Genomic DNA, 288,358 nt, shown 5'->3' on the forward strand with positions numbered 1-288,358 from the left:
ACTCCAGTCTAAGCGATAGTAGGGAAAGTGTTGGATTTCAGAGAGGTTAGATTTACTATCCCTTTTCCAGTATAGACTTCCGTCAGGAAAGTGGTAGACTTCGGAGGGTTTCTATTTACTATTCCCACTCCAGTCTAAGCAACAGTAGGGAAAGTACTTCACTGCAAAAGCATTATATTTGTGAATAATTCTGTTGTATGTATAAATGTATAAAGAAATTTAAAGTTTTAATATAAATATTACAAAATCACCCTAAATAAATATATATATATATATATATATATATATATATATATATATATATATATATATATCCAACAAAACACGGTTGCCCCCAAAGAAAGTGCCCACACAAGTGGATGCGCTCTCCAATTTTATACAAGGCTGCAGATGTAGTAAGCAGAGAACCATGTGTTTGTTTCCCAGCCAACGCGTTTCGGGCTACTCGCCCTTTGTCACAGGCATGCATGGAGTTCGCAAGGCAGTGAGCGCACCTGAATTTAATTTCCTGCACCCGCCCCAGTGGGCGTGACCGCTCGCACGGCCTTCTGGTATACCTAGTGCCACTATGGTATTACTCCAGTGAGTTGTCTTGTGCTCCATGATTTATTAAAGTTTTTAAATCCCCAGTGGGTTGACGGACCCACCCGCCTTAGCTACTGCTGCCACAATATATCCTCAAACAAGGAAATCCACTGTCCCATCAAATGACCGCCGGTTGGCATCATCTCGGGTCCACTGACATGCGGCGGGGCTCTTTCACAGCTGGGCCAGCCGTAAACATCCAACAAAACAAGGTTGTTTAATATAAATATTACTAAATTACCTTAAATATATCAATATAAATATATATATTAATTTTAAATATAAATATAGATATAAATATTACTAAATTACCTTAAATATATATATAATTATTAAAAATAATAGAGTATTTTAATATATAAATGTAAAAGAAAGTTTAAAATCTAATTATATGTAATAAAATCAACTTCAATTACTACCAAAACATTTAATAAATCTTTTGTAATAGTTTTAATTTAAATTAATCACATAAAACGCAATTTAAATAACCAGTATCATAGCGCAAACAAACTTTCACAAACACCATTAAAAAACTTCAAAAGGTTAAAAAAGTATATATATGAAAAAGAATGCATAATTAATTCGCAGTTAATAATTTACATATCAATTATTATTAAAAATATGTATTTATTTTCTTTCCAACCAACTCCTTAAAAAAAAAAAGCGCTTAAAAATACATGTGTAATCAACATATAAATACTAAAATTGATATAAAAAAAATAAACTGAGTTAAAAGACACAGCACATAGTTAACAGTGGCAGGGACACTCCCGCTGAGAGAAAGGACTGGGCAAAGGAGATAGAAATGTAGAGATGCAGGAAAGGTGAATCATACCGTAACTAGGGCGTCAAAGAGTCTTAGGCCCTCATTTCATTGTTTTTACCATGCCAGTCTAGTGAAAAAGATCTTACATAACACAACTCATTCTAGCAAGGTTTTCTTTTTTGAAAAAAAGATTCGACCTGGAAACCTATACACGAATATAATTCCCTCAAACCCCACAACTCCTGTCTCTTCGTCTCTACATTGCAGAGTGTTTTCATTCCTTTTCACACCTGTTTCCATTCTCCTTCTTTCTAATTTTATTTTCTTGCCTATCTTTCTATTGCTCTGGGTCAAAGTCTAATGATGAAAAATAAGTACCAGGTGAAAAAAATGAACCTGCAACCACTTGGTAGATAGCTATCATTAGTGCATAAGGTGCAGTGCCACCGGGGCCAAGTGGTTTTAGGGCTGTCTGGCTTCAATTATGACTGTCTTACTGCCCACCAGCTGGTATGACGGGCATTTCCTTGTTTGCATCGGGACCCATGGCACCCTTGCTGCACCACAGCAATCGCGGGCCCAAGTTCAGCACTAATAAATAATTATTTAATGTTTTAAAATGTATGCTGATCTTATCTTTCTCTGAGAATAACTTAAGAAAGTCAAGGTCTCGGTAAACCGCATATTACATAACACCACGTGTAGCCTTATTGTACTACATAAAATGTTTCCAACAAAAGCCTCATTCAGCCTTATTTTTTCCCTGCTCGAAATATCACCTTGCATCTGAAACCGGAATGGGTGCCGCTCTTTAGTGTTTTTGTTCAATAGCAAATAATGACTTTGTTCACTTTTCAGGCCATCAAGCTTCCACATTCCGTCTCATTATATGTCAGATTTCCTTTAATGGCATTTGAACGATCTGTAATGCTCTTGGAATCATACATCATGGTTTCGTAGCCTTTAAATATACACCTAATTATAGCAAGGAACCCGCTGCATTCTGCCTTGCAGCAGGGACTCTATTCTCATTCTTTCTGAGGGGACAGGCTCATTGCCCAGCTCTTACTGTTCAGTGTGCTGAAATGTTGATAAGTGCAGAGCTTGCAACACCCTGGGCTTGACTGACGAAAATAGGAATTGAAAAAGTACATCCAGAGATATACAGATTTGCCTGAATGTTCTTCTACATTATTGTCAATTTAAAAACTTTCCCAGTAAAGGCTGTGCTTGTCTGAGGTTTCCTGGCATGCTACTGGGAATTGAGTGTGACATCTTCCACAGGCTTCTGTTCCCCATGAGAGGAAATCCACAAGATCACATGGTTAAACATTGGGATATGGAGCCCACTGTGCAAATGCAGCTTTTTTCCCTGTGGAGAGAGAGTTTCTCCTGCACCCCTATCAAATTTGGGAGTGAACTATTCTCCCTCCATCCTGGACGGGGTAATAGTCCAGCTCTTGGAGTAAATTTCCAAATATCATGCTCTTGAAAGGTGTTATCAGACTGTGTGGCCTATTAGGATGGAGGTCGAAAAGCCTCCGACCTCCATCGTCGGTTTCAATTTCGACTGGCTTATTATGTATCAGTCGGTCGGAATTGAAACCTGCTGGTCATTCAAGAGTCCGTCTGCAATGTTTCTGGCGTGGTTTTCATGCCGGCCTGTCCGACATGGACACCATGTTGGAAAGAGTGTTTTGGGGTCACCAGCAGGGCCCACTTGTGTGTGCGGCCTCCGGTTGGAGGCCAAGGGGCACCTATGGCGCCCCCTTGTTGATTCCTGCACCCCATGGCAGGCACCACAGGGTATAGGGATGAACAACACCTCCCATTTCCCTATGCGAGCATGTATTATGGCCGATTTGCGGCCGTGATGCATGCTCCCATAGAGAAATGTCAGAATGCGACTAAACAGTGTTCAATTACATCCTAATGAAGTGGGAGGGACCGCAGACCAGAATTCAGTTGGTCCCGTTTACGTGACGTGTACAGTGGATGCAAGTCCGCCCGACATCTTAATCGCCCCCAGTGTGTATGCCCACAAATGCAAGTTTTGGGGCATTCATAAACTTTCAATGCAAACCAGGCCATCTAATACCCACTTTCCATTTCTGAAATTTGCAACTTTAGATTTTTCGCATTACAAGTGGAAAAATCAACAGTTTACATTCATTTATACGTACAAGGAATCTTTCTAAGAATTTCTGGCAGACATAAACCTATGGATTTTCAGCTGTTCTCATATGTTTACAGATAAAATTTCCTTTGATCCCAATGTGGGAAACTTAAAATTATACACTCTGAAAGGAAGCTGCACCCCTACAGTTTCAATACAGCTACTTTGTGTGTTAGGCATCTAACACAGATCACAACATTGTTGGACATTTATTGTTCATCTTAAGTAGCCAACTACATATTTGTGACATTTTTGGGATAGAGCAGTCTAGGTCAACTTGTTGAAAAGGTTTATCCAGTATGTTGTGTTTGTTGTGCCCTTCCTAATATCAGACTCAATCAACAGTGTAAAGATTGCTAATTACCCTGTATTATCTTTGACTGTTTCCATGAGATAATCCAGAGTTTTGCTGAACAGTAAAACATAGCAGACACACACACACCAAGATATGCCTTAGATAGATGTCAGAGAGGTCCAACAGCACTTAACAATAACACAAACTCATTTAGAACACTTTAAATAGTATTCTGTACATACAACAGACAGACCTGAGATATTTCATCTAAAAGGACGTCAGCATACTCACTTTATCACCTGCCAACAAGAAGCAAAAATGTTACCTTGCAACAGCACAGATACACACATTAAGGTATGAAAGGGCCAGGCCCATTAGTCTAGACATTTTCTAGCAACACTCCCCAAAGGTTCTTTTTCACAGCATGAAAGTGTGAAGGGCAGAAAATCGGTAATGCACCACCAATTAGTCAAATGATCTTCTACCACATAATCATCCACAGGCCAGAGAGGTTTTAAGGCATGGGCAAAGTCGGCTCTGGCCCAGGGCCCCAACCTTTCAGGGCGCTCCCTGATAGAACCAGTTCTGTTCTGCAGAGAATATTTCCCTGCTGACCTTGAAAAATTCTCAAGCAGATTGTTTTTAATGCTGTTTTCCTTTAATTTATTTTTAATGTAGGTGATGTGTGTGAGTCTATTACAGACATTTTGCAGAGAAAAGTGCTTGTTTCATGCAACATCTATAAAAAAAGTTTATTTTAGGTCAACACGGGACCTCACATATAAGAAATGGGAGGGGGTCAACAGAGATTATTTTTAGTAGTACAGGTGAACCGTTGCTGTGTTACAATATTGAAAACACACATCACTATCTCCCAATATTATATGTAAACACATTTAGAATTTGGATAAGGATGCCTGTGTACTCTCTGTGACCTGGCGACAGAGGGCTTGAAAGCTGAAATTGGATCATAAATTCAAACAGGGGCCCCCAAAATACGTTTGGTCCAGGACCCCCAAAATCCTTAAGATGCCCCTGCCACAGACAACTAGATAAAGTTAGTTAATGTATTACAAAGCCAATAATAACCGGACATAGAGACACCTCAACACGAGGGTATAGAAATACAAAGGAACTAGCATGAAGCCAAATCTACTCATACAATTTAAACGGTGCAACATGAACAGAACTATTAATTCAAGAAGTAGGATACAGAGAATCAAGAAGCATGGATCCAAAATTCCCTGCATCGAGGGCTGCTAAGTAAAAATCTTTAATCTAATCCGTACTCTAGCTCTATGCTGACATCCCTACATAAGCATTTTCAATGGAAAGGGGAAAAGGTGTCAGAGCGTGGAGCCTTCCTAAAAAATCTCTTAACCTTCAATGAGTCAGGTAGCATAAAACCACTCTTTCCCTAATTCCAACAATCAGTTATCCACAGGTAGGATTCACATATTGCAAAGCATGCGCAGAGTTCACAATGGGCACAGTCATGCGGATTCCTTTCCATGCGGTTCTCCATGTACACCTCTCATAACAATTTGTCCTTGATTCCCATGACTTCGCCCGTTTGAATCCATCTCCGTCTATATCACCTCCAAACCATGTTAACTGTAACTTCTTCTCTCCTTGCCGAGCTACTAAAACTAAGTCATTACTTTTCTCTAAAAGAATGCTTCTCCACCTGCAATGCAAACATGAGAAAGTACAAATTATACAGTGCACATGAAATTCAAGTCAGTAATTCTAAAGCAAAAGTTTTCAAGGATTCACATTTCAGGCCTACGGCTTTGGCTAAAATAAAAACTTTTTACTTCAAGCATTACAGATTTGCATAATCATTATAGTGTTTCAACTAACACATTTACCTACTTATAGAAATATAATTGTTAAACACATTTAGTATATGAGTAGTGTCAACTTCACAGCACGAGTTTCACATGTTAACGTCTTCTGCTAGTTACATTTATTTGCTACGTAATTCCCTATGCTACTTGTCAATAACCCAAAATATGTCACACTATTGCGTTAATATACTTCACAATTCTAACATCTATTGTTAACACAGTTTTAAGATTATATGCAGATGTTCTCTACAAGTGATTATAACGCACCCTTACAAATGAAATGAAACTTTCGCTTCATCAGGTATAAATGAGTACTCACCCTGCACAAGCAGAATATACATAGAATTGCTAGTAATGAATCTAGAAATACTTAGAGCACCTGTACTTTGTCTCGGAAATGAGGTCTCATCCAACCAAGTACATAAGTAAGCAATCCGGTAGGGGTTTCTAGACTCACAAGAATAATTTACAACTCATTAGAGATGATATTCTCACTCTGCCGACCACACACCTCCAAAAACCGAAGTCACTCTCTGGTTTGCAATAGAAATGATTGTTTAGTCTGGTCTCCCAAAAGACATGGTGGTGCATGCTTATTGCCGATTGTGCAATATATAAGTTCTAATTGACGATAACAATATAGACTCTACAAGAATCTGAGAAGTACTCGGTTCAGTGAAACCTTGGAAAGTAGCTCTTTTATAAGTATTCAGTCATGTGTTTTCAGTCCTCCACAATCCCCTTTCCTTATCAGGTATCGAGACACAGGTGTAGAATTCCCTTACATGTCTGAGATGGCACAGCCTTCCAAAATTGCTGCATTTCTTGTTAGTAATCTTAATTTTCATGGAAAATTTTCTTTTCTAAAGTTTGTTTATTTAGAAACAAACTTTAGAAAAAAGAGGAGGAAGAAATTGATGAGGCTTGTGATGAAGCAGCCTAGTCTGTTCCTATCAGAGAACCTGCCTGAGATGACATTGGAATCCTTGAAGAGTGATAAAAGGTTTTGTACTTTAGGATTGTGCTATGACATAGTACACGTGGAAGACTTGTAATGGTCAAACTGGGTCAGTGAATAGAAGCCCAGGCAGCTATTTGTAAGGGGACTGAAAGCCAGAACTTTGGCTTCACAACAATTTGGGTACAACTAGCCAATGAATCTACTCAAAGGAAAATGGATTGACATAAGATTTCAGGGGAAGCCTTATTTTATTGGTTAAAAAAGACATACTGTGCATTTCTTTCACTGAGAACAAGATATTGAACTCTATGAATCCTGTGCTATATAAGGATTTCTAAAAATGTTTTAACAAAATTGATCATTATTTCAATAATTATATTTGTAAGAAAGAAAACAACCAATCCAAAAATGCACAATTGACTTCCATTACTTAATTTCTATTGTTTTGAAGCCCAAAATATGAAAAGGTTTTCATGGAACTGGATGTTTGTTGGTTCCTGGCTCTTTTTGCAGGGTTGTTCGCAAACCTTTGGCCTTCCTCCTGTATTATGACTCTGGGCACTTTACCACTGCTGATCAGTGCTAAAGTACATGTGCTCTCTCCTGTAAACTTGGTATAATTGGTCTACACCTGTTAGGCATATTTAATTTACCTGTAAGTCACTTGTACAGTGGTATCCCACATACCCAGGGCCTGTACATTAAATGCTACTATTGGGTCTGCAGCGCTGCTTGTGTCACCCACAGAAGTAGCATTTCAAACCTGTCTCAGGCCTCTGGCACTACAGGGCATGTGTGCACAGTTTACTGCCACAGTGACTTGGCATTTAAAGTTCCTGCCAAGTCTGAAACTCCCATTTACTACATACTGTGCATTTCTTTCACTGAGAACAAGATATTGAACTCTATGAATCCTGTGCTATATAAGGATTTCTGAAAATGTTTTAACAAAATTGATCATTATTTCAATACTTATATTTGCAAGAAAGAAAAAAACCAATCCAAAAATGCACAATTGTCTTCCATTACTGAATTTCCATTGTTTTGAAGCCCAAAATATGAAAAGGTTTTCATGGAACTGAATGTTTGTTGGTTCCTGGTTCTTTTTGTAGGGTTGTTCGCAAACCTTTTGCCTTCCTCCTGTATTATGACTCTGGGCACTTTACCACTGCTGATCAGTGCTAAAGTACATGTGCTCTCTCCTGTAAACTTGGTATAATTGGTCTACACCTGTTAGGCATATTTAATTTACCTGTAAGTCACTTATACAGTGGTATCCCACATAACCAGGGCCTGTACATTAAATGCTACTATTGGGCCTGCAGCGCTGCTTATGCCACCCACAGAAGTAGCATTTCAAACCTGTCTCAGGCCTCTGCCACTACAGGGCATGCGTGCGCAGTTTACTGCCACAGTGACTTGGCATTTAAAATGCCTGCCAAGTCTGAAACTCCCATTTTACTACATATAGGCCGCCCCTAAGGTAGGCCCTAGGTAGCTCCATGGGCAGGGTGCTGTGTAGGTAAAAGGTAGGACATGTGTTCTTGTTGTGTGACCTATCCTGGTAGTGACAAACAGCCTATTTTGTTTCTCACTGCTGTGAGGCTGCTCCTCTCACAGGTTTGCGTTAGGGATTACCTGATATGTGTTTCAGTGGTAATTTCTGATCTGGAAGGAGTAGCGGTGTTTGATATGTTTGAAACAGTGGTGATAAATCTGGCTTATTGTTGAAAGCAGATTTTTAATATTATTTTAGAAATACCACTTTTAGAAGTGGGTATTTCTGTGTACTTGTGACTGTGCTTTGCAGCCTAATTCCAATCAGCATCTGGTTTAGACTGACAGGGGCCTGTTTTGTGCATTCACTGTAGACAGCCACAAAGGGAGCTGAGGTGTGCCCTGCAAATCCTGTGGGGGGCGAAGTTGTCACCTGCACCTGAACAGGGCTGTGCCTGCCTTCCACAATGCTGTCTCTTTCCTCCTGTAGTGTGTCTAGAGCCAGGGCTGGGGATTGTATGGGGTTGTTGTGCACTTCTAAAGTTGTTTGAAGTTACCTCCAGACCAAAGACTTTGTGAGAATAAGTACAGCGGGCTCTGACTCCATGATTTTAGATACTGCGGTGCTTCAGACTGCACCTAGCCAGAAGGAACTGTTATGCTGGCAGGAGGAACTACCATTGAACTGCCTTGCGTATTGTGCTGACCTGCGGCCTGCTGGGCTGCAAGCTGAACTCTGTGTGTTGGCCTGCTGCATCTACTCCTACTGGGTGCCCCCAGTGACCTCCCAGGGCGGGATGGCCTGCCCTGCGTTATTGAACCCAAAGCATTTGGTGAGCGATTTATTTGTCACCCAAGTGCAGACTGACTCGCTCCGTGTCCTGCAACAAGAGCGTCTGTGGAGCGCTCCAGCTTTCTTAGGACCGGGCATGCTGAGCACTTCCACTTGGGCTGTGACCAGCTCTTGTGTGACACTCTCTGTGTGGGTCTGAGACATGAGGCCGCTCTAATTGTGGTGCCCCTTGTGTGACACCTGCCAGCACCGCAGTACAGGGCCGCGGAGCTGCGGGTTCACCAGGGGATGGCATTGTTCCCAACTCCGCTTTCACGTGCAAGGACATCGGGGCTCCAGTGCCGTGCTGCAGGTTCCATGCGGCCATCCTACAGGGTGCTCAAGATTGCGAGGAGGAGGAGACATTTGTGTTGACAATCCAAACTCCCCAGCTCCGAAACGGAGGCGCCGCTGCACCTGGAATTGTGATTGCACCCTACTTGCTTTTGAGGATTAGCTGATTCTGACCCAAGAGGTCTTGGCCTTCCCATGTTGCAATCCTTGCTGGTGGGGCACATCCTTTGCAGCAGCTGCACTGCACAATCACTGGCAGCAGCCCTTGAGGATTCTACTGCTGGAGGTGGGGAGGTAAACAAGAGCTCCCTGTTTGATGTTTCAGTGTATGAACCCCTTCCTCGAGTGGCATTTACTTTGGGGTGCACTGTATTTGGCCCCACGGATGGGGTGAGACCTCAACGGAGGCCCCCGCTCCCTTTACCAAACCTCACTGGAATTACCCCATTCATTGTTGTAGGTAGGCAGGGGGCACTGTTACCAACGTATTGTGGAAGATAACTGTATTATACGTATTAGAAGCACAGAAGTGCTGTGCTCTATGGTTTTATGGTGATACTGGTTATTACCTCGTAATATGTGGTGATTCATGTGTTTCTCTCCCTAACCTGACTGCTACATTTCATGCCCCGATATTGTGATTTATGTCATTTATACCTTGCAATGATGAGATAATGACGATCATTTCAGGACCTGCATACGACGTACAGGAATGGTGTAGATGTGTGCAGCCTATAAGTATTTACTTTATAGCACTAACTGTGATTTCATAACAATTGCCTGGTCGGCAAATTGATTTATGATTTATGTGATTGTGGTCTATGTGTTATAATCAATAAATGAGATATTGGTATATCCACATTGGAGTCTCTTTTATGGTTTATTTATTGTGTCACTGGTGTGTCTGTGTTGTGAAAGAGCTTTACACATTGCCTCTGGAATAAGCCAGACTGCTCTGCCAAGCTACCAAGGGGGTGAGAAAGGGTTATCTTGGTGTGTCTTACCCTGACTAGAGTGGTGTGTTCTGCCTGGCTTATGTGCATACCCTAGTCAACTGTAAACCTCATTTCTAACAATGTTTGCATAGACACTGATAATATGTTTGACCCTATTGATTCTTTTGACAAAATTACTGATTAAGGATTTTTTACCTATGTTGAAAAATATCAACACCAGGACTGCAGGATACTTAGCAAAACTAGATATTTTACATATTTTATTAGCACATTGGAGAAATGAGAGACATCTTTCCAGTTGCTTTAGGGACCTAGACAGCTTTCAGAAAATGTGTTTCTGTTTATTCAAGTAATTGAGGGTAAAAAGGGCATCTTTTTTTCTTCCAGCTTATTTGTGCAGAAGCAGGCCACCCGAGAAGGTGGAACCAGATATATATTGCCCTGGATCTCTGAAGTGTACTGATACCAAAAGTGTAAAATTTCAATAGATGTGTGTTTACATGAGTGCTAAACAAAATGCACAGAGAATCAAATCGTGCAGAGATGGTGGTTCGCTGTACTTCCCATTCGGTTGCAGATATTGCACAGAACCACACAGAAATATTTCTATAACCTCTATTATAAGCACTGATGATACCCATGCAGCATTGTATTGTGCACTTCTTGATAAATCTGGGAATCTATTTTATGTCCTTAATACAGAGCCAGTAGCACAACCACTTTCTCTTTTCCATGTATTTGTTCTTCCTTCCCCTTTTTTTTTGTCTTTCATTTCTCTGTGTTTGTGTAGGGAGTTTTAACTTTCATTCTGTGAACCCCCCACCTCCAGCATTTTGCTTTTTCTTTACCCAAGGTTTTGATTCCAATGAGGCTTCAACACCACCTCACCCTCCTTTCTTTTCTCTGGGTTAAATTACAAATACTTGCTGCATAAACCCAACAAATTGATAACTTGAGTGTTTTAACTAAATCCATTAGGACATGGTAAAAATTATTTTATAACACAGAATGCTGTCAAATGTTCATTGCATGAGACCTGCCTGCTTCTGTTCTGTTCTGCTGTGTCCTATTAATGAAAGACTACGACATATAGAAACAAGTAAGCATAAATAAAATAACCCTTTTTGAACTAAAGCCCCTAATTCTCAACTTCTGATCTGTGGCACAACAGACACAATGTAGCCAATTTGCCACTATAAACATAACCCAATATTAATTTTGACTGTGCAAATCTAAATAGTATTTTGGTATGAGATGCTAAAACATTATCCACAAATAAAGCCATCCCTGATTGAATGTGAAAGATTATGTACAGAAGCATTCATGGTGCTATAATATCAAATAGTAGCCCTTCCAAAGAAAGGTTAATACTAAATAGTGGTTGGTGGCCACACCCTGGCAAAACAATTTAGCTTGATAAAGAGATGAGATAAACTTTTTTCTCTCATGGGGCATTGTTAATATTGGGATTTCTGGTTGGCTGAGGTATACACCCAGGCAAGAGAGGAACCACCACTCCAGTGAGGGAAAGCTAGAAACACACTAAAAGATATCCTGTGCTCACTCTCTGGTAGCTTGGCACAGAGCAATTAGCTTATCTAAAGAGGCAATGTGTAAAATATTTGTGCAGCACACACACACACAGTAACAAAATGAACACACCCCAAAAAGACTCCCCACAAGTTTTAGAAAACAGAGTATTCTGAACAAAACAAGACCAAAATGACAAAAATCCAACGTATAGAAGTTGAGATATTGAATTTTAAAGGAATAACTGCAGTAAAGCGCGTAGAAGAAAGTAGTGCATAAAAGATTACTTTAGGTCACGCTGGACCAGGGCAAAGTGAAAGTTCAGGCTGACAGTAATCAGGCAACAGCTTGCTACAGGACCCAAACAAGCCCCAGTGAAAAAAAGCGATACAATGCAATGCATTGATCTCAGGGGTGAAAGCAGTGGTTCTGATGCGATGCACCAATTTTCCTCCTGCAAACAGGTTTGTGGGGCCCGGCCTCGTGGCTTGGGCCTCCTTGACCACTAGCCCCCAGACCCAACCCATACACCACCACTGGTCCCTGGTTATAGCCGCCCGTCCTCCCCACCCCGTATCCACCGAAGACCCCTGGCCACCATGTCCCGATGGCCCGATGGCCGGCTCGGGGCCCCAGCGAAACCTAGACCCTGAACGCACCATGCCCGGCCAAGGGAGAGGGAACCCCCCCAAGCAAGACAGGGAGGAGTAGTCTCTGTCACACCTCTGACCTCCTCTCAACAGTGGGTTTCGATCACCCTCCGGACCCCCAGGGAGCTGGCTGCCCGCATGCTGGGTGTCTGAAGTCCCTCCCAGCCCAACCTGAAAGGATCAAAGAGCGGCAGGAAATCCCAACACCGCCCCCAGAAGCCAAGACCCTTCTCTGTGTGGATGCCGGACTTCAAAGAGAATGAGGCGTATAACAGGGGGTGCTGAGGGGACTGGGGCAGAGAAGACCTGGAACTAAGAGAGCCCTGCGGACCTGGTCGCGGCTCGACGAACCTGCAAAGAAGGACGCTACCTGATCCTTGGAAACCATCTGAGCCCTGCTGACGTCGTCGCGGCTCCCGAGAACACTACGAACCCCGGGGCCTGCTGAGAGACTCGCGGCCCCTCCTGACTCTAAGACCACCGGAGCCCGCTGAGAGACTCGCGGCTCCCCCAACTCTAAGACCAGCTGAGCCTGCCGAGTGAATCGCGGCTCCCCGAAGCTCTCCCGATTGACAGTTCCTTCCTACCGGAGCCCTGCGGACGTGGTCGCGGCTTGAGAATACACTGGTCCGGCTAGACCCAAGACAGTACCGTGTCCCCCGGCTCGAGGATTGAGAGCTGTGCGAAGGATACTCGGCATTGACTCTGAACCTAGGACTGTCCCGCTACCCCAATCTCCTTTGTCAAGGAATTACCAAGTTTGTTGTATTAACCAAAGACTGCCTTGCGGATCATAAAGATCCAATGAATCTTAGATAAAGATCTCCGTCTACTAAAACCTACTGTGTTGTGTCCCTTTGTCAAGTAGTGCCAGCTCAGCGAGTGCGATCCTAAAGTACGAGACCCCTTCCTGGAAGGGCCTCCCTGCCGGTGCTCGGCCTGGTTCTGGGAGAGGTGGGTCACCGGGTGGTCAGGAACGTGTTCTGTAACCCCCCAGAGATCGCCCCTTCCAACATTTGGTGGCAGGCGACGGGATCCAAGCCGACACCTAGAGATCGTACAGTAAACGGCTGATGCACTACCGAACAAAGATGGAAGAAGGAACCGCAATGAGTACCACAGGAACCAACGCGAGTTCTATGTTCCGAGAGGACCGGTTGGAAGAGAATACGCACCAAGAATTAAAACAGTTTTGCAAAGACCTTGGAATCGCTACCACCGGATTAAGCACCAAAGAAGATTTCCAGAAAGCATTGAAGGCCGGAGTAGAGTCCGGAGATTCCCTTCCCCAAACTGAAGGAGGCGGTCGACGGATGGAGCCGCCGAACGAGCTCCGAAGCACCCCAGTAAGGAGCAACGTCCCAGAAGGTGGCCTATCCCCAGAAGAACTAGCAGACCGGGAAAGGAGCCGCAGCCACGAACTAGAACTGGCCAAGCTAAAGATAAAGGGAGAGCTAAAATTGGCCGAGAAAAAGTTAGCTGTAGAACAATTACGCCTACAAGGGGAACTTGAAGAGAAGAAACGCCAGCGAGAGCACGAAGAAAAAAAACTGCAACTGGAACATGAGCGCAGCCTAAAAGAGATCGAGCTCAAGGCCAAGAATGAGGAGTCCAGAACCCCGGGGAATCAAGGGACCTCTCCCCGGTGGAACCAAAGGTCCACATCCCCAAGGATATGGTGAAAGAATATTACAAGAACGACGACATCCAGCAATGGTTCAAGGCCTACGAGGTCGCCATGACCTCCCACCGAGTCCCACAGAAGGATTGGGGGGCTGGCTTGTGGGGCCGGTTCCTGAGCGAGGGGAGAGACACCCTGCTGGACCTGCCCTCCACTGTGCTAAATTCTTACAGCCACATGAAGGAGACCCTGTTAGCGAGATATGGACTCACCCCCGAGATGTACCGGCAAAGGTTCCGAGACTGCAAAAAGATACCCGGTACTACGTGGGTGGAGTACGTGAACTTTTACAGCCGAGCCTTAGACGGGTAGATCAAGGGCAGCAAGGTCTCCACCTTTGAGGAGCTGTTCGACCTGATTGCATGGGAACACTTGTCCGCAAATTGCTTTGTAGAGTTACGCCAGCACCTCCTCGACAGCAAGCTCACAGATTTGCGGAAACTGGCTGTTGAAGCTGACCGCTGGGTGAACACCCGGGCCCCCCGGGGCCCCGTGGGAGACTACGGCCGCCACAGTCAGGGACCTCCCCGCCAGAGGGGTGGGGGAAACCAGGGAAGACAGAGGGAATTCCAGGCAGGCCCCCAGCATAGTCCCCCCAGAAACCAACCCCCGCACTTTCCAGCACCACCTCCAGCCAGCACGGGGCCCCTGGGGAGGCAGGGACCCCGAGACAAGATCACATGTTACCGATGCCAACAGACTGGTCACTACGCCAGTGACCCCAATGTCCCAGGTACCAACGGGCTGCAGCGACCGCTCCCCCTGCCCGACAGATGGCCACCGTGGCCCTAGGGGAGGAGATAGAGGACACCGAGGAGTGGGAGCCTGCAGCCATGGCCCTGGTCTCCCTAGGAGACCGAGAAATGGTTCCCGGAACTGCCTTACCCGCCAACACCAAGAAATACCGACAGCAGGTGACGGTCAACGGGCACCGAGTCGAGGCCCTCCGTGACACCGGGGCAAGTGTCACAGCAGTCCACTGCCACCTGGTAGCCGAAGACCAGATACTTCCCGACATCTTCTGTCAAGTTATATCCTCGGACAATTCCGAGAGCCTCTGCAGGATGGCCCTGGTACCCTTCGAATGGGGGGGAAGTAACCGGTAAATTGAGAGTGGCCGTCCGAACCTTCCAGCCCATAGACTGCCTCCTGGGCAACGACCTTGAGAGCTCCCTGTGGGGACAGGTGGAACGAAGGGCCCACCTAAGAATGATGGGCCTACCCGAATGGGTGTGCGCCACCACGCGCTCCATGTCAGCCCGATCGCCTCCCCTCGAGGGAGGTGAGGCCCAAACCCTGAACCCAGTCGCCATCCCCGAGGGATGGGACAGGCTACCCGAGCCCGATGACCTCCCCCCGGAAGGGGAACCCATCCCCGACAACGGGACATTATATCAGAACCCCGAGCAAATGACAGAGCTAGGTGACCTGCCCGAGTTGGCGCAATGGCGCTCCGAGGGGGGCCCATCCCGGGAAGAGTTCTGCAGAGAACAAGCCACCTGCGCTTCCCTCATCGGACTCCGGCAGCAGGCCGAAGCCCAGGCGGCAGGCGACAAGTCCGGAACCCATTGGGTGTATTGGGAAAACGACCTCCTGTACAGTGAGCAGAAGTCTGCCGAGCTAGGATCGGCCCGGGTACTGGTGGTACCCTTGCGCTTCCGAGACTTCCTCCTGGGCCTAGCCCACGATGTACCCCTGGCGGGACACTTGGGCCAAGACAAAACCTATCATCGCTTAGTCACCCACTTCTATTGGCCCAAGATGCGAGCTAATGTTGAAGCCCACTGTACGTCATGTCCCACGTGCCAGGCCAGCGGAAAAAGTGGTGGAAAGCGCAAAGCGCCACTACAACCTTTCCCCTGTCGTTAGTACCCCCTTCGAGCGGGTGGGGATAGACATCGTGGGACCTCTGGACCCAAGGACTGCCCAAGGCCACCGGTTCATCCTCGTACTGGTGGACCATGCCACCCGCTACCCCGAGGCCATTCCCCTCCGAACCGCGACGAACCCCGTGGTCGACGGGCCTTGATGGGGATATTCTCCCGCGTGGGGTTCCCTCACGAGGTCGTGAGTGATCGCTGCACTAACTTTATCTCGAAGTACATGAAGTCCTTATGGCAGCAATGTGGGGTATCGTACAAATTCACCACCCCGTACCATCCCCAAGGCAATGGTCTAGTGGAACGGTTTAACCGGACCCTGAAGGGAATGATCATGGGCCTCGAAGAACCCCTCCGTCGCAGGTGGGATGTTCTCCTCCCCTACCTCCTATTCGCATACCGGGAAGTTCCCCAAAAATCCCTGGGGTTCAGCCCATTCGAATTGCTCTACGGGCACCCCATCCGGGGACCCCTGAGCCTGGTCAAGGAGGGCTGGGAGACCGCCCCCCGAGGGCTCCCCCAAGATGCATTCCGATACATCTTGGCGCTCCGCAACCAGAATCGGAAATTCCGAGAGCTCGCCGAAGCAAACCTCGAGACTAGCCAGGAGGAGATGAAGCGCTGGTATGACCAGAATGCCACTCTGGTCGAGTTCCAGCCGGGTCAACAGGTCTGGGTGATGGCCCCAGTGAAACCATGCGCTCTCCAAGACAAGTGGACTGGACCCTTCAAGTAAGCCTGGGCGAAGCACTACGCTACGCTTGCGTAGTTTGCGAAGTTCGTGCTACTTCGCACTACGCGAACTGCACGTAGCACAGTGCGAACACGCGTAGCGTAGTGTTGCGTAGTGCTGCGGTCATTTTTTGCTTGCTCGCGGTCCTCAACGTCAAGTTGGCGACCGCGAGCAAGCAAAATGACATCCCGGCGAGACTTTTTCCTTGTTCGCGATCAGCAACATCAAGTTGGCGATCGCGAGCATGGAAAATAAACCTCCCAGCGAGATTCCCAACGCAAGGAGGTCAGGTTTCTCATTGCGAGGGGTCGCGTATGCTCACGACCGCTCGCGATGAGATACTACCAGTTTGCGTTGAGAAAGCTGCCGCTCGAGTAAAAATCTACTCGAGCAGCAGGAAACTACAGCTTGCACTGTGCAAGATGCCATTTTCAATGATTGCACAGTGCCGGTTGCTTGTCCGCACTGTGCCATCATTGAAAACAACATCTTGCACAGTGCGAACATGTTACTACGCAGTTCGCGAAGTGCTACGCGTAGCTCGCGAAGTGCTACGCGTAGCTCGCGTAGTGCGAACTTCACTTTGCGTAGCTTCGCGAAGTGCTACTTCGCGAACTACACCCACCCATACCTTCAAGGTCATAGAGCGAAAGAGTCAAGTCACTTATTTAGTTGACGTCCAGTCCCCTCGGAACTCCCTCTGGGTCCTCCACGTGAACCGCCTCAAACCTCACTTCGTGAGGACGGAGTTGAGTTTGCTCCTGGCCACCGACGATGGGGCCGAGGAGGACACCGAGCCCCTTCCGGATCTCCTGTGCGCGAAAGAAAAGGATGGCTCTATAGAAGGAGTGAGACTTTCCTCCTCCCTCACCCCCCAACAATACGACGATTGCCGCCAGCTATTGGGGCAATTCGCAGACCTCTTCTCCCTCACCCCCAGGGTCACCGACTGATGTGTCCACGACGTGGATACCGGAGACAGCCCGCCAGTACGGCACAGAGCCTACCGCGTCCCTGACCGAGGTAGCCAAGATGCTAGCCCTAGGGGTGGTCGAACCCTCCGACAGTCCATTGGCTAGCCCCGTGGTACTGGTTCCGAAAGCAGCGGCCCCGGGGGTCGCCCCCGAACTAAGGTTCTGTGTGGACTACCAGGGGCTCAACGCGGTCACCCGAGCCGACGCTCACCCTATCCCCCGCGCAGACGAGCTCATTGACTGCCTGGGGGCTGCTCACTACCTCAGCACCTTCGACTTGACCTGCGGATACTGGCAAATTGCGCTCACCGAGGGATCCAAGGAGCGGTCCGCCTTCTCCACCCCAGATGGGCACTATCGCTTCCGAGTCATGCCCTTTGGAATGAAAAATGCCCCGGCCACCTTCCAGCGGCTGGTCAACAGGGTCCTGGCCGGGCTGGAAGACATTGCAGTGTTCAGCTCCCAATGGACCGAACACCTCCAGCACCTCCGACAGGTGCTGATGGCCCTGCGCCAAGTGGGCCTAACCGTCAAAGCCAGCAAATGTCAAATTGGACAAGGTTCCGTGGTTTACCTGGGACACCAGGTCGGGAGCGGGCAGGTCGCCCCCCTCCAGCCCAAGATCGACGCCATCTTTGCCTAGGAGCCCCCTGCAACACAGACCGAAGTCCGGGCCTTCTTAGGCCTCACCGGCTACTACCGAAGATTCATTAAAAACTATGGCAGCATAGTAGGTCCCCTCACAGAGCTAACCTCCAAGAAACAGCTGAAGAGAGTACAATGGACCCCCCCTTGCCAAGAGGCGTTCGACACCCTAAAAACCGCAATGTGTACGGCCCCCGTGCTCCAAGCCCCCGATTACTCCAAGGAGTTTGTAGTCCAGACGGACGCTTCGGAGCACGGGATCGGGCCGTCCTCTCACAATTCAACGAGAAGGGCCTAGACCAGCGTGTAGCCTTCATCAGCCGAAGGCTACTACCCCGGGAACGACGGCGGAGCACCATTGAAAGAGAGGCCTTCGCAGTAGTCTGGGCACTAAAGAAACTACGGCCTTACTTGTTCGGAACCCACTTCCAGGTCCAAACAGATCACCGACACTTACGGTGGCTGATAGAAATGAGAGGAGAAAACCCCAAACTGCTGCGATGGTCGATCTCCCTCCAGGGGATGGACTTCACCGTAGAGCATCACCCAGGTACTGACCACGCCAACGCTGACGGCCTGTCCCAATTCTTCCGCCTCAGCGAAGAGAACCCCCAAGAGGATGGGTAGTTCTCCCCGACTTTCAGCTGGGGGGGACACGCGTGGGACCCGGCCTCGTGGCGTGGGCCTCCTTGACCACTAACCCCCAGACCCAACCCATACACCACCCCTGGTCCCTGGTTATAGCCGCCCGTCCTCCCCACCCCGTAGCCACCGAAGACCCCTGGCCACCATGTCCCGATGTCCCGATGGCTGGCCCGGGGCCCCAGCGAAACCTAGACCCTGAACGCGCCATGCCCGGCCAAGGGAGAGGGAACCCCCCCAAGCAAGACAGGGAGGAGTAGTCTCTGTCACACCTCTGACCTCCTCTCAACAGAGGGTTTTGATCACCCTCCGGACCACCAGGGAGCTGGCGCCCCGTATGCTGGGTGTCTGGAGTCCCTCCCAGGCCAACCTGAAAGTATCAAAGAGCCAAGCGGCAGGAAATTCCAACACCGCCCCCAGAAGCCAAGACCCCTCTCTGTGTGGACGCCGAACTTCAAAGAGAATGAGGCGTATAACAGGGGGTGCTGAGGGGACTGGGGCAGAGAAGACCTGGAACTAAGAGAGCCCTGCAGACCTGGTCGCGGCTCGACGAACCTGCAAAGAAGGACGCTACCTGATCCTTGGAAACCATCTGAACCCTGCTGACGTCGTCGCGGCTCCAGAGAACACTACGTACCCCGGGGCCTGCTGAGAGACTCACGGCTCCCCCTGACCCTAAGACCATCGGGGCCTGCTGAGAGACTCGCGGCCCCTCCTGACTCTAAGACCACCAGAGCCCACTGAGAGACTCGCGGCTCCCCCCAACTCTAAGACCAGCTGAGCCTGCCGAGTGAATCGCGGCTCCCCGAAGATCTCCCGAATGACAGTTTCTTCCTACCGGAGCCCTGCGGACGTGGTCGCGGCTCGAGAATACAATGGTCTGGCTGGATCCAAGACTGTACCGTGTCCCCCGGCTCGAGGATTGAGATCTGTGCGAAGGATACTCGGCATTGACTCTGAACCTAGGACTGTCCTGCTACCCCAATCCCCTTTGTCAAGGAATTACCAAGCTTGTTGTATTGACCAAAGACTGCCTTGCGGATCATAAAAATCCAATGAATCTTAGATAAAGATCTCCGTCTACTAAAACCTACTGTGTGGTGTCCCTTTGTCAAGTAGTGCCAGCTCAGCGAGTGCGATCCTAAAGTACGAGACCCCTTCCTGGAAGGGCCTCCCTGCTGGTGCTCAGCCTGGTTCTGGGAGAGGTGGGTCACCGGGTGGTCAGGAACGTGTTCTGTAACCCCCCTGAGATCGCCCCTTCCAACAAGGTTGATGCACCGGTTCTGTTACACAGACACGAGATGCGTCGAAGTCCGTTTTGCAAGTATCTGGGCCACTTCCAGTGAGCCGAGCACTGGAGTAGGGGAATAGACTTTGATATCCATGAGTCTCAAGCAACAGGAGGCATCCCAACAATACCATGGAGATCACTTGGAGTGAAGGCAGAGTCCAACTCTCCTTCAGCAGAGTCAGAGAGCAGCAGTCAGCAGGGCAACAAACAGAAAAGCACTGATTCCAGATAAGCAGTCCAGTTGAGTCCTTTAAGCAGCACAGCAGTTCTTGTGGGAGAACTTAATTTACAAGTTCAGTAGTGTCCTAATTTAGTGGGTCAGAGACCCAGTACTTATACCAAAAAGTGTCTTTGATGTGGCAAGTGATGTTAAAGCATCCCTCTGAAGTGCACAAGTATCCCTTTCAACCCAGCCCTGTCTGCCAGGCTATCAGTGAGGGGTAATCAGTCCTTTGTGTGGGGACATGACACTGCCTATTCAAGTAAAGTATTAGCCCCTCCCTTCCATCCTGCCCAGGCAAGGCCACCATAATGCAGATGTATGTAGATGAGCATTCAGACACACCTATCCTTCCTGTGTTGTGGCTGTCTACAGAGAATGCACAAATTGTAGTTGTCACCCTCCCCAGACGTGCATTAGAGACAGGCAATCAGGCACACAGAGCAGTAAGTGCAGATAAATGCCCACTTTCTAAAAGTATAAACTTGATTGGGTGACCCGATATACCCTTGTGGGTTTGGGTAACAAAGTTTATTATCTGGTACAGGTACCTACAAGGGAATTTGCTTTGCTATATAGAAACAATTAATAATTTCATTTGTGAATAGTTTAATGTAATCAACGAGGAGTAAATATATGATTTACTCATCTTTGATTACACTAAAATATTTACATTTGTATGTCGGAATCCACTTTTTGGGATTCACAAATGAAATTATTAATTGTTTCTACATAGCAAAGCAAATTCCCATGTAGGTACCTGAACTAGATAATACACTTTCAAAAAGTTGTATTTCTAAAACAGTAATGTAAATTCCAACTCCACCAGTAAGGATCATTTATCATTATCATTCCAAACATATGAAACATGAAAAAGATACTCTTCTCTGAAATTACAACTTAAAAGTGTATTAAGGAATTCCCATTGCTAGCCTATGAGAGGTGTAGGCCTCTCAGTAGTGAAAAATGAAATAGGCTGTTTGTCATTACCATGTCATGTAAAACATAAAGGTTAATGCCCTACCTGTTACTTACAGAGCACCCTGCCATTAGGGTATAAAAGGTCTACCTTGGGGGTGACTTATATGTAATAAAAGGGAAGTTTGAGGCATGGCAAGTAGTTGTAAATGTCAAATTGAAGTAGCTGCAAACTGCACACACAGCAGTGATGTAATATAGGCCCCCGCAGCCCCTGCGGTGCGGTGGGCTCGAGCTCCAGGGGGTCCCCTCATTACAACACACTGCCCTGAGAGCTCTTGACTGAGGTCAGCATGGGGGCCCCCTGAGTTTAACGTAGGGGCCCCCTCTGTGTACTTTGCAGTGGTAAAGTGCTCAGAGTCCAAAGGCCAACAAACAGAATCAGCAAAAATAGGAGACAAAAGGCAAAATGTTGGGGGAATGACCACCCTAAGAATATCAGGTCGACATCAGTCCACTTGTCTCCAATGATGACATGAGCATGAGAAGAAAGGAAGAAGTCTCCTCGAGCTGTTAATGAAAGAAACTCTGCTGCCAACATGGTGAAAATCTCCAGTAGTCTTTACTTCAAATCTCTGCCTATAGGGGACTTTTTCTAGGAACTGCTATATTACATTCAAAACATGTGTCCACAGGAACACATAGACATATGACTGACTGCTAATCATCTTTGCTATGCAAGAGTCTGAAGTGCTTAGATATGCATATTGAAGTCCGTCCCAGATGTGGGCGGTATCTACAACAATTTCCAAAGTGAGTGGTTCAGCTGGGAACATCCCAAAGACACCAATATCAGGAAGTGTTTAGGTGGACATTGGCTATGAATAACTGAATTTGCAGAACATTTTAACCTTTTGTGGTGCAAAATGTATATATTTGTTTCTTTAAGTAGATTGCAGTGAATCAAGTGCATCAATGACAATCAGGGGCTACTTGGTTGGATGGCCTCAGAGTTTCTCACTGACTGAAGTGCTTATTGATTTCTCCATCGGTCCTATACACTTCTTTGCGCCTTCATCTGATACATCCTTTGACTTCGGCCCCCTGAGCTGTTTACATTGTCTCAGCTAGGACCTGGAATCGTTGAAAAGGACCCACAGCCGAATATATGCCATCCACCTTTCGCAAAGTTAGATTTTACATCAAAACTTTGAAACCTCTTCCCCACACCACCAATTTTTTTTAGAGTAGACTTACCATTGGGCATTTTGCTAGAAAGCAGAAATAATCTGGATAAAAAACATTCAGGGCTTTAGATGTGGCATTCAGTACATTGAAAATCCTATCTGGAACTACAAAAACCCTTATACTTCTGCAAGAGCTGAAATGGCTTTCAAGCAGCAGTGATTGCAATGCAGTTCACATTAAGTCCTCCATTATTAATGGTGTCTGGTAAATGAGACCGTTTAAGTTACCTACAAACCAATCTAACACTTTATAGCCCAAGCTGATTACTTTCTGCAGAAGTAATTATTGATTAAGTAGGCTGACTGGTCTGAAGACACGACTTATGTGTAATCGGCTTGGTTTGTGGTGCACAGGAGGCTGCTCAGTAGCTGGAATAATGCAATGATAGCTGAGCATCTTTGTCAGGAACCTGATTGCACGAAAATTAACACAAAGGCTTGCCGTTCAATGTTAGAGGTCTGAAACCAATCACTTCCCTTGGGATGCACTTGATAGACAGAAGTCACAGGCCAATAATTACATTTAAATGTTTTTAGAGTGGTGGCCTTTGAATGGTTGATAACTTGTTGTTCCAGTTAAAGTAAGATGATTAATACATAGAAGCATCACAAATATATCGCTTGTCTGGTCATAACTGACAATATTGATTCATATATTTGCTATTGTTTTTTTTCGTGCAAGGTAGATTATTGTAGTTAACATGTTTTGAGATGTATGTTTATGATGTAAACATCCTAGAGGCTGGAGGCCTGATGTATAACATTTCCATTCACAAAAAAATAATGCAAATTATGCACCTCCTTACTGAGAAAGGAAAGACATTTTGCAAACTAACTTATGTACAAATAGATCAGTTCACAAAGTTTCCTATCATAGTAGGTTGGAATTCAAGCTACCTTATCAATATTCATGAGGTAGGTCACACATTGAGACTCACTATGATTGGATGCCATCACAGGGGGGTTGCCTGCTTTTTAAAAAATACATTTTTTTTTCCTTTAAGATTTGCAAAAAGGACTCCTTCATATTTGCGAATGAGTTACCACGCCTTTAGAGGTGTTGTTAAAATTTAAATATCAAATCCAGATGCAAATCAATGATGCATACCTTAATGAATTCCTATGTGGAAGGGATGCTCTAAACATGCCCCTTCAAATGGTGATTCAATGTCGGTTGATAAACCCATTTTACGATTCTGTAATATGTTACTGAACTGTAAAATGGTTTAGTAAATAGCAAAACAAGTTTACCTACACTATGCACTGGTGAAAACATGGAACAAATGTTATTTGGCGCAATTTTTGCACTTAATCGAGAGGGAATGCAGAAAACACATTTTGCTAGAAAAAATATCACATAAACAATATGTGACCTACTGCAAAAGTAAGAAATCCAAATGATCAACTTTTTTTTGGATTATATTTCATTTTACTTCTGTATGTTTTTTTAAACAATAAAAATGGACCTGTGAATATCAGTAAATAACACTTGTGCCCTAGATATAATTTATGAGGTATTTGTGGTCTTTGTTTATTCTTAAACATGGTGGCCGGACGAGTCAAATAACCATGCTGTGTGTGGGATGGCATGATGGTCTAGAGAGATTTTCAAATCACCTGCACCATTCCCAGGGTAACTCTCAAGAAACTATTAACAAAAAGTATTTTCTGCTGGTCCTCTTCCTCACTATATTGATTTGGATGTATGCACAAATAAAAAAATAAAGTATCATTCAATAATGAGAAATTCAAAATCAGAAATGCATAATGATGTTTTGGTCCACGTTAGGCTGTGTATAATAACGAGCACACACAACCTCATGCTATTGAACTCGTGAAACAAGAGATCCACCAAATGTAACTGAGGATGAAATACTGATGCTCCCCACCCTGTAGAGAAAAATGCTATGCTGGAGCTGGACTTGTTTGATAAACCTATATGTAACCTTTATATTTAAACTAAACCTAATTTAATCAATTAAGGGGTATTTTAAAGTTTGATAGTCTGGGTGCCAAGCCGCTAGGGCATCAGAGGTCTTGTCTCTGTCAGTTCCATGAGTACTCACCCACTAATCTTAGAGTTCCCTGCTGTCGTGTTCCCGATCCCACAGAAGACACGAGAGACACAGGATCGTTCAAGTACTCTTTATTTATCATAGGCTTGTTCCGTTCCTCGTCCCTGACCTCACGCCCTGAGGTCCTACCCTCGACTGTTTCCTGTCCCCCTTGTCCCATCCCCTCACCGGACCTGGTGTCCAGTGTCCTCTGGCCTCTGCCCTTTGCCCCAAGGTCCTAGTGCCCCTGGTCTGGTCATGACATCTCCCCCCTTGTTGCAAACAAAAATTTCTTTTTTTTTTTTTGTAGTTAGAGAGAGAGCGAGAGCTGTCTCCTCGTGTGTCTCTTCCTTCAGCCCATGTATTGGCAGCTCCTCTTCTTTTGATTTCAATTCTCTGAAGTGCGAGCTGTTGCGAGTAATGTGGTATGGCCCTGCTGAAGACGTTATCATTGGCCCTTTCACTCCTGTCACTGTCAATGGGTCCCTTGAGAAAACACTGTCTGATTTTCGCACTTGTTTCTGCCGTACTACCACGGTGTCCCCTTCTTCTATCTTTGAGCTTGCCGCGTGTCTTCTCCGATGAGCATATGCCTTCATCTTTTCTTTCGCTTCGGTGTCTCTCGTTGCTATGTCTTGTCGCTCTATGCTTTCCTCTTCTTTCACCTGTGGCAACCTCGTCCTGCTCGATCGCCCCAACACCAGTTCTGCGGGGCACCTTCCTGTGGAGCTGTGAGGGGTGTTTTGATAGTCCCTTAGGACCTGGCACAGAGCTTGTCCTATTCAGATCAGCGTCAACTTTGCTCTTTGTATTGCCTTTTTGATTGTCCCCATGAACCGTTCTACCATCCCATTTGCTTGTGGCCATAGGGGAGTTATTCGTCGATGATTGATCCCGAGGTATTCCATGAACCTTTTGAATTCCTCGCCTGAAAATAGGGGCCCATTATCCGTCTTTAGTGTCTGTGGTGAGCCCCATGCTGCGAATACATCATCCAGGACTGGCAGTGTTGCGTTTGCTGACGTTGACGCTACCTGCCTCACTATTGGGAATCTGGAGAATTCATCTATTATTACCAGCAAGTAGTTTCCTGTCTCCAGAGGTCCATAGAAGTCAGCCGCCAGTTCTGTCCACACTGCCTTTGGTAGGTTGGACATCTGCAGTGGCTCCGGCTTTGATGGGGGCCCTGTTACTTGGCAGATGTGGCAGTGCATCACGGTGTCTTCCACCATGTTGTCTAGTCCCGGGAACCACACTTTCTCTCATAGCATTTTTTTTGTTGCCACAATCCCTCGATGTGACTCATGTGCTATTTCTACTGTCTTTCTCCTCAGAGTTTGGGGTATTACAATTCGGGTGCCTCTCATCATTACTCCATTTTCGCTTTCTGAGAGTTCTTCGCTGATCTTTTTGAATGCAAGCAGTTCTTCGTTTCTCACTCCTTCTTCCCAGCTGTTGTTGTTGTTGACGTGCCTCCACCTTTGCTGTTTCGTCACTTTCAGTATTGCTTGCATGGTGAGGTCTTTCCTTGTCTCCTGTTCCAGTTCTTCCATTGATATCGTTGCCGGTGTGTTATGTTTGAGTGCGAAGTTTAGGTATTCCTCCGCCATGGTTGTTACTTGAGATGCTTGTGGCAGGGGGTGCCTTGACACATAATCAGCCGGATTGGGTTACTTCCCTGGTTTGTGTAATATTTTGAAGTTGTAGTCCATTAGCCGTATCCCCCACCTCTCTATCCTGGGTGGTATTTTTGCATTTGGATTTCCGTATATTGTTATCAGTGCTTGGTGATCTGTTATTATTGTGAAAGGTTTTCCGTAAATGAACATGTGGTAGTGTTCACATGCCCATACTACCGCCAAGCTCTCTTTTTCTGGCTGGGATTATCCTTTTTCGACATCCGATAGGATTTTGCTTCCATAGGCTACTACATGTCTTGGGGAGTCTTTTCCTGGTTGATGTTGCACCAGTATTGCCCCTAGCCCCACTGAGCTAGCATCTACTGTCAGTTCAGTGCACAGCCTCGGATCAAAGTATGCTAGGTGGTCTACTGCCGTTACGGCGTTTCTTATCTCCTCAAAAGCTTTGCTGCATTTTCCAGTCCATGCGAAACTTTGTCCTTGTTTTTTTAATTCCCTCAGCGGTGCACTTACAGTAGCGAAGTCTTGAATGTACCTTGCACAGTAGCTGGCCAGGCCAAGAAATGACCTCACTTCTGCCACATCGCTTGGTTGTTGTGCTCTTTCCAGCGTTTTTACCTTGTTGCGATCCGGCCGCATTCCTTTCTTGGAGAAGATGTGGCCAAAGAATAGTAGTTCGTCTCGCTCCAGCTCACTTTTCTCTTTATTTAGTGTCAGACCCGCCTGCACTAAGTGAGAGCATACCTCTCTTAGCGCTTTGTCGTGCTCCTCGTTTGACTTTCCAAACACCAGGATGTCATCGCTGTAATTCAGGCTGTTTTTTACCGGCCTTATTACTTGTCGTATTGTCTCTTGAAATATTTCCGCAGCCGACGATACACCAAAGCTCAAACATTTGTATCTGAACAGGCCTAAGTGTGTGGAACACGTCGTGATGTATCGAGACTGAGGATCTAGTTCTAGCTGGTGGTATCCCTTGCGCAGGTCTAGTTTAGAGAACCGCCTCATGCCTGTTAGACAGCTGATCATATCATCAAGTTGCGGTCCGGGATGTCTCTCGCGTTCAATTGCTTTGTTTGGTATCCTCATGTCAACACAGATTCCTATTTTTGACGTATCTTTATTTGGTACGGCCACGATCGGTGTCACCCACGGCGTTGGTCCTTCTGCTGGTTCTATGATGTCTTGCTTTAGTAATGCATCCAATTCCTCTTCTACCTGCGGCTGCAGGTGTATTGGTACCCTCCGATGATGTTGTGCTACCGGTGATACTGTTTCATCAATGTGTAGTGTTATTTGCCGCCCCTTTAGCTTCCCTAGTCCTTGCAGTAGTTTGGGGTATTCATTCAGGATGCTTCCTTTATCTGATACATTGTAAGTCATTTCAAAGAGACCCATCATCTGAGCTGTGATGTTGCTCAATAGGCATGGCGCTGGGATGTCACCCTTTAACACATGAATTTCTTCCATCGTCTTTTGGTCTTTGTATGTCAGTTCTTCTGTAAACTTCCCCATGTTTGTTACTGGCGTCCGGGACCCCCAGGTGAATACTTCAACTCGGGACGGCCTTAAGCTTGGCTTTATTTCCATTTTTTTGTATTCCGACACACACATGATGTTACATGTTGCGCCACTGTCCAGGACAAACTTTGCTTTGTGCGACCCTACACCTATTGTCACCGATTCTGTCCTTTTTATCTTGCTTTTGTCTACCAGACATATGCTTTCTCCGCTTTCACCCTCCTCAGCATGTTCGGTAGTGACGTCCGACATGAGATATAGTCGTCCCGTCGGTGCCTCTTCTTTTTCTTCTTCTTCTTCAGATTCTATTGAGGAGCTCCTTATTCCTGTTTCAATGTGTCGGACATGTCTGCTTGCTGATGCTCGTGGTCTTCCTGTTCTTCCTCTATCGTTCCTGAATTGCATTCCTTGACACACACTGGCATAGTGATTTCTCCCATTGCATTTCCGACATGTCTGACCAAACGCCGGGCACGGACCTCGATGTGGAAATTCAAGTCTGCACCTGTAGCACGTTCCTTCTGGTCGTTTCTTCACTGTCTGGTCATTTCTGTCTTTTTCCATCCACTTGTGTGGTTATTGTTTGTCATTCGGTGCACTTGGTCCACTGATCGTTCCTTTCCTCGTTCCATTTCCTTTGCTTGTGCTGTCGCTCTTGCTTCTGCTCTTGCTAGTGATAGGATGTTTTCTAACGACGTTGGTTCCTTTAGAATTCTTGCGCGAAATTCCGTGTCACGGCAGCCCTCAATGATGCGCAGTCTGATGGCTTGTTCGTTATCGAATTTGTCAAACTCACAGTGTGTTACGAGCTTTCGCAGTCTCGTTGCGAAGTCATCCAGCGTTTCATCTTGTTGTTGGAAAGCAATCGGGAAGGTGTATCGCTCAAAATCGACATTTCTTTGCGGGTCAAATTTATTTGTCAGGCACGCCTTTAGTTTCTCGTAGGTGGTAATCTCTTCTTTTGGCAGTGTCACTAGTAGGTCTTCAACCTCATCCCCTACTAGGTTTAGGAATAGGCCTAGTTGCTTCTCTGCTGTCACATCGGTCGCTTCCGTGTACCTTTCAAAACGCCTGATCCATTTCTCCCACCGTATTCCTGCTTGTGGCTCTGATAGGTTAAATGGTAATGGTCTACGATATTGCGCACTTTATCTTTCTGCCATCGTTTTGTTTTATTGCTGCCTCTTTATTTGCCTTTGCCAACGCTTGTTTTGTCACTTCTGGTCCTCTTTGTTTTTTTGTTTTTTGTTTTGTCTTTGCCAATGCTTGTTTTTTTCCCCTTCTGGCCTTTTTATTTGCCTTTGCCAATGCTTGTTTTGTCACTTCTGGCCCTCTTTACTTTATTTATTTATTTATCTATTTTTTGCCTTTGCCAATGCTTGTTTTTCCACTTCTGGCCTTTTTAGTTGCCTTTGCCAACGCTTGTTTTCTCCTTTCGGTGTTCTATTTGGCACTTTTTCCTTTGCCTGACCTCAAAATGGCCGTCGTGCTGTTCTGTCTTCTGATTGGTCTGTTTTGCCTGACCTCAAAATGGCCGCCAGTGGTCTCGTGGTGCTTTTTCACCAATCGGGGCGCGGCCTGACTTAAAAATGGCCGCCTGCTGTTTCTAATGCTTAATGTCCCTCCTTCTGCCTGGCTGCCCCTCTTCTCGGGATATTTCGCGCTTCAAACTGCTCACGGCGCGCGTTCACTCGGCTTTCCAGTCTCCTTACTTGCTCAGTGACGGTCGGGGTGGGGTCCCGCGCCGTGTCTCCTTGTGTGGCCGCACACACGAGCCAGGGTGGGCTCCTGGTCTCGATGACGGTGTCCTTCAACGCGATGGACCGCCGCTCTTCTTTCTTCTGCTGGGCACACGATCACGCACCTTCGTCGCCATTTGTCGTGTTCCCGATCCCACAGAAGACACGAGAGACACAGGATCGTTCAGGTACTCTTTATTTATCATAGGCTTGTTCCGTTCCTCGTCCCTGACCTCACGCCCTGAGGTCCTGCCCTCGACTGTTTCCTGTCCCCCTTGTCCCCTCCCCTCACCGGACCTGGTGTCCAGTGTCCTCTGGCCTCTGCCCTTTGCCCCAGGGTCCTAGTGCCCCTGGTCTGGTCATGACACCTGCCATTGTGATGGGGAATATTCACACAAATTTGTCCAACACAAATGTAAAGCCGGTTGGCCCACACTGTCCTAATGCTCTGGCTGCTCACTTAGCATTAAAGTGTTCTACGGTAGCTTCTGTGAAACAAATAGCAAATTCACTCACACAATGGTAGCTTTTCCCAGTCCATGGAGCCATTGCAATTATATCTGCCTGAGATTGTCAAGCTTTACATGGCAAAACCAGGCACAAAAAATCAGCATAAGACTTCCCACCCTTTGACCTGTGGTAGATGGGCTACTGGAAGGTTCATTTCCAGCAATGGGGCAGCCGAAGTCCGTGCAGGTAACAGAGGCAGAGCAGTGGAGCCGGGGGGGGGGGGGATTTGAGGGATGATGCAGAGGGAAAATCAAATAAATAAATCATTTTCCCTCTGCATCGCGCGTCGGAATTACCCCCACCCAGCCCCACCGCCCCACTGCTGTTACCTGTACGGATCGTGGCAGCAGTTGGGACAGCTAAGACTCTGCCATCAGTAACAAACCAGACTCCCACTTCTAAGAGGAACAGGGGGCCAGCAAATGTGGGTTGGCCACTGGCGTTTTCCACCCTCTAAACAGTGCTTAATTTGAGATGGTGGCTTCTGGTGGTCAGCACCAGCACTTAGTCATAAAAACTGGTGCTTTTCATGATCACCAATTAGGAACACATTAATTTATGGTAGGCAAAAGGGATTTGACAGAATCACAGGATGTTTAGCCGAGACTCAAACCTGGTTCCCCAGCTCTGAAGTCGACAGCTCTGGCCATTACGCCACATTCTCTCCCCACTTTCATAGTTAGTAGTTGTTTCTGTTTTAGGCAGAGCTAACAGGAGAAATGGGCTGGTGCAAGCAGACTCCTGACGAGAGCCTCAGCACTTCTTTTTTTTAAAAAATTAACCACTGCCTCTAAATAACCTTGTTTGTTTATTAGTGTTACATTGCTTCTGTAGTTATTTCTATATTATGAATTTGTCATTTTCAGATAATGATGTCACATTGATTGATCCAGGGGAATTAAATGTTAGAAATGGGTATCACTTGTGGTATCAAGTTCTCTAGGGATTTGGAAGTGTCCATTACAGAGGCTGTTATTCATTGCAACGTCTGTGGTTCACCTAAAGAATGAAGTATTTTTTGTTTTTACTTGATTATCTATCTATGTATTGCATATTGAGCACACTGTTTTTTTTATTTACATTTCTTGACACACCATATACAATGCAATGAGTTTTGTTCAGCTGAGGTATTGTTTCAATTTACAGCAGACGAAAGGCCCAACTTACAAATGTAGATTTTTTTCTAAACCTAACATTGCAACCAAATGTACCTTTTCGATGCCTACCAAAATTTCACAAAGGTATTTCTCGCGTGCTTACAGAGACAGGGATATCAACCATTAGTTCTGGGGATCCACAGCTGTACTATAAACTGGCTACTTCCCACCTTAAAAATATTCAGAAATTTACTCCAGCACAAGGCTGGTGTTACGCGCCTTCCAGACTGGGAAAGAGAAAAATAACTAGAACATTTGGTGAGAGGAAGGGGAAGGAGTTTTTACACAGGGAAAAGTGTGTGCCCCACAGAAAAAAAAATTGCTTTGTTGTGAGAGAATCCATACACCCTGTTCATGTTCTCTGTCACAGAGAACTCACTAAAGGGAATGGAAACAAAGGTTAGGAATTACATGAATTGCAATTGGATCCCCATGGAAACCTGTGTCAGGCTGAGGAACTTCGATTTTCGATCACGATCTAATAGACCCGCCATTTTGTAACCCGCCGCCATTTTGTGTTGCCATCACTCAGGCAGCATGGCGAACGAAGTCTATTCTGCTTTTCCCGTAGCTTGGTGTCGAAATCCGTCCTCGGCCTTTATTTGTAAAGCTGGTGTTTGGACTAGCCGAGTACACTAATCCTTGTCTGACTTTCCTAATCCCTGTTTCAACTATCTGTAGGCTCACACTATTCTTTCCCGATCATATCTTATCGACTGGCCTTCACTGTCTCCTGCTAGCATTCTCTTGTGTCATGACTGTCCTCCAATACACACAAACGTATATCGCCACCTGCAAGTTAGTTATAGTCTGTTAATGAATTAGTTCGGGGGTGGGATCACAAACACAGTTGGAGGAGAGGTCTCTTCGAGTCATCTGATCTTTCTATTTTTGAACCTTTTCTACTGGCTCCGCTTTGTTTTCCCCTTACCCTATTTGCTCTGTTCTTCCATGCTTGGGGCGTATGTCTTGTTAATAATCATGTATTGTATGCTATTTAATCTGATGCGCCACAGAGTGAAGTGGCAGTCTCCTGAGAACCTACTCTGTGTACTTCTAGGATAACTGTACTAGCTGCAGCTAAATAAATCCAATCTTCTAACGCCGACAGAGTGTCCCGTGTTTCTGTGTAACGAAGCAGGTGAACTCCGGAGACAGAGGGCGTACCCTGCACCACCAGGTTCAAAAGGTTCTGGTTCTTCAATTGGCGCCCAACGTTGGGCGGCTTCAGTGGTACCGGTTCAGCTCGAAGGTCGTGAGGAACCTCGCAAGAAAATTCCGGAGGGTTCGCGAGCCACACTAAGCGACTCCTGTATGTCGAAAGTGGTCCGAAGGTCTTTTGCAGCGTGGTTACTCCTTCCTGACGGCTACTGGCGACCGCTGCCCTGACTGCCGCCCTGCTTTGGCCCATTCTTTTGGTGATGTATGGTAAAGCGAGACGATAGACGGGCCTCTGTTGGTGGAAGAAGACGTCCTTAGTTAAGTTAAGTATTTTTGTGGGTCGCGCCCACAATTTTGGTTCTTTGTTTGATGTCCTTAGGTGTCTTAGATTTAGTCATTGCAACGACTAAAGCCGAGGGTAAGTGCATTTGTGCTGCGTAAACTGAGTGTTACTCCCTTGAAGTTTGTGAACAGTCCAGAGACATTGCGAAATGCCTGGTCTGACTAAGTTTGGAAGAATTTGTTGTTTTGGTTGTAATAGGGACTCCCGACTTGAGGACTCTTGTCCGATTCCTTCGGTTGGAACTCCTACATATGAGCTTTATTCGAAACATGGTATCGGCCCCATTGCCTTTAACGAGACATGGACTCGATACACGAAGAAAGATGGTGTTCTCAAATGGCCAGAAAACAGTAGTTTTGACCCTGATGTGCTAGATAATTTGGAAGCAGTATTATTCAAAAGAAAAGCCCAGCCGGCAATGTTTGACTCTTTCCGCCTTTGGCGTAAGGAAGCCAAACAAAAAGAAATTAAACAAGCGAAACGAGATAGGAAAGCACAGGGTATGACGATTATACAGGCTGCCCAGCAGTTCAAAAATGATGAAATTGATAATGCGACTGAAATTTCAGAAAGACAACATCGTATGGCGATAGATAAATGCTATCCGGTGTTGCCTGTTTCTCCTTCTGATAATAAGAAAGATATAGAAGAGGATCCCCTAATGTCTCATTTATTAAGGTTGCCTCCGCCCTATGCGCAAAATGCCAATGTACCTCAGCCGTTACAGCCTGCTCAGTTGCTGGTGGTACCTCCGCCCGTTCCGGCTCTTCAGCATTTGTCTCCTCCAGTATTACCGCCCTTGCCGGTTTTACCATTAGTTTCAACTTCTCAGCCTTCGTCTCCTGATCTTAGCTCTCCTTTGCCTTCTGCTTTTCCTGTAATTTCTAGTTCTTCTCCTGTTAGTTCTCCTAATACTCTGTCTCCAGTTCTAATGTCTAATTCACCGTCTGTGCGTAAGCGTCTTACAGATTCTGTCACTAGTATTCCATCTCCTTTCTTTGGAGCTTTAAATGTGTCTCCGGCTTTTGCTCGAAGACAATCTCGTAGTCAGTTTCCAGATTTTGAGGAACGAGAGAAGCTAGATTCTCTTGCACGAAGATGGATCAAGAAGGGTCCACAATATAGTGTGTCTGATATTATGCCTACCTTTTTGCAATGGAATGCGCCTACGCAGAGATATGTTTTTAATGTAATGTGCGATATTCTCATTAAAGAATGGGAAGATGTGAGTTTGAGTCCGATCTCACAAGATTTGTGAGATGTTCAAGCCGATTTTGAAAAAGGACTTATTGTAGGTTCTAAAGTCAAGGAAGCTGTAAGAACACTCATCTCTTATAGAACCTTATTGTTCTCTCAGATTTTTCTTGATTCTGATCCGTCGGTTAAACTGACGTCGAAAAATTATCCTATGAGAGAGGTTCATCCAGTATGGAAGGAAGAAGTTGCGGCAGCAGGTGTTAATCCAGCTATTCCTGCTCACTTTCAGCGCACATGGGTATATGTGCCATGGAAGAGATCTGAAGTTTTGGCCCTTAAGCAGACTCTACCAGATCCTCGTAAGAACCCTGCAGGTTATTACAAAGAATTATCGCAGACAATCGATGCTTGTATTATGAATTTAGCAGATATTGATATGCTAATGGGTAATGTCGTCCCACAGACAATATGGGCTAAGATTCGTAGAGAGGATCACGCACAGGAACTAGGTGCTACTTGGAATGTTATAGCTGATACAGATAGAGATCAAGTGGGTGGCGCAAAGCCTGACGCATTGATCTCGGAACTTCCTGGTAGAATCATTACGTTGATGAAAACCATGATGCCTGCATTAAGAGTGAATTGGGATAAGCTAGCAGCATGTAAACAAAAGAAAGATGAAAGTGTCTCTGATTTCTTTACTCGTTTCGAGGAGACATTTATCGATCACAGTGGTCAGGACATGGCTACCGAGGGTGGACAGCGATTATTCGTGGACACATTTTTATTTAATTTGCTTCCCGAGCTGTCACACAAATTAAAAGATTCAGAAAGTTCTTGGGCTGTTTCTTCTTCTGCCCAAATATTGGCTACTGCACAATATTATGAGAATGGGGATAAAGAAGAAAAAGAAAAGCAAGAGAAAAAGACGAAAAATTTAAAAACAAAGGTTCTCTTGCAGCAATCCTATCCCCACGTTATGTTCAGCCTCAGACTCAGCAGCCACCACAGTTTCAGAGATTGTATCAGAAACCTGAGCCATACATTCCGCGACCTTTGTTAGGTCCTAATCCATGTGCCTATTGTAGAGAGGAAGGTCATTTTAAGAGTAGTTGTCCGGTTTTATTGCAGAGCAATGGAGCGTTATCTGCTCCACGAGGCCGTGCTGGCCTCCAGTCAGCAAACAGAGGTAGAGGTCGAGGTATGTTAACTCAGGAACAGCGTGCCCTTCCTTCTCCTAATTCCATGAACTACTTTGATCAGCAGAATGTGAGATCTACTCAGTATTATAATGAAGACCATTATGTTGAAGGCGAGAATGAGAGTCTTCATGCTAACTAGGACAGCCATGGACAAAGTAGAGGAGTTGTGCCCATCCCAGTAGATCAAAATGGTCCTTATGTTAACCCCTTCGGTGCTCATGACGGAACGGTTCCGTCATGAGCGTCGGTTGAGCTGTGCTCATGACGGAACCGTTCCGTCATGAGCCCGCCCGCGCAAGAAACGGTCAGCACCGCGGCGGAATTCACGCCGCATGGAAGGGGTTAACGTCACTACAATGGGTGTATCAGAGCCATTTCTTTTGGATACTGGAGCAATGAGAAGTTCTAATTTTCATTCTAAACTCCCTGGGGCACCTTTGTCTGGCTTAACGAATGTTTCTGTAAGATTCTCTGGCGCCCCTGTTCGCAATCCGGTTTCTTGTCCTTTGCCTATTTCAGTTGGTCCTTATAATTTGGAAGCTCCACTTCTGTTGACAAATGGTTGTGGTGAGAATCTGTTGGGTCTAGATCTATTGAAAAGAATGCATGCTACAATATATTGTTCTCCTTCAGGCGTACATCTTACTCTAGGTCAAAAGTTAATCTCCCCAATGTATCTGTCTAAAGATCAGTTTCCTTCTGAGTTGCTTTCTCTTCCAACAGCACTTTGGGCTACGGGTCCGAACGATGTGGGTTGTCTTGAGATACCGCTTTATGTTGTCACTCTCAAGCCCAACGTTGAATTACCACATATCCCACAATATAGAATCTCTGCTGAAGGTGAAAAAGCGCTTTTGGAAATCATTCATGACTTAATTCGGAAGGGTGTGGTTGAAGAAACGAGAGGTAATACATGCAATAGTCCTATTGTGGTAAATAAAATATTACGCTCTATGTATTTCAGAATATCAATAAGATCATGCATAAAGCAAGAGGCTGAGTCTGTGGTATCAGGTTCTAAAAGGGCTTTATTCCAATAACTCGAGTCAAAGGGAGAATATTACCATCACCAAAAAAGGATCTGGAAAGGGACTCAAAAGTATTCTCAATATTCTCAAAACATTATTCACAGAGTACAGTATATATACATTTCTCAATTGTACGTAAGCAAAAGAGCAAGAGAGAATGAGATAAGAGCATGTGGGCGTGTAAGTAGGCGTGAAGGTGGGCGTCCATGTGGGCGTCCACTTGATGATAATGGGTAATTTGTCATGTGTGGGTGGATACCTGGAGAATCCTGCAATGTCAGCAGAAATATTTGGCAGAGATGCGTGCGCAGTCGCATGACGTGTGATAGACGTGCAACTAGAGGGAGAAAGGGACTTGACATTTAGCTCTACATGTGGAGACAAAAGTCTGGGGTTATGTCAACCTAATCCCAAATCATATCTAACATCCTATGTTTAAAGAACTATGTTATCCAAAAAGAAAGGTCTCTCGAACAAAATCTATTCTATACTGACTGTGAGTGCGTGTACAAGCGTCTAAGTGTCTACACTAGATGCGAGGGCAGAAATCTTCCATAGTAACAGGGCTATGAATTACTTGCATAAAGACAGAGAAGCCGGGCTCTTTGCTCGATAGCTGGAAGAATGTTTACTTAAACTACTAGACAGGAATGCATTGGGTAGGGAGCGGAGCAGATAATCTCGAAGGTGAAATACAGTTTTTGGCAGGCAACAGGCTGGAGTCAGGCACCGTTAGCCGCGCAGGGAATAGGACAAAGTTCATGGATACAGATGCGAGCTCAGACTGGAGCTTTCAGAGGCAGAAGGCAGGAAAAGGCTTAACGGCAGAATCAGGGCCTACTCGCCTGGACTGAAAAATGGGATAAATGAACCATATAAAGCCGGTGGCCTTTCATACTTAGAAATAGAATATCCGGCCCATTCATGGCGGATCTGAAAGAGGACATGTTGACGGTGGACGCACAAGTGTTTGCGTCTTCATAACTGGAACTGGAGGGAACATACATGTACTTGTGATTTATACATGAAACCGTTGGGGTCCAAGATAGGGGACATAACTGATCATAAAAATCCATATTTCCACATTCCCTCCTTGTCCCCTACTTGCCCTTAAGAGATATCAATCTTCATCAATCCGTTGATCTGTTCATATAACATCATTTGTTCTTCTTTTTTCTTCCGGGATGAATGAAATTTTGGTGGTGGAATACACGATGTGGCACACAGACCACAAATCGCTGGTCCACATTGTAGGCATAAGCAGCAACTGAATAGTATGAGAAAGCCAATACCTAGGAAGGATAGGACCCTCCGTCCAAAGGTAGATAATACACTCCAAAACCAACCGGACCAAGTCCAGGTGCCTGGATTCTGGTGTATCTGGCTTACAATCTTATGAAGGCGAGTTATGGCTTTATATACAGATGGCGAATTTTCTGGTATGAAAATGCAACAGCTTGATCCGATGACCCTACAAGCTCCGCCCCTATCGGCCAGGATAACGTCAAGGACAAGACGATTTTGAAGCACAACAATCCGCATAGCAGACTGCTCTTCTGTTAAATTGCCTAAGGCGGAAATAGTTTCGTTCACTACTGCTTCAAGGGTTCTGGTTAATCTACGTATCAGCTTACTATTGGTAACTGTACCTATATAGGGAAAGAGACCTTTATTGAAATCTGTGTATTTTTCCCATGCTGTCTCAGTGTAATCGACTATTGGGAGATCTCTCCGTTCTCAATTGTGTACTAAATGAGTATTTCTATGATAATCAGGAGGAGCTAGGAAAACAGGTGGCAAAAGGAATCCGATGTAGCAGGTACCATCCCAATCTAGAGGTAGGCGTATATATGCGGTCTGGCCACATATAAAGTAGGAATGACGAGAAGCTCTAAATGTAGACTTGCCTTGATCACTGAATTTTATTACAGTGGTGCATTTACTATGGCCCATGTGTATGGAGCCATTCTTTCTTATACATAATTCCCCTTTTACTGGGAATACGGACATGGCGGGCAAGATTGGTGTAGCTTCAGATTCAACGTTCAGGATCATGAGGTTAAGTGTAAAATTACCTAATCCATATACTTCATTTTCTAGATCAGTTCCTGTTCTTTTGGGAAGTCCCTCCTTGTTAGGGTAGCAGACTTTAAGCAAAACTAAGTTCAGGTTTCCCCATACCCAGTTGTCTTGATAAACTGCGGAATTCGAATCTAGGGAATTAATCAAACTAAACCATGCTCCACAGGAGCCATTGTGTGTGAACGGATAGAGAAAGAGGGGCAAAACTCCCTTATAGTTCTGATAGGGGGGGAGTCGGCCACAGACCCAGCAGTCTGTAGCATTGCTAGTCTGATGTGAATGGTGCAGCATCTGAATAAAGGTATTGTTGCGTAAGGCAAGTCGATATGATAGCTCATAGGATGGCAGATCACTAAATGTGTGCTTTATGGTATCATTAGTGGAGGAGTATAAGAGTGAGGCAATAGGAGGAAAAATAGCATGTAGTATTAAGCTGATACATATTATCGTGATGCACATCTTGCTCTTTTTTATCAATATTATTGTCCAAGATCTTATGCAAGCCAGAATACATGTTCAACCGCTTCACCACCTAGTGGACTTAATTGATCAAACGGGTTCTGACTTTTTAGATCTAAGTTTAGCTTTGTGGAAACTGCTGGGGAGTCTCCTCTAGAAAATGGTGTTCAAAATCCAAAATCCAAGTTCAAAGTCTTTTCCCTTTGTAAAAGAGTGGTGAAGGTGCAACCATCTTTTCCGCCCTTTGACTTTAACGGCCGTCCCCGTGGTCCAGAGCACTGACTTTGGCGCCTTCCATCCAGGAGCGATGGAGTATTCTTTGACCTGGGTGTTGTCAGGGAAGGCGGCAGCAACCTGCGAACAACAAGAGAGTAGTGCAGACATCAAGGAAGCCAGGTAATCTGTCAGCATCAGTAATCTTTTAGGCATTGGAGTGCCCCACATATTTGGTGGTCTACCAAAGACCACTTCATAGGGAGATAAGCCTGTTCTAGAATGAGCTACCATTCGCATGTAAAAGAGGGCAACCGGCAGGGCTACCATCCAATCTACACCTTTGTCTGCGCAAATTTTTAATGTCTGTTAATGTCTTTCTACAAGGCCTGCTGCTTCAGGATGTCGCACACAATGGAATTTCCAGGTATACCCTAACAGAAGGGACACCTGCTTCATTAGTACCAGGACATATTTGTAACCTCTACATCCGTTTATTTGGATATAATCCATTTGGAGCACTTCAAAAGGGTGGTCAGGTGGATGGAATCCACCTTGTTCCATCGGAATGCCTTTACCTGGATTGAATTGGCAACAGATCATACATGTTCTGACCTTTTGTTTCGCTGCTGCACGCAGGTGCTTGTTGAACCATATATTCTGTAAGCTATCTATCATTGCTTTCTCTCCTAAGTGTGCAGGACTATGTGCGGTATTTATAATCACTTGTACCATCGAATCAGGAAGAAACCATGTGGATTTGCCCTTATTCATCCAACCCTGATCAGTCAGTACCCCTCCTTGTTCCGACCATTTCTTTAATTCGTCCATAGTAGCATGTGTCTGTATGTCTTGTACATCCTTGGAAGGATCCCTAACTATCATGGCTTTGGACAGTGATAGTATCTGTGATTTTGTCATGTCTAGTGGGGTCTGAGCTGTCTGTTTAGCTGTTCGGTCTGCCAGATCATTGCCTTGGGAAATGGTATCTGTGGCTCTAGTATGTGCTTTACATTTTAGGATAGCTATGGCTGTTGGTAAATGTATTGCTTCCAGTAGGGCTTGAATAAGGGGGCCATGCTGTATCTTGACCCCATGAGAGGTCAAGAAACCTCTTTCTCGCCACAGAATCGGTGTAAATGTTTACTCTCAGGTGCTTAGCTCTTATGCACGCTTGTGTCAGGGCGATGAGCTCTGCTGCTTGTGCTGACAATATGTCTATTCTTTTAGTCTCTATTATTACAGTATCAGTAGTCACTGCATATGCTGCCACTAATTCTCCCGCCCCTGTCCTCATGCATGAGCCGTCAACTTATAGTGTTAGGTCGGGGTCTGGGAGTGCAACGTCTGTCAAGTCTTGTCTTGGTTTAGTCACGGTATGTATTACTTCAACACAGTCGTGTGGTGAAACGCTTTCTGTACTGGAGGGCAAAAGGGTAGCAGGATTCAGTATGTTGCATCGTCTGATCTCTATGTGTGGTTGAAATAACGTTGGCTCATAGCCTGTCAGTCTAGCTACAGTCAGGTGTTGTGTTTATGTCCGGTTCAAGAGAACCTCTACTGCGCGTGGTACTTGTACTGTCAGTGGGTGGCCCAGCACTATCAAGTCACTTTGTCTTATGGCTAAGGCCGTTGCTGCAACTGATTTTAGGCACGCAGGCAAAGCCTGTGCTACTGGGTCTAATGTACTAGAAAAATAAGCACAGGGCTCGTGTTTACCTGCATGATCTTGTGTTAGGACAGATAGTGCTGTTCCATCCCGCTCTGTCACAAAAAGCATAAACGATTTGTTGTAATCAGGGTTTGCTAAAACTGGTGCTTGACATAAAGCTCTCTTTAATTCTTCAAATGCCACAGTGTGTTCTTGAGGACTTTAGTCTTTTTGTGTCTTGGGCTGGGAAAAACCAGAAATCAATTGAATACGTTCCGGTGCCCACAACTAATTCCCCTGAAAGATCACAATAAAACATGAGAAAAAGGGGAAAGCACCATACCTATTTCCTCGACTTAATTTCTAAGGGGGCTAATTTCTAAGGGGCTTAATTTCTTAAGGGGCTAGCGGGAAGCGAACCTCCTCAGGGGCCAGCAGAAAGCCAATATTCTCCTCCTTCCCCCCCTTTTTGACAGGAGGAAATCTGAAACAGATTTCACTGCTGTCAAACACTATCAAACCCTGTGTCTTGTCAACACTATTAATCCCTGTGTGTAGCTACTGGGCGTAAGCAAAATTATAGGAGATACACAGCGTATTTGAAACGGCGAGAAATCCTTCAAATTAATGTACAAACCTCATTGTGTTAGCTCATAAGCTGGCCAAATGACATCTCATATGCAAATGTCCCTATTACATGAACCTACACCAACCTGAAGTCAATATTAATGCTAGTAGGCCCTAATAGGAATGCTAAATTACCTAAATATTCGGAAAACCAAGTTTAAGAACAGTTGTTAATGTTGATAATTAATAATTTATCTGCTAAAGAAATCAGTCATTTTGCAATAATTTCCACCTATACAATAAATAGCCTAATTTAAAAACAAGTCAACTTTTGGGGCCACCACTTACAAGAATGAGCTTACTAAAGCAAACTTTAAAAAGGAAATCCTGTCAGATATTTTCTCATTACCCTAAATACCGAGCCTCATTTGTCACTCTGTGGTGGCAGTCCTTATTTAAAACAGGCCTTTCAAGAGTTAAGATGCGAGTGCACAGATCATAATTGTTCCTTAATGTCCAATCTGGAAACATATGACCGAGGCTGCCTGTCTATAAGAGAAAGGCAGTTATGTGAAAAATATTTTAGTCTTGCATAGCCTTTTTCTTTTGTTTCATTCATCTCCAACACCAATTAGACATACACTGATAACGTGTTGTCTGCTATTTTGACAGCATGATAATGGTAATATCATGTCTGTGAATTTTAGTAATTGTGAACAAGTTCCAGCCAAGCGCTGTGCAAAGATTGCCGTCGTCACGACCATCTCTGTACTTGCACAGGAGAACTTTGTATTAAACGCTAAACAGACTGGTCAATACAACACAAAAACAAAACATATATAAAATACATATGCCAAGCCATCAGTATATCAAGCACAGAAAGCATAGACAATTACACTAACATATATAAATGAGCAGTGATGCGCAATTATAGTACCTACAGCTCAGAGGCGAACACTCTGGCCTGCTTAATTTGTCAGGCTTATAATCAATAACTTATTTACCTGCCCTATACACCCCCATCTGAAATCACCGTGTCAAGTCTGACACACAGAATCAGCAAGAATAATCAAAAACGAAGAACACACGAACCTGTTTGTTTTTTTTTTTTATAAAAATGAGCTATGCATCTTCGTCAACACAATGTACCCTAATGTCCCAGACGAAGACGCACCTCTCATCTCTCTCCACAGACTTTTAACCACTGGATCATTTATCCAATGCAACTGGTGGCAGCTTGTGGCCATAATTCAAAAATGTCTGAATTTGAAAATCGTTTTTATATAGGCACATAGCCCTTAAAATTCCAAGCAAGAGCAACATTTTACTTTCTGGCCAGAAGCAATATAACATTTGCTAAAAAATAAAACAAATCTTCTCCATAGACATTTCCCCGGGGCACTGGTTTAGCACAGAATAGACCAAGGGAATCTTTCTCGACTTACATTTCTCAGCTGCCCTGTCTTATCAGAGAAGCTAAAAATAGCCCCTCAGCGCGGCCTGAGCCTGGGCTGCCAGCCAACTTTTTCCGTTGTTCCGGCTGCAGGCATTACACAGATGCGATGTCAGAGAAGCTTTCTAAGCAGTGCCTCTGTTCTGCTCCTCTCACCGGCCCCCACCTACACTGGCTACAAGGTCAGAATCTGTCTCCGATTTCTGTATCACATACTGCTCTACACAGCCCCCACCTTCTCCTCACTCTGAAGCTGTCAAAGACAAAAAGACTACTCAATTCCATAAAAACTGCAATAATTCGCTCAATTGAAAAATTATTTTTACATACAATTTTGCACTCAGGGGGTCATAATCTCACCGACTTGACCCAGCACATTGGCTCACTGGACCACCAAGAACACAAACCTGTATTCTTGAACAATTTGCAAATTCGAAATACCCACAATTCTTTTTTCAAGCTAAACTTTTCAAAAATTACTTTTTCGTTAGCACTTTGTACATTAGGGGTGTCATCAAATCACAGGTGTTGCTCCTTCTCTAGCTACACCCCTCTAAATTTCCTATTGACAACGTAGTCAAATGTTGGACCATGTAAACACCAGCTATGCGCTGTTCATTTGGTGGGTGGCTCAAGAACCTTTGGGCTACTATATCATTATTATATGTATCGTGGTACTTGCGGTGGCACTCTAACTGGTCTTTCTACTGGGGCCACTCTTGCTAGGTCCTCTGAAAGGACGGGATAAATACCAGCAACGTCAGTATTTCTTTCTCTGTCAGCCTGCGCTCATTTTACCTGCTCCACTTCCTCCTGCAACATCTTTTCCTTGGCTTTTCCAGACTCCAGTCTACTTCTCTCTGCTTCGTGAAACACTTACTCTGACCTCCTATGTGACTCCTTGCGCCAAAACTCAATGGCATCCTTCCAAGCTGGTCTACATTTTCTCTTTCATAAGAGTGTTTCGTTGTCTATCTACTTGTTCTGCTTTTACTCGGATACCTTCCTCAACTAACACGTTTTCTCGGGCTTTGTCTGAATCCTCCCTACTTTTCTCTTCTTTTCTGAGCGCTTACTCTGTGCGTCTATGCTATTCTTTACGCCATAATTCAATGGCATCTTTCTGTTACTGTCTGGCTATATTTTTCCATAATTCTTCTTCTACTCTCATGATGCAATCTGCATCCCATGTCCCAACTGCGGGCCACCTCTGACTTTCTGGTAAATCCTTGGTGTAGTCCACCCATAAATCAAGAAATAATACGGCATCTAGGCCATGCTTATGATACATAAAGTACCCTGGAGTGTCCCTAGGTGGAATGGGAACAGCTTCTTCGAGTACCCCTTTTCTAGTTTTGATCTGTCTTAATTTTGAAAAGAGCGGCATTTTTAGACCTTATTACTTGAACACACTTAATACAATAAACACAATAATGAACAGTCATTCACACCACAATATGTAGAACGTATTTAAAACATTTAACATTTAACATTTAACGAACAACAATGGCCATTAGGGAACTAATCACTTAGCATAATACTCGACACTAACTAGGTTATTCTGAATTATATACTAGACATACTAGATATACTGCTAAACAGTACAGATACACTGCTGAAACAGTGCAGACCGGATTTGTGTACCCAAACCCGTCTTGACCGGCACAACCTATGTGCACGTCAGAACGCCTCCCCGGCAATGGTACTCACCGGGTAGCTCGAAACGGAAGGCCTCGGAACTGAACTGGACTGGACTGGACCGGACTGGACTCGACGCGGAACTTCGGAACTTCGGAACTTCGGAATCTGGTGGGCCTCTGTATACCTCGGACACAGCTCTCTCGCAGGTGGGCTCTGGGTAGGACAATCTGCGTTCCTCACCGCCTCGTATGGATGCCTGGTCGCAGTCTGTCCCCTTCGTTGGCCTGAGGGAGTTGGCGGGAAGACCCGCGACGTGCGCGCTTGAAGTCCGTCACGGCTATGGAAGGGGGCAAAACTGGACCTTCATCTCCGGCGTGTGGGGAAAGAGATTAAACTGTTCGGGCGCCATTATGTGGTAAATAAAATATTACGCTCTATGTATTTCAGAATATCAATAAGATCATGCATAAAGCAAGAGGCTGAGTCTGTGGTATCAGGTTCTAAAAGGGCTTTATTCCAATAACTCGAGTCAAAGGGAGAATATTACCATCACCAAAAAAGGATCTGGAAAGGGACTCAAAAGTATTCTCAATATTCTCAAAACATTATTCACAGAGTACAGTATATATACATTTCTCAATTGTACGTAAGCAAAAGAGCAAGAGAGAATGAGATAAGAGCATGTGGGCGTGTAAGTAGGCGTGAAGGTGGGCGTCCATGTGGGCGTCCACTTGATGATAATGGGTAATTTGTCATGTGTGGGTGGATACCTGGAGAATCCTGCAATGTCAGCAGAAATATTTGGCAGAGATGCGTGCGCAGTCGCATGACGTGTGATAGACGTGCAACTAGAGGGAGAAAGGGACTTGACATTTAGCTCTACATGTGGAGACAAAAGTCTGGGGTTATGTCAACCTAATCCCAAATCATATCTAACATCCTATGTTTAAAGAACTATGTTATCCAAAAAGACAGGTCTCTCGAACAAAATCTATTCTATACTGACTGTGAGTGCGTGTACAAGCGTCTAAGTGTCTACACTAGATGCGAGGGCAGAAATCTTCCATAGTAACAGGGCTATGAATTACTTGCATAAAGACAGAGAAGCCGGGCCCTTTGCTCGATAGCTGGAAGAATGTTTACTTAAACTACTAGACAGGAATGCATTGGGTAGGGAGCGGAGCAGATAATCTCGAAGGTGAAATACAGTTTTTGGCAGGCAACAGGCTGGAGTCAGGCACCGTTAGCCGCGCAGGGAATAGGACAAAGTTCATGGATACAGATGCGAGCTCAGACTGGAGCTTTCAGAGGCAGAAGGCAGGAAAAGGCTTAACGGCAGAATCAGGGCCTACTCGCCTGGACTGAAAAATGGGATAAATGAACCATATAAAGCCGGTGGCCTTTCATACTTAGAAATAGAATATCCGGCCCATTCATGGCGGATCTGAAAGAGGACATGTTGACGGTGGACGCACAAGTGTTTGCGTCTTCATAACTGGAACTGGAGGGAACATACATGTACTTGTGATTTATACATGAAACCGTTGGGGTCCAAGATAGGGGACATAACTGATCATAAAAATCCATATTTCCACACTATTCTTCCTGTTCTTAAACGTACTGATCCTTCTCAGCCTCCTGTGTACCTGTTTGTGATTGATCTGCGAGAAGTAAACAAAATTGTGATGCCACAATTTCCTGTTGTTCCAGATATCACTGCTTTGTTGACTATGATACCTTCCACAGCGATTTGGTTTTCTGTTATCGATCTAAAGAATGCCTTCTTCAGTATTCCCATTGCAGAAGAGAGTAGGGACATTTTTGGTCTCTCCCTTGGAGGCCGAAGCTTCCGATTTAAGCGCGCACCTCAAGGCTATTGTGAAAGTCCCTCCATTTATAGCCAAGCTTTGAAATGTCATCTGGATACTTTTCACTTGCCATCTGGTGCTGCTCTTATCCAATACATGGACGACTTGTTAGTCGCTGCTGATTCAGAAGATATCTGCAAAGATGTCACTTTTGCACTGCTACATCACTTTTTTAAGCTGAATCACAAGGTTTCACCTTCCAAACTGCAATATGTTTGTCGAGAGGTTACCTACTTGGGTCATCTCCTATCAAAGGAGGGACGACGATTGACACCAGAACGAATTCAAGCGATTGCACAAATGTCTGTACCATCCACACAAAGGGAAGTACGTGCCTTTCTGGATATCACTTCTTATTGTAGACAGTGGATCCCTAACTTCTCTTTGATTGCCAAACCTTTGTTGGCACTCACTTTAAAAGATACGCCTCAGCCCCTTCCTTGGACTGATGAGTGCCAAAGGAGTTTCACTGATTTATGCACTGCTCTGTGTTCTGCTCCTGTACTGGGTACCCCAGATTACACTAAGCCTTTTACGCTGTATGTTCACGAGAAAGAAGGGTGTGCATTATCAGCCTTGACACAGAAATTTGGAGATAGACAGCGGCCTTGTGCCTATTTTTCAGCTACATTAGATCCCGTAGCTAAAGCATTTCCCAGTTGTCTCAAAGCCACAGCAGCCGCAGCAATTTCTATCTGACAGTCTGCTGGAATGGTGTTAGATAACACTCTCATTGTCATGGTGCCACATCCAGTGGATACTTTGCTAAACAAAACGAAGACACAGCATCTTACGAGTGCCCATCTAACTGGTTACGAGTTGACGCTGTTGGCTAGTCACGTACACATCAAACGATGTAATACCTTGAATCCAGCTACTTTGTTGCCCCTTCCAAATGAGGAGAGTGTTGAGGATCAGCATGATTGTTTCTTCCGTACTGAGGAAGAGACAAAAGGGAGAATTGACCTGAGAGACACACCGTTAGAGAATCCGGATGGGACTCTATGGGTAGATGGTTCTTGTTTTACAATGCCTAATGGAGATACGGTTTCAGCCTATGCTGTAACTACCCTACATACGATTGTGGAAACTGCACACATTAGACACAATTCAGCGCAAGCAGCAGAGTTGATAGCACTGACGAGAGCATGTGTATTATCAAAAGGGAAAAGAGTGAACGTGTACACTGACAGTCAGTATGCCTTTGGTGTCGCGTTCAATTTTGGGCGTCTCTGGAAGGACAGGGGTTTCCTAACTTCACATGGCACTAAGATACAGCATGGCCAGTTAGTGACTGATCTCCTTGAGTCACTTGCTTTACCCATCCAAATAGCGATAGTGAAGTGTAGTGCACACAAGAAGATTACGGATGATGTTGGACGAGGAAATGCATTTGCTGATGAAACAGCAAAGAAAACAGCAAGAGATTCAACGAGTCGAATGTATATGGCAGGACCTGCGAATTGGGTCAGAGAGAGAGGAATGTGTGAGAATATAGTAGAAAGCGTGAAAACGATTCAGAAAGAGGCTTCAGAAAGAGAGTTGAGCAAGTGGAGAGAAAGTACGGGAATGTTAGATGAGATGGGTTGTTGGATAGAATTATCCGAACATCAACGTTGGTTGTTACCGGATGCTTATGTACTCCCAGTGGTTACTATGGCTCATGGTCCAGCTCACCTTAGTGCAAAAGGCATTTGTAAACTTTTAGCCCCAGTTTGGCAAAATGAGAATATCCCAAAATGTGCAGACAACATAGTAAAGCATTGTATTGTTTGTCTGATGTATAATCCAGGAAAGGGAACCCCCACTCCAGCAGGTCATTTTGCTCCTCCGACATACCCATTTGAAGTGTTGCAAATCGATTACATTCACATGGATCGATGCAACAACCTCAAATATGTTTTGGTGGTAGTATGTGCCTTTTCGAGATGGATAGAAGCATACCCTTTGAAAGATAATACAGCTTTATCCATAGCTAAAATCCCTCTAAAAGAGTTCTTTCCCAGGTTTGGATTGCCGCGCATTGTCTGGAGTGACAATGGGAGTGAATTTGTTGGCCAAGTCATGCAGAAAGTTTGTGCAGGTCTTGGAATCAAGCAAAAGTTCCACGCGGCAAATCATCCACAGTCAGCGGGTTTAGTAGAATGTTACAATGGAACTCTGAAGTTGAAGTTAGCGAAGATTCAAGCAAGTACGGGACTTAATTGGCCTGATGCTTTACCGTTAGCTCTGCTATCCACCAGAACTGCAGTGCACTCTCGTCTGGGACTTAGCCCTTACGAAGTGGTGTTTGGCCGTCCGGCCAACGTATGGGGAATACCTCGACCCCAAAAAGTTTTCAGATTTGCCCTATCCAATGTTGATTGACTATCTGCATGACCTTACAACTAAATTGCATGTCCTTCATCGACAGGTTCAGAGTGCTTTGCCGGAGGCTTCCACAGACCCGGGTCATTCCATCCGACCAGGTGACTGGGTCTGCACCCGAACCTTTCAGAAGAAGAAGAATTTGGAACCCAGATGGCGGGAGCCCCGAATGGTCCTACTAACGACAAGGACAGCAGTTAGAGTTGAAGGACAGAAAAATTGGATTCACGGTGTGCATTGCAAGAAAGTATCTTTGCCTTTGCCTTTTGATCAGTGGGTTCGTAGAGGGGTTGGTGACTGTGAAGGCGAAACAGTTCCACGATTTGTACCCTTTAGCGATGAACACCTGAATGGGACATTGTCTGAAAAAGAGGACAACGACATTTTACAGAAAGCAATTCCATCGCATCGTCGCTTGAATACGACTGAACCAAGAACATTGTTTCGAGACCAGAGTGTTCTAGGGAAGGAACGTTATCACCTCAGGCCCAGACAAAAGAACAATTAAAACTTTCTTCTCCCTTGTGTAGTGTTCTGTTTAGGTTGCAGGGTCACGGTAGGAGGCTAGGTCACGACCTGAGTAGTGACAATAGGTCTGCAGGATCCTCAGTGTCATAGGACGGAAGAGCATTGTGACTTCAGTGATTGAGGAAGATTGCCGTGAGCATCCACTAGTGAAAATGGAAACTACACCAAGTAATAAAGAGAAAAGAAATGAAATGAAGAAAGCATCTTGTAAAATAATGTACAGTCGTTTTAATATAACTCTATGTGTTTTTATATCATTATGTATTGTTTTGGCGATTATTGGTTGGATAGTTTATGTTTTGCAGCCAAGAGACACCTCGCCTTCTTCCTCTTCGCCTTCTTCTACTATCTCTCCACACCTCTTTCATACTTTTCCTTCACAGGAACTTGTCAGAAGAACCGAGTATTACAACAATTCCTTTGTCCAACTATTACACCAGCATCAATTAGTGGTTAACACAACTGATTGTTGGGTATGTGGTCTTATGCCGCATACCACCGAGAAAGGAATACCATATCTAGTTCTTCCTTTTTCCTATGAGGGTTCTGCTTGGGCATTCTTCGTTATTTTCTCTAATGCATATCAAAGCAAATTCAGATGATCTGTTGCTTCACAAATGAATTATCCGGATTTTAGTCAGAGTTCCTTGACTAAGGGTATGGTAGTTATGGCTAAAATCATGGAGAACAGCAAGATTTCCATCGACGAAAGAAAAGCATACACCAATTGGAACGTCACCCAATATATGTTGAGTCTTAATAATAAAATGGGAAAAGAGAAATCCTCACCAATCTGGACTATACCACATCAAGGTAATTTCTGTTTAAAAATAAACGATCGCTCTTCTGACACTGCACTAAAGAGTAATTGCTCCTACACGTACATTTATTCCTCTCAAAACTCACCTCCTCTAGTACCGTCTCAAGGCACCTATTTCATTTGCTATGATAGAGCTTATACCTGGTTACCAACAGGTTTCTCTGGTACCTGCTACATAGCTTTCCTTCTTCCTCCTACTTACACTGCTTCTGCTAATTATCACCGAACCCGTCTCAGCCGAGGAATCATTGACTCAAAAGACACCGCGGGACAAGAAGGAGGAGATTTCCTTAAAGTTTTTCTTCCCTTCTGGGGTCCAATGGCCAACAGCAGAAATATAAGGCAACTGGTCCGTGTCGTAGAGACTACAATAGACATCACTGTAGGAGCCTTGAGTAATATCACGGCGGAACTACAGGCGGATCGTCTTATGACCTTGCAAAATCGAGTTGCCTTAGACTTTATTCTTGCCGATCGTGGTGGAGTATGTAAATTGATCGGGTCAAGCTGTTGTATTTTCATTCCAAATGACGCTCCGACAGTATACCAAGCTATCTCCAAGTTGCATATAATCTCCGAGTCTATTCATCAGGACGAAGGAGATTGGTCTTTAACGGAATGGTTTTGGGGACTACTGTCCAAATGGGGCTGGAAAGCATTGACATTCCTTGGAATAATCTTGACTATTGTATTTTCTTGCTGCCTTTGTATGCACTGTGGTCCCGCTATCTGTGATCTTTGTGCTACTATGTGCATCCCAAAACCCAAACCTCAAGTAACAGAAAACATAAGGATGATGTTACAGCAACAGCTTGATGATCTCATGGCTATTGATGTGGACTCAGATTAACGTGAGTCTATCTTGCCTGAGTTCTAGCAAAAGGAGGGTCTGAGGAACTTCGATTTTCGATCACAATCGAATAGACCCGCCATTGTGTAACCCGCCGCCATTTTGTGTTGCCATCACTCAGGCAGCACGGCGAACGAAGTCTATTCTGCTTTTCCCGTAGCTTGGTGTCCAAATCCATCCTCGGCCTTTATTTGTAAAGCTGGTGTTTGGACTAGCCAAGTACACTAATCCTTGTCTGACTTTCATAATCCCTGTTTCAACTATCTGTAGGCTCACACTATTCTTTCCCGATCATGTCTTATCGACTGGCCTTCACTGTCTCCTGCTAGCATTCTCTTGTGTCATGAGTGTCCTCCAATACACACAAACGTATCTCGCCACCTGCAAATTAGTTATAATCTGTTAATGAATTAGTTCGGGGGTGGGATCACAAACACAGTTGGAGGAGAGGTCTCTTCGAGTCATCTGATCTTTCTATTTTCGAACCTTTTCTACTGGCTCCGCTTTGATTTCCACTTACCCTATTGGCTCTTTTCTTCCATGCTTGGGGCGTATGTCTTGTTAATAATCATGTATTGTATGCTATTTAATCTGATGCGCCACAGAGTGAAGTGGCAGTCTCCTGAGAACCTACTTTGTGTACTTCTAGGATAACTGTACAAGCTGCAGCTAAATAAATCCAATCTTCTAACACCGACAGAGTGTCCCGTGTCTCTGTGTAACGAAGCAGGTGAACCCCGGAGACAGAGGGCGTACCCTGCGCCGCCATGTCCAAAAGGTTCTGGTTCTTCAAGGCACAGACTTCCATGATCTTTCCAGTTAGAAAGGGTATACTCTACAATGTTTTTAATCTACACGCACATGGAGAAGCAACTATTTTGTTGAATCGAACACATTGTGTCGTTAGTCTAGTATGTACAGTCCATCTTCATATTCAGTGGCTTCCTCTTCATGAATGGTCATCACAATATATGAGAAATCCTCCTCCTTCTCCTCTGTTGTGTCGTCACTACTGTTTCATTAAGGCTGTGCGTTTTGGCAACATAAGCATCAAAACTTTGTGAGACTGAGTCTGCGCGTTCCATTAGAATATGTTGCCATAATTCCTGGCTAGCTGACAGTGCGCCATCTGGACCTCTAAACCTCAAAAGGTACTGAATAGGGTCTGCAACCTCAGAACATGACAAGCCTGATTCCTCAAGGAAATCATGGAAACAGATCCTACCCTATCGTTGGTAACTCAGGCATGCCCAAAGGTATGCACAAGAAAGACATAAAATGCCATATGTAGGAAGCAATTTTCCGGTCACAAACAGGCCGAATTGCAGAATTGACCTGTTTGCGACCGGAAAATTGCTTCTAGGAATGTAAAAAGCCCAAATTGTGATATGGTATCTTGATCCTGAATCACAACTTGGATTTTGTGATTGGGTATTTGGAAGGAGCGTGTTTAGGGCCCTTCCAAATACCGATTTGCACTAGCATTTACAAATGTTTTGTGACCAAAATGTGGTTGCAAAACATTCGCACTTTACTAGGCCTGGGCAGTAAATTCCGTTCCGTTCACGGAATTTGGTAATTTCGCGTTCCGCGGAGAACGCGAAATTGCCCAAAAATCTGCGTTCCGCGACTTCGCGAAAATTTTTGCTTGTTCGCGTTCTCAATATGCGTGTTCGCGAGATATTTCACCCCGAGCACGCAAACAGCGATCGCGAACAGGAAAAAAGTATCGCGAACAAGCAATTCCGCGTGTTCGCGGAATTTCTGCGTGTTCGCGAAGATTTTTTACCATTTCGCGGAGATTTGCGTAACGCGATTACGCAAATTCCGCCCACCCCTACACTTTACGACCAACGCAAAGTTGGAGGCAATGCATTCTGAAATTGGAAGGTGTCATAATGGGACCCATTCACTTTTGTGAATGATGGAAAAACATTTTTTAAGAACAGGCAGTGGGACCACTGTCTACTCTTGAAAAAATTTACTAAAATGTTTCATTTTTCATTGTTGAAATGCATTTCATTTTCCTTTAAGGAAAACGGGTTGCAATGCAACAAAAAAAGTCTTTATTGAGTCACAGACATGGTGGTTGCTGACCTCATCAGGCCACCATTCCTATGATGGCTGTGATTCCAATTGGGTCGCAAACTGTGACCTACCTCTTTAATATTCATGAGGTAGGTCGAGTTGTGACCCACTGGGAATGGCAAGCATGAATTCATACACGAGGAGTACCGATTTACAAATAGTGATTCAGATGGAATCGTTATTTGGAGATCGCTATTCCTAGTCAAAGTACATCTATTTATTTATTTACTTATTTAAATCATCTGAAACATCAGACATATGGCCCTATATGAATACATATAATTGCACCCCTACCTAGCGCTGCCTATCCTATAAAGTATAGGTTGTGCGAGTCTGCCAGAATACCTTAGAGTGGTCCAACTCCCCAATTACCTGCGGGTGTGTGTTATCTGGTAGCTAGTCTTGGTGTACAACAGGCCGCCGTCCTTCTTAGCAGCGGCGGCGGCTCCCTTAGAGCGGAGGAGCGCTGCTCACTCCGCCACTACCAACAAATAAAACAATACTAAAACAGGTTTTAAACCCGCTTTAGTATTGTTTTACTTTTAATCCCCTGGACCTGCACCTAGGACTCTAATGAATCTTGGGGGCTGGTCCAGGGATGACACTGCTAGTGAGGTGTTTGGCCAGCTGGCTCACGCCGGCCAAACATCTCATGCACAGTGAAGCTCTCCCCAGCCCCAGCTGCGTTGCAGGGGCTGGAGAGAGCAGGCACAGGCTCCCAGTCTGCCTTGGATCGCAAGTTGACGGCGCTCAAGCCAATCCTAAAGCTGCTCTCAAGAGAGCATCTTCAGTATTTAGCCTCAGGGTAGGCTGGGAGCCTGCACTCAGAATCAGGAAAAGTGCAATGTGGCAGGAGACGGTGGCGGCGTGGTAAAGGTAAGGTTTTTTTCAATTTTTTTAAAAAAGCTACTCCCCCTCCTACCTCCTCCCTCCTCCGGTCCGCCCCACTACTTTGGCAGGGGACGAGCTGCTACTGCTTCTCAGAATAGTAATTGGATTCAGCTGGGCTAGAATTCTGGCATGAGGCGACCTAGATAACCCATCCAAATAATCCTCTGCCTAAAAAAAGGGTTAGTACAATATATATAATGAACTGGACCCAGTTGCTCTGTGACCGAGCTCTGGTTCGACTATCATTGTGTCATGGCCCAGCAGAGGGGGCGCCGTAGAGCAGGTATGGCGTGAATGCGTATGACAGAGGGGCCGGTACACTACAACTCCCACAGTGCACTGGGAACGAATTCCTTCAGTATATAAGCCCCGCCCCCACGCAAGGCGGTGCTTGACACTCAAGTTCCGAATCTATGCCGAGAAGCTTCGCTCCAAGTAACGCTGTTTACCTTGAGCCACCAAAGAAAGAACCGCGGCGCAGAAGCCTGCAATCACCCGCACCCTGCTTCGCGTCACAGAGATTCCCCCTCAGCGCGGGAGTACCGCGATACCTGCACCCTGCCGAATCCGCCACACTTTCCCTGGAAGGCGGTATATCTCCGCGCACCCTTGACCCGACGGGGACCAGAGATACGCTCTCTCCCCTACGGGACTCGCAGCAGGCTCTTCGAACAGTAGGAGAGCGCTGCGCATGCTCCCTGCACCAGCCACTACTCCGCTACCTCACCCGCCCAAAGTTGGAAGGAGGCTGGGTGTACCCTTCCGTTGTTCACAAACCTGTGTCCCCACACCTCATCCTTTACGGGCATACCGGTGGCTATGCCCCAGGGAGGATTGAACATTAAAGACAGCTAATTCCTGCCGGATACTCTCCCAACGCGACACTGCCGCGGAGTCGCGCTCCTCCCCCGCACGCATCCCTGGTTGCCGTCGGCGTCCCCCTTGCCAGAGTGCCGTTAACCTTGGTCCAGGAGGGAACGTTCTTCACATGGTGCGCTTATGATAGCGCTGGATTTCAGCTGGAAGACAGACAACGTTGGTGCAAGACTTGCCGGCTTGGCGTAAATGGATAAGTATCCATTAACTTCCTTATGCAAGACTGTTGTATAAATCTAGTGTTGCGTTATTGATCATAAGTACTCGCCTGTTTCTACGACTGCTTCCTTGCGGATACACATTGTGAGTTATAGTCTGAGGAGGTGGGAGGAGGCTGGGAAAGCGCCTGATTGTAGACCCTGCTGAATGTGTGTTGTGTTCTCATTGCAGGGAATAGAGGGAGGAGCTGAAGTAAGACCTCATCCTTCCTGCCAAGTGGGTCCGCGGTACAGGCGACAACTCTGTTTTTGTTTCCTTTGTCCCTTTTTTCCCTTCCCCGGTAGGAGTGTTATCTGTGCCGCATATATATACGCTGCGCACAGGTGTCACTTCTGAGGGGAGGAGATTACCTAGCATCGTTCCTGCTGTATCCGGCTGTCAGGTTAGTGGCACTCGTTTATACCTGACCACGACACATTGTTGATTCTACCTACCCAGAGCCCAACAGACAACAACAAACAACAACATTTTGCGCAGGGTTCCTAGTAACCCCGGGCGTAGCACTACGCTTCGCCCACGTAGTGTACGTAGCGCTGCCTGCTTCGCACTTTCTGAAGTAGGCGAAGCAGGGCAGCGCTACGCACACGCCGAGGGCGAAGCGTAGCTGCTTGCCACCCGCCACCCACCTCCCGCCCGCCCTTCTTTTAAATAATATAAGCATTGAAAAATAAATTAAAATAAGTCGACTTACCCGTAAGCGCGGCGTCTCCGGGGCTCCCTCTTTCTGTTTCTAATTTCTTCTGGCAAATGCGCATGCACGGACGCCCGCGCATGCGCATTTCTCGCATTGCTTATATTATTTAAAAGAAGGGCGGGCGGGAGGTGGGTGGCACGTAGTGGGGCTACGCGAAGCGCGTAGTGTGCGTAGATTTGGGCACACTACGTGCTGCTTCACGTAGCCCCACTACGCCCACTACGCCCACACTTAGTTCCTAGTCCTTGTAATAAATGTTCTAAGGCCTGATAATGTGCCTACGAAGTTGTGTAAGTGTAAGCAAACGATGTTCTAAGAATACTATCCCATACTGGTGCACAAGCAAATGTTTGCTAAAAGTAATTCTTTAAAAGGATGTCAGTTTTAAATTTGAGCATGTATTATGGAGGTTTTTGTCCTTGGGGCCTATATAACCTCAAGAAGCCTCTTTCATTGTTTTATCTTCTGGAGCCTCTTAGTTTTACAGGATGAAATGTCATCTAAGTACTTCTCTATCATCGTATCTGTTGACATTGGCATTAATTGCTCCTCTTGAGTTTGAAAATGATTTTCTGGTGCTGCTGGTGTAGCACAGATGTTACTTAGAAAGGTGTTCTTTTTTACCTGAGGCACCTGTGTGACATCTTCTGGAGCTTCGTCTGTTCTCTGCAGAAATTGCTGAAGAGGTCCCTTTTTGCTCTTTGCCTTAGGTGCACAGTATTTCATCTCCAAGTTCAAATGTTTTCTTGGTGATCCAGCTCTTATACATAGATGCATCCAGCACTGAACAGGGAATAAATGTAGAGGACCCTTGTTTATGCCATTGATCAAGTATAATGACGCATATGTATGCATCTGATGTACTATGCTATGCGGCCAGTTATTTATCTTCAGACGAACAATTAAGATGTTGCCTAAACTAGAATTCATCACTAACATTGTTAAATATGTCTTCCAACCTATGCAAATAGGATCAGCAGCAATTAAAACAAGGGAATGGCTTAGGTGCTAACTCCCTCTAATTAGATGCTGAGACTGTGAGAATAAGGAGTAAAGATTAGAATAAGCAAACAGGTATGAAAGTATTTAAACTCTGGTAGCAGTAGACATATACCTGTCTAAGATTCGTATTACACTATGAATAACAGGAAAATAGGACACTGGGCAGCTGTCTTCTAACACACACTCAAATATACCTAAGCAACAATAAACCAACTATGACTACATTAAAAATAAATATACAATGCATAATATTAGACAGAAACATAACCTGCATTGCTGTCGTTTATTGCAAGATTATAAGCTTTGTAATAGGTAAATACATTAGGTCTATTTGAGAGCATAAGCTACCTTTATGTTTGTATCATGAAAAACTAAAGCTGTGAATAAACAGAATAATGTAATGTTCAAAGACAAAGTGAACATCTATGTATACAACTGTTGTAAAATTAACATTAACGGATTTAAATTAATAATGAAATGACTTGTTTCTTGTATTATCTTCATTTCTAACTTCCTCAATCAAAATACTAAAAGGGTCAATACTTTTGGTCAGGCCCTCTATTAGCGCCCATTGCTCAGCAGCATGGCTGTGGCAGATGCAGCGCCTCTCCTTATTAGCGCATGATAAATAATGGACGTGTACTGCTCATGTAGATGTTGCAGCATGTATAGAGTTCCAAACAGTCACAACCTTCTGTATGGGAGCTTTTACAGGCTTGTTAGGAATGGCTAAAATGAGTGCTTATCCTCGAAAGAAACCCAGTATGTTGTGGACTTCTGCCGTTCTAGTGAAGTCCTGAGTAAACAGATTGGTGTGCTAAACAGAGCACTTTAATGTATCCACCATCTGCCATGACCCTGACAACGTTTATGCCATTCTCAGTGGCAACAAGTCCAATCCTGATACCCTGGGGTTTCAGCCATTCATTGTCCTTGACATTTAATTCTTCTAGTATGTTGGCAGGTGTGTACGCTTTCTCTATGAAGAACACTAAAACAGTTGTGTGGCATCCAATGCCTTGAAAAGCAACTTTACTGATGGCTCCAATGCTTCTTCTTTCCTTAACCCTATCAAATATGACACACATGTGCACATACAATCCATAGCTTAAATAGTGGCCCACACTTCTCTGTAGACTGCATTGAACACCCTTCAGGGTTTTACCAACCAATCCATACACTTGACTGTCCAGCTGAGGCGCAGCTATAGTTGAGAAATAGATGTGAGTTGAAATATGTACTTTAGACAAATGAAAAATGGACTTCAGAAATTAAGAACCAACATTTCGATTCACCAAAGTAAATGACAGGAGGCCAGTCTTCCACATTTCTGCCATTTACCATTTTTTTATATCAATATTATGGGTAAATCACGTTTGAGTTTACAGAGTGCATATGAGAGTTGGATATCAAATGTGTCAAAGGTAGCTTAGAGGTCTAACAATGAAAGGAGGGGGGGTCATCTTCATCTGCGGTAAAACAACATAATCTACGATGTGCAAGGTAGCGCTCTCCATACTGCACTGTTAGCTCACGCCACATTGGCAGTCATGCAGGAGATGGTTAGGGTTGATGTGATTTTGGAGTTGAACACACCTGCTTTTTCAATTATCTTTACATTAAATGGCAGGTGAGTAATGGGCCAGAAGTTGGCAAGGTAATCCTGGCCTATTGTAGGTTTTTTTTTAGGAGTGTGAGGATCTGGTCTGCCTTGAGAGCCTCTGGGAACATGCCTTGAGGCTGGGTGTCACTGACAATTATAAGTAGGGGTAAGAAAAGGATCCACTAGAGAGCTTTGATCAAGGACGATGGTAAGATATCATCTTCATAGGAAGTGGCTTTGAGGGAGTTGGGTATGTCAGCGAGATCTGGAACAGACAAGGCTTAGACATATAATATACATGTTTATGTAATTAATGTGCAACAATCAGGTTGATAATATATGCTGCAGAGTAGAGCAATCAAGAGGTATGACTAGATGACCAAATGGGACTTGGTTCAGTTGTATTGATATCTATGAACACAGTTGCATGACTCCGTACATTAAGTGCTTCTTCTGGGTTAAGAAATATAAGCTGATGATTTAACAATTTGAGACATGGAACGCATTGACTATAGGTTAAAATGAGTTGTGACATTGTAACACATTTTATATGTAGTAAATCATCTTTATTTCTCTAGTGTACACAGGAGGAAGGTAAGGCCTTGGTGGTTTGTCGAGGTTTAGCATTCTTTTGATCGAAAAGTGTTGTTTTTTCTTATGCTTTGATCAGAAATCGGCCATGCTGTACCGATCCCATACATGCCTCAGATGAGTCGCTGAGCTGTAGTAAAGCACTGGAAAACGTCACAGGGGCTCCTTTACTTATTACAGAGTTCCTAATTTTAAGGATCATTGGGATATTAGAGCACACCGTAGAATATTGTTGACTTCAGAAGTTAGGTACAATCAATTTAATGTATTATTCTTTCAAGTGTATATTCCTTCGTCCTGCTAGATTGCTAATGACCCACAGTTTCTGTCTTTCTTTTTTTTCCTTCTCTCTCTGTTCCTTTCTTTTTTCCTTTGTTTGTGTCTTTGTTTGTTTCATTCTTTCTTTCTTTCTTTTTTCTTTTTGATTAGTAGCAAGTAGGCAGGTGATTTTGTTAAACCCTGCGAATGGCCATTTGGAAATGCGATCTATTAGTGCATACTTCGCATTGTAAAATGAAAAATATAGTGAAAAAATTCGAAGAGCAATTGGCAACAAATGTTCTTATCTGTCTGGATCTAAAACATAAACGAAAGCCTACAGTGGTGCCACTTGTGGCATGTACAGATCTGCAGACACAGGGGATGATGCCAATTTGCGACAAGTTGCAGACTGACATCTCTCTTGAAAAAATAAAACGGAAAAATAAAACCTAAACATCTCTGTAAACTGAGGGACACACACAATCTGTGCACCGATTCGGGGGCTCCTTCGAGCCACTCTTAAACAGTTCAAGCAAAGCCGCATATAGAAAGGACAGCATTTCACCGTGTTTCTTCAACTTTAATAAAAATAGACACGCAGAGCTTCTGCTGTGTGATTAATATCTTTGTTTTTCATAAATTGTAAAAGGATAATAAGAACAGTTGGAACTTAGCTTTTCACACCGAGTGTGTTATTCGGCACACGGAGAGCACTGTTAGGAGAACTCGGATGACAGCGCTTAATTAAATCTCCCTCGTTGTATAAGACCCTCGGCATCTGCTCCAACAGTGAAAGTTCAGGCGAATTACACGCTAAAGAAACAAAAACTGGGTGAGCGCCTCAACGCTAGTAAAGGATCGCCATGGGTCTGATACAGGTGCTCGATGGCAGTGGCGTGTAATTAAAGAGAAACATTCAGAAGGGAAAAAAACTCGATTTTTTTTGTACTGCAGTTCGGACAAACTCTATTTACTTTATATGCCCCACGGTACCACCGTTTCCTCTAACATTTTGAATTCAACGGATATCTGACCTAGTGTTAGTCATAAAAAAGTACTGCCAAATTAATTAGGTAGTTATTAAAAAGCTGACAAACATAACAATTTAACTTTTTATGAGTTTGGAAGTTAAATAATGATAAAAAAAGGTACTTGCAGAGCCAATCGGTCTTAGTCAGGAACATGTTGGCTTTTGCAATGCTTTTTGCATTATCCCAGCTGGCCATTGTGAGTAGTTCGGCCGTAGCCATCTTCGAACTGGATTTCTAAAAATAAAATACAATGTTTTCAAAGATGGCTTACCAGATGCAAGCACAGCCACAGCAGTCTTCCCAGAGTGTGTGTTTTGAAAAATTAAAAACAAAGCCAATGCAATGTGACTCAATGCACCTGCATGGGAAGCCATCTTGAAATTGTCAGAAAGCATTTTAAAATGGCCACCCACCGCAGGTGGGAGGACCCGGGCTGGAGATATGGAAGCTGACTGTTGAACAAAACACAGTGGGAAAGGGGAGCATGGAAAGGGAAAGATAAAACGTCCCTCACATGCACAGCAGCACAAGGTCTGATGTTAGCAGTGGAACGGTATGTCAACCGTCCAAACGCTGTGAGTCCGAAATGCTAATGTGCGTGGCAATCATAAGAAAAGGGAAAAAATCAAGAGCATGGAAACGTGATAAACTATCCAGTCACGAGGAAGGGACTGACCTAAAACACAATCTAGCCATATGTGATTTATTGGAAACAACAAGTCTTGTCGACAGTTAGCTAAAGCTGTCAGTAGTCGAGACCCATAAAGGCTTCTTTTATGTTTTTCTTCGTTTCAGCTGTGCAGTGTCATAGAGCACACATATATCTAAAATACGAAGCTACGAACCCTAGAAATGCTTTGAAGACTTATATATCCAAACTATAGTGTACATGTTAGCAAGAATCAGTGGCAGTGGAAGGTAAATCAGCTGTAAATGAAAAATGTAAAGCTCTTAAAATAATTGATTCACTTTGAAGTCTAACAATCTTGTGGAATCATTAGATCCATTTGACAGTAAAAACTTTTGAAACACAGTACCCATGCAGGCTGAGTTTTTATTGTTTTTACAACACCTTCAGAACATTTTAATACGTTGCTCGCAGGCATTCTAGTCGGTGTGTGGGTCTTTACAAAGTCTGCCAGAATCGCCTCCTGAAACATGCACTCCACAACTGGGACTACTCAACACTTCGCTATTTGGAAGTCAGTAAAATAAATGCTATTAAAATGGGCAAGTGTGTAGTTTCATGTGATCTGTCACAGAACTGCACACATGTGAACCTGTGGCAGTGTCAGTCGCCCAAAATAACGGACACTACACATGTAACTCAATAGCAGAAAAGGCCACTTTATTGGACGAGGTAACTCATATTTACTTCAGGCAACTTAATTTCCTATAACAATTTCACAATTTGGGCCAAAACCATTTTATTATCACTATGCCTAACAAACTGTATATTTTCCAAGCAAAACCAATGTTTACTTTTGCATTTCCATATTTTGTTTTCAATCCTTTTTCTTCCTTTTTCTTTAACGACTTACCAAAAAAGAGGGTTGGGTAAAATCCGCTCCAAATTTACCCTCCCCCATCTTGCCTACACCACTATACGTGCCTGAGCGAGTACCTGTCCAACTGTGGCGATACCCACCTTCCCAAATCCAGCCCGCATGGTCCCTTCCTGTAACTATATATAATATATATATATATAATTTTTTTTTGGGTGGGAGGGTGGGAGAAAACCAACTTCCCCCACCTAACTGCCTCTAAAAGCGCTGCGCCACTCCACGCTCGCGCCCCCTGACCTCGCTATATAACCTACGCCTCGCGCTGCACGCTACGCCTATGCCGCCTACCTCGCGCTGTGCCCGTACCATTTGGGCGAATGACCCCGGGGGGAGACCGCTCCGCTCCGCTCCCCCCGAGGCCCCCATTCCAAGTGAATCTGTTAGATTTCTAAAATGAGCATCAGATAGGCTTCTTATGTTATAATGTGATGAAGGTTCTGATATGGAGGGAACTTTACTGTTGTGATCTTGCATTTTTAGAGATGGACTTGATAACTTTCACTCTCCAAGACCCTACAAAAAAAGCTAATAATGTTTTGAATCTGGAAAAACAAAATGCTCGTTACAGCAGAGCTATCCACAGGTGCCTGGTCATCGGCATTGGCATTAAGGCAGTATATCTATTGGTCAGTTACGCAAGCCTCACACATCAGAGCTATCCACAGGTCACTAGTCATTCATGGCATTGGCATGAACACAGTATATCAATTGGTCAGTTCTCACAAACATTATAGACACAAGGCTCACACAGTAGAGCTATCTCTCAAAGATCATACAGGTTTTGGTTGTAGACAGCAGATCCACCCCTCACATTACTCCGAGTTTACAGTGTAAGGCTTCAGATCGCATAGCTGCCTCTCAGTCGGTTCAGCTTTAAAACTGCACTGCTATCCCTCATTCTACACTGCATTTACAGGCCCAACCTTCGGGCAGCAAAGTTACCCCTCAGACGACACAAAATAGACTTTATTAGGCCATAGACTGTAGAGCTGCTTCTCAGGTTCAGACGACATACAAAAGCACTATCCCTTATGTTACACAGATAAAACAATCTGGTGGTTTAAGTAGCACAGCTATCGTACAGACTTAACTTATTTTTACACTGCTACTTTTAAATGTCTTTTGTGAATACCGAAAGTCATAAAGTTAGGATTTTGTCTGTCGTAACTTTACTTCTACTAAATGCCTTCTGTGAATACCAAAAGTAGTAAATTTAGGATTTTATCTCAGATTAGTTGTGTGAATCGGCCCCATTGTTTCCTGCCTGCAGTGCAAAATGATGACAACAATAAATATGTGAAATAATATAGAAGATGAATGCAAAATTTTGGATGCAATTACACTGTCTGACTCAGAATGAAGTCATATTGTTTGGAATATTATTAAAACCACTTGAGGGTGAACCCATTGTCCCTTTGAGCATTGGAGTAAGTTCAGGATGGAAATGGATGAATGGTTGTAGATCTTCTTAGGGTACCAAATCACTGTTGTTGTGCCTGGAATATAATAGGACCAGCGATGCCAGTGAATAAGGGGCCGAATTTGAACAGGTATGCTAAGGTAACCAAAGGTAGTAATATGCGAAGGTGGGTAAAGTTGTGTGCCATAGCAATAAAGGCGCATCATTGTGATGTGTGTGCCGGAGCTTTTTGGGATCTTTTGTACATATTTCATGCTGTACACCATAGAGGCCTAAATGCATATTGTGCATCAGAATTTAACTTTGCTTTTGTATTTAGCTGCCATGAATGCAAAGTGCAAGTGATAAGCTTAGAAAGAGAAAAGTAGGACAAATGATGTTATACTCACAGCTAACAAGTGTGTGCTTGGATCGCCATGCGTCAACAAAACCGAGTGGGAAATTCCCATTCCCTGGAGCCTGCATTGCTTAAAAAGGCGGCAGCTGAAACGCAGCCACAGTGGAGATAACCTTGTGTGTTCCATCCTATAGGAAACAGGACGGAAGTAGCAGTAGGTATCCACGCGCACTTTAAGGACAAGAACGTGTTCAAATATGTCTGTTTTAAAACCCTGTAAATGATAGATGAGCCAACCCATCCTTGCTCCTTTGACAACCATGCCTAGAAAAGGTATACAGGGTGTCAGTACAGGGGCTGATGGACTGAGACACACAGACCTGTTGCAGCAAGGGAGAATTGAATCATGGAGTTCTAACTTCAAGCCAGATAGCACCATACGGAATGTGGAGAGGCACTGCATGACTTGGCATATTGGAGATATAATTTAAAACCTATTTAACCATACATTTAGAAGGAGGGCTAAATGGGTACCTGAGAAACGCCAGAATGATAGGGATGTATGAAGAAAGGTAATTGTCACATACTTAATTGCCCTAATTTTAATAACTGCTGCTGAGCTGGTCATAATAATTGCAGAAAAATTAGTTTATTATACATAACCATTTAGTGAAATACCAAATATGGTGTGTGATTTTAGGGGTGCACGATCGGATGCTATGCATGCCACATAAGCGATTCTCTGGCAGGATTGTTTAAGTCATAACCAGGGCCACTGGAATTATGCAGGAGGGTGCCAAATTATGTGGCAGGGTTGAGTAAATTATGCAGCAAGAAAGGCAGATTATGTGTGTGAGAAGTTGGCCTGGCATATGCTGGTCACTAGTTATAGTGGCCACCTTGAACCAGTCCAACTCGACTCTTATGGTAGATAGGTTTAAGGCAACCTTTTAAAGAAAGCTATCCTAGTGGTAGCTGTGGAGAGCAGCCTTCAAGCTAAGTCTCAGAGGAATGTAAAGCAGCGTGTTTTACCTTATAATCTCTTGAATTACCAAATGAAAGGGCACCACAGAGGTATATATATCAAATATATATGTATTTATTTCTAGACATACTCTACTAATCTCTTTATGAGATTAGAAGCCAGGAACACATTCAAATATCAAAGTTAAGCACAAATATGGCTGGGGCCCTAGGGGCGTACCAGACCATATACTAAAAAAGAGGTTTAGGAAAGTCGACTTGCAAAATGACAAGGCCTAGGGCCTGTAAAATCGCTAGGGCTTCCCTGCTGCAGTAAAAGCAGGTAAGTAACAGACCCACAGGAGGTGCAGTGTGAGAACAGAGCCGTGGGTTCCCTATTGATTTCAATGGCGCAAGTCGCGGTTGGATTTTTAAAGTTCTAGGGTACTTCGAGGAAGTCTACAAGCCAGCCACTTACAAGGTAAGTAATTCGAGGGCCAACACACACTAGGGCACTGGAGTGCACGAGTTACCTCACCCAGGGAAGCCGGGTGCATAGGTGCCTTTTGGTGTCGGGTCGCGTCGCTGTTTTCTATGGAGAACAAAGAAGACTTGCTTCTTGCGAAGACTGAAGAAGTGTCCGGTGGAATCCAAGGCTGGATTCAAGATGTAGAAGTCCTGAAAATTAAAGGGACAGTGTTCACAGTCACTAGCCAGTGACCCGGGGCCAGGAAGATGGATGCCCACGGATGTCGGGTGCTTTCAGGTGATCAAGGGTGTTTTGACTCTTTGCTCACGAGGTCCAGGAGAGATCGACGATGACCAGCAGCTGGATTTGGAGTGTCCCACGATGTCTGCAGCTGACTGCGGTGTCGGCAACCGGATTGGAGCCAACAAGCCTTGGCAACAGCAAGTCTCATGTGTAGTGAAAAAAGTCGATGGTGCAAACCAGCAAGGTCTGAGGGACTCACCCAGCAAGAGTGAGTGAGGGCAGGCCTGGAGCAACCAGGGGAGTCCTTTGAGCTGTTAAGAAAGTCTTTGGAGGACCCACAAGCCAACGGGCAAGGGATTGCAAAGATGCCTCTGGAGGAAATGCTTCACAAGAGCCCACGGTCACTCGGGATGGGGTAGGCCTCTGATTTTCACTGCAAAATCTGCTGGAGGATTGGGCCAGAGATGGTCAAATGCACAAGTTCATAGAACGTCATGAAGGGGTTGCACTCGACAATAGTGCACGGTACCCGGGTATTGTTGTTCCTCGTCACTCTGCTGGGGACTCAAAATGGCCGTCAAGAAGTCAGGAAATCCATTTCTGGGGCTGCAGGGACTTCAAACTCTGGCGGGAGCGGGAAAGTTTGCGACCATTGATTAGAGTTGCGAAGCAGGGTAGTCACTCCTTGACTCCAAGGGAGATTCTTCCGTCTTCCAAAGGTAGTGGAACGTCGAAGGACCAGGATTCTTCTTTGTAGAGCGTCGTCCAGGGTTATCTAGTTTGCCATGACAAGGTTTCCCTAGCTTATACTAAAAGAAAGGGAGGGACTAGCTCTATGACCACTCCTCTGGGAGGGTCAGGGTAGGGGATGGTTACACCCACTTCCCTTTGTCCAGTTTCACGCCAGAGCAGGGACAGGTAGCCCCTGAACCGGTTTGAGCTGGCATATGCGCAGAGGAGCCTACTGCTCCCCCAGTGCAGGACTTCAAAGCACTCTAGGAGTGCACCCACCCAGCCCCAATACACTAAATCCTGCATGGAAGGTGGTGACACCTCCCTGTGACAGGATGCCTATTGTTGGGCCTCCTCCACTGTGAGTTTCAGTCAGCAGCAGGAGAGCAGCCCAATGTCTGTGCTGGTGGCATCCATTTTGTGATGCCAGGGCTCTTTCAGATTTCTACCGTGTTACCATAGTAGGTACATGTCGTCCCCTCTAGAAGGGTGGGATCATACTCCCACACCAGTTACTGGTGTGGGGGTATGATTCCAAGTTGTTTGACACCAAACACGACATGTTTTGATGCAGCCATCCCAAAGTTAGCATTTACTGCTAGGTTATAATGCACTAAGAGTATATGGTTTAACCGCATCCACAAACAGCCACAGAGAATAGACTCTGCCAGCTGCAGAGGGGCCCTGCTCAGGCAGAGGCACCCCCTCACATTGTAAACCAAGCACCCTGCCCTCCGGATTGATAGGGCCTGCCATAGGGTTGACTGATAGGTTTATATGTGTGTGTATGGTGATATATAGGAACCTATACCTCAGTGAGGAGTGCTAACACTACCTCACCCAGGCTGCAGTAGCAGGCCTGTTGTGTCAGATTGAGTCTGCTTCCCAGGGGTGGCATAATTCATGCTTCAGCCCCTGGTAGGCCTGTGAAGTACCTATGCCCTTGGTACCTAAGGTACCATATACTAGGGGCTCATAAGGTACCACAGTATCCAATCACTAGTGCATCTAATATGCACACCAAGTCGTTTAGAGAGAGCAGGGAGACTGGGGCCCTGATTAGCAGGGACCCAGCCAGACTATAGCCAGAAACCAGTGTATATATCAGAAAAAAAGTGGGGGCAACATAAGTGCAGATCCTACTCTCCTACAATGTGGCATAATGTGGCACATTTTTATAATAGTATTACTTCATTATTTCATCATTTTTAAACTTAGTAACACTGCCTGGTCATTGGTTGCATCCCATTAGTACTAGTTTAATACCTGAGTATAGTAATAAGCAACAGAAAAGTGACCAGTTCAGCTTTGCACAGGACCTTCCACTGTGCGGCAACACATGTTGCTTTGCTTTTAGTAACTTTTGATCTGTTTGAACTAGAAACAATTAATTTTGTTAAAATCTGCAGATTATGCAGCAGATGATGGATTATGTGGCAAATGCAGCAGATCCATAGTTATACCAAAATCGCTTTGGCCTCTCAATCGCATGATTCCAGTGTCCCTGGATATAACACTTTCTTCTACTGCTTTAAAGTGAGAGACACATGAAAGTTCTAATTTTCACCAAAAAGGCTCCATTCACCTTTTGAAGCTTAAGAGATCTACCGGGTGTGACCCTAGTAGTTGATGGCAACATGATACTTATTTTCCAGAGAACAGATAGATACATCCAGGCCTCGGTTCCAGCAACCCCCCTCCCCATGCCAAACCCCAATGTCCAACAATCCATAACTGAAATCTCCATTGTTTCACCCATGTTTGTGTACTTTTGCCCTTGTGATCTATTTTGAGCATGTCCATTACAGTTTTGTTTGAACTCTCATATGTTTCTTCACTTTTTATTTTTTGAAAGTGCTAATTTTGTCCTTCATATCACCAATAGTGTCTGTCTGAAAGTTCCAGTATATTGTGTTTGTTTCAATGTTCCACTTATACTATATAGGATTGTGCTTAGCTTCGCTTAACCAAATATATGTTGAGCACAGTAAATTAATTCAGACTTTTTCATCTTTTTTGGCAAATGGTTAGACATTTTCAAATTGCAGGAAAATGAAAATACATACAATTCTTATTAGATTTCTCTAAGCGTGGAAAGCACTTTTTTCAGCCTAACCAATGCATTTTGGGAGTTTCTTCTCTGCTCTGTTTGCTTCCATTAAATAGTGAACTTGATCAATGATTTGTAAAAGTAAAGTCGAAGTCTGAATGGGCAATATTTGATGTAGAGGAAGTGATCTGGCAAATTTAAGTCAACTTTAGTATTGTAGAAAAGAGTGACTAAGTTCATAAATCAACTTTATTTCGGCTCATTTGAGCCATAAAAGTTCACAAAGCTAAACAGTATATATAATTAAAAAACATTATAAAAATCATCTAATTCATAACAATAGATTAAATATTCATGCAACATCAGTCATCAAATAGAATGCTATAACGCTCAGATAAAACCAATGGAACAAAAACCTCAAAGGAAGCCCTAAAAGGAAACTCATTAGGGGTCCGCTATGTCCCCCTTGGTTATCTAAGCAGAAAATTAAACATATTGAGGACAACCACAGAAAATTCCTAAAACACCATATAAGAACTGTAGCCCTCTACTTAATAGCGCCTTCAATACAATTTTCAAAATAGGATGAAATGTAAGGTAGTCTATGAAGAAAGTTCGTCACATGGGCATAATGGAAGTTGTGAGAAACAAGTGCCTTGTGATGGAAAAGCAGCGAGAAAGTGCACCGTGCGAAGCCTGAGTGTCATCAATAAAAAATTATGGTGTAAATTTCCCACCCATACAAAGTATGGTGTAGGACTTTAAACAAGATAAATCCTCATATAGGACTAGACCGTTGGTTTGTCTACAGCACTCCTCATTCTGTTCTCCAGGCATCCCTCTAAAAATGCATACTTCAAAGTCCGATTAGAGCTGGCTAAAGCAGTGCTAGGGGAGGCAAACAAGTCCTCCCGTCTCATGCTGTAACATAGATTCTGTATGCACTTCAGCCAAGGAATACTCAGGCAGTGTTAGAGTGTTAATCAGTCTGCAAGCACAGCCCTATTAAAAGATGTCTGGCTTTTGATCCAGATTCTAAGCCACAAAAGGAGGGGTTGAATGCTAATAAGTTCGCTAACATAACCAATCCCTACCTCAGTGTGCCAAACAAAGGGACCAGTGCTTTTGGTGAAAGCTAGCAACCTCTCGACAAAACTATTCTCGTTTTTTTCAAGGGCCCCTGATCTTCAATGCCCCACAACCCTGCCCCGTACAAAGCAATAGCACAGCATTTGGCTTACTAGAGTTTCTAAAGTTCCTTTATTGGTTTCTGACCAAATTTCTGAGCAAAATTAAGGGCAGCCTTCACTGATTTGGAGAAGGCAGCAGCTCTACTGGTCTTTAGCGGTCCCCCTGAGAGTCGAGTATCAAAGGGGATGCCAAGGTAGGTGAAAGTGGGAACGGAACCAACCTTCTTGTTGTTTACTACAAAGGAAACTTTATCCTTCTCCCTTCTCCCAAAAATCATTATGTGGGTCTTGTTTTGGTTGACCTTAAGATCTAAACTGGCCATAAACCCTCAAAAACCATCAAGCAGACATTGTAAACCATTAGCAGTCCTGGCAATTAGGACTGTATCATCTGTATAAATTAATGTGGGGATACTCCAAACACCTGCACAAGGGCAATCAACCCTGAGATTAACCAATGTATCCTTCAGGCGGTTGATGTAAATGGAAAACAGAAAAGGAGTCAGGAGGCAGCCCTAGCATACGCCCCTTGCCAAGCTGAAAGATGGTGTAATTGCTCTGCCTGGACAGAGTAAACCTCCAAGGTTTGGGGTGCTGTCATCACTGAAGAAGAGCCGCTGCTACTGCAACCCCGTGAGGCACCCTCCAGGGAGAAAGTGGCTCCGTCAAGGCGGCGCATCTAAGGCTAACCTGCGGCACCTAGTGCAATAAGGTTGCACAGCGGAGACGTTACTGCTCTGAAATGGCCGCCCAGAAGCAGAGAGAGGCGGCGAGGTGGTGAGTGACTGCTGGCCCCCTGTGAGCACATATATGGGCAGTACACAGAGGGAGACACACAACTAGGAAGCCAGCTTGAATTCCCCACTCGTTCCTGAGAGACAAGCTTATCCGAGTTATTCCTGACTGGTGTTTGACTCAGCTTCACCCTGTTGGCTTCTTAATTAGTTCTGCATGCGGCGTTGAGTTCCCCTTACCTCGGCGCGACCGGGAGGTGAGCGAAGCTCGGGGCACTCTATGCTGGCCAGCTGGGGTGATCCTGGGGTTCCACACAAGCGGTGTCTTGCCATAGGAGGGAAAATGGGGCAGAGTTAACACCCAGCATATGGCTGTGCTAGATAGGAGCTACCAAGATGGCCGGGGACTCACTGCGGGGGCTTGAGCCAGGCGGTAGACCTGACTTCGTGGCATAGTTCTGCCTGCCCTTGAGCGCACTCCTCTATCCACAAGATGGAGCTCAGCATGACCTCAAGATCAGCCCGGGAATCCAGCATGCTGCTTCACCCATCACCATCCGGCCTTCTACCCCTATGGACATCTCCAACTTGGAGATCTCTCCAGACCCAAGACCACCACCCTAGAGTGCAACCCACCTGAACACCTGGCTGAACGATGGCAAGAATTTTCTGCTCTGTAAATATGTAATATAAAATTGTCCAAGCCTAATCGCTGTTAAAATGTAATGCTGAGTGAATCTGCAATTTGTATATATATTTATCTCTAACCACTAGTATATGTAGTAGACCTTTGTACTTACTACAATTCCTATGTGATTTAAGAGTTTATCTGTTTGTATGTCTTCCTTGAGTGACTTTGCAACTTGTACATTTGCAATTTGTCCCTCCTTTTGCTCCATTTGGACATTTGCCATTATATTTTCCTGTTTATATCTCTTATGTAACTTATGTAATCCAAAGTCCTTATATATCGCAACTCGTTCTTTTGTAAAGCACTCTGACACCTTCGGGCAATGTTTGCGCTATATAAAATCACATTAAATAAATAAATAAATACCTTACGCTAGCAGTGACATCATTGTGCAGATCGCTAAGAAAGTTAACAACGTGGGGCCGATTCACAAAAGTAATATGAGACAAAATCCTAACTTTAACACTTTTGGTATTCACAAAGGGCATTTAGGAGTAGCATAGATAGGATTTTTTTCAGAGTTAAACTTAAGTTTTATTTAAGTTAAACTTAAGACAAAACTTAGGTTTAACTGAGACAAAATCCTAACTTTACTACTCCTAAAGGCCCTTTGTGAATACCAAAAGTCGTAAAGTTAGGATATTGCCTCAAATTACTTTTGTGAATCGGGCCGATAAAGATCCACCCCGATATCAATCATGATGTTCCACAGTTTGGACCTGTTTACAGAGTCGAAACCAGAACTCAAGTCCATAAAAGCCAAATACAACTTGCCACACTTCGCCAAAGTGTATTTGGCAATTAGCAGATATAGATTTAAGGACTGCTCAACTGTGCCAAGGTTGGATTGGAAGCCAAATTGAAGATCTGAGAGTATGTTACGTTCCTCGGCCCACAGCTTCAAATGTTCCAACAGAATCCGACCCATAATCTTCACGGTGGAATAATCAGTGAAATAGGGTGATACCAGTGGGGGTCACATTTCAAGCCCTTTCTAAAAAAAGGAACAATGGTCAGAGTTGAATTGTTATGTATATTCATAGCAAAGAGGACAGGGTTGGAATTGGTATCCAAAGGGAACTACTTTGATATCTGACGGTGATCAATCTACATTAATTTATTCAATCCAAAGAGGGCAACGATTGAATGATCATGAAGACTGCAATATCCTAACACAAAGTAGAAGTTAATACTCTAAATTTGTTTAAAAAAAAGAGTCCATGTGCCCAAAGTGGTGCTCAGAAGCCTGCGACCAGTGCAATTAAATGTCAGCACGCTGAACACCAAGGCTGCTTAATCCAAAATCCATGTCATGCATTAACTACTAGACATTCCTTTTTTCACTCTTGCAGGTTATTACTTTTTCCCTTTGTGACAGTTTTACTGTCTTTCTCTTTCTCCCACTTTCCATTTTGTGTGTAATTCCCTCTCTTGCTCTCGGTAAATGTCTGATGAGGTAAAATAAGTGTTGTCCCCAAAAAATGAGAGCTGGTTGGCTCCATCAGCAATCACCGGCTCAAATTAAGCACTGGCCCTAGATATGCCAATCTGTCTTTATTCAGGGTGGGTGGAACTTGCAAAGTTTCACTCTGCAGAATTCTGTGGAGTAAAATAAAGACTGCTAGATTCCATGGAGTGCTGCCAATGTGCGAAAATATGCATGCCGCGCTGCTCATGCTGCAATTTAGTGCCAGTAGCAAGAGCAGTGCTAAAAAATAAGCGTGAATGGCACCAATGCTGTGCAGAAGAGTGCTAGGCCATTTGATTTGATTTTCCTGCCACTCAAGTAGAAAATCTATTGGAGTAGCATCAAATCTACTTGAAAAACAGCCCTCTGACCGTGACCTATTGTGACTACCCACATGAGAAAATGGCATCAGGGAATGCTCGCATTTCTGAATGACTGCGGGAACAAATTCCAACATGTGACGATTGGCAGAATTTGGCCGGAACTCCACGTTACAAGAGTAATGCTCCCTCGCGGCCCCGCCCCCTTTCCCTTCTGTTACCCCTTTGGCCGCTCCGCTCCCGCCTCCCAGCTGCTCCTCCCTCCCACTTGGCCTCATATGGAGCCCGCGCGGCGTGAGCGAGTGTGACCTGTTCCCAGGACACCCCCACGCCGCACGGCCCTCCTGCTGTAGGCGCGGTCTCTGCCCCAGCACCACAGGTCCGTCCCTGACCTCGGTCCCCCCTCGCTACCGCTCGCTCTACCTCCTCCGTTGTTCCCTGCATTTTCGTCGCATTTTCGTAATTTTGTTTTAATTGTTTTATTGTACTCCCTCTGTATTATCTCAGTTTTGTGCCTATTTGTTTAGGATTGTACCCACTTGTGCGCCCCCCCCGCTCCCCGCTTCCCACCACTGCTCTCTCGCAGCCCCGCTCCCTTTCCCTTCTGTTACCCCATTGGCCGCCCCGCTCCCGCCTCCCAGCTGCTCCTCCCTCCCACTTGGCCTCATATGGAGCCCGCGCGGCGTGAGCGAGTGTGACCTGTTCCCAGGACACCCCCACGCCGCACGGCCCTCCTGCTGTAGGCGCGGTCTCTGCCCCAGCACCACAGGTCCGTCCCTGACCTCGGTGCCCCCTCGCTACCGCTCGCTCTACCTCCTCCGTTGTTCTCCGCATTTTCGTCATTTTGTTTTAATTGTTTTATTGTACTCCCTCTGTATTATCTCAGTTTTGTGCCTATTTGTTTAGGATTGTACCCACTTGTGCGCCCCCCCACTCCCCGCTTCCCGCCGCTGCTCCCTCGCGGCCCCGCCCCCTTTCCCTTCTGTTACCCCATTGGCCGCCCGCTCCCGCCTCCCAGCTGCTCCTCCCTCCCACTTGGCCTCATATGGAGCCCACGCGGCGTGAGCGAGTGTGACCTGTTCCCAGGACACCCCCACGCCGCACGGCCCTCCTGCTGTAGGCGCGGTCTCTGCCCCAGCACCACAGGTCCGTCCCTGACCTCGGTGCCCCCTCGCTACTGCTCGCTCTACCTCCTCCGTTGTTCTCCGCATTTTCGTCGCATTTTCGTAATTTTGTTTTAATTGTTTTATTGTACTCCCTCTGTATTATCTCAGTTTTGTGCCTATTTGTTTAGGATTGTACCCACTTGTGCGCCCCCCCGCTCCCCGCTTCCCGCCGCTGCTCCCTCGCGGCCCCGCCCCTTTCCCTTCTGTTACCCCATTGGCCGCACCGCTCCCGCCTCCCAGCTGCTCCTCCCTCCCACTTGGCCTCATATGGAGCCCGCGCGGCATGAGCGAGTGTGACCTGTTCCCAGGACACCCCCACGCCGCACGGCCCTCCTGCTGTAGGCGCGGTCTCTGCCCCAGCACCACAGGTCCGTCCCTGACCTCGGTGCCCCCTCGCTACCGCTCGCTCTACCTCCTCCGTTGTTCTCTGCATTTTCGTTGCATTTTCGTAATTTTGTTTTAATTGTTTTATTGTACTCCCTCTGTATTATCTCAGTTTTGTGCCTATTTGTTTAGGATTGTACCCACTTGTGCGCCCCTCCCCACTCCCCGCTTCCCGCCGCTGCTCCCTCGTGGCCCCGCCCCCTTTCCCTTCTGTTACCCCATTGGCCGCCCCGCTCCCGCCTCCCAGCTGGTCCTCCCTCCCACTTCGCCTCATATGGAGCCTGCGCGCACGCGCATCGGTCACGCGCAGCGGGTGTGTCGATTGTGCGCCGAAGGTGCGCCAAAGGCAAGCCCGTCTACGCCCGTCCGCGCCTGGACCGCGCCCAGCGCCAGGAGCCCTGGACCTCGACAATGCCAGCGCACCCGACGAACTTACAACGCCGCCACCCTCCACGCACTCAACGCCGGCCGGAACCCCACCTGCTACCGAGCCGCCCTGAGATGCACCCATGGACCCTTCACCTGCCAAGCCTGCAAATTCACCTGCCACAAGACCTGCACCGCACCCGCCAAGCCGAGCACCAGCCACAACCACCACAAGTGCATCCTGCTCAACACCCGCTTCGTCCACAGGCACGCCGTCGAACTCTGGAACCTCCTCGACACAACATCACCAGATGTCGCCTTCCTCACGGAAACCTGGATGAACGCCTCCTCAGCCCCCAACATCGCCATAGCCATCCCGGAGGGCTACAAGATCACCCGGAGGGACCGCATCAACCAAACCAGAGGAGGCATCGCCATCGTCCACAGAAACACCATCCGCATCACGACCAACTCCGACGACACCCTCACCGCCACCGAACACCTTCACTTCCAGATCCACACCGACCCCAAGACCACCCTCAGAGGCACCCTCATCTACCGAACCCCGGGACCACGCACACAATTCAGCGAAACCATCGCAGATTTCGTCAGCCCACACGCCCTCACCTCCACAGACTATATCCTCCTGGGGGACCTCAACTTCCACCTGGAGAACAACAAGGACTGCAACACCTCCGCCCTGCTGGACAACCTCGCCAACCTCGGACTCAAGCAACTAGTGGACACCCCCACCCACTACGCCAGACACACGCTTGACCCCATCTTCTCCTCCAGCAAGCACATCTCCTTCAGCCACTCCACCGGACTACACTGGACAGATCACAGCTGCGTCCACTTCAACTTCAGGAGAACCATGACCCACCACCTCCCACAACAGGCTCCCCGCAGAAGCTGGAGCAAGATCACCGTCGACCAGCTCGCCACCACCCTCAGCCAGAACCCACCCACCAACACGACAGACCCCGACGAAGCAGCCCGCAACCTCACACAGTGGCTCACTGACTGCGCCGATGAACTCGCACCACTGAAGAATCCTCCCAGCAAACCCAGAAGCAGGAAAGCCTCGTGGTTTACCAACAACCTCAAAAACTCCAAGAAAACCAGCCGCACCCTCGAGAAAGCCTGGCGCCTCGACCAGACAGCAAAGAACATGTCAGCCCTCAAGAACACCACCCGCAAACACCACCAGCTGATCCACACCACCAAAAAGACAATATTCAAAGAACGACTGGACAACAACACCCACAACAGTAAGGAACTCTTCATCATCGTCAAAGAGCTCTCCAACCCCAGCACCGGAAACAACAACATCACTCCCTCGCAAGACCTCTGCGACTCTCTCGCCTCGTTCTTTCACAGCAAAATCGCCGACATACACAACAGCTTCGACGCACTGACCACGCACCCTACCACCGAACCATCGCCACCCACCACCACCCTCTGCACCTGGACCCCTGTAAGCACCGAAGACACCACCTGCATGATGAACACCATCCACTCCGGCTCCCCCACCGACCCCTGCCCACATGACATCTTTAACAAAGCCAACTCCATCTCATTCAAAAAGGTTCAGCACCGTTCAAAAATAGTCAATAAGTGTTCAAAGAAATGTTCAAGACGTCAGTCATTTTCTTGAGAAGATTCTCTTTTTTTATTATTGTGCAGTCACATGGAAATGAAGAGTCATATTCACATTTGACATGAAGGATCTTAGCCGACGATAGCCCGTGTCTTCTGGAGACCAGAAGACACGGGCTATCATACCCTCTCAGATACTCATTTGTTGGATTGTCCTTGAATTGCGTGAAAAACCTGGATTACTGGCTCTATTTTCAAATAACTTGCAGTCTGCATCAGTCAAATGTTAAAAGAAAGCCCTGAAGAAGTCTCCTTGTAAGAGACGAAACGCGTCAGCTAAGATCCTTCATGTCAAATGTGAATATGACTCTTCATTTCCATGTGACTGCACAATAATAAAAAAAGAGAATCTTCTCAAGAAAATGACTGACGTCTTGAACATTTCTTTGAACACTTATTGACTATTTTTGAACGGTGCTGAACCTTTTTGAATGAAATTTTGTAACAGGGCCTTTGTCCTGATAAGGAACATAGAGGGCAGTGTTCCTTGGTTCTTTGCACTGTAAGAGCTTTACTTAAAGAAAACACTTTTCATTTGTTAAGTGCGGTATCTATAGCCTCTACCCTCATTCTGTGTGCATCAAAGCCAACTCCATCATCGCACCCCATCTCCGGAACATCATCAACAGCTCGTTTGCATCCGCCACCTTCCCGGAGAGCTGGAAACATGCCGAGCTGAGCGCCCTCCTGAAGAAACCCACCGCGGACCCCACGGACCTGAAGAACTTCCGCCCCATTTCGCTCCTTCCCTTTTCCAGCCAAAGTCATCGAGAAGATCGTCAACAGTCAACTCTCCCCCTTCGTCGAGACCAACGGATCCCTCGACCCCTGGCAGTCCGGCTTCCAAGCAAACCACAGCACCGAGACAGCCCTCATCGCAGCCACCGACGACATCAGGTCCCTGCTCGATAGCGGGGAAACTGCCGCCCTCATCCTCCTAGACTTCTCAGCAGCCTTCAACACCGTATGCCACCACACCCTGACACAGCGCCTCAGCAACACCGGAGTCCAAGGAGCGGGACTGCAGTGGATCAACTCGTTCCTCGCCGGAAGAACCCAGAGAGTCCGCCTCCCCCCGTTCCGTTCCTCGGCCACCGAAGTCATCTGCGGCGTCCCACAAGGATCCTCACTCAGCCCCACCCTCTTCAACATCTACATGAGCCCCCTCGCAGACATCGCCCGCCAACACAACCTCAACATCATCTCCTATGCCGACGACACCCAACTGTGATCCTCTCCCTCACCAACGACCCCGCCACCGCCAGAGCCAACCTCCAGGAAGGTATGAAAGACGTCGCAGAATGGATGAAGATCAGCTATCTGAAACTGAACTCAGACAAGACAGAAGTCCTCATACTTGGACCATCTCCCTCTGCCTGGGACGACTCCTGGTGGCCCCCGGCCCTTGGCAGCGCACCCAAGTCAACGGACCACGCTCGCAACCTAGTCTTCATCCTGGACTCCTCCCTCACGATGACCAAGCAAGTCAACGCCGTCTCATCATCCTGTTTCAACACCCTGCGCATGTTCCGAAAGATCTTCCGATGGATCCCCACCGGAACCAGGAAGACGGTCACCCAGGCCCTCGTCACCAGCCGTCTGGACTACGGGAACACCCCCTACACTGGAACCACAGCCAAACTACAAAAAAGACTCCAGCACATCCAGAACGCCTCAGCACGACTCATCCTGGACAACCCTCGCCGCAGCCACATCTCGGCCCACCTGAAAGACCTTCACTGGTTCCCCGTCAACAAGAGAATCACGTTCAGACTCCACACCCACGCACACAGGGCTCTCCACGACATGGGCCCGGAGTACATCAACAACCGCCTCACATTCTACACACCCACCCGCCAGCTCCGATCTGCCAGCCTCGCCCTCGCCTCCGTCCCACGCTTTCGGAAATCCACCGTCGGAGGAAGATCCTTCTCCTACCTGGCAGCGAAGACATGGAACTCCCTCCCCACTCACCTACGTCTGACCCGGGACCATCTCTCCTTCAGGAAACAACTCAAGACCTGGCTATTTGAGCAGTAGCGACCCCCCCCCCCCCTCAGCGTCTTGAGACCCTCATGGGTGAGTAGCGCGCTATACAAATTATGCTGATTGATTGATTGATTGATTGGCGTCTTGAGACCCTCACGGGTGAGTAGGGAGCTATATAAACCCCTGATTGAATGGTGAGTCTCCAAACTCCACCAACTCTGTATGTGAAAGGAAACATTGCGCCCACTGCTAGTCTTCATATTGATATGTATTTATCATCTATGTCAATGTATTTGAATGTTTTACATCTGTTTGCATACAAAGCAGAAAATCAAACTTATTGGTTTGTCAAAGCCTGTTTATTTATGGAATGCAACTACCACTTTCAGTTGCAGTGCGGTCAAGTTAGCAGAGTTTGTGCATCGTTCCTGAGAAATCCCCTTCTAGGGGACCCTTAGGGGGTCATTCTGATGAGCCATTGGATGCGGTCCAATTGACATCTGCTTCGCCGGTCCGACTTACGCATTACAATGCGTTTGGTCAGAGGCAGCAGGTGGAGGGATAATCTGACTCTTTCTGGCGGGCTCAAGGAGCCCGTCGGACAGTTGGAGGGTCAGTAATTCCTTCAATAGGGGCGGTGCCTTATCAGGCACCACTGTAGGGATTATAATGTGGAAATGGGTACCTAGCGGGCCCCCATTCCCCTGGCCCTCTGGTATGGTGCCTGGGGAGCAACTATGGTGCTTCCCTAAACATCCTTGCACCATGTGGTAGACACCTCATGGTTCCTGTCACATGGTGCAGGGATGTATGTAATGTGTATATTTTCTATTGTAGCTTGTGCTGAAGCCCGCAGCACAAGTCAAAATAGAATATATACACTTTGCGACTGCCGTGAAGGCAGTCACATTGTAATGAGTGCATGGGGACCTCTGACTCTTTGTCGGGCGGTCCCTATTCCACTACGGTGCCGGTCAGACGAGAGTCCGATCGGCATTGTCGCAATGCCCTACAATGACTAAGGTCAGATGTGATATCACAATGTCTAGTAAATGTCTCTAATGTTTTTAAGTATCATCAGAAACTCATTACAGGGTACACAGATCTGTTCACTTGATGTCTGGGAATGATAAAATAGTTGGTAGATGCTTACGAACGTGGAAGTTACTTTTGAAGATGTCATATTTAACCCGCTGACAGCACTAAGTGAAACTTAAACATCCATAGCCATATTCCCTCTGAAGCTTCCATTCTGCATATGTGTTCTACTTATACTTTAGAACTATCGGGCTCATTAGAATGGCGGAGGGAATCGCTTACTGACTGCGGTGGTCACAAAGACCGCCCTCCACGCTTCCACCAAAGCAATCGTCAAGATTGCCTGGTGGTGTGATCAGCACATGTGAAATGGCAGCAGTGCGTAGCAGGCGCCGCCCGCCAGTTTGTAATGCTGGTGACAGTCAGCCTTTCCAAAGGGCTGGCGGAGGCTGGGTTCTGGGGCCCGTTGCAGGCCCCCTCTGTGTGGGGGGAGGGTCAATGTGCACTGGGGGGGTACGCGTGGTGCCTGCCACGTTGTGCATGGAAATGCCTACGTGCCATTTGTGAATTGCCAACGATGCTGCTGCCAGCAGCACCGTCCGCAATGATCAGGGCCCTGTATGCGCCTGCCATAGTGATGAGCACATCCTAATACACTGAGCGGGACCACAGGTGGCCAGTCGCAGCTCTGCAGCGATGGCGGGTGGACTGATGTCCATCCGCCATCGTAATGAGCCCCTATAACTTTAAATGCTGTAAAAAGCTTTTTAATGACTGGTATGTGTGTATTTCTTGCATTTGAAGTGTTTTGACATAAAAAAGAAACGATGTATTTGGGCTTTTTATTACAGTTTTAATCTGTGATTCAAATCTACTTTGGTTCATTGACCTGGGAAACTTTATAGTTATTGACTTACTTTGTTTTTCATAAATCGGTGTCATGTGGTGGATGTTTGCGGACAAATCCTAGGTTTTATATTTTTCGCGAGTACAATACAGTAATTTAACAAATGACCTAATTTGTGAAAATAATAAAACTCAGCATTTAAAGTGCACATGGTATAGGATAATTACACTAATTCTCATTAAACTTTTCGGTCATTTCCTACAATGTTATATTGCCTTTTCATTTGTGAATACAAGCATTTGTTAGATTAGATATTCATTCAGCTATGCGAAATGCAAAGTAATCAACCCACTCTGGCTTTATGAACTCTGATAAAAAATGTGTAATGAACTTTTTTGTAACTTGCATGTTTGTATTACTTGAAATAATATGGAAACAATTTCCATAGTTATGCTTCAGCAGGGAGGTCAGACATGATGCTAGAAAACACGACAATGCTCATTTACTCTTTTGACATCTTCTGCTCAATCTAGAGTAAAATGTGCTGTGAATGCTGATCCTGCGAGCTCTGTTATCAGTGGTACCTGGAGAAGGGTTACATAGGATTTTCCATTATGTAATCATAGTATTTATGGTTATTTAGTTTAGGAACGCATTTATTTTAGAAACTCATGGGCAGATTTACAAGCCACTTTTGCGCCGCTGTTGCGTCACTTTTGTGACGCAGCGGCGGCACAAAACTAGCGTCATGCTGCGACAGATTTACAACGTGACGCATCTAGGGAGATGCGTCACGTTGTAAAGCCCTGCGCCTCATTAAACCCACGTCAGGTTTAACGTATGCAGGGTGGGCGTTACGTCGAAAAAAGCCTCGGAAAAGTGACGCAGTGAAATCTACAAGATTTCACGCAGTCACTTTTCCGACGCTGGGCGTCAAATCCTTATGCCTGCTTGAAGCAGGCGTAAGGCCTGACGCACCATGTTAGGGATAGACCAGGTTGGAACAGTGCTGGAGTTGCATCGCGCTTGCGACACAACTTCAGCACTCGCCAACCTTACGCCAGCAGATGCGTCACGCATCTGCTTGTCCTTGCGCCACGAAGCACCGCATTGTAAATGCGGCGCATCTGCGGTAGCGCAAGGGCAAACTTGCGTGACTCATCTTCCCTGGCGCATCCCTGCTGATTTGCAGGGACGCGCCAGGGAACGTAAATCTGCCCCGTAGCATCTAGGAACAAATGTGGACTGTTACACCAGCATCCACGATGGAGCGGAAAGGAAGCAGTGGCCAGCTGTACAGTGCAGTATCAAACCCTGCAAACATATAAATTCATGTATTTATTTGTTTGTGATAGAGTCTTGTTGAATGTTGTGTGTCTCCTTTTGGTTATGACAGTGTGGTGACTTTGGTGATGAAGTCATTTCGGAATTGCTCAGTGTACATGGTTTTTCAGTCGTATCAGTGAGGTAGAACCTTGGCCGATGTTCTTCAGAGGTGACCCCTATCTCTCACATACTCAGGTGTATGAAAGCTTGAAAAGTTTGATTTTCTGAAATGCATGTAATTTGGATGAGAAATTAAACTTCTGGGCATACCGTATCCTATGGCCCTGGGCGCCAAAGGATCTGCCTAACTCTTTAAGCTCTTCATAAGATTGTTAGGTGATGAGATGGGGGGCCTAAATCAAAGACTTCTGGTTGGTAGTAGTGGAAGGGAAGAGGGGGGCAAGAGAGTATAAGTATGTTGATCCATTTCTATAATAGGCTTTGTGGACAGTGAAGTGTACCACAAACTTGATCCTTGCATTTAATAGGAGCCAGTCATGTGTTTTCATTGCTGGTTTGATGTCACATTTACAAAAGTTCAGACACATTGTTGGTACCTGGTTTAATAGCCTTCGGTGTTCATCAATGGTTTCTTAGGTAGTTATGAGTAGATGGTATAACAATAGTCCAAGCATGCTCTTGTGAGCCCGATGTGGTGATCAAATGAAAGAAAGAGGAAACCTTTTCAGAGGCCAGGGAGCTGCCAGGTGACCTGTTTAATCAGTGCAATAACCTGGATAAGAAGGCGAGCTCAGAATGGAATATTATACCAATTTCTTTAGGAGCTGTTAATAAGTGAACAGATCCTATTGTTCTGCAAGCACACAAAAACAAAGGTTAAAATGATGTTATAGGTAGATGTTGAAATAACACACAATCTAATGACACTGAAATAAATAGTCATTACATCATAAAGTTAAAGAGTGTACATATGTGGATCAATAGCATGGAAACAGCAAACCCTTGGAAGCAATTTTAATTGTGAATATGGGAAGTTATACAATGCACTATTTACGATTCACTAAAGATTGGTGTGGAGTGGTGCTCAAAGTTCAACAAGTTAAAAGCTCAGCACACCTGACTTAGATTACAGACTTATGATTGAAAGCACGTTGTGATGTAAAGTGAAAACCTGTTCCATACATTCTGGGAGAAAGGCTTAAACTGCTGGTAACAATAGATCTACCAGTGGTTATTTGGCGTTGCCCAAGTTAAATAGTTTCAATGCAGTGGTATTCACAGATTTTATGTAACAAGGATGTTTATGAGGTGTGGAGGTTTATTTCCATAACTGGCTGAAAATTTTGATCCATTCCCAGATGGAAAAACAACGTTTACAACGCGGGTTTTACACCGCATGCAAACACAATGCAGTGCCATTACTACACAAGTTTTTACAACGATTTGCGCTAGATGGCGCTCTAGTATAAGGAATAGTATGCTTTACTATTCCAACACTTTCCCTAGTTCTGCACACACTGGAGTTGGAATAGTAAATCATACTATTCCTAAGTCCAGCGCACCATCTAGCGCAAGTCGTTGTAACGACTTGCATTGTAATGGTAGTGGTAGTTGTGACAACGCAGTCGTTGTAACGACCGTGTTGTGTTTGCATCGCGGAGTAAAGTCCGTGATGTAAAGAGACATATTCCATGCAGATTGTTGAATGATATACAATCTAGGCGTGTCCCACTGAAGTAATGACGAACGGTGCTGGATCCTTTGTGAGATGTCTTTATTCAGTATAAAATTTCCCCAGCAGTGGAGCAGTGAACTCACAAGTGGACGACCGGTAACCAACTGCCTAAGGCCAGTACAAACATTTACCATTCCATACTTCATCTCTGAAAAAAAAAAAACTGGTACGAGAAGCAGCTTGCGCCCTAACATTCTACATACTTGTCTAACACATTACTGTATACAAACTACCACACCCACTTATAGTCTATTTCACACTAGGTTTCTCCTCATGGATTAAAACCTGTTTTATGCCACTGTGCCCATCTCAGGAACACATGTAGTGTATTTTACTAAACCATGGAAGGTTCTCCATTGGGCCTCACAAAAGGTGTCTTTTAAGTGGGAAATATATACCTTTCAACCACTTGACTTAAAATTGTGGGTCAATTGAAATCTTTAAATGGGTAAACCTATTAAGGTGACCAATACATTGTCCACAGGTGTGGGTTGAATTACCTCAAGTCACAAACCCTGCAGGGCAGTGTCACAATGAATGAATGATGTCACCGTGATGTCATCAATTATGTAATTTGAGGTGCCATCAGCGACGTCATACAAAATCTCATTTAAGACATCGAGTGTTGTAATATGTGATGTCATAAATAGTGCATAGGAGGGGTGCAATGCATAGTTGGTTCAGTGGATTATAACTGGTGAATAGCAGTTGTTGTTTTTGTTTTAAACATTCATTTGTTTGGTTTTTCAACACTTAACTAAAATCTCTTTTTAACCTATGTTTTTTAAGTGAATTTCTATGGTTTTGTTACTGAAGCTAAAATTCTATTACAATAACGTTAGTTTAATTTTTGGAATTTTCAGTGAACTTCTGAATTTTGTTTGAATTAAATCAAGATCTTAGTATCATACCTAATTATAACTTGACTTTAACAATTGTATTTTCAGTGAGTTTCTGAGCCTTTTTGCTCACATTTACCTAACTCCCTGCAGAGAACAGCTTTTTCCCAGGCTCTGTGGCAACCCTTCCATGGGTGTCCACCTGCTAAAGGAAAACCCTTCAGGAGATTGCTATGTGAATTCCAGGTGTCAAAGGTTTTGATTTACCTGATGGCTCTGAATGTAGGCCTGAGGTCATTTTCTAAGCCAAATTAGGATTGTATGCCATTATCTTCTCCCTGATAACTCAGACATAAATCTTTCCCTTGCTATTAACCTTCTCCTCGACTAATATCACCCATCCCTATCTCCAAGCAAAAGACTTTGCTACATGCTATTCCTAAAACATTCACTATCAGAAATAAACAGCCCCATCTTCTCAAGCACCTGTTAATCTCTGTTTCCACCTATATCTCATTCACACATTCTCACTTCTCCATCTATTTTACATTCACAGCCATGCCAACACATTTTTTTCTACCTGCCCGCAGAATTGATCTTTGTATTCTACACGCCCAAATCCACCTCTTCCTTCTCTTATTTTTTGCTCAAAATTATAAAGCATGTTTTATCTGCAAATGTCCTGCTCTCTTCTACCACTCACGCTTTACCAGTATCTACCCAAAATATGGTATGACTGCAGTCATTCTGCCTCTATTTAAGACACATTCTCTCAATCTTGTCCTGCCAAAAATCACCCTAATTTCTACAAAAATCTTGATCATGAAATCCATCACAATAACTTCTCTTTCATTATCAGTTTTCTCAAACTTTCTGCTGCATTGACACTGTTCCCTACTCTACTATGCATCTTATCTTTACCATCCATCAGTACCAGCACACTTTCTCTTTCTCCTTTTCAGCTGCACTTTTGATGTCTACCACACTACAAGTTGAAGTTTCCTAAGACTCCATGTTTGGACCTCTTCTATTTGCCCTCTCTTAGTTCTCTCGTTGACATATACCTCTCCATTAGCTTCCCATACTATTTATATGATGATGGCAGTTAACCTTCAGTCACTTTCTTTCTCCCTCCCTTATGCCCCCATCTTCCCTTTTTTGGACCTATCTCAAAATGTTCACTAATATTGCAAACAAATGAAAATATGTGCGAATGTAGGATATACCGCTTGCCATCATCAATTATTATTTTCCTATCGTTCCCTTTTGAATCTTGTTTTGCACATTTGTATGCCATATCTCGCACTTATACATGGAGAACACAACAGGTATCCTTTAGTTTTTTCAAAATATCTTGGTTTTGTAATACAATTGCATGTTCTGTAGGTATGAAATAAGAATGACATCTGACAGTGTATAATATGTTAATGTTTTGATGAGTAAAAATGGTGGCATGTTCAGAGATGTAGAACAGATAGCATGAGCGCTCTTGTTGTTTTTAATGGGCATTAAAGATGGAGTTGTTCCCTGGAGCTTAAATGAAGTGTTTGCATGCTAGGACTCTATGGTAAAGTTGAAGACAGTAATGGTGAAACACGTCAGCCCTCTTTCCCTACTTGCATGAAATGGTGATGCTGTGGTGCTAAAATGAAATGAAATGATTCACTGATCCCCTGGTTGTGTGCTTCTTCCTTCTCCACCTCGAGTTTTGGGGAAGAGTTTGCTGATTTGGATGCAGCAGCTGCACTGCACAGAGTATGCACCCTGAAATGAGGTGGAGCAGCATCTCTGCAGCATTTTCTTTAAGTGTGAGGGAGTGTTCACACACCGACATCTCTGCCCAATGGAAATGTCTTGAAAATCCTGAAGAAACTGGTAAGCAGTGTGAGTGGTTTGGGGTCGCATTCGTTAGGAAGCGGGTTGAGTGCCACATCTGATGTCTCAAAGGAGGTGTGGGGAGGGGCTATCCCCAACGACCAGTGAGCCTGAATCACCAGTCTCATGTCTCAAACTGGTTTGAACTGGTCCACACGAGTTATCAACTGCTTAGAGTATTAGACAGGATAGCCTGGCCATATTTCTGGTCACTTCCACAGGATTGTGACAAAATAACATTGGAATATCAATAAAGAATTTGCCAACCTTTGAAAAGTGGCAACCTTGATACCTAAAGCATACAAAAGATGGAGCGAGCCACAAAATCACCAACTATAGCACTTTAGGCAAAACAGAGTTTGTGTTATTAAAAAGATATGTCAGACATAAGATTAACAAGGGCCCAAAAGGCAAGAGAATTACTAAATAATCATAAGAAAATGGCAGGAAATCAAGGCAACAAACAAATGAAAAATAAATTGAGGACACCTACTAAGATTGTAAAATAACCTGAGGGTGCATATGTATCTGAAGTGAATAAGTGGTGGGAGTTGACTACATTGAAAAAATACATAGAACATAAGGGAAAACCACAGGGACTAAGAACTTTGATAATGCGTACACTGAATGATCTTGAAAATGACCTGGAGCAAAGTTGGCAACAGGATATAACAAATTGCTCTTTCAAGCAAATGAATACTCTTATTACACATGCTGAACGGAAACTGGAGAAAGCAACTGAAAACATTTGAGAACTAGAATAAGAGCTAGAAAAACATAAGGATCATCTAGAACTTAAGGAGATGGTGGAACAGACGGAAAAAAGAATTAACAAACATGAAACAGAGGTGGAATTGAGGAAAGGGAGGGCATTTAACAGAGATCGCTTAGACTATGCAAATGGAAGAATATACACCTTTGCAAGGCGATATTAGACCATGAGAAATAGGCTGACAATGGATGCAGCATCTGGGCAAAGAGAGACCCTGGAAATTGTGGATATCTCAGAAGGGAGTTCTGCAGCTAGGATCCCATCACCAACAACCTCGATTTTTGATGGCTCATTCAGATGTGTTCGAGGCAGAGGAAGCAGAGGAAGAGTGTCATATCCCTAAACTTGTGTTCTCACTCCTCCTGTACCTTGTGTGTGGGGGGCTTGCGGGATCGAGTACACATCTCAATGCCTCCCTGGCTGTTCATGGGACTCATTGTCCCATAGGCTTGACAACATTCTTGCCATGGTAATTATCCCCCGGGGCCCTAGGCCGCCGTCTGATGAAACAGCAAAATTCAAACAGTAATATCCTCCAGGGCCTACAGGCTGACATATCATGACTATGATTATATTTGGGTTGACTCATACCCACATGACTATGGGGATATTAGGGCTGACTAATAGGCACATGACTATGGGGATATTGGGTCTGACTTATGGGCACATGGCTATGGGAGTATTTGGGCTGACTCATAGGCACATAACTATGGGGATATTTAGGTTGGCTCATCAGGATTTGGGAACGGTATTTATAACACCCTCAGACCATGAGGCAGTGCTTGGATCACCCACTGGTTGAAGAGGATGGATCTTTTTCAGTGTTCCCGCTCACCTGAATGTCTCAACGACCCGACTGTGTTTCTTACGCATTGCGGCTCTCCTGCGAATCTCCATCACTGTAGACATTTTCTCCCCTGCAAATCTAGAGACGCAGCAAACTCCATCCTTGCAACGCCGCGCGGCTCTCCTGGAAATATACAATGCAGCGGACAACTTCTCCCATGTAAATCCAGCAACGGAGCGAATACCATCCCTGCGATTACTCACCTGAAAGGAGAAAACACGGAAACGTAACATCCTTAAGGTTAGTGTACTAAAAGAAAGAGTATCAACGAAAGACTTGTTTTTATGATGCTGAAAATCAAAAAAACGGACAACTCTTGAACATTGAGACATTGTGGGTATTATTTAATGTGCATACCAAGGCTTTGTTATTAGTGCTCAGTGACATTCTTATTTATTGTGCTGTAGCCTGGAAATCCTAAAGAACACTTTTTCACACCTTGTGCCTAGTGTTGAGAAAACAAGATGCACCTTAGCATGTGATGTGAAAACATGATATAGCTTCTGCTGGGAGTGCCTGCAACTCCAAGGGTAACAGTTAATTATTGCAAGTCTATGCAGCAATAGATTCATTAACGTCTAAGTGGCTGTTAGTACACATTTTAAAGGTGGAAGGGAACATTTCACAACTACTTATTTGTTGAATAACCTCTCTACTTGTTTTTGCAGTTATGCTCTCCCATGCAGTACATTACGCACATAACACGACAACGCTTTCCAAGACTGAGAAGAGTCATACATACGGCTCAAAGAAGATGGTGGCTGAGCTCGAAGACACGCAAGTCTCTCTGTTTCTTTTTTTGTCCCAGCCCCTCTTACCCTCTGGGGCGGCAGTTGATTCACAATTACAATTCCCTGATCAGATGCCACTTTAGGAGAGATAGGAGGTCCAGCATCATCTCTGCGGAAAAGAGCCATGAGAGTGGCATGACAGAAAGACATGCCTCATACACTCTTCTCTACTCAGATGCAATAGACTCATGCGATCACGACCTAGCTCAGGCGCTTACAGAGGAGGCCCCTAGTGCATCAAAATTGGCTAAGGTATTAGTGAACTTACTCCATCACAAAAAATGGGGACCTAGAGAGCATAAAGGTCCAGCATACATGCTCCACTGTTAATTCTCAAAAGAAAAAGGTATGCTGTTCCTAAAGGGGAAAAAGTACAAAGGGGATTAGGTCAGAGAAAAGGAGCCACTACAAGGGTAGTACTTTGTTTTTGGAAATGGGGCCCTTACACACCCTTGTGAGTGTCATGCTTCATCATCGGTCTTGCTCCTCATCGGGCCGGCGCTGCAATGCCTGATGGGCACCCTCAGGGGGGCACTTTATAGGAGATCTTTTTCCAAAGCTGTGATGTGAAGTGCACATTAAGGGTCCTTTGTGTCAATGCAGTGATTAGTAAAAAAGGCAAGGCATGCCTCAAATCAAATTTTGACTCCATGAGTAGGCCTGACTTATTAAAAACATGATGTCACTAGTGGGGACAATGATCCCTGGTGACTTATAAGGTCAACATGTTTCATGCAGTCAATTAGTCAAGATGTGATCTAGGGCAATTCTTCAGAACCGTCATATTTATCACTAATCTACACAGTGTCTGGGACCAAGGATGCAACAAGTAGTGTCCAAACCCTATAAGTGTACCTGTAGAATGTAAAATCACTGACCCAATGAGGGTGATGTTGTCACCTCCTTGAGAGAAACACTGAGATAAACGCTTAGATTGTTTGCATGGTCATCCATTGGAGAACTTCACCAACTACCTACCCTTTCTCATGTATCTCGGCAGTGACATTTATAGGGTACTTAGTGTTTGGACACTAATTGTTGCATCCTTGGTCCCAGACAGTGTGTAGATTAGTTATACATTTTACAGACCTGAAGAATTGCCCTAGATCACAAACTCATGGATTAAAAGTTTTGAGACTTGCCTAGCCTTTTTTAAGTCACTAATCATTTCATCGACACCTATGTTTCCTCAGTCTACACAAAGGGCCCTTAACAAGCACTTCACATCATGGCTTTGGAAAAAGATCTTTGCAAAAGATCCCCCTTGAGGGTGCCCATCAGGCATTGCAACGCCGGCCCGACGAGGAGCAAGCGCGACAATGAAGCATGATACCCACAAGGGTGGGTGAAGGCCCTATTTCCAAAAAGGAACTACTATCCTTGTAGTGGCTCTTTTTCTCTAACCTACACCCCTTTGTTCTTTGTCCCCTTTAGGAACAGCATACCTTTTTCTTTTGAGGATTAGTCAATTTACGCCATGAAATCCACTCCTTAAAAGAAGAAAGACAGTCGCTAAAAAAATAAATTGGTAAGGTATCGCCTCCGTCATTCCTCTTGGCTACCTGATACAGGGGCTGTGCCTAAAGGTGCATGTCCAGTTTTGCAACCCGCTGAGTTTGGATTGTCTGGGCGCAAAGCAAAACACAGTTCGTAAGTTTCTCAAACCAGGAATGTCACTGTCAGCACACCTATGCCTGTTCCGCTGGCTTCACCTGAGCGCTTTTGTGGATATAGCACCAAGTTTGGCACATTCTGGAAACAGTGCCAGTTTCTGTACAGTAAAACTAAGAGACTTGGCTAGCATAGAGGTCTGGCTATCATAGAGGTCAATAGATTGGGTGTGTATCTAGACCTCACACTATTTGGTAAATACTTTGAGTCTAGTACCGCAGCACCTAACCATACCTGTAACCATGATTATCTCTCCACAACAGCGGAAAATCATGCCCATGCTCTTCGACTCTGGGGAAACTGGATATTTTTCAAACCTCACCCTTGCTAGCTCCTTGAAGATTCCTAGGATTAAAAAGGCAGATTCTGAACCTGTTAGAGTGGTGGACGGCTCCAAACTCTCTTCAGGCACGATTGAATACCAGACATCAGCAAATGGTCTGGTATGTGAGAATGGAGAGGCCGAGACTCTGACATTTGACTTGATCGACACACCTATGTTCAGGGCTATATTAGGAATACCATGGCTCCAGCTCTACAACCCTGATATTGATTAGACCTTATGCTTGGTAACTCTGGGGTCCCATTATTGTCAAACCCATTGGTATGCCACAACACAGGAACTAGTATCACCCTTAGCTTGTGCTGCAATTTAACATGGAGCTGTAGCTTCTCTACCCATTGAATACCAGGATTTCCAGGATGTATTTGATGAACAAAAGGCAATGCAATACCCCCTCCTTGAGAATTCGACTGTTGTCTAAACTTACTGCCAAGCGCGGTGCTCTTCTGTACTTGCACCTATGCCTTGTCGGATCCTGGGACCAAGCATCTTAAGAGTTACCTGGATGAGCTCCTTGCATTAGGGTTATTTGGACAATCCACCTCTCCTTAATCTTCGCTACTCTTCTTTGACCCTGAAAAAAAAACATGAGTGCGTGCCTGCATTGACTACAGGACACTGAAAAAGGTAACAATAAAACAACAGTATCCATTATCTTTAATACCCGTCTTGCTGGATCAGGTTAGAAACTCTACTGTAAACACTAAATTCGAGGCATATCACATCATTAGCGTGAAGGAGGGTGACGAATTGAAGACAGCTTTTTGAACCAAGTTTAGTTTAGTCGAATATACCGTCATGCATTCGGATGACAATGCCCCAGCTGCATTTAAATTCTTTAAAAATGAGATCCAACAAGATCTGCTGGTTATATGCATCATCTTGTACATTGATGGCATCCTCATTTATCCCCAAAACATGACTGATCATATATCTCATGTATGAACAGTATTACAGCGTCTCCATGACCATGTATTGTTTGCCAAGGTAGAGATGTGTACATTTCACACTCAGAAGTTGAGTTTCTAGGCACATCCTATCACCTGAAGGCATAATCATGGACACAAAAAAATTCCTGCCAATTCTGGATTGGCCAGCCCCAACCTCCATTAAAGTGGTGCAGAGATTTTTGGGCTTTGTCAATTGTTATAAGGAGGTTCATCACTGACTTCTGCGACATTGTTAGTTTCATTTAGAAATTATTGAGGAAGACCGTACATTCATTTGGTCACAGAAGGCAGAACAAGCCTTCTGTTCACTGAAACAGGAATTCACGTTAGCCCCGATACTTAAACACCCTGTCTCACACAACCACATTTAATGGAGTCAGATGCCTTGTAGGTGACAGTAGGGGGAATCTTATCTCAATGCCACATTTCTACAGTAGACATGCGCCCCATTGCCCACTTCTCCAAGAAGTTGCTGCCTGCCGAGTTGAATTAGACAGTGGCTGAACACAAGTTGCTTGCCATTAAACTCTGCATTCAGGAATGTTGGCAGTACTTACTCGGAGCACAACACAAGTCAACATACACATGGTTCATAAAAACCTTTAGTTTTTCAGATCTTTAAAGGCTTTGACACCACGACAAAGCAGGTGGCTCCCATTCTTTAGTGAGTTAAATTTTGTGATCATATACAGACCTGGGGGCCAACATTCTATAGCTGATTTATTATCACAATGGGGAAATGATGACCAGGACAGGAGTCAGGCACCTCACAAAACATCCTACCTCCGGCACACATCATTGGGCTATGCGACCAAGACCCGTTTCTAGACAAAGTCTGCCAATGCACTAAAACAAGCAGACATAGACAAGTGGGTGACAGAAGAAACAAATTACATGTGTGATGGGTTGCTTGCTTAATCACAGCACTACATTGTATATCCCCACTAACGATCTGAGATAGGAAGCCTCGACCAGGTGCCACAATGCTTTATCAGCAGGGCACCATGGAATACACAAACCACTAGCAAACTGCAAACGTGTATGCACGATAATGTCCAAACATGCCCCATGTGTACCCCGAATAAAACTTTCCTCTCCACTCCTGCTGGTTTAATGCATCCATTGCCACGACAACCATGGCATACAATCAACATGGACTTTATCACTGGTTTGCCTGCTTCCAATGGTTATACTATCATATGGGTAATCGTAGATCTGTTTCCAAAAATGGTGTATTTTGTTGCCTTAAACCAGATACTAACTGCCAAGAACCTCTGCCTTTTGTTAGTTTAATACATATTGCGTTTGCATGGACTCCCTTAAGTCATATTATGAGACAAAGGCCTGCAATTTGTTTCCCAATTTTAGTGCAATCTGTGCACTTCTTTGGATATTAATGCTTGACTCTTGTCTGCCACCCCCACAAACTGATGGGCAGACTGGATGAGTGAATCAGGCCCTGGAACAAACCCTGAGGTATTAATGACAACCAATCCTACTGCATGGGAGAAATTGGCAGAATTCACCTACAATAATTCCAGTCACACAGCTACCAAGGTATCGCCCTTTTAGTGTGTAACTGGGACAAACACACATGCCAGACTGGGCCTGTACTCACTGTACAGGAATTAATAACACATTTGTCCCTACTACAACAAGAAATGCTCAAATATCTCCAACAAGCAAAAGCAGACATGTTGAAGCCGGCCAATAACATCATATACACGCCCCTAATTAATTATAAGAAAGGGACTAAGGTTTGGCTCTCCATAAGACATCTACGGCTTCAGGGTCCGTGTAAATTACAGCCTGGATATGTGGGTCCCTTCCCTGTGGAGAGTCAATCAATCAATCAATCATAGCATTTATAACGCGCACTACATACCCGTGAGGGTCTCGAGGCGCTAGGGGGGGACGCTGCTACTGTTCGAAGAGCCAGGTCTTGAGGAGTCTCCTGAAGGTTAGGAGGTCTCAGATCTGCCGCAGGCAGATGGGGAGGGTGTTCCATGTCTTGGTGGCAAGGTGAGAGAATGATCTGCCACCGGCGGTCACTCTTCGAATGCGGGGGACGGTGGCGAGGGCATGGTCTGCGGAGCGGAGGTGTTGATGCTTAGTTGGCTGTTGAGGAACGCTAGTCCGGTGTTGTGGAGTGCCTTGTGTGCATGGGTGAGGAGTTTGAAGGTTATCCTCTTGTTGATGGGGAGCCAGTGCAGGTCTCTCAAGTGGGGTGTGATGTGGCTGCGGCGAGGGATGTCGAGGATCAGGCGTGCGGAGGCGTTTTGGATGCGTTGGAGCCGTTTCAGGAGTTTGGCTGGGGCTCCTGCGTAGAGTGCGTTGCCGTAGTCCAGTCTAGCTGACGAGGGCCTGGGTGACCGTCCTTCTATTTTCAGTGGGGATCCACTTGAAGATCCTGCGAAGCATGTGGAGAGTGTTGAAGTAGGAGGAGCAGACGGCGTTGACCTGCTTTTATCATGGAGAGGGTAGAGTCGAGGATGACCACTAGGTTGCGTGCGTGGTTGGTGGGTGCAGGGAGGTGCTCCCAGTGCAGTTGGCCACCAAGAGTCGTCCCAGGCCGAGGGGGTGGATCCAAGGATGACGACCTCCGTCTTGTCTGAGTTCAGCTTCAGTCGGCTGTTTCTCATCCAGTCGGCGACAGCCTTCATTCCTTCGTGGAGGTTGGTTTTGGTGGTGTGGGGGTCTTTGGTGAGGGAGAGGATCAGCTGGGTGTCATCGGCGTAGGAGAGGATGTTGAGGTCGTGCCGTTGTACGACGTGGGTAAGCGGTGACATGGAGACGTTGAACAACGTTGGGCTGAGGGATGAGCCTTGGGGTACATCGCAGATAATCTCGTTGGCTTCGGAGCGGAAGGGGGGAGGCGGACGCTCTGTGTTCTGCCAGAGAGGAAGGAGGTGGTCCAGTCCAGGGCCTTCTCTTGGATTCCGGCGCTGTAGAGGCGTGTTCGTAGTGTGCGGTGGCAGACCATGTGGAAGGCGGCTGACAGGTCCAGGAGGATGAGGGCCGCGGTTTCTCCTTTGTCAAGCAGGGTCCTGATGTCGTCAGTGGCGGCGATGAGGGCAGTTTTGGTGCTGGGGTTGCTGCGGAACCCGGACTGGGACGGGTCCAGGATGCTTTTCTCCTCGAGGAAGCTGGCCAGTTGTTTGTTGACAGCCTTTTCGATGACCTTCGCCAGGAACGGGAGCAGGGAGATGGGTCGGAAGTTCTTGAGGTCCTTGGGGTCTGCCTTGGGTTTCTTGAGTAAGACCGTTGATCTCTGCGTGATTCCAGCTCTCCGGGAAGGTCGCTGTCTCGAAGGAGATGTTGATGGTTTTCCGGAGATGGGGTGCGATGGTGCTGCTGGCTTTGTTGAAGATGTGGTGTGGGCAGGGGTCTTCCAGGGATACGGAGTGGATGATGTTCATGATATTGATGGTGTTGTCGTCTTTGATGTTGGTCCAGGTGAGCAGGCGGTTGGTGCGGGTGGTGGTCGTGGGAGCGGGGGTCTCAGCGGTTGCTAGGGTGGTGACGGCATCTAAGCTGTTGCGGATGTCTGCGATCTTGCGATGGAAGAAGGTGGCCAGCGAGTCGCCCAGGTCTTGTGACGGTGGGATGTCATTGGTGTTGGAGCTGGGGTTGGAGAGTTCCTTCACAATGTTGAAGAGCTCTTTGCTGTTGTGTGCGTTGTTGTCTAGGCGGTCTTTGAAGGAGGTCCTTTTGGCGGATCTGATGAGGTGGTGGTGTCTGCGGGTGGCGTTCTTGTGGGCTGTGTAGCTATCCGGTGTTCGTTCATGGATCCAGTTTTTTTCGAGTTTTCGGCAGGTTCGCTTGAAGGCCTGGAGGTCTTCGGTGAACCAGCTGGCTGTCTTGCTGGTGTGGGTGTTGGAGGGCTTCTTGAGCGGGGCGAGGTTGTTGGTGCAGTCGTCGATCCATTGTCTGAGGCTGCGGGCTGCGGCGTCGGGGTTGGTCGGGTCTGCGGTTGGGTTCTGGGTGAGGGCAGTGGTTAGCTGGTCCTCGGTGACCTTGCTCCAGCGGCGGCGAGGCATCTGCTGGGTGCGTTGGTGTGTGTGGATTTCCAGAAGGTGAAGTGAATGCAGCGGTGGTCGGTCCAGTGGAGTTCAGTGGTGCGGTTGAAGAAGACGTGGGAGCTTGCTGAGAAGATGGGGTCAAGCGTATGGCCAGCGGAGTGGGTGGGTGTTGTGATGAGTTGTCTGAGTCCGAGGTTGGCGAGATTGTTGATCAGGGTGGAAGAGTTGGAGTCGTTGTTGTTCTCGAGGTGGAAGTTCAGGTCCCCGAGGAGAATGTAGTCCATGGAGGCGAGGGCGTGTGTGCTGATGAAGTTGGCGATGGAGTTGCTGAACTGCGGTCGGGGTCCGGGGGGTCTGTAGATGAGGGTACCTCTGAGAGTTGTGTTGGGGTTGGTGTGGATCTGGAAGTGCATTTGTTTGACGGTGCTGAGGGTGTCGTCGGTGTCTGTCAAGATTTTGAGAGTGTTTCTGTGGACAATGGCAATTCCTCCTCCTACTCCGTTGGTGCGGTCCTTGCGGGTGATCTTGTAGCATTCCGGGATGGCTATGGCAATGTCGGATGCCGAGTGGCAAATGGGTGAGCAGGGGGGCGGGGCCGCAGGGATGCAGCAGCGGGAAAAAATGGGTGGATGACGGTGGGGGAACAGAAGGCAAGCGGGACACAGAAAATGGCGGGAGGGAGGGAACAGAGTAATCAGAGGAAGATGCAATCGGGAAGAACAAAACAGGCAATCACAATCAGGGAAAGAAAAGTAATTGGGGGAAACGCAATCAGGGGGAAACAAAACAGGCAATGACAATCAGGGAAAGAAGAAGTAATTAGGGGAAGCGCAATCAGGAAAAAACAATACAGGCAATGGTAATCAGAGATGAAAAAGTAATTAGGGGCACGCAATCAGGAGAAAACAATACAGGCAATACAGGCAAATTCAATCAGGAGACAGGTACCACCAGGGCGGTGCAGCAGCGTGGGGAGCGACCTGCCTGTGAGCAGGGGCAAAGGTCGCTCAGTATAATCAATCTCTGCTCTAGCAGCACCTGCTTTTAAAATTGATAGACTTGCAGTTTGTTTTTTAATACCTGTACATGGTGAAATTGAAATTGAGAAAGTGTTTAACTGTGTATTCTTTAAAATAGTGTTCCATGATTTCCCGAATCATGCTGTATTTCCTTGAGTTTCCGACCTCAGGGCCATAGCTGCAATCTGATTGGCTAAAGGGGAAACCTATCGGCAGCCTTGTCAGGAGCTGGCACACCTCGGTGCTTGTATCCATGGCTATTTAATGTCAAGCACTGGTAATTCTGCTCTAGCAGCACCTGCTTTTAAAATTGATAGACTTATGGTTTATTTTTTAAAACCTGTACATACTGAAATTGAAATTGAGCAAGTGTTTAATTGTTTATTCTTTAAAATAGTATTCCATTAATTTCCCGAATCGTGCCGTATTTCCTCTGATTTCTGACCTTAGAGGCATAGCTGCAATCTGATTGGCTAAAGGGTAACCAATCAGAAGCATTGTCAGGAGCTGACACACCTTGGCGCTTGGGTCAACGTCTATTTAATGTTAAGCACAGTGTGGACGCGCGCAGAGGGTGCGCCAAAGGCTATCCTGTTTGTGTCCAGCCGGGGCCAGCGACAATGCCCAAATCATCGTCTACGAGACTTCAGTTTAGCAGGCCAAACCATATCCCCTTCCCTCATTATGAAACTATGCAATTTAGATCTATTAAACAATACCACCTTGACCAATCACAATTCTGAAAAACCCTTACCACCACTCAGACTAACAACCCTACCACCACAATCCACAAACAAAACTCCACCCAACTCCTGGTGACCTACTTAAATACACAATCTCTAGTTTAAGCACCAGTCCAAAATATCTTACTTACTAGATATTGAAGTACCAGATTTGCTGTTACTAACTCAGACCTGGATCCCAGATGACTCATTCCCAGACATCTTATCGGCCCTTCTGTCCGGTTATTATCTCTTGCAAACCAACAGAGTAGCAGGGAGGGTGGGTGATGGCATTGTGGCAATAATCAAGAAACATCTTAAATTCACGTAACATCTTAAATTCCGTAATTGGGGCCCCATTAGTATGGCGGGTGGACTTTGTACGCCCGCCATACCCTCGGGAAACGGGACTGCCCGCTGAGGGTGTGGCGGTCCCGCACTCCCGATTAGTATGCGCCTGCCACACTGGTGGGCGCATCTGCAACATTGCGGCGGGTGGTGCAGACAGCACCACCCGCCGCAATGCCACAAAGGCAGGTAGTGCGTTTCAATACACAATGTGACAGGCACCGCGCGGTGCCTGCCACGTTGTTAATTGAAAGGTACCCCCCATGTGCACCCCCTACCCCCCAGAATCCCTGGGGGCCAACTACAGGCCCCCAATGGCAAAAACCGCCTGCCTTTCCGTGGCGGCAATGCCTCCACGGAAAGGCAACACCCCGCCTGACACCGCCACCATATAAACTGCTTTTCCGCAATTAGGCGGATTGCCTGCCGGTAGAAAACCGGCAGGCGGTCTTCCCGTCCGCCGGGGTCCCCCCCGCCATGGTAATGTGGCAGGGGGAAATATGCAGCGGGCGGAGGTTTTTGTGGGCGGATCGCCACCGCCATACGGGCGGTGGCGATCCACCCGTTATCCTAATGGACCTCTTTGTAATCAAACTTGAATCTCCCACCTCGTCCTTGACTTGCATTCTCTTGTATAGACCTCCTAACTATATGCAAAACTTCCCTCACACCCTAGCAGAGTCAATCTCACCCTTTGTAATCGACAATGCCAATGTTCTGTTAATCAGTGATTTGAACTATTTGGCCAATGAGGAAAAAGGTGGACAGCAAGCAGCTGACCTTACATACACCCTCAGATATTTAAACTTAGAACAGCAGGTACATCAGCCCACGCATATTAAAGGCCATACCATGGATCAAATTTGGACTACCCAATTTCCATTGAAGAATTTAAGGATTTTTCCCTGTGTATCGTTGGATCATTTTCAGCTCTCATTTTCATGATCAGATCTCTCCTCTCATCAATCCATGACCTGTTCTGGCATTTTATCCAGGAATTGGTCTCGAGCTGACCTTATGTCCTTCTTTAACCAATTAACTTCTACAGAGAAGGAGCGACCTAATTAACCACAATTGATAAGTCCTTAGGCAGATGATTCTTTATAAGATCCTTCTTCTTTATTACAGATCAATAAAATATTGATTATTAAATAGACCATACATACAATATTTGAACGGGCTAAAGAACTTAAACTATTCACGACAACATAAAGGGTGCGTTTGAAAATTATTACTACAGGATTTCATCAAAATAACAGAGCCCTGATGAAACGCGTTGGCTGATTTAAATGGTGGAACAAAGCTGCAAGTTCAACAGCTAGAAATTAAATGAACTACTAGAAATGAAAAGAACTTTTGTTGATCTGTAATAAAGAAAAAGGATCTTATAAAGAATCATCTGCCTAAGGACTTATCATTTAAAAGGACTTCAATAATTAATTGATATACTTGTGGTTAATTAGAGCGCTCCTTCTCTGTACAATTTAATTCTTTATTTGTTGTGGTACATGAGCGGTGGACCATGAGGAGTGAGCACCAATAATTTACTAAACATTTCGATACAGTAATCGTCTACTGCGCTAGTGTGTGAAGCCCTACCGCTTGTACTTTATGATTTGTTCTTTAACCAGTTGGAAACATCCTTGCCATTACCCCAGGAAGATATAAATGACTATGAGTAAGCAATCAATTTCAATTCAATTCAAAATGCTTTATTCGGTATGTACAAGTACAACCATATAGCAACATACATCAAAACAGTAAAGAATCAAATTTATGCAAATTAAATACAAAAACATTTAAAATTACATCACTATCCATGCCAATATTGTTAAATCAATAAAGTATATCACTTTGTGTGCAGAGTTAAATTTAATCATTAAATACATTTTAATAATAGTTGTTAAGGGGGGAGTTAATTCAGTTTAGACATTTTAGCAGCAATTTGTTTGTAATGAAAGTTGTGCAAATGCCAGTACAGAAATAAATATACAACAAACAATGTAACTTAACAGTAAATCACCGATAGTCATAGCCAACGGGTGAGCGGGGATAACGGAACGAGGGGATCATATAATAATTGATTTCCTGTGCCAGGTGCACTTTAAAATGTAAGTGGCCACGCGATAGCACACATTCGGGGAAGCCAAATCAAACAACAATTGTATTGCGGCTCTTGTATTGTATATCTTATATTCTAAAAATAGTTGCTTCAAATAAAACTTCCTAAAACCAGTATAAAAATTACAAAAAAGTAAAAAGTGGCAGATGCTCTGTTTTGATTTCCCGTCGCATGGGCACAGACATGACCCGGGTTTTTTTACGGTTGGGAAAGCCACCAGATGGTGGACTATTCCCAACCTCAGGCGTGCTAGAACGAAGCGATGAGAATTAATACTAACAAATGTAAGATAAGGTGGGAATCTTGTACTAAGATTGTACTCCAAATATAATTTGAACGTACTTTGCATTGCATACTCCTTCGTTCTGGTCCCTTTTGCATGGTCCAAGTAAATGGTTTTAAGGTTACGCTTTGTTAAAACCGATGTTGTTAAAATATCTTTAAAAATATCCTGGCCAAAGAGAATCTTATACCAGAAGTGAATATGTTCTAACCAGGGAATTTTCGAATGACGATCTAGTTGGATACAGTCCAAAATTACTTCCTGGGTAAACCTAGTTTCTTCTTTGGCCCATATGGACCGCCATAGGGACAAGGGACGCAATGCAATCAGATCTGCGGCATGATTTATGCCTAGCTCTCTGTGGGTAATCTCGTTTGAGGCAGAAGCGGGGAGGCATAATAGTCGTTTCAGGTACTTGTTTTCCTCTTGCTGGATGGACAGAGCAATCTGACGATTATATCCCCATATCCCTGCTCCATACAAAGCAGAGGACATGCACCTTGAATTATAGATAGAAATCATCTCACGGATTCTACGACCCCCCAATTTCGAGGCGAATCTGAAGATGCAATTTGTATTTCTGGTCATCTTCATACCAACACAGGATTGCTCGTTTACCCATCTCCCATCACCTGAAAAGGTGATACCTAAATAGCAAAAATGTCGGACTGCCTCAAGTTTATCCCCATCTAAAAAGAATGACTTGTTTTTCTTTATTTTCTTACCACAAGTCATAGTCATAGTCTTACCCTTGTTAATTTTAAGCTTTCTGCCCTGAATAAAAATATGAAATTTCTCAATTAACTTTTGCAACCCATTCGCGGTCCTGGAGATCAGGACCGCGTCGTCCGCATATAGTAGGACGGGTATTTGCTTTCCATTAATGATGGGAGCATCAGCATAAGATTCTTGTAAAAATTGATCAACCTGATTTATAAAAAGGGAGAATAAAAGGGGAGCAAGCACACACCCTTGTCGGATCCCTCTACCAATTTTGAAAAGGGGGGTGCATTAAGCAATCACAAAATGGCTCATGGAGGCCAGTAATACACATGCCCCCTTCTGTAAAATTAAACGGACGAGACACCATGATGCCTATTAATGGTTTTCAGAAAAACTAATAACAGCTAAACTAGAACTTTAGCGCTCTGAACGAAAGTGGTGCAACAATTACTTCCCTGATCTCAAAAACATCTTCACATGTCAACTTAAATAGTATAAACTCCAAATCTTCCAAATCTCGACATTCCACATCTTTTTGTGCCACCAACTGCTGTAGTCTGAGACTGTACAATCTTGAATGCCTGCAAGTCTGACTATATCTGGCTGATAGCCTTGAAGAAACCTCTGAGAAACCCCAAGGAGCGGGTTTTCTCCTCCCCCCTCTTTTCCTTCTCCTTTGTGCTCAGGACTGCGCAGGGTTCTTGTGAGTCAGTGAAAAGCACTGGGTTCAGATAGGCTCTTACAGCTGGGCATAGAAAGGAGCAGCAATAGAAATGATAGTAACAGAAATGAGTAGTGTGGGCACAAGTACGGATTTGAGCACTAAGCTGCAACATTGGTCGCTTCATGCAAGTGGCGGTTCAAATCGTGGCGGCTTGTGGGTGTCCGGACAGGATATCGAGTTTAAAATATTGAGTTGCACAAAAATTGAGTCAGAAATATCGTGGTTCAGCAATATCGACAGCAAGAATATTGTGGTCAAGAATATCGACTTAAGGTAAGTAATATCCAGTTTAAAAATATCGAAGTGTTTAATATCGTTTGCAAAAATATAGTTGTAAAGATATTGATTTTTTAATTAATGTTATGTATTTTAGTATATGTTCTAAATGTATGTGATGCATGTTTTTTGTAAAAGAATCGTTTGTATTTTTAATATATGTGTTAAATATTTAGGTGTCGATTCCAATCCTGTAAAACCAGGGTACAAATGGTCGTAAGGAGCATTTTCTCCGTCCGACTCGTACCCGGGAAAAACACCTTACAAACTCGCAAGTACGATTCGCACAGAAATACAATTTCTGTACGAGTCGTACAAAAGACCGACCGGCAAAAAAATACATACAAATCTTAATCTGGACGGCGCATGCGCGACGTCCGGACGGAGTCAGGCAGCGTTTTACGAACCAGCAAGTACGATTCGTGCCTACGTCACTCCGCACGTAGCATTTTTTACGGGAGCCAAAAACTGCCGGGAAATTGTGGACAACGCGAAGAAGGAGCACCGGTACGCGACGGACAGCGATGGACCCCAACCTACGCGTTATCCCGGCCTTCATAGCCTATGACCTCGTGTTCAGAAACCGACGCAGACGCCGCAGAAGGTCAGAACAACACCCAGGGAAAAAGGGGGGGGGGGTGCAATGGGCAGGAAACATAACCCACACCCCACAAAAAACAAATATATCCTGCACATTAATTACCTCCATGGTCTGGTCACTTCGGGGGGCGTGTCCACCAATCCCACGTCCCGCCACAACAGAAGTGGACGTGGACGCGTACCCGTCACCACCACAATGGTGGTGGTGATGTAGGGGTACGCGTGTATGGACCGTACCCACGCCCCTCAGAGCGTGGGTACGGTCCGTACCACCATTGCAGTGGTGATGTAGGGGTACGCGTGTACGGACCGTACCCACGCCCCAGAGAGTGGGTACGGTCCGTACACGCATACCCCTACATCACCAATACAATGGTGGTACGGACCGTACCCACGCTCTGAGGGGCGTGGGTACGGTCCGTACACGCGTACCCCTACATCACCACTACAACGGTGGTACGGACCGTACCCACGCCCCCCAGAGCGTGGGTACGGGCCGTACCACGCGTACCCCTACGTCACGGCCACAATGGTGGTACGGCCCATACCCACACCCCCCAGAGCGTTGGTACGGGCCGTACAATACGTACACCTACGTCACTGCCACAATGGTGGTACGGCCCATACCCACGCCCCCCAGAGCGTGGGTACGGGCGACCCACGCGTACCCCTAAGTCACCGCCACAATGGTGGTATGGCCCGTACCCACACTCTGGGGGGCGTGGGTACGGGCCGTACCACCATGCAGAGGAATACCAGCAGGGGTGGATGCAGAGGAATCCCAGCATTGGACAGGGACATGTGAGGGGTGGGTGCCCATCACTCCCAGCAGTGGACAGAGACATGGGGGTGGGTGCAGAGGACTCCCAGCAGTGGACAGAGATATGGGGGTGGGTGCAGAGGACTCCCAGCAGTGGACAGACATATATGAGTGGGTGCAGAGGACTCCCAGCAGTGGACAGAGACATGGGGGTGGGTGCAGAGGAATCCCAGCAGTGGACAGGGACATGTGAGGGGTGGGTGCCCATCACTCCCAGCAGTAGACAGAGACATGGGGGTGGGTGCAGAGGACTCCCAGCAGTGGACAGAGACATGGGGTGGGTGCAGAGGACCCCCAGCAGTGGACACAGACATGGCGGTGGGTGCAGAGGAATACCAGCAGTGGACACAGACATGTGAGGGGTGGGTGCCCATCACTCCCAGCAGTGGACAGAGACATGGGGGTGGGTGCAGAGGAATACCAGCAGTGGACACAGACATGGGGGTGGGTGCAGAGGAATACCAGCAATGGACACAGACATGGGGGTGGGTGCAGAGGAATACCAGCAGTGGACACAGACATGTGAGGGGTGGGTGCCCATCACTCCCAGCAGTGGACAGAGACATGGGGGTGGGTGTAGAGGACTCCCAGCAGGGGACAGAGACATGGGGGTGGGTGCAGAGGACTCCCAGTAGTGGACACATACATGGGGGTGGGTGCAGAGGACTCCCAGCAGTGGACAGACATATATCAGTGGGTGCAGAGGACTCCCAGCAGTGGACAGAGACATGGGGGTGTACATCATTATCAGATGACCACAACTCCATGGGTGTATGTACGCATCCCTAACTTTGGACAATGATGATAGTGCCATAACAACACATCACTGACAGCAGTGTCCCACTCCCAGGAGGATGGATGTCTTTCCCCCACTGCATGACACACCACATGTGGATGTGAGGACAAATAACACATGCATACCCACCCCTGGCAGATGCAGCACAATACACACATTGAGATCATGCCACATGACTGTATAGTCATGCCACTGCCTAATAAACTAAGAGAGCCAAAGACAACACACACTGTCATGCACATCCCAGGACTGATGGGAATGTTCAGGTGCTGGGCCAGCCACCAAGATGTTGTCTGTCATGGAAGGAATAGGGTGGAGTTCCCACAGATACAATGCCCACAATTGTGAGTCAGATGTTCAAATACCCAGCAGAACAAGTACCAAATTTGTACTAGGCTGGGATTACACACATGCATTGTGCGGAAAAGGGACAATTTCACCATGAAGGCATGGCAAAATACTCTATACACAAGTACAGTGAGTACCAAGGATGGCACAGACGATGCAGCCGGAGACATTGCTGAGCAGGCATGGCCAGAGTTGAAGGGATCCATCACCAACAAAGGAAATGTAGACACAGGGCAACACAAAAATTGTGCAACCCTCTGCAGGGGAGATGTCAGGTGCCACAGAGGAAGGAACACTCCTAGGGACAATGTCTCCAAACACAAAGAGCAGACACGACCAAAGATTCTTTGCAGAGACCTTGTGAGGGCACACAGATACCAGGTTCCACCCCATGAAATGCAGACTACAACATTTCCATGAAACATCACACATTCCCGCAACCCCAACTCCTGGAGCCTCAGCATCAACATCAATACATGAAATGCAAGACTTTTCAAAACGGAAAAAAATGCTTTATTCAGCATGAAAAAATAAGATGTAGTAAAGAACACTATGTACAAAGGCCAATGGCCAGTCCAGATATGAAGTCCTTGGGGGGGACACATGGCCACACGTCTCCCCTAGCTTGCCTGCACATACTAAACCTCTGGTTCAGCGACTGGGGGGGGCATCATGTGGGGAAGGACCAGGCACCACAGGGACAGAAGGGGGAAGGGTAGGTGTGGTGGGTGCAGGGACGGACGACTCCACCACAGGGGGTGGGGCAGCGCCAAGGTGGAGGTGAGCTCAGCGCTGCACACTTCTGCCAGTTCTTCAAGTGTCTCCCCTGCACCCGGAGAAACAACAGGCCCCAAGGAGGGGGGGTTGGAGGGATGGGTTGCAGCACTACTGGGGGAGGTGGTGGACTTAACTCCCCTACCCGTGGAGTTCCTTGACCTTTTCCGGCCAGGTGAACTAGTGGGGCTGAGGCCCAGCCCAGCAAAGTAGGCCTCCTTCTCCGAATCTGGGGCAGGGGAGCCAAGGGGAGTGACATCGGAGGGACTGGGGAGTGAGTCATGTGGACGAGGACTGTGGCTGCGTGCCTGCCTGTGTGCCCCAGACCCAGTGGGTGTGCCTGCTTCCCCCTGAGTGTGCGTGTCAGGAGGTGTGCGCTTGCCCTTACGTGATGGTGTACTGCTTGTGTCTGGTGGGGTGCGTGTGTGTGGATGTCTTGGTGTGCTTGGGACAGGCATGGGTGTGGGACTTGTGGATGGGGCAGGGGTAGGGGTGGGAAGCAGCGCTGCAGGTGACTCACTACTGCCGTCAGTGATGAGTCCAGGGACCTCAGCAACATCCATTGGTCAGACATCGCTGATGACATGCCCTCCATGTACGACACCATCTGGGTCAGCAGTCTGGTGTGGCCATGGAGGACAGTCAAGATCGATGTCTGCCCAACTTGCAACTGCCGCTGAATGTCCACAGACTCGGCAGTGAGGGCAGCAGGGGGGACAGGGGCAGGGGGTGCGCTACCTGGCACGAAGGAGACACGGTGTGGCCTAGCACGGACAGAAGGGACCCGAGCAAGTGGGAGGGCGGTGATGGGAATGGAGGGGGCGGCGAGAGATGTACTGCTGCTTTCAGCTGTGGGAGCAGCCTCCGCCCCCTCTGGGAGCTCAGCCTCGGACCCGTCTGCCTCGTAGTCAGTGTTGGTACTGGGCAGGGCCTCCGCCTCATTCCCCTCGCCCTCTGTGCCACTAGATTCCACCGACTCCTCAGCAGTGGTGGCACCACTGCTCGATCCCTCCTCCACGTCCGTGCCGGTGTCTCCCTCGGTGTCCTCCGATGATGCTGTGGGCAAGGTGAAGAGACAGGAAAAAATCAGTCACCTGTATACATCTGACACATGAGTCCAAACAAAATAGGCAACAGTGCATAACAGGAAAGGCATCATGAGTAACATCTAGAATACTCCCCACATATGTAAGCCCTGCACTCCCCAGTTGGTTGACCCACCATGCCACTTGAAAACAATGAAAATTAGGACACAACAGCAAATAACTTGAAATCACAAGATCATGAGAAGCTAGTGTCTGGGATCAGTTGAGCACAGCAAGACTATGAAGGCATGCCACCTCTTGTTCACTGTGAACCAAACAGTATTGTCGCACCCAAGGCCAAATACCACATGCCAATGCAGAAGGTGTCCCCACACTCAGAGACCTGTGAGTACTTTTGACACCCCAAAGAAATACATTGTGACTCCTGGAGAATCACAACCCTTTACACAATGGACATGTCTAGAATGTGTGAATGTGGCACTCTGTGAACACAACACACATGTGTCTGTATAGCAGAAGTCACACAAGGAGGTGCACACCAAACTACATGTACACAGTCATTGTCTGAGCTGCCAGACTCATTCAAATCAGCCACTGTTAGGCAGAAATGGCGTATCAGTAAGTACATATACATGGCACCACGGTGGTCTGGATGACTTGACTCTCGTAAGTTGGTATCAGCAACAACCAAGGACTAACCCAAATGCTACCACACTGTGGGAATATGTATATGTATGAACTCCAAACAAGTTTTGTTCAAACTGTGCCTTACTTTAAAATGTGCCAGCGTGTCCCTGGAAATTGTAAAGGTGGTGTCTTGTGCACTTCCTTGGGAGACATCTGTCATGCAGGCACATCATTGTCCTTCACAACAAAACAACAAGGTCAAGCATATGAAACATTGAGACATGTTGACAGGTGTAGTGAGTGCCAATGGACATTTTCTAACAACTTGAATAATGTCATTTGTCACATGGCTATCCGTCATCTGATCACACAGTTGGCTACACATATGACCTACTGACTGTCATCTGGAGTGGCACACATGTCCACACCCAGGACAATACATAAGCTAATGGGCCTGCAATTGTTTAGCAAAAAAGCCTAGCTGTACTGTGGGTTCCCCCTCATGGCAATCCAGAATGTACCCACAGATGTCAGCACACAAAGTCACAACTGTGTAGCATCTGAACCACAGACAGGTGCCAAAAATGTACAAACAGGATACATGATTGTAAGAAACTGACACAGGCTACGAAGCACGAACATTAAGCACAGGCCAACATCACGGGGGCACTGCACGATGACTTTCTGTACTGCGAATCATCACACACAAGTCAGAACTGGCAATGAAACATCAGGGTTGAACATGTATGCCCCTCCCGCACACACCCACCCATACCTGAGTCAATATGACTGATACCGATCAAGAAGTGACACCTCTTATTCAGGGTTACAATAACTGTGCTTGAAAACTAGCTTCATTAACACGACATCACCTTGTAGGGCTGCCAAAACATATTGGTCACAAACAAACATCAACAGATTGTTGTGAATAGCCACACAGGCACTTCCCAGTGTGAGTATGCACAAGCAAACTGGTGTATCCCTGTCCAGTGGACAAATGTATCACACATGTGAAAAATACTACCTAGACCAGGGAACAATGCCACAGAGGCAGAGCCATGTTGAACCCACAGTGAATGTGCACAGTGTTGGATGACACACATGAGTAGGAGGGCAGGCTGTGTCAGGGGACTGTAGTGGGCACACTGCTCCATGGTCCTGGAATGAGCTGACTGTAACAGGAGCAACCGTCCCGGCACTCTGCATATATCCCACTCATGCACATCATGTCTGAGGCCACAACATTGGTAATGCATGCTGCAAGTCTGTTCATTTGAACCCTCACACTCCTATGTTGAGTCTCAGCATCAGTGCCAACAATTATGCACCCCCAAATGACTGAACAGGACAGGGCACAGGCAGAACACCCCCACACATGATGCTGAAAGCAGTGTGCACCTTGATAAACTGGCAGCCTAGATGACCATGTGCAACAGTGCTAACACACAGACCAGGTAACACATGTCAAGGAGGGGAAGGGAGGAAGAACAGCACAGGTTCACTTGGGGGAACAGGATATGCACTGCACATATATAGCCTGGCAGTGTATCCAGGCGACTGAGCAGCTACAAAATCTGGCGACACACAACAAACACACATGTACCTACCCCCTTCCTGCTGCTGTAACTCCTGTATCCGCCTATCCAGGTCAGGGAAGACCACCGCCAGGACACGCCTCATCTGGTGGGTCCTGCGCCGGTGCCCGCCATGCTTGCGGGGACCCTCCTCCTTCAGCATGACCCGGGCGATCCTCCGGGTCCAGCACCGGATGTCCTGCCATCTCTTCCTCACTTGTGGCAGGCGCCGACTGCGACCCTCCACCAATTGAACAGCCTTGACGGCCTCCTTCCAGATCTTCCCCTTCTGGTAGGCGGTCACCTGTGAGGATGACAAAGTGGGACAACATCACTACACCTGCACCATGTCACAGAGACACACATTTGAACATCTTTGATTTGTTGAACAGGGCAAAGTATGCTGGCAAGTAATAGCACCTTAGTCATAGGGACTTTTTCCACTGGGGACACACCAATGCACTACATGGCATAGTAAGTACACAGGTGGCATGAGGGGTGCGAAACAATCCCTGATCATGGCACACACTGTACATCCCAAGCAACACAAGGCTGATGGACAGCACCGCAAAGCAGTCACATGCCCCAGGCCACTGACGAAACCTCAGCAGAGTACACAGACACACACAGGCACACATCAATCACCTGCCATTGGCAACAGCGGATGTAAACCTCACTCTGCACATGTGCCGGGGGGGGGTCACAGGTGTGGGGCTAGCTCAGCAAGCCAGACACACAGCACGGCTTACTTCTCACATCAGATGGATAGAGCAGTTGCCTCCTCCATGCAGCTGTGGTGCAACACTCCACATAGACACTCACCCACATGACAAGAAACATTCACACACATCAATGTCCAGGGGGCGTACACATCATTTGGACACTCTCACCACTCTCACCACAGCTCCACTCAACTCTCACACACATCTGTGGGTGCAGTCACCTGTCACACTGGGGTCACCACTGAATCACCGCAGGACAATAGCACAAGAATGCCCAAGAGGATTAGGCTGGCTGAATGTGCCATGCACTATGCAGTGAATGTTACAGTAAGCACAATGCACAAGTGAGGAGTGCACACATGAACTACATCAAGCCCTGCATGAGAGACATAAGCCATCCACCCCCCCGGGACCCACTCCAACCAACATTGCATGTCTGTCACACCTGGACACAATGCCAGAAGTGACAGACACAAAAAAGGTGCACAGGCAAAGGTAGTGGAGTCAGCACTCACTGCTCCCCTGGTCGACCATACAGCATGGGGTACCGTGGGAGGATCACATCCAGCAGGGCCTCGTTCTCCTCCTGGGTGAAAGGCTGGGCCCTCTCCACAGTCCTTGACATGGTGCCAGAGGGAGACAATACAGCAGCAGTGGTATCGACTGACATGTTGTGCAGGCAAGTGCCCTCCCATGGGTTCTGCCTGCCTTATATCTGCCTTGCTGGCCTATTTCACTTACAGGAGTACAGAGTGATTGGTCAGACTCATTTGCATCCTACGTTTCCTCCAATCCCTTTAAACATACACCAGTGACAACCTTAGCATCTTTCGAATTTGCAGCATCATGTCAAGTCAACAACCACTTTGCAACAATGTATAATGTGGCCAACTGATTTTTCCAGACCAAATGATGTAAAAATTTGAACTTGAAACTCGGTATCCATGACAACCAGCATGCATTTAGGCCCTAATACTTGTCCCTCATGTGTCCCCATTGTAATTCTTAAATCCCCACACAGGTACGGCGCGTTTCACACGTACCCCTAGGGCACCATCACTACAGTGATACGGGCCGTACTCACGCGTGTACGGGACGTACACGCGTGAGTATGTGCCGTATCACTAGGGCCTACGGTACCCCCAACTATAGTGATAGGCACGTACTCACGCATGTACGGCCCGTACACGCGTGAGTACGTGCCGTATCACTAGGGCCTACGGTACCCCAACTATAGTGATAGGCACGTACTCACGCATGTACGGGCCGTACACATGTGAGTATGTGCCGTATCACTAGGGCCTACGGTACCCCCAACTATAGTGATAGGCACGTACTCACGCGTGTACGGGCCGTACACACGTGAGTACGTGCCGTATCACTATGGCCTACGGTACCCCAACTATAGTGATAGGCACGTAATCACGCGTGTACGGCCCGTACATGCGTGAGTACGTGCCGTATCACTAGGGCCTACGGTACCCCAACTATAGTGATAGGCACGTACTCATGTGTGTTCGGGCCGCACACGCGTGAGTACGTGCCGTATCACTAGGGCCTACGGTACCCCAACTATAGTGATAGGCACGTACTCACGCGTGTTCGGGCCGTACACGCGTGAGTACGTGCCGTATCACTAGGGCCTACGGTACCCCCAACTATAGTGATAGGCACGTACTCACGCGTGTACAGTCCGTACACGCATGAGTACGTGCCGTATCACTAGGGCCTACGGTACCCCCAACTATAGTGATAGGCACGTACTCACACATGTACGGGCCATACACGCGTGAGTATGTGCCGTATCTCTGGGGCCTACGGTACCCACAACTATAGTGATAGGCACGTAGTCACACGTGTACGGGCTGTACACGCGTGAGTACGTGCCGTATCACTAGGGCCTACGGTACCACAACTATAGTGATAGGCACATACTCACATGTGAGTGCGGCTCGTACACACGCCCTCAGAGCGTGTACACTGCGTTTCACAGCTTACACTGGTGATAGGAGGCGCACACGAAAGGAATGGAGGTGTGAGACTCGCACAAGGCTGGACATCAAGTCATTGTCAGTGCAGTCCTTCATGTGCAGGGCCTAGGTGTGTCAGGCAGTGATGTGGCACATGTCTCATCATGTTGTGGCACAATAGATGTGTGATGAGCTGTTTACACATGTCATGTGTGATGGGACACTACGTGGCACACTTCCCCTTCACACTTTGCACATGTGTGCATGTAGGACACACGTGTCAAGCACTGCATCACTGTTATGGCACTCTCACCAACACCCGCAACTGTCCCCTGATGCCAGGTACATGGATAATTACACCTGACATGTGACTACCAGCGTGCCACGATGTGACTATGTCATGTGTGTGTGTCATGTGTTCCCATGAGCTTGCCGTTGGTGTTCCGTCAAGTCCATCTGCTGTTGCAGCATCCAACATGTGTCTGTGTGCATATGTGCATGACACACATATACGCACACCATGCCACATGTGGACTCACACGTTACATGTGTCATGATGGTTGGAAGATGACTTCCTGACATGAGGCAATATCTGCGTTGTCTCAATGTCTGTGTCATCCGTTTTTGACATGTACCCCTTCATGGAAATGTGTGTTATCTGTCCTTTTTCAGATGACATGTGACCTGTGCGTCTAGACTCCCGCCAGCTGTCTGTATGAGATAACATCCTTCAATTGCTGATATGTGGATGTCTGTCACTCATGTAATGTGTCTGGCTGGTCACTTACACTGGCCCACAGCTATTTTAATGGCATGTCACGTCAACATTGCCATGCAACTATTGTGGCTGGCTCTTCATAGGAGTATCACCTGGCTGGCCTACGTGTCCTGGATGTATTACACAGACCAGACTCTGTATTAAGCAGATGTGTATTAGCTGTTGAGCATGTGCTCACCTCAGTGACATTGGTGTGGTAATGTACTCACTCTTCGTTATTCCTTCCAAATCTCTGCAGGGCACCACCTCTCCCCAGACGAATGCCAGACCTGGATGCCATGCGTGAACATGACTGCATACGCAGATACCGCTTCTCGCAAGAGTTGATAGAGGACTTGACCCGCCAGCTTGAACCACACCTCCAACCACAACACAGGTATCCTACAGCTCTGACCCCCAAGATGAAGGTGATGGCAGCCCTACATTTTTTTGCCACCGGTACGTTTCAATTGACCATAGCTGATGTCGGTGGCATGTCTCAGACAATGTTCAGCCGTGTCCTGCATGATGTTTTAGAAGCCATGTTGATGCACCTGGATGAATTCCTCCAGTTTCCCACTTGTGAGCAGTTGACAGGTGTCAAGGGTAAGTTCTATGCCCTGGGAGGGATGCTTCACGTAATTGGGGCCATTGATGGGACATATGTGGCTTTGGTACCACCACAGGCACAGGATGTAGCCTTTCGGAACCGCAAACATTATCACTCTATCAATGCCCTTGTGGTGTGTCTTACTAACATGCTGATTTCCCATGTCTGTGCCCGTTTTTCAGGGTCCGCACACGATGCCTACATCATGAGGCGTAGCAGGGTGCCAGAAATGATGCTGCAGCTGCACGTGGAACGAGCATGTCTTGTTGGTGGGTATACTCTGTTAGTCCTGTGTTTTGCGCTATCTTTGTATCTTACAGCATCTCCTGACCCACTTCTTCACATGATGTTTCCATGTAGGGGACTCTGGCTATCCCAACATGCCATGGCTGATGACGCCTCTCCGCAACCCCAGAACAGCCGCAGAACACCGGTACAACAACACCATGGGCAGACGAGGCGCGTGATTGAGAGTACGTTTGGACTCCTGAAGAGCAGATTCCGGTCCCTCCACAAGACCGGCGGCGCCCTCCCATATGCCCCGGTGAAGGTCTGCAAAATCTTCATTGTGTGCTGCATGCTGCACAACATGGCAGGGGAGAAGGCCGTGCCACTCATCCTTGATCCAGATGAGCAGGATCATCCACCCATGGAGGATGAAGGGCTTGGGCACGGGGCAAGTGAGGATGAGGATGAGGATGAGGACATCCGGAGTCAGCTTATCCGCAACTTCTTCTCATAATGGTGAGTCCCTGTGTCTGAGTGTGCACGCTTTGAGCCTTGTGTGGCATGTGTTGCAATGTGTGTGTCCAGCTGACTGTGTGCTAAGTGACTTGGAGTTGTGTTCTGATGTGTCATTCAAGTGATGATGTCATTCCACACATTTTAGCTGGGACACTAAATTTTTTAAGAGCATGGTGACATCATTCCTGTAGATTACTAGCTCTTCGCTGACTTGTTGTGTGTCTGTCCTCCCCAGGTTCTTGCGGCTGTCGTCTGCTCATGTCATCATTGCCCTCCTGCTATTCCTCATGAGTATTGCAACGTGTGCTGGATCAGAGTTACATGCACAGACATGGTGAAAAGTAATTTTGGGTAAGGAGTGCAGCAAGGCATTTTGTGGGTGGTACGTGTTTGTGATATGTGGGGACTGCTCCTGTGCATGTTGTGTTACCATGCATACATGTCAACTCACCATGGGGCACATGACGTGTTGCATGGCTCCCATGAATTGATAGTCACCCTTCCTGACAGTCATCTGTAATGATTTGTGGATTCTGATGAAGGCATCAATGTCTGTGTAACGTCCCTCAGAAACATATGGGATGTTAATGGTGGACATAGTGTGGGACATCCCCATATGAGGCTCAATGGGGAATTGCAGACTCTCCGTGTGCAGCAAGGGGTGTTTGGCTCAACCCCTTCACTTGTGTGCCAGCTCAGAAGGATTTACCACATCTGTGTGTTGAAGGGGGTGTCCAGTGTAGGTCACACATGGTCAGCCAAATGACCTGTGAGTCTGTTCCAATTGATGCATTTCCCTTAGTGTGAGGCTGAGTAATAAAGGTGTTCGTCACACTCCAAGGTGCCTCATCTCTGTCAATGCAGGTCTCTTGCCACTTTGCATGCAGCATATCTGGCATAGTTGTGGAAGATTATGCATAGGAGTCCATGTGTAGTTTAGCAACATGCATGCAGTTGCTCATGGATTAGGCTCCCTCTTGGGATGAAGTACATGGTCGTGTATGTATTTTGGCATGTTGGTCCACACAATGGGCCATCAACAGCTGCTGAGGGTGTGTCTCCTGTGCGCAGGTCGGCCTTCAGTTTCCTGATCCGGTGTCATGCTTCTTTGAAAAGAAAGCAGGTGAGGACCCCATATATCTGCGAAATTATCAGCCAATTTCTCTCCTCCTCTATTTGTGAAAGTTGCTTGGGGCACTTGCAGCTCAACTTCTCTGCTTCTTTATAGAGGCCTCACCTTTCCTTGATCCCTGCCGAGCGGGCTTTCGCCAAGCTCACTCAACAAAGGTAGTGATCCTCTCAGTAGTGGATGACATGCGTGTAGAAGTAGATAAAGGAAACCCTCAAGCCCTAGTCCTCCTCGATCTGTCAGCAGCCTTTGACACAATCGACCATGACCACTTGGCAGACTGTATCAAGTCTGCATGGCTCCAGGACTCAGCAATCAACTGGATCTTTCAATTATTCTAAAGTTAAATGGAACTGTGGGGTTCCACAAGGCTCTTCTCCTTCTCCCCATCTTTTTAACGTATACATCCACCCCCGATCCAGTCTCTCAAAAACATGAAAGTTAAACACTTTTAATTATGCTTATGACATGCAACTCCTCTTCATGACTGATGGCACTCCAAATTCCAAGATGTATTTCCAAGACACTATGCTGTTCATCCTGGATTGGATGAACAGTAACCACTTGAAACTGAACTTCGGCCCAATGAGTTGGGTCCTCCTTCCTCTCCAGAGAAGTTGTTAAAACATCTTGGTTTTACAATTGATGAGGATCTATCTCCGAAACCAAAACTTGGCTCAGTGATATCCTCCTGCTTTTTCCAACTGCGCAGAATTAAGAAGATCAAGAAATTCCTCACTACTGACGCCTTGTTTCAGGTCATAATAGGTTTGGTCATGTCGAGAATTGACTACACCAACTCTCTTTATTTGGTTCTCCCTAGACATCTTATGTTGACGATTCCGTTGGTCCAAAACCAGGCTGCTCCACTGAACTATCAACTTCCCAAATGTTGACATATTTCTAAAGGTAGAAAAGACCTTCACTGATTCCCAGTTGCACAGAGATCCACATTTAAAACATGTTGCACTATTTTCAAAGCCTTGCACATTAAAAGTCCGGCATTTATTAAATCTCAGAGGCACAAGTACTGCCCTACCAGAGATATCAGAGCCCATTTGCACCTGTTAGAGATCACCCAATTTAAGAGGATTAGGATAGGTGGAGTCAAGTTTTCTGTCACAGTTCCTCGTGTCTGGAACTCCCTGCCCCTGGAACTCAGGAGCACCTTTAAATATAGGAAGTTTAGACAGATGCTGAAGACTTGTCTCTTGAAGCAAGCCTATTAATAAGTTTCCTGAGCCCTGCTGGGATAGTCATCAAGAGACAAGAGACTGTTTGGTGTATGTGGAATATACAAGCTGAAGTAACATAACACACCAATCCTGTAGACGTATGCCTCCCATTATCCGATTACTTACCTGTCCATCCACTATTCCATGGGTCACTCCTAAAGCCCTATGGTGCCTAGACCCACCCATCACCTCCACCCCCTTCATATAGCTATCGATGGGCAGCTGGAAATCGAGGTTCAACGGATCCTTGATGTCAAAAGAGTGAAAGGACTTTTATATTACTTCATAGACTGGAAAGGGTATGGTCCAGTGGATCAATCATGTGATCCAGCTGCCAATGTACATGCCCCGTCTGGTTCGGCTCTTTCAAGCACATCATCCCTAAAAACCCCACCCAGAAAGCCCTTCTTTCCGGGACGGAACTGTATCATGACCCTGACCTCCTTGTGTACTCATCCTCTTGTGCCTTGTGTGTGGAGGCCTTGAGCAAATGAGCATATGGCACAATGCCTCCCTAGCTGTTCATGGGACTCATTGCCCCGTAGGCTTGACAACATTCTTTGTATGGTAATTATCCCCAGGGGCCTAGTCCACTGAGTCATGAAACACCAAAGTGCAAACAGTAACATTCCTTAGGGTCTTCAGACTGATTCATCATGACTATGGTGATATTTGGGCTGACCCATAGGCACATGTATATGTGGATATTTTGGCTGACTCATGGGTACATGACTATGGGGGTATTTGGGATGACTCATAGGCACATTACTCTAGGGATATTTAAGCTGACTTATCAGGATTTGTGAATGGTATTTATACTACACTCAAACCATGAGGCAGTGCTTGGCTTACCCACTGGTTGAAGATGACGGATCCTTTTCAGCGTTCCTGCTCACCTAAACATCTCCATGAGCCAGCCGAGAATCTTTTGCAGTGCAACTCTCCAGCTAATCTCTGACGCTGCGGGCATCTTTCCCCTTTAAATCCAGCTACACATCAAACACCTTCCCTGCAACGCTGCACCTTAAAGGAGAACATATAGTTAAGTATCATCCTTAAGGTTAGTGCACTAATGGAAAGCATATCATCCAAAGACCTGTTTTTATGATGATGAAAATCAGAAAACAGGACAAATCTTGAACACTGAGGCATTGAGGGTATTATTTAACTCGGATATTGAGCCCTTGGTATTAGCACCCACTGACATTCTTATGTGCAAACCTTTTTTTTGCTCTAGTCTGTGAATCCAAAAGCACACTCTTGCACACCTTGTGCCTAATATTGAACAAACAAGGTGTACCTTAGTGTGTAATGTGAAAATGTGATATAGCTTCTGGCGGGAGTGCCACAGCTGCAAGGGTAACAGTTGATTACTGGAAGTCTATGCAGCAAAAGATTTAATATATCATGTAGGTGACTGTTAGTACACATGGCAAAGGCGGGAGGGAATATTACATGATTACTCATTTGCTGAATAGCCTCCCTACTTGTATTTGTAGTAGAACTTACCGTGCACTACATTTTGCACATATCACAACAGCGCTCTCCAGGACTGAGATGAGACGTACGTATATCTCCAAAAAGGCACACAAGTCTTTCTATTTGTTATTTTGTTCTCCCCTTGACAATAGCAGACATACGAGATTGAAACGATCTGACAGAACTGGAAAGGAAGTCAGAAGGACCAGGAGAGTGGAGGACCTAAAAAACAATCAGAAATACAACTCTGCCAAGATCAGGGCTTAATAACTTGGAAATTGGCCAACAGTGGATGTAAACCACAGTCTTACTTCTGCTCACAAATGCCTGTGGGGAATAAAATTGATCTGTTCCAGGAGGCGATGATAACATGAATCACTTGGCCCATAGGAAAAGTCAAATTAAGAAGAAATCACACAATCTAACTTTTGGAGGAAGGAGAGCCATAGGTGAGCTGGAAAATAATCAAGAAATAATAATCAAGCCATCTGACAAGGGTGAAAACATCATCATCCAGGATTGGATTAAATACATGGCAGGAGCAAAAAAACTGCTTAGAAATAAGCAACATTATACAAAACTAAAAAAGAATCCAACAAAGAAGATGACTGAATATCATGAAAAATGGTGGGAATGGCATGACTTGGCTCTGATTGATTATGATGAATATAGGTACCTGAAAACGGAAAACCCAATTGTACCAACAATCTACTTCCTTCCCAATGTGCAAAAAGATCTACAACATCCACCAGGCCATCCCATTTTAAGCTCGATAGGATGTCTGCTAGAAAGAACATCAAGTTTCATAGATGCCTTTTTTGTCCAATACGTCACAATGCTACCATTGTATTTGAGGGAGTTCATGGATTTCCTCAACAAAATTCAAGATATCCCATGGAAGAATGATTATCTATTAGCCACCATAGATGTACCATCATTATACACCTCAATTCGCCATTGTGATGGAATGAAAGTGTGCCAATATTTCTTAAGGGCTGGATCAGTGACCTGTATGGAACACTCAAACATGTTGATAGAAATATTAGATTACTGTTTGACCAACAACATGTTCCTTTATAATGAGAATTAATATTTACAAAATCAAGCAACAGCTATGGGGACATCCTTTGTGCCAACATATGCCAATCAACTTATGGGCCATTGGGAAGCTGAAGCTGTGTGGACTGAAGAACATAAAGAAATGTTGAAACACATAAAATTGTGGACAAGATTAATTGAGAATCTATTTCTTATATGGGAAGTTGAGTCTGGAACAATTCATCTTATTTCTAAACCACAACACATACAATCTACAGTTCATACATGTAATCAGTCAAAACCAAATACATTTCCTAGACATGAGGTGTACATGAAGGAGGCTAAGATATGCAGTAAGATTCATCGAAAATCAACAGCCAGCAAAAGCATACTGCATACCAAAGTGGAAACCCCAAAACGTTGAAGTAGAGTGTCCCTTATGTGGAAATGCTGAGATCAAGAGGAAACTACTCGCAGACCTCAGACTTTAAGATACAAGTAAATTACATGTTCAGAAGATTTGAGGTTTGAGGTCAGAAGGAAGTCCTACAGAGTGCAAGGAACAGAGTAATGAGAAATGGAAGAGAAGAATTGCTACAGACTAAGAAAAAGGAATCCAAAGATAACAACAAAACTTGTTTGATTATGGATTATAATTAAGGCTACCTGTTTTCCATTTTTATTGATTTTTACATATAAATATAGTCATAAAATCATTTATTTTCCTTTCTGTATTTTTTCTAAAATGTGGATGAAATCGGAAAGTAAGTTGTTTTATGAGTGAATTCTAAACTTTGTCAATCATGACTACTAGGCCAATAGCTGTGTGGATTAACAGATACGGGGCTTAAAAAGGAATTAAGTTCAGTAATGTCTTAACCAGCAGTAGCTGTACACAAAGTTGGAACTACATTTACCATGTTTTCATATAAATTTACTGATATATCCATCTGTGGGTATTTACATCAAGGAAACCTCTCAGGCATTAACATATAAGTGCACATCTATTGGTTAAATTATTGTGGAAATATACTAGTTTCAGCTCAATATTTTCACAAAATCCAAAATAAATATTGATAATACAGATAAAATAAACCAAAAAAAATATTGAAACATGCAGACAGAAATAAAATAAAAAAGCAGGAAGCCCTCATTATAATGGCAACCACCAAGAGTTAAGAAATGCATTCCAAAGGACTTTGAAATAAATTTTAATCTAACCATCCGAAAATAAAATGCAGAAAAGTAGCGTCCCTATGAGATATACTTGTACAAAGCCATCTACCAACTAGGAAGAAACCAAACAACAACTGGTTACAGATGCTTGGCTGTTGGAAGTGCACAAAGTGTAAAGCATGTGAACAATGAGTAAGTAGAGTAACATATAAGCTACAGAATAGAATAGAAAATAAAATCATGAAACACATACCATGTGATACCAATTATGCAGTTGACATATGAAAATGCACGTGCAGAAAATCAAATGTAGGAAGCACAACAAATAAAGTAAAACTGAGAATCTTACAACACCTACGAGCAATAAAAAACAGGATTTTGCCTAACCAATTGCAAAGCACTTCTGGGAAACACATGAAGGGAAAATACAAGGTCTAACCTACTTTGGAGTACAAAGACTCAAGGCTGGAGAACAAAGAGGTAACCGAGAATGTATTCTCAGAAGAATGGAATCTAGACTGATAATCTCTATGAGAACACAACTCTCTCTGATGTACTGATCAAAGTTATAACTGTGCTTGTTTACTATTGAAAATCTTATGGTTTAGGTTTTGGGGCTTTAAAATCCCAGAATTCCAGGGTTCATAGATCCCCTTGATCTTTGGTTTTGAGACTTAAGGTTTTAGATTTTGTAATCTTTTGAACTTCCTCTTCTTGATGATTTGATTCCTCTGAACTTTCCTTACACTCTATGGGCCCGATTCACAGAACTAACTTAAGACAAAATCCTAAACTTACTACCATTTTGGTATTCACAGAAGGCACTTACTCATTTTGGTATTCACAGAAGGCACTTACTCATTTCGGTATTCACAGAAGTTAGGAGTCCTAACTTTAGGACTCCTAAATGCCTTCTGTGAATACCGAAAACCTTAAAATTAGGATTTTTCTCAGTTTAGTAGTAGTATAGTTAGGACTCCTAACTTTAGGACTCCTAAATGCCTGCCGTGAATACCGAAAGTTTTAAAATTAGGATTTTTCTCAATTTAGTAGTCCTAAATTTAGGACTCCTAACTTTAGGACTCCTAAATGCCTTCTGTGAATACCGAAAACCTTAAAATTAGGATTTTTCTCAGTTTAGTAGTAGTATAGTTAGGACTCCTAACTTTAGGACTCCTAAATGCCTTCTGTGAATACCGAAAGTCTTAAAATTAGGATTTTTCTCAATTTAGTAGTCCTAAATCTAAATTTAGGACTACTAAATTGAGAAAAATCCTAATTTTAAGACTTTCGGTATTCACAGAAGGCATTTAGGAGTCCTAAAGTTAGGAGTCCTAACTATTCTACTACTAAACTGAGAAAAATCCTAATTTTAAGACTTTCGGTATTCACAGAAGGCATTTAGGAGTCCTAAAGTTAGGACTCCTAACTTCTGTGAATACCGAAATGAGTAAGTGCCTTCTGTGAATACCAAAATGAGTAAGTGCCTTCTGTGAATACCAAAATGGTAGTAAGTTTAGGATTTTGTCTTAAGTTAGTTCTGTGAATCGGGCCCTATATATTTATGAATTTAAGTTATACCATTAGGGACTGACAGATCTATTTGCACTACTCACTGGAAAGTGGCAATATCAATACTTTTTCTGGAGGTGGTTAAACCAACATTTTTTTTTTTACAAGAATAGTTCTCTGCACTTACATTTTATCTAGGCCATATGGAAAATAGGCAATGGAATTGGAAGGCCCTTAATGGTCAAAATGGATCAAGGGAACCAACCCTCTGCTAACTGTGTGTTAATGAAAAGCCCACTTATCTGCACTTGCACTTTATAATAGGTCATTTGGGAACGAGGCACACGGATATATTCCGTAAACACTTTATTAGCACTTTCTAATGATTATACAGGACTGAAATTAGATAGACAATAGAGGAATGGAGGGGACAAATTGAGCATATCAAGCTAGTCATGGATTAGGAGACTTTTAGGGTAGCTTTTTAAATAGAATGTAAAATAGCACTTTATATATAAAGATCAGCATATAAACATAAGCTGGCTGAAGGGATTTGAAACTCTAAATGGTACTTTACATATTTATATATTGTAGTCCTTTCCACCCCCTTCCTTTCACCTTAGCGATTCTGTTGTCCACTAGTTTAATCTGTAATAGTCTGAAATTGTCTGAAATTGCACTAACAATGCTGATATTGGGTTGCAATAAGCATAACTGGAGATGCCCCATTTCTTGGACCTACCTCAAACTGTCCACCAATATGACAAACTAATTAAGTTATGTGCAAATGTATAATATATTGCTTGATAGTATCAATAATTATTTTCCTATCCTTCCCTTTTAAAACTTGTTTTGCAAAAGATATATGCCATGACATGTCCTTATACATACCAAAAACACCAAGGATCCCTTATTTTATGCAGCATGTCTTGGTTTAGTAATACAATTGTATATACTTTACAGAGGGGATGAAATAACAATGACATCTGACAGTGAATAATATGTTAATGTTTTGAGGAGCAAAAATGGTGGCATGTTCAGGAGCGTGGAACAGAGAGCATGAACACTCTAGTTGTTTCCAATTGAAATTAAAGATAGACTTGTTTATGGGAGCTTAAATGGAGTGTTAGCACACCAGGACTCTTATGTCCAGTTGAAGGTGTAAACGGCGAAACGCATCAGTCATCTTTACCTACATGCACGAAATGGTGATGATGTGGTGCTAAAGTGAAATAAAATGAACCACTGAAACTCTGGTTGTGTGCCACTTCTTTCTCCACATTGAGGTTTGGGGAAGAGATTGCATAGTGCAGTGAAAAAACAAAAGGTTACTGGGACATTACAGTGAGGCTCAGATTTCACTCATACCAAACCAGTGAAATTCAGAAGTTATTGTTACCTAAGCTAACTTGTGCCCCTGCAATGCACTGCTTATTACCTCACATATTACACCACTCATGACATGGTCAGTGACATCACTCATGACATCTCAAATGACATCACTGATGATATCGCTGATGACATCAAGTGAGGGTAAGTGTTTTAAGAGTTTATGGGTGTTAAACATGTATACTAACCTACTACAAAAGTTAAATTAGTATACTAGGTGCACTACTACTGAGTGATACTACTTCTAACATATATTATGTGAGTGACTGTGTGACTGTATGCATCCTTGTGTGTATGGATGTGTGAGTGGCTGTATGTTTGCAGCTGTGTGGGTGAGGGAGATGCTGTTTGAGTGGCTGTATTGGTGAGTGAGTGGGTGTGTCAGAGGCTGTAACAGTGAGTGAGTGGCATTGTGAGTGACTTTATGGGTGGGTAACTGGGTGTGTAGTGACTGTATGGGTGAGTGAGTGGGTGTGTACATGTCTGTATGGGTGAGTGAGTGGCTATTTGAGTTGGTGTTTGGTTAAGTGAGTGGGTGTGTGAGTGGCTGTATCACAGCATGAGTTACTATGTGAATGGCTGTATAGGAGAGTGAGCGGATGTGTGAGTGCTTGTATGGATGTGTGAATGGGTGTGTAATTGATTGTGTGGGTGTATGAGTGAGTGTGTAGGTGCTTGTGTGGGTGAGTGAGTGGCTGTGTTGAGAGGCTGTATGAGTGAGTGAGTGGCTGTGTGAGTCACTGTGCAGGTGAGTAAGTAGGTATGTGAGTAGCTGTATGGCTGAGTGTGTGGCTATGTGAGTGGCTGTATGGGTGAGTGACTGGTTGTATGAGTAGCTGTATGGGTGAGTGACAGGTTGTACGAGTGGCTGTTTGAGTGAGTGAGTGACTCTATGGAGGAGTGAGTGGGTATGTGAGTACTTGTGTGGGTCTGTGAATGGATATGTGAGTGGTTGTGTGGGTATGTGAGCAGGCATGATTAAACGAAGTTTGCAGCACCAGCGCTACACTTTTACCAGCGCTATACTCGCACTAGAATTACTACAAACAACTTATAGCATTTTATTGATCTCTTAGGATTTTAAAACATTTTCGAGCGTGATTTATTGATTGTGTGCTTTAAATGTAATACTGTGTTTTAGAAAACTTTTGCTCTGCCCATACTTGCAGTTTGCTCGCTACTCCCCGGTCCACCACAGCTTCTGTGCTGATTGTCGTGGAGGGAGCTTTGGAGCGTCATCACTTCCTGGTTCCTGGCTGTTCCATCCTGGTCAGCCATCTTGGAGAGGTCGGCGGACTAGTCTCCCCCTCGCCCTGACTATTTGAGGGCGGGAGTCTCATGCGCGCAATCATTGATTAAACGAAGTTTGCAGCGCCAGCGCTACACTTTTACCAGCGCTATACTCGCACTAGAATTACTACAAACAACTTATAGCATTTTATTGATCTCTTAGGATTTTAAAACATTTTCGAGCGTGATTTATTGATTGTGTGCTTTAAATGTAATACTGTGTTTTAGAAAACTTTTGCTCTGTCCATACTTGCAGTTTGCTCGCTACTCCCCGGTCCACCACAGCTTCTGTGCTGATTGTCGTGGAGGGAGCTTTGGAGCGTCATCACTTCCTGGTTCCTGGCTGTTCCATCCTGGTCAGCCATCTTGGAGAGGTCGGCGGACTAGTCTCCCCCTCGCCCTGACTATTTGAGGGCGGGAGTCTCATGCGCGCAATCATTGATTAAACTAAGTTTGCAGCGCCAGCGCTACACTTTTACCAGCGCTATACTCGCACTAGAATTACTACAAACAACTTATAGCATTTTATTGATCTCTTAGGATTTTAAAACATTTTCGAGCGTGATTTATTGATTGTGTGCTTTAAATGTAATACTGTGTTTTAGAAAACTTTTGCTCTGCCCATACTTGCAGTTTGCTCGCTACTCCCCGGTCCACCACAGCTTCTGTGCTGATTGTCGTGGAGGGAGCTTTGGAGCGTCATCACTTCCTGGTTCCTGGCTGTTCCATCCTGGTCAGCCATCTTGGAGAGGTCGGCGGACTAGTCTCCCCCTCGCCCTGACTATTTGAGGGCGGGAGTCTCATGCGCGCAATCATTGATTAAACGAAGTTTGCAGCGCCAGCGCTACACTTTTACCAGCGCTATACTCGCACTAGAATTACTACAAACAACTTATAGCATTTTATTGATCTCTTAGGATTTTAAAACATTTTCGAGCGTGATTTATTGATTGTGTGCTTTAAATGTAATACTGTGTTTTAGAAAACTTTTGCTCTGCCCATACTTGCAGTTTGCTCGCTACTCCCCGGTCCACCACAGCTTCTGTGCTGATTGTCGTGGAGGGAGCTTTGGAGCATCATCACTTCCTGGTTCCTGGCTGTTCCATCCTGGTCAGCCATCTTGGAGAGGTCGGCGGACTAGTCTCCACCCTCACCTAATCTATAAGACCCCTCACAGACTAGCGCAGCGGTGACGCGCAGCGGTAGCGCCGAATACGCGCCGAAGAGAAGCCAAAGAGTAGCCAGTCTGCGCCAGTCCGCGGCACGGAGGCGGACGGTGCCGGACGGTCTACGTATATACCCTCTATTTGTGCCAGTGGCACTATGTGTCGCTGTATACTCAGGTATTCCAGCCCCGAGCTACGCTCCTTCCGCCCCCCGTGTGGTCACTGCCATCATGTTTTCCCGGGAGGGCGGGCTTTGAAGACAGGGTGTAGTACTTGTGGCTGGCGCCTTCCTGCTCGGAATTCTTTTACACAGGTCAGCCCACCTATTCTGCATAAATGTTTACTACTGAATACTAGATCTCTACCCGGCCACGCTCTAGACATTTGGAATATGTTACAGGATTCTAAGATATCCTGTTTGTTCCTTACGGAAACTTGGCTGTCCGAATCTTCCTCACCCGATTTGGCAAATGCCGTACCTTCTGCCTATAACATTTATAGGAAAGATAGGTCATCTGGTAGAGGTGGTGGAGTGGCTATTATAGTTAATAAGAATATTGTATGCCATACTTTCTCAGTAGATAATATACAGGGCTGCGAAGCATTAGGCTTTACTCTCCAGCTCTCATCTTCCCAGGCCTGTACTGGTATCCTGGTCTATAGATCACCAGGTTCGGTGGGGCTGTTTTTGGAAGAACTACAGGCAGCCCTATCAATACCATGCCTTAGGTCCAATCATTGCTTTTTATTAGGTGACTTAAATATCCATATGGATAATAGCTCGGATCCGGACACTCTAAAACTGTTAGATATTACTTCCGTGTTTGGCCTATCTCCTTATGTGGCAGGACCGTCTCATAATAAAGGCCACACGCTCGACCAGATTTTTTCTACTTCTCCTATCTGTGTTGACCCTCCCATGCCAGTTTTGTGGTCAGATCATTTTCTCATCACTTTTTCCATCTCTGTCATGGTTCCATCACGGTCTAAACCAGTAGGGTCGCTAAAGCATCTCTCTAAATCTTTCCATCTTCTTACTACAGAGATGCTATCAAATGTTCTAACTAACTTCCCGTGTCCCACCTCTGACAATGTAGAGGAGTACAGCGATCTCTTCCATAATTGGTTCACAGACCGTCTAGAGAGCTTGGTTCCGGCCATGAAACAAAACTCTGCAGATAAGAGAACATCTGCCCCTTGGTTTACCCCTCATCTAAAAAAAGCACGACAAGATCTTAAGAAAGCAGAAAGAGCATGGAGGCGATCCTATGATCTTTCTGAGAGGCAAAAATTTAAGACGCTGACTCGAGCCTACCATAAATTAATTTGGGATGGTAAAAAATCCTATCTGGAATCTAGAATAAATGAAGCGGAGCATTCTTGCAAGGAAATTTTCAGGGTGGTTAAAGATTTCACCTCCCCCTCTGCTTATACTCCGATCCATGCTCACTCCGAAATTTGGTTGAAGGAATTAGCTGTCTATTTTGTACAGAAAATCACCTCTATTCAATCATCTCTCCAGGCCACTTTCCAGCAGCATACGACAAGTCTGGGGTGTCCCTTGCCAGATCATGGCCCCTTTCTGTCCAATTTTCCCCTATTAGATCATGAGAGCTCTCTTGCTATTCTGACAAGTCTCAAATCCGGATCTCCACAGGATCCTTGCCCTGCCAAGTGTCTAGCAAATATGGCACCTGTTCTTAATGATTTGATTAATCCCATTTTGAATCTGTCACTCTCTTCCGGGGTAGTTCCCAAAGCTTGGAAGAGTGCCATGATCTTGCCACTTATAAAAAAACCTGCGCTCGACCCTGCAGTCTATGCAAATTACAGACCCATCTCCTTACTCCCTGCTCTGGCGAAAGTGACTGAAAGGTTTGCTCACAGATCTATTTCCAATTTTATTGAGGAAAGGGGTCTGTTGCATAATACTCAATCTGGTTTCCGTGCAAATTTCAGCACGGAGACCGCGCTCCTTGAAGTCACAGATGCCATCAGGGAGGAGTTGGATGTTGGTAAAAAAGTGGTACTGATTATGCTGGACCTGTCGGCGGCGTTCGACACCGTTCCCCACGCACTTCTTCTCTCCAGACTCTGGGACTTTGGTCTGCGGGGAACGGTGTGGAATTGGCTTAAATCCTTCTTAGCCGACCGCCGGCAGACAATCTGGGCGCCACCCTTCTCTGCTGAAATGTCACCACTTGAAGTGGGGGTCCCTCAAGGTTCCATCTTGAGCCCCCTCCTGTTCAACATCTTTATGGCCCCCCTGGCGGTGACAGCGGAGGCTTTTGGCGCCCGGATTGTCAGCTATGCTGACGACACCCAGCTCCTCTTTGTAAGTAACAGGGATGGTCAGTTTGATAGTGTCCAGGTCAACGGATGTTTGAGTGCTGTCTTTGAGTGGTTTGGACGCCATGGGCTGAAGTGCAACGCAGACAAGTCGGAGCTGCTCTTCTTTGGCTGTACATCTGAACCCGATTGGAAAACCTGGTGGCCGAAAGATATGTCTCCTCCCACTAGCTCGTCTGTGAAAGCCAAAAATTTGGGAGTGGTGATTGACAACAAGCTATCTTTCGGACCACATATTTCATCTCTTACTGGGAAATGTTTCGGCATCCTGCGGATGCTTCGCAAATTTCTCCCTCTAGTCTCTATCCAGCACAGAAAAATTATTGTCCAGGCACTGATCTGCTCCAGGCTGGATTATGCAAACATTCTGTTTCTGGGACTTCCCAAATATTTGGTCAGGCGTCTGCAAATCGCCCAGAATTCTGCAGCCCGAGCCATTTTTGGTCTTCCAAGGAAAGTCAGAGCCACGGATCTTCTTGCCACATTGCATTGGCTCCCAGTTGCAAAAAGGATTCTATTTAAAACTCTGACCACGACTTTCAAGGCCTTGCATGGCATAGGCCCCAAATATATCTCCAAACGACTGTCCTGGTATACCCCTCCCAGATCTCTTAGATCCTCGTCCTTATCAAAGATGAGTGTTCCCACTATCAAACGAGCAAGAGCAGGAGGACGATCTTTTCGTCACTTAGCCCCTCATGCCTGGAATGATCTTCCAATCTCTCTAAGACAGACTTCTAGTCTTCTGTCTTTCCGCAAGGCTCTTAAGACTTTGCTCTTCCCGTAATCTTGATGCTGTTTCTGTGTTTGTATGCCCTTTTGGTGTTATGTTTTTCCCCATCTTCGGTTGGGATTCTTCGTTAAAGCGCCGGGATACTCCAGTGGAGTGGCCGTGCGCTATAGAAGTGTACAAATAACATAACATAACATAACATAACATGCAAGAGGTTGTATATAGTGTGAGTGGATCTGTTGATGATGTCATTGGTGATGTCATCAATGATGTCATTTGAGAATTTATCAGTGGTGTCATCAGTGATGTCACTGACCATGTCATGAGTTCTGTAATATGTGAGGTCTTAAGCAGTGCATTGCGGGGGCGTAAGTTAAAGTTAGATCAGGTAAATGTAACTGTTGAATTTCACTGGTTTTGTATATTTGAAATCTAATTCTAACTATAATGCCCCTGTAACCTTTGTTTTTGTTCAGTGAATTTCTAAGGTTTTTCAAATTCTATTTCCTAACTATAATGTCCCTGTGCCCTTTGGATTTTTAAGAAACTTTCTATTTTTTTTAACTAGTAATCACGCTTGTAGAGTGGTGGAGAAATGGGGTGGGGCCTCCGACAGCTCTCAGGAATCCTGATGTGTCATATTTACTGGAGGTAACTGGAGGGCTTCTTGGCCCCCCTGGGGCCCTCAGCATCCAAGAGGATTTCATCCCCCCAAACAGCAGTGCGCAAGGAGGTGCAGTTGCAGACTGGTGGAGAAAGGGGATGTGGCCTTAAAAGGCTTCTCATCAATTTGTCTGTGTGGGATTTACTGGAGGTAACAGGAGGGCTTGTTGTCCCTCTAGTGCCAAGGGGACTTCACCTCCTAACCAGCAGTGCACTGGGAGGCGTATGTGCAGAGTGATGGATTGCCTCCGAAGTCCACACAGCAATCGCGTTATTTGGGACTTACTGGAGGTAACAGAAGGGCTTGTTGGCCCCCAAGGACTCAGTGCAGCCAAGGGGACTTCATCCCATAACCAGTATGTTTCCAGATGGTGGTGAATGGGGGCAGGGCCTCTGGCGGCTTGCAGGTGTTTTTTTATTTATCAGGGGAGGGGGCATGGCCCCCTTTTCCTGGGCCTATTTTGAACCCAGGGATCCCATTCCCCAGGGCCAGGCCTTTTCTGAATGGGGAGGGGGGCCGAGCCGCCCTCCTCCCGGGCCGATTTCTCCACATGGACCCCATCCCTCAGGGATCGGCCTCTATTGTAGATGCCCTGGTCCCACCCTGGGCACCAACTTACCACTGATGGGGACTGCAGGAGGAGCCTGAAGGCCCCCTCAGTCCCTGACCACTCACCACTTCCTGTGGGAGCTGGCTTTGCTTTTAAACATAGGAAGTTGCTGAACATGCAGCTCCCTCTGTGTAAAAGAAATGTTGCTCTGCTTCCAGCAACCAAGAGCATTCTTAATGTTCTTGCTTGCTGGAAGCGGAGCACAGTTTACTGTTGCTTGACAGAAACAGTAAAGCTCCTCACAAGCCATAACAAACAGCTATGTCCCGGGGGTGGGAACCCTGGGACATAGCAAGAGCCGGCCCTGAGGGGTGCTGGTCTCCAGGTCATCTATGGCTCCAGGAGGGGGGCCACGTGGTCCTCCTCCTTTTTTTAGATTGTGCCCCAGGGAGGAGGTTGTCCCTGGGGCTGTAGGGGGTCCGCGTGGCTCGCCTGCATTCAATTTGAGAAAAAGCCTGGGGGGGGTGGCAGTCCTCGGGGCTGGGGGGGTCTGTGCAGCTCCCCATTCATTAAAGTTAAAGACCCGGAGAGGTGGCAACCCCAGGTGCAGCAAGGGGTCTGTGCTGTCCCCTGCATTGTTTGTTTAAAATTAAAGCCCAAGGGAGGTTGAGGTCCTCAGGGCTCGGGGGTCTGTGTGGCCTCCCATTCATTTAAGTTGGAGCCCCGGGGAGGGGGAGACCCTGGGCTATGTTGGGTTCATTCGGCCCCCCCACATTGTTTTATATTAAAGCCCCAGGGAGGTGGCAGTCCCCAGGGCTATGGGGGTCAGAGAGGCCCCCATTTATAAATAAATAAGCTCTGGGAAACTGGTGGTTCCCAGGGCAGCGGGGGAGGCCATACTGGCCTCTCCCACATGCATTTGTAATCAAAGCCCTGGGGAGGTGGTGGTTCCCAGGGCAATATAAAGCCCCAGGAGGGGAAGCCAATGTGCACCCTCCCTTATTTAAAAAATGTCCCGGAGGCTGTTAATTAACGAAGCATTGGAGCCTTCACGTCATTTTTTTTATTTTCAGAGGGATCCATGGATCCCGCCTAAAATTTTAAAAAACATATGCTTTTTTGGGCCCTGCTTGGTCCCTTCCCCTTTACTTACTTAAAAAAAGAAATCTGGGACTCGGTCCGAGCAGAGTCCCAAGATGGCTGCCAACACTTCCTGGCTTAAAGTTTTGGCAGCCAGCCAAATCTCAGCATGAGATAAGAAGGGGTCGCAGATCCTCTGCACACCCAGATATACAATTGGAAATTTCTTTAAATCACTCTGCAATACTGAAGATATTTACACCAATTTACAAAAGGGTTGCTTTCTGGACCAACAACTACACTTCTGCCAAATTTAGTGGAATTCCATTCAGCAGTTCCCCATTTCTTCTCACCCCCTGCTTCACAGATCACCTAAAAATGTTCAAGATAGTAGCTGTAGTGAGTACCAAACTAGTTTTGAAAAATTTGCAAAATTGTCAAATGACAGCAAAGTTATTGGCAATTGAAAAATGTTCTTCCTATGAAACTACATCCTAACTACAACTACCTACTGGTGACCATATATAGATATATGATGAGATAAGCATGGGCAGAAGAAAATGACAATTGGGTTGATAGCGTGGACCTTTGGGCACACTATATTGACGATTTGTTTATAGTATGGAGGGGCACACGACAGGCAGCTGAGGAATATATAGACAAACTGAATAACAACTCTCTTAATCTTCATTTTGCTAGCCTAATAAGTGAGACCATAGTACCCTTTTTAGATCTGACAGTCTATGTAAAAGATGACAGATTACAGATAACATTTTAAAGGAAGCCAACCATGGGAAATTCCTTGTTATACATGCCAGCAGCCATCATCCACTTATCCTCATCAACAGTATCCCATATGGGAAACTATTGCACATTAAGAGCAACTGCTTCTCAGAGAATGATCATGCCCAGGCTGAGTAAGAAACCCTGTCAAGCTTCCGAGCATGAGGGTACTCACCGATAGTCTTGAACCAGGCAGTGGCAAAGGTACAGAAAGTACAGCAACAGCAGTTGTTGATTGAAAATGATATGAGACATGGGCTTGCAGGAAGACAATGTGGCCTGGCTAATTCTCAATGTTTCCACTAGTTCACTTCCACATACTCAGAATTGGCATATTCTACAAACTGACCAGGTGATAAGCTCATGATTAGCTTCATCACCCCAGGTTACCTAAAAAAAAGTGACTCACTTAGGGACCCGTTAGTACATAGTCACTATGCTAATTCTCCCAATATTATGAAGATGGTAACAGTATTTGTTTATTTTACACGATGCAAGGCATGCAGACAGAAAATGAGGGAGTATGAGATCCCAGCAATTCAAAAGAAGAGAACAATCCCAAAACTGCTAAATTGCCACTCTAATTTTGCAATATATCGTCTGATCTGTCCATGCAAACAGAGGTATGTGGGAAGCACAATTTTAAATGGTTTCAGCACTGAAGAAGGTAACAAACCACAATGCATTTGCGATAATAAATCGTTTCTCAAGATCCCCGGAGTGCTCCGCTTCTTGGGGTTGTTGCACCCGCTGTTGTGTTCGACCGCCTGTTGGTACAGTGTTTGGGATGATGTTGGCGTGTCTGAACCGCCACTGCCTGCGCCTGTAGTCCTGCAAGGGCGCCGACTATGGAGTCTGGGGTGCCTCGACCATATGAGGGACACCCACAGGTGTATGTGCGATAGAAAACCAGCGGTTGGTGAGGGGAATAGCTCAGCTTCCAAACAACAAAATAGTGGCTACCCACATGAGACGACACCAAATTGGGCAAAATGACAAAGGCCACAAAAGACTTCAATAACGCAAATTGAAAAATTGTGAATCATGGGACATTGAGGCCCCGATTACCTGTTATTCATGCCGATGCGAAATGGGTTGTTTCTGATTGGTTCTTGCCCCACCAATGGAGTGTTTGTGAGTAAGGACTGAAAGCTGAGTGAAATTTTAAATGGTTTTAGCACTGAAGAAGATAACAAATCAAAATGCATTTGCGATACTAAACCGTTTCTCAAGATACCCGGAGTGCTCCACTTCTTGTGGTTGTTGTGTAACACGACGGACTCACCTGCTGTCCACGGATGCACCCACTGTTGTGTTCGGCTGCCTGGTGGAACTGTATTTGGGATATATATATATATATATATATATATATATATATATATATATATATATATTGTATTTCAAAGCCCCAGGGGTTTTGAAGGCGCACTCGACATCGCTTGCAAAGCCGTGAGGCTTTATTAACACAGGAGAGCAAGCATTTTCAGTTAGGGTAACCAGTCCGACGCGTTTCAAGGCGGGCAGCCTCTTCTTCATGGACACTAGACCACACAGATGGCTTCAGTCCCCTTTAAACCTTTGTAAAGTTCATGCTAAAACCCTCAGTGGATTTTGGTAAGTGAAATAGTATAGTACAATGCATGCTGGGATCGAAGAATAGTTATTCCCTTTGTAGGTTCTGTGTTGTGTCTTTTAAAAGTATTATTTCGCACTCCAGTGTGGCCCCATCTGTTGTGCTGGCTAATTACCTCGCAAGCGCTGTGCTGCTTGCAGTAGCGGCGTAGTTCCTGTCCTGCGCAGCCTTTCATTATAATTGCTGAAATGGTGCAGCCTTCCACGGCCGGGCAGCCGTGTTGAATATTTTGTATTTCAAAGCCCCAGGGGTTTTGAAGGCGCACTCGACATCGCTTGCAAAGCCGTGAGGCTTTATTAACACAGGAGAGCCAGCATTTTCAGTTAGGGTAACCAGTCCGACGCGTTTCAAGGCGGGCAGCCTCTTCTTCATGGACACTAGACCACACAGATGGCTTCAGTCCCCTTTAAACCTTTGTAAAGTTCATGCTAAAACCCGCAGTGGATTTTGGTAAGTGCAATCGTATAGTACAATGCATGCTGGGATCGAAGAATAGTTATTCCCTTTGTAGGTTCTGTGTTGTGTCTTTTAAAAGTATTATTTCGCACTCCAGTGTGCCCCCATCTGTGTGCTGGCTAATTACCTCGCAAGCGCTGTGCTGCTTGCAGTAGCGGCGTAGTTCCTGTCCTGCGCAGCCTTTCATTATAATTGCTGAAATGGTGCAGCCTTCCACGGCCGGGCAGCCGTGTTGAATATTTTGTATTTCAAAGCCCCAGGGGTTTTGAAGGCGCACTCGACATCGCTTGCAAAGCCGTGAGGCTTTATTAACACAGGAGAGCCAGCATTTTCAGTTAGGGTAACCAGTCCGACGCGTTTCAAGGCAGGCAGCCTCTTCTTCATGGACACTAGACCACACAGATGGCTTCAGTCCCCTTTAAACCTTTGTAAAGTTCATTCTAAAACCCGCAGTGGATTTTGGTAAGTGCAATAGCATAGTACAATGCATGCTGGGATCGAAGAATAGTTATTCCCTTTGTAGGTTCTGTGTTGTGTCTTTTAAAAGTATTATTTCGCACTCTAGTTGAGGAAATATGAATTTCGTGATCAGTTATGTCCCCTATCGTAGACCCCAATGGCTCCATGTGCATGCTATAAGTACATGTATGTTCCCTCCAGTTCCAGTTTTGAAGACGCAAATACATGTGCGTCCACTGTCAACATGTCCTCTTTCAGATCCGCCATGAATGGGTCAGATATTCCATTCCTAAGTATGAAAGGCCACCGACTTTATGTGGTTCACTTTCCACATTTTACAGATTCAGGCGAGTAGGCCCTGAATTCTGTCATCAAGCCTTTTCCTGCCTTCTGCCTCTGAAAGCTCCAGTCTGAGCCTGCATCTGTATCCATGAACTTTGTCCTACTCCCTGCGCGGCTAACGGTGCCTGATCCAGCCTGTTGCCTGCCAAAAACTGTATTTCACCTTCAAGATTATCTGCTCCGCTCCTCATCCGATGCATTCCTGTCTAGTAGTTTAGGTAAACATTCCTCCAGCTACCGTGCAAAGGGCCAGGCCTCGCTGTCCACATGCAAGTAATTCATAGCCCCCGTTACCATGGAATATTCCTACCCCCTCGCATCTCATGTAGACACTTAGACGCTTGCACACGCACTAACAGTCAGTATAGAATAGATTCTATCCTAGAGACCTTTCCTTTTGGATAACACAGTTCTTTAAACATAGGATATTAGATATAATTTGGGATTAGGTTGACATGACCCCCAGACTTCTGTCTCCACATGTAGAGCTAAATGTCAAGTCTCCTTCACCCTCTAGTTGCACGTCAATCACACGTCATGCGGCTGCGCGCGCATCTCTGCCAAATATTTCTGCTGACATTGCAGGATTCTTTTATGGATCCACCCACTTGTGACATCATGTATAATGACGTTTATTAAATTACGCCCATATGACCGCCCCTATTAGTTACGTATGCACAGTTTATCTGTATTATCAGCTGTTACGCCTCTTGCATCTGTTTCACTGTAATGCATTTTCTATAAAACTGCTTATCTGTCAATAATGTATGCCCTTCCTTCCTGAACTTTCGTGGTGATGGAATAGAAAGCCTGCAATTCGAATTGTATTCCTTTGTATAGGAATAAAGCCTTTTAAAACCTCTAATACCACGGATTCTGCCTCTTATATTTACTGAGTTATTCTTACTAGACTTTACCGCATAAAAAATAGTACCGGTAATGAAATATTTACAACATAAATTGGCGCCCGAACAGGGACACTTTCTCATCTCACGCGCCGGCGGTGCGTTGTAGGCCCGGTCTCCTGCCACAGCTGAACGGACAAAAACGCGTACCTGCAGGATTTCCTGTATCTCCCTCCGGCCAAGCGGAGGCGACTGAGGCTGCGATCAACACCCAGACGAGGCGGTGAGAAGTGCGAAGTATCCCGACCAGAGCCTAGCTGAGAGAGCAAGATCCGAGGTATACAGAGGCCCGCCAGGTTCCGAAGTCCCGAATCCAGTCGAGTCGAGTAGTCCAGTCCAGTTTCAGTTCCGTTTCCGAGGCCTTCCGTTCCGAGCTACCCGGTGAGTACCATTACCGGGGAGGCATTTAACGTGCACATAGTCTGTGCCGGTCAAGACGGGTTTGGGTACACAAATCCGGTCTGCACTGTTTCAGCAGTGTATCTGTACTGTTTAGCAGTATATCTAGTATGTCTTGCATATAAATAAGTATTATCTAATGTCGGTATTATGTCAGTAACTAGTTTTCTATTAGTTATCATCGTTCGTTAAAACTGTTAAGTGTTAAATGTTTTAATACGTTCTATATATTGTGGTGTGAATGACTGTACATTATTGTGTTTTTTGTATAAAGTGTGTTCTAGTAATAAGGTCTAAAAATGCCGCTCTTTTCGAAATTAAGACAGATCAAAACTAGAAAAGGGGTACTCGAAGAAGCTGTTCCCATCCCACCTAGGGACACTCCAGGGTACTTTATGTATCATAAGCATGGCCTAGATGCCATATTATTTCTTGATTTATGGGTGGACTACACCAAAGAGTTACCAGAGAGTCAGAGATGGCCCGCAGCGGGGACCTGGGATGCAGATTGCATCATGAGAGTAGAAGAAGAATTATGGAAAAAGAAAGCCAGACAGTCACAGAAAGATGCCATTGAATTATGGCGTAAAGAATCATATAGACGTACAGAAAAAGCGCTCAGACAGGAAGAGAAAGGTAGAGAGAATTCAAATAAAACCCGAGAAAATCTATTACTTGAGGAAGGTACCCGAGTAAAATCAGAACAAGTAGATAGGCAAAGAAACACTCTTATGAATGGTATGTATCCTCTTCTGGCCGAAGGGTTACCTAAGGCTACCCCGGAAATACCAAAAGACTTGACTCCTCCACTGCTCCCGATAAAAGCACATCCCAAAACACATCCCAAAACAGCAAAGGACGTTTTTCTTTCCTCCTATTTAGATGACGTATCTCCCGAGTATGCTAATGCCATACCCCGCACACCGCTTGCCGATGGTGTTCAACACCAAGAGCATCCGTCTGTACCCCCGCAACAACAAACTCCTACGCAAGTCCCAACAGGTCCGTCCGTTTCTACAGTTTTTCCCGCATCTACAATTTCTATCCTACGTCCAACGAATCCTTTCTTGCCCAGCACCTCAGATGGTGCTACAGGAGGTACGACAGACATGTTTGCCACCCCGCCGCGAAATAAACAGACCCTTAGAGATTTAGCACTCCAACGTACACCTCAACTAGCGACATCCGACATGTTTAAAGAACAACTTGTGGATTGTAGATACGATCCAGTGCCAGGTAGACAGGACAAATTGCTCATATCATCACTACGTATACGACGAGCTACATTATATTTAACAACGATACCAGGAATGGTTGAACACCTAGACAATATATATCGCTTTGTCCAAACAGGGCGAGGTCCAGAAAGTATTAACGAAGCTATGGAATACCAGAAAGTGGATGTCCAAAGACAACTACTACGTTTCTTCATAAATTGCGTAATCAGGAATCAAGACAGGCCTGGGGCAGATCACGAAACCATGCAAAGACTTGCCAAATGGGGTCAGAACATATCAGAAGAGAAACATGATAGACAGGCGTGTGTAATCGCCATGTGTCGAAAGATCCGCAAGGAAGTAGAACGAATACATAAAGAAAGACGAGAAACAGACAGAGTAGAATCAGAAGAAGACGGGGAGCAAGAATCAGAACAATTAGAAACGATAGCTTATGTAGGTAGAGGAAGAGCCCATAATAATACTAGAGGTTTTAATGATCCGATACGTCCGATACGTCCAGAATATAATAGACATTTTCAAACCCCTATGTTAAATACCAGATCCCCTGAACACCTATTCCAAGCCGCTGATAAATTACTCCGAGATCGAAGGGGGTACCACATGCTCGAATCCATGGACGAACAAGAATTAGCCAGGTCAGCAGTACAATGGGCTGACAGTCCCAGCGAATACAATGATGATGTACTTGCACACACGTTTCTGAATCTTGACCCATACGAACAGCGTTTAGCTAGTATATACATGATTCAACACCTCCTTATATTATATAAAAGCCAACACTCCGATCCAGGACCCTTACCTGACATATTGACAGAACTACTCACGAATATATGGAGAGGGTCAGGTACCGATTTGATTAAAGAAATTCTAGAATTTCGAAACCAATATTTAACTTTCGTATGCCCAGAACACGTTCCAGTTCCCATCATGGGAAGAAAAATGTATCACATAGATAGACAGAACCCGTTACGCGAAGTACACCCAATCAGAGGTGACGGTAATAACTTTACACGCGTGTTTGTATACACGCCTATAACTAAATTGGAATTATTAGAAATGAAGAAAGTAGTACCCAGCCATGACAAGGATCCAGCAGGTTTCCACCGTGAAATAAAAGACATGTTACTCATGGGAGAGTATACCTACCCCGACATTATGAAAATACTAAAAGTCCTATTACCCGCCGGTGTTTATGAGAAACTCAAAGAAAAGGAATGGGAGGTGGGAGACCAAAAGATAGATTGGATAGCATTAGAAAACGAAGAAAGGGCACGAGCTGCAGGAGCAGGGCTTGGGGAAAAGACTACAGCACTACCAGGATTACTAGTGCAGGTACTGCCACGTTTATTAACTACGAAAAAGGGGTGCAATATCAGCCTGTAAACAAAAGCCAGATGAAGACACTAGTGATTTCTATTCCCGATTTGAAAAATGTTTTAGTATAAATAGTGGCATAAAAGCCAGTAGTGAGTCATATCCACATCTGTTTGTGACAAAATTAGTTGAAAATTCTCTGCTGCAAGTCAAGAAAAGAGTATTGAAATTCGAAAGTACCTGGCAAGGTAATACCCCATCACAGATGTTACAGATGTTACAATATCACCACAATAGAATTAGAGAAGAACAAGAACATGAACAAAGACGTATGAAAGATACAAAAATGAAAATGCTTGTTGCACAGTCAGTTCCAGCCGATGGTCATCAAAAGGGTGATTCCGCAGGTCCAACGAAAGGGACATGCAACTATTGTAAACAACAAGGTCATTATACACACGATTGTCCAGTCCTGAAACATAATATTGCCACAGGTAGAACCCAGGAAAGACCACGTCCACCTAGACAGGATCAGAATCAACAACAAATCCCTCAGTATGCACAACCTAGGTTAGCTCCGCAACAACTAGCTCCGCAACAGGCAGCTCCACAACAGATCGTAGCACCACCACAAGCGCAGCCTATTGCTGCAACACAAGCAACAACACAACAGATGTATCAGTATGCACAAACAGATTATCCCGATTATCAGCGATACACATGAAATAGCCTAGAGAGGGAAGTTGGCTTACCCCTTATTGAGGTTCCTGTAGACCAAGAGGGACCTTATGTACATAGTGAACTATTAGGGGAAGACAGAAAGTTTTTACTTGATACAGGGGCAAGCAGAACAACTATAAGACGCAGTGAAGTTCCAGGGGCACCCCTCTCAGGCTCACAAAATATTTCCCTTGGATTCTCAGGAAAACCTATAATCAATGACGTAACACAACCTCTTCCACTTACGGTTGGTCCATTGACACGTACTACAGATTTATTGCTTACTAAATCATGCCCAGAAAACTTGTTAGGTATAAAAACATTGAAAGCTCTAGGAGCCATTATATGTTGTTCTCCGGAGGGAGTACGATTATTTTTACGTGACTTTAAAGGTCACTACGTGTCCAGGGACATGGATCACCGACTGCAGAATTTACCTACACATTTATGGGCACAAGGCCCCACTGATGTTGGTTGCATGAATATTACACCATATCGTGTCACACTAAAAACAGGAGTAGTACTACCACGAATGCGACAATACAAGTTACCACCAGATGCTGTAGTGGCTTTACTGCAAATCATTGACGAGCTCATTGCACAAGGAGTGGTTGTCGAAACGGACTCCAATGTATGTAATTCCCCGATAATTCCGATTCTTAAAAGAACGGATCCAAAAGCACCACCAGTATATCGATTAGTTATTGATCTGCGCGAATTAAATAAATGCATTGTCCCACAATACCCTGTGGTCCCAGATATCTCCTCATTACTCACAGCTATTGACTCAGAAGCAACGTTTTTCACTGTAATTGATCTCAAGAATGCTTTCTTTAGCGTCCCAATCGATCCGGAAAGTCAATATCTGTTCGGATTCAGTTTAAATGGATGAAGTTTTAAATTCACACGCGCACCTCAAGGATTTACAGAAAGCCCCAGCATCTATAGCCAAGCACTGAAACGAGAACTTGACAGTATCCACATGCCAGTTAACACTGCCTTGCTTCAATATGTCGATGATCTGCTGATCACCGCCCGAAGCGAACCTGAATGTGAAACAGCGTCACTGACGGTTTTGAAATTTCTGGCCGACAAGGGGCACAAGGTGTCCCCTTCTAAGCTGCAATTCTGTGTCCAGCGAGTTGTTTACCTTGGGCACTCGCTGTCCAAGGAGGGAAGGCAGCTTACACCCGACCGCATCCAGTTAATTGCTAACATGTCACTACCCAAGACACAAAAGGAGGTGCGGGCTTTTATAGGCCTCACTTCATACTGTAGGCAGTGGATCCCTCAATATGCATTTCTAGCAAAACCACTTATCCAGTTGACAACACAGGAGGCAGCCACATCGGCTGTCCTCCCTTGGACTCCAGAACATACACACGCCTTTGAAAGCTTAAAGAAAGCTTTATGCCAAGCACCTGTTTTAGCAACACCATGTTACAGTAAACAGTTTACACTCTTTGTTACAGAACGCGGAGGTACTGCCTTGTCAGTACTCACTCAGGAACAAGCAGGATCACACAAACCATGTGCTTATTTCTCTAGTACATTAGATCCAGTAGCTCAGGCTCTTCCTGCGTGCCTGAAATCGGTGGCAGCAACAGCTTTAGCAATCAGACAAAGCGATGCCATAGTGTTAGGACATCAATTGACAGTACAAGTACCACACACAGTAGAGGTTCTCTTGAATCGCACACAAACACAACACTTGACTATAGCGAGACTCACGGGTTACGAATTAACATTGTTTCAGCCACACATAGAAATCAGACGTTGTAATACGTTAAATCCTGCCACACTGTTACCAGTGGGCGGAACAGATCCATTGGCACATGATTGTGTCGAAGTCATTACTATCACGACGAAACCCAGACAAGACTTCACAGATATCCCTTTGTCAGATCCAGACTTGACATTGTATGTAGATGGGTCATGTATGAGAACAAGTACAGGAGAGTTAGTGGCCGCTTACGCAGTCACAACAGACACTGAAGTCATTGAAACAAATTGTATTAACACTATGTCAGCTCAAGCAGCAGAGCTCATCGCTCTGACACAAGCCTGTATTCAAGCCAAAAATAAGAAAGTCAACATATACACAGATTCACGTTATGCATTCGGAGTCGTCCATGACTTCGGTGTACTGTGGCGAGAGAGAGGTTATTTAACTTCTCACGGTGCCCACATCCAACACGGACCCCTCATTCAAGCCCTATTAGACGCGATTCATCTACCTACTGCAATATCGATTATGAAATGCAAAGCCCATACAAAAGTTACCGATATCATTTCTCAGGGTAATGACCTAGCTGACAGAACAGCTAAACAGACTGCTCAGAATCAGACTCATACAACTGACGTGACAAAGACAATAGTTCTGACACCAACACATTGCATGACAGTTAAGGATCCCGCCCTTGATGTAATTGACATACAGACACATGCTACACCAGAAGAAATAAAGAAATGGACTGAATTAGGAGGGATCCAAACAGATCAAGGATGGATGACGAAGGAAAAATCTATATGGTTTCTTCCCGACTCCATGGTTCAAGTCATCATTAACACTATACATAGTCCAGCGCACCTAGGAGAAAAAGCTATGCTAGACAGCATTCAACACATCTGGTTTAACAAACATTTACGAGCCGCAGCTAAACAGAAAGTACGTACCTGTATGATATGTTGTCAGTTTAATCCAGGTAAAAGCATCCCCGTAGAGCAGGGTGGATTTCAAACTCCCGATCATGCTTTTGAAGTCCTCCAGATGGATTATATCCAGATGGAACGATGTCGAGGATTCAAATATGTTCTCGTAGTTGTCTGTGCTCTTTCCCGTTGGACAGAAGCCTACCCGGTTTCAGATTACACTGCCCCGACTACTGCCAAACAGTTAGTTCGAGAATTCTTCCCACGGTACGGTTTACCACGTGTTGTCTACTCAGATAACGGCCAGCCGTTCTCATCCGAACTAATGAAACACGTTTCCCTTCTATTAGGCTACCAATGGAAATTCCACTGTGTCTGACATCCCGAGGCAGCAGGTCTCGTGGAACGCCATAATCAAACTCTGAAAATTAGATTGTCCAAAATATGTAGAGAAAAAGGTGTCGATTGGATAGTAGCCTTACCAGTTGCGCTCTTTTACATGAGGATGGTAGCACATTCTCGAACAGGGCTATCCCCGTACGAGGTGATCTTCGGTAGACCACCAAATATGTGGGGGACGCCTATACCTCGCAAAATCACTGATGTTGACTGTAATATGCTGACAGATTACCTGGCTTCCTTGATGTCTGCACTACAATCTTGTCGTTCACAGGTAGCCGCAGCTTTTCCCGATAATACTGAGGTGAAGCCCCATGACGTGGTTCCTGGCAACCTGGTGCTGGTCAGGAATTTTGACCGAAAGACCCAACTGGAGCCTAGGTGGACATCACCAAAATTGGTTCTACTAACTACGAGGTCAGCCGTGAAGATTGAGGGACGCAAAGGGTGGTTGCACTCGAGTCATATCAAGAAATTTTATGGACTACCATCTAGTGTGAACGCTCAGCCCTGCGTTCCCTCACAGACAGACTCAAAGCTCCCCTTGGCTGAATTAACAAACTCTGAACTTTACAAACTAAAGTTAAGGTCTAGCAAGTCAGACAATTTGATTGTTTAAGTCCTCTCCAAGGTGAATCGGTTGAATTTGTCTCTGACATGTATCCTCTAGACCGGAATAGAGAAAGAAATCAACAGATGCAGCTTAAAAAACATGCGTATTGTAAATCACTTCGTAGTCACTGCACAGTAACATTATTAATTTAGTTTTTTCTAAGTCTTCTGATCATCATTGTCAGCATACTATTGCACATGTATTACCCTATTTTTAAGCGTGTTTACAATGTAACTGCAGAACATTCTTTTAGCGAATTACCTCCGCATGAGTTGTCCTATAGATTTGCGCTGCGCAACAACACATTCATTAGTATGTTACATCATTCCCATCAGACCAGCAATGCCACAAATTGTTGGATATGTGGCCGACTCCCTCCCTATCAGAACTATAAGGGAGTTTTGCCCCTCTTTCCCTATCCATTCACACACAATGGCTCCTGTGGAGCATGGTTTAGTTTGATTTATTCCCTAGATTCAAATTCCGCAGTTTATCAAGACAACTGGGTATGGGGAAACCTGAACCTAGTTTTGCTTAAAGTCTGCTACCCTAACAAGGAGGGACTTCCCAAAAGAACAGGAACTGATTTAGAAAATGAAGTATATGGATTAGGTAATTTTACACTTAACCTCATGATCCTGAACGTTGAATCTGAAGCCACACCAATTTTACCCGCCATGTCAGTATTCCCAGTAAAAGGGGAATTATGTGTAAGAAAGAATGGTTCCATACACATGGGCCATAGTAAATGCACCACTGTAATAAAATTCAGTGATCAAGGCAAGTCTACATTTAGAGCTTCCCGCCATTCCTACTTTATATGTGGCCAGACCGCATATATACGTCTACCTCTAGATTGGGATGGTACCTGTTACATAGCATTCCTTCTGCCACCTGTTTTCCTAGCTCCTCCTGATTATCATAGAAATACCCATTTAGTACACAATAGACAGCAGAGAGATCTCCCAATTGTCGATTATACTGAAACAGCATGGGAGCAATATACAGATTTCAATAAAGGTTTCTTTCCCTATATAGGTACAGTCACTAATAGTAAGCTGATACGTAGATTAACTAGAACCCTTGAAGCAGTAGTGAACGAGACTACTTCCGCCTTAGGCAATTTAACAGAAGAGCAGTCTGCTATGCGGATTGTTGTGCTTCAAAATCGTCTTGTCCTTGACGTCATCCTGGCCGACAGGGGCGGAGCTTGTAGGGTCATCGGATCAAGTTGCTGCGTTTTCATACCAGAAAATTCGCCGTCAGTATATAAGGCCATAACTCGCCTTCATAAGATTGTGAGCCAGATACACCAGAGTCCAGGCACCTGGACTTGGTCCGGTTGGTTTTGGAGCGTGTTGTCAGCCTGGGGATGGAGAATCCTATCCTTCCTAGGTATTGGCTTTCTCATACTATTCAGTTGCTGCTTATGTCTACAATGTGGGCCAGCGATTTGTGGTCTGTGTGCCACATCGTGTATCCCACATCCAAGTTTTCGTTCAAGATCTCGGAAGAAGAAAGAAGAACAAATTATGCTATATGAACAGATCGATGGATTGATGAAGATCGATATCTCCTGAGGGTCCGTAGGGGACAAGGAGGGAATGAGGAAATATGAATTTTGTGATCAGTTATGTCCCCTATCGTAGACCCCAACGGCTCCATGTGCATGCTATAAGTACATGTATGTTCCCTCCAGTTCCAGTTTTGAAGACGCAAATACATGTGCGTCCACCGTCAACATGTCCTCTTTCAGATCCGCCATGAATGGGTCAGATATTCCATTCCTAAGTATGAAAGGCCACCGACTTTATGTGGTTCACTTTCCACATTTTACAGATTCAGGCGAGTAGGCCCTGAATTCTGTCATCAAGCCTTTTCCTGCCTTCTGCCTCTGAAAGCTCCAGTCTGAGCCTGCATCTGTATCCATGAACTTTGTCCTACTCCCTGCGCGGCTAACGGTGCCTGATCCAGCCTGTTGCCTGCCAAAAACTGTATTTCACCTTCAAGATTATCTGCTCCGCTCCTCATCCGATGCATTCCTGTCTAGTAGTTTAGGTAAACATTCCTCCAGCTACCGTGCAAAGGGCCAGGCCTCGCTGTCCACATGCAAGTAATTCATAGCCCCCGTTACCATGGAATATTCCTACCCCCTCGCATCTCATGTAGACACTTAGACGCTTGCACACGCACTAACAGTCAGTATAGAATAGATTCTATCCTAGAGACCTTTCCTTTTGGATAACACAGTTCTTTAAACATAGGATATTAGATATAATTTGGGATTAGGTTGACATGACCCCCAGACTTCTGTCTCCACATGTAGAGCTAAATGTCAAGTCTCCTTCACCCTCTAGTTGCACGTCAATCACACGTCATGCGGCTGCGCGCGCATCTCTGCCAAATATTTCTGCTGACATTGCAGGATTCTTTTATGGATCCACCCACTTGTGACATCATGTATAATGACGTTTATTAAATTACGCCCATATGACCGCCCCTATTAGTTACGTATGCACAGTTTATCTGTATTATCAGCTGTTACGCCTCTTGCATCTGTTTCACTGTAATGCATTTTCTATAAAACTGCTTATCTGTCAATAATGTATGCCCTTCCTTCCTGAACTTTCGTGGTGATGGAATAGAAAGCCTGCAATTCGAATTGTATTCCTTTGTATAGGAATAAAGCCTTTTAAAACCTCTAATACCACGGATTCTGCCTCTTATATTTACTGAGTTATTCTTACTAGACTTTACCGCATAAAAAATAGTACCGGTAATGAAATATTTACCACACAGTGTGCCCCCATCTGTTGTGCTGGCTAATTACCTCGCAAGCGCTGTGCTGCTTGCAGTAGCGGCGTAGTTCCTGTCCTGCGCAGCCTTTCATTATAATTGCTGAAATGGTGCAGCCTTCCACGGCCGGGCAGCCGTGTTGAATATTTTGTATCTCTTGGGCACAGATAAAACTTTGAAAAAACATGTGGGAGACAATTCTAAAATTACATTTAGGAAATGAACATCGTTAAGCGATATGCTATGCAGCAGTTCCATACAAACGATGACTTAAGACCAACAGATAAAGGGATTTTTCACCTGCAGATCATGCATGCATGTAAATATAGTACTAATGTTAAACAAATTGAGCTATCAAAAAATCAAAAACCGTTTGTCATTAATAAACATCTGACTTGTAAATCGGATTACTGTGTATATGCCCTTGTGTGTCCCTGCTCATTAATCTGTATTGGGAGCACCATTCACCAAGTTAAAAAACGTGTCCTTGACTATAGGAGGGCTATTATTAATGAGGACAAGCAGTACCCAGTAGCATGACATTTTAAAGAAACACATGATAAAAATGTTAATCTATTAAAATATAGTGCACTAGAGAGAATCCCCATCTCAGAGAGAGGTGGAAATAGACTTAAAGAACTCAGGCGGTTAGAATCAAAAATGATCATTAGATACGAAACAATGCATCCGTTAGGATTGAACAAGGATGAGGAGTTGTCTGTCCACCTAGGATAAAACTTTAATGCGATGTGCAGATACTGTTTAAATGTACCGTTTAACCCTGATTAAGTTTGTATTTTAATTCTTGTATAGGTGATCATTGATCATGCATTTTTTTTTTTTCTTTGTTTTTTTTTATATTGTAGGAGATGGAGACACCATCATCACAAGATGAGGAGGAAAGCAAAAAAAGCCTAAGATATCTGTGATAAATTGTATATAGGCCCACAGGGGCAGAATCGTTGAAGGTATATCGCTTATGTGGAGTAAGGAGAATATATACCTATTACTTTGAATTTTGTAAAGCGAAATGATGAACGCGCTGGTACATTGAATGTTAGCCCACTTGGGCGGAATCTTTTGAAAACGTCAACAAATAATGTTGAAAATAATGACAATTGTATATGAATTATATTGTCCTAACAAAATGTTTTGGTATATTACTGTGAGATAGTGAAAAGCCAAACAGCGCGATCATATGAATGATGTTCTATGAAGTTATAGTACCACTCCAAAATGGCTGCCAGTTTGCTGGGATCCTGCTGTGGTGTAGTTGTCCTGCCTTTATGTTTTTGTTATGTGATGTGAACACTTTATTTATACTTTGAAGCAACAAACATTCAATGACCCGTGACAAAGGAGCTATCGCTCCGAAACGCGTTGGGCGTTTTTGCCATGTAGCAAATATATTATTCTTTAACCACACTTATGGATCTGGGCTCGGTTTTCTTTGGTAAAGAAACGTAAGAATTGGACTTGGTATTACGAGGTTCGCTACCTCACCGAAGCCCGCTGCCACCTACGAGGCAGAGAAATCGCGACCTGAAGCTTAGCTTGGATATATATATATATATATATATATCCATATATATATATATAAATAATTGTATTTTATTTAGTCTAGAGAGTTTTATGTAGCACTGTCAGGACTCGTGGGTATCAGAGCGCTTTACAACATGTACACAGGCAATAAAAAGAGACAGACAAAAAGAAACGGACAGCCGTACGAAAGGCAGATAATAGAGTCTAGAGTTACTTGATTGCAAGCTGCTAAAAGGAGCTATGGTATATTGTCGAGAGGGTTAAAGGTGTCGAACGTGGAGGAGCTCCTTTAGTGTTCTCTTAAAGGTCATGAAGGAGGGGTTGGTGTCTGAGATCTACTGGTAGGGAGTTCCAGATTTTGGGAGCATTTTCCGAGAAGGAGCGAGCCAGGGATTTTTGTTTGTGTCTCTTTGGGGGTATCAGAAGTAGGTTGTTGGTGAACCTCAGGTTTCTTGCCTGGCCTGCTTAGGTGAATTTGGCTGCCAGGTAGGCTGGTTTACCAGTGTGAAGGACTTTGTGGGTGACACAGACAGTTTTGAAGTGGCAGTGAGCTTCAATTATGAGCCACTTGAGATCTTACAGGGAGGGGGAGATGTGATTGTGCCTTTTGGCTCCGGTGAGCATCCGTGCTGTTGCATTTAGAGTTGTTCTCAGGAGGGCTAGGTGGGATTTTGCTGTGCCTGTAAGGGTAGCATTCCCATAGTCCAATCTGGACAGAACTAAGGCTTGCGTTGCGGTTTTGAGATCATTAGGAGGGAGGAATGGCATGATTTTTGTAAGTAGTTTTAATTTGTAGAGGGCACTCCTTGCGGTAGTCTTAATGTGTGAGCTCATGTTCAGGTTAGGGTTCAGTATGATTCCCAGCGATTTGGTGGAGTCGGGCAGGGATAGGTTGTAATTTAGGGAGTGGATAAGCCTTATCCATCCTTGGACCTGGTGGGTATGTCCATAGTTTGAGAAGAGAACAATTTCTGTCTTTTCTTGGTTGAGTTTTAAGTGGTTGTGTGATAGCCAGTTTTGGATTTTTCTTAGAGTATCATTTAGACGGCGTATGTCTTCTGGGGAGGATATTTCCAGGTAGAGCTGGATATCGTGGGAACCAGCCATAACAACACATGCCTAACATTCATGCCTTTACAATGCGGTCGTTCCAACAACCGCGTCGTTATACCGCGAACCATTACATCGCAAGTCATTTCAATGACTTGCTGTAGGAGGCACACTGGTGCTGGATTTAGAATTCAACACCTTCACTGCTGTTGCAAAAACTGGAGTAGGAATAGTAAATTATACTATTTCTAAGGCCAAAGCACCCCCTACAGCAAGTCGTTGAAATGACTTGCGATGTAATAGTTTGCATTGTAACAATGTGGTCGTTGTAACGACTGCTTTGTAAAGGCATGCGATGCAACGCATGCGAAGTAAAAGTATATATTCAATGTCGTCTGCATAGAGGTAGAAGGGGATGTTAGCTTGCTTGACTATGGTAGTCAGGGACTCCATGTAGATATTGAAGAGAGTTGGTGAGCCCTGGGGAACACCTCTGGTTACAGTAGAGGTATTTGAAGATGCGTTGTTTATTTTTATTTGTTGAGAGCAGTTGTGAAAAAAGGATGTGAACCATTTCAGCACCGGACCATCTGCACCAATCCATTGTTTGAGGGTGTCGAAGGCCGCAGATAGGTTTAGGAGGATGAGCAGTCAGCAAAGGCCGGCATCCATTCATTTGTGGATGCCATCTCCTATATTTAGTATAGCTGTTTCTGTGCAACAGCCCTTTCTGAAACTTCATTGGTGAGAATCCAGGAGATTTTTAGTGCCGAAGTCATGGTTGAGTTGGAGTAGGACACATTTATGGAGGATTTTGGCCAGGAAGGGCAGGTTTGAGATTGGCCTGAAGTTGTTGAGGTCCTCAGGGTCTGATCCCATTTTTTTAGTAGTGGAGTGACTTGGCCTAGTTTTAGGCAGTCTGGCATGACCCCGTGCTTACGGAGCTGTTTATTATCATCGTCCAGAGGGGGGTAATGACGTGATTGAGATTTTTTTGCCACAGAGGCCGGGAGGGAGTCTGTGAAGTGGGAGGAGGGCTTTGAATTTGCAATTAGTTTAGAGATGTCCATTTCTGTGAGTGGGTTGAATTCTTTCCAACAATTGGGGGAAGAGGGGGATCCTAGGATTTGGTTGTCCTCATTTGTCTCAGGAGGCGGGATCTCCACTTGGGAGTCAGAGGAAAGCAGGGTGGGATTTTTTTTATCTGTGGTGTTGTTGTGTGCAGATTTAGATTCCATATATAGGTTTCCCGATTTATGCCCTTATATAGATACAATTCACATTGCCCTTATTTGGACATAGAAATCCGGCCCTTATTTAGACATTGTCTGTACAAACCAAGTACAGGTATGGCCACCTGCATCCATCCATCCACGTCACAATGAATTCTTGGAAAACCAGACCCTTAAGCCTTTAGGAATTTCCCTCAGCTTGAATATTGATTTCTCCAAGAACTCATTAAGTATGCATGAACATGTATTCCTTAGGGGCTCATTCATGACGTTCCTATGCCCGACTTTTATGTCAATACTGACATTCCTAGACACCTTCAAGGTATAAATATACCAGCACTTGCCCTGGCAAATTGCGGTTCCCGGAGGATTTGATCCAACCCAAACTACGCGGTTCGCCACGGCAAGTTCGGAAGGACTTGACATTCCAGCCTGATGCACTGACCTGACGCTGTCATCCTCCTCGCAGAGAATCCAGTTCAGGTGCTCTCTGACTTCCCTTGCGGGGGGTTAGACTATCGAGTCCAGAAAAGAGATTCCAACCTCTCTCATTCTAAGGTATGGAGCTGACTAGAACTTAGAGAAACTTTTGACAACTCTTGGCTGAACTAAAATATAGCTAGCTATACTTTAGAAATGGCACCTACTTCAAACCGCATACTGCTTAGGTACACTGGGGTAGAACAATTTAGAAGCATCAGATGAGTATCACATTTTAGCTTATGTTATTTATGCATGTATCTTGATTAATATATGTCATAGCTACAAACCATGCTATTGCATTATTATTTTATCTTACTGCTAACCTCGTACATATTGTACTTTGCAGTCTGTCTTATGATTGTAGCAATTCATATCTCTTGCATGAGAAGTAAGACTGTTCAATAAACCCTTTTATTGAAACGCCCGTCTCTCTATTTCTGTGCAACTCTGTAGAAACGAAGCATGCACGATTGACTGAGTGAAACTGTTATCTATTGTTTCCACGATTCTGAGACTGTTCCGATTCTGAAAGGAAACAAAGTTGTCATGTTTATGCGGTTGTCAGAGACTAATCCCTTCTTGAATATTCAAGAAGTTTCTAGTGACCTCTGAGTTAGCTGGCACACACAAGTAATTAAGTTTAATATACTTGATAGAGATATACTGACCTTAGTCCTATGTCAAATCTATAGTGTATGTTATTCCAATGCGCAGAGCCTATCAGGGATATAGGAACTACACTACAGTGTGGAGGGTGATTAAGGTAGATGCTTGTGTGTGGAATTCAAGAGAGGACTCGAACATCGTTATTTTCTCATAAAGGATTTAGCGAATTGCTCACAGCGTTCTTTGGAGATCTGAGAGGCTTTATTGGGTGGTTTGGAAGTCTGTTTTTTTATGATGTTAAAAAGGTCTTTTGGATGATTTATTGCATTGTCAAGGGCGCTGCGGAAAATGCTGCTTTTTCTATGATGATGTGATTTTTATATGTTCTGCGTCCTGCTCTGAGTTGGTGAGTTAAGGAAGGGTTTGCTCGCGAGAGTCTTTCTGCAGCTTTGAGTTGCCTTCTTTCTGTATTGAGGTCTTTGTTCAACCAGGACCTCAAAGGGGTGTCATAATCCTTTTTAGTTACAGAGGGGCTACTTGGTCTAGGACCGCTGACATTGTAGAGTTAAAGTTGTTGTGAGTTCATTTGTTGAGAGGTTGTCTGTCCTTGGGGTAGGCTAGAGATAAAATTTTCTTCCAGATCAGCTAGGGGAGTCTGGCTTATGTTTCTTGTCTCCAGGAGGGTTTTCTTAGTGTGGTTAGAGTATGGCTCTTCCCGGTTTGAGTGGAACAGAATGATGCGGTGGTCCGACCAGTCGACTGGGAGGATGTTATTAACGGTTATCACCGTCTCCTGGGCTATAATGGCTTCAAGGGTTGAGCTTCTGTTGTGGGTTTGCTATTTGCAGTGTTGGAAATGGTTGTTCTCAAGTAAGAGTTTGTTTAAAGATTGGATTAGTGTGTTTTTCTCATCATTCCAATGGAGGTTGAAGTCACCTAGGATTATGTTGTTGGCATTTGAGAGTGAGCAGTGAGTTACCAGGTCTGATAGGTGTTTGAGGAAGGGGCGAGTGTTGCCAGGAGGGTGGTGAGGGGGTGGCAATTTGTTGTTTTATTTTTTTCATCCGTATAGTAGTGCTGAGTTATTCAACGTGTTATATGTGGAGGAGACAGTTTCCCCCATTGTGATGGTATTTTTGTGGATAATGGCTAGGCCACAGCCTTCTTGATCCATTCTGTCTTTCTTGATGATTGAGAACTCAGAAGGGAATAGTAAGTCGAGGATCAGGTAGGATGCTTCATTAAGCTACGTTTCTCTGATGAATGCAGTATTGAAGTCATGGTTAAGGATGGCTTCCGCCAGTTTGGTTGCATGCTTGGAGGCAAATCTACAGTTGATAAGCAGGCATTTGATATTACTAGAGTTGCTGTTTTGTTTCTGAGAGGTGGGTGCCCTGGGGATATCAGAGAGGTGTGCTGGCGGTCTGGCCATTTTCCTGGGTGGTATGAAGTTTCTCCCAATACCATTGATCACCTGGATATAGATATATATGTGTGTGTGAAATGTAAAAATGTTGCATATATATTAACACATTTTTAAATATTTATAGGTTATTACGTATTTTATAATTAAAATATTATATATGTACTAATGTACTATATATATATATATATATATACTTTTTGAATTCGTTTATACTTATTTATATATTTTAATATTTTAAAAAATGTAATTTGATTTAATTTAACATTATTTCTAATGGGGTTTGATTATAAGTCCTTACCTCTTTGATTTTCTATGAGAGGGTCTTGCAGTACCAGTGATTGGCCATGCGTAGAGATGGACTTACTACAAAAGTACAAATTACTACTAAAGTGTAAGATACTAAAAAAGTGCAATTTGAGAATACCAAGAAGTAGTAAACTTACTCAAAAAGTGTAAACTTACTCAAAAGTGCAGATTGTGATTTAGGCCACTAAACTTATTCAGACATGGCCTGAATCATAAAGGTAACCTTACACTTCAGAGTAATTTTACTCTTTTTCATTATTTAGAAACTACACTTTTATATTAATTTTATGTCTGCAGAGACTCCTGGATGGAGAATTTTGCATAAACACAAATGGGCCTATGTTATCTTTATATGTGTGGAGTTCTCCACCTTAATGAAGAGTCTTCGCAGTTGTAAAGTTACTATTAAATCTTAGTTTGTGAATACCAAAGACAACTTACACAAAAGTGTAAGTTTACCTCTGTGAATCAGGTCCATTGTAGTTTTAATTTCACACAGACAGAAAAGGTGAAAGGGGCACAATGTCACTGCTTTAATATAAAAGCATGTGGATAATTCTTCCATGGACTGTCTGAAATGCCATAATTACTTTTGCAAGTAGTATGATATTTTCTTGCTCTGTTTGGATTTTGCGCATCTCCGACTGTCTTTCTTCTAACAGATTTTATGTTGTTTTTCTCTCAAGAGCATGCCTTGGTGTTCCCTTGAGTGGGCTGAACATTCAATTAAACTAATGAAGTGAGGGTGTTGAAAAGGAATGTATTAGATTTTTTTTATTAGAATTATAGAGAGTACAGGTGTTACAAGCACAGAAGCTAATGATATCATTGCTATTAAAAAAATGTAAATCTTCTCTACTGCCTTCCTTACAATAAAATACATTGCAAAAAGAGCACCACTTATTGTATGCACTGATACATGGGTTTCAGTAGCGATTTACAATAGGTGTATAATTACAGATATGCCATCATTATTTTTTACAGACAATTGTTTCAAAGAAAAGAAAGCACAGAATAGGTGAGAGTGCTAATGCTTCTCTGCATTCATAGCTACTTTTCTTTCATGGTTCCATATTCATGCACAGTAACAATGAAGCTTCTTTACACCCACATCCGACCTGTGAAACAGGCATGATCCCTTCCATGTAACCACATACCCACAATCTGTAACTGAATAATCCTGTACAATGGTCTGAACATCAACACAAATGACCCAACAAGCTCCTGGTTCAAGAGGCTGGTTGAAAATATGGGCTAAACCCGCTTCGCCTAAAGAGTTGAGTGACCTGCATCCACATCTAGACACAGCCCTCTTCTCATTTATACCTGGATGCCAATTTGAAAGTTCTCAGAATACTGACCTACGGACCATTCCTATGAACTGAAAACTCATTCGTAATCACCTCAACTGCAGCATCACATCATTAACCAGCCTGATGTTGTAGTGGTATGAGGGCTCGGAAATGGCAGCTGAAGGGACATAGAGGACACAAGTTGGAATATTTACAGCAGTGGCATAACCTAAAACGATGAGGCCCCCCTCCAGAATGTGAAGAGGAGCACCAGAGTGTCCCATATCTCATGGATATTCAATGGCCTTGGGCAGAATGAGGACCTTCTGAAGGGTTTAGGGATCACTGAAGGGTTGCTCACCTCCACGATGCAGAGGCTGCGGGGGGCCTGAATTATGCCCATGATTGGCAGTGCAAATCCAGTTTATTACTTTCCCGAAACTAATACCATTAGTACCATTACTTTTAATAATCTTAAAACCGAAATATTTACAGTGCCTGGAAATGGGAAAACTGTAGTACGACACACAGAATGAAAAACTAGTTGTTTTAATTTTGATGCTGCAGAAATAAGTAAAATATGGACCAAGGCATCCTCTTCAAAGCAGTCTCTATTTTAGAGTCAATCATAAACAGTTTGATAACATGTATCCTAGCTCTCATCAGAGAAGGGGTGATTAAGGCTGCCAGTCATGTGGTCCCAAGAAGAGCTAAGCAAAAGCTTCTAAGGCCCACATCATTATGTAATTTGCAGACGATCTGCAGATGATAAAACGCCGTGCAAGAGGCCTGTAAATGTATATTGTACATAAGTGAGATTGACAAATGTCCAAAATAACTCTTTGATACAGATAAAAATGTGTTAGGCCATCTTTGTCTCTATTAGGTGGGCTCTACCGTGGAATGTGTCCATAGCCTATCTACCTAAATCTCATAAAAGTGATCCTGCCAGCCACCACAAATAATCACTCAGATGTGAGAATGTGCCCTGTAGGCATCTTCTAATTATCCACAGTTGTGTGGTAAAAGTCACCAAACTCTTTATATGAATGACTCCGTGATCCCTAACAACTGGCCTCAGTGATGTTGATGTGATTTACTTGGAGCTACCATCTCCATTTATCACACATTTTATAAATGTATCTCTCACAAGTGAAAGTGTCCCTCAGCTGATCAAATTCCTCATTTTAACACATAGAGTTGGAAAACCCTAAAGGTGACAAGCAGTACACATTTGCTGCCAAGCCATATCGAGTGGGAATTTAGCTCAATGAACATTTTAAGGAAAATCAAAATGAATTCTCTAGGTAATACATTTGCCATTTTGATGAATGCTGATGTCAATGAAATTTTCTTTTCTATCTTACATTTTATGGATTAATACGTTTCTGAGTGTATATTTTATTTTATTTAAGTGACACCATCTTATGTAATGTCTTAGTGAGTCAATCGAAATCTGGATATATGTTCTCTACATAACATTATCAAAGATAATACATTTTTTGTTTTAAACTCGATATGATTTTATAGGAGTGTATGGAGTTTACCCATTTGTTTCTTATGAGCAGGCCTGGATGAGGAACCAAAAACAGCCATAATAAAAATGCTCAAACCCTCCCCGCTTCCTTCCTTTCATCGTGCTGTCTCTCTTTCCATCCATCCATTCCTTCTCTCAATGTCTCCTTTCTCTTCTTCCTCTCCTCTCTCTTTCTCTCTACCTTCCCCCTTCCTCTCCCTCTTTCTCTTGAAGCCTCACTGTTTAAGCAGCAATCAACCTCATGAGCTGGAGAAAGCGATAGAGGCACTAGGAGGGGCCCTGGGCTTTAAAAACAGCCTCCAAGGGCTCCAGCCCACTGGGGAAAGGCCCGGTGGACAAAAGGCTTGTCTGACCCTGCTTGTGCATTGTCCTGCCAGTTCCTTTACCACAGATGTGCAGCTCAAAGAGCTGGCCTCCTCACCCTCTATTGATGTCAATGCTGTTCTCGTGGAGGCATTGGATATATGCAGTTCTTCCAGTAGTTGTTTCAGCTGGCCAAGTCTCCTGGACAAAGCAGCATTGTATTGAACAAATTCACCCAAAATGTTTGTCTTGATATGTAGTTGCCAGTCTGTCAACTGATTAGTCAAAGGTGTGGTGCAGGCTCTCAGTTCATCCAGCTGTGTCTGTACGAACCCAGTCAGTGATATGACCAGCTGACATAAATCAGTAATACTGCCTGTGAAGTTAATAAAACCATTTGACACAAGTACTATATACATACAGGGCCGGACTGGGAGCTAAAACTGGCCCCGGCAAAGGGCTCGGCTGGCTACGGGGGGGTAGCTGCTAGGGGAAAGCTTTGTGTCGCTTTTGTTGCTGGGGGCCTCATTTATGCTGCAAAACTGGCCCCCGGTAACAAAAACAGCACCCTAGGTGTCTAAAACCGGCCCCCACCCTGGTGGCCACTGGAGAAATGCGCGGTGCCCGCTACGGCCAGGCCGGCCCTGTATACATACATACAAGGGTCTTTGAAAGTATATTTTCAGCACTTTCTGCTCAACCTAAAAAAAACACATCACAGCACAACATAGCAAAATATCAACCACAATATTGCAACAACACACAAATCACCATAACATCAAAGCACAAAGCAAAACAACTCAAGATGACAGTACAACACAATCATAGAAGAAAACTGAAAAACAAAGTAATACAACAAAAATGCAAACAGTGTTCCAAAAACAATATTGTACAACTACACTATATAGTATATCTCAAGAGCCCTGCAACAACACAACAGCATTACAGAAACAATAGAAAACTAAACACAAAAAGCCCATAACACTACATAAAAGACCAAAGCAAACCAACACAAGGTAACAGTAAAATACAATCACAGAAGAAAATGAACTCCGTAACACAGCAAAAATCCACACTGTGCACCATAAACAATATCGGACTTCTACATCATATATTGTAATATCAAAACAGCACTACAACAACACAACAGCATAACAGAAACACAACAGTAGATAACCATTTATAAAAATACCTCTGCTTTTGGCTCTGCTAAAAACTGTAGCATTGATATGTGATGCATTTTTGCTTTGGTATGTACTTGTGGGCTGAGTTTTGATCCTTAGGTCACTTTTATCTTGTTTCTTAGTTCAAGTAAATAAGCAGGTGGAGGTGGAATTCAATGTGTGTATAATGTTTTTTTAGGCACAGATTTAATACAGTTTTGTGAGGGCTCTCTCTTACTGCAAACTGAAGTTATTTGATGTTTGGCCACCAATAGCAGCCAGTGTCAGAGGAGAGGGAGGGGCAGGAGAAGATGAACAACGAAACAAAAAGATTTAAACAAAAAATTACTTATCTTCCATCTGCAGCCTACCGCATCGCCATCTTCGGCTCCAATCATGGCTCCACTGCAGGCACAGACTCTCAGACTACGCTGCTTTACGATTGTCCTGAGCACCGATGATTTGCGCTCACAGGGAGACTGGGAGCCTGTGCTTTGCTGTCTCCAAAATACAATGCAGCTGGGTTGGAGAGAGCATCATTGCGCATGCCGGTTTGGCCGGCCTGAGACGACCAGCCAAACCGTGATGCGCATTGATTAGAGTGCATACGACTCCCCATGGGTGCCTGTTAATCTCATGGCCTGCCCCCAAGATTCCTGTAAACAAAATAAAATGTTAATAAATGCGGGTTATGATCGTTTTGCTTATTTATTTTTTGCTCTGCTGGTGGAGGGGGTGACGCTCCTCTACCATAGCGGAGGAGCTGCCCCTTTTGGCCACACAAACAATGTGACCCATCAACAGGGTTAGACTCCCTATGAGGGAAATTATGCAGTTCCTAATGGACTGGTCTGATAGTTCAGTGTGTTGGCCTTTTTATTAGCAGTTTGTGGGCCTGTCTTCTGGCCAGGTGGGCCGGTTTTCATTGCTGATTTCCCTGATTTTACCACAAATATTGCATGCAGTAAACACAAATGCGAGCATACCTTGCAAAGTACCCATACAGTGTCTCTACAAGTTCAAAGCTGGCCTGAATTGCAAATATAGGCCACATTTTTATCTCTATGTTTTAAAAGGGCTACTTTTTTTTTAGTGCCCAGGCCACTCTGTTTACTCAGTCTGACACTGCCCATCAATTGTATTTTTGCCCCAAAATTTGAGTAGTGTGAATACATGCAGACGGTCCAAATGCCGTGGGAACAGTGTAAACAACGGTTAGATTTCAAGCAAAGCCATATCAAATAAAGTACGACCAAGCTTGCTGTGGCATACTTCCTCCAAATGAAACAAGCATTTGCAATGCCAATAGGTTTGGCTTTGAAAGAATTTTGGATATTAATGTGAAGAACTACAAGTAAGTAGCATGGAATGGATATATATTTGTGTGGAAGCAAAGAATTGAAGAATAATTTCGGTGTAGGGTAAAGGTTGAATAACAGTTGCAATTTCAAGCTAGGCTTATTCATCTATATAGGTTGACGTCTGCCTTCCTCCCATCTGGCTGTTGACAGAAAAAAATGCTATAAATTATCTAGATATCTGAGGCACATTAATAGCATTACAAGGTCATGCTTGTGCCCCCGAAAGTTAAAGCTCATTTAGCTGGATAAATAAACAAAATGATCACAGCTATGTAGAGGGCAAACACTTTTTATGGAAGCACACTACTTCTGCCCAATCAAAACATGACTCCTGGCTCCCAGCATGTAGGCAGAGCCAAAGCCCCTCTCTAGTGATGCTCACATGATTGTCTGGCAAAAACTTCTCTGTCAAGCCAGAAAGTAAAAGGTGCAAAAAGTGACCAAACATTATTTGTTTCATATTTCCATGTGTAAAATATGTGCACCTCTTAAAAAAAAATCCCAACATATTATGTCAATGACCAGCCTCAGGGAGTTGTCTGTACAAATACATTTGAAACTAAGGGTGTGCTTTGAGTACAAATAAAGTAAACACAAGATTTGCTTGCCTTTGCACCATGATGCATTTCTAAATCGTGGGTAGCATCAGACAAGCACATCAACATTAGAAAAGGCATGGCTGATGACATCCTCAGCACGTGACGCATTGTAAATATGCGTTACCTTTTTGGTGTTCGCAAAGTGCTGTAGATTTTCACTCAGCATTGAGCAATTCATGCTAAATAGACCGCTTAAAGTTTATATTTACAGAGTGAGAGTATCATAAAATGTGTGCCTAATATAAGATTGATGAACTTTATACAAGTTAGGGCCTATTTACAGAAGGATGTTCATGCAAGAAAGAACCCTCCCTTTTACTGCAAGGTACTTTGATAAGTGATACAGATCCACTTAGAAGAAATGAAGAGGGGGTGGCGTGGCTACGGCGCCGAGGATTATGGCCGCCGTTCTCGGGAGCTCCGCCGACACATAGCGCGACGGAGTTTCCCCAGGCTTTATTTTTCGACGCATGAACTCCGAAATTGCTGATACCTGTGTCGGAATGCCTGCTGCCTAGAATGTATTACCTACAACTTGCGGGGTGAGCGCTTTTGACGCTTTTTTCTTCATTTTTCTCCTCAGGCGATCCGCGAGTGAAACATGGCCGCCATTTTGATTTTCTCTCGTCCTGTATGTTCCTCATGGACGGCGTTATTTCGCTCACAGGGCCCTTCATTTGCTTTTTGCCACCCAACTAACATGTTTGCCTGGTTTTTGACCCCTCGCTTTACCACGGTAACTCTTTTTATTTTTTCTTAACTCATATTTTTACCTATGTACCTGCCTCTGCCTGCTTTTAATTTATTTTGAGGAGGTGAATTGCCAACATGCTTTTCACAGAATTATCCATGCTTCTCCTTCAGCGACCTCAGGCTTTCACACTTTATTGACTTATGTTTGGTCTACTTTACCTATTTTGAAGTAGTGAATCATTCTACAGTTTTCCGTTCACCACTTTGTGCGCTGGAATTTTTATCTCCTCTTTTCTTAAAATGGCAACGTCTCGTGCTGCTCGGAGTGGCGTGCATCAAATAAATTCAAACACTGGGTCTCAGGAAGACGTTAACCCTTTTAGTGTCCTATCAGATAATGTGGAAGACACAACAATGGATACTTCTACGACAAAGGGCTCTTCCTCACAAAATTCACGCTCAGGCAACAAAACTGTTTCCAAAATTCCTGCCACATCTGCCTCTATGCCAGGTAAAGGAGTGAAAACTAACCCTCCTTCGCCCACTACTTCCTCTTCCACTATTTCCATGGAACTTCTACTTGATGAAATCCGCTCTCTTAAACCTTATATGGCAGAGACAAATTTACGTCTTCAAAGCCTGGAGGACAATTGGTCCCATACTGCACAACAAGTTGACGAATTAGAAAAGAAAGTCGCTTCTGTTCAGGTAATTACTGACCAAGTCCCCTGTCTACATAGAGAGATACAGAACCTTAAACTACAAGTGGAAAATTTGGAAAATCGCAACAGACGTAATAACCTGCGTATTTACGGTCTGGCGGAAAATCTTGAAGGGTCGAACCCTATAACCTTTTTTCAATCTTTTCTACCCACTCTTCTTGGACTTCCAACTTTTCCAGCTTTGAATATTCAGCGAGCCCATCGCCTAGGTCAAATCTCCCGTTCATTTGTTACTTCTTCCTCTTCCTTAAAACCTAGAGGGATAATTTTGTACTTTCTGGAATACACGGATCTCCTTAAAGTTCTTCAAGCAGCTAAACAGAAAGGGAAGACCAAATGGAATGGTTCAACCCTTTTCTTTGCACAGGATTACGCCAAGGTTCCTGCGGATCGTCGGAAGAAGTTTCTGGAGATGAGGCCTGCTCTCAGATCTTTGAATGCTCGTTATAGCTTATTCCATCCATGCCTTTTTAAAGTGACTTATAATAATAAAACATTGTCCTATGAGGATCCAGCGCTTCTTCAACAATTTCTAGACACTTGTAGAGCTGATTCAACGGACACTCCTCCAGTTTAATTGTTTTTTCTTTTGTGGCGTAAACACTGTTGGTCATTGTTTTATCTCTGACTCTCATCCCAAATGTTTTCTGTGTTTTGTCATGTTATGTGCTTGATTCATCATTTTTATTATTCGTTTGATATTTTCAGATGCAGTTTCATGCCTTTTTGAATTTCTCCTCTTCGTTTGTGCCTGGGGATTGCCCCTCTCTGCTGCGGCTTCGTGGAGGACTCGGTCTGGTGTGCTACCTTCCTCATGTGGTTCCATCCACCCCATTCTCAACATTTTTATGTGGTATGTCTCTTTGATTTTCCTTTTCATCGTCAATGGTTTGTTTTGTATTATTTCTATGTACTGTCTTTTGTCTTCTCCTCTTCTCTCTGTTTTCCCTGTTCTTTTCCCGTTGTCTTTCTTCTTTCCTACCTTTTCTTTTTGAAACTACTTTCTTCAAATTGACTTTCTCTCCTTTCTTAATCTCATTTCTCTTTTTTATTCTCTCATTAATTGCTTTATTTCTTTCTTTCAACAATAAGTTTTATTTTGCCATTGCTTTTATAATATTTGTGCATGTTCTTTTTAAAGAATTTCCTTTAGAGTTGTAACTTGGAACGTTAAAGGAGTTAACAATCCTATTAAAAGGCAACGTATGTTAACTCATCTATCTAGATTGCATACTGATATTGCTTTAATTCAAGAAACTCACCTGTCAGATGTTGAAGATCCTAAATTGAAAAGAAGTTGGGTGGGTCATGTTTTTTCTTCCCCAAGTTTAGGAAGGAGGAATGGGACATCTATTCTATGCCATAAAAAGCATCGGTTTTCAGTTGTTCATCAGGATACTGACTTGGAAGATCGTTGGGTAATTGTTAAACTGCTTATTGATCAAATACCTCTAGTTCTCTTTAATGTTTATGCACCTGTACATCTTGATAATTCGTTTTGGACTCAAGTTTCTGATAAACTTCTTATGTTTGATGAGGACTATGTTATTTTTGGAGGTGATTGTAATCAGGTTTTTGACCCTATTTTAGATAGACATTCCTCTGTAAAATTTGCCAACACTAAGATGCATACACAATTTACTGCTGCCATACGTCGTAAAGCTCTAATTGACATCTGGAGACTTTGTAATCCGGATACCCGGGAATTTAGTTTCTATTCTCCCTCTCATCATTAACAATCCCGAATTGACTATCTTTTCCTCAGTAAACCCCTATCCCAACTTGTTTCTCATGCTGAAATTGGTTCTATTTTGATATCAGATCATGCTCCAGTTTTTGTGGATTTTGATCTGATACCCTTTTCCCCTCATGCTGGTAGGTGGCGTTTTAATTACGCATTATTAGCGGATCCTAACTTCACAAGCCAATTCATCTCCTTTGCTTCTGAATTTTTTTCTCTCTATAGAGGAGTTCGTCAAGGTTGTCCTTTGTCCCCTCTGTTTTTTATCATAGCATTGGAACCCTTTTTAACGAAAATTAGATTAGATACTAGTATTACCGGTTTTACGTTGGACACTGCTCACGTTAAAATGTCCGTTTATGCTGATGATATCCTCCTATATTGCTCAAATTAATCTACTTCTCTTTCAGCCTTTCTATCCCAAGTTGATACCTTTTCTCATTTATCTGGCTATCGTCTTAATTCAGATAAATGTGAGGTTCTCCCCTTAAATATTTTCTGTTTAAAACAAGATTTTATTTCCACTGGTTTCTCTTGGAAGACCTCTAAAATAAAGTACTTAGGTTTATGGTTCTCTCCGACTATCCCAGAAACTTTAAAGGGCAATTTTGATAATATTATTAAAACTTTATCTGAGTCTATTGACCGATGGCACCCACTTTTTCTCTCCTGGTGGGGACGGCTGGATTCCATCAAGATGATGCTCTTGCCGTTAATTCCCTATCTTCTGTCTATGATCCCAGTGCATATTCCTAATTTCTTTTTTTTTTAAATTGACTCTTTGCTGAATAAATTCCTATGGAAAAACAAATCTTCTCGAATAGCTCTAAGCGCTCTCAAGGCTGACAAGAATTCTGGAGGTCTCAAATGTCCTGATTTTAAATCTTATCATTATGCTTTTTCTCTAAAACAATCCTCTCGCTGGGTCTCTTCTGATCAATGTGTTCATCCTCCTCTTTGGTTGGACATAGAACAACAATTTATAGCCCCTTTCCAATTTAAAGAGTCTCTCGCTTTTACTAATAATATTTCTTCTTTTCGTTCCCAAGTTATTTCCCACACGCGTAAAATACTAGCTCCTCTTCTTCCATCTTCGTACCCCTCTTTTTCCTCGTTGGATCAACAACCCATTTGGCATAATCACCTATTGCGTATTAGAGGCCGCACTTTTTATTGGAAAACTTGGCGACTACGGGGAGTAATTTGGATTTCGCAGTTGGTACATGATAACACTCCTTTATCCTTCTCAATTCTTCAATCAAAATTTTCCTTACCTTCGTCCTGTAAAACTCAATATGCCTCACTCCTTCCATCTCTCACACAATACCTTCTTTCTTTATCCCCTGTTCCAGTCATCCCTACAAGATGCTCCATTCTTTTTCCTTTATTGTCTACTAACCCCTCTGCTTCTTCTTTATATAAAAAGTTATTCTTTTCCTCAGACAGGGCCAAGGGGAAGGCTGAATTGGCTTGGGAAAAGGATCTAACAGAATGTTGGTCTATACTATTTTGGGATAGATTATGGCTCAAGATTCATAAGACATCGAGAGCAGCTAATACTTCTCAGACTCTTTATTTTATCTACAAACGCCTTTTATTTACCCCAGCGAAGTTAGCTTCTTTCTCTGCAGAATCTTCTTCAGCCTGTTGGTCCTGCTCTTGTGTCCCAGCTGATTTAAAACACATGCTTTTTGATTGCCCCTCCCTCTCCCGTTTTTGGCTATTAGTCTGGTCCGAAATCAATAAAAATTTTAAAACCCACGTTTCTTTCTCTCCCACTAATGTATTTTTAGGTTCCTTATCACCATCCTGGACACATCCTTCCATTAGCCCCTCTTTAATTGACTTATTATTAGGAATAGCCCTCCATTTAATAACTTATAACTGGAAACAAGCTGACAAAGTTACTTTCAAAGCATGGTGGAATGCTGTTTGTTTTCACCATAGACTGGATACAAGCAATGTCACTCCCATATCCTTATCCATTAAAAGAGATCTCTTGTGGCTCCCTCTATCCACGTATTTAACTGATATAGCCTTATCCTCCGCTAATCTTCCTGATGAAGTCAGAAAACCTCCATGAACTACTTGTTGTCTTTTCACCTAGGTTATTTTGATATAATATTAGTACTACTCCTTTGTTTTTATAATTTATGATTATAATGTTGTTATTAATGTCTTTGTATTTGAATAAGAGATTAAGATTTTAGATATTGCCTTTCTTCTTACTGTTAGACAGAATTATTGTAATAGGTATATTGATTTCTCCCTACCTCCCCTCTATTTCCCTTTCCGATTATTAGAAATACGTTTTTAATTGTTTTGATGTTATGCTTCTCTAAGATTGTTTTTCACTTATATAATGTTTTTTCTCATATGTTTTTGCTTCAACTTTTCCTTTAATAAACTTTAAACTTAAAAAAGAAGAAATGAAGGGGAGCTGGAGATAGAGAAAGAAAAGGAAAAGCAACAGAAAGAACAATATGGGGGTAGAGGCATGAGATAAACTGAGATCGAATGAATGAAACATTGGTCATACAAGACTAATAGTATTGCCCAGATGAAAAAACAGATTGACTGCACACCTGAAACCAATAAGAAAGTATAGAAAGTGATCTGAATAATAAATAATCATGATTGAAGCATTCATAAAAGTGTGGCCAAGCAATAGTGGAGAGCAGATATGGAATTTGGGATGGGTTTTCACGTTGTGAGAGTAGAGCTCTTTTCTGATAATATGGGGCATATTTACTAACAATATGTATGAGGTTTGTATCACAAACATGATGCATCACAAACATGATGCAAAACTAGTGCAAACAGTTGATTTGGATTTACTTTCCAAAGTAGCCTTAAAGTCATACAAAGTAGCAATAGCTATGCTTTGAGTTGCTTTGTATCAAGGGGGTGTATCCTGGGTGGTACCTGGGTTTTCCCATACAATCATCTATGAGTTGTAACACAAAGTCCCATCTACCTCTCCTTCCAGTACAAATCTATGCTTTTTTAGTGCATGGGTCTGTGTGTTGGAGCATGGCACCCTAAAGTGCACCAGCACAGAGACAGAGAGGAAAACAGAACCATTTCTTAGGAGATATGGCATTGTTATGCTGTTTCCCTTTCAAGCAACACAGCACAGTGAATTTGTCAGTAAATCGGCCCCTTAAGTCTGATTATGAGGAACTCATAGAGTTAATTGTTGGTATGTTTTATTTTTAAGCAGTCATGTCATATAAACATAACAACTTGAGGGATTGTTCCGCTGTATAGTGCCTCACAATGTCAGATCTTAGCATGAGAGATAACCCTGCAGAGGCATGGCCTGTGAAGTAGCTTTGCTGCCCTATGCTTAAGTTCAAAGCTTTATGTCACTTGATGGTAGCTCTACTATTAAAGGCCTGAATAATGTATGTGCACAGTGGGAGGTACATATCTCTGCTGTCTATTGCCAAAGAATTTACCATTTGTGCCACTTTAGGGATATCATGCCTGTCTAAGGGAAACACCTGTACAATATGTTTAACCAGACAAATTGCTCTTGTTAGACCTGTATACTTTAGGGTGGTCTTTCTCCAAAATGTTGCCTGCCTAACTCCTCTTTTTGCTGATTCTTTTTGTTGGCTTTAGGAATTTGAGCACGTTACCACTGCTGACTAGTGCTAAAGTGCATGTGCTTCTCACCTAAACATGGTAACATTGGTGTATAGACAGTTGGCATATTTAGTTTATGTATAATTCCCTTGTAAAGTGGTATACTATATACCAAGGGCCTGTAAATTAAATGCTACTAGAGCGCCTGCAGTGCTGATTGTGCCACCCACACAAGTAGCTTTTCAAACCTGTCTCAGGCCTGCCATTGCAGGTCTGCAGTCTTACTACCACTTCGAGTTGGCATTTAAAACCCTTTGCCAAGACATAAACTCCCTTTTTGTTACACCTGAGTCACCCCTAAGGTAGATCCTATGTACCCCATAGGGCAGGGTGCTCTGTAAATAAAATGTAGGACATGAACTTCTAAGTTTTGCATGTCCTGGTAGTGACAAACACCCACATGCGTTTTTCACTGCTATGAGGCCTATTCCTCTCATATTTTAACATTTTGAATTCCTTATTACACTTTTAAGCAGTAATTCCTGATAAGTTTGGCTGTGTCATGGTGTATATATTTGTAATGGTAACAATAAATCCTCTTTACTGGTGAAGTTGGATTTAGTTTTGCTATTTTAGAAATGCCACTTTTAGAAAGTGGGCATTTCTCTACCATTACTGCTCTGTGTGCTTGCAACCTGTCTCCAATACACGTCGAAGGTGGGTGAATGCTCAACTGTGTTCATGTCCTCTAGACAGCCACAAGCACAGGAAGGTTAGGTAGGTCTGAGCACTCATCTGCATTCCGATGGCCCTTACTGTGCAGGAAGGAAGGGAGGAGCTGACACTTGTACCTGAAAAAGCAGTGTCCTGTCCCCACACAAAGTGCTGATGACCCCTACTGATAGTCTGGAGCCAGGGTTGGGAGGAAAGGACCTTTGTGCACTTCAAAGGTCCTTCTTTGAAGTCACCCCCACTTCAAAGGCACATCTGTGTATAAGAACTTGGTCTCTGACCCCTCCAAACTAGACACGACTGGACCTGAGAAGAACTCTGCCAGCAGGAAGGACTGCTGTGCTTTTTCAAGGACTGCTACTCCGGAAGTGCCGCTTTTCTGCTCTGTTCCACTGCCCTGCTGCCTGCTACCCTCTGCCCTGGTGAATAAATGACTAGACCCATCTCACTTGAACCCAGAGTGACTGAAGGGCATGCTGACTTACCACCTGTTCTGAAGTCTCAGGGACATCAAAGACTTCCTGAAACCCTGCATCAGCACCTGGACTCTGCCACCTGAGAGTCCACAATCGGAACTGTTGCATTCTCTCTGACGCCCCTGCATTTGCTGCTCAAGGACATCACATCGACCGGTGTGCGTGGATCAGAACCAATGCACTGCCGACATCCAAGGAATCTAGGACAACGCATCACGGAACCTGGTGTGTCCTGTAGCCAGCCTGCGCTCCATCGCTGTCGGCCTGAACTTTGGATTTATCCCAGCCTAGCACGACCAGATATCCCAGGCTGGCACTTTAAGACTCTAAGCACTATAATTTCATTTAATCTTTAAAAATGCATAACTCCGGTTCTACTTATTGAAGTTTCGTTGTTTTGGTCTTGATTTATTCATAAAATTCTTGTCTATTCTTCTAAACCACTGTGGAGTCTTTGTGTGGTGTTTTCATTATCTTAATAATACTTTGTGTGTGTTTTACACAAATACTTTACACTTTGCTTATTTAGATAAGCCTGCCTGCTCTGTGCCAAGCTACCAGAGTGTGTATCTCGCTTACCCTGACTAGAGTGATGGTCCTTACTTAGACATACCTCTGCCAACTAGAGATCCCAATTTCTAACAGCTCTGCTGTCCAGAGAATATTCTGGGCCACTTGAAAATAGCTCTCATCTATACACACTATGCCTCTGTGGTTTGTAAAAGTTGGGATATATCTTTGCAATGTAAGGGCTAATACATATCTCTATTATCAATGTACTCTGGGCTTTAGGTTATGTCTACTGCAGGGTGTCCCTGCTGTCTAAATTAAAAGTCTATTTATTTCTGAGACGGGAAGGATAGCTCTCCTGTCTAAGACCACAGACTGTCAAGTCAGCGTATGATGAGAGATAGTTCTGCTGCCTGAGACCTGTGTCTGTGAGTGATTTATGTTTTCTAAAGGCTTTAACAAGTAATTTATGCTCCACCTGAGAGTAACATTGTTACATTTAGGCCTGCCCATTTCAAATCTGAATAACCTGCAAGCTTGCTCTGCTGCCCGTTAGCAAACTCTTTAACCTCCCTGTCACCCAAAGGAAGGCTCTGCTGCCTAAATAGACGCATAATGAACTATTTATAACCTAAAAGATAGCCCTGATTTCTAAAGTAAAATATTTCTTTGTAATTTGAATGATAGTGTTCTTGTGTGAGATGTGTCAGTAAGGTTTGCAGAGCCTGATGTATATCTTTTTTTCTCTGAAAATGAACTCTGCAACACTTCTGTATATTGAGAGATAGCTCTGCTATTGACATCTGAATCTGTAAATTCTTTGTAACCAAAGACTATGGGGCACATGCATCAAGGTAGGCTTTTGCGAGTCCTTAATTGCGATTATTAAGGAATCACAATTAAGGACTCGCAAAAGCCAATGCATGTAGGAATTGCTATTAAAATAGCAATTCCTAAACATTCCTTAATTGCGACTCGCAAATTGCAAGTCACAATTAAGGAATGACTTCCCATTCATTTCTATGGGCCAACAGGCCCATAGGCATGAATGGGAAATTGCATGCGCAATTTGCGAGTACCAATAGGAACCTGCAAATTGTGCATGCAATTTCAAGGGTGTCAAAAGGACACCCTGTTGCACCCCTGACATGTTGATGTGCACCCATGTTGTGCACACATATGCCCCAAGGGCATGTGTGAGTGTGACCTGAAACTTTGTAAAAGGCACTTTAGTGCATTTTTCAAAGTTTTCGCTAAATATCATCAGGTTGAAATAATCGGTATTTAGCGGTCCATAATAGCGAAATCACTATTTTAAATGCAATCTTGCATTGCATTTAAGGCATCGCAATTTACGATGCCTTAAATGCAATCGCAAATTGTGATTTTTGCATTCGGGATGATGCATCTCAAATGCCAAAATTGCGGTCGCAAAGCAGCAGATTCGCAGACTCTGCCCCGTTGCAAGCGCAATTTCCAATGATGCTTGTGTCCCTATATCTTCTGTGTGAAGCCGTCACCAGTAAATTCCATCACTCTAGAGCGATACCTCCTCTTTCTAAAGACAGAGCCTTTGGGCCAGTATAATCTGTGAGATAGTTCTGTTTTGTGATACCTGGGCCTTAAATGTCACCATATTCAAGCAAGTTCTTTATTTTTTTGCCGGTGGGGAAGAATGACAAAAGACCCTTACTATTAAATTATTTTGGTAAAATATCCCTTCATTTAAAAAAGGCTTAATTTGCCCGTAACAGTGTCAAGAAGATAATATTTTCGCAAAAGAGTATTTCATTTAATTATTGCTGCTTGTTTATAAAGACAACATTTATTATTTTGTTAAATCAGTCAGAGTAGCTGATAATGCAGCCTGTTTGGCCTCCCCTGAGAAACATAACGCATCCCTTATTCAACTGCATGATAAAAAAGTGAAAACCATGCCATTAAAGGCTTTGAGAAATAGTGTTGTTGTTAGTATTGACATTGGCATAGTTTGCTTGTAAAAAGTGTATTTGTACAACATTTCGGAATAATGCAGCAAACCCTCCCATAGTGGATTTTCAGCTTTGAAATATGTTCTTGATTGTTTCTCACAACTTCACAAATGGAGTTCGGTAGACAAGAGGTATTAACAATTTTGATTTATTAACCTTTCTTGGAAACATAACTCTAATGGCTTAGGAGACTGATTATTTTGGTGAAAAATGGATGTGCTATTTAAGTCTAATATATCAATTTGCTAACTCTCAAAGCTACAGAGTGAATTAACTAATTTGGATAAAATGTGCTATTTGGTCTCAGCAATTTCCTCTGATTATCTATTGTGCTATACTAAAAGGCTGTATGTTTTCGTTGAGATATAAAACAAGCACTGGCAAATAAAATTGGTCCTTCTCTTGTATCAGGCACTCACAAAATTAAAAACACACAGAGGCCCTTGCTGACATGCAGATGCATAGCAATATATGTGCAGGGCTCGATCGTATCTCTAAAAGATGTCTTCCAAAAAACCACAACAGCACCTTCACTCCAGGCAATGAATGCAGTGGAACTGTAAAGAGGAACAAGATTGTGAAAAGCATTTCTAAACTATAGATATTGTAGCATACACTATGCAAATGCTTAGAACATAACTCACAAAGTCTCACTTTTCATGGTACAAATAGGAATGCTAATTGTAGGAAATGACCATATTTATGTGCCCCCTCCCAGATTTGTGTCTTAGTTGCTTTGCTGTCCTTAACTCTCTGTGCACGTTACCCCTGCTAACCAGTAGTAAATGCATGTGCTCTCTGTGTGAACATGGTTGAGTTGGCCTATTCATAATTGGCACATTTAATTTGTCTATGAGTCCCTAGTATATGGTGTAGAAAGTGAACACAGGGCCTGGAAGTTAAATGTCACTGGAGGACTGCAGTTCTATTGTGTCATCCACTAAACCTGTCTCAAGCCTACTATGCATAGCCTGACTAGAAAGTTACCTTTTCCCTGCCTGAAGTTCCTAGAGGCTAATCTGCATTTGCTCTCCAGGAGTAGTCCAGTAGGTGATTAGCCCTGATGAGGTGTGAAAACTTCTCCCAGAGCAGAACAATGGCCTGGTTGTGGAGAGGTATTTTTCTTCCCCTGGCAAGAAGACCAGTTGGGGTGTGCCAAGAAACTTAATTGACAAACAAATGTTATGTGACACCTAAACTGTCCCACCTTTCCTCCCAATCAAAAAACCCCATGAGCTGCTCCCAGAACTGGTTTGAGGTGACCACAGAGGAAGGGACAGCTCATTCTCCTGACCACATCTTTGAGTGGGCATAAAGACCCTGCTCAAAGGGAGAAAGGTGTCCCCATCCTGTATTTTGGGAATGAGAGGCATTTTGGCATTAGTTTCAGTAGGGCAAAAAGACACTGCTGCAAAAGTGGGTAGAGTAACCCCTGGGAACCTTTACGCCATTGATTAGGAAAGGGCCAGGCATCAACCCCACCCAGAAGGTAGTGCCAGGCATATAGGTGTAATTCGGGTGAATTGGACCTGCAGTCTGTGTCCTGAGAGGAGCCTGGAAGAACTGGACATGCACCCTCTTGTACACAAAACAAAGAAGTGGCATCGGATACAGCTGCAACCTTCTCCCACTAAAGGATCTGAAGCTCCAAAATAGAGTTTAAGTCTGAGGTTTAAAATCTTGACCAGGCAAAGGTGCCAAACTTACTGACTAGCAAGTGGACTTCCCTGGGCATGAAATTTAAATTTCTTCCACTCTGATCTTTTCCCACTAAATCCAGCGGCTTCAGCGGTACCTTACTCAATGTCTATGCAATATCTTCGGATCGAGCCTGCTACCTTGCCCTGCTGAAGCATTTTGACTTCCAGAATAAACTGTAATTCCTACGGTAACAACTCCGAACTGGTCAAATCTGGTTGGTGTATCCAACCAGAGCTCCATTGCCAGAGGCACCAAATTCTGCCTTCAGATTTGCTAGGCAGTTGCATAATTCCCAGCCCATGAAAAGTTAGAACCACTATGTAGAGAATGTATGTATATAACAATGCATGGGACACTGAGCTAAATTAGGGTTATATGACCTACAATTTACAATATGAAGCTAGTTTGGTGTGATTGTGTGAAAAAATGGGCCTATTTGTGTGCTAACCTTCATTTTTTGTTGTTGAATTAATTAATTTGTTGGATTTTAGAACCTGTACACTAGTCACTACTGTCCAGTGCCCAGTATGTGCTCAGATCCTTAAAACACAAAGAAATTGATTGACCTGTTTAACTTTTTTCTAAGACCATAATGGATATATAGTGCAGACTTTCACCCATGGCATGAAATGTTAAATGCAACCTGTGGACTGCGGCACTTATAGTGCCAACCCCTAGTGTGACAAAGGAAAACAGCATACTGTTATAGCTTGACTGCTGCAATGCAAAACTTACAGTGCAATCTCAAAAAGTAATTGTTTTTAACAAGTAAATACATATATATATATATATATATATATATATATATATATATATATATATATATATATCCAATCGAAACTGCTCCCCAATTGAAGATGCCACACACTATCGTTTTTTTCACCTTTTATTTGGCAGGCAGCAGCGAACTCAGTTATGACCTTCCAGCGTGTCATCCGCCATTAGCGCCATACGCGTTTCGTGTTCTCTCCCTTTATCACTGGCTTGGCTTTGCGGTGGAGAAGCGGCTGTACACAATTGTCCCCCTCACGGTTTTGAATGGCATAGTCCCGCCCCAATGGGCGTGTGCATGCAGTGCACCTTGGTTAACGTAGTTCAGGTAAGTATTACCACAATGGCTGCGGCCGTTCTTTTCCCCTCCATAGATTTCAATCCCATCGGGTCGCTGTTACGGACAAAGACAGGTTGGCTGCTAAGTTTTCGCCTGACCAAAGCGGTAACGATGTTCCTGTGCGCGCCTCAGACTCAAGGCGCAAGGACCTGCTGCAGTCTGCAGTGGGGCGTCTTCGTGGCCAGAGCGGGCCACTACATATCCAATCGAAACTGCTCCCCAATTGAAGATGCCACACACTATCGTTTTTTTCACCTTTTATTTGGCAGGCAGCAGAGAACTCAGTTATGACCTTCCAGCATGTCATCCGCCATTAGCGCCATACGCGTTTCGGGTTCTCTCCCTTTATCACTGGCTTGGCTTTGCGGTGGAGAAGCGGCTGTACACAATTGTCCCCCTCACGGTTTTGAATGGCATAGTCCCGCCCCAATGGGCATGTGCATGCAGTGCACCTTGGTTAACGTAGTTCAGGTAAGTATTACCACAATGGCTGCGGCCGTTCTTTTCCCCTCCATAGATTTCAATCCCATCGGGTCGCTGTTACGGACAAAGACAGGTTGGCAGCTAAGTTTTCGCCTGACCAAAGCGGTAACGATGTTCCTGTGCGCGCCTCAGACTCAAGGCGCAAGGACCTGCTGCAGTCTGCAGTGGGGCGTCTTCGTGGCCAGAGCGGGCCACTACATATCCAATCGAAACTGCTCCCCAATTGAAGATGCCACACACTATCGTTTTTTTCACCTTTTATTTGGCAGGCAGCAGCAAACTCAGTTATGACCTTCCAGCGTGTCATCCGCCATTAGCGCCATACGCGTTTCGGGTTCTCTCCCTTTATCACTGGCTTGGCTTTGCGGTGGAGAAGCGGCTGTACACAATTGTCCCCCTCACGGTTTTGAATGGCATAGTCCCGCCCCAATGGGCGTGTGCATGCAGTGCACCTTGGTTAACGTAGTTCAGGTAAGTATTACCACAATGGCTGCGGCCGTTCTTTTCCCCTCCATAGATTTCAATCCCATCGGGTCGCTGTTACGGACAAAGATAGGTTGGCTGCTAAGTTTTCGCCTGACCAAAGCGGTAACGATGTTCCTGTGCGCGCCTCAGACTCAAGGCGCAAGGACCTGCTGCAGTCTGCAGTGGGGCGTCTTCGTGGCCAGAGCGGGCCACTACATATCCAATCGAAACTGCTCCCCAATTGAAGATGCCACACACTATCGTTTTTTTCACCTTTTATTTGGCAGGCAGCAGCGAACTCAGTTATGACCTTCCAGCGTGTCATCCGCCATTAGCGCCATACGCGTTTCGGGTTCTCTCCCTTTATCACTGGCTTGGCTTTGCGGTGGAGAAGCGGCTGTACACAATTGTCCCCCTCACGGTTTTGAATGGCATAGTCCCGCCCCAATGGGCGTGTGCATGCAGTGCACCTTGGTTAACGTAGTTCAGGTAAGTATTACCACAATGGCTGCGGCCGTTCTTTTCCCCTCCATAGATTTCAATCCCATCGGGTCGCTGTTACGGACAAAGACAGGTTGGCTGCTAAGTTTTCGCCTGACCAAAGCGGTAACGATGTTCCTGTGCGCGCCTCAGACTCAAGGCGCAAGGACCTGCTGCAGTCTGCAGTGGGGCGTCTTCGTGGCCAGAGCGGGCCACTACATATCCAATCGAAACTGCTCCCCAATTGAAGATGCCACACACTATCATTTTTTTCACCTTTTATTTGGCAGGCAGCAGCAAACTCAGTTATGACCTTCCAGCGTGTCATCCGCCATTAGCGCCATACGCGTTTCGGGTTCTCTCCCTTTATCACTGGCTTGGCTTTGCGGTGGAGAAGCGGCTGTACACAATTGTCCCCCTCACGGTTTTGAATGGCATAGTCCCGCCCCAATGGGCGTGTGCATGCAGTGCACCTTGGTTAACGTAGTTCAGGTAAGTATTACCACAATGGCTGCGGCCGTTCTTTTCCCCTCCATAGATTTCAATCCCATCGGGTCGCTGTTACGGACAAAGACAGGTTGGCTGCTAAGTTTTCGCCTGACCAAAGCGGTAACGATGTTCCTGTGCGCGCCTCAGACTCAAGGCGCAAGGACCTGCTGCAGTCTGCAGTGGGGCGTCTTCGTGGCCAGAGCGGGCCACTACATATCCAATCGAAACTGCTCCCCAATTGAAGATGCCACACACTATCGTTTTTTTCACCTTTTATTTGGCAGGCAGCAGCAAACTCAGTTATGACCTTCCAGCGTGTCATCCGCCATTAGCGCCATACGCGTTTCGGGTTCTCTCCCTTTATCACTGGCTTGGCTTTGCGGTGGAGAAGCGGCTGTACACAATTGTCCCCCTCACGGTTTTGAATGGCATAGTCCCGCCCCAATGGGCGTGTGCATGCAGTGCACCTTGGTTAACGTAGTTCAGGTAAGTATTACCACAATGGCTGCGGCCGTTCTTTTCCCCTCCATAGATTTCAATCCCATCGGGTCGCTGTTACGGACAAAGACAGGTTGGCTGCTAAGCTTTCGCCTGACCAAAGCGGTAACGATGTTCCTGTGCGCGCCTCAGACTCAAGGCGCAAGGACCTGCTGCAGTCTGCAGTGGGGCGTCTTCGTGGCCAGAGCGGGCCACTACATATCCAATCGAAACTGCTCCCCAATTGAAGATGCCACACACTATCGTTTTTTTCACCTTTTATTTGGCAGGCAGCAGCGAACTCAGTTATGACCTTCCAGCGTGTCATCCGCCATTAGCGCCATACGCGTTTCGGGTTCTCTCCCTTTATCACTGGCTTGGCTTTGCGGTGGAGAAGCGGCTGTACACAATTGTCCCCCTCACGGTTTTGAATGGCATAGTCCCGCCCCAATGGGCGTGTGCATGCAGTGCACCTTGGTTAACGTAGTTCAGGTAAGTATTACCACAATGGCTGCGGCCGTTCTTTTCCCCTCCATAGATTTCAATCCCATCGGGTCGCTGTTACGGACAAAGACAGGTTGGCTGCTAAGTTTTCGCCTGACCAAAGCGGTAACGATGTTCCTGTGCGCGCCTCAGACTCAAGGCGCAAGGACCTGCTGCAGTCTGCAGTGGGGCGTCTTCGTGGCCAGAGCGGGCCACTACATATCCAATCGAAACTGCTCCCCAATTGAAGATGCCACACACTATCGTTTTTTTCACCTTTTATTTGGCAGGCAGCAGCGAACTCAGTTATGACCTTCCAGCGTGTCATCCGCCATTAGCGCCATACGCGTTTCGGGTTCTCTCCCTTTATCACTGGCTTGGCTTTGCGGTGGAGAAGCGGCTGTACACAATTGTCCCCCTCACGGTTTTGAATGGCATAGTCCCGCCCCAATGGGCGTGTGCATGCAGTGCACCTTGGTTAACGTAGTTCAGGTAAGTATTACCACAATGGCTGCGGCCGTTCTTTTCCCCTCCATAGATTTCAATCCCATCGGGTCGCTGTTACGGACAAAGACAGGTTGGCTGCTAAGTTTTCGCCTGACCAAAGCGGTAACGATGTTCCTGTGCGCGCCTCAGACTCAAGGCGCAAGGACCTGCTGCAGTCTGCAGTGGGGCGTCTTCGTGGCCAGAGCGGGCCACTACATATCCAATCGAAACTGCTCCCCAATTGAAGATGCCACACACTATCGTTTTTTTCACCTTTTATTTGGCAGGCAGCAGCGAACTCAGTTATGACCTTCCAGCGTGTCATCCGCCATTAGCGCCATACGCGTTTCGGGTTCTCTCCCTTTATCACTGGCTTGGCTTTGCGGTGGAGAAGCGGCTGTACACAATTGTCCCCCTCACGGTTTTGAATGGCATAGTCCCGCCCCAATGGGCGTGTGCATGCAGTGCACCTTGGTTAACGTAGTTCAGGTAAGTATTACCACAATGGCTGCGGCCGTTCTTTTCCCCTCCATAGATTTCAATCCCATCGGGTCGCTGTTGCGGACAAAGACAGGTTGGCTGCTAAGTTTTCGCCTGACCAAAGCGGTAACGATGTTCCTGTGCGCGCCTCAGACTCAAGGCGCAAGGACCTGCTGCAGTCTGCAGTGGGGCGTCTTCGTGGCCAGAGCGGGCCACTACATATCCAATCGAAACTGCTCCCCAATTGAAGATGCCACACACTATCGTTTTTTTCACCTTTTATTTGGCAGGCAGCAGCGAACTCAGTTATGACCTTCCAGCGTGTCATCCGCCATTAGCGCCATACGCGTTTCGGGTTCTCTCCCTTTATCACTGGCTTGGCTTTGCGGTGGAGAAGCGGCTGTACACAATTGTCCCCCTCACGGTTTTGAATGGCATAGTCCCGCCCCAATGGGCGTGTGCATGCAGTGCACCTTGGTTAACGTAGTTCAGGTAAGTATTACCACAATGGCTGCGGCCGTTCTTTTCCCCTCCATAGATTTCAATCCCATCGGGTCGCTGTTACGGACAAAGACAGGTTGGCTGCCAAGTTTTCGCCTGACCAAAGCGGTAACGATGTTCCTGTGCGCGCCTCAGACTCAAGGCGCAAGGACCTGCTGCAGTCTGCAGTGGGGCGTCTTCGTGGCCAGAGCGGGCCACTACATATCCAATCGAAACTGCTCCCCAATTGAAGATGCCACACACTATCGTTTTTTTCACCTTTTATTTGGCAGGCAGCAGCGAACTCAGTTATGACCTTCCAGCGTGTCATCCGCCATTAGCGCCATACGCGTTTCGGGTTCTCTCCCTTTATCACTGGCTTGGCTTTGCGGTGGAGAAGCGGCTGTACACAATTGTCCCCCTCACGGTTTTGAATGGCATAGTCCCGCCCCAATGGGCGTGTGCATGCAGTGCACCTTGGTTAACGTAGTTCAGGTAAGTATTACCACAATGGCTGCGGCCGTTCTTTTCCCCTCCATAGATTTCAATCCCATCGGGTCGCTGTTGCGGACAAAGACAGGTTGGCTGCTAAGTTTTCGCCTGACCAAAGCGGTAACGATGTTCCTGTGCGCGCCTCAGACTCAAGGCGCAAGGACCTGCTGCAGTCTGCAGTGGGGCGTCTTCGTGGCCAGAGCGGGCCACTACATATCCAATCGAAACTGCTCCCCAATTGAAGATGCCACACACTATCGTTTTTTTCACCTTTTATTTGGCAGGCAGCAGCGAACTCAGTTATGACCTTCCAGCGTGTCATCCGCCATTAGCGCCATACGCGTTTCGGGTTCTCTCCCTTTATCACTGGCTTGGCTTTGCGGTGGAGAAGCGGCTGTACACAATTGTCCCCCTCACGGTTTTGAATGGCATAGTCCCGCCCCAATGGGCGTGTGCATGCAGTGCACCTTGGTTAACGTAGTTCAGGTAAGTATTACCACAATGGCTGCGGCCGTTCTTTTCCCCTCCATAGATTTCAATCCCATCGGGTCGCTGTTACGGACAAAGACAGGTTGGCTGCTAAGTTTTCGCCTGACCAAAGCGGTAACGATGTTCCTGTGCGCGCCTCAGACTCAAGGCGCAAGGACCTGCTGCAGTCTGCAGTGGGGCGTCTTCGTGGCCAGAGCGGGCCACTACATATCCAATTGAAACTGCTCCCCAATTGAAGATGCCACACACTATCGTTTTTTTCATCTTTTATTTGGCAGGCAGCAGCGAACTCAGTTATGACCTTCCAGCGTGTCATCCGCCATTAGCGCCATACGCGTTTCGGGTTCTCTCCCTTTATCACTGGCTTGGCTTTGCGGTGGAGAAGCGGCTGTACACATTTGTCCCCCTCACGGTTTTGAATGGCATAGTCCCGCCCCAATGGGCGTGTGCATGCAGTGCACCTTGGTTAACGTAGTTCAGGTAAGTATTACCACAATGGCTGCGGCCGTTCTTTTCCCCTCCATAGATTTCAATCCCATCGGGTCGCTGTTGCGGACAAAGACAGGTTGGCTGCTAAGTTTTCGCCTGACCAAAGCGGTAACGATGTTCCTGTGCGCGCCTCAGACTCAAGGCGCAAGGACCTGCTGCAGTCTGCAGTGGGGCGTCTTCGTGGCCAGAGCGGGCCACTACATATCCAATCGAAACTGCTCCCCAATTGAAGATGCCACACACTATCGTTTTTTTCACCTTTTATTTGGCAGGCAGCAGCGAACTCAGTTATGACCTTCCAGCGTGTCAGGTGAAAAAAACGATAGTGTGTGGCCACTTGTAGCCCCGGGGACCCCATGACCCGGGGCTGGCCCTGTCCGTTGGGGACCGTGGGGGGGTCCCCAATCCCCCCACGGTCCCGCCAGCTCCTCGTGTCCCTCGGGAGCCGGCATTGCTTTTCTAAATGGGGAGCTGCTAAGATGCAGCTCCCCGTGTGGAAAAGCAAGTTGGTTTGCATTCTGAAAGAGAGAGCAGGTTTCCCTGCTCTCTATTTCAAAATCCAAACCAAGTTTGCTATGGCAGGGCAGGAGCCGCGAAGCTCCTGCCCTGCCATAGCAAACTACAGTGTTCCGGGGGTGGGCACCCTGGGATACTGCAGGAGCCGGCCCTGGGGGTGTGGCGGTCCCCAGGGCCATCAAGTGCTCCAGGAGGTGGGCCGCACACGCCCCTCCCAACATTTCAAAAGCCCCGGGGAGGTGGTGGTTCCCGGGGCTGGGGGGTCCGTCACGAACCCCCCAATTATAATATTTAGAGGCCTGGGTAGGTGGCGGTCCCGGGGCGTGTGGGGTGGTCGAGCCCCCCCCACACAGGTTATTATTATTATTTTTTTTAAAACACAAGCCCCGGGGTGTGGCGGTCCTCAGGGCTGCGGGGGGCCGTGAGCCCCCCGCATATATTGTATACATGTGAAAATGTGTTGGTCCACCTGTTTACCGCGGTGGCATGGAAAAAATGGGTGGAACTGACGTCAGCACGCCGACGAGGTCCTCTTATGGCTCTTATGACGTCATACGATGTCGCGAGTGGAGCTGTGCTATTATGACATCATTGTCGACGTGGGAGAGCTAGGAAAAAATTTCTGCGGAATGCTGGCGCAGGGGATATTCACCTAAGTGTTCAGGCTAGTCCTTTGGGAACAACTGTTTATGTTGCCACTCCAGAAACCAAAACCAGTGATCAGAGGGCAGAGGTCCTGCAGATGGCACACGAGGTGGGGAGCCCAGTCGTGTGCACCAGCGGGGCAGCGAAGTGACAAGCACCACTACCCACACAAAGGTAACGAGGGCACTGAATAACACAGGATCTTCTCTTTGTATCTGGCAGGAACAACAAGGTTAAAATGCCCTAGTTCCAAAATGTAGAATTAGTGCTACAACGGTCTTCATGAGGACCTGCGATGGATGCGGCTTCTGCCTTCCGTACACTGGAGGCAGCACATATGTCACGCGGTACGGTCATACTGCGGTGGAACGCACACTCGTTGACCTCTCATGGCACTGCTCCACACTTCAGGGACAACGATTTCCATTAGCTGTGTTTTCTGATGACGTGTAGCGCAAACACTAGAACCCCTTTAGATCCAAACATACTCTTCCACTCTCTCACCGGAAGTGAAACCAGGCCACGCGGACACTTTCACAATACAACAGCCGGGAATGCACTTTTCGGTAAAAAAAACACATTCCTTCCTCCTAATTTATCAAATAAACGACTCACTGAAGAACAGGGGCCAGCTTCGATCGGTAAACAGCCGATACAACAACTTTTTTACTTCGCGATACCATTACAATGCATGCATTACTTCGCATGCGTTGTACATCGTGAAGTCATTACTACGCGTTTTTTTAGAATGCATGGTCATTTACCATGCATGGCTTTACAACAACTTTTGTTGTAAAGGTATGTATGGTAAATTGCCATGAGTTCTAAAAAAAGTAGATGATCCACATCGTTGTAAGGAAACAGAGGCTGTTCTGTTTCCTCACAATGACGTGCACCGCCCCTCAGAGACGACATGAAGCACGAACCACGAGGAGAGAGGAACCACGAGGAGTGATAGGTTAGGGGGATTGGGCATGGGGTGGTGGTTACTTTTCTAGGGTTTTCTAGGGTTTAGGGTAGTGCAGTGGTGTTTGGGTAGTGTAGGGGTTCGTGCTGAGGGTAGTGTTTTAGGGCTTAGGGTAGTGCAGTGGTGTTTGGGTAGTGTAAGGAAACAGAGGCTGTTCCGTTTCCTCACAACAACGTGCACCGCCCCTCAGAGACAACGTGAAGCAGGAACCACGAGGAGAGAGGAACCTCGAGGAGTGAGAGGTAAGGGGGATTGGGCATGGGGTGGTGGTTACGTTTCTAAGGTTTAGGGTAGTGCAGTGGTGTTTGGGTAGTGTAGGGGGTCGTTCTGGGGTAGAATTAGGGTTTAGGGTAGTACAGTGGTGTTTGGGTAGTATAGGGGTAGTGCTCGGGGTAGATTTAGGGCTTAGGGCAGTGCAGTGGTGTTTGGGTAGTGTAGGGAGTTGTGCTGGGGGAGTGCTTTAGGGTTTAGGGTAGTGCAGTGGTGTTTGGGTAGTGTAGGGGGTCATGCTGGGGTAGTGGTTTAGGGTTTAGGGTAGTGCAGTGGTGTTTGGGTAGTGTAGGGGGTACTGCTGTGGGTAGTGTTTTAGGGTTTAGGGTAGTGCAGTGGTGTTTGTGTAGTGTAAGGGGTCATACTGGGTGTAGTGTTTTAGGGTTTAGGGTAGTGCAGTGGTGTTTGGGTAGTGTAGGGGGTCGTGCTGGGGGTGGTGTTTTAGGGTTTTGGGCAGTGCAGTGGTGTTCGGGCAGTGTAGGGGGTCGTGCTGGGGCTGCAGTTTCAGGGTTTAGGGCAGTGCAGTGGTGTTCGGGCAGTGTAGGGTGTCAGGCTGGGGCTGCTGTTTCAGGGTTTAGGACAGTGCAGTGGTTTTTGGGCAGTGTAGGGTGTCGGGCTGGGGCTGCTGTTTCAGGGTTTAGGACAGTGCAGTGGTTTTCGGGCAGTGCAGGGTGTCATGCTGGGGCTTCTGTTTCAGTGTTTACGGCAGTGCAGTGGTGTTCGGGCAGTGTAGGCTGTCATGCTGGGGCTGGTGTTTCAGGGTTTAGGGCAGTGCAGTGGTGTTCGGGCAGTGTAGGGGGTCGTGCGGGGCTGGTGTTTCAGGGTTTATGGCAGTGCAGTGGTGTTTGGGCAGTGTAGGGGTCTTGCGGGGGTGGTGTTTCAGGGTTTAGGACAGTGCAGTGGTGTTCGGGCAGTGTAGGGGGTCGTGCAGGGGGTGGTGTTTCAGGGTTTAGGGCAGTGCAGTGGTGTTCGGGCAGTGTAGGGGGTCGTGCAGGGGGGTGGTGTTTCAGAGTTTAGGGCAGTGCAGTGGTGTTCAGGCAGTGTAGGGGGTTGTGCAGGGGGGTGGTGTTTCAGGGTTTAGGGCAGTGCAGTGGTGTTCGGGCAGTGTAGGGGGTCATGCTGGGGTGGTGTTTCAGGGTTTAGGGAAGTGCAGTAGTGTTTGGGCAGTGTAGGGGGTCATGCTGGGGGTGGTGTTTCAGGGTTTAGGGTAGAGCAGTGGTGTTCAGGCAGTGTAGGGGGACGTGCTGGGGTGGTGTTTCAGGGTTTAGGGCAGAGCAGTGGTGTTCAGGCAGTGTAGGGGGTCATGCTGGGGGTGGTGTTTCAGGGTTTAGGGCAGAGCAGTAGTGTTCGGGCAGTGTAGGGGGTCGTGCAGGGGGTGATGTTTCAACGTTTAGGGCAGTGCAGTGGTGTTCAGGCAGTGTAGGGGGTCGTGCAGGGGGTGGTGTTTCAGGGTTTAGTGCAGTGGTGTTCGGGCAGTGTAGGGGGTCTTGCTGGGGGTGGTGTTTCAGGGTTGAGGGCAGTGCAGTGGTGTTCGGGCAGTGTAGGGGGTCTTGCTGGGGGTGGTGTTTCAGGGTTTAGGGCAGTGCAGTGGTGTTCGGGTCAGTGTAGGGATCTTGCTGGGGGTGGTGTTTCAGGGTTGAGGGCAGTGCAGTTGTGTTCGGGCAGTGTAGGTGGTCTTGGTGGAGGTGGTGTTTCAGGATTTAGGGCAGTGCAGTGGTGTTCGGGCAGTGTAGGGGGTCGTGCTGGGGCTGCAGTTTCAGGGTTTAGGGCAGTGCAGTGGTGTTCGGGCAGTATAGGAGGTCGTGCTGGGGGTGGTGTTTCAGGGTTTAGGGCCGTGCAGTGGTGTTTGTGCAGTTTAGGGGGTCGTGCTGGGGCTGCAGTTTCAGGGTTTAGGGCAGTGCAGTGGTGTTTATGTAGTGGGCAGCGCATGCGCTGCATTGCTAGGCGAGACCTAAAAAGCATTGCACCAAGATGACTGCCAACACATCCCGGATTGAAGTGTTGGCTGCCAATTAGAGCCAAGCTCGTGCTTATGTAGTTAGGTCCTGCCCAGATATATAAAGATTTTTTTCCTTTAATATCTCGAAAACTACTGAACGGATTTACACCTTTTTCTAAAAAGGGTGCTTTATGAACCAAGCACTACCTTTTTGCCAAATTTGGTGTAATTCCGTTCAGCAGTTCGGGCTGTAGTCATGTCTAAAGTTTCCTATTGGAAATAACAATGACAAAACACGTTTTGGGACCCCCATTTTTTCTCAGCCCCCACTTGGCGAATCACCCCAATACTTTCAGGATAGGAGCTGACCGAAGCAGGCCAAAAGTTTTGAAAATTTTGCGACGATTCGTCAACCGGCGCCCAAGTTATTGGGAAAAGAATAAATGCTTTTCCTATGGAAACAAGGTCCTAACTATAACTATCTACTGGAGACCACCAGTACATAATATATTACCTACTGGCGGTCTCCAGTGGGTAGTTATAGTGAGGAGCTATTATCCATAGGAAAATCATAACATTCTATTGCCAATAACTTTGGCGCCGTTTGACGAATCTTCGCAAAATTTTTACAACTAATGGCCCGTTCCGGTCAGCTCCTATCCTGAAAGTTTGAGGGTGATTCGTCAAGCGGTAGCTGAGAAAAAAGGGGGGTTTCAAAACACGTTTTCCCCATGTTATTTCCCATAGGAAATTTTAGACAAGGCTACAGCCCGAACTGCTGAATGGAATTACACCATATATTGCAAAAAGGTAGCCCTTGGTTCAGAAAGCGCCCCTTTTTAGGTCTCGCCTAGGCAGTGCTTGCACTGGCTCGTTGAGACATGCAGTATATACTATAGCAGGGGAGCTTTGTTTAAGCTACGCCCACTGTCTGTCCATTGGCTCACATCCTAAATGCTGCATTCTGATTGGTTTTTGGCTTGTTTGTCCCTCCCCATGAGTCATTTGTGTCCTTCCATGGCTATCAGCCCCTTTACTGCAGACTACTTTCTTCGCGTCTTTCCCCCTGTAGTCCTGACTTATTTGCATCCCCCACCCCCCCCCCCCCCCCCCCCCTTTTGGCACTACCGGATGTGCTCCTGTCACAATGGGCCCAGCCTTTGCCTTGTTACATCTTGCCGACTGTTTATTTTGCGTCTTGTATTTCCATATTTTGATCGGCTCTGCAGAGCACACGGTTCCCTCAGCCAATGGCCTTGAGCCAAGGTGTGGCTAGGTAGGCGATCCCCTAACGTTCGTGTGCGTATGACAGTCTTTTTACAAATATGCAAAATAAAAAGCTACCTCTTCCAACGATAGCGCAGGAGGGCAGGAATTATTCACAGTAGCTGCGTACATTGTGTAATCAACTGATGTCCTTATGTGGGATGGAACGTGTTTTGGACGTTTTGCAGAAGCATTGGTCTCGTTATTTGCGTGGTGAACATTAAGAGCTGCTCTAAAAAAACGCAGGTAATGCGGCTGCCCGCGGCCCCCTTAGTGCTACTTAGGCACACCATCACCCCTCTAGTGTGGGGACACGGGAGCCCGGCACGCGGGCCGCATTATTTCCGATGCACAGAGGGTTGGGGAAGGTACTTATACCTTCTCCAGCCTTTTTGGTGCCCTCTTTGCATGGAAATGCTTTCTCTTTGGAGGCCAGCAGCAGAGGAATTTGGGACGCGTCATTGTCGGGACCAGCCTCCCCGGCACGATTCATTCACTTATGTTTTGTGGCATTTTCCGATCAGCCTCCTTGCCTTGAGAAGAGAGTGGAGGCGAATTGACACACTCAGATACCCATGTGGCACTAGTCACAACGATGACAGAGCTGTTAGGGCCGACAGTAGCAGGGGTAAGGTGGATGTGCTGTCTTCCAAGGGAGCCGCGTGCACCGTGAGGCAGGTCGCGCTTGCTGGACATTGAGAATTGGTCCTCCCCACAGTCAAGCGCTGTGGTGTATTTTTGGCCTGGCCTCCGTCTTGGAGAGAATAAGCTTCAGCACCCTTTGTTCCTGGGACAGATAAGAGGCTGCAAGTTGCTGTGAACGAAAGACGCACGCTTCCAAGCTGGACTTGAAAGCTTGGGCACAGGCAGCACACACAACACCTGGGAATACGCTGTGGGTGATGCCCATACTCGCTATCAGTGAGCGCTGGGGGGGAGAGTTATTCCGACAACTTATAACAAGGATAAGCATGTTCCTAAGGCAATAGCACTGCAGGGCCAACGGTAATACGGGCCTCAGCAGTAGACATTCTTTTTCAGGTTAGTGAAAATTGTTGTAACCGGCCAAAAGGTGACGTAAAGGCGCACTGTCTGATATGCAAATAATAGAGTATACGTGGGGGCAAGCCCATCAGGAGCATTTGGGATCTTTTGTTGTTGGGTTGCTACTTCATTTGATCAGCTGTCGCGGGCAAGGGAACATTCGGGGCAAAACTGTTACCCTAGGGGGCTAACGGTTTAATTGGATGCCAGTTTCCTTAAGGGTCACAGCTGCTAACCGGGAGCCTGGCTCCAGTCTCTCCTCCCTTGGATAAACATCCTGTGATGCTGGGTGGATCACCTCTTCTAAAAAAATACCAACAAACTATATATATATTCACTGAAAAAACCATAGGTTTCAGGGGCGTTATAGTTAGCTGGACATTTCCCTCGTACAAAACCCTAGAAATTCCCCTGTTATAGTTAGTTCAGCTAACTATAACTCGCGCCCCCGCAATGCACTGCTGATGACGTCACATATTACATCACTCATGACATGGTCAGTGACATCACTGATGACATCACTGATGACATCTCAAATGACATCACTGATGACATCACTGATGACGTCATCCATTGAGTATGTGTTTCTGAACAGTTTTAATATGTTTAATATATATAGGGAAAGGCCTGTTGAAAAAAAAGTGGGTGTACAAGTGTGTGGATGGGTGATTTTCTAGGTGCGTAACTGACTCTATAAGTGAGTCATTAAATGTATCTTACTGCAGACTAGTGACTAAACTGTGTGAATGTCTGTATCTGTCTATCTGTTGGTGTATAAACGGCTGCATGGTTTTGTGAATAGCAATATGAGTGTCTCTATGGGTTATTGATTGGTTGTCTGAGTATCTGTATGGGTGCCTGAGTGTGTGTGTGGGTGGGGTGTGTGTGACTCTGTGCATAGATGTGTGAGTGGGTGATTCTATGGGTGCATGGTTTTAAGAGTGCAACTGTGATGGACTGTATGGTTGGGTGAGTGTATGTAAGGGTGTGTTAGTGATTGAATGTATATCTCAGTTGTACATGTGACAGTAACTACATATGTGAAACCCAGTGTATATGTGTATAAGAGTAAATAACTATATATATGTGAGAGTGTGTGATTGCGGGACTGGCTGTATGGATGAGTGTGTGCTTGTACTAGTAACTGAATAAGAGTATCAAAATGTTTTAGTATTTTTATGAGTAAGTGAACTTGAGTGTGTTTAGCTGTATAGGTGAGTCAATTGGACTGTGTTTAATTATTTGCACAACGGACTAGGTGTGTCAGTACCTCAAGGCAGTGTGTGAGTTTCTATATATCTGTATAAATGCATATGATAGTCTTGTACGGAGTGACTGTAAGTATGAGTGACTGTACAGGTGAGTGAGTGGAGGTGCATGTAGACCTAAGAGTCAATGAGTGGGTATGTAGTTATAGGTATTGGAGTATCTATGGTCTTCAAAATGGCCGTCTGAAATTTTGAGTTGGTGTATCAAAAGTTATATTAGGGTGTGAGAAGGTGTACTAATTTATCACATAGATGACGTCATCAGTGATGTCATCAGTGATGTCATTTGAGATGTCATCAGTGATGTCATCAGTGATGTCACTGACCATGTCATGAGTGATGTAATATGTGACGTCATCAGCAGTGCATTGCGGGGGCGCGAGTTATAGTTAGCTGAACTAACTATAACAGGGGAATTTCTAGGGTTTTGTACGAGGGAAATGTCCAGCTAACTATAACGCCCCTGAAACCTATGGTTTTTTCAGTGAATTTCTAAGGTTTTTTAAATGCCAATTCCTAACTATAACGCCCCTGAAACCTTTGTTTTTTTCAGTGAATTTCAAAGGTTTTTTAAATGCTAATTCCTATCTGTAACTTATCTCTGAAGATATCATGAAAAGCATTCTTTTTTAAAAGTAGGGTGCACATTAGTTTTGTGGAAAAGCATCTTTGTGATTGGTTAAGAAAAAGCAGTTTCAACGTGGAGTGCATATCAAAGGATAAAATTTGCTCAGATCAACCACACCTGCTACTTGCATTTGGAAGGCACTGTTCGAACTTAAAACAATCGTCAACTTTTAAACTGCATGTTTTGTTAAATATTCAAGAAAATGTTACAAAAAAATATCGTTAAGTTTTAAAAAATTGATGAATTTTTAACCTGCACGTGTTGTAGTATGTTCTAGAAAGTGTGTTGATAGAATACGTTGCACTTCTGGCTTCTATGTGTTGTTGAATATTAAAAAAACGGTTCATATGGAAAATTAAAAAGAAACCAATAGAGAAGTTTTGAAACCTAAAAGAATCAAGGAACTATTCTAATTTATTCTTTACATGTATTTATGTGTGCAGCAACAAAATTATAGACACAACAGCACTAGGAAGAGGAAGAAGCAGGGAGTGGGGGGAGGGGGGAGATGGGCAGAATGGCACACATGCACAATTAAGTACAACACACATATAGACTAACAATGGCCAAAATGAAACACAGCAACAAGCAGCACAAGTCACACAACCCGCCAACATCACACCACTGAACGAGCATAGAAGTGAAAACCACGCTGCATTCATACAGGATGTGTACAAAGGCCAGTCGTTGGTGTTGTGGGATGTCTGCGACCGTGGTCATCATGGATGAGATGCCCAGCATGTGGCGCATGGTCGAGTTCACTGTGTGTTATGTTGCCAAACGGCTGCACCTCCCTCCCATGAGCCCCCACACTTTTGTACGGTGCGCTGTTGTATCTCGTGCACTTGTACGGCACACCATTGTAATGCCTATTTGCGCCTGTCCTGCTACATTCCAACTACAACATCACAGTGCCGTTTGGAGGTGGTGCATGCCAGTTTACAACATCAACTGCTGCGGCTCTTGTAGCAGGCCACACAAGAACACAGAGACACACTTACCGCACTTCCTGTACATGGACATGTCCGAGACACCCCGTTAAATCGGAAAGGTTCACCTCGTGTCTTTTTGCACGGGAACGGCTACTCTCCATTTCATTATCAGCACTTTAACGGAAGTAAAGTTGAGATAAATCTAACACACTATTCAGAAGTTTGTGCAAACTGCAGATATCACCAGTATTCCAGCGATAAGTGCCCCAAAATTTAACACCATGGTGGACTCCATCAAATAACAGTAATAAGAACAAGAAAGAGTCACACAGCAGTTAACCTCTTCGCTGCGGCGCAAATTCCGCCGCAGCGCTCTCTCAGTGCTGGCATTCCGATCGCAGGCATGGTCATGACGTCTCCCGGCCGTCGTCCACACACGCCCATCGTGACTCATGACGGCCGGGAGACGTCATGAGCACGGAAGAGCTTAAGAGAACAACCAAAAACGTTATTAATTTTTTTTCGAACTTTATTTTTTATAATAATAAATATATAAACGAAAAACTATTTTCAAACTTTAATTTTTTTATTAACATATATATGAACAGTACTCTAATAAACAAAATGTAGCAACAATAATAAAAAACAACAAGGCGGAACACTACTGTGGGGACAATGGATGTCGACGACAGACCTGGAAAATAAGAAAGACTGTTAAAAAAAACCACCATGGTATTCTCAACAAAATACCACAAGAAACAAATCACAGATATATAAAATGCATACAGCTAACAAAATTTTATAAGTTTAACTTACAAAAACTGTAAATGTTGCTGCTTTAAAATATTTAACGGATCTGAAGAAAATGTTTTGCAGAAGGCACCACACCAACAACGTTTTTCTTCAGTGGTGAGGAAATGTTTTACTTTTTCCAAGGAGCAAATAAAGACCAATGCCACCTTCGTCACTCGCAAGATTTGCCAAAGAGTTCTGTTACGAGGAGATCCTAACAAAAAATACTCGTGTGGCACAGCAAGTATGATGAAACACCTAAGGACCGTTCGTCCAAACAATCTTGCACGAGAAGAGTGCAAACAGATGAGAAACACTCCTGTTCTGTATCTGTAAAAAAGAATGACAAATAAATGTATATTAATAACTTTCAAATTTATACTATTCCATTACTGTACAAACACATTTTATATAAAAACTGACTATGAAACTATAGCCCTGAACCACAAGTGTGACGATCATTAAAACACTACATGCATAGTGCATACTACTTTGAAGCAGTTCATGCCCTAAAGCCTACCTCACTAAAAGACTACATGCTAACTGACTAAATGATTACAGTACTATAAGGAGACACACTGGGTGACTCACAGGGTGTTTGCTAGAAGAGTATGAATACTAACTAGGGAATAGAAGGTGTGAAACACAACTGTGTAGGTGATTAGAGGACTGCATCCATACTGCATAGGCATTTAAAGCAGTCCATGTGCCTGGCTCACTGCATGACTACTTGGGTACTGACTGAATGATTATCGTACAGCAAGGAGAGTGCCTAGGTGAATTTATAAGTGCTAGGCTTTTCGCACGGGGAATAGATTAGTACTTGGTACTGAATGGGTCACTAGAGGAGTGCAAAGGCAGTGACAAGTGCTGGACTGTATGGATACTGACTAGGAAATTGAAAGAGTGAAAGACAAGAGTCTAGGTGGTTAGAAGACTGCATGCATAGTGCATAGGGGTTTGAAGCAGTCCATGTGCTAAGGCCTGGCTCAGTGTATGAATACTTAGGCACTGACTGAATGATTAGAGTACTGCAAAGATAATATCTTGGTGAATTTATAAGTGTTTGGGCTTTAGCACAGTGAATGGATTAGTACATGGTGCTGAATGGGTCACTAGAGGACTGCAAAGAGAGTGACAGGGTATTTCCTGGAAGTGTATGGATACTGACTAGGGAATTGAAGGTGTGAAAGACAATTGTGTAGGTGGTTAGAGGACTGCATACATAGAGGATAAGGGTTTGAAGCAGTCCATATACTAAGGCCTGGGTCACTGGATGAGTACTTGGGTACTGACTGAATGATTAGAGTACTGCAAGGAGAGTGCATGGGTGAATTTATTAGGGTTTGGCGCTGTGAATGGATTAGTACATGATGCTGAATGGGTCACTAGAGGAGTGCAACGACAGTGACAGGGTGTTTGCTGGAAGTGAACGGATACTGACTGGGGAATTGAAGGTGTGAAAGACAAGTGTGTAGGTGGTTAGAGGACTGCATGCATAGTGGATATGGGTTTGACGTAGTCCATGTGCTAAGACCTGGCTCAGTGCATGAATACTTAGGCAGTGACTGAATCATTAGAGTACTGGAAAGAGAGTGTCTAGGTGAATTTATAAGTGTTTGAGTTTTGGCACAGTCAATGGATTAGTACATGCTGTTGAATGGGTCGCTAGAGGACTGCAAAGGAAGTGACAGGATGTTTCCTGGAAGTGTATGGATACTGACTAGGGAATTGAAGGTGTAAAAGACAAGTGTATAGTATGTCAGAACAATTTTATTTGAAGCAATCTATTTGGTACTTAGAAACTGACTAAATATTCAGACTACTTCTAGGACAGTGCTTAGGTAAAACTTTTAAATTTTCAGTTCTGCCACCTTGAACAGAATAGTACATGGTACTGCACCGTAGTGTCAAACCCTGACTCATGTTATCAATGCATAAGCAAAGACTAGCTTCTAATGTTACTAAAACTTGACAACATGAGAGGTTTTAAATTAGTTATCTGTCAGCAAATACACGATGTTACCAAATGCTTCTCTCACAGTGGTTCTCAAATGCACACAGACTCACATTGTAATTCTAGACAACAAACACTATACCTAGGAGTTTACCAAAAATCATTCACTACTGTGGAAGTGGTAAGCGAACTGCACACAATCTTCATATTTCAGGACTGCACTTTTGTGTCAAAGCCTGACTCATTTAATCAAAGCATAAGCAAAGACTGGCTTCTAATGCTACTAAAACTTCACAACATGACCGGTTTTAAAACAGGTATATGTCAGCAAATACACAATGTTACCAAATGCTTCTCTCACAATCCTTACCCAAATGCACACAGACTCACAGTGTGATTTTAGACAAGCAACACTATCCTAGGAGTTTACCAAAACTCGTTCACTACTCTGGAAGAGTTAATGGTACTGCACACAATCTACATATTTAAGTACACCACATCAGTGTCAAAGCATGACTCATTTAATCAACGCATAAGCAAAGACTGGATTCTAATCCTACTAAAACTTCACAACATGACAGGTTAAAACAGTTATCTGTCAGCAAATACATGATGTTACCAAATGCTTCTCTCACAGTGATCCCAAATACACACTAACTCACAGTGTGATTCTAGACAAGCACCACTATCCCTATGAGTTTACCAAAACTCATTCACTACACTGGAAGTGATAAGGGAAGTGCACACAATCTACATATTTCACGACTGCACTTTAGTGTCAATGCCTGACTCATTTAATCAACACATAAGCAAAGACTGGCTTCTAATGCTACTAAAACTTGACAACATGACAAGTTTTAAAACAGTTTTCTGTCAGCAAATACACAATGTTACCAAACGCTTCTTTCAAAGTGGTTCCCAAATGCACAAAGACTCACAGTGTGATTCTAGACAAGCACCAGTATCCCTAGGAGTTTACCAAAACTCATTCACTACACTGGAAGTGATAAGGGAACTGCACACAATCTACATATTTCATGACTGCAATTTACTGTCAATGCCTGACTCATATAATGAAAGCATAAGCCATAACTGTCTTCTAATGCTACTAAAACTTGACAACATGACAGGTTTTAAAACAATTATCTGTCAGCAAATACACGATGTTACCAAATGCTTCTCTCACAATCCTTACCCAAATGCACACAGACTCACAGTGTGATTTTAGACCAGCAACACTATCCTAGGAGTTTACCAAAACTCATTCACTAGTCTGGAAGAGTTAATGGTACTGCACACAATCTACATATTTAAGTACAGCACATCAGTGTCAAAGCATGACTCATTTAATTAACATATAAGCAAAGACTGGATTCTAATGCTACTAAAACTTCCCAACATGACAGATTTTTAAACAGTTATCTGTCAGCAAATACATGATGTTACCAAATGATTCTCTCACACTGATCCCAAATACACACTAACTCACAGTGTGATTCTAGACAAGCACCACTATCCCTATGAGCTTACCAAAACTCATTCACTACAGTGCAAGTGGTAAGGGAACTGCACACAATCTACATATTTCACGACTGCAATTTACTGTCAATGCCTCACTCATTTAATGAAAGCATAAGCCATAACTGTCTTCTAATGCTACTAAAACTTGACAACCTGACTGGTTTTAAAACAGTTATCTGTCAGCAAATACACGATATTACCAAATGCTTCTCTCACAGTGGTTCCCAAATGCACACAGCCTCACTGTGTGATTCTAGACAAACAACACTATCCCTTGCACTATAAGAAGTAGTACTACATTTTAGTATAGAAACATAACATAACTCATTACACAAATTCATAAACAAGGACTGGTTTCTAATTCTACCAAAATATATAAACTGCACAGTTATCTGTCTACAAACACATAAAAAACACAAATGCCTATCACAGAATGGTTTCTACATGCACACACATTGTAGAGAAAAAAAGTACTCCCTGCACTTTAGCAGGAAAAATACATTAGTCTGATTAAAATCAAAATAGTCTACATACATCCCCTCACAATTAAATAACTCATCTTTCAAGTTCTTTTGTAGATTAAGGAGTATATCAATAACTCACCATATTTTCTTTTACAGAATCTCTGCACTGTGGACCTCTCAGCAAAAGAAAAGACTGGAAAAGTTTCCCTTTCATTTTCCACACATATACATGTAAACATCAAATCACAATCCTTCGCACATAAACTCAAAAGCAAACACACATTTCTATTGGTTAAACATTTCAACCCTTTCCAACTGAAATACATTTCAACCCTTCCCCCAATCTGCCTTCTGCCTGTTACCATAGAAACAGGTCATGGAACACTGCACTGAGCTCACAGGTCACAAGCTCAGCACACAATGTTCCTACACAAGACAGGAAGTGTGCTTGACTTTTCAACATACCAGCTTATCATATATAATGTTCCTTACAACCTGTTTTTGTTAACCAATAACAATCATACCTTTAAAAAACAAAAATATACACCCTACCTTTCAGTGTAGAAAGTTGTTATACAACCAATGATTTCTTGTTGTTTTTCAAAAAACGTTGCCGTGGATCCGCGCACCCACCGCTAGAGAATCCGTGCATCTAATGCGATAGGATGCGCGCACCGTGCGCGCGTTTCTCCTCTTTTTTTTAAAAAAAAAGGGGGGGCCACAGGGGGTCCTTCTGCGACCCCTAAGCAGATCTAGAGGGTCAGAGTATTTCAACTCTGCCCCCTTTATATCTTTTACACACTTATTCCCCTTCCATCTTCAGCCTCGCTTCTACCGAGGCAGAAAGTGGCCGCCAACAGTTCCTGGTTTCGAATGTAGAGAGACGCTCGACAGCCAATTAGCATTCAGCGCGCGATCGGGAGGGTGCGTGCTCCGTTCGGGAGGGTGCGCTTACGGTGCGGGTACGGTCTGCGGATCCTCCGTGGCCATAGATATCACTAACTATTTTACCCTCATTTTCTCAGGAACTACTGAACAGATTCACACCAAATATGCAAAAGGCACGAGTCCGAACTGAGGACTACCTCTTTGCCAAATTTGGTGTCATTCCGTTCAGCGGTTTGGGCTGTAGCTGCGACAACAGATCCTATGTGAAATTGCATGGGGTAAATGCGTTTTGGGACCCCCCTTTTTTCTCAGCCCCCTCTTCACGGATAACCGCAAAACTTTCAGGGTAGGAGCGGAGCGGAGCTGGCCAAAAGTTTGGAGAATTTCGCGAAGATTCGTCAATCGGCGCCAAAGATATTCCCAATAGAATGTTGCGGATTTCCTATGGAAAATAGGTCCTAACTATAACTATCTACTGGCGCCCGCCAGTAGATAATATATTTATGTATGGAATGTCAAGGAGAGAAAAGCACCAGATAGGTATAGGTGGCTCACGGGCCCAACTGCCCCTTTTAGAATGAGGGACCAGGTTCGAGTCCCAGCGCCTGATCGCGGCTCTTTTATCCTGAGCACTTCAACTAATGGGTCCCTGGGCTGAGTCCGTAATTATATATTTTAGACTTCAATCTCCCTCTCGCTGGGGTTTGGGTCCTGTGGATGGGCACTTTGGTTTGCCATCGAAAGTCAATGCAACACAAGTTTTTTTATGCTGCGTCGTCAGGGGAGGTTAATTGGGTTCATTAACTTCAGTGTGCCAACCACAAGGTTATAGCAGTAGATTACGAAAAATGTGGTTACTCTGATTTCTGTCTGAATGTTGCTAGGGTAAGGATGGGTCTGTTGACCAATGTGGGGGCAATTAAAAGCATGTCACTTCACTATGCGGAATGCTAAATGATTTCATGGGTACTTGCATCTACCGAAGCAAACACGACCAAGACTCGCACAACATATAACAATGCATTCCAAGGATTATGTAGGCAGTGAGTATATAATTACTGATCTCGGACGTGGCACGGAGCTCCTCTTTCCAGGGCAGAATAGGTAGAGCAGGTTACTCGGAGACCGGGTAACCAAGGTCGACTCCCGGCGTCGACGATATATAGTGATTGATCCCTAGCAGGTCTTAAAATCCCTCAGAAATAAATAAATGAAATATATTCAGCAAAACAATAAAAAACAATCCCAATACCTCGAAAGGTTATCTTTTAGAGAAATTCCACAGCCTGATGTCCAGGTTAAGAACAGAGTGGCAGCAACCGGACCTGAGAGAAGCCTTGCTACTGTCAAGTAATGAGCCAGATAGGGTGCAGTGACCACTAAGCCCATGATCCTGTACATGCCGCAACACATTTGCGTTTGGATGGCTACGCCTGGATTCGCAAGCGTGGCGCATTTCCACTAATGGCGATGCATTCACCGAATCAGTACAGGCCTTGTTTTTTGGAGGGTTTTTCCATGCAGATTTATATAGCGCGAACTCGACCCGAAGGTATTGGAGCGCTTTACATGAGCACCGGTTACATTACACATCGGGGAGATTAAGTGATTTGCCCAGAATCACAGGATGTGGACGGGACCCAGAGGCTCAAACCTTGGTTTCCTGCACCAAAGTCAGAATCTAGCCGGCGGACCACATCCTCTCTTGGCTGGTGAAACCCGAGGTGAGCGCAGTCATTGAGCACCCCTTTAACCTACTCAAGTACAATGGTGACAGGCAACACCACGAAGGACAATGCAGTGGCATACAATTTGCAAGGCCTTCGGACATTGTAATTCTACTTTCTGTTAGGAATGCAGGATACCAGGCGGAACTGTTTCCAGTGCCACCGCAGCACCGTGAGAGTCACACAAGGAACGGGCGAGCGAAAAATGTGAAGGGCAGCTGAATCTAGGGAAACTGCTTTTGTAGTTAGCAAACGAGTCCTCTGCAATTTGTTTACACTTCCAGCTTCATAAAACGTTAATGCAAAGCAGAAGAGCTTCTGTTTCAAGAGCTCATGGGTCCGGGCGATTCCAAGTCAACATACTTGGAGTTTTAGATATTTCTGATGAATATAACATGTAACGCCCATTGAATAGGTTCTTTTAATAACACATAACCGCTGTGTTTTTTCTTTGTGGGAATAAATGAAATTCCACTGGCCATTAAAAGGTCCTGGACACAGCTTCTTTGGTGCGGGCAGAGACGCTGTCGCTCAAGTACTGCAGTCTGGTATTTAAGCCACTCGACAAGCCTAAATGGTGCTGATCACATGGTAGTCTGTTTTCCAATGCTTGTTTTTATTTTCAGTACTTAGTTTCATTTGAAAAGACTAGGAGGTGCACGCGGCTACCACAGGCCCCATTTTAGGCCTTTTTCGTTGTGTTTTCAGAGTTGACCTGTGCATTTTCCCCTGTTCTTGTTTTCACAGGGATGCTTTTTAAAACCTGGGTTGAGGGCAAGGAGTGTGGGAGGAAAAGTGGGGGAAGGAGAGCTTTGAGGTCCTTTGATAAACAGAAGGCTCTGCAGTCATTAATAGGAGCCGGTGCGGTGCTCCCCGGGCGGGGGTCTGACAGAACTGGCCCACATAGCGCCTCTCACAGCCCAAACAATCGGGCTGCAAACATCAGTAAACAAACAATGAAACGGCAGTTACTTCACCGTCTCTTTATTAAATAAACACCGCCTGCGCTGAACCTGTCTGCCCTGCAGAAATGTGTACAAGGCTCTAATTATTAAGCAAACCGTGTGAGCCACAGACTTGGGAGCCATGAGTAGCGCACAAATTCCAGCAGCCCGGCGTGGTGAGGAAGCCCCGGCCCTCCTCGTCTACACTTCCGTTCCCCATCCTAGTTTACTCCGGTCTCTGTCCACTACTGAATCATCACTGTACACCCTCCTCTACTGCAGTTACTGTCCTGTTCAGTGCATCCGTTCTTCAGGGCCTCACCTTCAACGCTTTTCACCTAGCCGTCTTCTTTTGTTTCTGCCCTGATTTGCTGTGTTTTCTGCTAAGATTCCCCTCCAAGAACCCTCTTTTAGTCTGTGTCCTAAGACCCCTGCTTCCCACAGCTGCCATCTCTTTTTTTTTCCAAGTCTTGTATTTTCATTGATATGACCACCAAAGGCCCTGCTTTTATATTAAAAACAGAGTTTTGAATTATACCATTCCCAGCTGAAAGGCAATATTTCTCTACATGTGTTCCCATACCTGGCTTGTCACGCAGTTTGGTGCTTAGTTTCCCTCCACGTTAAAGAACAGTAAATGTTTCAGCACCCAGGATAATGTGCTGCATAGCTAAATATATATAAGGTCCCAAAGGCGAGACCAATGCATTGCAAATGCTTGTTTTAAATGGTGTAAATCTGTTCAGTAGTTCCTGAGAGATTCAAAAAATAGTGGTGAAAAAATCATTTTCCCATTGGAAACTTTAGACACTGTTATTGCAAAAACTGCTGAACGGAAATACACCACATTTGGCAAAAAGGTACTGCTTGGCTCAGACAGCAACCTTTTTAAAAATGGTGTAAATCCGTTCAGTAGTTTTTGAGAAATTAAGAAATAAAGATAGTGATATCGAGAGGCGCGGAGAATCCACGCACCCTATGTACACCCTGCACGCATCCTCCTGATCACGAGCTTCATGTTAATTGGCTGTCAACACTCCAAACCAGGAAGTGTTGGCAGCCATTTTGTGCCTTGGTAGAACAGAGGCAGAAGAAAACTGAAAAACAAATGTGGAAATCAGGAAAAGGGGGCAGGATAGAAACCTATGTGTGGGCAAAAAAAAGATTCTTTTTTTTGAAAAATCGGGCGAATAGGCGCTGGGTGCGCGGATCCAGCTGCGAAAAATGAAAAAAATGAAGCGCAGACTCCCGCGCTTCGTTAATAATTAGCCCCCGGGTGGGCAAGTCCCGGGGGCATTTCAAAATAGTGTTAGCGGGGGCCCAGAGGGACCACCGCAGACCCAGTGACTGCCACCCCCCGGGGCTTCTTTTTTGTTAATAAATGTCTCGGGGGCTCGAGTCCCCACACATGCCCCGGGGACCGCCACCTCCCCGGGGCACTAAGATGTAAATATGGGGTCCTTTAGGGACCCCTGACCCCAGGGACCACCACCTCCCCGGGGCTTCCTACAGATTTCAGAGGGGGGCCTCGTGGCCCCTTCCTGGAGTCTATGGTGGCCCTGGGGACCGCAACCCCCAGAGCCGGCTCCTGCAGTGTCCCGGGATGCCCACCCCCGGGACACTGTTGTTTGCAATGACAGGACGGGAGTCTCACGGCTCCCGACCTGTCATTGCAAACTGCTTTGCTTCATTGAAGCGAGAGCAGGGAAACCTGCTCTCGCTTCAATGAAGCAAAGTAGATTGCTTTTCGTCATGGGGAGCTGCATGTTAGCAGCTCCCCATGTGGAAAAGCAATGCCGTCTCACGTAGTACGCGGGGAGGGGGTGGTTCTGTGGGGGCATTGGGGCTCCCCCCACGGTCCCGAATGTGTTATTTGGGCCCCGGGGCGAATAGAAATTAATGGTAAGCCATGTTTTTTTTACGGGAAAATACCGAGTTGCGTACCTAGCGCGGCGCGCAGCGCGGCCCCTAGTGTGCACATGAGGGGTACGCGACTCCTAGCGCGAAAAGCTATGCTGGCTCCCGAAGGTCGCGGGGAGCCGGCGGGACCGTGGGGGCATTGGGGCTCCCCCACAGTCCCCAACGTGTTATGTGGGCCCCGGGGGATGAGGTCCCCCGGGCAAATAGAACTTAATGGTAAGAGCCATGTTCTTTTTTTACGGGAAAATATGAGGGGTACGCGACTCCTAGCGCAAAAAGCTATGCCAGCTCCCGAAGGTCACGGGGAGCCGGTAGGACCGTGGGGGCATTGGGGCTCCCCCCACGGTCCCCAACGTGTTATGTGGGCCCCAGGGGATGGGGTTCCCGGGGCGAATAGAAATTAATGAGAAGAGCCATGTTTTTTTTATGGGAAAATACGGAGTCGCGTACCTAGCGTGGCACTCAGCGCGGCCCCTAGTGTGCACGCGAGGGGTACGCGACTCCAAGGAAAAATATTATTTTTTTTTAAATAAAAACCTAGGTTATATGTTAGGATATTGGGTGGCTCTAAAAAGAGCCCTTGTGTTTATTGGGAGATTTTTGTAGCTACATGTAAGTGCCAATGCAGAGTCGTGAGTTGTTGACAAAGACTCTGTTTCCCTCATCTGTGAAATGTACACCATCTCTTCTGTATATCCCATCCATATTAAATTGCAGATTGTTGTTGTATATGGACTCCATACAATGGTCTTTGAGATAAGCAGAAACAGCTTTATTGACATTTTTTCTAGCTTTCTCAATCTGTAGACAAAATTGATTGAACCTGTTCCATTTCTGTCTTTGGCAGATGTTAAAGTACACAAAGGCAGTTTGGGGGAAAAGCAACATCAATTCTGCAAAGGTGTCCTTCATTAGCATTTCCAGAGCTAACCCAGTCAATGTGCCTAGGTCATTGCCACCACAGTGCACAATCATGAGGTCAGATGGTTGGAGAAGCATAAAGGATTTAACCAATGGCATCAATTGGTGCCACTTTAATCCTCTCTGTCCAATCCATTTAATGTCTACATTTTGCAAATCTAGATCTTTGTCAATACCTCTGCTTTCAGCATACCTTTTGCACCAGAAAATATAGCTGTGTCCAATAATCCACACAGAAAGCATCTTGAAGGGATTTCTGTAGGTAATCAGATGATGTCTGCAGCTGAGGTAGGCAAAATGGTGGACACGATGCTGTTTTTAAGAAAGTAGAGATTTGATTGGCTGTTTAAGAACACTCTACATTCAAATATAGGGTGCATTTTACTTTGTTTACAATGCATGGGGCACATTATCAAGCCAGGCGATAAAATTATCGCCGCTTTAGCGGCAGAAAACTGCCGCTAAAACGGCGATAATGGGCTTGATAATATGCTCTATGGAATTCCAATTGAAGCCCATGTTAGATGTAAAGGACATCTAACCTGAGCTTCAATTGGAATTCCATAGAGCATATTTTCAAGCCCATTATCACCGTTTTAGCGGCAGTTTTCGCCGCTAAAGCGGCGATAATTTTATAGCCTGGCTTGATAATATGCCCCTATGTTTCTTTCCAGCTTATTAACATATGCTGGAAAGGTACAGCTTAAAGGATAAGGTCAAGCATTGTAAAGCCAACCACACCTGCTATTGTCATTTGCAACATTGTGTGGTGAACTTGTGACATGGCAGCTAAGTTGAATGTTGCATGACCTGTTGCTATGGAAACTGAGATTAAGGACGAGGGGTGAAGATATCAGTTGAGAAGTATTATTCTCTGTGAACAATGGAAAATCGTTTTTCAATTTGAAAAACACTGGGAAGCAATGCCATTTGTTGCTTATGTCTATATGTGTTGAAAAATTGACGGAAAGTGTGCCAATACTGGTTCAACCTTGCAGAGTCTGTTGATCTACATTCTCTGTGTGAAAAAGAAAATCCTGACTGAGTGTGTGAGATTTTGCATTCAACAGATTTTTTTAAATAGGTGAGTTACATATTTTTTGAGGTTAATTTAAAAAAGATTTGACATTTTTATGAAACTGTGTTGTTTGAAATATATTATTAAATGCAGAGATGTATATTGGGATTATTTTTATTGTACTTGAAGTTTGTTTAAAAAACAGTATGTGCAGTAATATATATATTTAAGTGTGTTGGAAGATATAGTTGAATGAAGGCTCTTATTTACTATTAATTGGTTAAATATGTACTAAGAAAGTGCATTTTCTAAAATATTCATATAAGGTGTAGTTTATTAGGCATGATTATATCTTCTGTGTAAAAAGGTATAGTTTAAAAATATTGCATTATTATAGATAGTGTGGTAAAATGAGGTACAATTGTGCTGTTTGTAAAATGATCATATAAGCTTTTAATAATTATGACTCTGTTATTAGTTGATGCAGTTTGTGCAGTTTAAAAATTCCTTATAAAAAAAGTGTTCTTTATTACTCTTCTTCATTAAGTCTGTTGAGAGGTACAGTTTGATGAAGTTGCATATTTGTAGATTTAAAGGACAATATGTAGCTGCAAAGAAAGTCACTACATTTTATTCTTTCTGCTATGTAGTAGTTGGTATGTCATGAGTCAGGTATTTGTTTACATTATATTTATATTTGTATGAATTAATGAGAGGTATCTGATACATTAGAGGATTGCACACGTGGTGTAAATGTGATTTTATAAGTGTATGACAAGTGATTTTGTGGTTCTATAATGTCTAGTTTCGTAGTTAGTATATAAGTAAATGCGCACAATTTATGCGGTACCTTTACCTGCAGCACACTAGTGATTCACTCCTGTAAAAATCCATACAGTAGCCATGTAGATAAGCAATCACACTGTTAGTTCCTGTCCACTGCTCCTATCATCCTGACAGCGCTATGTCTGTATCTACTCTCTGAGCGACCCTTGACCTGCTCTGATTCTTTGCCCCCTTTTATTCTGTACCCCTCGCCGTTCTTTGTACCCCTGTGCTGACATGTGCCTCTGCGCCCTTTTTTTTGTACCCTTTTTGCTCTTCTGTGCCCCGCGCCGGTCTCCTGTCCCCCGTCCCCGCTGCTGCCTCCCCTGCGGCCCTGCCCCCTCCACGCCCATTTGTTCACCCGTCCCTCACCTCCCGCCTCCCAGCTGCTCCTCCCTCTCCACCTCCCCATATATGGCGGCCGCTGCGTGGTGAGGAGAGCGACCCTTGACCTTCCTGGTAGGTCGCTCTCCCCCCGCTGCAAGCCCATCTGCGCCCGTCCGCGCCTGGACCGCGCCCAGCGCCAGATCACCTGGCCCCTGCACCAGCCACGAAGACCGCCACCGTTACGACGCCAGCACCCTCGTCGCTCTCAACCCAGGAAGAACCCACACCTGCTGCAAGGCCACCCCGAAGCGCACCCACGGCCCCTTCACCTGCCGGAACTGCAGCTTCTCCTGCCTTGAAAGCGCCAAGACGCCAGCCACACCGGAACCCAACCAGCTTAGATGCATCCTGATCAACACCCACTCCGCACACAAACACGCCGTCGAACTCTGGGACCTACTCGACACCACATCACCGGACGTCGCCTTCCTGACCGAGACCTGGATGAACAAAACCTCCTCGCCAGACATTGCCATAGCCATCCCAGATGGGTACAAGATCACCCGCAGAGACTGCACCAACAGGGCCGGAGGAGGAATCGCCATCGTCCACAAAAACACCATCAGGGTATCAACAAACACCAACGACACCCTCAGCACCGCCGAACACATGCAGTTCCAGATCCACATGGACCCCAAGACCACCCTAAGACGCACCCTCGTCTACAGACCACCAGGATCCCGGCCTCAATTCTGCGACTCCATCGCCGACCTCATCAGCACGCACGCGCTGCCCTCCACCGACTACATCCTCCTCAGACACCTGAACTTTCACCTAGAGAACAACAACGACAGCAACTCCTCCACCCTGATCGACAACCTCGCCAACCTCGGACTGAAACAGCTCATCATGACGCCGACTCAGAGTGCCGGCCACACGCTAGATGCCATCTTCTCCTCAAGCCCCCACGTCACCTTCAGCCATGTCTCCGAACTCACCTGGACAGACCACCACTGCATCCACTTCTCCTTCCGTAACCCCCTCACACACCACCACACACTACAGACACCCCGCCGCTGCTGGGACAAAGTCACCCAAGAACAACTACAGTCAAGCCTCTCACTCAACCCTCCGACGAACCCCACCAACCCAGACGAAAGTGCACTCCCCCTCGAACGCTGGATGAACGACTGCGCCAACACCGTCGCCCCACTGAAAAACCCCACCAGCAGAGACACCAGCAGAAGAGTCAGCTGGTTCACCCCGGAACTCCTCGACTCAAAACGCACCTGCCAGAAACTGGAAAACATATGGCACAGCGACAAGACGCCAGACAGCCGCACCGCCCACAAAGACGCCATCCGCAACAACCACCGCCTCATCAGGACAGCCAAAAGAACATCCTTCACAAACCGCCTTCACAACAACGCACACAACAGCAAGGAGCTCTCAACCATCGTGAAGGAACTCTCCAACCCCAGCTCCAACGCCAACGACATCCCACCGTTGCAAGCCCTGTGCGACTCCCTTGCCACCTTCCTTCACCGGAAAATCACGACATCCATGACAGCTTCAGACCCCGGACGACCCCTACCGACCACACCGCACCGAACCCACCACACCCCACCGCCCACCACACCCTGACAACCTGGGCCAACATGAGCATCGAGGACACAATCAAGACCATGGGAACAATCCACTCCGGTTCCCCCTCCGACCCTCTCCCGCACCACATCTTCAACAAAGCCAGCAATTCCATCGCGCCCCACCTGCACAAAATCATCAACCTCTCCTTCGAGACCGCCACCTTCCCTGAGAGCTGGAAGCACGCAGAGATCAATGCCCTACTGAAGAAACCCAAGGCGGACCTGAGCGACCTCAAGAACTTCCGTCCCATCTCCCTACTTCCGTTCCCAGCAAAGGTCATTGAGAAGATTGTAAACACCCAGCTCACCCGTCACCTTAAAGACAACAACATCCTGGACCCGTCCAATCAGGTTTCTGCAGCAACCACAGCACCGAGACCGCCCTCATCGCCGCCACAGACGACATCAGGATCCTGCTAGACAACTGCAAGACGGCGGCCCTCATCCTCCTTTATCTCTCCGCCACCTTCGACACCGTCTGCAACCACACACTACGCACACTCCTCCACGACGCAGGGATCCGAGACAAGGCCCTGGACTGGACCACCTCCTTCCTCTCCGGCAGAACTCAGAGAGTCCGTCTCCCCCCGTTCCGATCCGATGCCTCCAAGATCATCTGCGGCGTCCCTCAAGGATCTTCCCTCAGCCCGACGCTGATCAACGTCTACATGGCACCACTAGCACGTATCGCCCGACAGCGTGACCTCAACATAATATCCTACGCCGACGACACTCAGCTGATCGTCTCTCTCACCAAGGACCCCCGCACTGCCAAATCCAACCTCCACCAAGGAATGAAGGACGTCGCAGACTGGATGGAGGACAGCCGCCTCAAACTGAACACAGACAAGACGGAAATCCTCATCCTCAGATCCAACCCCTCCGCATGGGATGACTCTTGGTGGCCCACGTCACTGGTGTCCCCCCCAGCCCCCACCGACCACGCACGCAACCTGGGAGTCATCCACGACTCGAAACTCTCCATGACCAAACAAGTCAACGCAGTCTCCTCCACCTGTTTCAACACCCTCCGCATGCTCCGCAAGATCTACAGATGGATCCCAACAAACACGAGGAAAACAGTCACCCAGGCCCTAGTCAGCAGCAGACTCGAGTACGGAAATGCCCTCTACGCCGGAGCCTCGTCCAAGCTCATCAGCAGACTGCAGAGAATCCACAATGCCTCTGCACGCCTGATCCTCGACGTCCCGCGCCACGACCACATAACCCCCCACCTGAGGAACCGGCACTGGCTCTCCGTCGACAAAAGAATCTCCTTCAAGCTCCTGATCCACGCACACAAGGCACTCCACAAAACCGGCCCAGCCTATCTCAACAGTCGACTCTCCTTCTATGTACCCAACAGGAAACTCCGCTCTGCCGACCACGCCCTGGCCACGGTCCCACGCATCCAGAGAACTACTTCCGGAGGCAGATCCTTCTCCCAATGCGCCGCAAGGACCTCGAACACCCTCCCCCTCTACCTGCGACAAACCGAAGACCTGCTGACCTTCAGGAGACAACTCAAGACCGGGCTCTTTGACCTATAGCAGCAGCACCCCCACCTCCCCCCAGCGCCTTGGAACCCTCACGGGGATGTAGTGCGCTTTACAAGTTATGTGATTGATTGATTGATTGTGCTGAAACACAAGCACTTGAAAACTTCTTTTCCTGTCAACTATCAGCACTGTCACTATCTAGTCACTGTCCATACACCTGTAGAATGCCTCAGGCATTAAGACACATAGTGCTACAGTGAAATGTGCGTAATGTATGCAGGCCTGTAACCTCCAGCAGACTTCTGATTCACCCTTGCAATAACTAGGTAGTATTCATGCAGTGCCTCAATCACAGTCTGTCCACTCCTGCAATTATCCTGACAGAAGCATGTCCTTATCTAATCGCTCTGCCAAAACAGAATCACTTAAAAACTCACTCTTCTGTCAACTACCAGCACTCTCACCATCTAGTCAGTGTATATACACCTGTAGAATGCCTCAGGCATTGAGACACATAGTGCTACAGTTAAATGTGTGCAATGTATGCAGGCCTCTAACCCCCAACAGAGTACTGATTCACCCTTGCTATAAGCCAGGTAGTATGCAAGGAGTGCCCCAATTACACTGTCACTCTCTATCCAGCCCTGCAATTATCCTGACTGAACCATGTCCTTATTTCTCACTCTTCTGTCCACTCATAGCACTCTCAGTATCTAGACAGTGTTCATACACCTTTTTGAATGCCTCAGGCATTAAGACACATGGTGCTACAGTGAAATGTGTGCAATGTATGCAGGCCTGTAATCCCCAGGAGACTACTGATTCACCCTTGCAATAAGCCACGTAGTTTTTATGCAGTGTCCAATCAGAGTATCAGTCTCCGTCCACTCCTGCAGTCATCCTAACAGAAGCATGTCCTTATGTAATTTCTGTTCCAAAATAGACGTAGTTAAAAACTCACTCGCCTGTCAACTACCAGCACTCTCAGTATCTAGTCACTGTGCGTACACTGCTAGAATGTCTCAGGCATTAAGACACATAGTGGTACAGTGAAATGTGCACAATGTATGTAGGCCTGTAACCCCCAGCATGCTACAGATTCACCCTTGCAATAAGCTCAGTAGTATTTATGCAGTGCCACAATCATCCTATTAGTCTCTGTCCATTCCTGCAATTATCCTGATAGAAGCATGTCCTTATATAATCACTGTGACAACACAGAAGCATTTATAAACTCTCCCTGCTGTCAACTACCACCATTTAAACTATCCACTCAGTATCCATGCATTTATAGAATGTCACAGGCGTTAAGACACATAGTGGTACAGTGAAATGGGCGAAATGTATGCAGGCCTGTAATCCCCAGTAGACTTCTGATTCACCCTTGCAATAACTAGGTAGTATTCATGCAGTGCTCTAATCAGCCTATCAGTCTCTGTCCAGTCCTGCAATTATCCTGACAGAAGCATGTCCTTATCTAATCGCTGTGCCAACAGAGAAGCACTTAAAAACTCTCTCTTCTGTCAACTACCAGCACTCTCACTATCTAGTCACTGTCCATACACCTGTAGAATGCCTCAGGTATAAAGACACATAGTGCTACAGTTAAATGTGCGCAATGTATGCAGGCCCCTAACCCCCAGCAGAGTACTGATTCACCCTTGCTATAAGCCAGTTAGTATTCAAGTAGTGCCCTAATTAGACTGTCACTCTCTATCCAGTCCTGCAATCATCCTGACAGAACCATGTCCTTATTTACTGTCTGAGCCAACACAGAAGCACGTAAAAACTCACCCTTCTGTCAACTCACAGCACTCTCATTATCTAGTCAGTGTCCATACACCTGTAGAATGCCTCAGGCATTAAGACGCATAGTGCTACAGTGAAATGTGCGTAGTGTATGTAGGCCTGTAACCTCTAGCAAACTTCGGATTCACCCTTGCAATAACTAGGTAGTATTCATGAAGTGCCCCAATCAGCCTATCAGTCTCTGTCCATTCCTGCAATTATCCGGAGAGAAGCATGTTCTTATCTAATCGCTGTGCCAACACACAAGCACTTAAAAACTCACCTTCCTGTCAACTACCAGCACTCTCATTATCTACTCAGTATCCATACACTTGTAGAATGCCTCAGGCATTAAGACACTTAGTGCTACAGTGAAATGTGCGCAATGTATGCAGGCCCCTAACCCCCAGCAGAGTACTGATTCTCCCTTGCTATAAGCCAGGTAGTATTCATGCAGTGCCCCAATTAGATTGTCAGTCTCTGTCCAGTCCTGCAATCATACTGTCAGAAGGATGTCCTTATCTAATCTCTGTACGAACACAGAAACACTTATAAAGTCTCTGTGCAGTCAACTACCAGCAGTGTAAGTATCCAGTCACTATGCATGCATTTGTAGAATGACTCAGGTATTAAGATACGCAGTGCTACAATCAAATGTGCACAATCTATGCAGGCCTCTAACCCCCAGCGGAGTACTGATTCACCCTTGCTATAAGCCAGGTAGTATTCATGCAGTGCCCCAATCAGATTGTCAGTCTCTGGCCAGTCCTGCAATCATACTGTCAGAAGGATGTCCTTATCTAATCTCTGTGCCAACAAAGAAGCACTTATAAAGTCTCCCTGCAGTTAACAACCAGCAGTGTAAGTATCCAGCCACGATATATGCATTTGTAGAATGACTCAGGTATTAAGACACGCAGTGCTACAATCAAATGTGCACAATCTATGCAGGCCTCTAACCCCCAGCAGAGTACTGATTCACCCTTGCTATAAGCCAGGCAGTATTCAAGTACTGCCCCAATCAGACTATCAGTCTCTGTCCACTCCTGCAATTATCCTGATAGAACCATATCTTTCTTTAATCACTGTGCCAACATGCAACAACTTATAAATATACCCCACTGTTAACTACCAGCACTCTAACTATACAGACTAGGTATCCTCATGTCTATTCCATATACTTCTCCATCACTTATCCACCACTATAGATATCCTTTTACTCTGTCATTATCAACAGTATCTTCTTATCCTATCACTCCGCCATTATCTCAGCATTCATAAATTGACCATGTATTGTACTTGCAGCACTGTAATCATTCCAGTTACTAGCAATTTATTTATAGACTGGTTTAGCTACTAATACAAGTACACCTCATTTTTCATCTTTCAATGCATGCTGCATTCCAAAGCACACATTGAAAGACAAAAATGCCTTTAGTGATTATTTTTGTGCAGGAAGGTGTCCCTTCCTACACAAAAACAATCTCTCCACCACACAAACATCCTTGCACCATGATGTAAGGGTGCCTGCTGTAGCACTTGGCAGCTGTTTGTGTGCCACTGCAGGAAGAAGCACAGAGTTGTGACATATTTATGTAAATATGTCACATCCCTGTGCTTCGGAAGTGCAGCAGCGCTGTGCAGCTAAAGAGCTTGCAGTGTCATGCTGCAGTACTTCCTTATAGATCTGCACTTATACATTCACCATACACTACTAGTGCATTCTTTCACTCAATCATGCTCTACACATATATTCAACCAAACTTTCACACATTACCATGCAATTATAGTTCTTTCTTAAACCAGATAAGGTAGTTCTGATAAGAACTTTATTTTCTTTTTTCTTTTATATACATTTTTTTTTCTGAACAGTTTGGTAGTTTTTTGGGGTGTTTTTTAAAAAACATTTTAAAAAAAGATCGAAAAAAACAGGAAACTTCAGGATTTATTTTTCATTCCATAAAACAAAGCAAACAAAAAATTAGCAACGTTGGTTCCATTGCCCAGCACAAACTGCTTCCACTGACTGTTCTCCAAAAGATATGAGTTTTTTGCACTTCACGCAGTGCTGTTCGAGGAAGGCAAACTCTGGTCGAATATCTGGTGGAGGTCTGCCAGTTGATGTCCCAGAAATGCTTGCCACTACAGTAGGAGGGTTCATTGCAGCTCGCCTGCATTCCTCCCGAGCCAGATTGAGAGGATGTATGGTCTTCAGATGTTTATACATCAAGGAAGTTCCACATGAGTATTTCTTCTCACTACTACCTCCTGACAATACTCTTCGGCAGATGCAGCAGGTTACCTTCGTGGCATTCACCTTCTTCTGCCGGGTGGAAAAGTGAAGAATGTTCCTCCTCCTGCTGCTGCTGTCCTGAAGCCATGTTCTTCTTTTTTTTTTAAAAAACACCCAAAAAAATGAAGAAATAAGGTTTCTTGAAAGCACAGAGATGTCTCTCTAAAGATACTTCAAGAAGAATGATTGAAATGTGTGGGAAATTACAGTGGGAAATGTTATGAGCCAATCAAATCCTTTTTTTTAAGGCCAAATGGGAGTCGCGCACCCTGCGCTCACGAAAAACACACCCGACGCGACTCCGCGAAAATATATTTAAAAATAATATAACTTTATTACAAATAGAAGTATTTTATTTTTATGAATACCTTAGATAATCGCTAGCCCTAATATGTATATTAAAGACACATACATATCATTTTAGAACAGAAAAGATTCCGCGGCAGTCGCGCACCCAGCACGCCCCACATATGACATCACGCGGGGCCCGCCACCGCGCAAGCGTCGCGCACCATAATGCGCATGTGTCGTGAATTAGCGGGAGCAGGAGACACGCATCAGTCACATACCTATCGCGCACAGCGCGTAATATTATACGTATATCACGTAACTGGAAAACACGCACCCGTCGCACACCATACGCGGATCCTTTACAACTTTTCCAATATGGCGGCTGTAATACCCACATCCATCGCGTTAGGTACGCTTAGGGTGCGCGACTCCAAAATTTCTTTAAAAAAAAAATAATAATAATATAAATATATTAAAATAAAAAAATTAAAATAACATAATTACAGTTTATTTCAGTTTTAATAAAAAAGAAATGTAAACAATTTTCAGAAAAGTATATAATATTGTTTATTAAATAATTTACAAATTAACAGTTTAAAAAAATCTTCAAATTCTGTACAAAAAACATAGGTATAACTACTTTTATAATTAAAAATTTGCATTTAAAAAACCTTTGAAATTCACTGAATTAAACCATAGGTTTCAGACACGTTATAGTTAGGAATTAGCATTTAAAAAACCTTAGAAATTCACTGAAAAAACTATAGGTTTTAGGGAAAGTTATAGTTAGTTGGACATTTCACTAATATAAAACCCGTGAAATTCCCCCGTTATAGTTAGTTCAGCTAACTATAACTCGCGCCCCCGCAATGCACTGCTGAAGACGTCACATATTACATCACTTATGACATGGTCAGTGACATCACTGATGACATCTCAAATGACGTCACTGATGACATCACTGATGACATCATCCAGTGACTGTGTGTTTCTGTAAAGTTTAAATATGTTTAATATATATAGGGAAAGGCGTATTGAAGAATGAGTGGGTGTATAAGTGTCTGAATGGATGATTTAGTAGGTGCGTGACTGACTCTATCAGTGAGTGAATTAATTTATCTTACTGAATGCATGGGTTAGTAAGTAAACTGTGTGAATGTCTGTATCCATCTGTCTGTTGGTGTGTAAGCAGCTGCATGGGTTTGCGAATAGCTACATGAGTGTCTATATGGGTTATTGATTGGTTGTCTGAGTATCTGAGTATGGGTGCCTGAGTATCAGAGTATGGGTGCCTGAGTGTTTGTGTGATGGGGTATATGTAACTCTGTACATATATGTGTGAGTGGGTGATTCACTGTGTGCATGGTTTCAAGAGTGCATCTGTGATGGACTGTATGGGTGGGTGAATGTGTGTATAGGTGTGTTAGTGAGTGAATGTATATCTCATTTGTATATGTGTTAGTAACTACATAAGTGAAAGGCAGTATATATGTGTGTTGGAGTATATAAATGGCTATAAGTGAGAGTGTGTTATTGTGAGAGTGGTTGTATGTCTGAGTCTGTGCTTGTATCAGTGATTGTATAGGAGTATAAGTATGTGCTAGTATTTGTATGAGTAAGTGAGCTGGTGTGTGTATAACTTTATAGGTGATTAAATTGCAGTGTGATTAATTATTTGCATGACTGACTAGGTGTGTGAGTACCTCTGTGGATGAGTGGCGGTGTGTGAGTTTCTATATAGGTGTATGAGTGCATATGATAGTCCTGTACTGAGTGACCATAAGTATGAGTGACTGTACGGGTGAGTGAGTGGATGCGTGTGTAAACCTAAGAATCAGTGAGTGGGTATGTAGTTATTGGTGTTGGAGTGTCTATGGTTTTGAGAATGGCAGTCTGTAATTTAGAGTGGGTGTATCAAAGGTTATATTAAGGTGTGAGAAAATGCATCAATATATCACATGGATGATGTCATCAGTGATGTCATTAGTGATGTCATTTGAGATGTCATCAGTGATGTCACTGACCATGTCATGAGTGATGTAATATGTGACGTCATCAGCAGTGCATTGCGGGGGCGCGAGTTATAGTTAGCTGACCTAACTATAACGGGGGAATTTCACAGGTTTTATATGAGTGAAATGTCCAATTAACTATAACTTTCCCTAAAACCTATGGTTTTTTCAGTGAATTTCTAAGGTTTTTTAAATGCTAATTTCGAACTATAACGTGACGAATATTGTAACTTGTGAATGGTGCTTAGGGGGTGTTATATAGGGAGTGCAAAGGTAAATTTGTGTGTATGAAATGAATTTGGTATTTGGAAAGTGGAAAGCACTGACTCCTACGGGTCTGATGGCGCTGGGGGCGTAAGGTGAGGTGCTGCTGGAGTTGGGAATAAAGCTGATGAACTACTGTTACTGACCCCTAGTGTGAACTTTTACAGTGCACGTGTCGTTGAATGTTCGATAAAATGTTGCAAAAGTATATCGATAGGTTAAAAAAAAATGATGAACTTTTAACCTGCAGGTGTCGTAGAAGGTTCCAGAAAGTGTGGTGATAAAATAGCTTGAACTTGTGACCTGTATGTGGCGCTAAAAAATAAGTAGCTTTTCGGAAGGAAAATTCAAAATTAACCAATGGAGGTAAGTTTTGGAATGTCGTTGAAGGAATGAAGTATTCTGATTTGTTCTTTACATGTATTTATGTGTGGAGCGACAGAGAAATTGTGCCATTCCTGGTTTCATTCTTGATGAAGTCGGAGCTTTACATGTACTGTGTGAGAAAGAGAGAATTGTATGCGTGTGTCATTTGAAATCTGGATAACAACTACAAAGGTGAGTTAGAAATGAACAAGGTGTGTTTTGTGTTTTATAGTATTGATTAAGTATTTGAGGTGATGTTTTTAATTTTGAAAGTATTTTTTATTTCAAAGTAATATAGTGTTAGTAAAGTGTTGTGTTTGATATTGATTATGAAATATGCATAAAATTTGAGCTGTTGTTATATAAGTATTTTATATATGTTTAGGAATTTTTCACAGAGAAGAAGTGTCGTTTGTCATCTTTATAGGACTGTATTGTTTTGAAAATGTGGTACAGAGTTAATTTGAGTTTGTAATGTATTTGGGGAGATAAAGAAAATGTCGCACGTATGCAACTGATACTTTTTGTGGAAATAATGGGGTGGGGGGAGGTGGTAGGAGACATATGTGTTATTAAGTTAAAAGCGATAAAACCAAATGCAGAAATGTTATGTGGGCAGATTGTGGTCTTATTTTTGACACTGAGAGGTAGGTTTGAATGTAAGTCAGGGTAGGTTGTTGTACAGTGGGGCCGTGTACAGTGTTTGGAGATTACATGGAGAGGAGATGTAGATAGGAAAAGTGATACATTCCTTTTCTATGTACGCATAGTTTGAATCATGTGATCCTAAGTTGAGATAAATATGAACATGGTTTCTGGTTTGCATTTGGGTATAGTGAATAGTTTTTGTAGTTCCTGACTAGTAAATAATAAAAAGGTAGCTACATTAAAATATATGGTAGTAAACATATTAATTATTGTCTGTTCTTATGGAATAGAAGTAGTTGGGGAGTGCTTCTTTAGAAGAGATGTTTTATAAATGTGTGAGAGATAAAAAATGTAAATGTGCAGTATATTTTCTGTATGAGTTTGTTGACATTAGAGAACTACATGTGATTATAAGTGATACTATTTGTCAGGCTGTGTCGCTGAGGTGGATATATGTAGGTGTTGAAGTGGTTCGTGTTTTACTGATGGTGAGCTTCACTATACCTTTTGAGACACTAGTCAATTTATTCATTCCATTTAATATCTTTAATATAGATACAGTAAAGGGACTGTATATCAAAAGTTTGGGAATTAAAACTTTGTTTACTCTCCCCATGCCCTGCTATACACTCTACAGAGTGTTTAAACGACTTTCGTAACATATAGATGTATAGCTAGTAAAGGTGGTGTAGTTCGACTGGGCCCATTTATAAACCGTGCTATGGGATGGTTTATGTTTTGCAAATCAATAAAGACTGACCGCACTCCGTGGTGATTCAATGTTCAAATGTTATCCAATGTTAACGGGTAAGGTGCTAGTGAGAACCACCTCCTGATCAAACGAGGTGTGTGAATTATGTAGCAAAAACGTCCTCCTACAATGAAAAGACGGACTCACGTCAGCACTCTGTGTGGGCGCATTGGTGCTTTAAAGTGTCTCAAACAAAAAGAAAGTAAGTTGTACACTTTTGTGATTTTCCTTATGTTAGCAATTTTAATAAAGTTCTTCACATTGTACATCTCATGTTGAGCAAACAAACTTTAAAGTAACATATGTAACTTCGAGTAACATTGAGCTCCCCGATGCATTTCGGGTCTAACCCTTCGTCAAGGGGAATTTCCTATGAAAAAAATAAAAAGAAACTGCTGTATCCAGGAGCACAACCAATGCAACACTTGATGACAAAATCATTTTTGTAAAAATAATTACGGGGTTGTGGTCGATATATCCGTAAACTAACACAAATTCAAATTCAGTAATGGTAGAAAATGTCTCACTTCTGCACATGGTGAACGTGGCATTGCATTCTAAAAAAATTGTAACTGAAAAGGATTTGGATGCTGTGTTAGAAGTGTGAAAGAATTGAAATTAATAAAGACCCAATCCGAATATTATAATATTCGCGAATGCTCTAAGCGTTCAGAAGGTTATTTCTTTCCCATTCGCGTAATCAGGAAATAGGTAAAGTCTAAGAGTATTGTAGGGTCGATAAAAGACATAATTGGCGAGAACAAACTAAACGTAAAGCTTCTCCAAAAGTAAAAAGATTGTGGATGTTAATTGTCAACGGAATAACCTGTAAATGTGAGTGCTAAGAAGAGCATACCTGTTACCGTGAATCCATCAACATGCATTCGACAAAATGGTGTCCCGCGTACCGAGACCCGGAAGTTAAATACTTTGAGCCGGAACTGAAACCAGTTCGTGCCTAATCGCGTGTTTGCCAAGAACAGAAAAATAATAAAAATAAAGTAAATGAAATAATTAAAAGGGCTCGGTACCACTGAAGTGAAACCTTGTTTCCAATGCTGCGAAGCTTCACACCGGGAGTAAAACCATTTCAATATGTTAAATGCGGAAACAACATAGATAATAAGGAACGCGCATGCGTGTAACCATTTACACTGATACATTTTGTTATGGAAACACGTATACTAACTGATTGTTCTCAAAGCGTAAACAACAATATTGCACAAGAAATGAAAATACATCATAATCAAGCGAAAACGTTCATCTGCAGAATAATATGGGCTAAATCCTACTGTGATTGAAAAATATTGTGAAAAAACAATAATAAGCACGTAAAACTAAAAAAAAAAAATAGCAGCGTGCATGCATTTCACCATGTTATAAATAACAACTGAATTCAAGACGTTCATTTAAACCCTTGGGGTGCACGGAATCAAGTAAATTAATCCAGAATAATTCACGTTGGAGTAAGAATTTATGATTGCCTCTTCCATCTTTTTGGATAATAAGTTGTAGAACCATGTATCTTAATTGGTTGATGTTGTGTCTGGCTTCCAAGAAATGTGCTGCTAGTGCTACCACAGATTTGGTATTTCCAGTACGGATGTTGCTTTTGTGTTCATTAAGACGAACCTTGATTTTACGTTCGGTTTTGCCCACGTATGGAAAACCACATGGGCACTTCACCAAATATACTAGAAAACTTGAATCACAGGTAGCATTGACACGTAATTTGATTGGTAATCCTTTTGAAGGGTGTGTCACGCTCGCCCCCCTTATGATGTTATTACAGTTACCACAATTGTGACAGGGAATAGTTCCTTTGAAAGTCAAGGTTTGTTCTGAATGACTTTTTTTGAGTAGTTGGTGAAGATTATGAGTTCTCTGGTAAGCAAAAATGGGAAATGATTGAAAAATATCCTTTGAAATCTGTCTCGGACTGAAGTAATGGCCAATATTTTTTGATATTTGACTTGATCGTCATACTGCTTGTAGAATACTTAGACACAAAAACCATTTTAGTTTCCTTCGAAACCGATTCTGCCTTGGGTTGAAGAAGATCAGTCCTGCTGATCTCTTGTGCACGATTGATGGCATCTTGTAAAATAGACTCAGGATAAGCACGTTGTCTGAATTTGTTAATCAATAATGTACAGTTTTCATGATATTTTTCTTGTGTAGACGATATTCATTTGATCCGTAACTGTTGTGAATGGCGTAAATGTTTTTTAAGTGATTTTTGGTGAAAACTGGAAAAATGCAAAAGATTATTACGATCTGTAGGTTTTGAAAAAACGGTAGTACTCAATTGATTACCTTCCAAAGTTACCCACACGTCTAAATATGTAATACTACTTATGCTCATTTCATAGGTGAATTGGATATGTTCATCAATGGTATTCAACAGTGCAATATTTGTCACCAGTTCTGACTCCTGTCCTTTCCAAATTAAAAAAATTTCATCAATGTACCTGTAAAAAATAACTAAATGCTTAAACCCATTTTCCTGTGACAAAATATGATCAAGTTCAAACCTGTGCATAAACAAATTACCATACGAAGGTGCTGCACAATTGCCCATAGAAGTGCCTGATAATTGAGTGTAAAAATCATTATTCCAACTAAAATAACTGTGGTATAAAGTGAAATGCATTAGTCCTAACAGAAAAACCTTGAGATTATCAGGTTTAGTACTAAGAATCAAAAATGATTCTAGGGCCTGAAGCCCTTGGTCATGTGGGATAGATGTATAAAATGATTTCACGTCAATGGTACACGGAATAAGTGTTACATGCTCATCTATCTCTATTGATCGGAGTTTAATAAGAAAATCAGTAGTATCCTTTACATATGTCATCATATTCTGAACAAGTGATTGTAGGTGTCTATCAATGTATTTGGCTGTAGGCTCATGTATAGAATTTCTTGTGCTCACTATCGGTCTAAACGGTGGTTTTTCAAAACACATGAATTTTAGGAATCATGTATAGATAAGGTACACTAGGGTTTTCTTTAATCAAATACTTTTTATCACGTTCAGTGATAGTACCTTTGTCAAGAGCATCATTACACATGGTCAGCAAGACTTTGGCAAATTCCCTTGTTGGGTCTGAGTCTAATTTCATATATACATTTTGATCTGAAACATGTGCAGTTACGTTCTGAACAAAGAAACTTGTATCAAGAACCACAAGAGCACCACCTTTATCTGCATTACAAAACATAAAATTCTGATCAGAAGCTAATTCTTTAATGGTGTTTAGTTCTTTCAATGACAAGTTAGATTTGCTCTGTTCCTTAGTTTTGAAAACTTCACTGATTTCTTTGTTTACTATGGTTTCAAAAGTGTCCAAAACTTTATGACTACATGGAGCCATATATTTACTTTTAGGTCTTAAATCAAGTAATGTACCTGTTTCTTGACCAGAAGTAGGTCCAATTATATTGGTAAAATTGGAAAAAAAAATGTTTAAGTCTTATCATTCGCATAAACTTTAAAAAGCAAACTTTCGTTTCCAATTCATTAGTTCTATATGTTGGCACGAAAGATGTTCCCTTTTGTAATATTTGTATCTGTTCTGATGTCAATCTTGTTTGAGAAATATTGATCACTAGCTTGTCTTGCTCCTGGTGGATTTTGCTATGGGTATATCTCGACTTCTTTCGTTTTTACCTCCTGGTTCGACGTTTATTCTCCGGCCTTTTTCTAAAAAAGGCGTTGATTCAGACACAATTGTCTCTGCCTCAGGTAAATTTGTTTCTTTGTCATGACGTGGGGGAATATTTCTGGGTTGTGGTCTTCTCGATTGCGAATCATCCGATGATGATGTTTCTTCAATCAAAGATCTGTTGAATGGTCGCTGTTGTCTGCGGGAGGCATATACCTGTGCCCAGTTATATACCTCCCCTAGTTTATAATCAACAGTATCTCTCTTAAACTTGCACAACTTTCTCTCATTTATGTTTTACCCGCCAATTTGCATGTTTGAATACTTTTTGCTAATAAGTGTTCGGGCAGACCCCTTTTAAAATGAACGTCATATATGGGTATAGTGACGCTACTGGGAATGGTGGGGGTTTCTGTTTGATTTCGTACGGTTAAGCAAGGGCAGGGGTGGGTGTGTTGCTGATTGAAAAACAGAATATAGTAACGTGCAGTTGTCGAGTTACTGAAGGTGATGTAGTACCACTGGGAGCACTTATAAAGTGCCTTATGGCATGGTATATGTTTTAACCGCAAATTTGTATGTTTTAATACGCTTTGTTCATGAGCGTTCCGGTAGACAGTTGTTGAAATTAAGTTCTTGTATTGGTATAGTGTGTTTACTAGGTTTGGTGTTGTTCTTACTTTAATTTTGTGAAGTTAAGGAAGGATGGGGAAGAGGTTGGTGCAGTGGCAGTGTGCACATTTATGAATCGCTTTATGGTATGGTATATATTTTTCTGGAAAATTCCCATGTTTTAATAAGTTTTGGTGATGAGTGTTCCAGCAGACAGGTACAGAAATTACACAACATTTCTGTGGATAAGACATCTTCGTGCTGATAGACACTCTTGTACTATGGTAGAAGGCTGATAGCATTGATGGAAAATTATGAAACCATTGCTGATTTTAATGGAAGGTTACACAGTTTGTGGGAGAAAAAAAGGGGGGGGGCAAAGCACTTAAAGGGGTGTGGGCTATGCAAGTTGGGCCGTGGTCTAAATCAAGATAAGTATCATTGTGTGCTTTAGAAAATCCTCTCCAATTATCGTAGGTTCGGAAAAAAACATTGTTTAAAGGATTTCCCTTTCTTCTACAACGTGGGTAACCTAGCGTGATGTCTCCAGTTCTCAGTAGTGAGCAAAATAAGCATGCGGACATCGATGTGCATGCTGTCACTGCAGTGTAGTAAAAAAAAAAAAATTGACTATCTTTGAGAGGGCCGAAAATAGAGCCTGGTAGAGAGTCGTTTGGAGGCTGCCTGAAAATAAGTGCTGGTCCCCAGACCCGGCCCAATTAAAGCGCAGTATCCATGCATCCTAAGCACTGCGCCATTCAACCATCTTTTAATTGATGGATATATTCCTACTTTTATATATACATAAATCTGTTCGTACCCTTATCTTAAGCATCTATGAGCGCACTCGCCTATAGTAAGCACTGTGCCATTCATGCAGCGATACACATATGCATAGATATATCTGTCCCAGAATCAATCCTAAGCATTTATCAGCCCACCCGTCTATCCTAAGTACTGATCTTTGCATTCATTCATCCTTCCATCCTTCCATCTATCCATCCATGGATACATTGATCTATGTATCGATCCATTGATGCATCTGGCCATGCATCCACTCGCCCTTTATTCAACTATACGTTCTTATTTCCATGCATCGTCCACCCGATCTTAAATGTGACGTATTATACTCATCCATCTACCCTCTTAAGGCGTTGAAAAGGCTTGCGAAAAGCATTGACAGGCAGATTTTTTAATAAAGAATAGCAAAGCTTTGAGTTACTCTTTGTGGAGCATACTTCAACACCCTTCTCTGGTGGTGTTTTAAACAAAGGTACATCTAGCGAAAGAAATGTAAAGGAGCTTTGAAGTGTAATACGTTAATTTAGAAACATAACGTTTTGTCAAGTTGTTTATAGGTACGCTGTTTTAAAGTGGCCGTGACTGACAGATAATGAATACCTGTACTTCTTATATTTGAGAAAGTATACCAGAGAGATAATTTGGGGTGGTGAGAACCTTGAGTTCTATATTTCCATGTGAAGTACAGTATAGGAATATAAAAGTAATTGGAAAGCTTTTATGTTCATATTAAAGAGGGGGTGTGAGAACTTAGTGAGGCAGGCAAAGTGTGTGTTTTCGTAGCACTAAAACAAGACCGTGTGTAAGGTGAGAGCAGGTTTGTGCTGGAGTTGCCTTGTTGTGGTCATTTGCAGAGGACGCAACCAGATGGAAATTTTTGGGGAGCCTAATTCTTTCAGCAATAGGCAGAGTGGGCATGTAGGGGTTGTAAAAAGGGGTGAAAAAGAACAGTCTCCTTTACAAAAAAAATGATGTTTTGAAGACCGGTGAAGTACTCAGGTGTGACTCTGTGTGTGCGCCCGGGAAGCTGTGTCAGAGAGTCCGAGGCAATGGGCGTTGCGCGCCTGGTGGTCTGTCTGCTAATCACCCCACGATGATGTTGCTGGTGCGTTGCAAAAAGAGAAGGGAAATACTGAGAGAAAATGGCTCTCTTTAAAGGATTTCCCTTCTCCTACAATGCGAGTCACTTGGCATGATGTCTGCACTTCGAAGTAGTGAGCAATGTGCATGCTCTCACAGTGTCACTGCAATGCAATAAAGAAAAAAAAGGATTACGTTTGTGAGGTCAGAAAATAGAGCCCTATAAAGACCCGTTTCAAGGCTCCCAAAAATAAAGTGCTGGTGGTCACATCCCCACAGACACCCCCTCCAGTTAAAGCCCTGGGTGCAGTGTTATGTTTGCGAAGTTGTTGATGAAATTGTTAGGTAATAATGGACATTTTTATGTGTGCTGTTTGGTTGATAATATCATTTTAAGTACATAGATTAACATTTTTTAAAATACTATTTATAAAGTTGTGTGCGGTGGGTTTCAGAGCAAGTGGTGTGGGGTGGTGGGGTGTGGCGGAGAGGTGAACAGTATGAGGTAGTGCAGTTATATATAAATTGTAAAGGAGTATGTAAATAATTAAATAAATACTTGCTGTATGTTCTATGGCACTACTTGTCATCCTAGTGCTCATCTGTCGTGCTCCATCACATTGCAGCACTGGGTCTGGAAGTTGTTAGTGGAAGTTTTGCAATTGTATGGTATTATTTTATCATAGTGAAGAAATGTGAAAAATAATTGAATATATTTTCTGTTTTTCAGAAAATTATTTTGTTTGGATTGAAATTTGGAAATGCCTAGAAGAAGTGAAAAAAAAGAAAAGAGAAGAAAAATATATATTTGACGAAAAGGAAAGATCTTGAAGTAGAAAAAAATGTGAGTAGTAGAGAAACTGTTTGAGTAAAAGCAAAAGACAATTTTTTAGAAAAATATTACGAACATTTAATGAGAAAAATATCACACAAAGCAAAAAGAAGAATTTTTAAAGTAAGGTGAAGCAGAGTTCAATTTCAAATATGAGGAAAAGGAAAGATGATAAAGAAATAGTATCTGGTACTCGGAGACAAAACAATTTCAAGAAATTCGTCAGAGACTTTTTCGATCTAGAGTGATACCGCAATTATTGAAAACATGCTGCAAATATAAAAGAAGAATGTTCCAATTCAAAGAGAAGCAGCGTATTGAAAGTATAGTGGATACTGCTTTCAATTTGAAACAGAAGTTGTTCATTTTGATCTTAAAGAGATTGAAAGTATTGAATAAAATAGTGAAAGTATTGAAAGACAAAAGTAGAAAAAAAGTCTTGTGAACAGAACCAACTTTTGTAAAATCTTTAGTGGACATTTGAGACATACTTCTAGTACTGAGCCTTTTTTTAATGAGGAAAGTTACTTCCAGGAAATTAGTTTATCATTTGCAGTTGATAGTGGAGGTCATTGCTACGAAGTTCAGGATGGTGTTCCTCTTTCAAAGGAGGAAATGATTGGTAAAAGTGCAGAAGAGTTAATAGCTGAAGAAGTGCAAGGGAAACGTCCACGAGCTCCTGTGTATAAGTGGAGTTTTAGCAGCATTTGTAGTATTCAACAGGAATCCATTGATATAATGAGAAATTTGCTACAAGAATATACTCAGAAAAGTATAAAAGAGAAGATTAAGTTGTTACAAGGACTAGATCCATGTGATGTAAAAAATATACTGAGAAGTATTGGCATTCTCTGGCTTGTCTTTCAAGAAATGTTTGTCAAAGTGTTTTTCATTATTTGAGGATGTTAGCAGTACACCATTCAGAAATGCTGAACTTTGTAAAGAAACTGTACTATGTAAAAAGTCCTGCATTAAGTTTAAGTGAACTGAATGGAAGTCTTTTATATGGTTCTTTATCAGATGTTCAAAAAAAGTGTGATGATATTGAAATGCGATATTTTGGTTCAGAAGTGCAGTTCATAGAAAGTGAAAATTTGACAATTACAGATGTTGGAGGAGATGAGAAAGTGATTAGCACTGATCAGTTTGAAGAAGAAAACGTTTAATATAGTGTGCTCTGAAATACCAAACTATGTTTGTGTTTGTTGTCGACGTACTCATTATAAAAGTCAAAGTAGGAATGTTGATTTGTATTTGAAAAGTGAAAAGGAGAACAATGGTAAGTGGGAAGAATTTGCAACTTACTTGTTTGTTGAAGGTCGATTTGAGTTAGGTAGTTATCAACTTATATGTAAATATTGTTACAACAAATTAGAAGAGAACAAAATGCCTGCTAGAGCAGTGCATAATAAGTTGGAGTTAGTAGCTATTCCGCAGGAGCTGGCCAAATTGAATACATATGAGTTGGTTCTAATTCAATCTGTTCATCCTTTTTAAACTATAATTCGGATGGAGTCTAAAACAAGTAAACTGCCACCAACAGACTTGCAAAGAGGGCTGAAAGGAAGACTGGTGTATTTACCTTTGGATTTTAAGAAAAACATTGAAACTATTGCTGGAGAGAAAGAGGAAGATGACGCAGTAGTTATTTTAGTAAATGGTGTACCCACAAAGAGTCGGAAAATATGGCAAGAATGTGTGGATGTTAATAAAGTTGAAAAGGCTTACCTTATATCTTATAGAGAACAATATTTATTACAAAAATGAAAAATGTGGATGAACAGGTAATACGTTTAGAAGATGATTTTGAAATTTCAAGTGGTCAAATAGAGAAAGTGGACAAGTCAAGGACTGAAAAGATTTATGAACATTATACAATATGTCCTTTGCATTCAAAAGAAGTGATAGGAAGTAGCATTGAGTTATTTCAAATGAAAAAAGCACAGGGAACTCCAATGAGTGTATGGGAGAACAGCTTGGAAGCTTGTTGTTTTCCACAGTTGTTTCCTACTGGAGAAGGTGGACGATATGATGACCGACCTGTACGGATTCCAGCTTCAGAATATCGGTCAATAAGATTATATTCTGAAGTTCCCAGATTTCGACAGTGCATTCCAGACATGTTTCACCTTTTGTTTGAAAGTGATCTGTCTTCTCTCTCATATGCAGTGAATCATATACTTAAAACTGGAGTTCATGAATCACTTCTTTCTGCGAAAGAATTTGTGGACAAAGTTCAAGAAACAGATCAAACTTTAGAAGCACAGTTAATCAATTTGATGGCATGTCAACGTGGAACAAATGAGTATTGGTATCGTTGTCATGGAGAACTCAAGTGTATGTTACGGAACTTAGGTACACCAACATGGTTTGTCACACTTAGCTGTGCAGAGTATGCATGGGAAGATTTGCTTGAGTTTTTAAGAGAAGCAAATTCTAATATAAAAAATGTTGAAATAAAGACTCCTGGTGAACTGTGTTCATTGGATCCTGTAAATGAGTGCAGATAATTTAATCATAAGTTTCAAGGTATGATATCTTTTATCTGTAATAAAAAGAATCCACCTCTTGGAGAAGTTACCGATTTCTTTTGGAGAAAGGAGTACCAAGCAAGAGGTGCACCTCATATACATATGCTACTATGGGTCAAGGAGGCACCTACATTTGGAACTGATTCTGATGAAACAGTATTGTCTTTCATCGAACAGTATGTGACATGTGAGATTCCAAGAGAAGGAGGAGATAGAATCTTGAGACAGCAAGTTTTACATTTCCAAAGTCACTGTTGTGGAAAGTACTGCTTCTGGTATTCGCCAACTGTTGGATACGTGTACTGGATCTTTAACGTTCAGTGCTAATATACTGCAAGATGCACAAGAATTTCTGATGGCTATGCTTGGAGTACTAGAAGATGAAGGAATTCAGATTGAGAGTTTATTTGGACTCAGTTACAAATGGGAACATAAATTTGAAGAGTGTTCTTTACCTTCAAGCACTATAGTTGACAGAGAAAGGTTTTTATATTTCACAATACCTGACTGCAAATCTGTACCCTTTTCCAAATTAGTAAAAGAAACTAATCATGAGATGATGTGTTCTCGTTGTAAATCAAGAATGCTATCTGCATTATGCCTACAAAGATATAGAAAATATTTGATTATAATGCTGCAACACTGTCGACCAAATGGAAGAAAAGTGGAAACCAAAATTTTAAAAGTATCTATTTCTGGAAGAACTTTTGCAACAATTGCTATTGTTTTCCATGCTGGACGTACTACTACAAGTGGACATTATACAGTGTATTTAAAGTGTAATAATGATTGGAGTCACTGTAATGATATGATACACACTTGGAAACGAAACCGAGATTGCCCAACTCATACTTAATTTTTCTGAAACACATCAGCAGTGCATTGCGGGGGCGCGAGTTATAGTTAGCTCAACTAACTATAACAGGCGAATTTCTCTGGTTTTATATAAGTCAAATGTCCAACTAACTATAACATCCCTGAAACCTATGTTTTTTACAGTGAATGTCTAAGGTTTTTTTAAATTCTAATTCCTAACTATAAGGACCCTGCAACCTATGTTTTTTTCAGTGAATATATATATATATATATATATATATATATATCTCGCTCCTCTGCACCTGAGAAAGCGCGGCACGCTGCGGGCTCATGCTTCAGATTCGGCAGTGCCCCGCAATTTGTATTTACACTCATGTTCATTGACAATCATGTGTATAAAAAAGTACTCTGTTATGAACTAAGTAACAACACTGAAGAAGGACTAGCTCCGAAACGCGTTTGTTGTTTTCTCCGTAATAAAACGAAGCTGCAAAACTACTTACCCGTGAGTGCTCAAGTTTCCTTTTTGAGACGGGAGGAATCTGGGAGCGTAAATAGAAATTGCGGGGCACCGCCGCATCTGAAGCACCCGCCCGCAACGTGCCGCGCTTTCTCAGGTGCAGAGGAGCGAGATATTGTCAAGCGCAGGCACCGCTTCAAGACTTAACAAAACTACGATTCACGGAATTAAGAAGGATCGGCACACGAACGGCGAGCCACTGAATGAATGCGGTAAGCCAGCGATATGCAAGTGTGGCGCCGAGTTCTCTAGTATAAAGCAAGGCGAAGGGAAAGTAGTGGCAGCAACGTTTTTGAAAAGGAGCGCTGTGAACGCAATTTATATGTTTAATGTTGCAGATCGGAGGGAGGCGGCAATAGACATTTTTAAAAAGAAAGCGCCGGATACCCCAATCTCACAAGCATCGGAACCAGGCGGTATTTCAAATATACTACAGACACAATATGCGAAATTGGAAAGACTGTACGAGAGAGAAATACGGAAGTGGTGGGAGGCCACCTCCCTGCAAAATTACATTGAAGTAGAGAGAGTACCGAGGGGATTACGTGTCTACACGGTGCCGTCTTATGAAAATCCTGACCCACTTCTTCATGAGGAATGGGCCTTACATACGGCCTCATTTTGCAAAGGCACGCTGGAGCTACTGGTAAAGTTCGCGTGGAGTGACAGAGAAAAGGCCTTGAAAGATATCGAGAATTTGGAAACAGAACTCACCAAAGATTCTGACAAAAATCGGCAAGATCTATTGAGATCAGCGATGAAAAAAAGACTCTCCGCATATGAAATGAAGATTAAACAACGCAAACAAGAGAAGTTTCAAAGAGATGAGAGAGATTACACCTCAGGGAGAGTGCTGACTTTCGCAACAAAATTTGACCAATCAAGAAAAGAAGTACAGCAAAGAAAAACTCTGCTACATTACGATTACATGTATTGTTTTTGAGGTTACTATGATATATTCGTTTTCTCCTAACCTTCTTTCCTTTAAAACATTGACTGTCTGTATCCATTCGTTAGATTAGACAACATTGCGCCGATACACGGCGAGTATAAAAGGGTTTAGCAACCATTTTAGGTTACATCTGATTGGATTATATCAAGCCAATTTACGGCGAGTTGAAGGGTTTTACAACCGTCAAAATTTTAGGTTGTGAAATGCCGATCCACGGCTCTATAATTTAAATTTGGGTTGTATTGCATTAAGCACATTGAACGAATGAAGTATATTGATATGTATACCAATGCACTTTGAAATAACGTGTATAGACTGTTATTTTCATGGCCAACCCGATAATTCTGCTCATACATTTGTATAATATTTTTTGCATATTGAATGAAATAGTAATTATTTGACCCTTCAAAGATGGCGCTTAAAATTGTTAGGTCGCCACTCCCTCCGACTTTCTTTATGTTCATTGACAATCATGTGTATAAAAAAGTACTCTGTTATGAACTAAGTAACAACACTGAAGAAGGACTAGCTCCGAAACGCGTTTGTTGTTTTCTCCGTAATAAAACGAAGCTGCAAAACTACTTACCCGTGAGTGCTCAAGTTTCCTCTTTGAGACGGGAGGAATCTGGGAGTGTAAATATATATATATATATATATATATATATATATATATATATATATATATATATATATATATATATATTACCTGCTGGCGGTCACCAGTAGGTAGTTATAGTTAGGACCTAGTTTCCATAGAAAAGCGTTTTTTGTTTTCCCAATAACTTTGGCTCCGGTTGACGAATCTTTGCAAAATTTTCAAAACTAGTGGCCCGCTCCGGTCAGCTCCTGTCTTGAAAATTCCAGGGGGATTTGTCAAGTGGGGGTGGAGAAAAAAGGGGGTCTGTTGGACCCGGCCCTTCTGGCAGGTTCACCCCGAAACTTTTTGCTTTTTATTGGTGACTTGGTGTAGTGATTTTTGGGTTTCTGCGCATTTTACCGCTGTGTCCCAGGGTAAAGTGCGTGCGTGTTGTGAGGTTGGCCTGCCCTCCCATAGGAATGCATGGGGGAATGTATATGTCCTGGTAGTTCCTGATGCGTGGGGTGTGCAGGCCCGAGTTTGGTATGTGCGGACTCGTGTGATTGAATGCTGCGCGATGATGTGTGCGGCGTGCATGTACCTAGTGTGGAAGTGCCACTTCTAGAAGTGGGCACATCGGTGTGCAGTATGAAATGTGTGGCTTGTCTGGCGATTGGCTGGTGGAGGTCATGTGATGGACTAGGGAAATCCCCAGAGTCGGGAGGAGTCACCCAGTCGTGAATGGGAGTTTAGCATACTGATGGCTGGGGAGGAGTACACCTGGGTCCTGAATAGGACATGCTGGCTCCGGCCCCTGTGGTGCGTCTAATGACCCTAGCCCTGCCAGTGAATAGGGAGAGGGGCTGAGCAAAACAAAGTGCTCAGGAACCAGATGTAACTGGTTCGCCCCTTCCCTGCACCTTCAGACAAAGACTTTTACTGTATAAAAAGGGGCTGTGTCCCCTTACAATGGGTTCTCTTGCAGGATCAACTTGAGGGGGGCCTGCTGCTGCTGGGCGCCAGGAGAGACCACCACTGGGAACTGCCTCCCTGCTGGAGGGCCCTGTGAGCTGGCTCTGGGCCCAGTCTTTGGCCCCCCTGCTCTTGGAAGACTTTGCTGCTGGATTTTCACCTGTAGCGCCTGGGAGCGCTGTTTTGCTTTATAGCGCTGTGAGCGCTTGGATCCTGATAGCGGGTGCCCACCCCGCGATTCTGCCGGTGCCTGCCAAGTTCGGCGGGTGCCCACCCCGCCGTTGTGCTCGTTGGCGAGGGAGCCTACCCCTCTCATTGCCGAGGAATTCACCGCCGCGGCCGGGCTTCAGCCGGAAGTCAGGCGGCTGAGGGCGGGCCTCCGGGACAACCGGAACTTAGGGAAGGAGGGCGGGAGCCTACCCCGCCTCCTACTCCTCCGAGCCCCGGAGCAGGCAGGAGCCTACCCTGCGCCCCGGGGCACTCTGCCCGAGAGTGAAAATCCAGGCAGGAGTCCACCCCGCGCTGGACCGAAGAGAGAAGTGCGGCAGGACCTGGTGCGGGGGGGGGCGCGAGGCACATTGTCGGTGCCTGCCCCTCCGCGTTAAGGAGAAACCTCGGAGTCCTTCCCCGGAGCGGAGAGAGAGGAGACTACGCGGGAGTCCCCAGAGCAACGGCCCGGTGAGTGTAGAGGGGCTGGGGGACTCCGCGCCTGTGCTGGGGGTGCGGGGGCAGTTTCCATAGAGCCCCGTGTGGCTCCAACGTGGTGGCAGTGTCCACGAGCCCTGTGAGGCTCCAACGAGGCGCATTTCTGGCGATCAGAGCCCCGAGGCTCCAACGAAGGGGCCGAATATTCGTTCAGAGCCAAGAAGGCTCTAGGGGGCATTTTAATTGTGTTAGAGCCCAGAGAGGCCCCACGAGTGACGGCGATTGGTGTTCCAAGGGCACAGTGGTGCCCACGCTCAGGTCTGCAGCTGCCACGTTTAGGTGGGGGACATTTTTCGTTTTTGGTCTGCGCGGCTGGCGCAGCTTCACCGGACACAGGGTGTCCTAGCCCCTACAAGGCCAGTTGGCCCAGGGACTGCCACAGGTGGTGGCTCATGTGGAGTTTTGCGCTGTTGTTCCAACCTGCACCTCTGAATGTGTTTTGATGCGTCATGTGCCTCGTTTTACACCTCTGAATGTTTTTATGCATCATGTGTTTTCCTTCCCTACACCTCTGAATGTGATGCATCATGGGTTCTATTACCCCTACAGGTATTGTGATACTTAGGCGGTTGTTTGCTTTCTCCTAGTACAGGTGGTGCTAGTGAGGTTCTAGTTCCCTGCGTGACATTCTCCTAAGGTGGTTAGGGTTGCGTAGGTGGTACTTACCTGATGCCAGTAAGTACTGGTTGTGTGCTATACATGTTATTTTTGTGCTACAGTAATTTTATATTTTTGTGCTAAGTTCTAAAAGTGCTAATTCCTGACAGTGGTCCATGTGGCCCTGTCCCCTGTACATATAATCCCTTGTAAATTCTGCCCGTGCCTGTTGGCACATTGTAAAGTGTGTGTTTTTATCTAATGTGTTTTATTATAATACAAAGGCTATTTTCATAGAATACCTTGTGTGGAGTTTCTTTTGTGGTGGGCCTTGGGTGTTGTTGCTGGGTGCGCGCGCAAACGCTTTACACATCGCCTCAGAGATAAGCCTGACTGCTCGTGCCAAGCTACCAAGGGGGTGAGCAGGGGTTATCTTTGGCGTGTAACTTCCTTGCCCTGACTAGAGTGGTGGTTTCTGCCTGACTTTGGCGCAAGCCTTAGCCAACCAGAAATCCCATTTCTAACAGGGTCCCAATATGAGTTTTCCCCATGTATTTTTCCATAGGAAACTTTAGACAAAGCTACAGCCTGAACTGCTGAATGGAATTACACCAAATTTCGCAAAAAGGTAGGTCTTGGTTCAGAAAGGGTCCTTTTCATTAAATGGTATAAATCCGTTCAGTAGTTTTTAAGAAATTCAAAAATAAAAAAATATCGATGTCTGTGCGGAGCCTAACCACACATCTCATCATGTTAGCACTTGATCCTGGAATTTCTGGCAGCCATCATGGGACCAATATACATGATAGCACCCCATTGAAATGCAGTGTAGTGAATAGAAGATTTTGAGGATCACCAAAAGGAGAACTATAACGGGTGATAACAGGCTTTAGTTACATTAGAATTCATGTGCTGATGGTACCATACTAATTTTAGGAATTGTGGTGTGATCTAAGGTGATTTTACCCTGTGAAAAACCTTCTGCTGGGATATCATGAATCATGTTTGAATGAAAACTATTTTCTCATGATTGTCCCATAGAGGTTGGAAGGTGCTCCAGAAGCTAAAATGACAGCATATTTTCTGTAAATTCACATTATCTTTCTCAGTCATGTGAGAATGAAGTCTGACATTCTCAGTAAAACATGTACATCCAACAAGGGCAGAGACTGTAAGTTGATTCCTTTGTGTTCTACTGCAGCTTCCCAGAGTGTTCTAAAGAACAACTAGAGCGCTAACAGCCTTATATGACAAAAGTATGTCTCACCTGAAGCCATCTTGATTGGAATAAACTGGTAACACTTAAAACATTTAATTTAAAAAGGAACAAAATGATGGGGGTTCATTTTGTCATGGAAAGTATGGTTAGTGCTGTGGAAAGAAAAATTAGGACATGTTTTAACTGTGATCTGAAATATCTTCCTGTTATATTTCAACAGGAGCAGCCTGTCAGTTGATTCCTTTGTGTTCTACTACAGCTTCCCAGAGTGTTCTAAAGAACAACTAGAGCGCTAATAGTCTTATTTATGACAAAATGATGGCACACCTGAAGCCATCTTGATTGGAATAAACTGGTAACACTTAAAACATTAAATTTTAAAAGGAACAAAATTTGGGGGTTCATTTTGCCATGGAAATTATGGTTAGTGCTGCAGAAAGAAGAATTAGGACATGTTTTAAGTGAGATCTCAAATATCTTCCTGTTATATTTCAACAGGAGGAGCCTATCAGTTGATTCCTTTGTGTTCTACTGCTGCTTCCCAGAGTGTTCTAAAGAACAACTAGAGCGCAAACAGTCTTACTAATGACAAAATTATGGCACACTTGAAGCCATCTTGATTGGAATAAACTGGTAACACTTAAAACATTAAATTTTAAAAGGAACCAAATTTGGGGGTTCATTTTGCCATGGAAATTATGGTTAGTGCTGCAGAAAGAAAAATTAGGGCATGGTTTAAGTGAGATCTCAAATCCTCTTGTATTTCATTAGAAATTCCTGACATGCAGACTGAAACAATGACTTTCAATACCAGCAGTAGACTTCCAGTTAACTCCCTGGTGATCTAATGGGGAACTAGAGTGCTAACATTCTGAATATATGGCAAATGTGTGACACATCAGAATGCTTTCTTGATGGAATCAAAGTAAAAAACTGAAAGCATTTCCTACTGAGGAGAATTCAGTAAATGGGGAAAATAGGAAACTTCATACCAAATAAGTCTCCCAAGATGGCCACCAGAGACAAAAGAGCCCAAAGGTAGCAAAAATATCACCCAGATGTAGCCCACATATAGCCCAATGACAAAAGTGTGCAAAACACTTTTTATTTTTTTTGTTTTTTTGCAGTTTTATATAGTGCAGACTGGTCAGGTATTGGAGAATTGCATCTTACTTGGACCCCTTATTGCATATTTTGCACAAAGTACATGAGAATGATCGTGCGAAAAATTGAACTTTACTATTCTGTTAACCTGAAGTTGCTCTGAACCGGGCTTTGTAACACCCGTTTTTACCTACTGGATTTAATTAATTCTCACTGTATTGTATTAAGAAAGACGATTTACTGTTTTTATGTACACTTTTATGATCTATGTTTCTAAATCATATCGAATAAATTTTAATGAATTTAATTGAAGTCTCCCAAGATGGCCACCAGAGAAAAAGGAGCCCAAATGTAGCACAAATATCACCCAGATGTAGCCCATGTATAGCCCAATGACGGAAGTGTGGAAAACACTTTTTATCCTTGGTTTTTTCACAGTTTTATATAGTGCAGGCTGGTCAGATATTGGAGTGCTTTACATGAGCATTGGTTACATCATACAAGGACAAACTCATTTTGGTTGTAGGCATGGGGAGATTAAGTGATTTGATCAGAATTTAATCAAGTAGTCAACTGGATAAAAAAAATAAAAATAACAAATAATTTAAAAGTGCTTTGTCGCTATTTGAGAACTCAGAAAATATGTCCTCATTTTAGTTTTTTAGAGCACTAACCATAATTTCTATGCAAATAAGACCCTCTCATTTCTATAATTTCTAAATGAAATGTTTTAGGTGTTATAGTTTTGATTACATCAAGATGACGTTAGGCGTGCCACACTTTTGTAATAAATATAGAATATTAGCAATCTAGTTGTTTAGATGTTCACATGAAGAGAACTCTTATCCAAGTTGTGGAATCTGTGCAAAAGAATTAAACATTGTCTTGAGTTCCCTCTTACACAATTCAATGTGATGCATGTAGGGACAGTTAATGATCCCTGGCATCTGCAAGGCTACATCTTTCAGGCACCTTCCTACAGCCCAAAGGGCTCTTATGGCTTTTCTCAGGACCTACAAACATGTAAATGTCCAGTATTTGTAGAGCGCAAACAATTACCCGAGGGTGTCAAGGCGCTGGGGGCCATCAGGAAGATTAAGCAAGCTATTGCCCAGAGTCACATGGTGCTGGGCTGATCTGCCGCCGGGGATCGAACCATGAGCCCCCAGGTTCCTCAGTCATTCACCCTGGCCGCTGCACCACACCTCTCCCAACATCAGATCTCTGATTGTGAATAGAGCAGTTTCAATCTTGTCAGATCAAGTTATGCATCGATCCCTAAAAAACGTGATGGAACAAACACACCCAATTATGCCTTTTAACATATGCAACACAAGACAAGATTCATTGGCCCTTCCTTTTTTCTCAATCTGTGGCCCATTGATGGATTTTAAAGGTGGGTGGACCCTATAGTTGCACATTCATTAGGTGTCGCGCCTGGCTCCTTGACCTACAGTATGCTCCAAATCCCTGCATGCACATGTACAACAATTACTGCAACCTTTACTGGGCCTAGCAAGAAGAGTAATATTATTACTTGCGGTGGACTGCTAACTACCCCGACCAATAATCCTCTTTCTCACATTTTTTTGTAAATGCTACAATAATAATTTATTTTTTATCATTCTGAATAAAAAATAACGATCTAAGCAAGATTACAATTTAAGAACCAGAGTAATGTAAAATGAATCAATATTTTGAAAACTTTTAATAAGTTCTAACCTGATAAAATTCAATTGAATACACATTTCATTTTTACAACATTAAAAAATACCCTATTATTATGAATGTTTTACATTTTAACCATATACATTCCAATATTACTGTAAAAAACAACATAACATATATAGGAGCAGATAAAACTGATATGCTCTGAAAATATCGAAATAATCATACCCATGAGTAACTCCAGGAAAACTTAAAAAAACTACGAAAATGAATGTTACAATTTAGATATTAAACAATGCAAACCATTTTCTTTGTAAAGCACACAAAATGCAAACTGTATCAAAACTATACCAAAAAACGTCTTTTATGTAGGTGATGTTACCTGTGAAAATAAACCATGCATACCCACCAAAAAGCACACAATTGTCAAATTAAAAGCACAATATCCTAAAACATCTTACATAACGTGAGCATATCTAGAAAGGATTTATTTGAAAACTCACTAAACGCAACACTAGGTCCTAATGCACGAACTAAACTAACTCTAACAATTTCCTCCCCCCAACTTAAACTAAAGAAACAAACTAAGACTTTTGTGATCATCCAGCAGATATATCCTCATTTGTCACTGAAAAAAGTGTTCTTTAGTTGATAAAGCGTAATGGAAAACAGTTAGGGGCATTAAGAAGAGTGGAGTTCTGGCTGCAATGGCCAGTGAAGTGCCAAATATTTGTGAAGCACGACTTCCTTACCACCTACTTAGCCCTGGAACCAGTGCTGGTGATGCAGATTGGGGTGTACAAAATCTCCCTACTTCCACGGATAGAGTAATTTCACAGTTACACGCACATACACTCACCATACACTAGGGCCCATTTTACTAACATACACTCAAATACTCCACCAGCACTAAACCTGTGGAAAGAAAACTCCTAAACACCCCACATCTACACTGAGGACGATAAGACCTAGTTATTGTAATTGTCATAATCTAAACAATCTATACAACAATAATCAAATAGAGTACTCAATAATCGACAAGAAATAATCACCAACACCGTATTTAAAATTATGATTCTTTATCTAAAATTAGTCAAAAGAAATTAATCAGAATAAATCATTTTCTCATAATTACCTATTCTAGCTAAATGTCAGAATGGGTCATCAGGACAAGTCTCTCTGTAGAAGTCTCCCGAGTCACTGTCCTCACAGCATCGATCCTCACCAACGCAGGTTTGGGAAGAAATGGCAAAGTGGCCTCCCACCCTCTCTAGGCTAACAATATTTATAATGAAACTTGCAATATTATAGAAACATTAAATGTTCTACACGTCCGCCGAACCGCTGAGCAGAGCGAGCAGGAAAGGATGTAGCATCGCTACATTTGGAAAATCTCCGCTCAGGAAAAATCACAAAAATAAAAAGACAGAACAGGAACTAAAAAAATTGTATCCTTTAACATCCACATTTCCTCAGTGCTAACACGATGACTTCAGAGTCCATTCAGTTCATTCTTTATGGCTCCTTTGTCCTCCAAGGTTATTCAAACATTTCTTGGTTCTTGGAGACTTGCCCAGCACTGCTACTGTCCTCACGGAAAGTTTTAACCAAGCAAAGACTGTGGTCAGATGATTCAACCATATTCAGCAAGGCCCTCTCATCACAAATCTTTCACTCGAGGCCAGGCTGCAAACGGCGGACATTTTACGCTAGGCCAAAATGGACCATCTTAATTAAAAGAGACAAAACAACGTTACCACAGCATAGTGATTAAACAGTGTTAACCCCACTAATACCCTTATGTGTATGTAATTATCTAGCTTTTGCAACACAGAAAAGCATTAATTCAAAAGCGTTTCGTGCTTTAAAATAAACAGCACTCAGCAACGTTTATTTAATAAAACATGCACATTTCTTAAATAGCAATACGAAAGCATTCCCTCGTGTTGGTTTTCTTCTCATTAGTACATTGGTAAGTTTAAACATATACACAAAACAAATAATTAATAATTTAATAATTAGTAGTTTTAATTATGACAAATAGACAAACCAGAGCTTAAAAACCCAATAGATTTTCATCAGAAAATCCTGCTCCAGCAATCCCCCCTTTGGTGATTTTATCACCAAATAACCCAAAAAAAAAATTTGGTGAAATTTAGTCCCATTTTAGGAGAAATTGGAAATGTCTTTTTCCTCCTTACACAACACTACACACCAGACACTCTACACACCAGACACTCTTTCATCATCCCTCCTTGTTTCTAAATAGACACTCTCCCTTAATTCTTCTAATTCAATTTCTTGTGGTTCTCTTTTCAACCTTTTATTTCTCTTTTCATTATTTCTTTTAATTAATTTCTTTTTCCCTCCCCTGTTTTTACAACACAAACACACCAATCTCAATATCAATAAAGCAACAATTATACAAGTTAAAGGAAACAATATCGTACCTATAATAGTACTACCTATTTTTGCAATAAAACTCTTAACAGCAACTATTTTATTAGCTATTTTAGTCCAAATACTTTCAGCTTCAAGTGGTACTAATTCTTCATGCAAATCAGTAATATTTTTGATATAGACCTTCAGGTCTTTGCTTTCGTCTGGAATGTAAGTGCAACAATGTTGAACTTTCAGCATTCCACAAACTCCACCCTCCTTAGCCAATAGAATATCAAGAGCAAGTCTATTTTGCATAGACATGGCACGTACGGCAATTAGTTCCGTATTTACCAAAAGAAACCCTCCAGCGGTATTTGTCGATAAGCGATCCACCACTGTTGACAGTTTCCGAATCCCATAAGCATTTAAAGAAATTCCCACTGCTGGAATTAAAGCTCCAAAAATGTCACCCACTATTTCAGACCAAGTTTCCCTCTTGAAGCGCATTAGTAAATTAATATGTTCTACATCTTCTATTCTATCTATATGAAAAATCTTTGGAAAAACCAGGCCCACATAACACGTGCCATACCAATGGTCAGGCAACTTGTAATAAGCCTTGTTCCCACAAACATAATACACTCCTGGAAAAATTGTATCTTCTCCACCTCTGAAACCCCATCCTGTTGCAATGAAGTATGTATCATGACATTCACTAGTCCCAACAAAATATGTATCATATTGGGATTTCCCTCTTGTAATGCACAGCTTACCCTTCTGTGGTGCATCTAAAGCTAAAGTTGGACTAGCTCCATTTCTCAATTCTTTTCCCATCTCAATGTCCCAAATTGTCTCACTCACTTTATATTTCCCTGCCTTTTCATGCATACTCAATCTCCTTTCCTCCACCATGTTTAGGAAAGCTTTCTCCTCTTCTTCCAAATTACAAGTTAAATTATTCTTAAAAATGTAATCTAATGTTAATTCTTCTTTCTCAATAAAAATCTCACCAAAAATGTTAGCTTCTTTAGCTGGATTCAGCTCTTTGTTCATTGGCAAGTGCCCAAAAATACTGTCTTTGTTAGACATCTTATAATCTATTTTCCCTAGCAAATAAAAAACACTACTTAATACACTACAAGAAATTCCATACGTAGCTGGTAAATGGTGATAAGTAACACCCTCTGAAACGGATGCAGGTAATTGCATACAAACATAGCAATCACTAACTTCCATTGTTTTCACATATTCATATAGCAACTTTGAAAAAACATTACTAGAAAAAATCATTAATTGACCTATCTTTATGCATGTAAGTATTACTAATTCTAGCTGGAACTACTTTTTGCGAACTCTTCTCTACATTTGTCTCATTCTCAGTATGTATTTCAAATGTACCTATTGAAACGCTAAATGTAACTAATAAAGCTAAAACACCCCATAGTAGCATTAATAATCCAGTACAGCAGCAGCACATTCTACACCATCTTTTTAAGAAGGCACATCTACTTTGATTATTCTCTATGTTAGCCATTTTACTACTTTGACCTTGTCTTTTGACTTAGCCTCTACTACTCCACTACTGAAATTTCTCGAACTTTGGATTACTTCAGACAGCTGAATTTCAGACTTTCTCCTTTTCACTTTCTCCAAGTGATTTCTTCAGTTCACTCAATTTGGATATTCATCACTCTTTACTCCTTCTTCTTCAGCAACATCAAATTGTATCAGATCATCAACAACATCCTGTGCATCCGACTCTTCTCCAATGTCAGTCAGGATAACTTTTAAGATTCCAACAGATTCTTCCTTTTCCTCAACCACTTTTCTCAAGATCCCCTCCGGATTGTCTCGATTCACTGTTTCTTCTTCTCCTTCTTCAGACAGTGCCACATAAGACCATTCCGGTGATCTGTACTTTTGGTTGGGTCTTCTAATTCTCTTTATCTCCTCAGGTTCTCTTGACTCCTTTTGCTCCTTCCTTTTTACTTCGTTTTGACTCGACACTTCATTCACTTGTTCAGCTTTCGATGTATTTCCTCTTATCAGTCTGTATCTCAGCCTCTTTACTCTGTTGTTAGGCCAAAAATCTCCTCTTACGACCTTTTTTGGTCTTGTTTCTGTATTATTTCTTTCTCCAATCCAAGTTCTCTTTCTCAGAACTCGACCCTCTGATTTTCCATTCTCACTTTCATCCGATTCTGTTTCAAATGCCTGTTGTTCTTCAGCAGTTTTCTTTCGCTCCACAGTCTTTTTCACCACTATTTGAGACTTCCCTACTTCTGTCCCTCCTCGGGTCTCCGACACGCAATCTTCTTGCTGTCTACTTGTCCCTTCACCTAACTTGTCAAGAATGTTCCCTACACCTCCTCGGGGGTCTTCCGCAATCTGTCCCTCTCTATCTTCTTCTGACCCTACTTCTTCAGATATAATCTCAAGTGGTTCTTCAATCTCCTCCTCTTCTGATTCAGGAGTAATTTCTGTGGAACTGCTCTTTTCTTTTCTTTTTCCTCCACTGCTTTTTGGAACTTCAGGCTCTCTTACAGAATCTGATCTCCTTTCTGAGATTCTCAATGGTTCTCTTGAAGCCTTTTCTGCTTCTTTTCCTGAACTTTGATTTTTTCTCACTGGTTCTGGGTCTTCATCATCACTGGAATCTGACTCTTCAAAATACTCTCTACCAGTCCCATCTTTTGGATTTGGAACTCTCAGAGTATGACTCGCATGCACCCAGTTTTTCACACCAGCACACTTCACTGCAGTCGTCGTAGTTAGAATGACTTGTCTTGGTCTTCCCCACCTTGGAACCAAGCAATTTCTTCTTCTGTGAACTTTAATCCTCACCCAGTCTCCTGGACTCAGATCATGAGCTTGCTTCTTCTCGAGTGTAGTAGCTTCTTCTCCAATCTGGTGAAACACAGAATGAACTGCGTCAGCCAGGCCTTTACAGTAATCCAAAATCATGTCATCAGTTATTGTCATCAACTTATTGACAGGTACATATGCATGTCGCATTGCACGTCCCATTATGATTACATGCGGACTTAAACCAGTAGTTCTATCTGGAGTAGATCTAATAGTCATTAGCACTAGAGGCAAGACATCCGGCCATTTCATACCAGTGGCTAAACACATCTTACCAATCCTGTTCTTGATTGTGCCATTTATCTGCTCAACAACACCAGAAGCCTCTGGTCAGTATGCACAATGTAGCTTCTGCTGTATGCTCAATGCTTCACAAATCAAACTCATGAGTTCATTATAGAAGTGTCCACCTCTATCAGACTCAATCGTTACCGGAAATCCGTACCTAGGAATCAACTCTCTTAACAGTAACTTTGCCACTGTTACTCCATCATTTCTCCTAGTCGGATAGGCCTCAACCCATCTTGAAAACAAACAGACTACCACTAGTACATACCTCAGTCTGTTCACTTGGGGCATTTCAATGAAATCAATCTGCATTCTTGTAAAAGGACCTCCTTCTCTGCCTATTGTTCCCAGACTCACCACTGTCTTTTTCCCAGTGTTAAATTGCTGGCACATCAAACATCTTTGACAGATACTTTCTGCAATTGTCCTGAACTTTGCATTGTACCAGGTTTGCTTAAAAGACCTAATCATCGAATCCCTTCCCAAATGTCCCTGGCCATGATACATCCTTGCCATTGCTGACAGCATGGAGTTCGGCATTACTGGTCTGCCATCTCTATAGACCCCAACATGGTCTGTCTCTCTTGGGGCACAACCTGCCTTGATCCAATCTTTCTTTTCTTCCTCCTCTGCCTCATCCTGCAACTGTTTCACTTCATCCCACGTCTCTAAGACATTAGTAAACATCACAGAACAAAAAGACATTTCACCTTCTCGTTCCCGATTAATGGACTGGTTATTCTTGGCTCAATATTGAGCAATGTCATTTGCATAACGGTTGCCCACTGTCACAAAATCATCTCCTTGTCCATGAGCAGCACATTTTACAACTGCTAATTCTTTAGGCAGCTGTATCGCCTCAAGTAATTTCCCAATCACTTCTGCATTCTTTATTGGAGTCCCACTCGACGTCAAGAAACCTCTTTGTAGCCAAAGTTGGCCAAAGTCATGCACAACTCCAAATCCATACTGACTATCAGTCATCACAGTCGTTCTCAAATCTTTCCCAATTTCACAAGCTTTTGTCAATGCCACTAATTCAGCAACTTGTGCAGATTTCACTCCTTTCAATGATGATGCTTCCATTACTTCTGAAACCTTACACACTGCATATGCTGCACATAGCACACCCTCATCATTCCTCAGGCATGATCCATCCACAAACAACACATGATCACTCTCATGCAAAGGAAGATCCCTTATGTCTGGTCTCGGTTTTGTACAGTAATCAAGCACATCCAAACAATTGTGATCATCTTCTGTTTTCACACCCACATTTTCAATATCCGGCAACAATGTTGCTGGATTCACATTCACACATCTCTCAAGAGTCACATTTGATGCTCCCAGAATGACTTTCTCATATTTAGTCAACCGACTATGTGACATGTACTGAGTTCTGCTTCTTGTCAAAAGAATTGCCACATTATGAGGTACGAATACCCTTACAGGATATCCCATTATGATTCCCTCACTCTGTTCTAGGCTTCTGCATGTTGCAGCCACAGATTTCAGACAACCTGGTAAACCCACAGCTACAGGGTCAAGTGTCGATGAGAAGTACGCAATAGGCCTTCTCAGTAATCCATGCTTCTGAATTAACACTGAAAGTGCACATCCATTTCTCTCACTGCAGTACAATTCAAATTTCTTTTCATAATCTGGCATACCCAAAGCAGGGGCTTCACACATTCTGCTTTTTAACTCTTCAAATGCTGCCATTTGTTCTCTATCTAGTTCCAATGGGTCTGTCATCTCACTTTTTGTCAGCTTAATCAGTGGCTTTGCTATCAGCGAAAAATTAATTATCCACTGACGACAATAACCCACCATTCCCAGGAACATTCTCACTTCCCTCTGGGTCTTTGGGGCCTTCATTTCCCTGATAATTTTGATCCTGTCATCAGTCACTTTTCTCAGACCTTTCTAAATATTGTGTCCAAGATAATGCACCTCTTTCTTACAGAATTGCAATTTGGCTGGAGATACTTTTAACCCTCCATCGGCCAGATGATTCAGTAAAGCTATAGTATCTACTTCACAAGCTTCACGTGTCTTTGATGCCACAAGTAGGTCATCAATATACTGCACTAGTACTGAGTTTTCAGGCATGATCAAACTCTCCAATGATTTTTTCAATAACTGATTGAATATTGAAGGACTCTCTGTATACCCCTGTGGAATACGACACCATGCTAAAATAGGCTGGCCAAATCTAAATGCAAAAATCGGCTGGCTGTCATGATGCAATGGAATTGAAAAGAAAGCATGACACAAATCAATCACTGTATACCACTCAGCATCATGTGGAATCTGATACAAAATCACTGATGGATTTGGCACAATAGGACAACATGCCACCACAATTTGATTAACTTTTCTCAAATCCTGTACAATTCTGAACTTCCCATTAGGCTTCTTTAGCCCCATTATCGGTGAATTACACGGACTACTCAGTAGTTCTCTCAGAACTCCCTGCTGAATCATTTTCTCAATTATAGGAGTTATTCCCTCAATTATTTCTGGTGTCATTTTGTACTGAGGAATGTTAGGATAAGTAATTCCCTCTTTCACTGAAATTTTCACAGGATCTACATTATTCATCTTCCCACATCGTCTCCAGTAAAATCCCAAACTGTCCTTTTCACTGTGTCTCTCAGCTCTTGAGGCAAATCCTCTGGATCAAACACAGCATATGCACCAATTAACTCACTCTCTCTATTTTCTAGAGTCATCCGGTACAAAACATCCTCATCTGGTGTTTCAAAAGCCATTCCATCCGGTGTACAAAAAATTGTACAATTCATTTTACAAAGTAGATCCCTACCTAACAGGTTCACTGGACTAGTGTCGCAGACGATAAATCTGTGCATGTCTGAAAATTTCCCTATTTGTACTCTTACTGGTTCAGTAAGACGTGTCCTGATTTGTGTATTGGCTACACCAACTACTTGGATTGCTTCATCCGAGAGAGGAAGATTTCTAATATCTGTTGACCTGGCAGTTGATCTTGTCGCACCTGTGTCTACTAAAAAAGTAACACCTTCTTCATTTATTTTTCCATCCACAAATGGTCCTGCCTGGTCTATTTCTAGAGTTGCACCAAGTATGCACTCTTCCTCCTCTTTTCGGCACCGTCAATAATCACCCTCAGACTCACTCCCTTCATTCTTTAACAAGTAGTGTTGTACCTGGTTAGAACGCCTTGGTTTGTTTACCTGCTCATCATTGTAGAATCCCGAATCCGGATTATACTTTTGTGATCCTCTATTCTGCGGCAAGGGCGGTTTTGGCTCTTGACTCTGTTGTCTCACAACTTTCTGTTGTTGCTGCTGTTGATTATTCCCCTTGTTCTGCACCTGTTGATTTAAGGATTTTCCCTCATTATTCACTAATGGTGGATTGGTACACTCAGATCTCCAATGTCCCAGATGGCCACAGTTGTGACATGGGAACTTTTTTTTAGCTTCCTCAAGATTCCCTTTTCCTTTCCCTGCATACCTAGGTCTATTCCCTGCATTATTTCCTGCATTATTCGCCTGTTCCACCAACTGTGCTTCCTGTCTTTCCGCAACTTTCACGTGTGCCCACATTGCTTTCTCTTTCAGCTTTCTCTGTTTTGCTTCAATCTCATCACTGAAGTATTTTGCATGTCTCAGAATCTCATCTATTTTCTTACTCTGCCAATCCACAGTATGCTCACGAATTCTTTCACTAATCTCAGGTCTCAGGCCATATACAAATCTGTATACAAAATGACTCAAATCCTTGTCACCCAGGTGTTCATCTCCACTGAATTGTTTAAATGCCAGTATCAGCCTCTCGTAAAAAGCGTGAACTGATTCTTTTGCTTCCTGATGTGTTCGATCTATTTTAACCCAGTCTGTCTCTTTTGGAGGTACTTTATTTTTCAGGTATACGATCACCTGCTCATATTTTCTCATTACTTCTGGATCTGGTGCTCCTGTTCTCTGATCTCTTGGATATTCCTCAGTAGGCCAACTCACAACTATTTTACACTCAGCCCACAAGTCTGCTGGAACAATTATATCAAACAGACTATTCAGGTCAATCCACAGCACTTTTGACAATTTCACAAACCTGTCTACCTGCCTATACCACTCGACGGTCTTCTCTCTCAATCGAGGGAAATCATTCGTAAATGATAAAATATCCTGTCTGGTCCATGGAACATGTACATATCCTCCTCCAGGTATTTCTCTCATAGGATAAGTATCCACTGGTTTCTCTTTTTCTCTCACAGGAAATGCTGAATAAGTCCTATCCCCTGATTCTTCTCTCTTTTTGTACCACCTATCCTTCCACTTCTCAACATCACCCCATTTTCGCAATAAAGCGATCATCTCTTTAATCTGTCCTGTTCTACCAGTACCATTCAAATTTTCAATATCTTTATCTGTGAAATCCATCCTGTAAGACTTCTGCAAAACTTTCACTTTATCAATGTCAACTCCATAGTCATTTGCTATTGCTCTTAATCTGTCATGTGTATTTCTCGCTCTCCAGGTGATATTTTTACACATAAACAACAATTCACCATCATGATGATTTTTTAGAATTTCTGTTGGAACTGTCCCTGCAACAAGCTCTTCTAATTCTACACGTAACCTAGCAACATCAATTGCTTGTGAATCTTTATCCCTCTTTTGAAGAACTTTCATCCATTCATTCAAATCTTCAGCTGTTATTTCAGTAGATTTTCTCACTGGAACCACTTTCTTCTGCGGTTCTAAAATTGGCATCCCTGAACAACTAGCTTCACCAGCATCCAGTCCTGAATTAGACTGTACCTCTAATCCTTCACTACATGTGTCATGTCTGAATTTTCCTGCCCTTTTTCCTGAATCTCCTGAAGGACCAGCCAAACTTGTCAATCTATTGCCAACATATGGAATAACCAAACCATTCTCACCCGTCCTCTGCTTATCAAAAACAGGCATAACCGGACCTATGGTTACGGGTACCGTAACAGCGTCTAGATTCTTTGTCAGTTCTTTGATTTTTTCAGTCAACTCCGATGTAGTTTTGGCTAATTCTCTCGTATTTTCACCACTGCTTCTATTCTCTCTTTCCCTGAAAGGATTACCACTTCTTAACTCAGGTGTCACATTTTCTGTCTCAATGATACGCACTGTATCTCTTATCGGAGAAACAACTGGTGTACTCTCTTCTGGTTCCGGTCTATATGGAGGTGGTCTTTTGTAAATCATGTCATTTAAAACCTCATCCTCATATTCATTAACTCCATATCTTCTCACTTCTGCCTCAGGAACCCTTTCTGTTCCTTTTTCAACTGTTCTCATAGGATATAATCCCTCTGACATACTAGCATCTCGCCATCTCGTCATTCGATCATGATGAGTTTCACGTCCATGTCTCCTCCCGAACATATACCTATAGTTGCCTCCAGACCTCAGTTTCTCTCGCTCATGCACTTCCTCTTCCCATTCCACTAAAGCCTCGAACTGTGTCAGCCTCGGTCTTGGGTCAAGACATAACATCTTTTTCCGTAAATTTTTCAACACGGCCAGATTAAATGAACCATGTTCTGGAAATGCTAAAACTCCATCTTCCTTGGTATACGTAACCCAATTTTCCAACCATATACAGGTATGATACTCATATCTCGCAGCCATGAAGGATGCAGGCGTTTTCGATGGAGGTAACAATTCACCCTCTCTCGTTTTAACATCTTTATCCTTGTCGAACCAATTTTTAATCTTTCTGAACAAAGATTTTTTCTTTTTCTCTTCTTGGTAATACATTTTTAACGTTTACCAAAACTCTCTAATCCCTTCTGTAATACAACTGCACAATATGATTTTTTAACCAATAACAGCGCGACTCACACTAACGCACCAATCCTGAAACGTTTACGTCACTAGGATAGCTCTTCCAATCCTTGCGCGGCTCACACCAACGCACCAATCTCAGCGCGAGCACTGTTCTGATCTAATATCCAATCAGAGCGCGGTCTGTTTGACGTCAGCAGTCGCTGCAGTCGCTTCTGTCTCCTGTCTCTTGTCACTCGTCTACCCCTCCTTTACAAAATTTCTCAGTAGACTCCGTGTCAAATTTTACAAAATCTATTAGTTACAACATATAAACATCTCCATTGTCTGCTTCGCTAACCACAGAATAGTAAAGAAAATCTATTTCACAAGAATCCCGTTGACACAGTAGCACATCCCTCTACTCTGCCCTTCTAACATACATTCATTAATTTTTTTCCTCTAGGACTTGTCCAAAGAGTCTTACAATCAACTAAATATATGAACATTCACGCACATTCATACAAGAAAATATAGTACATACACACAGAATCCTGCTTTTCCCGAGAACAGCGAACAATCTGCTCTACTACAGAATTATAACACACATTAACCAAGCAGCTTACCTCTACTCAGTTTCTCAAACAAGCTCAGAGAATACCTATTACTTCTCCCGCGATAAGCTTTAACGGCGAACCTTACGGATCCCTGGGACTTAAAACCAGAGTTTCACAGATAACCTTCACTACCATACGCGCTCCTTATATACCAGAAATATTTCTAATAGTAACATACGACAATGTCACTGATTCCGAACCCAGACAATGTGACGCGCAAATTTGATTGTCACACGTTTTCTTTTTCCTGCATACATACAGGACCAACAATCCCGTCTTTCCCGAGAGCAGCATATACTTCCCTCTGCCCTACTACGGAACTGCTACTAGCTCCCAAGTTCCAGAAGCACTACATATAACTCAACATGACGACTCCAACATATAGTATTAGTACATATACCAACATCAATCAATAATCAATAATCAATAAGCTAATGTACAAGCAATCTAATCAGATCAAGACAATCATCAATAACCATCCTCACTCTGCTACCAGGAACTTGATGCAGATTGGGGTGTACAAAATCTCCCTACTTCCACGGATAGAGTAATTTCACAGTTACACGCACATACACTCACCATACACTAGGGCCCATTTTACTAAAATACACTCAAATACTCCACCAGCACTGAACCTGTGGAAAGAAAACTCCTAAACACCCCACATCTACACTGAGGTCGATAAGACCTAGTTATTGTAATTGTCATAATCTAAACAATCTATACAACAATAATCAAATAGAGTACTCAATAATCGACAAGAAATAATCACCAACACCGTATTTAAAATTATGATTTTTTATCTAAAATTAGTCAAAAGAAATTAATCAGAATAAATCATTTTCTCATAATTACCTATTCTAGCTAAATGTCAGAATGGGTCATCAGGACAAGTCTCTCAGTAGAAGTCTCCCGAGTCACCGTCCTCACAGCATCGATCCTCACCAACGCAGGTTTGGGAAGAAATGGCAAAGTGGCCTCCCACCCTCTCTAGGCTAACAATATTTATAATGAAACTTGCAATATTATAGAAACATTAAATGTTCTACACGTCCGCCGAACCGCTGAGCAGAGCGAGCAGGAAAGGATGTAGCATCGCTACATTTGGAAAATCTCCGCTCAGGAAAAATCACAAAAATAAAAAGACAGAACAGGAACTAAAAAAATTGTATCCTTTAACATCCACATTTCCTCAGTGCTAACATGATGACTTCAGAGTCCATTCAGTTCATTCTTTATGGCTCCTTTGTCCTCCAAGGTTATTCAAACATTTCTTGGTTCTTGGAGACTTGCCCAGCACTGCTACTGTCCTCACGGAAAGTTTTAACCAAGCGAAGACTGTGGTCAGATGATTCAACCATATTCAGCAAGGCCCTCTCATCACAAATCTTTCACTCGAGGCCAGGCTGCAAACGGCAGACATTTTACGCTAGGCCAAAATGGACCATCTTAATTAAAAGAGACAAAACAACGTTACCACAGCATAGTGATTAAACAGTGTTAACCCCACTAATACCCTTATGTGTATGTAATTATCTAGCTTTTGCAACACAGAAAAGCATTAATTCAAAAGCGTTTCGTGCTTTAAAATAAACAGCACTCAGCAACGTTTATTTAATAAAACATGCACATTTATTAACCCCTTCCCCGCTCATGACGGAACGGTTCCGTCATGAGCCACGGTTGCCGTGTGCTCATGACGGAACGGTTCCGTCATGACAATCCTGTTGGCGGCCGCTCCGCCTGCGCGGCGCTGTTTCCCCGCCTGTGCGGGGCGACAACGCAAATGGGCGGAGTCATGACGGAACCGTTCCGTCATGAGCACAGCTCAACTGTGGCTCATGACGGAGCGGCTCCGTCATGAGCACAGGCCCACCGCGCTGCCCCCCTGCCCCCCCCAGCGCTGCAGCGGAATGTCCACAGCAGCGAAGGGGTTAAATAGCAATACGAAAGCATTCCCTCGTGTTGGTTTTCTTCTCATTAGTACATTGGTAAGTTTAAACATATACACAAAACAAATAATTAATAATTTAATAATTAGTAGTTTTAATTATGACAAATAGACAAACCAGAGCTTAAAAACCCAATAGATTTTCATCAGAAAATCCTGCTCCAGCACTGGGAGTCAGACACACAAACTAACTCACCCCCCTTACCTCGCCAGTGACTTTGTCCTAGATGAAGAAGTCCTGACATATATCTTTAAAGTCACATGCAATTAGGCCCAGTCTACCAGTATGACATGAACAGGCCCTATTGGAAATCCGCTCTACTAGCCCCCCTGACGTCTTCAGTGGCATGGGGGTGACTTGCAGGGGGACAGAGGGACAAACAATTCTGGTATCACCAAACAGTGTAGCTTTAAGTGTATGAAGTCATAGAACTTGCAGGTATAACATGTGGATCCCCTCAAAGGTAAATCTCTTTGCTTATGAACATGTGGACATCTTTAAAGTGCTCATCTGTCCATGTTTTTTTTATTTTTCTTTGCTACTTTCACTATTAATTGCAATTGCGATATGACAAATGTTGCTATTTCAGCTACTTTCAGTATTAATTGCAATTGCGATATGACAAATGTTGCTATTTCAGAAGGTTTGTTATACTCGTTGGTGATAGTTATTGCAATAATATTCAAATGTGCTTGTAATAGGTATGACAGTAGGTGGGCCGACCGATACAGTTCACCTTTGGTTTTTCCTTGAAAGGGTAGTGGTTAACGATGTCTTAGGAATTCATTTATCATTCTTATTTGTTTCAAGTTTGTTATATCTTTCACGAACATCCATACTACAATTATCCGAATAAGTTTAAACATCTTCAGAAAATAAACAGTGTTTAAGAAACTGAAGGGCATATTTATCAACGTTTTGAATTGCCTTTGCACCATGCAAGGGAGTGCAAGAACGACGCAAAACCTAAGTGAGATTTATCAAGCCACAGAAGGACACCTTGCATGGCCCTGCACGGCTTCATACAGCTAGAGTAACGCAAATCGCTGCCTCATAATACTCTGTGAAAACTCAGAAGAAAACCTAGCTACTTTTTCGTGGTCCTGCTATTTAATTCAAACAGACACACTACAAGACCAATGTTAGAATCCTCTTGGATCTTGTTATTTATTTAATTTTTTTCTTTTTAAGTTTAAGAACTGTTTTGTGTTTTTTCATAAGCGTCTGAGTATAAAGGAAACACTTATTCATTTCAACATCAATAAACAGGATAAATCAAAAATCAATACATAAATAATAAATACTGTGACCAAATATGTGTAACATTTACATCATACAATAATGCACTATTCTCTTTACACACTATTTTTTCGTGTATAGCCCTTTAGGTTTGACAATTATGTACAAAAGGGCTGAAATGCCAATCTCATCAATTTTCAAAACAAGTTTCAGAACATGCTGACGCGTTTCAAGTCCCAGTGAAACTCATGGGACTTTCCTCAGGGCTTCATAATTTTTATTCTGGCTTGTTGTGCAGATGAGATCTGATAAATAAACACAAATAGATGAGTGTCAGTGGATTGTGGCCTCACCCTCTCTCTATTTTTGTTCACCGTTTATTTGAAAAATTACCTGCTGAGTGCAGCAGGTATTCGCTGGTTTTTTGAGTTAACCGTGAATCATATTTTCTGTGAGGAGCTGTAGGGGCAAAAGGGGGATTTGTTATTGTAACACTGAGTAATGACTTTACTGCGATAGTTATGAACTATTTGGGGCGGTTGAGCTGGGCCGCATACCTGACTTGTGAGGGGCACAGTCTTTCCTTTTGTATTACGCAGGCTTCAAGTAATGTTTCTGTCAAATTGCTTCTTTCCTACAAGCAATATTTAGGATAATGTTTTCAATTACATATGCTCAAAAACTGTTAGGGGCATATTAGCAAGTAAGGGCGATAATTATCGCCCGTGCCAAGTATCGGGAGTTTTGTTATCGCCTCCTTTCCCTGATAATTTTCGGCTTCTTACCGACGTATTATCAACACGTCTGTGAGAGGCGATAGTGTCAGGGAAAGGGCGCGATAACTCCCGCTAAGAGGAGATAGGTTTTCAGGCGATAGCTTGCCATCTGCAGCGATGACGCACAGACATCAAAGAGCTACTTGGCACCGGCGATAATTATCGCCCTTACTTGTTAATATGCCCTCTACCTCTTTGATGTCTGTGGGTCTTCTGATGGGGATCTGGCTTTAGTCAGGTTTTTAGCAGGTGTTAAAAACCTGCGTACATCGGAGGTTAGCGCAAATTATTGTATTGTGGGATATCCTTCATAATACAGCGAAGTGCTGTTAGCGATTTTTACCATGAAATTTAGGTAAGTAACGCCTACCTTGCATGTCATTAGCGATACATATCGCTGACATGCAAGACGATGAAAAAACCGGCAGCTAACGCCGGAAAGCTTGCGCTAACGCATGTTAGCGCAGGCTTACTAATAGGGCGATAAAATTATCGCCGGTTTTTCGGCAAAAAGTGCAGCTGAGGCAGCGATAATTCCCTTGATAATATGCCCCTAAGTGAGCTAAAAGATTATATGCTAGCTGCACTGGGTACTTGTTTAATAGTAGCCAGTGTCTCCCTTATCAAATGCGCTGATCACAAGTGGCGTTTTTGATACTTTCGGGTGATTTTTCTCCCTGCAAGCAACATTATAACAATAATACTCTCTGCCAGGGAGGTGTTTCATGGGTGGAGCGTTGGTGTTCCCACGTATCTACATATGGATTTTGGCGCATTCCTGGATTTACAATTAATGGTGGACCTGGAAATGCGTCAAAACGGTATGCCTCCCTAGGTGAGGCATGACGAGGAGAAATATATTTATTTCATCTCGTTTTTTTTTTCCTACTTGTGCTGCATTCTGGATCACACATAGAAAGAGGAAAATGCCTCCCAGGATTGTTTTTGTGCAGAAAGATGTCTGTTCCTGCACAGAAACAATCCTGCCTTCAACGCAGGTACCCTTGCAACATGACGCAAGGGTGACTGCATTAGAGCCAGACAGCCAAAAGTGCGTGAGCGCAAGTAGAGGACAGGAATGAGCCTTATAATATTGAATAAGGCACATTCTTGTCCTTTCCCTTACACACAGCGCAGACTAGCACGGCAGCTTACTGCGGTGCGCTGCGTGAAAAAATTTAAAATATGGGCTTACGTGCAAATGGCGCCTTACCTTCCCAAAATCAACAATCACCTGCATTGAACAGTAGCTAATCTCCTTCCTTGGTGTTGGTTTTGTGCAACCAACAGTAACCCTGCATGCATCCTGCAAAAAAATATATATTTAAAACTATTACTGCTGTTTGCCCATGATAGAGATTCAGTAGTGTTTGTCATGCATAATAGAGGATCGATGCATGTACATATGCAGCTTAGAGCACCACATGGGTTCAATGAAATGCTAGTGATGCGGTCTAGGAAGTACATCCCTTCGTGGTAACACATATGCAGAAATCAAAAAGGGTTCAGGCACTTTGTCATCGGTGTAAGATTACTTCCTAATGTATTATGTATGGCAGCGGAAGAGGCATAAAAGCATTACATGCTTGAAACAATATCTAAGAGAAAGCCGCGGCGATAAATTCCTGGGGTGCTCAATTTCCCTGACAACAGATGGTATAAAAGCAGCTACAAAGAGGCTTTGAAACGGGGGGATAGCAGGAACAAAAAGATTGCTGAATTAATTAGGATGTGCATGTGTAGGCACATCCGAGGGCGATGAGGGCTCAGCGGCTTGTCCACAAATCGCTTCCTATCAATGGCAGAGACAATTGTGATGGAAACGTTCCTAGGGCGGGCATCACGAGAGTTCAAATAAACCAGGGACATCTCCTGGGCCTGCTAGAGAGCGAAGCGGAACATTGCACTTAAAAGACCATGTGAGCCACGGATTTGCTGCTCCAGACATTAGGGGATGTGGTGGGCCTTCCAGGATTTACCATAGTTGTGAAACTTTAGACAAGGCAGACGTGATCAGTGTTTATTACTCATTTGATATGGAGCTAGTTCATGTCCTGGCTTGCAGCAGACTCCTATCGGGCTGCTTTAGTAAAGCGACTGCAATTGCCGAGGCTCTCACTTTGTTATATTTCCTTATGACATTTTGATATCATGAGAGCAAGTCATATCTAGCAAACAGGCACCCATGCCCTCCCTTTAAGGGTAACGAAATATTAGACCCCCTTTACTATGAGAAAAAAACATACCTGACCTTTTGTCCAGATACTCACTGTGTAACATTTAATAAATACCTTGATGTTGCAAAAAATAGTTCACGAGATAAGAGAAGTTGAGCCTTTTTATCCCCCTTCTGAAAAAATCTACAGCGGACCCTACGGTCACAGCCAACTATAGGCCCATTTCCCTACTGCCTTTTTTTCCAAAGTCCTGGAGAAGTACGGTAACTCTGTGCTAACAGATTACATAGAAGGAAATCATGTGCTTCATGACAGCCAGTCGGGCTTTAGAACCACTCTTAGTACTGAAACAGCCCAAAATTACGAGATCTCGGATAGGAGGGAGGTCTTTTCAGGTACTTGCTGCTCGTCTGTGGAATGAATTACCCCTATATCTTAGACTGGCTCATGACCTGCTGTCTTTTAGGAAACAGCTTAAAACGTGGACAACAATAACTCCTGGTTGTGGGGAGGGACACTCGTTTCCACTTAAGCTTTTTGAGATTAGCGCCGTGACACTCCTTGTGAGTATCCACGCGCTTTATAAATACCTCATTTCATTTCATTTCATTTATGAAGGTGGGCACAAGTTTAATGAGCCAACAAATAAATTGCCATATCACGCTGTCATTCACAGGCCATATTTTAGCACCATGAAGTTGTCAATCATAGGAAGTAGTGCTTAGAAAGTGTAAAATAGCTCAACCCATTGAAGGGGTGTCAAAGGTACAGCAGCATATCTAATCAAGCAAGCGTCCCGTGGAACTCATTTGTGACACTACCTTCCGTGTTGCTCTAAGGTAATCAGAAAACAATCATAAATGCAGTGGAGGCTGCTATTTACCGGAGATGGGGTGGTGGGGAGGGAATAGGGGGGGTTGTAAATAAAAACAAAATAACAAAAAAAACACTTACCTTCAGGCCAGCCACCCGGCCGCCGCCGCCTCTCGGTCCACTAGCTGCCGCCTCTCCCTCCTCGGAAGCAGTAACCAGGAAGCACTCACACTCCTGACTTCCCTAGCCAATCACAACGCTGATTTGCAGCGGGGAATGGGAGCCTGGCGTGTTTTGTACGCAGGCTGTAATGCAGCCTGGGTGCAGAACATGCAAAGTGCGCATGACTGTCATGGTCAGCCAATAGAGCCAGTCAAACAGTTATGCACACATTAGAGTGGATCAACCACTTCTCCTCCTGGCCCCTACTCTGGCAGTCCAGCCCTGCACCAGGAAAGCAAAACTAAAATGATAATAACACTGGGTATTATAATTTTAGTTTTCTTTTAACTACTGCTCGCAGAGCAGTGGGTTGACACTCCTCCACCATTGCGGAGGAGCTGCCACTGCATACATGTATGCTAGACAAATGGTGAATCACAGGAAAAATGAACCAATCAAAAGCCTCCTTTCTCTTTATCACAGATTTAGTTATTCATATTCTGAGTATAAGATGCAATCTATACAGCAAATCTTAGTGCAGATGATTCAGTGCTAGTGAGGAAGTGAACACACAAGCACACATGTACATATGTATAATATATACATATATATATTTATATATATATATACCTATGTATATTATCTACTGGTGGTCGCCAGTAGATAGTTATAGTCAGGACCTAGTTTCCATAGCTAACTCATTTTTTGTTTTTCTAATAACTTTGGCGCCGGTTGACGAATCTTCGCGAATCTTTCAAAACTTATGGCCCGTTCTGGTCAGCTCCTATCCTGAAAGTTTCGGAGTGATTCACCATGCGGGGGCCGAGAGAAAAGGGGGGTCCCAAAACGTGTTTTCTACGTGTTATTTCCCATAGGAAACTTTAGACACGGCTACAGCCCCAACTGCCAAGTCCCGGAGACCACCACCCCCTGGGGCTTCTTTAAAAACAAAAAATATATACCTGTGTGGGGGGACTCGAGCCCCCCCACATGCCCTGGGGACTGCCACCTCCCCCGGGCACTAATATTTAAATGCGGGGGTCCGTAACGGAGCCCCAGGCACCACCACCCCCCCGGGCTTTGCCAATGTTGGAAGGGGGGCCACGCGACCCCCCTCCTGGAGCCAGTGATGGCCCTGGGGACCTCCACCCCCCAGGGCTAGCTCCTGCAGTGTCCCGGGGTGCCCACCCCCAGGACACTGCAGTTTGCTATGGCAGGGCGGGAGCCGCGTTTGGTTTTTGGAAGAGAGAGCAGGCAACCTGCTCTCTCTTCCAAAAACCAAACCAGATTGCTTTTCCACATGGGGAGCTGCATGTCAGCAGCTCCCCATGTGCAAAAGCAATGCCGGCTCCCGCAGGAGGCGAGGAGCCAGCGGGACCGTGGGGGAATTGGGGACCACCCATGGTCCCCAAGGAAAAGGCCAGACCCCGGGGGGTGGGGTCCACAGGGCCAGGAGTGGCCTGGGAGGGGGGCCACGCAGCCCCCCTCCCAAATAAAATGTAAAAAAAAAAAATTTAAAGGAGGCAGAGCCCCGGGGGATGGGGTTCCCAGGGCTAACCGAGGCCTCAGGAGGGGGGCCACGTGGCCCCCCTACTAAATTAAAATATATATATATATATGGCCATGCCCCGGGGATGGGGTCCCTGGGGCAGAAATCGGCCTCAGGGAGGGGGGCCACGTGGCCACCCTTCCCCATAATAAAATTATTTTAAAAAAAACAAAGGTAGGCCCCGGGGGATGGGGTCCCTCGGGCCATAAATGGCCTGAGGAGGGAGAGAGAGGTCATCAGTGATGTCACTGATCATGTCATGAGTGATGTAATATGTGACGTCATCAGCAGTGCATTGCGAGGGCACGAGTTATAGTTAGCTGAACTAACTATAACGGGGGAATTTCTCTGGTTTTGTGCGAGTGAAATGTCCAACTAACTATAACTTTCCCTAAAACCTATGTTTTTTCAGTGAATATATATATAATATTCACTGAAAAAACCATAGGTTTCACACACGTTATAGTTAGGAATTAGCATTTAAAAAACCTTGCAAAGTCACTTAAAAAACCATAGGTTTCACACATTTTATAGTTAGGTGGACATTTCACTCGTAAAAAACCAATGAAATTCCCCCGTTATAGTTAGATCAGATAACTATAACTTGCGTGCCCGCAATCCACTGCTCATGACGTCACATATTACATCACTCATGACATGGTCAGTGGCATCACTCATGACATCACTGATGACATCATCCTTTTGATAGAGTGGCGGTCGCGCGAGTTATAGTTATCTGATCTAACTATAACGGGGGAATTTCATTGGTTTTGTACGAGTGAAATGTCCACCTAACTATAACATGTGTGAAACCTATGGTTTTTTAAGTGAATTTGCTAGGTTTTTTAAATGCTAATTCCTAACTATAACGTGTGTGAAACCTATGGTTTTTTCAGTGAATTTGTACGGTTTTTTAAATGCTAAGTTATGTATTTATTATTATAATTGTTATATATTTATTTTACAATATAGTACGTATTAAAAATGTTTTTTTTTTTTATGGTTTTTCACCATGCACACAACGTACGCGCACCCCGCGATTTTTTAAAAAAAAAATAAAATGTTTTTTTCTGCCTTCGGGGTCCTTTAGGGACCCCCTGACAAATGCTAGGGGGTCAGGAACTCTCTACCCTGCCTCCTTTTCACGTTCGCCACCTTCCTTTTTCACTCTCGCACTCAAAACAAACAAAATGGCGGCCGACACTTCCTGATTTCGAGCGATTCGAACGTTGACTGACATGTAACCACCACGCTCGTGCACGTTAGGGTGCGCGCACGGTGCACGCATGGTGCGCGGCTATAGATATTTATGTACTTTAATTGCAATTTTCTCAGGAACTACTGAACAGATTGACTCCATATATGCAAAAGGCACATCCCTGACCTGAGGACTACCTCTTTGCCAAATTTCAAGTAATTCTGTTCAGCCGTTCGGGCTGTACCTTCGACTAAAGGTCCTATGGGAAAATGAATGGCGAAAATGTGTTTTGGGACCCCCCTTTTTTCTCGGCCCCCGCTTGACGAATCCCCCCCGAGACTTTCAGGGTAGGAGCTGAGCGGAGCGCCCCATTAGTTTTGAAAATTTCGCGAGGATTCATCAACCGGTGCCAAATTTATTCAAAATAGAATTTTGAGATTTCCTATGGAAACACGGTCCTAACTATAACTATCTACTGGCGACCGTCAGTAGATAATATATATATATATATATATATTCACTTAAAAAACCATAGGTTTCACACATGTTATAGTTAACTGGGCATTTCCTTCGGAAAAAACCAATGAAATTCCCCCGTTATAGTTAGTGCAGGCAACTATAATTCACGCGACCGCAATCCGCTGCTGATGACGTCAGATATTACATCACTGTATTTAGACACTTATTTACCCATGTCTTCTTCCATTCATTTTTAGCTATACATATATTACAATTTTTTTTTTTCAGAAAGACACATATGTCATCAGTGATGTAATATCTGACGTCATCAGCAGCGGATTGCGGTCGCGTGAGTTATAGTTGCCTGCACTAACTATAAAGGGGGAATTTCATTGGTTTTTTTCGAAGGAAATGCCCAGCTAACTTTAACATGTGTGAAACCTATGGCTTTTTAAGTGAATTTGCAAGGTTTTTTAAATGCTAATTCCTAACTATAACGTGTGTGAAACCTATGGTTTTTTCAGTGAATGTGTACGGTTTTTTAAATGCTAAGTTATGTATTTATTCATATATTTTTTTAAACAAAACTTTTTCACGGCGCGCACCGCGTGCCCACTTATCGCAGTTCAGGCCGTGCTTTTTTTTTTCCACAAAATCGCGGAGTGCGCGCACGCTGCGCGAACTTCGCAGATTTTTTTCTGTTTGGATGGTGCGCGCTGGGTGCGCGCACTTTGCGATTTTTCGAAAAAAAAAATAATTTTTTTTTTGTCCTTGGGGGTCCTTCTGGGACCCCCTGACCATGGCTAGGGGGTCGGGAAGTGTCCATGCTGCCCCCTTTTCACGTTCTCCACATTAGTTTTTCACCCCCTCAGAGTGCGAGAGACAAAATGGCGGCCGACACTTCCTGGTTTCGACCGATTCGAATGTTTACTAAGATCTACCAACCAATCAGAATTGCGCTCGCGCGCGGCAAGGTGCGCGCACCCAGCGCGCACGCTGCGCGCGTATAGATATATATATTGATTTAAATGCTATTTTCTCAGAAAATACTGAACAGATTTACACCAAACCTGCAAAAGGCACTTCATGGACCTTATGGCTACCTCTCTGCCAAATTTCACGTAATTCTGTTCAGCCGTTCGGGCTGTAGCTGCGACTAAAGTCCCTATGGAAAAATCCATGGGGAAAACGCGTTTTGGGACCCCCCCTTTTTCTCGGCCCCCGCTTGACGAATCACCCCGAGACTTTCAGGGTAGGAGCGGAGCGGAGCGGAGCGCCCCATTAGTTTTGAAAATTTCGCGAAGATTCGTCAATCGGCGCCAAAGTTATTCAAAATAGAATTTTGAGATTTCCTATGGAAACACGGTCCTAACTATAACTATCTACTGGCGACCGCCAGTAGATAATATATATATATATCTATATATATCTATATATATATATATATATATATATATATATATATATATATATATATATATATATATATATATATACACATATATATACACACACACACGCACATATATATATATATGTCGCCAGTAGGTAGTCATAGTTAGGACCTAGGAAAAGCATTTTTTCATTTGGCAATAACTTTGGCGTTGTTTGATTAATGCTTGCAAAATTTTCAAAACTAGTTTGCTACTCACATCAACTGTTGTCTTGAAACCTTCAGGGTGATCTGTCAAGCAGGGGCAGAGAAAAAGGGGGGTCCCACAATGTGCCTTCCCTATGTTAATTTCTATATGAACTTTAGATACGGAGAAAGCCCGAACTGCTGAACGGAATTACACCAAACTTTGAAGAAAGGGAGATGTTGGTTCAGGGAAGTGTTTTTTTTTTATTTGGTGTAAATCCGTTGGGTAGTTTTTGAAAAATTTAGGAAAATGTAAATTTGTATATATGGGGACGTGTGAGAATCCACAAACCCACCCTATCTTGTGCTGAGATCTGATTGGCTGCCTACTCTTCAAACCAGAAAGTGTTGGCAGCCATCTTGGGTCTCAATATGAGACCAAGAAAAAATGTGAAAAAGAAAAGGGGGCAGGGTATCAATACCCTGACCCCTAGGTGGGAAACAGCGCTTACAACTCTGTTTCCACAACACATGGTACTACGACCACGTTGTACGATGCGTACCATTACAACGCAGGTCATATCAACGACTTGCTGTAGGGGGCGTGCCACACCAGGAAATGTGTTGGATTTTAAATCCAACAACTTTCTTGATGTTGCACAAACTGGAGCAGCAATAGTAATTAATACTAGTCCTAAGTACAGCGTGCCTCCTACAGCAAGTCATTGATACGACTTGTGATGTAATGGCATGCGTGGTAACAACGTGGTCATTGTAATGACCGCGTTGTAAATGGATGGGTTGTGAACGCATGTGTTGCAATGTCATACATTCCCCTAGGTATCTTGAGGGGGGGCACAGGTAACCCGCAGGGCCAAAAAAACATTTTAAAAAATTAAATAATTTCAGCGGGATACACCCTGGATAAACAGACCCCACCCAAAATGCTAAAAAATACAAAGCGTGGGCTTCCATGCTTCATTAATAATTGGCCCCCAGGTGGGCCAGGTCCCAGGGACATTGTGAAGGAGGAGGTAAGCATGGGCTTCCCCTCCTGGGACTTATTAATGCCCCACAGACCACCACTTCTCTGGGGCTTATTCTTTATAAACAGGGGGTCCTCTTGGACTCCACCAGTCCTGGGGACCACCACCACCCTGGGGTCACACCTGAAAAACAAAATGGTGGGGCTTCTAGGACCCTTCACGTGCACGGAGATCACCACCTCCCCGGGGCTAACTCTTTGGTATGTGTGGGAGTCTCTCAAGGACCACCATCTCCCATTTTTGTGTGGGAGAGGCAAGATGGCATCCGCGAGGGTGGACGTGTAGGCTGATCGCTCCCGATGCCGTCGCTCGCAAAATGCTATTGCAGGGGAAATCGGAGTCAAACATGCCGTAGAACTAATGCCCCAGAGTATTTGTGAAGCTGCCAATTTTTGAGGAGTAAACTTATATTGAATCGGAGAAACTTGCCGAGAAACTCACAGATCGACTCCCGCCCATGGTGTTGAATGCTGATTGCTTCTGTAGCACTCGCGGCTAGGTTGTGCAGGCTCCGCCGCAGCTGGTGGGCGTGTACTGTGCGCGGACTCCGGAGCTGGGTGATTCCCTTCACGTGGAGACGGCTGGGTGATACTCGAGGGAAAGCCGGATGGCTGATGGTGATACCGCCGAAAGGAGTGCGCGGGAGACCGCGGGTACAGGAAGAGGCTTGTTGAAGGAAATACTGGTGCTGGCAACAAAATGCCAGGTAACTTTGTTAAAGACACAAAAAGTGATAGAAACGTTGTGGGGGCTAAATCGGACAGGGGAAAGGCTAAAACTATTCCGGCAATCTTCTCTGCCGGTAATGATAAAAAGTAGGGTTAAAAAGCTCACGTATATTCAATCAGAGGGATTGGATGGCTTGGATGCAGCAGGGGAGCAGAATATGGGATCTTCACTTGTTGTTACGCCCTTATTAACCCCTTCTCTGAGTGACAATACTTTGGAGAAGAAGAAAGATAAGGAACAGCATATCAGGCGAGATGATGTGGGTGTACACGTCTCTACTTCTGGGTCAGGTGTAATTCAGTCACTGGACGTTTCTGAATGTGCTGCTATTGTTACTGCTGATGTCATTCCAAGCTCCAGAATGGTAATGGAGAGCAGAGATTTGGTTAATGGGGGAACTGTGAATGCAGATGCAGATATGCAAATACAGGTACAAGATGTGGAATCTGGAGATTTCTTTTCTCCATCTGAACAGTCTACATCGCGTGAGGACTTGGCGGGAAATTTTTCAGTACAGGTGAATGGGTTCAGTGGCAACGATCACAGTAGCATCTGTCTGGAGGACTCTGGTGAGTTTTTGGAAGGCAGCCACCATACTGTTCGTAAGAGGTTAGATCATAAGGCTGGCAATGGCAATGTTGAGGCTGAAAAGGATCGATTGAATGCTTTACAATCACAAACAACTCAGCCTCTGGAAGATATCTCTCTGTCTTTAATTTATCAATCAATTATGTCCCACCAGGAGGAAACCAGAGTTAAAAGTCAGAGAGTTCAGAATCTGTGCCGTGAAGTACTGGGTATTTTAAGCCCAGCGGTGCAGGGGAACACACCCTATGACTTCGGGTTCTTCCTGTTTCAGACCTGCAGAAACACAGAGTCTTCTGGGTGAAGTCAAAGATCAGTTTATTGGCTGCAGACCAATTACAGGCGTCCTAGAAGTACAACAGCGTGTATGTTCTCAGGAGACTGCTGAAAATCACAGAAACGGGCTTCTCCTTAAATACAGAATTTCCTGCCTCAGGCATACATTCCTTAGTTTATGGTATGGTCATTTAAAGTATACATTACAAACGAAAAGGCAGAGTCATGATAACCATCCCACATTCCAGTTAAGCCAGCCCGCAATTATTTACACAGCAAGGCTCAGATCCCACATCAGATATCGATAGGCCCCAATAAACATGAGCATCTCCTGTTTTGGTAAACAAGCCATAAAGCAGGAACAGTCAGGTGAGAAAGAGATTAGCTGGAGGCTTGTGTAGGATGAAAAGACTTTATGGTGTGTCAAGCCCTGATGCTAATCACAGGTGGCCAGAGGACGGGGAACTCGTGAGACCAGTTTGACCTGGGGCAGCGGAGCCAAGCTGCCCAGGTCACAGAAAAGTCAAAGAAAGGCACATGTGCTCTAAAAGGCCCGTTTTCGCTTCATGCTATATAGCCTATGTGAGGGCAACCATAAGATGGCCACCGATACAAAATGGAACCCACGTAGTGATGTATAATAGCGTATACACAGTACATTCATAGCTAAAACGTTACACAAAGCACTTGTACATACCGCATTAACCATTCGCGGTTCACTATTACCGAGATAGACAGGGGTAGGGCCCTGCCTCCTACGCAGTCCCAAATTCTAAAGTACGACAGACCCTCCTTTTGCCCTTACATAGGCAATAACTATACTAATTTCAATCCGAGTCTAGGTCAATATTCACGAAGTCATGGAGATGTTGCTGTAGCATCATCCTATTACTTAGCTCGTCCCTCGATACAGGTTTCCTTACACATAATGTAGCACAGAGGCCACATATCGCGGGAGCACACTGTACGCACAGACAGAACAGGAAAAGGATGGCTAAGATCATTCCAATGACCATCAGAACTTTCCAACCCCAGGCAGATATCAGTTCCCAGAACCACCCCACCAGTGACCAATCTCCTTTATCCACGTGTATGGACTCAGATATTTTTTGCAGTTTGGAGATGGCTTGATAAACTGTTGGAGCGTTGTCTGGTATGAAAATGCAACAACTGGATTGGATAACCTTACATACCCCACCACGGTCTGCAAGTATGACGTCTAGAACCATGCGGTTCTGCAAAGTCATGAGGCGATCCGCTTGGAGCTCAGCTGTCAAATTACCAAGGGCACCAGCCGTAACATTAACAGTGGATTCAACCACACGAGTCAGTTGTCTCAGGTTCCTACTATTAACCATAGGTCCCCAAAACGGCAGGAAACCCAAAAAGAAATCTCCCGCTTCCTGACCAGCAGTATCTTCCTTACTAATCACGCCTCTCACAACTCTGGTCTTGTGATAGTCGGAGGCGGCAGTAAATGTTGGCGGTAGCAGATTTGCAATATAACATGTGCCCGAGAAATCAGGGGGCAACCATGTATATGCTCGGTCATTGCAGATAAAATATGTACCCTTGGCAGCCAAAAACACAGGGGAAAACTGTGACGGAAAAGTGTACGTTTCAGTACAGTCACTTCTTCCCAGTTGAGCTCTAGGATTCTGACCATTACCTTGCAAACAGAACCGACCTATGTGGGGTACGACCCAGATTGGGGATGAGATTTTCCGTTGTCTTTCACCTAGACTAATACTATACCCCGTCACGTTCCACCCTACATAAGCTCTCAATTCTTCTTTGGGAATGGATGAGTATGCATCGATATCTCTACTCATATCGGCAACTCCTTTCATTAAAGCTTTATTATTGGTGCTAGGTCTGATGGAATGCAGTTGTCGCGGGGAGTACGCATCTAGTGCATAGAGAAACATGGTCTGGAAGGCCCATGACGATCCATTGTAACTATACGGCAGCACTAGATAGGGAATACCCTTATTAATGGTATGTGGCATTAAACCACACACCCAACAATTGGTTGTATTCATGACTAGTTGGTGCTGGTGCAGGAGCTGAATAAACAAGTTATTCACAAATTCAGACCGTCTAGCTTGTTCATGTTCAGGCAGAGGGTGAAAAGAGTGTGAGGAGACAGTAGGAGGAGGTATAGGCTGTACAGTGGGGGCAATGGGCTCTTGAGAGGAGAAGAATACAAATCCTACAGTAAACACTACCATACTACATAATACGAATAGGCATAAAAATACAAAGCGTTTGCTCCTCATTGTTTTACATATTCTTGCTTTAAAGTTCATTTCCTCAGTGAGTCTCTCCATCTTACAAAACTCCATCCTCTAATCGTGCCGCTCGCGGCGGGTGAGTATCTTCTGCTAAGGAGTACGCCTGTCAGTCCAGGGAACGCCCTAGACCAACCAGAACCGTCGACCTAACGTCTTCGGCCTGTACCCCAAAGTCTTGGCACCGCGACCCTGCGGCTGAACCCGGATGGTGGTTCGAAAAACAAAAATCAAGAAAGTCCTTCAGATGGGAGAGCTCTGGTCATCAAAAAATAAGAAGGTAAAAGAAAAAGAATATTTATTTGTCCATAGGCCTTGGTCTCAGATTGTAATGGAGACGGCCAGGTACTGTTTGATCTTGGAACAAAAGTTCAGGCTCTGTAGTGTCCAATCGAATTGACGGTGGCACAGCTTCTTGCAAAATATCGTCACTCTCCTGGTCTGAAGTTGTGCCTTTTATGCGTGCATCACTGAACGGCACAAAACGAGGTACAGTGTCTGTTTCAGAGTCTGCGATACCCTCCTGGACCCATTGGTCATACGGCAGAGGCAAAGGGATCCTCTTCACGTGGGCGCCATGGATCCAGTTCCTTTTCCCCTTTACTCAAACAGCTGATCTTGTAGACAGTAGCACGAGATGAGGGCCAATCCAGCGGGGCTCATCGTTGGTTTTCCGCTGGAAGTTTTTCACAAGGACCCACGCGCCAGGTTCGATAGGGTGTCCAGGAGCTTCAGAAGCCGGGGGGAGAGTATCATGCACCTGTTGGTGTAAAACACGCAGTTTAACCGTCAAATCATACAAGTAATCAAGCATTACTGGGTGTTCGATTTCACTGAATTTCGTCAGTCTTGGCACACCCCATACATTGGCCGGGCCGCCAAAAACAACCTCATAAGGACTAAGTCCCACTCGTGAGTGCACGGTCATTCTAGTGGACAGGAGTGCTAGAGGCAGAGCGTCAGGCCATTTAAGACCTGAGCTCGCCTGGATTTTGGCCAACTTAAGTTTTAGAGCGCCATTGTAGCGCTCTACTAATCCAGCTGATTGGGGGTGATTTGCAGCGTGAAATTTCTGCCTTATACCTAGTCCCTCACACACATTCTTCATCACTTTACCCACAAACTCACTTCCATTATCACTCCACACCATTCTTGGCATTCCAAACCTAGGGAAAAATTCCTTCACAAGGGCTTTGGCTGTGGATAGAGCAGTGTTATCTTTTAGAGGATAGGCCTCTATCCATTTTGAGAAAGCGCAAGCAACCACCAATACATATTTCAGGTTGTTGCACCTTTCCATGTGGATAAAATCTAGCTGCAAAACTTCAAATGGATATGATGGAGGCGCAAAATGACCAGCTGGAGTTGGGGTTCCCCTACCAGGGTAGTACTTCAAGCATACCATACAATTCTTGACCACATTCTCTGCACACTTAGGAATTCCAGCATTCTGCCATACTGGAGCCAACAACTTACAGATTCCTTTCGTACTGATGTGTGCCATTCCATGTGCCATAGTAACCACTGGAAGCACATATGCATCAGGTAACAACCATCACCTATGTTCTGACAAATCAATCCAACAACCATTCTCATCCAACTTACCCATACTTTCTCTCCACTTGCTTAACTCTTTCTCTGTGGCTTCAGCTTGAAGGGACTTTACACTCTCTATTGTGTTTTCACACATTCCAACATCACCAACCCATCTGGCAGGGCCTGCAACATACATTTGAGGTTTCACATCTTTTGCTGTTTCTTTCGCGACTTCATCAGCAAACGCATTACCACGACCAACATCATCAGTGATTTTCTTGTGCGCACTGCATTTCATAATCGCAACTTGTAACGGTAGGGTCAGCGACTCAAGGAGATCATTCACCAACTTGCCATTCTGAATCTTAGCTCAATGCGAAGTCAGGAACCCACGTTCTTTCCACAATCGCCCAAAATTATGAGCCACGCCAAAGGCGTACTGGCTGTCTGTATATATGTTCACTTTCATTCCTTCAGACAACACGCATGCTCTTGTAAGGGCAATCAATTCTGCTGCTTGAGCCGAATTCTGTGGCACACGCGCAGTTTCAACAATCGTGTGCAAAGTCGTAATAGCATATGCAGCAGTCGTATCACCATTCGGGACCTTGAAACACGAACCATCCACCCATAAAGTACCATCACACTCAGTTAGGGGAGTATCTTTAAGATCTACTCTCCCTTTCGTTTCTTCTTCAATTCTGAACAGACAATCATGTTGCTCAATCTCATCTAGGTCTGCCGGGATTGGTAATAGTGTAGCTGGATTCAATGTGTTGCATCTCTTTATGTGTATATGATTTGCTAACAGTGTCAGCTCATAACCAGATAATCGCGCACTAGTTAAGTGTTGTGTCTTGGTCCTGTTTAACAATGTGTCCACAGCATGTGGAACCATAACAATCAATGTGTTATCCATTACTAGTCCAGCAGACTGTCGAATAGACATAGCTGCAGCGGCTGTGGCTCTCAGACAACTTGGCAATGCCCTCGCTACCGGGTCCAAGGTTGACGAAAAGTATGCGCATGGACGCGGTCTGTCGCCAAAAGGCTGTGTTAACACTGATAATGCGCAACCATCTTTCTCGTGAACATACAATGTAAAAGGCTTGCTGTAGTCAGGGGTACCCAACACAGGAGCTGAACATAATGCATTACGCAATTCCCAAAAACTTTTCTGACACTCTTCAGACCATGGGATAGGATTCGGTGTTTCTTTGCATGTTAATGCTAACAAAGGTTTTGCCAACAAGGAAAAATTAGGAATCCAATGCCTACAGTATGAAGTAATGCCCAAGAAAGCACGCACTTCTCTCTGTGTTCTTGGCACACTCAACTGTGCAATGGCTTGAATTCTTTCTGGGGTCAGTTTCCTTCCCTCCTTCGATAAGAGATGACCTAAGTAGGTCACCTCTTGTCGACAATATTGCAGCTTTGAGAGAGACACTTTGTGATGAAAGGCAGACAAATGACGCAACAATGACAATGTAGCTTCTTTGCAAATCTTTTCAGTATCCGCGGCGATCAGTAAATCGTCGACTTACTGAATGAGGATAGCGCCACTGGGTAAAACCAGTGCATCAAGCTGCGCTTTTAAAGCCTGACTGTATATTGATGGACTCTCACAGTAGCCCTGGGGAGCGCGTCTAAAGCGGAAACTGCGACCTCCTAAACTAAAACCAAAAATGTCTCTGCTCTCCTCTGCAATTGGGATGCTAAAGAAAGCATTATTCAGATCGATCACTGAGAACCATGCAGCCGAGGCTGGAATCATGGTTAACAAGGCAGTTATATCAGGGACAACTGGAAACTGTGGTACAACAATCTTATTAACCTCTCTAAGATCAATCACAAATCTGTAAACAGGTGGCTGTGAAGGGTCCGTTCGTTTCAAGACAGGTAAAACAGGACTATTGCAAACGTTGCCTCTTGTCTCTTCAATTACACCCTTCTTGATCAAATCGCTGACAATTTCTAACAACGCTTTCTGACCTTCATTGGAGATATTATACTGGGGAATGCGTGGCAATCTGACATTGGCTTTTAAAGTGACCACATATGGCGGTATTTCCAAGAGACCCACATCATTGGGACCAGTAGCCCAAAGGACATCCGGAAGGGATGACAATTCAGGTGGCATTGCATTTTTAGACAAATACATCGGGGAAATCACTTTCTTACCTAATGTAAGTTGTACTCCTGAGGGAGAACAATATAGCGTTGCATGCAATCTTTTTAGCAAATCTAAGCCTAGCAAATTTTCACCACAACCTGTCGTTAGAATGAGGGGTGCTTTTAGCTCACAAGGTCCAACAGAAAGTGACATAGGATTAGAAATCGGGTTCCTAACTGGGGCGCCAGAAAAACCTACTGAAACATTCATTTCGCCAGACAAAGGCGCGCCAGGGAGTTTTGAATGCATGATTGAACTCTTTGCAGCACCAGTATCCAGCAGAAATGGCTCTGTTACATTTGCTGTAGTTACTTTAACATAAGGTCCGCTCTGATCCACTGGCACTGAAACAACTCCCTCTCTCTGTCTACGGCGGTCCTAGTAATCATTATCTTCTACATTGTCGTCTTCCGCATAATAATCATTATTGTAGTACTGAGCTGTATTACCAGTCACGTTGGCTTGCTGATCAAAGCTATTTATGGTATTTTGAGGCGGAAGAGGATGCGCGTTCTGGAGAACACTTCCACGCCCTCTGCTTCTAGGAGCTTGTTGACCACCTCTACCTCTTGCGCCATACGCATTACTGTTACGCTGCATTAATTTAGGGCAACTATATTTAAAATGACCTTCCTCTTTGCAATATGAACATTGGTTGGGACCTACAGGGATTCGTGGTTGATAATACCCGTTCATTTGCTGATTACTCTGAAACTGTTGGGGTTGCTGATAGATACCTTGTGTTTGCCTATAATTACTCTGTCCTCCACGTGGCGGATAGGCCTGCTGCAAGAGGACCTTTGTCTTTTGTTCTTTTGTTTTCTTATCTGTTCTATCCTTCTCATCTTTGTCTCTATTCTCATAATACTGTGCAGTAGCCAGTATTTGCGCTGAAGAGGAAACAGCCCAAGAACTTTCTGAGTCTTTTAATTTCTTACACAACTCAGGAAGTAGATTCTGCACAAATTTATCAACGAATAACCGTTGGCCACCTTCAGTGCTCATGTCTTGGCCACTGTGGTCGATAAACGTTTCTTCAAACCTGGTGAAGAAATAAGACACTGTCTCATCTTTCTTCTGCTTGCATGCGGATAGTTTATCCCAATTTACGCGCATCGCAGGCATTATAGTTTTCATGTAGGTAATAATTCTACCAGGGAGCTCTGCTACCAAAGGCTCAGGTTTTGCACCACCAACTTGTCTAGCGTCTGCAGCAACGATATTAGCCCATGTGTCACCCAATTCTACAGCCTGATCTACATTACGAATGGATCCCCATAAAGGCTGTGGAACCACATTCCCAAACAGCATATCTATGTCGGCCAAATTCATGACACACGACTCTGCAGTTCGGGATAACTCCTTATAATAACCGGTAGGGTTTTTACGGGGGTCAGTCAATGTCTGTTTAAGCGCTATTACTTCAGATCGTTTCCATGGGACATGCACCCAAACACGTTGAAAATGTGCTAAGACAGGTGGATTAGCATTCGGATCAGCAGGTCTCCAAACTGGGGGAACCTCACGCATCGGATATTGGCGCGCTTTTACCTCCTTCCCCACAGGGAAATCCTGGTCAAACAATGATTGCTGACAATCGCCATTTCTGAGGGACAGTAAAGTCGCAACTGCCTTATCTACCTTGGGGCCCACAATTACACCTGTTTCGAAATCAAATCGCACTCAACACAATTCCTGTGGGTTTGGGTTTGCACCCTTATCCTCCAATTCCTCACAGAGGAATTCACACATTTTATCAAAGACATACCTCTGTTTTGGGGCATCCCATTGGTGAAAAACGTTAACAACCGATTCCACATCATAGAGTGAAGGGAAACCAATCCACCTACGCACCAAATGATCTAACACCTCTTTCTCTTCGGGACCAGGTAGCTGACTGCGCAGTTGCTTACGCTGTAAACCAGGTGTCGCACTAGATGACCCAAAGAGAGGCGACATTAAACTAGTAACTACATTAGCCAGTCGTTGTCGTGCTGAAGGAGAAGTTGAGGCAAAAACAGGGGGATAGACAGAGGGAAGAAAAACAGATTCAGATACAGGTACCTGGGTAGTGTAAGAAGGAGCGCCAGGGGAAACCGCTGGCGTGCTAGGCAAAGTCGCAGAAAGCACGGGGGTAACAGGTAGCAAAACTGGCGGCCCTTGAGAGGGCTGCACTGCAGGGATAGGAGCCAGCTGAAGAGGAGCTGGCAGCTGCGGGAAGGCTTGCGGCATATTTACTAGAGGCTGCGCATTTACAAGCTGTGGAGGTGCAGTGGCATTTTGCACATATGGGGGTGGCGAACTTAACAAATGTGACATTAGGGAATCTTTTTCTTTCTCTTTTGTCTCATCTTGAACAAGGGGTGACAAAACAGGGTAACATTTATCAATCCCTAGTTTGCGCTGTCTGTGCACTTGCTCATTCATTTGTTCCTCCTTGTTATCTTTAAATTGCACAGCTGCTTGCATCACTGACATACCTCTCTCTCTCTTATTCCTTTTCGCTAGCTTTATTTCCTTCTGTTTGGCTTCCTTTCGCCATAGGCGGAAAGAATCAAACATCGCCGGCCGGGCTTTCTTTTTAAACAATTTAACTTCTAAATTATCTAAGATATCTGTATCGAAACTACCATTTTGGGGCCATTTTAAAACACCGTCCTTTCTAGTATATCGGATCCATATTTCATTATATGCAATGGGGCCCACGCCATGTTTTACATAAAGCTCATAAGTAGGAGTTCCAATTGGAGGAACTGGACATGAATCCTCTAACTGGAAATCCCTTCCACAACCCAAACAAAACAATCTACAAAATACACTAGAACCAGGCATCTTCGCTCACTAGTCTAGTTTCAAACGTCAAAGGATTATCGAATACGATAGTCTCGTGAATACGCGAGTCCTCTGGCTTTGGGACTTGCAAGCACCAAATCGAAATGATCCCGAAGGATACCAAATTCAAACTGGGAGACGCTCCACTTATACTTAACTGAATATTGATGATCGATGGCGTCACCAGAAGACTCTCTCGATTGTTTCGCTCTACCAAAATCGTCAAGGGTCCAAAACAGGGCGATTAATCAGGGCAGCAGTCCTTCGTAGCCGTCGGGACGCGGAGAACCTCGCAGAAAAGACTTTCGGACCATGTCGACATGCAGGGGTCGATGAAGTGGCGGCCTTCCTCCAGAATTTCTACACGAAGCTCCTCACGAACCTCTGGCTTGGACTGGTACCGCTGAAATCGAGCCCCACGATGGGCGCCAACTGAAGTACTGGGTATTTTAAGCCCAGCGGTGCAGGGGAACACACCCTATGACTTCGGGGTTCTTCCTGTTTCAGACCTACAGAAACACAGAGGGCCCGATTCACAGAACAAACTTAAGACTAAATCCTAAACTTAGTACCAATCTGGTATTCACAGAATGCACCTAGTACTTCTGGTATTCACAGAATGAACTTACTACTTTAGCGATTCACAAAATGAACTTAGGACTTTTGCTATTCACAGAATCCATTTACGACCACTAAACTTACGTCCGCACCCGGGCCGGATTTTCCGTCCTTGGAGCGGAGTTTCCGGGCCCGCAGCGGGAAGTCCGCATGCGGGCCGGAAAGTCCGATTCGAGGGCGGAATACCCGCTCCTGGGCCGGAAACTCCGAACTCGGGCCGGAAATTCCGAATTCGGGCCGGAACATCAGAATTGGGACCAGACTACATTACTGTTGCCATTGATCATTTGAGCCAAGGGGAAACACCTGTTCAAGTCCCTACCATCCCCCACCATGCATCAGCTGACGCACTCCAGCCAATCCCAGCCAACAGCTCCAGTTAGCCATCATGTTGCTAGTGCCTACCATCCCCCACCATGATCCAGCTGAAGCCAATTAACACAGATTGACCAGCAGCAAAAAACATTTAAAAGCAGCACACAGTGAAGGAACCGGTTTGGCCACACGCAGTTTGTATTTCCAAGCAGAGACCGGCCAAGAAAATGGAGCTCATGAAGAGAAAGAGGAACTTTACAGCAGAGGAGACCACCATGCTTGTGGAGTTCATTGTCAGGCACCACAAACGCCTCTATGGACTCCCACCCTACTGCACCAGTGGGACCCAGAAGGCAGCCCTGTGGCAGCAATTAGCCACTGCTGTCACAGCATTGGGGGAGGACAGGCGCACTGTCCAGGACGTTAAAAAAAATGGCAGGATGAGCAGCTGAGGGTAAAGGATAAATACGCCAGGATGGAATTACAACGGATCCTCCCAGCCGCACACTCTGGACCACGCATCCGCCTCACCACACAGGAGGAGGACATCCTGACGACAATACTCCCCCACTTGGTCCATGGGCTGCCTGTCAGTGACGTCCGCTACGTGGTACCAGGTAAGTGGGATGAAAAGTGAAAGTGCATGAATAGAATGTCTGTGTTGCACTGTCAGTGTGAATAAGGAAGTAGTCCAAAGTGTATTAATTAATCCGTAAGTCAGAGACTCCTGTGTCACCCTCTGTATGTAGCACTACAAGTCCCACAATCCTTAGGGATGGAAATGGCAAATCCCTCCTCCACTTCTGAAAACATGGCCACTGTCCAGTTGCATTAATACACCAGCCTGCTAAGTAGCAATTGACAAATAACAGCAGAGATGCGCCAGTAACAATGCCACACCCAATCCAACTCTTGTGCAACCGCGGATGCGTCACATTGACAATGCGGTGCACTGTGGCGCTGGGATAGACTGATGGGTGTCGCAACTGATGGCATTAGGGGGATGCTCTGCTGGAGTAGTGTCGCAAGTGTGACGCAACTCCAACTATGTCCATGGACCGCCTACACCTAACGCTCAGGGCAACTCATTACAGGTGCCTCAAGCTGGTTTAAGTTTGCATGGCAACACCCTATGAAAAGTGACTACGTGAAATGCCGTCGATTACAATGCATCACTTGTACGAGGCATAACCAAATAAACACACACCCTGCCTACATCACAGCTGATGCATGTTTAATGTTGCGCAGGCCCGCACACCGTGAGGCATCAACATAGATGCATAACATTGGGAATAAGTCTAAATGTGTCACCTGTATTACCCCACCCCTGTGTCACAGAAGTGACGCAACTGCGGTGTTAATGTATTACAAGGGGCGTGGAAACATGCCACTAAATCTCTAAGAAGTAAATCACCCCGTGCAAGCTGAAAGCACAAAGCAGAAGGTGAGAGAACCATCTGGTCCAAAAGTCAGACACCTATTCTGTTGTAAATTTCCCACCCTGCCACGCCACTGCGACCCCAATGCACCACTGCTCCTACCTGCCCAGTCAGCAGCAGTACTGCAAAACACTGTTAGCATGCAGAAGAAATGGGGAAATCACAGAAATGTTCCACCAGCACATATTCCAGATGTTTAGTTTTCTCTCTTCTCACCCATTGACACATTCAGCCAGAGCACAGACAACTGCCGTAGCGGAGGTCCCTGCATCTACTGGGAGGCATCGCCACCATACACCCTCACTGACTGGTAAGTCAAAGTGGCCAGGAGATGGTCAAAATGCATACATTGCCAGGAGTGACCGAGGGACATGTAGTGCCCACATATGAAAGTCAACCAGAGATGTACAAATAGCTGCATTACTATTGGAGTAGTCAATGGACATCCACCTTTAGATAATTATAATTTTGAACAGCTGAAGACAATATATTACATGTCTTGGCTCATCAAACCTTCGTAATTGCGGAACATGACATGTTTTACAGGAACAGGCCCAGACCTGGGAATCCAATCCTGTTATCGAGTGCCACAACTACTCAAAAGGGTGTCCCCACTATGTTGTAATGGTGTCTGTAGACGTAATCAATCAAAGTAATTGACTGAAATATGGCAATGATGAACAAGTGAGATCCCAGGGTCATTAGTATTGACAATGCATACACTGTCCAACTTTGAATGTTTCCAATATAGATCAAATGCCCAGTCCACACAGCTGGTCATGTACCACTTACTTTGTCTGGCCTCTGTGTTGCCCATCAACAAAACACGATAGTGGACCGCACATCAGGATCCGTAGACATGTCATTGTGATATAGGTTGCATCCAGGTAGTGGGCCCATTCGAAGTAATGTGGGAGCAATCATGATATTACGTATAACACACTAATGCAACGCTGGTGCCCACAACTGCTTGTGCTCATCCTTTGTGCCAGAAATCTAGTGCATCACATGTGGCTGCCGGAATGTGAAGTAGCAAAACACACTTATCATTGTAGGTACAACGAGGTCCTCCCAGAATCAAAGACACATACTGACTTCTGCTACAAGGTTGGCTGTGACATCTGTTCAGGGCCCACACACTGTTCCGGTGCTGGGCCAAGGGAGGGGAACCCAAGAATATATCAGGCTGACTGCTCAAGAAATGTGCCTTTCACGTCCGCCGTATGTTGCATGTGTATTACAACACTGTTGTCCTGCATCACAATATGCTCACATATGGCATTTGTACCCATGCAAGATCAGACCCTGGTGGCTAATGAAAGGATGACACAAAATGTATGCCAAGTGAGTGCAAAATGGACATTCAGTAGTACCATGAGTCATATGAAGTGACCAAAACACAACCGGCTTGCAATTCAATGATAGGAAACACCACGATGAAAATAGCATGGCTGAGGCCAACACTGATGCCAGTAGTGTACCTTTGAGATGAATGTAGGGGCTGCTAAGGTGAATCTTCATGTAGTTACACCTGCTAAATGACTAGGCTGAAGAGCAACACGCTAATCCAGTGCAGGCAGAAGGCATCAAAGCCGTTCAGCCTATCCGCAATGTTAAATTCTGCTTGCCTCCTCTCCTACTGTATTCACATGTATAGGTTAGTGTTTGACAAAAGAGGTTTGGATGTCTGCTGTACAAGACACCAATCGTCGTCAGCTAAGTAGTACCATGATCTGGGAAATAGAGTACGCAAAGAGAGGACACTCAGAGGACGGACGTAAGACATCTGTGTTCTCTCATACAAATATGTGTGACTTCATGCGTGGGGAAGCACAAATGAGCAACATCATGTCCCTGACAATTGTAAATCTCACACATGAAACCCTTTCTGACTTGACAACAAACAACATGAGACTCTGGAAATATGTAAGTCTGAATGGCAAAGGTGATAGCAGTGTAATGGGGAGGAATCCGGGTCATTTATCCCTTCCTATCAGTAATCTTCTCATACATGTGTGTCTGTTGATGTGTCATCTTATTGATGTCACTGTTGTGTGGAGGGAACGGCTGGCAACTGCTGCATGTGAGCAGGTGCCCAAATGGAAAGTTCAGGAGCTAAACATGCTGCACATAGTTCTGGATTACCCACAAATGGTCATTGAGAATGACATGTTGGCTCAGAGCTACCATCTCTTGTTGCAAAATATAGACCTGTATGTCTTATCACAGCTGCTGACCGGATTACACCCCAGCAGCATGCACCATCCCGGGGACTGTATGACATCCAACCCTCGCGCAGCCGTCCTCCAGGTAATTCTAGCATGAGGTGTGTCACTGGCTTCGACTCCAAAGCCATGACAGAGATCCTGATTCCCCTGTGCATGTAATCAGCAGTTGTGTACAAAGTGAAATACAAATCAGGAGTGTCATGTGCCTGTCTGACAATTGGTGATGCAGATAATTGAGAATGTTGTCACTTCCCTCTACAGCTGATGGTTCAGGGACAGCTAGGCCCGTGAGGAGACAGGTCCAGCAGGTGACACTAGGGGGGAACACCAAGGGACAGAGAGTTGTGGCTGGAGCTGGTGAGTTTGCCTGTATCTGTGTAACACCTCAGTGCTATGGTGTGAGCTGTACTTTGTGGTGGTACCCTACACAGGTCACATGATCCTCATCTGTTGATGCAAAGTACAGTTGATACAAACCCTTGTTTTGCACCACATGTCATACCAGGTCAATCCCTAATACGGTTGCAACCTCTGTTCCAGGGGATGCTGATGACGAGGATGACAGGCCTATGACCAGTGCGGGCCGACGTGGAATCAGAGGGGAGAATCCCCTGATCCTCCAAGCTGTCATGTCGGCTGCAAGCACTGCTCAGGAGGAGGAGGAAGAATATCCTGAGGACCTCTGCTTGGTGGATGATGAGGACTACATGTCTGACGATGAAGATGCCAATGCGCGATATCGTGCCAGACTGGCTAAATCGGTCAGGGCATCAACTCCTCTGCCAAGCAACGTCCCTCCGCCTCCTCCCAGGCATACCATGGCCTGTCCCCAGACTCGAGCAAACCAGCCACAGCACACACGCATCACAACACAGACATCACTCCCTCACAGTCCTCACGTCCAGGAGCAACATGGTGGTTCCCCTACCCACTCTTCCCTAGACAGTGTATCCCTGCCAGCCTCTCCACCATCTGGGGGTAGTACCAGCCCTGTTGTGCTGCTGGAATCCCCTGGGCACCATTCACCTGCCCACAGGCTCCCACCTCCCACCCCACCCCCTGCCGTAGGACCTGCACATCCCATCCATGGCAGACAGCTGCAGAGAGGGCCTGCACATGGCTGTGATGACCAGTGGGAGCAGGACTTCTTCCAACAGCAGAGCGATGTGAGGCAGGACATTAGTGCCATAGGGGCTACCCTGTCCACCATGTCGGACTCCCTGCAGGACATGGTCCACTTCCCTCAGGCGGTGGAGAGGCTGAGCCAAGTGTTGGATAGGATGGATAGGACTTGGCAGGACATGTCCAGAAATATGCGAGACATGCTATCCATCCAGAGGGAAGAGAGTGCAAGACACCATGCCTTGGCCATGAAGATGATGGAGGGCATTTTGAGAGTGAGCCAACCTTTCCCTTCACGGTCAACGCAGGGAGGGGAGCCATCATATCTGCCCACAGGACAGCACATCCCCACACCTGTACCAACTGAACACCAACACAGCAAAGGGAGACATCCACACCAGCGGGCTGAACTGGCACTCCCAACACCACCCCCTGTACAGTCACTCCTGCCACCTGCACAACCACCACCACCTGTACAGTCACTCCCGCCACCTGCACAAGCACCACCCCCTGTACAGTCACTCCCGCCACCTGCACAACCACCACCACCTGTACAGTCACTCCCGCCATCTGCACAACCACCACCACCTGTACAGTCACTCCCGTCACCTGCACAACCACCACCACCACCACCTGTACAGTCACTCCCGCCACCTGCCCAACCACCACCACCTGTACAGTCACTCCCGCCACCTGCCCAACCACCACCACCTGTACAGTCACTCCCGCCACCTGCCCAACCACCACCACCTGTACAGTCACTCCCGCCACCTGCACAACCACCACCACCTGTACAGTCACTCCCGCCACCTGCACAACCACCACCACCACCACCTGTACAGTCACTCCCGCCACCTGCACAACCACCACCACCACCTGTACAGCCATCAAGTGTGCAAACACCATCTGCCACAGCACATGTGGATGACCCCGGACAGTCCCTTGGACAGTACCCACCTCCACGTAGGCGGCGAGCCAGACCTGAGCACTCGGAGCGGTCATCCCCCCCCAAATTGCGGCGTCGCACTCACCAGTGACAGGAACCCGGGACAATGTGATCACGTGTTTGTGTGTGCACCAAATAAACACCTACCAAAACTAATAATCTGTTGTGTATCATGTTCTGTGTAACGTTGCAGGTGGCCTGAAGATGTGAAAGGTATGTGTGTGTGTGACACAGTTACAAGTGTGACCCATCGTTGCAACCAGCCATTATGTGCATAGCAGATGACCCACCAAATATGTGTCCATATTCAGAACCAGACATTCAGAATGAAGTAAAACAAGTGGAAGTTATGAGTATTCCGAATTGTATTTTGAGAAGGTACAAAAGAACAACCGTCCGTTTGGAAGGGAGAAAGGAAAACAAATGATGATCTTAATGCAGAGGGAGATGGGAACCTGGATTGGGGTGGGGCAAAAAAAATATAACACGTCAGGGAGCGTCAGGGAAAACAGTCTATTTACAAGGGGAAAATGAAATAGTTGTTCACGTCTAAAGTCAAGTGTCCTTCTGGTCATCCTCTAGGACCACAATGTCCAGATCCTCAGAGTCCGATGCAGGCACACGTCTGGCGGGTGCAGGAACAGGCACCACTTGGGTTCGTGCCACATGAGGAGTACGGGGGGAAACAGTGTGGGGCAACGGACAGGGGGAGACATTGACAGTGGTATGGGAAGGGATTGGGAAGACAACAGACGACATGGCTGCGGGCAGTGAATTGATGGCGGTGGTGAGGGTGGCCATACATCGGAGCATGTCCTCTCGCATCATGCGTACCTCCATACACACTTGTAGCTTGATGCGAGCGGACATGTCTGGCTGACCCTCACACATCCACATCAAGTCCACTGGCACAGCCACAGGAGGAACAACACCGGGAGGGGCCTGGGGGGAAAAGGAGGGATGTGGTGCCTGAGGTCCGGAGCCAATGATGTTGGGGATCTGGCGGCTACGATGAGGGGGACTGGTTGCAGGGGATGCAGCTGGGTCCCCCGATGGAATGGGGAACTCTAGAGGTAGGGAGGGGCTGATGGCAGGCCCAGATTGTTTGTTGGCCTGCCCCGAGGACACCTTTTCAGGGACCACAGGTGAAGAATCCTGAGGAGAGTAGCTCTCCAACACCTCATGGTCCGAGGTGTCGTGTTCACCCCCCCCCGATTCAATGTCTGCAGCCTCCACCCGGGATGTGGCACCAGCATCAGGGTGTTCCTTGTCAGTCTGGGTAGGCGCAATCCCCTTGCCTCTTGATGTTGAGGGTCCCTCCTCATCCTCCTCTTCCTCGCTGGTGGAAAGTGGGTGTAGCCGCCGCCGCACTGGGGGCCTCTTGCTCCGGACCAGGTCCTGCTGCCCTTCTGTTTCGCCAGCTGTGCCTGCTGAAATGTAAGCAAAATCCGAATGTTATGTTTGTGTCATGCAGGACGAGACACATTCATAGGAGCCAAGGTCAGACTTATTTTCCTCTGATCACACTCAATAGTTGTCAGTGTCTATGAGCTGACATTACGTGTATGTTCACCGTCAGTTCCTGGATTGAGTCTGACATGGCCATCTCACGTGGATGTGTGTGGCTTACACGACTGTATTGGCCAACCCTCAACCTGGCATTCTGGGGATCTGTGTGTCCTGCCACAGCTACATGTGCAGGTTCCACAAGCAGTCCACCAATGGAGAACATGAAGTCCCGAATCTCAGATTATGGCCATTCATAGGGAGTCGCAGCTGTTGAAGGTCTGGACAAGTGTCATCTGCTTTGTAGCATTGTATGGGACACGACAATTGGCGAATGTGGGTCACACATGCACTGAGGCTCTGGCCTATTTCTGTAGCTAAATTGTGAGTCTAGCCTTTGGCTGTCCCCACACATGTACTGACAATCCAGTGGCACATATTGGCTTTGGTGACTGATATGGTAATGCTGTACACCGCTGAACACTGGGGGAATTTAGTGACAGCTACCTGTACATGTGAAATGTGAAACAGGCCACTGAGGCTGAGACGTCTGTCAGTGAACACCCCTTGTAAATTTAGAAGCACTTAAGAGTGATGAAAGGATGTCAAAGTCTGTCTTGACTCCATGGCACATGATGTTTTGTCACAATTGGAACCCACACTCTAAAAATGCTATGCAAGTCATAGCATCCAATACCCTTTGGCCTGCCATGCGCACACAGGACAGTGTCTGTACCATTGCTCATCCAATGCACACATGATTTCCTAGTGCCAATTGTAGTGGTGCGGGAAGAGCTGATTTCAGTACAAATGCACAAATATGGCTCATTTAGCCAGTTGTCATGGCGAGACTCCAACTCCCAAAATGCACTCTGCCCTGTACAGTCCATATCCCACAGTGTGCCTTTTTAAGCTTGGTTACTGCTGCATGGACACGGAATCTGTGAATGGAGGCATCGGACACACAATGGTACAGCACTGTTTCACTCACATCATACTCCCAGACACATTTAGCATATGATGCACTTACCATGTCCCTGCTGCTCATGCTCCTCCAGCTGAGCATGGAGGGTCGGCCAAGCTGATCGCAGGACCCTCCTGTACAGTGGGGATAGGCGAGGACGATGCACATGGTGCTGGGAAGACTGGCCCACCAGCTCCTCAGCCTTGTGCCGGGCCCACCGTTTTAGGTCCTCCCAGTGCTTGCGGCATGCCCTCGCACTCCTGGTGTGGACTCCCACTGCACTGCAGCGCTCGGCGATGTTGGCCCACAGCCTGGCCCGGGCTGCATTGCTCAGCTGGTGTTCAGGGTCCCCATATAGCTGAGAAAATTTGGCCAGCACCCCCTCAGCCAAGATGTCCAACTCACTTTCAGTGAAAGGGGGTGCCTTCTCTTCGTAACCCTCAGCCATTATGGGGATAATAAGAAGGATGAGAGCAGCAGGATGTCAGAGGATCTGTCTGTGATAGAGGATGACTCAGAATGAACACAAAATGGCAGCAAACTATTTCCTGTGATGTATTTCCTGCCTCCCACTTCCTATAAAACATTTCCTGAATGAAATTATGTGTTCCGGGTCATTTTCGGAGTTTACGGCCCGTAAACGCAGTTTCCGGTTCCGGAGCGGGAGGTCCGCACACGGGCCGTACGCTCCGTAATCGGCGTTTCCGCACACGGGCCGTACGCTCCGTAATCGGAGCTTCCGCTTTTTGGCCGCATACTCCGAAAATGACCCGGAACATATAATTCCATACAGGAAATGTTTGACAGGGAGTGGGAGGCAGCAAATACATCACAGGAAGTAGTTGCTTGCCATTTTGTAGTCATCCAGATCCATCCACAATCTGGAATCACATCTACTGCCATCCTGCTGTTCTGTTGTGGATAAAAAAGAAAAGACAGTGCATGTGAGAATTAATTAAATGTGACAAGAGGGTGAAGTGACCATTTCAAGACATGTCTGCAGTTTCTGTTTCAGTTTCTCATGCTTTGCATTATGGTACATGTAGTCCATATTAGGTGCTCATTGGCAGAGTTGTGTGATGTGTTCCGGAACATTGTGTTTGAGAAGTGTGGACATATCACAGACACAGGGGGGCAGAGTTACGGCTTCGGACGCATCTCTGCTAATCAGCAGAGATGCGTCAGAAGAGTTGCGATGCATCTGCCCACCCGTGCGCCAACACAGATGCGCGGCATTGAAATTTCGGTGCACCGTGCAGCTCGGATGTGCAGATGCGTGACGCATCCCCCGTTGGAAAGGCGGCGCATTGCTGGAGTTGCGTCACATGCACAACGCAGCTCCAGCAAGGCTCGGGGGTGCCCTATCCCTATGATGCTGCGTCAATCCTTACGCCTGCTTCAAGCAGGCGCAGGGTTTTGACGCAGCATGGCCTTAAAAGTGACTGAGTGAAATATTGTAGATTTTTAGGAGGCGTTTCTGCACACGGAAGGCCCCCCCCCCTGCACCAGAACGCCTACATGTGGCGCAGGCCTTTACAACGTGACGCATCTCCCAGATGCGTCATATAGTACATTCCCCGCAGCATGGGGCTGGCTTTGCACCACCGCAGCGTCACAAAAGTGACGCAACGGCAGCGTGAAAGGGCCGCAAGTCCCACATTAATCTGCCCCATGGTGTCTGATTGACCCATTGCATCACTCACGTCGTGGGCGCATCATTTGTGGGGGAGTCACATCTGTTGATGGCACAGGGCCGACAATGCTATGGTTATGGCCTTTTCTGATTAAGAGACCCATCCTCATGAGGTCCGGCTGTGTCTCTCAGTACATGTATCATCTTGCATCTGTGGCTATAGATTCTTTCGGGACATCCACTACACTGATCGCTGACATGGGCACATGTGCTGATCAGGCTCAACGTTTTGACTACTGTCAAGAGCTGTGATTAACATGCAGTTAGTGTGGCTTGCAAAGTAGCCTCAGGAAGGAATTTATTGACACAGTCGTGTATATCCAAGTTTCATCATTGGCAACAGACAGCAATCCACATTTGGTCCATTCCACTACAGGTTGCTCATGTGAAGAACGTGGCAACAAGCTGCTCACGGACTTGCATGCCCTGACCTCGGTTATGTGCCATGGCCCGGTTTCCCAGATTCATAGGTAGCCGAGGTTCCAGCGGTATCTATAAGCCATGCGTTAAGGCAATGTTGTGCAAGACACAACAGGCTAATATGATCTTGCACACTTCTTCTGGGGAGTACTGCAGCACCCCCCCTGTACGGTCGAGACATCTGAATCGCGACTTCAACAGACCAAAAGTGCGCTCTATGATGGCTCGAGTCCGTATGTGTGCCCTATTGTACCTACGCTGTGGTACAGTGTCTGCACGCCTGTAAGGGGTGAGGAGATGTGGGGTGAGTGCATACCCAGCGTCACCTGAGTAGAGGGGAAAGGGCAGTTGGTTAGATTTCCCTCTTTGACTTGCACAGGACATGATCTATACTGTATTACATGCATTGTCAGGTGGGCCCTGTATCTAGCTTTATGATTCTTAAAGTACTATGGTTAATTTTGGGGGGCATTCAGACATTTCAAAAACACATAATCCTCCTTTCTAACGCTTGGTACTTACCCAGTAGCCACATGTTGCCAAATTCTCCCGCAGCTATCCGCCGGGCAAGAGGTGACATGCGGAATATGAAGCTGTCATGGGTACTGCCGGGGAACACCGCATGCACATCAATGAACCTCCCTCTGGCATCACAGACAGCTTGCACGTTGATGGAATGCCATCGGTGTCTATTGCAGAAGATGTGTGCAATGTGGCGGGGTGGCTGAAGGGCCACATGGGTACAGTCAATTGCACCCAGCACACGTGGAAATTGTGCAATGCGAAAGAAATCTCGTACTGCCCTTTGTCTCAGGGCCAGTGTCGGTGGCATATGTATGTGGAGGTGGGATCTTGCAGTGATGCATCGCAGTACCTGATGCAGGCACCGCGACTGGCTTGCCTGGGATATGCCCACATGGTCACTGGAGACCCTTTGGAATGAGCCAGTGGCGAAGAAATGGAGCGCTGATAGGATCTTTAGGTATGCTGGTATTGCATGTGAGCAGCAGGTCACGGAGTCAAGTTCCTGCTCCCACTCACATACCATATCCAAGATGATTTCTGGAGGGAAACGGTACCTGGCCCTTATATCTTGACTGGACATTCCAAATAAGTTGATCCTCTGTCTGAAGATCCTCTCTGCTCTGGCTCTCCTCCTCCTCCTCCTCAAGTGGTTTTGCTGCATGGCAAGGGGCAGTGCAACAAACACATTTAGTGACATGTTGAAAGGGTTTGTGTGTGTCTGCTCTGCAGTTATACGTGCTGCCGAGCTGGGATTGGCTGGAGTGTGTCAGCTGATGCATGGTCGGGGATGGTAGGGACTTGGACAGGTGTTTCCCCTTGGCTCAAATGATCAATGGCAACAGTAATGTAGTCTGGTCCCAATTCTGATGTTCCGTCCCGAATTCGGAATTTCCGGCCCGAGTTCGGAGTTTCCGGCCCGGGAGCGGGTATTCCGTCCTCGAATCGGACTTTCCGGCCCGCATGCGGACTTCCCGCTCCGGGCCCGGAAACTCCGCTCCGAGGGCGGAAAATCCGGCCCGGGTGCGGACGTAAGTTTAGTGGTCGTAAATGGCTTCTGTGAATAGCAAAAGTCCTAAGTTCATTTTGTGAATCGCTAAAGTAGTAAGTTCATTCTCTGAATACCAGAAGTACTAGGTGCATTCTGTGAATACCAGATTGGTACTAAGTTTAGGATTTAGTCTTAAGTTTGTTCTGTGAATCGGGCCCAGAGTCTTCTGGGTGAAGTCAAAGATCAGTTTATTGGCTGCAGACCAATTACAGGCGTCCTAGAAGTACAACAGCGTGTATGTTCTCAGGAGACTGCTGAAAATCACAGAAACGGGCTTCTCCTTAAATACAGAATTTCCTGCCTCAGGCATACATTCCTTAGATTATGGTATGGTCATTTAAAGTATACATTACAAACGAAAAGGCAGAGTCATGATAACCATCCCACATTCCAGTTAAGCCAGCCCGCAATTATTTACACAGCAAGGCTCAGATCCCACATCAGATATCGATAGGCCCCAATAAACATGAGCATCTCCTGTTTTGGTAAACAAGCCATAAAGCAGGAACAGTCAGGTGAGAAAGAGATTAGCTGGAGGCTTGTGTAGGATGAAAAGACTTTATGGTGTGTCAAGCCCTGATGCTAATCACAGGTGGCCAGAGGACGGGGAACTCGTGAGACCAGTTTGACCTGGGGCAGCGGAGCCAAGCTGCCCAGGTCACAGAAAAGTCAAAGAAAGGCACATGTGCTCTAAAAGGCCCATTTTCGCTTCATGCTATATAGCCTATGTGAGGGCAACCATAAGATGGCCACCGATACAAAATGGAACCCACGTAGTGATGTATAATAGCGTATACACAGTGCATTCATAGCTAAAACGTTACACAAAGCACTTGTACATACCGCATTAACCATTCGCGGTTCACTATTACCGAGATAGACAGGGGTAGGGCCCTGCCTCCTACGCAGTCCCAAATTCTAAAGTACGACAGGCGGAAGTTACAAAATTCTGTGCGACGTGAAGCTAAATCCTGTGCGGACTTCACTTTAAGATTCAATGAAGCAGAAGCACATATTTCTAATCTAGAAGATGAGCTTGTGGCTCAGAAGGCTGTGACAGAATCCTTACGTACCATTAAAGAGGACACACAGTGGAAACTGGCCGATATGGAAAATTGTGCACGAAGGACCAATCTCAGAGTGCTATAGATTCCGGAGGGGCGGGAAGGACAGGATCCAAATTTAGAGTAGATTTGTTTACAAATACCTTTCATGAGCTTACTAGATGGGACTGGGACAGAAAGATTGAACGAGCACACCGATTTCCATTTGCTATTCGTTTGAAAGCAGTCCAATTGGCTGATAAACCAAGAGCTTTTTTAATCTCTTTTAATCGTGTTTTGGCTAGGGAGGATGTTTTTCATCTAGCCCGACCAGATAAGAAAAGAGCGGGGAAGGATTTTGAGTTTTTTTTTAGGCCGGATGTTTGCCATTATACTATAGAGAGCCGCTGGCAATCATGCCAGCTAATTCCGTTGTTTCAAGCCAAAGGAGCACAAGTATTTTTGATGAATCCGGCAAAACTCAAAGTGATTTTTCAGGAGCGTACTCGATTTTTTACTAATGATAGTTCTGCTAAAGAGTATTTAAATTCCATCTAGGATCTTGGTTGTGGGATTGTGGCATAGCTGGTGGGAAGGGATAATGTTTAACTGTATAAAAAGGTTCTTCTCTCTGTGAACTTCCTTATTCCGCCCTCCATGCCAGGCTGGTTTTTTTTCTACTTATTTGACCTCTTTCTCCTTTGTTTATTTTTATTTTTTCCCCACTCTTCTTTTTTCTTTTGATGTTTTGAGTATTTGCTTTTCGCCAAGCCCGGGGGAGGGATGATTTCCTCTCCCTATGACAGGGACGGGGTTTGCGAGTGATGCAATTGGGTGAACGGAAGCTTGTCATCTACAGGACCGTGGGTCCTAAAGCCTCGTTAAAGGGGGGGTGGGGTCTCAGGGAAGGGCTGGGGGTGTCTGGGGGGGTGGCACTAGTGATGGGTGGCTCGGGATAGGGGCACTTAGGTGGGGTAAAATTTAAAAATTCCACGGTATCAAAAAGGGAAATAAAATAATGATACAGTTTTGAAGATGTAGATTTTTTTTATAACTGTAGTAATACTGGGATTAGGTTTTGTCTTTTTTCAGTTTTTCAATGGCTTGCAGGGGGGTTAAAATTTGTACTTTAAATGTATGTGGCCTCAATAACAAGAGAAAAAGGGTTGCTGCAGAACTTCGTATGATCCAACCAGATTTATTGTGTTTTCAAGAGACAAATATTCCCTGGGGGAAACGCAATACGCTGACAGATTTAGGGTTTTCACTTCTAGTTGCCTCACATCAAACTTCTGTGACGCGTGGGGTTGCAATATTAGCTAAGCCGGCTGTACAGACAAATGGCCGTCATTTAGCAGATAAATTAGGGCGCTGGGCTATCTCAGAATGTGTTTTGGGGAGTAGTAAATTTACATTCTGTGCTATTTATGGGTCTAATTTGGATGTATCGGTAGTCCTGGAAGATTTAAATTTAGAGCTGGCTTCTTGGCCGATCCCCCTAGTAGTATGTGGAGATTTTAATATTAATTTGGTAAAGAAGGAACTGCAAAGTGGGCCACAAGGATATAGGGGACGGAAACCCAGAGTTTTTAAAGCTTTATATAATTTGTTAAATGATCATGGATTGGTTGATGTTTGGGATAATCTTCACCCAACTGATCCTGGTTATACGTTTTACTCTTTCCCTCACCAGAAATTGGTTTGCCTCGAATATTTTTTTATGCCTAGTACATATCTTACAGGGGCATTGGCTCATATATTTCCCAGGATCACTTCTGATCATGCTCCAATTGTGATTGAAATATCGGTATTTATTGTTAAAACCATACTAAGAGTTTTTTCATTTGATCGGAAGCTGTTTAGATGATAGTTTTAAAGAATATATGCGCAGATGGATCAAGGAGTTTTTTTAACACAAAATACAATCAGCTCATGTAGCGAATATATGGGACACTTTTAAGGCTTGTCTTAGTGGCGAAGTATTGAGTTTTGGTCTCTATCATCAAAAGAAAGCCAAATTAGAGCTACAAGAACTGTATTCTAAGCTGAGAGTAAATGAGGAAAAATTTACTCAGGGGATTGCACAACGAACAAATGTAGCGGACTCCGAGACTAATGCTGCAAGATGTCATTCAAGTATTAATATTCTTTGGCATAGGGAAAATGCCAGGAAATATTTGATTCATAAAGAGCAATGCCATGAGTATGGCGAGGCGGTTGGTCGGTGTCTAGCACTACGGCTACGGATGAAGGAAGCGTCCCAGCGAATTGCGGGTCTTAGAGATAGTTTGGGTATATTGCGACAAGATCCTCAAGGGATATTAGTTTTATACAGAGCTACACACACCGCAAAAAACATGGGATGGGGTAAATAATATATTTATGGTGGGGAACATACCACAGGTAGACCCTGAGGAGGCAGCGCTATTAGATAGTTCAATTACAATGGAGGAACTTGAGACTGCTATTAATAATTTGCCAATGGGAAAAGCCTTGGGACCGGACAAAATTCCTGGGGAGGTTTACAGGGTCTTTTTTCATGAGATTAAGAATGAAATGTTAGCTACTATTAGGGCTGCACAGAACGGGCAAGCTCCTAAATCATGGGAAGAGGCTACAATAGTGGTCTTCAATAAGAGGGGGAAACTGGCTGAAATTCCTGGATCTTTTCGACCGATTTCTCTGGTAAATTGCGATGGGAAAATCTATGCGAAAATATTGGCTAATCGATTGGCAAAGGTTATTCTCCCATTAGTATCACCAAATCAGCATGGGTTTATTCCCGGCCGGGGGACGGTTGCTCATATCAATAAGGTGGTGACGTTGTTTGATATAGCTCAGGCTGAAGGACGGGAGCTGGGGCTTATAATGGGTAGATGCTGAAAAAGCATTTGACCGTGTGGAGTGGGATTATTTGTGGAATATTATGTATCGTGCAGGATTTGGGAATGGGTTTATGCAGGCATTTCAGATATTGTATAAAGCCCCGGTTGCTAAAATTGCTGCAATGGGCATGGTCTCAGAACCAGTGAGAATAACTAGAGGAACTCGGCAAGGATGCCCCTGTTCTCCCTTGCTGTTTGCTTTATACATCAATCCTTTTGTAGACATGTTGAGAAAAAGCCCTCTAGTTAAACCTTTTATAGTTCGGGAGATTTCACACTCTGTTTTCGCTTTCACGGATGATATAGCCATTAACACAGTAGACCCAATTACTGCTCTTATAGAGGTGGAGCGCTTAGCAAAAGAATTTTGCCAGGTAACTAAAATGCAAATATTAGGTACAGATAACATTGTGTCAGACGATGTGAGATTGGTGAAAGAAGTAACATATTTAGGGATTAAAGTCAGAGCTTCGATGAAAGAACTAGTAGAAGCTAACTGGTTGGATATACTGACTAGGATTAAGGAATCCCTAGAAAGATGGGGGCAACTACATCTCACTCTGGCGGGGTGAGGCAATATCTTAAAAATGAATATTCTGCCTAGGGTGCTATATATATTTAGATCTATCCCCTTAGAAGTGACACGGGACCAACTTCAACAATTGCAATCTTTGTGTGCTAAATTTCTTTGGGCCCCTGGCAAACCTAGACGAGCTACAAGGTTTATGACTCTTCCAAGAGAGAGGGGGGCTGGTCAATACCCGATTTTACATTTTAATATAATGTATGTTTTTTGTTAAAGATGCGAGTATTGCTGACTGGGGAAGAAGTTAGCAAAGCAGCTGAGGCTCCCTCTATTTTTCAACTGATGCTTGGGTCGGAGGCAAAGAATTGTCTGTTCAAAGAAGTTGAAGGCAGCTACTTTAAAAGGACACGTTTTAAAGTACTGGATGCTGTCTTTAAGGTCTGGAAAGGTATTTGGAAGATATTTTCATTGGAAGGGCTAACATATTACAGACCCACAACTGCCTTTAAGATTCCCTTGCCCATTTTTTGGGACCAGGTGGCGTTAAGCTGGAGAAATAAAGGTATTTTGCAGATTGGAGATTTTTTATGAGGCTGGGGGGCTTTTTCCTAACTATTTGGATCTTGCAAGGCAATATAATCTGCCCAGGGCGCAGTTGTTTAAATTTCTGCAAATTCTGGACTTTCTCGGTAGGAAGAACTTAGTATCAGCACCGAACCAACTTATTGAAAGTATAAGACGTCAGGAGAAAATAGGGGTGCTGTATAAAATTCTTCCATCCTCTAGGGCAGATTTTTTGGAGAAACATAATCCTCACTGGGCTAATGTGTAGGGAGAATATGATATATCTATACAGAAAGCTATTATAATGTCTAGGGAAACCCTCTTATCAGCAAATTTAACGGCTCTATTTTTTAAAACTGTCTTCAATTTATATTATACTCCGGCAAGGATGTCTAAATGGGGGGGGAGGCATGACGGCAAATGTTTTTGGTGTGGGTGGGACAATGTAGATAGTTTGCATGTATTTTATACTTGTAGTAAATTGTCAAGGTATATTTCGGATATTGAGATTACTGGAATACCTGTTAAAATGACTGCAGCCATAACGTTATTAGGTATTGGGCAGGATTTAGAACGTGGGAAACCTATGTTTAAACATTGCTATTTAATTTTCATGGCTATGGTTGTTTCCCGATTGTGTATTGCTGCTGAGTGGCTTCAACCTGATGCCACTCCTTTCGAACGATGGTGAGACAGAATGTATAATTTATTTAATCTAGAATTTAGCTTGTATTCGGCAAAAGGCTCAAGGAAACAAAAGACTGGTATTTTTATTTGGGGGGCGATCTATGAACATATGATTGTATGAAATAATGAGATGTATTATATTGTTTTGATACTTTGGAGTAATAAATAAACAATAAAAAAGGACCACCATCTCCCCAGGGCCAACTTGTTTTTGTAAAGATGGGAAAGGGCTGCCTGGCCCCCTCCCAAGCCGTTCTTAGCCTTGGGGACTGGCAACTCCTGGGGCAGGCCCAACATCAAGAAAGGAGGGAGGCCACGCAGCTCCCCTCCTGGTTCCATAGGTAGCCCTGGGGACTGCCACCCCCCCAAGGGCCGATCTACTTCTATGTCCCAGGATGCCGACCACCCGGGACATAGCTGTTTGCTTGTGCTTGTTGGGAGCTTTTTCGCTCGCTCCAAGCCACAGCAAATGCTCTCGCTTGCTGGAAGACGGGCAGAATTATCTTCAGACAGAGGAAGCTGCATTTCCAGCTTTTTTTTAAAAGGCTGGGCCCGGGGTATGGTTTCCCCGAGGCCGAAATCATCCTGGGAGGAGGCCGTGTAGCCCCCTCCCCTATCACTTGTAGGCCAGGCGCCAGGGCCCTCCTCCCCATTTTAAAAAGGCCCAGGGAATGGTGGCCCTTACACCATCACTCTACAAATGCGCCTAGTTTGGGAATAAAGTCCCTTGACTCCTCAGGGTCCTTATTATTGGGGCTTGAAGTGGATTGATGGAGTGAAAGTACTACATTGGACAACCATCCCGGTGGCATTTAAGGCATGCAAAGAACTTATTTGTTGTGGGTGCAAAAGGTTGTGTCGAAATCAATGCAAATTATCATAGGCAAGCCTCTTGTGCACCACCCTTTGTTTTTGTTATTATCAAGATTAAGACAGTATACAATCTAGAATCATCATTGTTTTCATATTTTAAATTATGATGCAAGTTTAATATGTGCTTGTATTTTTTAGTTCCAATGGAAACATTATCCACATGTTCATAGTATTTATTGTAAGGATACAAATGATGCAAATTGCCAGTTTACTTTCGCTACAGTGTGTGTTACTTATTTCTGGCAACTTTATTGGCACCTGTTTATGTTTTTTTAATTTATGAAGGTCACAGCCTAGATCCAACGTGGGCAGTCACATGACATACACTGATGTGTACACATGAACCATTGTGTCAAATTTAACACAAATCAGAGGATTTAAAATTATGTTGTGATATTTGTTGACCATCTTGGATTTTGATTAGTCTATACAACATCATATGAGATCCACTTGGGGTCTTGCTCTTATGTGATTACTATTACAAAGACACGTGTATGTACCAACTTTCACCTTTCTATCACAAGTGAATGATATTTCAGTCTACTAGCTATAGTAGGATTTTTTAAATATAGAAAGTGGCATTTGGAATATTTTGTGTAAGCTAACATTCATTAATTGGGAACGTGCCCTAATAATTCATTAAAAATGCCCACAATTTAGGAATTACTCTGTGATACATGCGACTACAATACTGTATCTCTACAAAAACTCAAGTTTAAAATGAGAAAAAGAGTACTTTTAGTACTACTGCTTGTAGGCCTCCAGCTGGTCATGGAGGTTCTGGGAGTCCATTTCTAAGACCCTGCATTGAAAAACAGTATGCTAGGGAAGTTTTGTATAGGGCTAATGAGACATCAACAAAATGTACTGGGCCTTTATCCAGACCCACCAACTGAGATTCTCTCATCATTTGTGGCGCTCTCGCTTTGTTGGTGGTTAATCTCACTCCAAAGCACTTCCTAGTGATCTCAGATTAAATGGCAAGGCTTGAAAGTTTTGACCCGCTAAGTGCCTGGCCCTCCAGAATGTTTAGGATAGTTTTGTGCAACCCCTCTTCCAGATAAGCTCAACTTCCAGTTGAGTAAAGTTGTGGCCCTCTCTAAAAGCTCTTCTGAATCCCCAATGTAACATGCATGTGGGGTACATTTTACAAAACACCCAAACTAAAGCAGTAGGAAGTGCCTAACAAAGCTGTGTTAATACAGGTATCCCTAGTGGTGCATTAGGAAACAGTACTTGGAAAGTGCATTTTCAAGACAATAAGAGGTTTAGAGTTAATTACATTTTGTGTATTTTTCCAGTCTAACAGGTGAAGGGTGGTGTTATGTGAATAGTTCACTATAGAACTGCAAACGTTTTTTTGGCATGTGACTAGAGTCTAGTACACAATCTGAGCACTAAAACAATGCATGGTACACAAGGAGGCTAATGAACACTGAAGAAACTCAGAGCAGTAGAGCAAATGTGGTGGCAAGATCCGTTAACCATTAACAAAACTACACTATGGCCTCTTTATTCAGATCTCAACAGAACCAAGCTAAAAACATCCCACAAAACTAACACACAAAAACGCAAACAAAATCCCTCCTTTTTTAGGCCAAAAATACAAATGGCATGTGTGAATAACTGTCTGAATTGTTTGATGAAATGATATGAAAGATTGCATTCTCTCTATCCACTATATCCAGTGGCCAATCTTTACACTCCTGTTTCTATAACGTGCTATGAAACAACCTTGTAGAAATAACAGAGCAGGAAGTCATTAGGGCTTAAGGATTCCTGGCTCCATAATAGAATTGACCAGCCAGCCCCTTGTAACACATTAGATGAGGTTGATTAATTCAGTACTGAATGTAGAGGAAGTCTCAGTTTCTCTTAATATAGGACAGGTTAAAACACTCCTTAAGAAGCTGGACACTGATCTAGAATGTTTAAATATTTTTCAACCTATAACTTTCCTCCCATTTTTAGAGAAAAACCTATAGAGGTGTAGAGCAACGTACTGTAAACAATATTAATTGAAGATTGCAACCTGCTCGATGAACTACAGTCCAGATTTAGATCTTGTTGTAGCACTGAAACAGCCATCTTTAAAACTGTTGATGATGCACTACCATCTCAGGGCAATGGGGATTTGTTTCTATGCATCCTCCATGATCCACCAGAAGCTTTGTTTTAATACAGTGAACATTAAACCTCTTCTTAAAATTCGTAAACCAAAACTGGGACTACATTAGAGAATATTGAGCTAACTATCACAATTTCTGTAAAGTTGATCCTCGCAAATGTTAGTATTAGGAGTGTTTTTCACCTCTGGGCTCTGAGTGACATAATTGACAGCTCGAGTTTTGCTCTCATTACCTATAGGAAGCAACTCAGAGCGAGAAAATGTAATAATATCCCTATTATAAAGTTACCAATGTATAATTCTGTATGTAAAACAATTATGGGCTGCTGCACTGGCTTGTTGCTGCGCCACTCATACTGGATGTTCCTTAAACTATTGTCCACTGTGAAAAATTAACAAAAGCTGTTTTCCTTTTGAATTTCTATTAAATACACTCTCATTAATATTGATTGTCTTCTTAGGTTTCAGTGAAGATGTTGAATAAAGATTTGATGTACAGTTGGAACTGCGGTGTCATGAGCTCATCTAGTTTTAGTTCTGTCATCCTAGCAGGTTTATGCTGGGCAACCAAGCCTTGGTGAATTATCTTTAGCCACTTGGTTCACTCTATTTTGGTACCATTTAATTCACATGAAAGAAGTTTTTTTCTCTGTGTGTTCATTTTGACTAACTCTGATATGTTAGCGTGGCTTGTTGAAGCAATTGCTTTTCAGGTCAGTGTGGAATTTTAGAGTTATGAGTTTGGGACTCGACTGGCTCAACTCCTCTGTTTATGTCTGCAGGTTGGGATGCATGAGCATATTAGCATGGTTTGTTATAAATGGCATTTCTACTCACAGCTCTTTCAAGAGTGGTGAGCACTTTCAAAATACTATGGGGCATATTAACAAGCGAGGCGATAAAATTATTGCCGCTTTAGCGGCAGAAAACTGCAGCTAAAACGGCGATAATGCAATGCATTTTTTCCACCTAGGCCTGTCTCGGATCCATTTAAAAAAGTGCCTGATTATCCTTGGAGGTTCACACTCTGCTTTAGTCAAGATTCTGGGGCATATTTATGAAATGCTTGCGCCACTGTTGTGTCACTTTTACAGCAGTGCAAACCTTTCAACCAAATCTATGAGGCCATGCAAAGCCACTTTGCATGGCTTTGAATGGCCTCATAGATATGGAGTAAGACAAGGCAGTGCAAATCCCTGCGTTGCCCTACCCTGAGTTAGGGAGGCGTTCCATGGGTGTTGCAGGCGGTGTTCATATGCAGCACCCATGGATTTTGACATACCCCAAGCCCCAATAATTTCAGTTTGGCAATTCTTGCATGGACACTAAAGTCTGACCTCAAACAAAGCCCCCTTCATATACAGATCGTTTAGCATGTTGCAGAAGCATGTCTTGTGTAGGTGGAATGTTTTCAATAGTTCTGTTGCCACTTGCAAACATGAGTCGGTGAGCATCATTTATTTCATGAAATGCATAAGTGTGGCTAGACATTATTACAATGAATCTCTCAACGTTTCTGAAGTGAACAGGATCAACAGAACTTGGTCGATCTGCAAGAAATGTAAGTGCTGGAGTAGCAGAAGATAGTGCCGTCCAGGCATTATTAGCTGCTTTCTTCCCTCTCCCTTAAAATGCCGACATGGTGTTGCAACCTGTAACAGCTTGGAAAAAGGGCAGAGATTCATATATATCAATGCCTAAGCTTGCTGTAGTACTGTGAACTGGTATGTAGCTGAACTTTCTTCCTGTAGCAAATGCTAACCACAATTCTTGACATCCAATGTTTTTAAAATTATAAATTGCAAGAATGACTACATCAATATCTACTCTACATATCATTATTTTGGAATGACTGTCAGTTGCTTCATGGAAAGAATGAAGCCTGACGCATGTGTCCGCTTCCTTATGATTGCAAGGCAATATCATTTTGAAATTTGTGATTGGTGTGGAACTTGCAACTTTCTCCTGCCAGGTGACAATTACTTGCTTCCCTACGCTGTTAATAAGTTGCACACGCCTACTCAGTAAACCAAACAACTCTGTCTTGTTTTCGTCTCGTCTAAGGAAACAATGCCAATTTCTGGGTACATGAGTGTTAGATTCAACTTGATTTGCGATGACCCTCCCCTCTTTTTTCTCTAACACTTTGCTTGATGCTTCCCGTAATATATATATATCCCTCACAAGATTCAATCATTTCATGTTGCTTTCTTGAGGTTCTATGTAGGATATAAAAACTGTTGAAGTGTAATCATCAAATGTTTTACAAGGTTTGGGAGGTAGCATATTCACTATAGATGTACCATCTAATATGATTCCATTCACCTCTGGAGCAGTGTTGTGTATGGTGGTACTTTATCCAATCAGTCCAATAGCTGTGACTTAACAGTTCTGTCTGAGTTATCCATTCACAGATATAAATGGCAGTAAAGACTGATTGTCGTGCTTGAAAATGTATATATCGGGTGTCAGGCATTTCTTGCCTAACATCTGATATATAATCTAGCGAATAGATTGCAATTATCTTTTAACGAGGATAGTTTGACTTTGGACTCAGCTTTTACTCAGGCTGGTGCTGAGTAATTGAAGTGTGTTCCTTCGTATTGCATCTGTTATGGGCTTTGAACAGAAGTTATATTGTGATCAACCTTTTTAATGTGCTGTTTTCACCTACCTGATACCTGTAGCAGGCATAACTTTGTTGCAGGTTAAAATATATCACTGCTCTCATCCATAAATAGATTATCAACTTCCTCAATT

This window comes from Triturus cristatus, chromosome 8 (genome assembly GCF_964204655.1).
Source record: "Triturus cristatus chromosome 8, aTriCri1.1, whole genome shotgun sequence".
NCBI classification, from domain to species: domain Eukaryota; kingdom Metazoa; phylum Chordata; class Amphibia; order Caudata; family Salamandridae; genus Triturus; species Triturus cristatus.